This window comes from Phalacrocorax aristotelis, chromosome 3, assembly GCF_949628215.1.
Source record: "Phalacrocorax aristotelis chromosome 3, bGulAri2.1, whole genome shotgun sequence".
In the NCBI taxonomy this organism is placed as follows: Eukaryota; Metazoa; Chordata; class Aves; order Suliformes; family Phalacrocoracidae; genus Phalacrocorax; species Phalacrocorax aristotelis.
In genome coordinates this window covers 78,135,827-78,424,184 of record NC_134278.1, presented here as the reverse complement: position 1 = coordinate 78,424,184, position 288,358 = coordinate 78,135,827, and the positions used below count along the sequence as shown (strand labels likewise).

At 41.0% G+C, this 288,358-nt stretch overlaps 2 protein-coding genes across 3 annotated transcripts; both read left to right on the top strand.

Moving 5' to 3' along the window:
* Nucleotides 1–68,373: 68,373 nt before the first annotated feature.
* Nucleotides 68,374–245,886, top strand: RPS6KA2 (ribosomal protein S6 kinase A2). The gene is made up of 21 exons (XM_075088078.1): nt 68,374–68,782; nt 140,817–140,933; nt 145,145–145,226; nt 170,510–170,590; nt 171,390–171,469; nt 174,619–174,725; nt 182,028–182,065; nt 182,787–182,929; nt 190,877–190,947; nt 191,812–191,900; nt 199,619–199,683; nt 208,295–208,397; nt 213,157–213,287; nt 215,032–215,157; nt 231,995–232,084; nt 233,571–233,729; nt 234,903–235,064; nt 239,368–239,444; nt 241,911–242,028; nt 243,163–243,300; nt 243,688–245,886. Exons 1-21 carry the CDS (start codon nt 68,684–68,686, stop codon nt 243,811–243,813), a joined length of 2,202 nt encoding a protein of 733 aa, XP_074944179.1. The 5' UTR covers nt 68,374–68,683; the 3' UTR covers nt 243,814–245,886.
* Nucleotides 245,887–265,091: 19,205 nt separating this feature from the next.
* Nucleotides 265,092–276,405, top strand: MPC1 (mitochondrial pyruvate carrier 1). Of its 2 annotated transcripts, XM_075088077.1 has the most exons (5): nt 265,092–265,263; nt 266,634–266,637; nt 272,801–272,897; nt 274,569–274,701; nt 275,420–276,405. In XM_075088077.1, exons 1-5 carry the CDS (start codon nt 265,193–265,195, stop codon nt 275,436–275,438), a joined length of 324 nt encoding a protein of 107 aa, XP_074944178.1. In that variant the 5' UTR covers nt 265,092–265,192; the 3' UTR covers nt 275,439–276,405. The 2 variants fall into 2 exon arrangements, with proteins under 2 accessions (XP_074944178.1, XP_074944177.1); XM_075088076.1 differs by lacking the exons at nt 265,092–265,263; nt 266,634–266,637 and adding an exon at nt 267,338–270,241.
* Nucleotides 276,406–288,358: the final 11,953 nt, after the last annotated feature.

Here is a 288,358-nt window from a genome sequence, read left to right as displayed (position 1 = left end):
CAGCTGGACAGGGGAGAGAAAATGTAACGAAAAGGTGGTGGGTTGAGATAAGGACAGGGAGAGATCATTCACAGACTACCATCACTGGCAAAGCAGACTCAACTTGGGGAAATTGGCTTAATTTATTACCAATCAAGTCAGAGGAGGGTAATGAGAAATAAACCCAAACCTTAAAAAAACCTTCCCCCCACCCCTCCCTTCTTCCCAGGCTTAACTTAACTCATGATTTCGCTACCTCCTCCCCTCCAGCAGCACAGGGGGACAGGGAATGGGGGTTGTGGTCAGTTCATATGTTGTTTCTGCTGCTTCTTCCTTCTCAGAGTGAGGACTCCTCACATTCTTCCCCTGCTCCAGCATGGGGTCCCTCCCACAGGAGACAGTCCTCCATGAACTTCTCCAATGTGGGTCCTTCCCTTGGGCTGCAGTTCTTCACAAACTGTTCCAGTGTGGGTCCCCCACAGGGTCACGAGTCCTGCCAGCAAATCTGTTCCAGTGTGAACTCTTCTCTCCACGGGTTCATAGGTCCTGCCAGGAGCCTGCTCCAGCCTGGGCTTCCCATGGGGTCACAGTCTCCTTTAGGCATCCACCTGCTCTGGCGTGGGGTCCTCCACAGGCTTCAGGTGGATGGATATCTGCTTCACTGTTAACCCCCACGGGCTGCGGGGGCACAGCCTGCCTCACCAGGGTCTTCACCACAGGCTGCAGGGCAATCTCTGCTCCGGTGCCTGGAGCACCTTCTCCCCTGCTTCACTGACCCTGGTGTCTGCAGAGTTGTTCCTCTCACATTCACTCCTCTCATAGGTGGTGGGTTTTTTTGTTGTTGGGGTTTTTTTGTGTTGTGTGGTTTTTTTTTTTAATGTTCCCTCTTAAATATGTTATCCCAGAGGAGCTACCGTCATCCCTGATGGGCTCGGCCTTGGCCAGCAGTGGGTCCGTCTTAGAGCCAGCTGGCACTGGCTCTGTCAGATATAGGTGAAGCTTCTGGCAGCTTCTCACAGAAGCCACTCATGTAGTCCCCCTGCTACCAAAACCTTGCCACTGAAACCCAATACACTTGGCACTTACTTAAATCTATACAGTTCCTTGGCATGCCTCCAGAGCAGGCTACTTAGATCCTTGTGACTTGGCCCCACTGGCAGCTTAATGGTTTTATTTCAGAGTACATTTTCCACTTCTAATAAGTGGTCATGCTTACCAGTGACAAACATGACCCTTCTGCAAAATCGACGTGCTTATCTGGCACCTACCCATGGAGCGCTTTGTGCCTTTTAAATACTGATTAGAACACTATTATTATGACTTTTTATTTTCTCCACTATTTTTTCAGTGAAGAAGAAGAAAGCAAATAAAGTTGGTTTAAAATTTTAAATATAGGGAAATAAGTCCTGTTTCTCACCTACTTTCCAACTTTTCCTGTACATTAAATCATGTTTCTGCCTGATCACACAGCAATGGTGAGAAGAAGAGGAAGACATGCACAGCTGGAGAGAAGTTTCAATTCCTAGCAGGAGCCTGGTTTTGGCCCATTGCTTAAAGGGCTTGAGAGATGTAGAGAGCATTTCAGGATTGGTCTAATATCTTCCTTGAGTTCTTTGGAGCTGAATTTGAATGTCAGTCTTTCTTAGGAAGGAAACTGAGGACTTCTTCCCCCTCCCCCATAGTCAGTCTGGTGGGTGGCTGCTAGAGAGATGGAGGTTGCCTCCGTCCTCGCTGCCCTGCCAGGGTGCTCCCATAATCTCTTTAGTTTTAGTATTCTACAAGTTTTGGTACTTACCAGCCCTATGCGTGGGCCAATGCAGGATGCTAAACCCAAAAAAGCTCTACAGAAGTAAAATCAACAGCTTTTTCCTAGTTTATCTCCCTGAAATGATTGTGTGATGCTAGAGCCTGCACATACACAAAAGCTGTCTGTATTGACTGCTGTATATGCATACAGGCAAGTGTAGCATATGATTTGCCAGTGTTTATTATTTTGTATTAACAAACAATTGAAACCCATCTGTTCTTTCTCAGTTTACATAGCTTAGCTGCAGAATTAGATCTCTCCAAGGTACAGTCCTCAGGAGTATTGGTTCTTGGACCATTTGCCTGGTCATCAGTGCTCTCATGGGTTTGTTCTTTGCAGTTGCCAACACTTTGTCTAATGTATTCACTGAAGCCAGTATGATTCTTGGTAGGTGTATCTGGGTTTCTGAAATCTCAACAATTTAAAACAAAACCAAGCCACCTTGTGCCTGTTATCTGACATGTCAATTGGTGTATTTTCTCCCCACATTCTTTCTTTCTCTCTAGCCTTTTGTGTCTTTCATATTACAAGCTGTCTAGGGAATGAGTTATTTCTATTTTATTAAAGTGGTATTCCTGTCAGATAAGTGTTTAACAGTAATCATGTTAATAACAGAGTAATTTTAAACGGCGTGATGTTTGCTTATTAGCGCTAGGAACCGTTGTTCTGAATCTCACCTTACCCAGGTTTGTGAGGCAGATTTTCAGGGCTCACAAACTCGCTTGTACCATTCAGCTTCCAGAGATGGTTGAGGAAAAAGATTTACGGTTTTGAATCAGAAACTGTGGAATTTAACTCTTTTCCTCAGTTTTTATTGCTCATTGTCATGTTTTCTAGCATTATCTTTAAAACCTCAGCTGCTAAATTTGTGCCAAGCCATAGAAATGTGGCTTTAATTTATCTTCTGAAAACAAGACGTCTACTTGCCCTCCTAGAAGAAGCCTTGAAAGTGTGAATCAGGTGTGGTGTAGTATGAAAAGCTGGAAGGCAAATAAAAAGAGCTTGATATTAATTGATTCCAGAAGACCGTGTTGGTTTTGAGTGAGCCCTGCAATTTCTGGAAGCTAAGCCTCCCCTTCTTGAACTTTTGTATTGAGCAGCTGAGCAGGCTGAAGGCACAGCGGGCAGTGGGGGGGAGCTGGATGGGGCTTTCCCATGCCCCTGCGAGGTTCAGGGGCTGTTGCAAGCCATGGGTCAATCACCCCCTGCCCTCCAGCGCTGCAGCAGCAGCCTGGCATCCTCCCCCCTGGACCCTCTGCAGGAGCCTGGGAAGCTGCACCTGAGCCTCTGCTGCTCAGCCCCTGCTAGCGGTGGAGCGTGAGGAAGGAGGTCTGGTGAAATTCAAAACGGAATGATCGATCAATCCCCCCACCCCAGTTTTAAAAGAAATTTATTGAAAATATGAATCAGAATACAGACAATGAATAAGGTAACGCTGTATGAATATTGCTTTCAAGACATCTGTAAGCCGCACTGCTTTACAAACTCAATAGGACCTTAATACTAAAATTCTTACAAGCTGTTGAGAAATCCTAAAAGGTGGCCACCTTGTTATGGATGAGTCTGCCCTAAGCCCCTGGTGTTATGTTGCCAGTGAGAATTTTTGTACGTGTACAAGCTGAATGGTAGGAAGAGGTATTTTCATGAGACCTCTCTTTCTCTGACTGATTTGGTAATATGAAGTGGCGTTATTGCAGATAGGGTAGCTGTCATAATCAAAAACTTTTGGCACAACAGAACCAGTTGCTGGTCCAGGACTGGGGTTTCCAGGTACTGCTGGCAGCCTGTGCTGTTCCAAAGCTATTGATAACAAATTTTTATTTTGCAACAGGTGAACAAATGTGTTTCTTTACTTGTGGGAGAGATGTTGTTTGCTCTTCTCAAATATTTTTTTGCTAACTTCATTGTATTGCTAAATAAAATCTCATGTTAGAAAATGGAAACAGAATGTTTTGAGTCCTTTGTTTTTACACTTCATAGCTTTCTCCTATGCTGAGAGGTATCTGATACTGTTACTTTCTTTTCTTTTTTTCTTTTATTTTTTTTTTAAATATTGAGTTGCAGTATATTGTTTGACCACTGAATGTCTCTGACAACCATATAAAGTTGTAGGAGCAGCAAGTACATCACCAATAAATAGTAGAGAAAACAAAGAACTGTATTGAATTCCCTGCTTGTCACTGGTGATGGTCACTCAGCAAATTATCCCAAATAATGTGTCCTGTGATTTAGCATGTTCTGAGAACTGGCCCTTTTCTCTAGGTTGTTCTGCTTTTTCCTACTTTACATATTCACAGAGCATAACCCTAGAATGAACTCTTGCACTGTGTATCGTGCTGGCCGTCTTCTTTTATTCCTCAGTCGTCTTGCACAGAGCCTGCAATTTGTACTTGCAAGAGATAAGCTTCACTGAAAGACTTCAGGGGACAGATACATTCCTCGCATCTCTTACCAGTTTGTTCCCCTGTCTAGTAACTCTTGTTCAAAAATGTTTTTGCCTTACTGAAAATATGCACGTGGTGGGTCTTTGGCTTCTGCTATTCTTCCTTGATATATCCTTCTCAGCTTAGGTAAAAGGGTACTGGAGGATTTAGTGTCTTATAGTCATGATACCTTCCTGAAGAGCTCATTCTATTGAGTTTATCAAAAGGGAAAGAATATGTCTGTTAGGATGCTCTCTAGCTGTTATTATGTACTTCCTGGGACTCCTCTGACCATACTACATTCTTCTAAAGATGTGAGCACCAGATGTGTCACTGCAGAGCAGTGTCAGGAGCAAGAATGGGGGATTCCAAATTTCCCATCTAAATCTTTTGAGTCACACTGTTTCTCTATAGAGTGGTGATTATTCTTCATGTAATCTCTTCTCCACAGTACCTTTTATCCACTTGATTTTTGTACTACCTGTTCTCTAAATTTCCTCCTAAACTTTTCCGCAGGAGATCCAGAGCTGCCTCTTTACTGCCTGAGGTGTATTTATAGTAACTTGAGACTATTTTTTTTCCTAGCAATTACAGTTTTGTATCAGAACCACTGTGGCCAGCAGGACTAGGGAAGTGATTGTCCCCCTGTACTCTGGTACAGCACTGGTGAGATCACACCTCAAATACGGTGTTCAGTTTTGGGCCCCTCACTATAAGAAGGACATTGAGGTCCTGGACTGTGTCCAAAGGGCAATGAAGCTGGTGAAGGATCTAGAGAACAAGCCTTATGAGGAGCGGCTGAGGGAACTGGGGTTGTTTAGCCTGGAGAAGAGGGGGCTGAGGGGAGACCTTATCGCTCTCTACAACTACCTGAAAGGACGTTGTAGTGAGGTGGGTGTTGGTCTCTTCTCCCATGTTACTAGCAATAGGATGAGAGGAAATGGCCTCAAGTTGTACCAAGTGAGGTTTAGGTTGGATATTAGGAAAACTTTCATCACAGAAAGGGTTGTCAAACATTGGAACGGGCTGCCCAGGGAAGTGGTTGAGTCTCCATCTCTGGAGGTATTTAAAAGACGTGTAGATGTGGTGCTTAGGGATGTGTTTTAGTGGTGGTCTTGATAGTGCTAGGTTAGCGGTTGGACTTGATGATTTTAAAAAGGTCTTTTCCAACCTAAACCATTCTATGATTAAGCACCTTGAAAGGTTTTTCATTAACATTTAATCCTAATCGGTCCCCGGCATTCATTTAGATACCTAATCAAATGTAATCTGCTTGTTTCAGGTCTGAAAGCCCTTGATGGACAGATGATGTTCAGTAGGGCACAATAAGGAAACAGGACTCAGGACTTTGGTCTGGAGAGTAATACTGATTTTTACATACAGATCTGGGCTGTTTGTTGTCTTAAAGCGTCAGTTTGTTTATAAGCACATGTGTATCTCCTTCAGAAAGGGTATTGAGTTATTTTAGACAAAGGTTTTACAGGTCTTTGAAATCCTATGAGAATGGCTCCTGTATATGTTTATTTCTGACAATAACAGATCAGAAATAATTCTCCATTATTTCAACTTTGGACATTATTGAGGTGTTTTGTGTGTATTTACTTGCTTGAAGAATAAACTATGAAGTAATGAATAAAAAAGGGAAAAAAGTGTTCTCAACAAAAAAAAACCTAAATAAAATTGTTAAATGTTGATAAAAGGCATGACTCACTGTGCTTAAAACACAGTTCACATTTATTATTGAGTTTTAGAATAACAATTTCTAGTGGAGTTGATTTTATTATCAAATTTCCAACTCCTCAGGCTTGTTGGGTATGGGGTGGGAATATCTCTATTTTGGTGGGGTTCGGTGGAAAATGTTGACTCCTCAGAACCAAAACTTCTCACACAAATGTTTTGTCAAGAAAGCTTTCCTCAGGTGGAGGTGAGCAAGTGTTTCTGCGGGGTGTGGATGACAGAGCCAGGTGCAGATGGTGACACCCCAACCAGGGCCGTGGCAGAGAGGGAAAGGCTGTGTGTGTGCTTGCAGTGGTTGCCAGCCCCCTTCAATCAGGGCTGAGCCAGCACTCAGGAGGCATGGGAAGGAGCTAAGGAGAGACATGGGAGTATTGCAGGGGACAGGGCCAGTGTGTGGTGTGGTAACTTATTTAGTTAAAGCTGTTTTGAATGGGAGTTACAGGGAAAAGGTTGTAGCAATGTGAGATATGCACCTGTAGAATGGACTTTTCCAGTTCCCTATGCACAGAACAGGCTTGCTAATTGCCCCTATGGTTTGGCAAAGCATTACACGTATCATGGTTTTCTGATGTGCCTAACAAATTTTAGGGGAAAAGTTTATGATGCCTAATAATATAGCATTTCAATGTGGTGGCTGTCTTGAGGTGCCGCTGATGGATGTTGCTGAGAAGCAGTGTTTGTAGTATGTACGTTTGAAATGGTTTCTAGACACAGTGGTGTGCCTGGCTGTTTTTCACAGCAAACTGCAGTTTATATCCTACCCTATTTTTTTTCTGTGTGCAGTTGTTTGTATAAAAGATCTGAATTGTTGGTTTTGACAGTGACAATAAGCGCTAATGCTGCTAGCAAAACATTAATCCTTAAAGTTTTTCTTTTTTACACAAATCACAACTGGTTTTGTCCCCAGTCCATGGGAGGCAGTGGTAGAGTTTCCATGGCCACGTGAGCAGAAAAATATGTGGAAGCGATCACATGTGTAAGTGCATAGGAGGGTACTTGGGCAGGTACAACTGCTTAGTAAGATCTTCTGTCACTGCAATTGATTTAAGGCTTTCATTTTTCTACTCCATCTAGGTTGCAAACACTTTAAAATACTCATTGCCGAGTAACTACCACAACATGATGGTTCTTGATATTGGTTCACAGTGCGTGATATAAGTAATTTGGTCTAGGATGTGAGTGTTTATTTATCATCAAATAAAAGGATAATATTTCTCTAAAAGTTAGGGGGTTTTTTTTGTATTTGCCCTTTACATTAACAGGATTACAAATTTCTTGCTCCCTGGCTCTGCAACAGAATCTACAGTAGGTGTTTCCCAGTGAAAGAACATGTTCTAAGTAAGCAAATGTCATGTTGCAATCATTAAAATGAAATTAATTAATGTACCAAAACATTGTTTGGACAGTGGTAATGCCCAGAGGCTTCAGTCAGAGCTGTGGAGGCACTGTGTTAGGCACCAAACAAGTGTGGAGAAAGACTATGGTGGGAAGAAGATTCTCAAGCTGAGGAGTTAACCAGCAATCTAGCACCTTTGTTAATTACAGTCAAGAGATTTCTTTAAACAGGCTTAAATTGTGTAGGAGTTCTGGTCCCTCCAGCAGAGAACAGGTCAGAGACCTTGGGCCGTGATCCTGCAGAAGTATAACAGAAGTGTCCACTTTGTAGGGCGTGGGCTTTGAAAGACGATAATTATTTTATACTGTACTGGAGGAATTTACAAAGGATGCTTATTCCCTACTGAGAGATGGGGTAATCTACCAGAGGAACAGGAAGGTAGTATTTACAGTCAAAGATTTGCAGGAATTGGAGAATTGAGCGGGAAATAAAACTCTCATTCTGCTCTGGGTTAAGCCTTCCAAACATATAACCCCCAAGCCCAGTGAGGGAAAAGGTCAGAGAGCTGTAGCTGGCCTAGAGCAGTTCTTTGTTTTGTCTTGATTTTTTCTATTTTCCGTTGTTGTGATTTTGGTTTTGTTTGGTTGGGGTGTTTTTGGTTTGGGTATCTTTTTTTTTTTTTAAGAAGGAAAAAGAAAAATGAATAACAAGAAATGGAAAAAAACCCAAAAGCAGCCTGATCACATTTGTGTGGAGATTGGATCAGAATTTGTGTGCTCAAGTGCTATATAGACCTTTTGAAGTTGTCCCTGGCAAGCACAGCCTTGGTGTTTTCTTGTTTCTACGTACCTACTCTTGGTAAAGACCGTCTAATTTTGAAAATCTCTCCCTAGAAATAATGTGGTCTCCCACTGCAGGGCATCACAACCTTTAGAAAACACTCCTTCATCGGGTCTGAAAGAGGCAACATTTCTAGGTGGAGAATGAACAGATAAAGCAAAGAGTGAAGGAACAAACTTGAATTTCCACACTTTATTTTTTTTTTTTAAAGGAGCCTTTTTAAAAGAAAGAAAAAGTTAACCAGCTGCTAAGGTCTGTGTGATTCTCACTGGCATCTTGGAGAACTTGTGAAGGTGTATGTGCAGGGCGTGCTTCCCTGCTTGCCCCACTTCAGCAAATCCTAAATGCAGAGAGACTGCCTGTGCTACCTGTTGCTGCTGAGCTGTCAGAAGTTTCAGCTGTTAGGTGATTTCTTTCTCTTGGATGATTTATACAACAGCTGCTATTTATCTACCCCACTCATTGCACAGGAGACTTTGGATAGAATATACTGTTTAAAACCATTGCCAAAATAAGAATTAGTACTCGGTGTTGCATGAGTAATAGCAGTGAACTAGAGATGGGTAGAGCAATGATGCCTGTAGCTCTTCTGGTCCATTAAAAATGATTTACAATTCTCTAATAAGACATATTTGCATGCATTTTTAATCTGGTAATTTATTTAATGGAACAAGTCATAACTCTGACACAAGTTAAGATTGTAATAAGCTCAATTTTGATGCCTCCTCTTTCACAGTCCTTGCAGTAAGCAGCTCACAGGCAAAAATCATGTACCTGAGCTTGCCAAGAGATACATTTTTGTAGTTTTGAGGAAGGTACTTTAGATGTGATCTTGAGGTGGGGAAAAAAAAAGACACTTCATTCACTGTCAAGCTTCTAGCTTTACCTGTGATATATTTCAAATTTATCAAAAGAAAAAATTCATGAAGGCTTAAGGGAATTGCTTCAGCTAAAATTAAACATTTTGACTGTCGTGTTGATGTATTTTCCTCTTCCCCTCCAAACATTTCCAAAAATATTTTTATTTAGAAAGTACAGAAAATTATTCATAAAATGGTTTCTTTGTTGGCTGTGATAATCATGGAATTAGGTGGTACACATTTGTATTACTTTAGATGCTCCCATCCCCCATTATTCAGGCAGTTATACACCCTTCTGAGATAAGGATGGGACATTACCCTAGTTTTAGAGACCAGTAAGGCATAGGCAAATGGTGGTTTCTCAGTGCTGCACACGGAGTTGGTGACTGGGAGAAAGTTGAACCCAGGCTTCTCTAAGCCTGAGCTAATGCCTTTCTTCCTGCTGTGGTACGGAGAGAGAGTTCTCAGCAAATTTAATAAATCCTGCCAGGACTAGAGAGACAGGGTAGAGTTTTCTATTTATATAAAGTTCAGAGGCGTAGAAAACATCAGGGTTCAGTCCTACTCTAGTGCTAGGCAGTTTATAAAATCTTTGAGTCCTGGCTCTTGGTGGCATTTTTGTTGCTGAGCAGAGCTGAGTCTTTTCCAGGCATATTGGGGGCAGTTGGGTGATATTTGTGTAGCCTCTTTCCCTGCTTTCTTTCCTTAAGAATATTTGAGATAAATCTACTGTTTCAGAACAAAGAGTGAGGGTTTGGAAGAGTTTGGAGCCTGTCAACACGTAGAATACCTGTTGTTTTTACTTCGGGCGTGATTTTTTCTAAGCAGCACAAAAAGCTTTGCAGATACTAGATCTAAGCACATGAAAAAATTCATAAATTTGGGACGTGGCACTGGTACAGAGATCCATATTGGTACAGAGATTTTAATCTTTGTCTTAACAAAATGTTAGATTTTGCTTTCATTCATAGTAGTGTAAATCATAACACCACTGAAAGCTGTTGATTTATTCCAGACTTACTCTTGTGTGACTGAGAGCAGAAGTTGCTTCATAAGTTTTGTCCAAGAGCAAAGGCTAGAGTACCCAGGTAACTGAACGGTCGTACTTAAAGTGAATTATTTCCTGTATTGTATTCTCCTTCTAACAAAAAATTTTTAAGAGGCTGGGGTTTGTGGTGGTTTTTGGGGTTGTTCCTTCCCCCACCCCCTCCCCCAAGATTTGTAAGGATTTGTAGTCGGCCTTGCCTGCCTGTGGCCAGCCTCTCTGTGTGAGCTGTGTGCCATTGCCTGTGGCTTGTGCTGTGGAACTGACGCCCAAGCGGGTGATTCAGATGTCTAGACTTTGGCCCAGTTCCGTTTTTTGTTCTGGCTGTCATTTTTTTTCCCCTTTCCTTATGCCAAGATTATCTTCTGTGTTGGGTATTGCCTCTCGTGTCTCTAGGAAGAGTCACCCTGAGGCACCTCCTTGCAAGCTGGTACTACGCGTGGTGCATGCCAAGTACTGGAACAAGCCACAGAGAGATTTGGATACAAGGAACAAAGCAAGCCTGCAGCTGCTCTGCCCCTTTCTATCAGTCTGCTCACTTACAAGTTCATAAGCCTGTCTTCTTTTGTGCGTTGAGTTTGGATTTATCCCTGTGTATATAAATAGAGGCAGTTATTTACTGAGGGAAGTGAATTCTTGCAGTACATTCCTATTGCCTTTTTATAATAGCTCCTCTTGGCATTTTCCTGGTTCTTGTCACCCAAGAACTTTTGAATGATTTACATGTATAAATCTATTTAAGCATCAGTGCACTCCTGTGATACTTGGAGGCCAGAGTGAGAAATGCAGTTACGCTGCACTATTACCTGTCTGTTTGTCTAGGTTTGGAAAATTACACTTCTTACCTTCCAAAAGACAGCATAGATGGGAGAGTGTAGGTAGCTTGACCAATATCATATGCTGAATCACAGGAAGAGAACAAGAATATCTATTTGATTGGTTTTTCTTTTTCCTCTTTTTTTTTAGTAACAACTGGACGAGTAGGAGCATTCCTTCCCCTTTTTAGGACTGTAATGACTGGGTTAGGTGTGGGAGGAGGTGGTCACATTTCATAGGTAACTGTGTCACTAAGGTCCTTTTGCTGAAACAGTCACAGAATCAGAGTCACAGAATGGTAGGGCTTGGAAGGGACCTCTGGAGATCATCTTGTCAAACCCCCCTGCTTGAGCAGGGACACCTACAGCAGGGGGCACAGGAATGCGTCCAGGCGGGTTTTGAATGTCTCCAGGGAAGGAGACTCCACACCCTCCCTGGGCAGCCTGTGCCACTGCTCTGGCACCCTCCCAGGAAAGAAGCTTCTTCTCATGTTTAGCTGGAACTGCCTGTGTTTCAGTTTATGCCCATTGCCCCTTGTCCTGTCATTGGGCACCACTGAAAAGTGTCTGGTTCCATCCTCTTGACACCCGTCTTTCAGATATTTAAAGTATTGACAAAATCACCCCTCAGTTTTCTCATCTCCAGGCTGAACAAACCCAAGTATCTCAGCCTTTCTTCGTAAAGGAGATGCTCCAGTCCCCTGATCATCTTGGTAGCTCTCCGCTGGAATTCTTGCCCTCTGCATACCTGGAGATGACCTCCAGGATGAACTCCTCCATCACCTTTCCAGGGACAGAGGTGAGGCTGACTGGCCTATAGTTTCCCAGGTCCTCCTTCTTGCCCTTTTTGAAGACTGGAGTGACATTTGCTTTCCCCCAGTCCTCGGGCACCTCTCCTGTCCTCCACGACCTTTCAAAGATGATGGAGAGTGACTCAGCAAGAACATCCACCAGCTCCCTCAGCACTCGCAGGTGCATCTCATCGGGGCCCATGGATTTGTGAGGATCCAGTTTACACAGGTGATCTCTGACCCAACCCTTCTCAACCAATGGTAAGTCTTCCTTTCTCCAGGTTTTTCCTCTCTCTCTGGGGGGCTGAGATGCCTGATGGTGAGCCTTAGCAGTAAAGACCGAGGCAAAGAAGGCATCCAGTAACTCCGCCTTGTCTGCATCCTGCGCCACCAGGGCCCCTTCCTTGTTCAGCAGTGGGCCCGCTGTGTCCCCAGTCTTCCTTTTACTGCTGGTGTATTTAAAGAAGCCCTTCTTGTTATCTTTGACAGGCCTTGCCAGATTTAATTCCAAGTGGGCCTTGGCCTTCCTCATTGCATCTCTGCATACCCTGACAACATTCCTATATTCCTCCCAAGTGGCCAGTCCCTTTTTCCACGTACTGTGAAGCTTCCTCTTCCATTTGAGTTTCTCTAGAAGCTCTTTGCTCATCCATGTGGGTCTCCTGGCTCCTCTGCCTGACTTCTTCCTCTTGGGGATGCACTGGTCTTGAGCTCGGAGGAAGTGGTCCTTGAATACTGTCTAGCTCTCTTGGACCTCCCTGCCTTCTAGAGTCCTCAAGAAGTAAATTACAATGTTCTCCTTTACTAGAGAACTGTGCCTGCTGAGAAAAGGCAGTGCTTTGCAGGCACAGACAGATACCTGTCTGTAACTGGTTAGAAATTAGTCAGGAGAAAGATGCAGAGAATATCTCCCCTTTCCCCTGCTTGTAAGGTAGAATTTTTTTTAATGTTACAGGGTTTTAAATGTGCTTGTCAAAGACGTATGAAAAGATCTTATGTTATTGTGGTTAAATTGTTCATATGAAGTGGAACAGTTTTACCATTGGAGGAAATTTGGGTGTATAGCCAACTGTGCAATGCAGACAGGAACAAATCTAACAATATCTTTGCAGGAACTGTGTGGTGATTCTATTTAGATGGATTTAGTTAGCTTATCAGCATGACTTGGGGTGCTTCTGGAGCATCTGCTACAAAAGCATACTGTGCTAATTCCTACTAAAACTTTATCATAAAAGTTTAAAATACTCTGAAGAATCACAGGCAAACTACTTGTGCTGGAGAAGTTCCAGGGTCAGTTCTGTGTTCATGATCACACATACATCTCAGGAACAGACAAGGGTCCTCTCTTCAGACTTACTGTAAATTCATGAGGACAAGAATGAAATAAAACACCTACACATAAAATCTTTGTCTTTGCTATTTTCTATTTTACCTAATGAGACCTCTTCACTGAGAAAGTAATAAGCTTTTTCTTTCATTGATTATGCTCGTTAAATATACCATAGTCTGAGAAAGACTGAAATTAGTAGAAAAACAATCCACTCTGAACACCATTTCAGTTTTCCTACCTGCTCCCAACATTAGCTATGGCCTGATATCTCATCTTACTTAAAACTATTCATGGTACACATTAACCTTTGAATGCTATAAATGAAGTTATTCAATGCTTTATTGTTAATAAACCTGTTGATGCACTAACCATATGTGTTCACAGGTATTATTTTAGGCAGTGGTTTTCCTCTTAGTTCTAGAACAATCTGAATATTTTTTTAAAGATTTTATTAGTTCTTAATTAAAACCCCTTAAATTAACCCCCTTAACAACTAATTATAGAGGTAATGTTTGTGTGCCTTAAAATGTGAGGCACATGTCAGACTCCTTTCTGGCTTGCAGGAAAGATAGGAGGTGCAGCCCAGGTTTTCCAAGGAAGAAAAATGCAAATGAAATGAAGCTAAGAAAATTGGAAAATAAACATTGATAGATCTGTAGCAGTGGTGCCCATAAACTTAAGCAATTACCTCCCAAGAAGAGTGCTATAGGTCATGCTATTTGTTTCTTCTCAAAACAAGCAACAGGGAAGACAGATCTTTAGGAAACAAACTGCAGTTTAGCTATGTGTTTTCCTCCATTCTTTGTTTCTTTTAAGTCCTGACAGTGTACCTGGTGTTGTGTATGATACAGCATGAATCAGATGGCAGAAAGAAAAGACAGGCTTTAGGAAAAACTATTTTTTTTTTCCAACCCTTAAAGGTTTGTATTTCCTTCAGGGGAATAACTTGTTTCTTTCAGTATACTTCTGTTTATATCATTGACACTTCTGATCCCCTTGCCTTTGTGGTGCTTTTACGAGATATATAATAATTGCTGAGTGCTAGGGCTAGATGCTGCAACCAGCTGGATATGGGTGGTGGCAAGAAGCAATCTGGAAGAGTAGCTGCTGTCTTGCTCTTTAGCCTGCTGTGCACATGCCATGGGGTGCTGATGGGAGAGGGGATTTCCCTGCCTGATAAATCCTTACCTGTTGGGATGGAGGGGTTGGTGTCAGGTCTCTCGCTTTCCACAACAAGAAGTTTATTAAAATTGTAGCTTAAACTAGAAATCACTGAATGAATCTGTTTGGCTGGGGGACAGTATCCTGAACAATTCCTATTTACCAAGATAAGTAGGGGGACTCAATTTTCAAGTAACAGAGGGAGTGCTTGTGAAATAATATTTTTCATGTCTGAGAGTTGAGTCTCTTTTCCATCTGTGTGCTTTTCTAAGGGCTGATAAAGGAGCCTTTACCTGACAAGACTGAGTGAATATATTGGCATCACCTCTCTGGTATGCAGGAGAAAAAATGAGGTAGCTATAGTCAGCTGAAAAATCAGTGGTGAGGAGTGTACATGTCATTTGTGATTGCCATGAGTAAGAGTTAGGTAGCTGGCTCAAGTCCTTTTCAGGCAAAATGATTGAAATACAATGCTTTTCCCTATAAAGAAGAGAAGGAATATAGCTGTCTTTAAAGATTTATTAATTTTACATCTCCTATTGTCTCTTGGAGGAATTCAGTCACAGATTCTCTTAATACACGTAGCTGACATATTGAAAAGAGAACTATAAGAAAATACTGGGATTTTTAGTGTTTTACTGTTTTTCTGATTACACCCATTTACTGTACTGTAAGTGAATAATTGAAAAGTATGTGAATAGGTATATTTTCTGGGCTTAAGTGGGGACTTTTACAACATTCTGATTATGATTTAATTGATGTGATTGTACAAGCTGAAGTGTAACTCTGTGCATCTTATGTTGAGAAAACACACCCAACTGTTTCTCAGCTTGGATAGCTGAAGGAAGTTAAATTTTTCAAAAAGTCCTGAATAAACATCTGTCCTGAATATGCAAGTATTTGATGAAGCAAAGCTGCATAAGATGCAGATAACAATGCCTCATTAGCTATTGTTTGTTTCAGTTCAGGATTCTCATTGCAGTCTGTTTCAGTTCACAAATTAGCATGCCAGTAGCCTTTTACCGCATTGATTTGAATTTTTTTCAGGGAGCAACAGCTGGCTAATTGTGGGAGTCTCGGACCAGATGGCAAGAAACTTGGAGCCTGATTCTGATCTTGTTTACATGAGGAGAAACAAGAAATAGTAGTGTTTGTATCAGTGAAACTTAATATAGAATAAAATTATTTCAGAAGGATGAGAAAGAAACGCATGGTGTTTTCCCCACTCCCCAGAAAGTCTTACACAGTAAGACTTTAAAATTTATTCCATTTGAATTACATTAAAACTACTTTTAAATTTCTGAGCAATCTGAACCTTTGAATGCTTCAGTTAATGTTCTGTGCCAGATCCATCCCTTGGTGCAGCTCCATTGAAGCTGGTAGACTTACACTCAGAAATAGATTGGTTCATAAACTTTAATTTGCTTTAATATTTCTAGAACAATGTAAAAAAAAATCCCACAGATCTGATATATCGCATATATTTATATTTTGTTTTAAAATGAACCCAAGTTGTAATATAATCTACATTTTAAGTGTACTCATTTTGTCTTGTCTTCTGCTTTTTGTTCTATTCCTTTGTATAGTGGTATTTGCCCTAATGATAGTTATGCTTTATGTGATTTCTCTGAAGGCACAAAGAGCTTCAAAAGCAATAATTAAGCTATGCAGCATCCTTATGAATCAGGCAAGTGTCATGACAACCTTCTGAGTGATCAGTATATCTGGGCAAAACAAAGATGGCTTGCTTTTTTTCCCCTGGATTTTAATATCTGGGAACTTTAATCATTATCTCAAACTGGTAGCTGCTGTTCCAGATATCAGTTAGGAGGATCTTCAATTAAAGATATGCAATAAACATTCTTTCTATGGGTTATTTTTGCAACATCTTAGTATATTTTGTTTCTTTTAAGTGTGTAAGTTGGTGAGAGATTAGCCAGTTGGTTCTGTTTCCAGCATCTTGGGGTTGATTCCTGTGAAGCGTACAGCAGCTGTGGTGAGGGAAGCTCATATAATGTTGTTTCAGGTGCCCAGCTGTGGACAGGCAGAATTAGTGTGCCCCACCTGAGTCACAGCCAGTGCAGCGCATTTGGATAATGTAAATTTTTTGTGAATGCTCAGTAAATCCCTCGTGTCAGGGAGAAGGTCATTGTCTGGCTGTTGAGAAGAGTACAGGAGATGGCAGATGAGAGTTTTGATCCTACTGAGTAGCTTCCCGCCGAACCCTTCTCTTGAAGGGCTTCTTTTGACCTGACCTTACTTACCCTATATATTTTTTTTCTTTTTTTTGTTTTGCTTTTAAGATGACAGTCTAGCCAATAACATTGCTGTTTGAGTGACTTGGAAGACCATGGATATGTTATATTGACACTGAGTCAGCAATAGTCTTGCTGTACCCGTGTCAGAATGACTGAGAATTTGGCAGGCAGCCAAAAGCCATTTGTAGCGTATTTCTTCACAGAACTCTGCTGTAGTAAGGAAGAGTTGGTAGACTTTAATTGCCAGACTCCCAGTTTGTGAAATAAGTCTTCAGTATCTTTTAATTTTGGCCTTTCATAGGAATTTTTGTTCAGCTTTGTCTACAAAATTCAATTATTGGTGTTTTAATTAAATGATAAAGGGATAAAGCAACAGTGAGAGACTTGGTGAGAACAAGGCTGCTGAAGCATTGAGTAGATCTGCCCTGAGCAGATGCAAGCTCTCTTTACCCACTCTGAATTACGTGTGCTGTAGCCACATCTGTTAGGGCACCTGGCAGTACTCTGGGAGTGCAGGCAGAAACAGGGTTTTGCAGTGGGTCCCACCAGAAAACAAGTATTCTTCTCATGCATGCAGGCAGGTTTTAACATTTTGTTTTGACCTACGCTGGAAAGAGGCAGAGAAGTACAGACATGTTCACCAAAAGCTCTTGGATGGAGAAGCCCTTTATGCCGAGCAAGCACCATGCAAGAACCTGGCTCCTCCCGCGGTCTAGGTAAAAGTCATAGCCTTTAACCTATTCTGGAAGAATTCACTTTACAAAAAATAGTAGTGGAGAAAGCTGCCCCCAAAGTGAAATGGTCCCAGAAAATTGTGCGTAGAAGACTGAAAGTATTCTGCCCCTGCTTTCAAGCTGCAGAATGAGATTAACTTTGAATGAACTCAGAAATAATAGAACACAATTTAAGATGTTGTTAAATTCCATTTGAATTACAAAAATACACCAGAAGGAAGTAATTTTATTGTTATAAGCCAAAACATTCAAAAGGTTAGGGTTAAAAAGACAAACTTGTGATTTTTGAATACTTCTGACTATGTGGTCTGATGCTGCATTTAATTACACAGTCACCTAAACACTGTTTTGGAAGTGTCTCATTCATTGACCAGAATTGAGATGTCCAGTTAATTAGGGTATGTTGACTTTTCTTTCATCCTCTTTCAACACATGGTTGAAGGGTTGAACTTATTATATGTTACTCTTACCTGCCCTTGAAGACCACGTTGTTAATTTCCTTCAGGTGCTTTTTATATAGTGTGTGTTGTTAAGAATCTGGGGTGCTTTAGCAAAAACATGGTTATGAGATAAATAGGGCTGTTTTGCAACTTGAAGATGGGGAAACTATGGCATAGATAGGAAAATGAAAGTATTCTGGGGGGAAAAAAAATTCATAAATGAGCTGAACTGTTTCCATTGAAACGTCTCTATAAATGTCCTGTGGTAGGAAAGTGACTGTTTGGAGGAAAACTTACCATGGCAATGTTAGCTAAAGTTAAAAGTGGCTGAAAATAAGGTAATGTAAAGGAAGCATCATTCTTAATATTAAATAGTGCTGTAGCTCTGCTTTGTAACAGCAGCAGACCTGCTTGTTGATACTTTTAACATACAGTGTATTTCATTCAGCATTTTCTTGCCTAACAATTTTATCTGTATATTTTGTCTGAGAAAGAAGTTAGACTAACATAGGAATTGTATCTAAGAAAAAAATATTTTTAACAGTGTAGGGGTATGGCAGAGATGACTCATGAACCATATATGTCCACTTACTGCAATGCACAGCGAGGAGGAGACACTTTCAGGCCCTCTTTGGTAGCGTATCTTTAAAATATGAGTCTGGTAAGCAATCAGTGTTGCATGTTGTGCTGTACTAAACTTTTAACATGAAAATGGGACAGAAGTTGATTGCATGGTTATGTTATGTTGTTTGCAGTATCTGTTGTATTTTGTCTCAAATCACATCAGACCTGTTGCTGTGATGCTTTTTATGCTTTTTCAGCTTCGAAGAGCAGGGATACCAAAAATCTATTGATTCTGTTGGCTGAATTAAACATATAATATGCACAAAAGGTAAACTAGTACTAGCAACTACATCAAAACCTTTAACTTTCCTAGTCTTTTATGCTGGTGAACGTGGTAAAGGGTCTAAGCAGATACAACTTGGTCTGTGATCTCATCACTTAAACTCTGAACAACCCCTCCCAAGAAATGCAAGAGGAGTGGTACTAAATAAGATATCTTAGTGTCATCCCACATCCCAAAATACATTTTGATATTGCTGGAGGTGTTCCTGTCAAAGGTGTTTGCACAGCAGAGCTCAAGAATAAATACTTCGGTTCTCAGAATAATAGGGGCTGCTTACAGTGGTGTTACGCATGAGCCTTTGTTGGGTGAATCGTTAGGACTGCGGATAATCTCCTGCTTTACAAAGAATTGCAGTGGTTTGTTTTGTTAGGGTCTGTAGGGAGAAGGGTGTAAACTTTTGGAATTAGCCCACATAGCCATGCCCAAGTGACTTCCTGATGGCTTACAGGGGAGCCTGTGGCAGAGCAGCAAGTTGAACCTGGGCTTTCTGAGAAATAGGCTAGAGTCCTGTCCACAGAAACAGCCTGGTTTTCCTCAGTCTAATCTGTAGAGCTGGAGGAGACTTCCTTCTAGGTGCTTATTTTTGATTGCCAGTAGTAGAGAAATGCTAAAAATTAGAGCACACCCCCCTAACAGAATCTCTTCAAGCATTTGGTGTCTCTATGGCATGTGTTGCTTCTGACTCACTGGCGTCATTAGGAAAATGCATTATCAGAAAGTATTTGAGCCTCTTTCCTGAGCAGCTGAATAAACTGCTTTCTTGAGGCAAATATTGTTGTACTGTAGATGGAAATCTTTATCACAGTTTAGTCTGGGGCTAAAAGATATTTCTTGCTTTCCTTTCCCTTTCCCTTTCCTCTCACCCCATCTGCTCCTATTCCACCTCTTACTAAAAGGCTTCAGTATATCAAAAGTCATGAGATAAGTTGTCCTTGGAAGTCAGAGTGTGTATAAGAGCAAAGGCAAATTTTTGCTGTCAGTCAACATGTAGCAGACCATGTTTGCAAATCATTGATGAAAGGGCAAGGCGTTTCAGACCCCTTGAAAATGTGGTTCCTATCCATAATCTATTTTTCCTCTATTTAAAGAAGGTACTAGTTAATGCTCATTCTTCCTTTTTGGTACAAATATTTGTTTCTTCATGCAGCCTTTCCTTGGATTTGAGAGAGTAGAAAGGAATATGGGAGAGCACTGTTTAGCAGCTGTTAGTACAAGAGGCTACAGGATAGCTGGAAAGGCTGGGGAAGTATTAAGTGGCAGGATCAACTAACTTTGTCAGTCCTTCTCACCTGGTGTGTTCTGAATATACCACTTAGCCTGTCTCTAACCAGCTTATCTGTCTCAACCACTTACCCTGACAACCAAAGTCTCCTTCCAGCACACATCATGGCTCTGTAGAAGTGGACAGAGCAATGCAGGCTACTAGATTTGGTGCTGTTGTTTGCTCACAGCGAACTTCAGTTTCACCAGTTTTGCTCCCCTGAGGTTGAAGATGGGCCTGGGTCTTCAGAGTTGGAAATTAATATCAACTTGTTTCCTGGGACAGTTGGAACTTCATTCAATAGGATGTCTCTTATTTCTCTGGAGACCCATATGCCTGAGAGCTCTATCTTCTCAATTAAACCACAGCCCCTCTCTTTTTCAATTTCCTGTGACCGCTGAAAGGTGATTTTTTTTGTACTTGTTACCATTTCTTTAGGGTTTTTTCTTTCTTCCTTTCTTTGTCGTTATCTGTATTCCTAGTGGAATTTGTGTTAACAATTTGTTTGCAGGTATCTGGATAAGGATTTTCCAAAGCTGGAAGGGTGGTTGTTTTTAAATAATTGCAAATTACCTGTGTTCCAGTTCATTCAATGACTGAGGTGGCAATGGAGAGGAAAGAAGAGGAAAAAAACCCAGAATGCAATAGCATGGAAGGTGGGGAAGATTCCCACACCTGTTTTCTTAGTTAGCACCAAAGTTACCCCTGTGATCTCCTGGATTTCCTCTAATCAGAAAAGGGAGAATACAAAATTGTCAGCAAAAGAGGCTCCAGCCAGGAACTGTGCTTAGCCAAAATCCCTCTGCAAGGAAGATATTTTTGGCTCCTGTTTTGGTACCACATCTCAGCAATCTTCAATAGTACAGTGTGGGCTTGTGTTCTTTTCACTGTTTTTGTTTGGCTTTTCCTATTCTACAGAAAAATACTGATTTATTGCTCATATTTTGGTTTTGTCATATCACTTGATCTTTAATTTAGCAAATTTTGGCTAGATTAGGTTGCTTGTTTTGAGCATGTCACAATTCTTTAGCCACTCCCCCCAAATGGTCATAGCGTGGAGTCCTTGTTCGTCACCCACCCTAATCCAAGCTCTTCACGGTGGGTAGTGTCTGCTTATTTTGTTCAAAAGTTGGGTGGTATCTGCTTGTTTTGTTCAAAAGTCAGCCTTAGAGCCCTCCTCTGCACTCACCCACTTGTCTATGTTGGTGTGCCAAGGAGTAGATGTTTTAATTGGCAGACTCTATTTGTAGGTTTTCATTGCAGAGGTTTTCACAACTCCCTCCCCTGAAGAGTCTTCTGTAAAGGTTCTGCTGATGCTCAAGTAAAGCTGTTTGGCTTGTGGTCCTTCACAGGGATGTGGGAGTGATCTCTGAGGAGCTGAGCAGAACTGGTTTGATTGCAAATGACAGCAAGTCTGTGATAAGAGATGGGGGTTACCCTGTGACTGCTGAGAGGACATGGGAGGAAGGAGGGACCTGAGAACTGCTTACCACAGTTTCAGTATTGCAGGAACCCAAATAATGTTGGTTGTTTCTTGTTCTGGGATAAATATGGACCCCTATAGTTCCAGCTGCAGAATGAGGAACTACTTGGACAAATAATAAAAACATGCATGCCAGATAAAAGCAATTCAAAACAGGTATCTTCCCTTCTGAGGAATTCTGTAATGTGAGCCTCACTTGTCCAGGATTACTTGCCACTGAATGAGGGCCAGGTAATACAGCATAGCAAAACTTGATGAAGTTTCTTGCCTGATGTGTTATTAGGAAACGGAGGGTGAAGTGGAGAACCAGACACCAAATCAAAAAGGACATATAATTCTACAATATATAATTTTTATTTACTAAAATAGTAAAAAAATAGAATAGTAAAAAAAAATTAGAGGAATGGCAAAGCTTTAAGCTCTTGAAAGCATCAGACAAGTAGCTTCTGAATGAGTAATCATGGCTGTCAGATCCAGCAAAGTCATGATCACACCAGATAACTCATAAAACTTCGCGGACTTTGAGTCAGGGAAACATTTATTATTATTATGTTTATAGAGCTACAGTAAAGAGAAGAGGCTGGTAATCTGTAAATATCAAATCCATGTTATTTGAATCCTGTTACTTTCATGTCTCTATTTTGTTAAGAGGCAGGATGCAAATATTACTTTTATTGAGAAGGAGATAAGTGAAAGTGAAAACAGGTTCCAGCCAGGTAGATCAGTCTTGGAGTGGGAACATACTGTGCTGAATTGCCCACACAGTGCTGCCAACGTATATGAGTCATGAGTACCAATGCCACCTCCATTTATAGATTCCTTAGGAACAGACAAGGCTATACATGCCATTGAGTGGTAATTTATTTAGTTTTTTTTTAAAGGAGGTTTGAGCTGAAAATGTAGAGCTCCACAAAACTGATTAAATCAACACAAAGCATCCAGAGTAATTCCCTTTGAGAAATTACTGAAGTGGTTGCCAAATACAGCTTCCATCCTCCGGTGAAGTTCCAAAGCTTTGATAATTGCTTTTGTTCCCAGAATATTCAAGCCATCAGAAACATTCCTATAAGACATTAAAAATTAAATATTATGCCTTAGAAGAATATCAATATTTTGAAGTATAAACTTTTTGAAACAAAACGTTTGAATCTTATTTCCCAAGGGAAAATTCCAAAATATTAAGAGCAAATTGAATTGGATTCACATTCTGAAAATTTCCAGGCTAAAATGTTGCTCGGTTCCAGTTATTTCATCTGTAAGACATAAGGTGGTCATAGACTGGAAGACTAGGGTATTTGGAACTATCTGTATATACCATATGTGGAGTGAGACATTTAAGCTGTGAACAACGGTACAGTGTAACAGACTTCAACAGGTTGACAACACCATACATAGTGTGCATATATTAATTTAATACTCATGCGCATACTTTATACACGTATGTGCATATGTATTAAGTAAATTAATTTACATCTCTATAAACAAAGTATTTACTGAGAAACCAAGGTTCTGAAGGAATAGGAGCTCCAGACTCCTCTTCCAATATCTTATAGCAAGAATGGTCTTCATGGGCTACATAATTCAAGTTGCAAAATAACCACTGCAGTTGAGGTGTTTATGCCTAAAATAATGATCAGGCACTCTATTGGGATATTTGTTGTTTCTATTGTTTCCATTTAAAAGAATATATTTTTTTCCTTTATTTCATGCTAAAAAAGAATTATGGAATGTTAGTGTTCATATATATACACACACACGTGTGCATATATCTATGTGTATATTTTTGTAGTTACAGCTACATCTAGGACAGTCTCTCAACGTTGAAATTTATCACATCTCAACAGAGGAAGTTTCTGGTGTCCAGATGGGAGCACTTACCCTGGCAGAGCACACGCACAATGTCACATATTTAAGTCCTATGAATGTAGTTCAGGTTAAGAGCTTGAAATTGTCACTCATGTCCTATATGAATGTCTTAACCCTGAGGCAATTTTTGGGGTGTTACAATTTCAGCCTCTCTTGAGAAGACAGTTTTGCTTTATGTAAGTAATTAAAATACTAATTGAATCTGGATCTTTCACAACTTGAGATGAGTCCCATAACCAGTGGCCTTAGAAAAACAGCCTTGTTAGCCCTGTGAATGTGTAATTAGTTATACAAGATGAGGTTACTCCAGTAGAATAATTGAGAGCAGCTCACCTGAGAATAGCAGAGGGGCTGGTAATTAGTGCACTCTCCTAGGTTGTAGGAGATGCACTCATTCCTGGTATGACTTAACCTGAGCTGGGATCTGAATTATGGTATCTCAGATCTCCAGTGAGGCTGTGACTGGTTAGGTTGTGGATTGTGTCAGAGAAAGCTTGTCTAGATTTTGATGAGAATTTTTAGGTGGTTTGGAGTTCCCCTGGATGAAGAACAAGAGAAAAAAAATCCTTAAAATTTTTTGTAGCAGAGGAGTTTTCTCTTGCATAGCTCTGTTAAGGAGAACTGCACGAGAAATTCAATATCTTCTTTTTTTAAAAAAAAGGGAGAGGAAAGAAAAATGTATTTGCCAGAAATAAATTACTCCTGAAATAATTAATTTGTTAATATTATGATTTAATATAATACATAATAAAAGTCACTCCTGTTGCCAATAGGAAAAGTAGACAATGGGAAACACGATGTTTGCATTGGCCTGTATTTGTGTCTTGATTTCTCCAAGTGTTTACACATTTTTTTTTCCTGACATCAGAGTTATGGAAAAGCCTTAGCACTGTGTTTACAATAGATTCTGCATACTTAACAGCAGTTCCTTTGCGAAAACAAAGCTTGAATATCTAGGAAATGTTGCAACCTATCTGCCTTTCATAGGATATGACAAGCTTCCTCCTTGCACAGTACGTGGTGTCTGCTTGCATGCCTGCTGGCACTCTCCGCAGACAGGTCCCAGACACTTCTGATATGGGCTGTTCCCTTCCAGATGTTCTCTACCCACCAGGATGGATCAGTGAAGAATATTGGCGAGACATTGTGGAGTAGCTTGTGCTGCCCAAATTCTCGACTGTACTTGTTCCTTGGAATGAATAGAGAACTCCTCTCCAAAATAGGCTGGGACTGCATATAGCACACCCAGCAACAAGCTGAGCTCCAAAATATATTAACCCCTTACAGTACTTTGAGCAAAACATAGCTTTACAGAAAATCTTTTCGTCCTCTCTAAAGGCACACTATTTGCATATGGCCAAATAATCTCTGTCATGCATTAGAAAATAAGAGGGTTAGTACTCCTGCAATAACTGCTAGCTTTGGCATTTAGTAGATTATATAACCCTAGTCATGCAAAACTGTGCTTTAGCAGTCCAATACTTAAAATGCTGAATCTGTCTATAAAGTTGATCTGTTCTGTTACCTGCTTTAGTTGTCTGCGAGTAGTTTTGCTCCGTAATTTGTATGAGGGAACAGACACTAAGGCTGAGTTAAGGTTCTGTCATAATGTGGTTGTATATTGATTCTTCAAATCTAAGTGGTTGCTGTCCTTAACTGCAAACTCTCTTAGCTCAGGAGCCTCTGGCTTTTTAATGAAAATTCCATTGTGTTGCCTGGTACCAGTGAATCATCCTAAAACACGCTCTGTTTCTCTCACCTAAGGAAGCCTGTGACACTGTGCCAGACTTGACTGGAGCCAGCCCTCTGACTACAATAGAGAAATAGTAGATGTCTCCTTCTGCAGCAGCCCCTATTTATTCTTTTTGGCAGTTCTTTCTGGCATTCAGAGGCAGACGTTACTGAAGAAGCCTTGTTCGGCTTAACTGCTCTATCTGATATTCAGTAATTGGAAGCACTAAAGCGAAGCCTAGATTCACTACCACGAGTAGATTGATACTCAGTGGTAATGTAAATTATTCTTTTATTTTTATTCTGACTCCAAGCTGTCTGGTGCCCTGTGTGTCAGCATCCTCATCTGAGATGTTTTGAAGTTTTGGAAGGGAGTTGTTCCTACCCCTGCACCTTTGGGCCAGTCAGGGGACCAAACAGTTCCTCTAATGTCACGGTCCTGTAATTTTCTCTTTATGTCAATTAACTGGAGATGCAACTCTCATTCTGTGTTACTATTCTAGCTCTCCTTTTTGCTTTCTTCAGCTTATCACTTGATATTAGAATCATATCAGCAGCATTCTTAAAGCATGGGCTAATGTCATCTGTCAATTCTTCCTTGTTAGGCTTTAATATTTTACGTCCACATGCTCAGCCTACAATACCTGACAATGTATTTCTGTCCAAGGGATTCTGGAGTTCTCTTGTGAGTTGTTTTTTTTTTTTAAATGAGTCGATCTCTTTTATTAAATGCTCTTGTGGGGTTTTGTGACACTGCTCTGGGCAAGGACAACAGGCCTAATAACATGACTGAAAAATGTGTATTTAATATAAATTTTGATTCGTGCTTCTTTTTCATCCCCTTCCTTAAACTTTTACAAGTTTATAAAAGCCACTTTGTGCCTGGTTTTCATTGCTTGAATTGGAGGAGCGTTTAATTATCATCATATATTCTACTTCCTATTCTACTTTGTAAAAAGGTAAAATGATTCATATTTATTGTTATTCCTATCTGCTGCGGGGTTAGTTTCGAATAATTAATACCCATGTTTTTGTTTTCCCTGTCAATAAAGTAACCAATATGTTTTGCTGTGTCTGCAAATAACTGGTCTTTTTCTTCCACTTGGGAAGTGAAATGAAAAATCATCCAAATGTACTGTTTGACCATGAAACTTCTCAGCTGCCCACTGCAGCTAATTTTGTTGCATCCCAGTCATGACCAGTATCAATGATAACAGGAATATTATACATTCTTGTCTTAATCCAGTTACGATTACAAACAACTGGGCTTTCTGACAGTGCAATCGCTATCAAAAGCTTTTTGGAAATCTCTAATATTTTTCGTGAATGGTGCTTGTCACTTCCCATTAGTTCCATAAAATGAGAACAGCCACTTGACACTGATGGTTTAAAATTGGCTTGCTTTCTGGTCTGGAAATCTACTTGCTGCTTGGCAGGTTGCAAAAGGAAATTGCTTTTGATTTTTATTTCCCAGTGTTGAGAATAACACAGGTTTTAGCAAAAAAGGTTTTTGCTAGACATTGAGGCTGACAATGCTAGTGTCATTTGAAATGCCTGCTCTGTCTTTCTTTGGTTGCATTGGTGTCTTTTGTACTTTCCGTATTCCTTTTAAAAGCATGAGAGATGACTAACAGAGTATTTGTCACTTGTTTAACACATGCTTTCTAACCATTTTCCCTTTTTGTATTTACTCACTTTTGTCATTTCTGACACTTTGAAGCTTTTAAATCAATGTCAGACTGTCAGAAGATCTTTATCACCAAACCGTGTCCATCCTTTAGGCTTGGTCTGTTTAAGACAATGTAGGCATGTCTTTAACTTTGCTTTTTCCTTTGTACTTGTTCTTTACTGAGAACCTTTCTGCTTGCGTGTTGGACAGGACTGCTGATACTGCTTTTAAAACATCCATTGGTTGCTTAGTTGCCTTATACAGATACGAAGATTCTCTCTTTTACCAATAGTTTCAGCTTCCCGATGTTTTGGGTCAAAGCATATCCTTTGATCTCTTTTGGACTCATCTTGGCCTTTCATCTGTATCTCTAGACATTTTGTCTCTTGTTTTTCTCATAGCTTCTTAGCATCCAGTCTTTCATTTTCTTGCTGCTAGCAAAGTAGCATCAGAAATCTATTCTTTCCCTGGTTATTTAATTCTGTTTGGAAAAGTCTTTCTACTTTTCTAGCTGTACTTCGTCTGTCTTTTCTATGGAATAATTGACGTTATCGCAAGATGGCTAATTCTTCAAGTTGAAAAGTACTTTTTTACTTTTCAGGCTTTCATTTAGGAACTGATAACTTCACACCATTTTTCTGAAATTCTCATCTTTGCTTTTGATTTTAGCCATATAAAAGTTATTGTTGTATCCTATATTTTCTTGCTTATATGTGTAACTATTTGCTGAAGAAATGCAAAATTTATTTTAAATGAAGTAATTTATCTAGGATGTTGTACATTAATTACAATATTACTTTCAACTTTCCTGCAAGAAAATAGGCATAAACTTGTGGATTTTCCTTGTGGAAACTACGTAGTTTTCTGTGAGAAAAATATTCTGATAACTAAATTAAAGGCAACTTGAACTTGGAATATCTGTACCATCTTGGAGTTACCAGCTATGTTTTCCTGAGGTCAATAGAATTTACATATTGGCAATGATTAAATGCATTTCAACTATTTTATAAAGTGAATTCCTTAAATATTCCACTGATAAAGCATTTGGAAACAAAATCTGTTTCTTCAGTGGTGTGCCAGAAAGATTTTGTTTATGCCATGTAACTGAATGTTAGTTTAGATTTTTGTGCCAGGGTGTGTTCATACTGCCATTCTCATATGTCAATAAAAAAATCAGTTAGTTCTTTGCTGGCAACATTACCAGTGATTTAAGATGTTTAATATCACATTAAAGCAACTGATTTCTGTGTCTCACTGATACCCAGTATCCAATTTCTCTGCAAGGGATTTGCAAGGATGGACGTCCCTGTTTTGGCTACAAGGTGAGGTCAGAGCATTCTTATGCTCCAGCACCAATTAAAGTCAATGAAGGATGCGTAGTTATTTCAGACACATGGGTGTTTTGGAAACCAATTAACTGCTATCACCTCAACTCACCAACTTACCAGTGCTCCCCCTAGTTCACTGCCTGAGAGAAAAACAGTAAAAAGTAACATCGTCTCTCTCTTGGAAAAAGTATTAATTTGTCCCATTTTGTACGTGCCTCTCCACTAGGCCTCAGCCTTAACTGCATCACAATTTTTTGTATATACAAAAGGTGTACCACTCTCTAGCAGTTCACTTGTAATGATAGTGGGATGCAGAGCATGCACAAGCCTCAAGTTCCTGCAGCCACTTGCATGGGTAGATCAGCTTAAACCAGCTCAGAGCAATTCACTGGTTTTTGGTTTTTGAAAACAGCTGCCAGATCTAACAAGCCTCAGCTGCTGCTCATGTTGGTCTAGATACATATAGTGTCAAGCTGTTAGCTGCAGTGAGGATGCCTTTGTACAGATAAGGCTATATGTGGGTCAATTTTGAATACTCAAAATCCAGTTAAGACTGAGGGCTTTAAATTTGCCCTTCAGCTACCTTGAGGGCAAATAATCTCATCTTTGCAAAGAAAACTGTCATTAAAAATCTTTGTCTTGGCATTTTCTACGAAAGAGATTTTTCAGTACAGAAACAAACCGTACCTTCCTCCATCTTGCTCACAAGCAAAAATCCATGCCAGTGCAACACTGTGGTATTTGCATACACTTTCTAGAAAACACACTTACTTAGTGGTACTGCAAGCAATTAAAAACAAAATAGGAAACAAACAGAAAATTTGATTATAAATATTTTGGTATGGATTTTATCTATCCAGATTGCTCAGGTGGTCGCAACACAGATTTAGTACACACACAGAAGGAAGCCAATTGAAAAACATGCATATTCACTGTCTTACTCTATGATTTACTATTAATAGCCTAAACATATCATCCTTAGCCCATTTAGCTTTTGTATTTTCTCATTACATATGTGTCCACAGTGTGGTGAATGCAAATGTTTAGCAAATAGCCTTAGTAATGCAGTATACTCTGGCAGTAATGTCCATTTTGGCCTCTTGATACTGTTGGTACTCATGTTACAAGAGTTTCTCTGTCAGAGACAAACTGGAGCACCCAAGCAGTGTGAAAGCTTTCCCCTTATCTGTGGGTGAATATTGTTAAAATCCAGTGAGGTTCAGGTTCAGTTTGTTCACATAAAAAAAGTCACTTAAGGATTTCTCTGCTTTGCTGCTATTAGCATTGTTCATAACTAGATTCAGAAACCCAATTTATCTAAAAGCCATTACAGAAAGGGGGAGTTAGATTTCCATTTTTGACTTTGTCTATAAAAACTGCCTGATGAGTGTCCTGTGTGCCAGCTGCCATGGCCAATTGAAATGTCAGGGTTTTGAATTCAATGAAGGGTATGACGGCATTGGTACCTGCAGTGTTTCCTACACGTCACATTAGGTGAATGGCAAATGTAACATGACTGAGTTCTTGAAGCCAAAGTGCTCACTGTGTTGACTATGAGTGTTTATTTCTAGACAGGCAGTGTTTCTTAAATGGCTCGTCTCTCTGATGCCTCTTCCCCATGCTCACCAGTTGAGCGTATGCACTGTTGGTGTTGCTCCGTTTTCACAAATGCAGGTCCAGAGAGTGAAGTTTAGGGACAGCCTCATCCTGAACACAGGATAAACTCTTCTTGGCCTCGTTTAGATCAGCAAAGCTGGTTCTCTTGCGCTCTACAGCAGACAGCACAGTAAAATCTTGATCCATGGTTAGGAATCCCAGGTGCTACGTACTGTAAATAGTTAAGAATATTCTGGTTTCAGGCAGGATTAAATCCCAACTATACAGATAACAGCTTTCCTTCCACTCTGGAAGTTAATGCTTATCCAGTTCAACTGGCAATCAACCGATGGCAAAAATGAGGAAAAACCTCTGATGAAACAAGATACTGGGAACAACTGAGAAATTATATGGAATGCTGATTCTAAGATATACTTGTTCATTTTCTTTTTTCTTCTGCAGTTAGCAGGATTACCCTCACCCCACCCCTCCAATTACGTGAACTTAAGATATGAAGCTAATGCAATTACTCCTTCAGAGATAAATTATTTTAAAACCTTGCAAATCACTCTTAATGCTTCAGACACAGTATGACTAGAGGTTGTCCTTTGAGAGAGTAGTGGTTTAAAATTGTGTGTTTGGTGGAAGTTCTGCAATGGAAGAATCTTATTTGGGTGAATGTATGGATAAAACAAGAGCCACAGACAGTTTATGTCACTTAGGAATTGATTGTTACAGCCTGAAATCTGGGGAGACCTATATGATACATCTGTCAGAGGCTCCTAAGAAAGCTCAGTAGCTGTAGTAGCAATAAGAGGATCTTTTCATTGAGGAAGAAATGTTTGGAAAATGAGTAAAAGCAGCGAATTAAATGGTAAGCTTTCTTAGTGTAGGGAAGTTACCGCTGGGACCCGTGCCATTCATAAATAATCTGGAAAGGGAGAGACAAGCGAAACAATGAGTTTAGTGGTACTGTGTCACTCAGCATAGTTAAAGAGAAAGCTGCTGATGAAGAAAGTGCAGGACCTTGCAACACTGCATGTGCAATAAAATCACAGACGATCATTCAGTACGGGTAAATGTAAGCTGATGTACATGGGGAAAAATAATCCCAGCTTTATATACACAATGATTGGCTTGACTATTGTCACTCAGAAAAAAAAAAAAAAATGCTGAGGTTATTATAGTTTCATGAAAATGTCAGCACAGTGCTCAGTAGTGATGTAAAACACAATGAACTGCTATAAATTATTAGAGAAAAGCACAGAACAAACTGAATGTCTTTATACCATTATAGAATTAAATGGTGCACCCGTGTCTTGAATACTGTGTGCATCACTGGTCCTCCTGCATTTCAGAAAAGGATGGTACAGAAATGAGAACAATACAAAGAAGAGTAATTAGGGTAATAAAAAATGCGGAAAAGTTTTGGTATGAGGAACAACTAAATAATCAAGAACTCTTCAGCCTGAGAAAGAGACAGCTGAGGGAACTGTTGTAGAAACCTACAGAATCATGGTACTTGGAGAAGGTGAGCAGAGGCCGGCAAAACTTCTCTCCTAATGCAAGAGCTTGAGGCTACCAAATGAAACTAGTGAGGGCTGCATTTAAAGCAATGAAATGAGTGACTGCGTCATGTTCTCTGTAATTAAGCTGTGGAACTCCTTGCTGCTAGATGCTAATATCATATATGTGTTCAAATGGGACTGAACAAACTAATGGCATAAGAAACTGCAAGTGGCTACTGAGCGTAAAGGCTACTTTTGGCTCTGGAAATCCCTGACCCACAGCCTAGTGCCAGGAAAAATCTGTATGTTTATGCCATGACTTCCTCTTCCTTTTTGGGCAACTGGTCCAGGCTGCTGTTGGGGAGAATATACCTGTCTCTGTAGGCCTTTGGTCTGAGTCAGTGTGCCTTGTTCCAAGGCTGATAAATCCCTTGTTTCCATCTTCAGTGTCCCTTCCTCCAGATGTAGCAGACCTCTCCAAGACTTCTGATCAATTTCTAGATCTGTATATTTACCGGGGACATTTAATACCTGGCATCATAGGACAGATTACCATGGGTTCCTGTTCTGGCTGCAGCAAAAGCTTAACAAACTTAAGGTGTTTCTGAGAAAATATTAGGAGCCAATAAATGGATGTTTTCCGACAAAACTGCAGTTCATCAGGAAGTGTTTAGCTAGCTGTAGTCTCCAGGAGTTTTGGTTGCTCAACAATTTGCATCCTAATGAAGGGCAGAAATGTATACTGGGTAGTAAGACTGCCACCTGTGCCTCTAGCTGAAGTAGAGCAGCAATACCGGGTGGCTAGCAGTTCTGTTCTCTGCCCTGTTTGGTGAACACCTGCATCAGTGCTTTGTCACATGAGTGGATGTTATTATATTGTAGGCAGTTTATCTTCATAATAATGCCCTTTAGTACAGTTAAAATCCCTGAAGTAGTAAATCTGCTTGTTCTGTACTGTTCAGAGTTAGTCTATGGTAACTATTACACCTACTGTTTCTTTTCACTGTAAAAATCTGAGCATAATATTTGAAGCACAGACTAGGTAGGAAGTCTAGTCAAAAGAGAAAACCAGCAGGGTTTAGAGGTCAAGGAGGGAAAGAGAACATTTTTCTAGTTCACTAATTCTAGCCTGTCAAATTTTCCACAGTTCTGCAATATGTAGTCAAGTTATTGGCACATACTGTACTTGCAGCTGAAAGCCCTGACTGGGAGTATGATCTGTTGCACAACTGTCCAGGTTGTTCTCTCCAGAGTCTGATGGCATATTCCTTGTGACAAGTAATATCTGAAGCAACCGTCTGTATCCAGTTAATGTTACCACTAAAAATCCATTGGTATTGATTAAAGCAATGAATTTGGTATTTTGCAGCACTTCTCTGATAACAGCCATTATCTTACAGCACGTAAGAGCTGTAAAAATGTAATCGGATAGATATGTAATCACCTTTCCTTAGTGCATTCATGATCATTCATCTTGGCTTACAAGGGACCTTCTTGGACAAGTTTTACAAGGTTGTCTTTGGTTACTCCTGATTTACAGGAAGGAGAACACAATCACGCCCAAAATATTTACTTTTGCTTATGTGGAAACATCACAGAGCTTTTGCCTGGAAAACCTTTCCCCATCTTACTCATGCACAACCAGTCTCAAAACTATAAACACTTTACAACTCCTCCTCTGTGGTGTAACGCTGTTCTGTTTGGTTTGGGTTTTCTGCTTCCTCGCGTCCTCCCTCCCCCCCCTCCCCTCCCCTTCGTCAGTTTTGCTCAGGGTATTTCTAAACCTGATCAGGCAGAATACAGTTGGGGTGGAAAATTGTGTAAAATGACATGCTGGTCTTTATTCTTTCCTGTGCTTAACCAGTGACTGACTGCATTGCTGCTGAATCCCCTGCTTTTTGCACGCAAATATTAACTCAGCATCTGACCCATCTGTTTCTGCAAAAGTAAAGCTGAAAAGTAAAGCTGTGTTGACTCAGTATCCTGGCCACCTTTCAGCCTGGGTAATTATACGCTTGTCTACATAGGTTTCCCCCTGACTTTCATTTCAATAGATGACTGTATATTCTGCCTGTTCATTTCAAATCCTTCTGTCTTCTATTTTGTTGTTCAATTGTTGTCCTGTGTTATCTGAAAGTACCTTCATTTTCAATTGTGTGGTAATCCATTAAAATATTTTCTCTCTTGACACACAGTGCATATTGAAACCTTCAGGGAGGAAATATACTTCTGTGTGTCACTGCATTATTAGCTCAATTACTATTATGTAAGAGAAAATGTGGGCATATTTTCAAGTTAAAATCAAGGTGAAGCCACAGAGGACAAACACTAAGAAGAACAAAATGTTTTAATAAAAAATGAAAGTTTAAGTTAATGATGAAGTTTAAATATTTTCAGAATGTCTTCCACACAAAAAAGGATTGCAGTAACAGCTTATTACAAAAAAATATAATTTGTATTAATTTTTTTGCTTTTTTTTTTTGATACTCTGCCACTCTTATGCTCCTGGCCCTGAGGAGAAGAGTAGGTCCACAGAGATTTTTGCTAATTGCCAATTAGTTAATTTCCTATTTTTCAGGAAGTCATACATCTGCTTTAGTCTGTGCAATTACGAGAGCGGGAAAGAGTCTTTGCTTCCAAAAGCCTTGTTATTGTTCTTCATTAAACTTGTAATTTGTCTGCTTCCAAAGTGGATCTACTTCCTATCAGGTGACCATCACCATGGCAAGTCTACAGTGTGCTGTATTCAAGAGCCATTATCTGTTGGGTAGAATTAATTACTTACCTCTGACAATTTTTTTTTAGAGTTGCAACATCATTAGCAGATTTTTATCTCCATAGCAAAATGTCTTCCTACGTTAATGTGTGTGTATATATATCAATACATAAGTATAAAGATTAGTAAGTGAAAATGTGAAATCGGTTTTTATTTTTACCTTGTCTTCATTCACCAGCCCAAGGTGAGCTAGGGTATTAAGCTCTACCTCTATTTTGTCCAAAGCCACTGTATTTTTCTACTTTGTTTTCCTCTGCTGTTGACACATATGGCACTTCCCTACTTCTGCAGTTTGTTCTGGTCTTACATTGATTTATTCATGCATGTTATCATTCATTCATGCCGATGGACAGGACCTCTTTTTTCATGGTGTATGTGAGAAATAAACTTCTATTCCAAGTACTGGCAGCCAATATGACAACCTAAGTTTTACTCTTCCACACAGACCTTTGAGTTATTTGCGTCCCCACATCTTTTAGAGCTTTTTAGACAGACAGTTACTTCTCCATCTCTCAAGAGATGCCCTTTGAAGTCTAGGTAAGATGGGTCAACATTCACTTGTGAATATATCATGTTCCCTTAAAATACTGTGCAGTGGTAGTAGCAAGGGGTTTATTGCTACAAAAAACTATACTGAGAAGGAAATGTTGGTGTCTGAGTCCTTGTAATCTGCAGAGGCAGATTTCATGATTTAGAGCAACAAGCATAGAAGGTGCATGGGGAGCATCCAGTACCTGACAGGTGAAGAGAATAAATGGGATTCTTTTGTGCTGTGCAGCATTTGTGATAACCTACATGCTTCTTATAGCCTTGGTATAGGCTGCCTTAAACATGTCGTTGTGTTAATAAGACCTCCAAGTGTGCTGGTATTGTTCAGGTTGTTCTCTACAAGCCTGAGTGTATCAATGCTGACCCTTAACCATAGCTTTTTTGCTGAATGTAGTACTGGGGCCACTCTGTCTGCCACCAAGCAGGTTTGGTTAGCTTTGCATGGTTCCCCTTAGGAACTGTCGATTGTATAGAACAAAAGAGTAAGGCAATCATTCACGTTCTTTTTGGCAGGTTAATTTATATGGAATGAATGTGGATGGTACCTTCTGGGCACATTTTACATAACTTTCTGGTGGTTCACATTCACCGCCTTGAGGCACTCATCCTGACCTAGTATAAGTAAAGATGTATGACTCAAGGAATGTGTTGGCTGCCATCTGTCCCGACTGGTGCACTCTTTCAGATGTGTCCCCTGAGGCTAAGCAAAAGAATAAAGCAGCTGGGAAGATTTTGCCCAGTTTTAAAACACTTTATTTTTGTTTAGGTATGACTTAATCTTTTAATCATTAATTTATTATGCAAAAACAACCAAACATCTGTGGTTAAAGTTTAGGGGAATTCATACGTTGCCTATAAACTTGTTTGAAGTAGAAGTGGCTTAATCCCAAATCATAGTTCTTGGTAATTTTCTATGAAGAAGAAATTGCCCAACCTAAGTCATTTAAAGTTGTGTGAGTCTTAGGACATCCATACAATTTTATCACTAGGCTCTTGAAACAAACCATCTGTCAGCACAATTTACATAAGAAAACAACTTCCCCTCTGAACTGGCCATATAGCAAGAGAACAAAGCCATTACTTCAGTGAGCTTTGTACTGTGTTTCAGTGTTTGACAATAGCTCACAGAAACTCTATCATATGTAACTGTGCACTCCTGTTGTTTACGAGAACATTTTTTTTTTTTTTTAGTTCCCAGTGATTTCCACTGCCTTTCTTCCCTTTTACTTTACTCACCTGTGATACCATGTACTCAGCCTGTAGAGAGTTTGAAGGCAAAAAAGTAGCGTATGTACCGGATCGAGTGTAAGCTGAGCTCCTCAGTCTTCACAGGGAGACAAGTAGTTATGTTATAGTGATTTGTGAGCTTCAATGCTTATGCACCACTGACAGTTACCGGCTGAGGTGCCAAATTATTTCTGATTCCTTTAAATGGGAGCAAGTGTACAAATTTGTGGGATACCACTTTGTGAATGCTGACATTTTATGGTAATTACTATCTTCTCTGTAAAATTGATTTGGGCTGGTTCTTTCCCTTTTCTCTGGGAGCAAAATACTTATTTGCCTCCATTGTAGTTATTAATCTACAACTTAGACATCACCATTTGGTACTAACAAGACCAGTTAAGTGCAAAAATATTTCAGGTTACTGTACTCACATTTTTTCCCCTCGTCAATAATTTCCGTCTGTGAGGGGGAAAAAGGAGCCTGTTTGAGGATTTGTATAAAGGAACTTCATGAGCCTTTGGTTACTGTAGACCTGATTCTATCTGTTCCTTGGCCCTCCCATTTCTCCTTTTCTGCTAGTTATTACTCTGGACAGCAAATAATCCATGTTTCAGTAGAAATGGGTGTGGTTAAACATGCTATCCGTATTTATATTTAGGGTGATGCTATCTAGCCCTAAAAATTATGTAGATGTCTGTGCTTTCAGGTGCTTAAGTGGAATTCTGAGTCGTCTCCAGGGTCTTTGTTCAAGTAGCTCTCTGCTGCCCTTGTTGGAACAGACATCCAGAGACCAGAGAGGACAGCTGCTGTTTCAGTGCGTTTTTTCAGGTGGCTTTTTCTCACCACTGAGTATCTTATTTTTTTATTTATTCTATTTTTCTCCACATAGCAGGTGTTTCACCTGCTTCCATGTGCTATGTACTGCAGGCTCTAAGGCAGTGCAGGAAAAATGTTTCGCAAGGGAAAAGTTGAACTGTTACTTGTTTTGAGCTGTAACTTAATGATGAATGTCCTCATGCAGTTAAGTATTGAAAATATATTTCTAGATTTTGCAAAAAGTCTTCAACTTACAAACTATTTGTATAAATACGGATTATTTCCCCAATGTATTTTTTTTTCTTTTATATTCTGATCTAAGTTTTCCCATTCCTGAATTCTGGAGATGGTGGAATGACAGAATTAACTACAGGAAGAGCCATGAACAAATACTGCAATCCATGAATATTGCATTGATGCAAATTTAGAGCCCCTTTGGAAACAATGTTAGTGTAATGCAGGTGGTTTAGGAACTGACTGCTGTTGCTTAATGGCTTCCCAGCAACATTAAGGGCTGTCCCACCCAGGGAAGAAAAAAAAAGAAAGCATAGTTACTGGAAATGAAAAATGGCTCTTATTTCCATAATCTGTGTCTTTATAAAAGCAGGATTTTCCTAAACATTTAATTGATCCAAGCAGGTATAATTTGATCTAAAATATTTCAAACCCATGTTATTAACATAGTTTTAAAAGATTTTGCCAGAGTCTTATTGTTAAAAAGTTTATCCTGATATGCAGCCTAAGTATTCCCTGGTAATTTTATCATCTTGCCCTCTAGTTTTAATACACATGATCCTCCCTAATATTCCCTTGTTACCATCCCAATTAGTTTCTCCTTGCTTTTGTACATTTTAGTTATTTCTTCTTTTAACTATTTCTTAGTTCTCGATAAATAAATAGAAAAGTAAAATAAAATTGCTTTCTTCTTATTTGATCCTGTGTGCTACCCTTTGCTCTTGGAATAGCAGGTGAGTGTTGCCCTGGCCTGGAGGGAAGGTGTGTGCACAGTCCTGCTGCCCTAAGCATTTCCATGGGGCTTCTTGACAGCAGCAAGACTGGGGAGAGGTCAGCTGTGCTGCCTTGAATGCTGTGGCAGTTTTTGTGGGTAATAACAGACAGAGTAGTCAGGAATGAGGAAGGTTTTATAGCATCTACCTGAGAATTTAACCCAGAGCAGCAGCAGCTAGAGATGCTTTTTCAAGGATTTGGAAGAGGGTGACACATGCTCTTCTCCTCAGAGGTTGCCTAGTGGCTGCTCAGCTGTGTTCCCACCAGCCCTTTAAGGGGTACTCCAAGATGATCGAGGCCTCCTTAGATTGCATGATCTTACTATGCCACCATGTATCATAACAATGTTGTAGAAAATGTACTGAAATAAATAGTTCTGTTTATTGGGGCTTGGATATTTTTTAAACAATTTTGTAACCGTAAGCATAGAACAATAACTGCAGTTGGAAAAAAAAAAAGTACTATAGACATCCCATGCTGAACCTATGTCACAGACCGTTAGCTACACCTGTGGCTCCATCCCGTCATCAGTCATTTTGCTTCTGAGGGAGCAATGATCAGGAGACACTATGTAAAGAACCAGCTATCTGTGATATGATTCTAACTGCAGAAACCTCCCTTATTAAAAAAAAAAAAGTATATAAAATGTATATTAGATAGATAACTGGTAATTATATGCCTATGTCTGTCTAGGTACCTAGCATTGCTTTTAAAGAAAATAGGAACAACAGAATGATTTTGTCTTGTTAACAGCTGAAATTCCTTCTGCAGTTTATGTGATAGCTATAACTTTGCACATCAAAACAAGTAATCTGCTGCGCCTGCTAATCCTTTCAGTCCCTCCTGAGTATTTCTGGGGCTATGTAGCCTTAGTTCATCAATGTTAACACAGAATCAAATAAATATTTTTCAGAGAGTATTAAAAATGTTGTTTATAATAAAAGTCCTGTAATTCCTGTCTTAGTCTGTTTTGAACGTGCTAGCAGATGGAAGGCTCTCTGCACAGGCTGCTCTGGAGAACACCATCTGCTTAGCTGGGCCACCATCTCTATGCCTCTCTTGCCAGTCTGGTTCTGAAGTGTGGCCTGAAAACACTTAGCTTTTGTCTCCCTTTTGTGGATGCTCTTCAGACTGTTATGTTTGGGTCTTTCCCTCCTGCACCTCTGTGATTCAGCTTTTCCTGCTGCATCTCTACAGAACACAGCTCTCTGCTCTTGGTGTCTTATGCCCCCAGCAGCAATGGCAGGCTTGAATCCCTAGTAGTTTTCAGGATATCCTTTCCCAGGACACATAGTACTCCATGGGAAAAGCAATGCAGTTTTGAGATTTTGCAAGCTAGTATAGTCTATGTAAAGTTGAAAAATTCATTCCTAGTCAGGCCGTTTGCTTTTCTAACCTGAGAAAGTGAAGGAAGCAAAGAGTTGATAGCAACAAAAGCTGAAATATAAATGCAAACAATTTGCTATTCTATTTCTAAAATGTAAAAATATTAACTGAACTGTCGTATTATCTTACCCCACTGGTGGCATAGGAAAACATTGTAACGGATACTTGCTTAGAAGAACGCTATGCTTTAAACGCATTGTGCCGTGTTCTAAGAAAATCTTTAGAGATACATTAGGTTTCTGTCTTAATCTATCAAATGGGACTTGAACATTAGTTTAATTTTCCAAGAAGTCCATTAAACAGCATAAACGTTCAAACATATCAGCAAATTGAGTCATCCAGTTACACTCTTGGCATTGCATGTTTTCGCTTCCCTGTTCCAGAGCAAAGCAGGGCAGTGGTAAAATTGCAAGAAGCTGCTGAGATTCAGTTTCTGGCAAATGACCTCGTGGGGATTCATTAATTCATTAATCTGCCAAGACTGTGACCCAGATCCCTGTTCCTCCTGTGTTGATTGGGTTCACCTAATTACAGCAGCTGTCACCTGATTCCTGGTGACATCACAGGTTCACCTGACCTGAGCCCTGAGCTTGAAGTAGGCAATTAAGATGGCCAGAAAAGAGCAGCAGCTTGGAAGACAAACTGGCGGAGACCGTTCAGCTTCTGTCTTCTTTCAGGCATGCAGCTTCAGAATTATTATGGAAGGGAGGCTGCTCAACGACTACCACTGTGGTTTTTGCTTGGGCTTTTTTTGCAGACTGGTCATAAAAAAAAGTCATCTTAATGATTTTAGAAAGCCAACAAGAAAACAATACCCACCTTCCCCTGTTCAAATAGTCTTGTACATACATGGGTGTCCACTACCTCCAGCCTCCTTCCTAGGGTGCCTGTCTGGCTTTCCTCAGTACCACCAGACACGGCATATACAAGCTTGGTGGTGGCCTCTGCTGTAGATAGCTGGTCTAGAGGTTCCACCCTGATGGCCTGGAAACTTCTGTCATGTATATTGTTGTTACTTTTCCCCAGGTGCAAGAAGAGTTGCACAAGGTCTGCTGGGGGAGGCTGTAGCCTTAGGAAATGAGAAAGTCTGTACTTGGTTTCTCAGATGTTGCACTTGACAGATGCATGCCAGGGCTTAGATTTGAAAATTGCATTTTAGTTATGTGAAAAGGCAGCTTGCACCTTCAGAAGTAAAGCGAGTTGTGATTTTGACCTCAAAGCGTACCGTTCTTTTTTCACAGTGTAGGTAGGCTCCCAGAAAAGTTTATTCGTTTCTGTGAAAAGTGTAGAAAATGCTTCAAGCCTTCTATGCTGTTTCAGCCAGTCCTGGGCCTTTTGCTGCTCATCTGTGCTGGAGAAGAATAGTAACAGCCGCTGTGAGCTGCTCTCTACCTCGCATTGACCCAGCCTGTAGGAAGAACATGCCGGACAACAAGGGCGTGCCTGGGGAGCTCTGTTTCTTTCTCTGTCAGTTTTAGGGCAGGACAATCCAACAAGTTATTTGCAGCGTGTGAGTTTCTATTTGTCATTCTTAGGGGTTTCCTTCCTTGCTCAGATACAAACAACATTCCTTAAGCATTCCTATTGGAATAAAGCTTGTAGCCACAAATGCACGTTTACTTAAGCAAAATTCTACCTGAAATAAATGATGGCTTGTCCGTAATTTTAAAGTCTTGCATTGATTTAGGAGACTGATTGGTTTTCAGTTCTATAACTTTCTATTTGGAGTATTTTGTACTTAAATGAATAGTAGAAGCTTTAATTATTGGGTTTGCTAGAGTTATCCATTCAAATTATTTTTTTTAGTAGAAAGATGCATAACTGAATAGAAAAATTTCTAGTAGGAAAATATATGTTTTGATGGGATAGAGGGACTCAAAGTAACTAAAGGTTTGTTGGTTTGGGGAGATGTGTTATCATTGTTTCTTTTGAAGAAATCTATCTTCCCCTGAAAAATGTCAAGATTCCGCCCCACTCCCCCAACTCTTAAACCTTAGTCAACTGGAGAATGGGAGCTTTTGACTGTCTTTGCAACCTGCCTTTTCTTTATGAATGTCTTAGTGTTTAGTTCTGAAAACTATCGTTCTCATATGTCAACTTAGAGAATAAGTTCTTGAAAATCAGTTTTCCAGACAAACCCAGGAAGAACTATTTAATGTGTTGTATTTTATCTGGACGGTAGATTTACAAACTGATTTTGTGTGCACACATCAGGGTTAGACGGATGATAGTGAAACACATGTATGTTTCAGCCCAATGTACATCTAGATTACCAGCTGTGCAAGAGCTATTTTGCACTGTTTAAAATTGTAAATCAGGTTTCATAAAATATCTCATTTAATCTTTTTCAGTCTGAAAAAACAATCATTGTTCAGTGGCAAAAATTTTAAGAGTGCTTTTGTCAAAGTCACTTTTTGGCTCTGTAGAACCCCATTTTTAAAGGTAAGTCTTAATTGTACTCTAAATGATGCTACTTTCATAAATAGCACGTATCTAGTACTGTGTTTATGGTATTAGTGCCTGTCTTCATTTATACTTTCATGAATAAACTAGTTGGCAGAGGGAGAGGTCTGTATTCATAATGCAGGCACCGCTTTTGTATTAAGTATCAGGGCACAACACTATATTTACTTCTAAGCTCTGTAAATCATTCTGGGACTCTGCCAGTCAATTGCAATGCATTGGACCAGTCAACTCTCGTTATGCTCAGCTGGGCCAGCCACTTCCATTAGTTGCTTGTTCTAATGCACGCTGTGCAGTCATCTGTGGGTCGCTATGGATAGGGTGATTGCTGTGAACCAGTACATGACCCAGATAGAAAATTATTCTTCCTGCTTCCCAAGCAGCAAATCTTCATTTTGACTGCAATGCACGATGTCATGCAAAACCCAAGCCCTGTAGACTGACTTTTTATATTTTTTAATTTGACTCAGTGTCAGAGGAAGTAAATACATGGAAAAATCACTTCATGCCATAATGCACAATGTGGAAGTGACTTGAAATTCTCCAGACAGGTGACTTTAAAATGCCTATTCAGTATGTATTTAATAGGACTTAAGAGTTATTTCTTTCATTGTTTGATTTATTTGAAGAAGAGATCAGAGTCCTTGAGGCAAATTTTTGTTTGAGTGACTATTTTCATCATATTAGAAACAATAAGGCGTGGACAGGCCTAAAATTGTCAAATTGTAGCTTGTCCTCAAATTTCCTCTTGGTTTGGAGAGGAGCTGGTTTGATTATGCCTCAGAATGAAATGTAAAGATGTCAGATGCTGTTTGCTAGCATCATACATTTTCTATTTTAACGAGCTAAAAATATTTTATTATAGGTCCTGACTGCATATTACATTCTAGTATAGTACATACCGTGTTGTAGTATAGGTCTTGGTTACATGTTACACAGTGTACTCTTGCTTTGTAGTCTTTGGCCCTTGAACTGCTCCACACAGATTGAAAATATTTCTAATAGCAGTGTAAGGTCAGCTGGCCAGCCCTGGGGCTTTGCCGGGCTGGCTGTGAGCAAGCTGAATCCCATACAGTGGGAAGAAATGACCCCAAATAAGTAACGTCAAAAGCTTTCATTCCCTGGGACCTGTTACATGCTGTAGCTACTCTTGTCTTGAGTGAGGTTGTGGAGTCCCAAGGAGCCCATCATCTCTGTCTTGTAAAATATTCCTGGAGTTCTGCCATCTATGTAATAGGTGCTGCCTGGACTTTGGCTCTCTGAGGATTTCTTGTACAAGTCATTAGGTCATATATATTGCCTGACCCAGCCAAGTTCTGGAATAACAGTTTCTTTTCAGTAGAAACTTTTTTTTTTTTTAAGTTAGGAGGGCATTATTCTCATTAAGTTGCATTGAAGAGAAGAGGCAACAGTGAGCAAATTGAAGTAGTTTCTGTAGTTTCAGGTCCTATCTCCTTGTTTGCAGAGAGAGTCACTGCTGTCATCATCATGAAGTCATGAGTGCTTCCGAGCAGTGCTGGCATTTGAGCAAACTTATTTTCACTTCTAACTGTCATTACTGTGTGGGGCAGCACAATCTCCTTCTTCCTTCTCCTCCTCATTCAGTGGCTCTGTATTGCTGCCACTGCCAATTTAATTCACTGCTTCATTTAATTCACTGTCAAAATATCCGAACTGCTGTACTTTTCATTAGCTGACTAGTACTAAAGGAGCATGACTGAGTTGGGGTACAAATGACAAACTTGAAGTTAGCATATTGTATACCACATGTTGATGGACGTTAATGAGCTCCCTGCTCTCCCAGCCACGTCACCTCTGATTCAGTCATTAAGTGACAAGGCTCCAAATAACAAAATATATCTGGAGTACTAGCAATTTATTTCCTGCCATCAGAGAAGATTAATCTGTATCCATCTTTGGGAGAAAATCAACTCGGATTAGATTTTGCTTTGGCTGTATATATGGTACAAAATTACAGCATATGGTGCTTTTTTCAGGGCAAGGAGGGGCAGATCCTGCTGCTTGCAGCTGTCAGCTAGGAACAGAGCTCGTGTGGGACCCGGTGCTCTGCAGGGAGACTGTGGCCACTGCGGTACTTTCCCCTTGCCCTGTGTATTTACTGCTGTCTGCTCTCCTAGTTGTTCAAATGGGGGACTAGGCTGTGCGGCATGCTTTTTGATGAGGTCAAAGTGATGCATATTATGTTGTGGTAATGGCAGAAGTGTGATCTGAGCCTCTTTTTCTCAGTGTCATGTGCTCTGGGGCTGTCTTCGCTTCAGCACAATTTGCTGGAGTTTAGCGTCATCAAAAACGGGACCTGGAAGCAGAGGTGGGGAATCTGTCAGGAGCCTGGTCAGCTGTGAGCAGGGTTTAAATACAGAGAAGCAGCTTCCATGTCTTGGTAAGCCTTCTGGGGTCTGCCTTTACATCTCATGATCTGCAACTCAACAAGATAGGCGAGCATGTGCAGAGTCAAATGCAGACTTTGTTCCACCAAACTTCATTTCCAGTTGCTGTTGACATTGTGCCAAAGGCTTTGGTGAGGCCGAAGCTTTCTGTGCTTTGTCTTAGCCCAAAACTCAGTGTTTTTGGACAGTGTGACCTCAGTCTGATTGTCACACAGCTGATTAAAGTATTCTTTTTCTCTCTTTGGTTTGCTTTTGCCTGTGGGCCTGTTTGAATACAAAGTGCATTATTCACAGCTCATATTAACACCATTTGTGACTAATATATTAAGATGAAGAGAAGACTAAATGATCATGCATTCCCTACACAAATTATAATACAACTGTATTACATTATTTCCTTGCCTTAAGAATTTTCATTACTATGAAACGATGATGATGTCATACTACTATGAATAAACAGTAATATGCAAAAAAAGTTATACTCATTTTATATCAGTTTAACTTGGATAGATACTGGGCACAATGTAGAACATAGCCCAAAGTGTCAAATCTCATTCAGTGGTGGGAATTTCATTTCACATAATTCTTTTCAAGGTCACAATACCTCTGTAATCTGGGGTTTAAAAAAAAAAGGGTGAGGGTCAGCTAGTAAAATCAGAATGAATTAATCTATACAGGTTTTTAAACATATATTGGATGAATATATAAAGCAAGTGCAGTGTTTTAGAGATGCTATCAGTCTTTACCAGTATTCACCATCCAAATAGCGGATATCTCCAAACTGTTGTGTTCAAAATCAAAATGCAGGCTTTATGATGTGCCCTCTTTAGATTTGAATCTGTTGATCCATAGTACCCACACGCCTCTACTCTTTTAAATGTTTGCAACTATCAATAACTTAGGTTGTGGCTCTGTTGCATTTTTTTGTACTTCCCCTTTCTTTGATACGATGAAACTTTTGAGAAGCACATTATGCAGTCTCTCACACTCCTCAGAGAGGATCCTCCATTAGATTTCTAAATAATTAGGGAAAATACTAAAATTAAGAAGGTTTTCTAAGACAACTTCGCTTTTAAAATTTTAACCCCTTGCTGTTGGTATTAACCAGTTGTTGCATTTCAAAACAGTATGTGCTCATATGCATACATACAAAAGTATCTGGGATAAAGACACTGCATGGCATTTTCAAAGGCACAGATGGCAGCTAAGCAGTTCAATCTTTTTTTGGCCCAACACAGGATCAAATGTTCTGTCACAGCTGTGGGAATTAATAATGTAGCAGGAAAACTGATCAAATGTTATAAATGGGTCAGTGTTCATTTCCAGGAGTCAAGCAGAAAAGAGAAATGTCTTTGCCTATGTAAGTGCTGGGACTACATCTATTTGCATTGTGACCCCTTTCTTTCCTTCTGGTGATATGGGGGAGGAGGCACAAGTTGGTGCAAAGCATAGTTTTATCTGCTTTTAGGTCTCTTTCTGCTGACAGGACAGGTCAAGGGAGGTGGTAGTTAAATGATAATGACTCTATTAATTATAATGTTCTGCCCTATGTTATTTTAATGAGGATAGACTTCAGGTTGGAGTGTGAATTTGCTCAGCTGTAGGTGATGTCATCTATTACGCTTCCTTGAAGAATAACCATAGCTAATACTTGTAAAGCAGCTTTGATTAAGGAAGGGTGCTAAAAACACTCTGTGATGGATGTGGCAAGTGAGTTTTATGAAGGCATTGCCAGACCAACTTCCCTGAACGTCACACAGCTCATTGTCCCTTTGCATGCAAATTTCTTCTGCATGAAAATTGAGGTGCAAGGGGAATAAGTGCAATTCAGGACCGCCTCCTAAATCTGCAAACAGGGAAGCACATAAATCTGTGAGATCTGATGGTAGGGGACTGAGTTCTAATTCTATCATAACCCTGTTTTGATTCTGAATGTCTCTGCAGTAGCACCAGCTGTCATTTTGGATGATGTATGTATAATTCTGCTGTGTCATCTGCATGCTGGTTTAGGGTAATTAGAAATAAATTACAGCTCTACAGGACTCAGTCCTGTGAAGATTTACGTGGCATGTTTTTCTGTCATAAGCATTACGAGGTCATGTGTGTCATTCTATAGGAACAAAGTTTACATTTGTTTTCCTTACTAGGAAATTACTGCAGGAAAAATAGTAGAGAGTATGATAAGTAGAGAGTATGGTAAGGTTACTAAGTATCTTTCTGATCCTTAGTAACCAGTTCTCAGGTTTTGTTTCAAAAAAGGGCAGGATAAAGTATTATATTCTGACATTCTGTGTAAACAGTTTGTACTCCTCACTCTTTTTAATTTCTGTTTTAATCTTTTTTTTTTTTTTTAAATGAAAATTAAAACCCACAGTTTCATTCTGGAGCAGAAGTCAGTGGCACAAATTTTAATAACCCTGAAGTTACACACCTGTCCAGTTAATTCTTCTCTCTGCAACCCTTCCTGCTCTTTGCTATTCTCCTGTTCCTTTCCCAAGATGTCTGAAGCAAAACAGGAGAATAAAATCAATAATTAAAATTAAAAACTACAATGCTAATACAAAAATCTGCTCTCACGAATGCTTCTCTAGCAGACAGTCGAAGTGACTGAGCTGCTGGGTAGCTCCTGAAAGCTGTGGCATTGAGAAGAAATCAGTTTGACCTACTGAGTGGGTGCTAATCCTCATTGGTATTAGCAATCTAATAAAATGAGACTGATAAATATTTGAGGATGACTGAATTGCTTATAATTACCCTGTTGATGAGAAGTATATAAATCATGGAGGAAAACCTTATGCTATTTGCTTTATGTAATCTGTTTTGATATTTTTTTTTCATGGAAATACTTAAAACTGCAAGTAAGCTAGAGCCTTTGCACAGAGACTTGCTGGCTGCATTGGCTTCCAGGAGGACTCATTCACTTCTGACCACAAGTGTAATTTACTCTGCATCCCCTATCTCTTCTGTCCCTGAAAGCTTATACCCTGTTTTCTGAGCTGGGAATATGTTCCCTCGTGGTCATTTGTCAAAGCTAAGTCCAGTGGTTAACATATGTCAAACTTCTCTGGTTTCTAGGGAAGAGGGGAAAATGCTCCAAATAGGAGTTGTCGTTCCAGTGGAGGGAATTTTTAGAGGAGACTGCTGATGGCACAGAATTAGAGCATTGCTTTAACTGAAAGTCTGATTTAAACTGAGAACAATGAAAACCTGAAATAGAAGTCACATTGCTTTAACTCAAATTCTGGATGCAGCAGACCTTTTGAGATTGCAGGGGGAAGAGGTGTATTATGCATGGCTTTCCCTGTAGCGACAATAACATTAAATTAGCATAAACGTGTTGATCGTTCAGAAACAAAATGAGTAATGTTACTGCTCCCCTGCTCCCCTTGCTGGTATGCTGATTCATGGTCAGTGAATGACCCTCTGCTGCACAGCTGATTTTGATTTCAAGTAGACCGTTCACAAAGTTCTCTGCTTAGCATCTCTGCCTTGCTGGCAGTGTACTTGGAGAGCAGAATATAGAGCTAATTCTGCTCATGCACGCTTTTGTTTCATTCAGCCTCAGATTTCAGTAGCATTCTGATTTCTTTATAGTGCCAGTTAGCGTTAGTGAAAAATGAAAGCAGCAGCACTTAGGAATTAATCTTTGAAAAATTGTTGACGTTATGCTAACACTTAACAGTATCACCCAAATAGCAAGTGTGGTAACTGTATGCTGGTCTAATTAATTTTTTTCAGAGCAGGTGTGTAAAAACAAAACACCAAAAGCACACACATTTTAAAGAATGAATCTTCCTTTAATTATGTGCTTACCAGTCATCTTGGCTGCAATTAAAAAGTAACCTTTCTTTATTCTGGATTCTGTTTGATTCCCTCCTTGTTTAATTTGGACATGTCTATTTTACACATTCAGCTGTTGCTGTTGGACCACATGTGGCTGCACATACTCGGTATCTGCCATATCTGTATCACTGGGCAGAAATTCCTGCTAAAGGAGGAGTCTTTAATATCATGAATCCTTTACAACAAAACAGAGACTTCTGTGGAGATAACAGCAATAAGGTCTTTCACACGACAGAGAATGAAGGCCCCACTGAAATCCAGCTTTCTCTTTAGAAAAGCACAATTATGCACAGGGAAAGGAGAGTGCTGATGGGTTGCGAAAATTTATGCACAGAAAGTAATGTGGTGTTGTAAATGTGTGTCATGTTGTCTGTTGTTTTATGATTGCTGTGGGAAGACTCATTACAAAGTATGTGAGCATCCTACCTAGACCTGGGAGGGATTGTGGAACAGATAATGTGGGTAAAAGTAGGATAGGGTTTCACAAAAATGAATTTTAAACAAAATGCTAATCAAAATAAGCTTTAAAATTGTTACCATTCCATGTCATTATCCAGACATGAGAGATATTATATATAACTTACAAAAAGCAAGGTAAAGCCTTTGGCCTTTTTCAAACCTAAACCCTTCTAGGTGCTCAACCTTTAGGACTTGGAATGTTGAGAGAATTCCCTAGGAACTGTCATGAGCTATATGCTAGGATGGCATGAGGCTGGCACATAAGCTAGAGTGACACTGCATCTTCACAGATAAGGTGGAGGTGAGGTGCATGTATGTGCTATATGAAGAAGTTGTTATATGCTAAAAAGACAAGAAACATAAAATTCCTGTAAAAAATAATTCTTTCAGGAATTCATGTTAGAGTCTCCTCAGCGTGAGCTGACAGAAGTAGTGACATAGGAAATCCTAAGTACCGTATTGGACAATAGAAGTATTTATATATAATGAGCCTCTTATTGTAGAGTTATTATTCTTAATTCTCTTTTTGTCACATAAAGAGATTTGGGGAGAAAAAAGTAACATTTTGGAACTTCATCTCTACTTCACTCAAGATTTTTATAGATTTATAATGTGGGGGTACTTATTGCTACTTATTTTCCAACATGCAAGCTTATTGCATCTAAAACAAATTGAGTTTTGAGAAGGCGGCTTGTAATGAAGCTAAATTGTCAGTTGCATTTTATATTAAAAAGTTCTTTGTGGGAGCTTCTATTGGAGAAATGCTTTTAAAAGGACAGTGTATAAAGACATAGTGATTTGTGGGGGTTAGGCATTTTTTTTTTGGCCACCTGAACTTTTCCCTGAAAAAGGAAAATCTTCAGTTGAAAGTATAACAAAAACTTTCCTTGATAAATGAAAAATACTATGATGATTTTGCTGTTTATTGAGCGTGGTGTGTGCATAAGGTGTGCTTGAAAGCTGAATACAGCTTACATTCAGACAAGCATGCTTTCATTATCTTAGACTTCCCTGAATTATAGTCAGTTGGCTGCAAACTTATGTTAAAGAGATATTTCCTCTAATCTGGGATCTGGTAAAACTCAGATCAATGAATAAGACAAAAAAAGCATTTGAAAGCATAATCAACAGCTCTTCTGGTGAGTGAAAAAAAAAAATGAGTTCACACTGTTATATTTAAAATCATATTATCGGATATACAATGAAGCCAGCTGTATGAAGTGCAAATTGTTGAAGCATGTAGTTATTAAGTAATCTGTTACTGTTTTCCTATATTTGAAATAATTAAAGGTTCTGATTTCTTTATCTGTGCTTTTCTGCATTGTCTTTGATTAGCTGTTTCTATATTCTACAAAATGTTGTAGTTCCTCAGATTAAGATGCAGTAATTATTGATTTTTGCACTGTTATTTTTGTATTAGTCAAGCACCTAATATGTGCTTAATGCTTATGTAGGGAACATGCATCTCCTAAAGAGCTGAATATAAAAAAGGTCTTGATCCTGAGAACACTGAATGATGCAGATGAGTAATCCCTTCCTGACCAAAATACTGCTTGTGTATATTTTCCTCTGTTGAATTAAATGGAAACATGTTGTATATACTTGCTGTGAGTCCTAAATGAGAAGTAAAAAGGCTGAATATTTGTTTTTGTGTTATGTGTATTCTCTTTTCTTTCTGCTTAATTTAATTGGAGATGTAAACCTGGAGTCCCCCTCCCCCCCTGTATACTCTATCTACTGGATGTGGAGACTGAGAGGGATTTGGTTTGGGGGTTTCTTCGGGTTTTTTATCAATTACAGTGTTACTGTTTTTCTAATAGTTCACAATATTGAATCCTGCAAATCTATTTAATGGCAAGACATCTCAGGGATTTTTATGGTGAACAGAAGGTATAATGCCGTTGTTGGATGCAGGTTATGCTTCTTTGTTCCCTCTTTTCAGAAAGAGGGGAGGAGGCATGTCATTGCCTGTATTAATTAGTAAATTAACAGCTTCTCATCAAGTGTTTTGAATGCAGTAATTATTGTCACTTCGTGTCATATTTCAAAGCTTGACAACCCTGGGGTTCAGAAATGTTTTGAAAGTTCCCAGGTGCATGGGGAAGGAGACATGGTGACAGAACAGATAGAAAAGCTTGTTGTTGGTCCTAGTCTCTGCGCGCGTGTGTGTACGTGTGTTTTCAAGCCTTGCTCTGGACCTCCACCTTCCGTAAGCACAGTGTACTCACAGTGAATTGTACAAGTGATTTGAGCTTCAGTATGCACACGCTGTATGTAGGCACATATATGTATTTACCTTGGAGAATCCCAGGCAGAAGTGTGGTAGCCCCAGCCTTCCTGATGTAAGTCCACACTGGGATCATCAAGGCCATGGAGCCACTGACAGCTAATGGCATTAGCCATGTGGCTCTCCTGCTTGCTGCTGGATGCACAAGCTGGCTTGTCTTGCACGTAGAAGCCTTGGAATAGACCTTTGAAAGCTCTAAAACAAAACACTACGTCCTCATCAGTGCTCAGAGCAATTATTCTCAATTCAGTTTAAAGAGAGGACCTGGCTACAAGTAAAATATATGCTAAAAAAAAGTGTGAAAGGCAAAAGCTAAAAGCAGCTCAAGCTATGGAGACTCAGTGCCCCAGTAAGGTCGACTTCCCATACCAGGTAAGGTCCTGTTTGGCTTTGCAGCTAGGCCCACCTTATGGCCAGCTGTCCTGGAAGGGCACAGATCTGCCTTCCTTCTCCTGTGTGCTCCCATCATCTCCCTTTGCTCAGCTACTGAAGCTCTTCCAACCCCTCAGGGGCCAGTTCAGGAGCTAACTCAGCAGAAAATTTGTGTGTATGGGTACCTCCTCTGCTCCTTGGATCAATTCACTGCTGGTTTTCCGGCAAAAGGCAAGAGAACGTGTTATGGGAAAGGAAGAGGAAAGGTGGCAGAGCATGGGAACCCCTCTAGCAGTAGCAATGGGGTGTTACAGTGTCAAACTGTACCACTATAATGATCATCAACTAAAGCAGTGGATGCCCATCAAGTGAAGCAGATGGTGTCATATGATGAGGCATGGAGTTGTAAGGGGATGACCCTGTATTTAAGATGGACCCAGTTCTGTTCTTAACTCTGTCACAGACTTGCTGAGAAGCCTGGAGCAAACAGTTTCTCACCTCATTGCCTATTTCACCATTTAAAGTGGCAATAATACTGCCTTCTCATCAAGAGTTGCTATTCAAGTGCTTAGACATCCTCTGGCAGGGAACGTTATGAAAGCAAAACCATAAAGTACAGAACTACAAATATGGAAAATTAGTAAAAGACCTGCTAATTTTCTGTACTTCAGTGTTGCTTGGACCTACAGGCTTAAAAAAAAGAGCTTCCTTTTAATTAAAGTTAAAGCTTCATTACTCCTGAGTAGATAAGAGCTCAATATGAAAATATCATTGCTATTCAAAACTACCAGAATCTATTGCAAGTCATCTGTGAATCATCTCTAATTAACAAGGTGCTCTATTACAGGGCTGTCTGAACAATGACAGGCTATTCTTTGCAACCCTCTAAGCTAAAGTCTATTAGCTGCTCATTATCTCAATTATTTTTAATGTTCTGGAAAAGCTGTTTGTGGGTTTTGCCTCCCAAAGAACTCCAAAAAGCAAAGTTGCCATTGGAAAATAAGGGCATGGAGTTTGCCTCTGAACACCCTGAGGCTATGCAGATTCCCAGAAATATCTGGAAGTCACAGGAACTCTGATGGAGTTTCTGTGCAATCTGCTTGTATGAGCTTTAGACCTGCTGTTCATTTTCAGCTAAGATATCATCAGAAAATGTGCTAGGTTTGAGGCACAAGTAAAAGCAATGAAGGTCAAATCATCTATGCTTAAATTGAGAGCAAAGGTTTGCAATGTGGCAATGATTGGAAAACATTCAATGTGGCTTCACTGATCTCCTTAAAAGACAAGTTATTGAGTGTGATAGTAGGCGAGGGAGAAAAGAAAAAGAAATATTTATTTTCTACACTTAGAAATTGTAAATAGTAAATCTGAGCTGCTAATAGCAAGTTGTCTATATAGCCAGTGAATATTAGCTTCAGCAGCCAACTGTCTCAGGGCATTTGAAGAACTCAAACCCAGCTAGACATAAATTCAACAGTCAGCATTTAATATATATGAAAATAATGTATTGTGGGCCTGCTGATTTAGAGATAGAGTGGAAAGGATACTTATGGAAGTGTTCAGGAGGAATGCGTTTCCCACTAAGCTTAAAGGGTCTGACCTTGTTAGGCAGTGACCCTTTGGTCATTGAAGGCATAGGGCAGCTGCATACCCAGTGTGACCCATTTGGTAGCTGCCGGCATCAGATGTGTGTACGTATGTTGCTCTTGTATTTTCCAACCTGTGTTTGCTAGATCTCCATGCTGTGGTTCACAAGTGTTTCTTCCTCTTTCTGGGTACATGCGAATTTTTCAGATACGTTTTCTTCCTTTTCCCTCCTTGTGTCTGTTAGAGGGATTACTGTTTGCTGGTATCTTCCCATGGCTACAGAAAATAAATCAGGCCAGGAGGACAGTGAAGATGAAGTTGGTTTTGTTTTCACTGGGAAGTGGAGGCAGTATGATTAGCAGAAGTTATTAGCATTACCTCACTGAGATTTGAAAGAATAAGTGCCAGTAGTTTAGAAAATATATTTTGGGTGATGAAGGTAATTGGAACAATGTTAATGTGGTACTGTAATTCAAAACAAACCGAAGATGTTTACAAACAGGAAAACTGAAATAGGAGCATTCAATAAATTTTATACTCTCTGGTTAACCACTTAGACACATGTCATTTTGCTGATGGGAGGCCTGGTATGTGCTTAAGAATAGGAACAGAGAGACTATGAGTGATACAGGGGCTGTATCTTCTCTGTGCACACCAACAGTTGAAGAGGTCAGGTGTTTGGGAAGGGGTTGCAGAATCATGGGATCATAGAACCGTTAAGGTTGGAAAAGACGTTTTTAGAATCATCAAGTCGAACCGCTAACCTAACACTACCAAGTCTACCACTAAACCATATCCTCAAGCACCACGTCTACACGTCTTTTAAATACCTCCAGGGATGGAGACTCAACCACTTCCCTGGGCAGCCTGTTCCAATGTTTGACAACCCTTTCTGTGAAGAAGTTTTTTCTAATGTCCAACCTAAACTTCCCCTGGCACAGCTTGAGGACATTTCCTCTTGTCCTATCGCTTGTTACTGGGGAGAGGAGTCTGACCCCCACCTTGCTACAACCTCCTTTCAGGTAGTGGTAGAGAGCAGTAAGGTCTCCCCTCAGCCTCCTCTTCTCCAGGCTAAACAACCCCAGCTCCCTCAGCCGCCTCTCATAAGGCTTGATTTCTAGACCTTTCACCAGCTTCATTGCCCTTCTTTGGACACGCTCCAGCACCTCGATGTCCTTCTTGTAACGAGGGGCCCAAAACTGCACACAGTACTCAAGGTGCAGCCAAAGATGAAGAAATCACACAGTTATGCACCTGTAGTATAAGAAGTGCATAATATCCCATGTACACTCTGAAAACATAATCACAGGGGAAAAAAGAAAAGTATAGAAAAGGCTAATGCAAATGTCTAGAGACATGCCAGGATTTCGTTAGGAGATTAGCATTATCCAACTTGAACAACAAAATCATAGCACAGAAAACAGCTATCTTACCATATTATTGGTATGATCGCACAACTGAGGAAAATTCTTATTAAATGACACTAAACTGAGATCTAGTCCAAGGAAAAACAGTGAACTTGCTGTCAGAAGAGGTTAGCAGCAAGCTCCTGTTGTGCTGAGAAATTACTGAGGGAAGGGCAATCTATTTCAAAACTGTTTTCAAGTTGTACAACCAAAACAAATGTAACCCCATGTATATCCCTCAAGATATACATGAATGCACACAAGTTCCAAGAATACATGCTGTCACATCCAGTGGCTATTATGTAAGTGGCTAGGTGAATTGTATTTTGTTGTTGTCCTTGGTTTTTGGGGATTTGTTTTTTTTTTTTTTTTAAGAAACTTCTTACTGAGTTGTAAGGAAGAAACTTTAACCTAATCAGTACAAGAAATCCCATGTATCCTTGAAGACTAATTCAGGTAGTGTTTCCACAATTTATTACTTATCATGAATGCATAAAGGTGAGCAACAGTAATTTCTGGTTCAGGGGCAATTGCCTGGGGTTTTTTCATCCTGTTTTGTTAGAGCGAAGTTGCACGGAGAAAGCAGTGCTGCTATTGCTAGCTGTCATACTAGTGTATGTTTCAGTTCTGATGCTTGAGATACTTGGAGATAAAGATTTGTGCTGCTTCACTTCTACAAGAATCAAGCAATCTTATGAAAAGTGCACATTCAAATGAAAGTAATAGATACAACTAGTTAAATGCCTTTGTAAAATAAATGGGCTTGTATAATTTTAAATGAGAATTGCTGAAGTAATTTAAATCTGAACTTTTTTACTTCAATTTTGATGAAGGTTCTTGCAGAGAAAAAAGTGCAATTACTTCACGTTAAAATTTTTAATTTAAATACGGTTTAAGTTTTTGAGGTTTGCGTATATTAAATCAATTCTCGTTAAAATATAAACAATGTCTTTTTTATTTCATTAAACTAGTCATATCACATGTAACCCTGTTATTGACAAGTGTTGTGAAAATATATAACTTTTTAATTTAAGAGTAACTGTGGGTCACAGTTGCTTCTTACTAATAAGTCTATCTTATCTTATACTATCTGTTTTGTGGAGACCTAAGTTAAGAGGGTTGTTGAAAAACTGGAAAGGGCTACCAAGATGGCCAGGTCCTAGAGCACATTATTTACAAGGAGAAGTTGAGGGAGCTGGGTTTGCATACTTTAGTAAAGATGATGCTAAGGGGTGATGTACGAGAATCTGCATCTATGTGGTGGGTTGACCCTGGCTGAACACCAGGTGCCCATCAAAGCTGCTCTATCACTTCTTCTCCTCAACTGGATAGGGCAGGGAGAAAATAAGATGGAAAAAGCCCTCATGGGTCAAGATAAAGGAAGTTTAATAAAAGCAAAAGTAAAGGCCACATGCAGAAGCAAAGCAAACCAAAAATTTTTTCTCTACTTCCCATCAGCAGGCGATGTCCAGCCACTTCCCAGGAAGCAGGGCTTCAGTAGGTGGAGCGGTTGCTCTGGAAGACAACCGTCATATTAATAAATGCCTCCTCTCCTCCTTTCTCTTAGCTTTTATTGCTGAGCCGATGTTATATGGTATGGAATATCCCTTTGGTCAGTCGGGGTCAGCTGTTCTGGCTATGTCCCCTGCCAAGATCTTGCCCATCCCCAGCCTATCTGTGCGTGGGGAATGTTGGAGAGAGAGCCTTGATGCTGTGTGAGCACTGCTCAGCAGTAGCCAAAATGCTGGTGTGTTATCAACACCTTTCTGGCTACCAATACAAAGCAGAGCACTATGAGGGCTGCTGTGGGGAAAGTTAACTCTATCTCAGCCAGGCCCAGTACAATCTATGTGAGGGATGGTCAGAAGAAGAAGGTGCCAAACTCTTCTTCATAGTACCAGGCAAAACAGTTATGATCAGTGGCTACAAGTGTCAGCAAGGGAGGCTCAGGTTGAAGATCGGAAAAAAACTTAATCTAGAAGGTAGATTAGCACTGGAGTAGGTCATCCAGCAAGTCTCTGTGGAGTCTTCATCTGTGGATGTTCAAGTCTTAGCTAGAAGAATTCATAGCTGACCTGACCTAGTGCTGATGATGGCCTTGCTTTGAGCAAGAGACTGGGCTAGGGACCTGCAGACGTCCCTTTCCACTCACATTTACATGCTTTCTATTATAGTCTGCTATGATGAAACAAATATAATGCATGGTAGGAAATAATGTGCAAGCCATTTAAGAAGTGTTCTCAGAGTTTTTCTGAAACTTCACAGGAAATTTTGAGAATGTCTTTTTTTTTTTGTCTGCCAAGTCGTGCATATTTTTTGGAAATACTGAGTTTTAACCATCTCCAAATCAGAGTGCTCTACTGAGCCACAGGCTTTAAAACATCAAATTTTTAAAAGTGATTTAAGAACTGTACATTTATCTAAGAAGTACTAGATGGTAGTATTTATCCCATGATTACTTAGCTTAATTCTTTTTCAAATAAAAAGCCTCAGGAAGTATCCAAACAAAACTTAAATCAAGGTTAGAGGAAAATTCAGATTATGCATTAGTGGTTCAGAGGGGGAAATTTCTCACAGCAATGTTGAAGTTGTCACCAAAACAATCCTTAATACATTCCAAGTTAATGGTATGTGTAAAAGAAATGTTTGTTTATCAAGGGAAGAAATGCACTGTTAGGGCATATGACCAAGGTGAATTTTGACCACTGATGATTCCAAGAGGCAGAAAAATATAAAAAAGCCCATTAAAGGAAAAAGAAAAAAACCCCAGAACCAACCAACCAATTTCTTAATGCTCTATAAAATTCAAGACCTGATAGAATAATTCAGTTGTACAGAAAAGGTCAGAATACTCTGCTGGTGTGGTAATACAAACAACTAATGACTTCAGTGCAGGATTATAAACTGAGTTCCTGTCCTGAGGGAGCCATGAAGAAGAAAACGGATATGGTTTATCTGCTGTAATGCCCCCTTCCCCTCCCCCTCCCCCTCCCCCTCCTTCTTCCTCTCTCTCTCTCTCTCTTCCTCTCTCTCTCTCTTTCTTCCTCTCTTGAAATCCTTCCCTTTCTAACCCACTCTCAGGAAGATCAATGGCTAGATAAAACTGGTTTGATGCTGTATGGTTAGGGCAAGTGACTCTGTAGCTCCAGAGAACAAGAACTAGCATTATCAAGCAACCTAATTTTTCTTAATGTGCTTTCCAAATCATCAGCATAACAAACTGTTCTTTGTCCTCCACTAATTCTTACCTCCCATGTGTCTGAGAATGTAGGTTATTATTATCTAATAAAGGGATTTGAGAGAGAGAAGCGTGTGAAAGGTCTATAGACAAAAAGGTTGACAAGTGCCTGATTTGGTTTTATTCTGTCAATTGTTTTTCAAAAAGTTTGCCTCATCCTCCTACCTCTTATTTTCTAACTACTGCTTGACATTTTTGCCTGTTCAATGAGCATGAAAAAAAGCAGCTGTGTATTCACACTTTGTACTTTTAAGTAGCCTGAAAAATAAACATCCTTGGTCCCAAGTCAAGTCAGCATATGAAGTAATTTATAGCAAGAAATGTTGCTTTAGAGTTGTAAAAAGTCTTTGTGGGTCCATAAGAACACCTCCCAGCATGCATGAGGCAAAGGAAGGAGCCTTAAGTCCAGTTACAAGTTAGATGTATGCTATTAACATAGCAAGTAATTAACAACACTTTGGTTATAGTGGTATTTCTATCTCCAAATGTGTTAAAGATTTTGTCAAAATCCAAAAATCTTAAGACTTAAAAAATTATACGATTAAGAAAGTTACATTTTGGGTGAGTTGAAATACTTTTCAGCCTTTATTGTATATGGCACGCAATCTTCAACCTTTGTCCCTCCCCACCCCCAACTGAAAGAATATAAATTTTGTTAGATGAAAGGCAAGACAACATACACTACCCAGAGGAACATCTTTGGCATCAGAAAGGCATTGCTGTGAGAGGTCCTGAAGGAGTGATCTTGAGACTGTTCTGGTTTAATATTTTTATAAATAATATCAAAACCACAGCTAAGAAAAAGAAGATGAAATTTGCTGATCACATAAGGTTAGGAAGTGCCAACAATACAGAGAACTGCATCATTGCATAGGAAAAGTGGTTGATGCTTGTTTCTGTAGATTTAAAAGTAGAATGAAATCAGTAAATCACTGGGCCAAATCAGGTACTGAAGGAAGGAATTAGTCTCATTTTAGCTGCCTAAATTTAGGCATCTAATCAAAGATAATTGTCTAGGCTCCTTTTGCAGACAATGTAAAAGCATTCCAGAAGATAAATAATCCCTCTTACCTTGTGCACCTCAGAGGATTCAAAGAGAGGATCTGAGAGCTTTCTCTCTCTCTCCATTGAGTACACAACAGGTGTAGAAATCCTAGTTAGAGTACACCACCGAGGAAGACTGGCTTTGTCCCCTGCTCAGTTACAGGGCAACAGTGAACCACAAATCTGAAATAGTCCTGGAGAAATGGAGGAAAACCCTGAAGTAATTCTTGTGGTGAAGAACTAGTTAATGCTACTACTGAGGCTCTGATAAAACCTCTTCTGTTCATGGCATCTACAAGGAAGACAAATATAGACATGAACAACGCTAGGTCAGGGCTGTCTATTGGGACACAAGCATGGAAAGGTGGTTGAGTGAGGGGAGGCTAAAATAGCCCACTCTCATTTAGCACAGCCAAATCAAGATTGGGAGGAGATATGATTACCCTTAAAAACAAAATATGCTTATAGGTATGGAAAAGAAATACTTAAGTTAAAGAGGTGCTGGCAGAGGAGCAAAGGATTTTAAGTTGGCTATGGTGTATCTACTCTAGGCACTAGAGTGAATAGGAAGGTGAGTTTCTAGACAGCCTCCCAAGGGGAGCAGGAAGTACTGGAAACTTAACTAACTGTATGATGACTTTGTGATGCCATTAAACCAGGTTAGCCAAGCAGGACCTGCCATTCATTAACCTGTGATGACGGGGCCTGATCACCTTGTTATCTTGTACGTGCTACGTGATGGCGCTCAACATGATCTGCTCCATAACCTTCCTTGGCACCAAGGTCAGACTAACAGGCCTGTAGTTCCCCGGATCCTCCTTCCGGCCCTTCTTGTAGATGGGCATCACGTTTGGCAGCTTCCAGTCAACTGGGACCTCCCAGGTTAGCCAGGACTGCTGATACAGGACTGTGGCTTGGTGAGAACTTTGGCCTGCTCTGCCAGTACCCTTGGGTGGATCCCATCTGTCCCCATAGACTTGTGTGTCTCTAAGTGATATAGCAAGTTGCTAACCATTGCCCCTTGGATTATGGGGACTTCATTCTGTTCCCCATCTGTCTGCCAGGTACCTGTTGGTTGGTTCCTACTAAAGACTGAGGTAGAGAAGGCATTAAGTACTTCAGCATTTTTCTTAGCCTTTGTCACTGTTCCCGCCAACATCCAAAAAAGGATGGAGATTCTCCTTAGTCCTTCTTTTGTTGCTAATGTATTCATAGAAGCACTTTTATTGTTTTTTACAGCAATAGCCAGATTAAGCTGTAGTTGGGTTTTGGCCCTTCTGATTGAAGAGAAGATCTGAAGAATAGGAAGTGACAAAGGAGGTGAGAGGACTAGGGAGTGAGGAAAGAGAGAGAAGAGAAGATATTGTAGATGTTAAGAATTTAGTAGTATCATGGTAATAAATAATGCAGTTTTGAGCCTATAAGATGTACAGCTGCAAGGCTCTGATATGCCTTTTGAAATGCTCCTTGATGGCCTTGTTTGTGTCCTTTTTCTAGGCAGCCCAGCCAGAGCAAGCTGCCCTTGAATAGCTCTTTGGAAGATGTAAAAAGTCTCTATTGTCTCTAAGGAAGGAGAGGAAACCTTGTTACAAGTTTGTGTAGTAATTGCATTATTTGTTCCTCATATCTGAGGTATACATCTGTTTTCTCCTTTGGGAGTTGAAGCAAAAGAACATTCTCAGTCTTTGTCGGTCTCCTAATGGGTAGATGTTCTGTCCCACATCACTTTGCGTGACAAGATTGCGTATCAGACATCAAAGGAGGTATCTGAATACAAAACCAGAACCCAGTAACATATTGGGACAAAGGTGTCACATTTTAGTGAATGTATAATGTGTGAATCACACACTTATACACAAGTTGCTTTATGAAATTGAAATGGCTGTTTTGTGATGTTAACATAAATTTACTGTTCAGAGATAGGTGGTTCCTATAGCCGTCTTCATTGGATCAAAAAATGTTAAGCATCAGATTGCTAGTGAAGTAATAAATTTAAAGATCTGTATTTTGTGATAAAGCATGTTTCATTTTGTTTGAATATCAGTCGTATTTAGGTAGATAGTTTCACTTGGAAAGAGTAGGATTTTACTTAGTATTTCTAAGGGTATGAATAAGGATTTGAACTTCGATTAAATGGTATGCTTACTTTATGGTAGAATTAATTGTACATTTTGATCTTTAGTTGATGAAAAACAGACCAAACAGCCAATTTGGCATTGCATGACCAGGAAATATATTCTTGTTTCATATGTGTTTGAGTTATACGTAGCCAGCGTTGCTTATTTCTCATGTAATATCTCTCTTCTATGTCTCTTATATCTTGTATATGTTGAATTATAGGGTTATTTCAGGATTTGAAAGGATACGCTAAATTTACTGGAAGAGGTTAAAGGCTTTAATTGATTTAATATGATGAGTTGGCATTTCTTTGCTAGGTTGTCATTACGTTAATCAAACATTTGAATGTTGTACATGCTACATGCACTCTTTATAACTAATTTAATAGACTTGTTGGATGAGTAGGAAGACATATACAAGATGTTGAAATTTCTTCCAGATACTTGTTGAAGCATCAGTCGAGAAGACTCATCTCTAGTGTGGGCAAGAACAGTTATGCAGAAAGAGCATCATGTACTTACTGCTGCCTGGTGGCTTAGGTGAGAGAAGTAGCACTACAGTTAAAAGAAGGTGATGCTTTATGTAGCTGAGTTCAAATAAGGAAAATATCATCTAACATATCCAAATTATAGTGGGCTCTATCCTTGTGACAGCAATCAGTCCTAAACCAGAGGAGGCATTTCATGTGGCTTGTCTTTCTTGCGTCTACCTAAGATGCTTTCACTGAATCGCCACACCTGTCTCTGGACACACATATTCCTTGTGGTAAGTGGAGCCCTGTTGTTCATCCCCGTGTCTTTGGAGAGCTAGTGGATGGAGGTCACTTTTCTTTGATCCCGAGTGAGCTGCCTATGCATGCACTTCTACAGTTGAGTGCTGCTGTAAGGTTATACATGTGAAGGCCAGGGCACGTTGATGCTTTCAAAGTAGCTCTAAAAACTCAGGTTTTATTGCTTCATGATGTTATCAAACCTTAGAGTCATTGTTAGCATAGTAATTTTGCTAGTATTATTCCCACATCCTTCCCAGTTTCTGGTGTTAGGAAATCCTAATGCAAATTTCTTTAGCTTTACTATATAAAGTGGATAGAAGCTGGGTTTAATACTGCTTTCAGTTTGTTAGCAGTAAAATGGGACATTGGGCTACATTGTTCTAGGTGAATTAAGAAATCATTATGTTGTTTTATAAACATCAAATGGAACCTGACTAACTTTTTTGAAGGTTAAAAAATGATTTTGCATTACTTTTTTCAGTTTCACACTTCCTATGTAGCTGTATTAGAGACAGAAAGAGGGGGTGTATCACAACACTTCAGACCTTTTTTTCTCTGCCTGTTTCTTCAGCTTTTATTTCAAAAATAGGCAGAGAGAGCTCTGCCTGTAATCTGGAGTTAAGTACTTGTTATTACAGTAATTTAAAATAGTCCTTCAAAATTTGTCCAAAAACAAATAAAGCAAGTCCAGCAAAGAAGGAAGCCAATGCTCAAGGTTTCAAGAGTGACTACTGATTTTTTTTTTATTTATGAATCTCATTTTTGTGGTGTCTAACATGGGGTGGGTGTTTATACAACCTTAAACCTGATTTCCCGTGACTGTTAGGTTTATAATATATTTTGAAACCATTCTATATGTCATTTGCCTTGCTAGATGGAATGCCTACCAAGGTAAATTTGCATGTCTTATTGGTTTATTCTTTTTTGACATTACTCATAGTTAATCTGTTTCTGTAAACAAAACTAACAAATATGTGCCAGGTTTAAACTGAAATTTTGGCTACGAGCATGTAGTAGTGGTCATTGTGTTTACTCTGAAAGAGCTCTCATGCAGTGGCGGAGTGCTCTAGCCCCATTTTGTAAAAGGAGTTTTGAAACAGAGTCGTGACTAAACTGCAGTGCAGGTGCAAACTTTTAGGGTCCTGAGTTTACACACCCACCTGTCAAAATCAGGAACCTCACCGGAGTGCACTCTGGTTCCTTTTTGTCTAAAAATTCCTGTCTTTAGTTCAGCTGGGATATGAGGTGCCAGTAGGAAAGAATAAGAGAAAAACAGAGCAATCCATGCCCCTATTCTAATAGAAAATCAGGATGTGTCTGAGTTTTGTACATGCCCTGGAGCTAGACATAGCCAGAGAGTTTAAGGTTCTTCAAGGTCCTACAAAACCGTCTCAGTTATAGAAGAAGGATATTAATTCAGGTCACTCAGCTCAACTTAATATGATGCTTTCTGTCTACCTAGTTTGCTTCTGTATCTTGGTGTGTAGCTTTGTTAGCTAATATAAGGGAAAAATTTTACCTAAAATAGATATGTTCCTGAATAAAAGTACACAAGCCCCATCCTACACTTGTCTCTCAGGATTTCAAGGGCTAACAGTGGTCTGACTTTTCTGCCTAGTGAAGTGTCATTTTGGTCTGCTGATTCTTATTAAAAGTAAAAATGAGGGTTTCAGTAAATGTTCCATGCATTATTTTTCCTGTTAGGTATATGATATCTTTCAGAGTCTATCAAGGTAAATTTGCCTATTAGCAGATTTCTAATGAACGCATTCCTTTTTAGTATTGTTCATGGCTAGTCTGAATAAACAGTAAACATATGCTGTGCATAATGAAAGTCTTCCATCCAATTTCATATTGTATAATGTTCACTCAATGTGGATATTCATAAATATTCATGTCATAAGACTGTTCATACTTCAGTTACCAAGTAGCATCCTTCTTTCTAGAAAACTTCTAGTCCATTGTAGGAGAACAGTATGATTTTCTGCTTATTATCCAAAGGAAAGACAACAGAATTATATCTTCAGCAAACTCCCTCAATTGTGTTGCAACAGAAGCTTCCATAATAAAAAGGAGATTGTGTTTTGGGGTTCTTTGCCTTCTATTTCTGCCTAAACCACCAAAATCCAGCAAGACCAGTATACACTGTCAGCCAAGAAAGTAAAACTCTTAGTGGCATCAATAAAAAGAAAAAAAGAAAATTGAAGCAGGCACTTCCTGGCCTGTTTTCAATACAGATTGCTAGATGACCTAATCTCCATCCTAGAAGCAGTCCACAGCCAACTGACATGTATGTGGCCAGTGGTGCTGTTCACATTCGTGAGTTCACATGCTCACATTCGTGTGAGTCTAGAAGTAGCAAAGCACATATGGGAACAGTCAATACAGCAGTTGTGACGCTTGCCAAGCTGATGCTCGAGCACTAACACAAGATGCTTTTGTGAGAGTTACAACGTCTGTCATCTGCTGAAAACTCAATCAAGTCTTGTTTCTTGTCCTGGAGCTATTATTTCTGCAGCAGTCCCGGTTCTCCCTGCACAAACAAGAACATGCTCTATGTCCTCATAGCGCTCCCCACTTGATATCTCTGGAAGTAACACTACTCTATCATCATGTGACTTGTGGGTGTTTAGGAGGGAAAGAGGAAGTAGATTTTTTTTAGGGAGCTGCAGGAAGGTGTTCTCTTCTGCCCCAGCATGACAAATACAGAGACGGTTCGCCCTCTCAGTGCCACTAAATAATTTTTTAATCTCATCTTCTGAAGTAGTCAGAAGTAGAAAAAAGTATAGAATACTTTCTATCTAATCTACTTGCTTAGATGCAAAATATTGGTTTCAAAACTACCAAGAACTTAGTTTGATGCCCAGTTTTAGGAACATTTAAAGCTGTTGAATGCGATCGACTAGTCAGAATATCACCATATTGAGCAAAACTGATCTTTAGAAAGCAAGTCATTCTCTCTTGTGATTGCTGCACTTGTATATATATACTTGTCACCCTTCATGTAATTGCCAATGTGTTGGACAATGCTTTTAGTAATTATGGGATTAAAGATATGTGGGTATAAGAGGTCCTCTGTCTTTGCCCAGACTCCCAAGGCCTTGAGACTACAAGTACAAGATCACACAGGTACTGTGGGTCTGTTAGATTGCTCCTTGGAGCAGAAAAGACTGTGGCTGAGTTGTCTGCATCTTGCCAGTTTATCAGACACAGTTAGACAAGATGTGTGATTTTGCTTTCTTCCTCCTCCTAGGCAGTGATTTTAATTTGCAAAAGGGAAGAGGCCTGCACCTCCATTGGAAACTTCTCATAGTTCATATATGGAAAAAGTTGAAAATTACTGAAGTTCATGACACACCAATAGGAGCAGGAGGAGATGAGAGAAGGGAGAATAAGCACTTTTTTTCCTGCCTGTTCCCTTACATCCCCATCCAGCCAACATTGCTGATCACTTATCACTGCTGGTGAGAAGCATGTTTGAGATGGCAAGCTGCTGCACGTATTCCACACTGCTGGCAGGGCAGCATATCCTTTTTTTTGAGAGAGAGAAAACTCCAGTCAAGTAAGTGGCATGCTAAACTGGACATGGTATTTAACAAGGTACAGCAGCTGGAGAGGCTGGGACCTGCACTGGTACACTGATCTAATGAGATCAAAGCCCAGGTATTTCTTTGAGCAAAGCCCATCATGGTTTTTTTTAAAGAAACATCAATAAGAAAAATAACCTCTTCACTTGTTCGCTGAGGAAACAAAAGCCATATGGAAATTTGTCTGGCATTAAAGATCAGGAAACAGCAATCACTGAAAGAGTCATGTACCATCTAATCACCTGGGGGAAAGCGTTGTTGCTTATTCTGCTCACTGGTGTCTCTTGGAAACATCTGCTCTTGCTCCTGATTTTCTTAAATAAGAACATGAATGGTACTGTGTAATTCACCTTTTCTGTAGCATTGTCTCTTGGGCCTCTGTTGTGGGAGTCTTATTTTCCCTTTCTCTGTATGCCATGTTCTGCTAATCTCATTCGTTCTGTCTATGGTGTCTGTGCCTCTGATGCTTTCTTACTTCTCGATGGATTTTGTTCCTGTTTTTCTGATGAACTTATTGAGGAAGGATAGGTAATACTGATTGTGTTTGCAAGGAGGATATTATGAACTCGTATGTTTTTACTTTTACAGTGATCTCTAAGTTTGCTCAAGTAGCAGAGTCATTCTGGGTTTGCTCATAAATTGTTGATTCACATTTAAAAGTTAGAAGGTCCATTTTGGAAATAGGGCCTGATGTGCTGTTTAATATAGTAATATAAAATTTCTTTTGGTAATTTTATCATCCAGCCTGTGGTTTGTGGTAGATAGCTTGGACTTGTGCATTCTTTCATGCAAACAATTAGCTCAAGTTATTTTGTTTCTTTAGAAACTGATGATTCATCCAGCATTGGCCACTAGTATCCTTCTCGCTTTGGTTCTGTGCAAGCTGCTTCTCTCCCCTCCTAAGTCTGGGTCCTTCAGTCTGTTACTGCTCTTGGTGTGGTCCATTTGTATGTGTGAGGAAAGGACCTTTGGCTTTCTTTGGGTATTGATTGGGAATTCTCCATTTATCTTTTAAAAATTGGAACCTGGGCTATGTAATATCTAATTTCAAGTGGTTTCTGTTGGAGAGCGTGTCTTGAATCCTGGTTTGGGGCTTTTTTTGTTTGCTTGGTTTTTTCAAGCCCTTTTCCAGTTGAAGTAAATTTTATTTTGCTGTTAACTTCACTGGGAGCAGGAGCGGCCATGGTCTTGTATTTATTTATTTTGTGTTACAGCAAATATGACTCCAGTTCTAAAAAGTATAATTCAGAATACATAATATTACTGGTTGATGCCAATGCATCATAAGCCCCCTCCACCAGTGTTGCTGTTTATTCTTGTCTTAAACAGAGATGTTTGTTGGATTTCTTTTTCTATCAAGTTCCTCAGCAGCTGAAATTGCTCAGAGGAGAGCTAATAAATAATTTACAGCCATGAATTTCTAAATGCAATGAATTTTTCACGGTGTAGGTTGATCTGACAGTTGTATGTTTATAAATATAACGATGAATGTTCTAATTTAATCTGATTTTTTTTTTGCTCGCACCTTTTTATTAGAGTCATTGGGAAAACTGGATGTTGTCTGACTAGTTGAAAGTTTGAGTTAATGTTTTTGAAGCCTCTTCTCCTTTGTTTTTCTGAAGCAAAGTTGAGTTCCATGTCTTGAAGCATACCATGTAATTGCAAGTGTAGTAGAATTTGCTTTTCACATATCTATCCCTATGCTTTAGTTTTGCATGCTTATATATTTTGTTTTATTTTTGTATCTGTACTCTACGTACATTTTTGCAACTCAGTTGTTTTTGCTTTTTACAGCGAGATACACTCTGTAGTGTCTCTATGGCTCTGCTGCTCAGTTGTTGAAGAGCAATGTCCTGGCACTGGTGGTTGCTTGTCTTTCTGTATTTAATCTGCCTCGTTGAAAGGGGAGTAAGAAAGCAAGGAGATCACGCCTATTTCCATGCCTGTGTCTTGGCAGGGCTGCAGGAAGAGAAGTAGCTCCTGGCCTGGGAATGCTCTCTGTGTTACAGTCTAACCTTTAGCTTCAAAGGCTAGCTTTTGCTCTGATGTTCACATTAAATTGCCAATACACTGTAACTAATTTATTTTTCTTTTGTGGTAAAGAACAGTGTAATAAGTGTACCTGATAGGTATTAAGTCATATTCCATGTAATCTTGACGTTTACTACAGAGCAGGTACATTGAATGGTGACTATGTGTCCTCATATGTTAAAGTACTACATGCATAACGGGATGGGAAGGCTGTGATAAATCTACTAGTGTGAGCAGTAACAGCCTGTCATATACCGCTTATTACATACAGCAGAATAATACCCTCTGTATTCAAAGCCGGAAAATTACAATCTCCTCTGCATAAAGTTGTCAGTGTCCAGGTGGGACTTTGTTGTACCTGTGATGGGGAGGGTTCAGGAAGTTACCCTGATCCCGTCTGATTGCTATTTAAATCGCTAGTGGCTTACAAAGGTAACAAAGCGTGTGGCTGCTAAAAGCCTTTGTCAGCATGAAGCCTAGCCTGATTCGTGTCAGGACACCTCTTTGCCGGACAGAGAGCAGGGCACAGGTAGAAGCAGTCTGACAGTTATACCAGCCAAATTCCTTTTTACCTGTTTATTGTTTTGCTTGTGAAAAGGGTTTTGGTGTACCTATGGATAGCTCAGTTTTTACTGGGACAGTTGCTTCTGCTCCAGGATCTTTTGCCAGAAACCAACACCGAGTGTGTGGTACGTGCGGTAAAGCGGCAAAGGGCTCCTAGGCTTGCCACAGCATCCAGGGGCACCACCTTGAAAGCAACCCCAGAAGATACACTGTTGTTGCAAAACAAGAGAATTGGAGAAGCAATCAGAAGGAGGTGCTGAGAAGAGAAAGGGATAAAGCAGATTGCCACTGTGCTACAGTTATCTTAGGCTGCGGGAGACAGCAGTTGTCCAAGCACAGAAGAGTCAGAGGCTGTAGATTATAGAGCCCAACACTGAAGGGAGCCACTCCAGTCTGACCTCCTTCTCAACGAAACCATAACTGCCAAAATATTTTTTTTTCTTTTCCAGGTACATATAGACTGTGGTGAGCTTTAGACAGATGAGGGGGACAGACAACCTGTGAACAAAGCAGGTAGTGACAGGCATGACCAGCCATTATAGTTCACGGCAGAGTCCAGACATACAATTAAAGCAAAATGCATCTCTCTCAGAGCAGGTTGACTGGAGTGGTGTTGTCATTTAACCTTTGAGAGGCTTCTCAGGCTGCAGCAGTGTCAGCTTTCTCTGGGGTTATTTATCTGAGTCATTAATAAGTCATCAGAGTCATTCACTTCCCATATGATGTTATGAGAGAAAGACATGTCTGGGTTCTCCTTGGTAGTCAGAAAGGAAAGTCTGCCAAGGACAAGGAGCCCGAGCTGTGTGCGGCAGGCAGAGAAAGCTCTTTGGTCTCTGGATCAGACTGAGATTCATTAGTTTTTGAAGAAAAGCTGAAAAATGTGATTATGTTGGGGAGGTGGGGGTGCAGCTGTAAGTCTGCATGCTTGCAGTACAGTGAGCAGCTCAAAATTACAGCCTGTAAATAGATGTACATATTTAACCTCTTAGAAGGGCTGTAGCTCCCTGCTGTAGTACAGTAAGACTAGTAATACTTACCATTTATATTGTGCTTTCTATTTTCAGAGCTGTGCCAGCATTAGGTATTGTAACGTAAAGCGGGTGGGTAATCTGTGAACAGGATTTTAAGCTTTTTGATTTGGGGGGAGGGGGGAAATAATGTTATTTTGCATACTCCCCAGAGTAAAAGGAGGTTCAGACCCTTCTGCTCTGGCAGCGGGGTCATGGCGTCTTTCAGCCTTCTCCCATGAGAGACTCTCATGCAGGAGCTGATTTCTTCTCGGATCTGACCACCGTAGCCCTCAGTAATTACAGCAGCGTTGAAATTCCGAGCTAAAAACAGAAGTGCAGCATGTGCCTATTCCCCATGTGATTCGGAAACCAGGAAATTGAAAGAGCCTCACTGAGAGGAGAGGGAGTGCAAAGCAATAGACACATCTAATATTTATCTCAAACCTGCTACGCCTGGGACGCAGGAGCTGTCATCTGCCGGAGCTGATTATGCATGCAGCCAAAGCAGAGCCTGATTGGATGTAGTAGGACCTAAGGCGAGGGGGAGAGGGAGCGGAGAGAGAGTTCAGCTCGCTGCACTGAAATGTAAACACTGGAAAGCGGGAGGGAGTATAATGCCTTTATGCTCCGAACCGCAAGCAGCAGGCTCCTATGGCTCCGGCAGCATACCTCTTGCAGGTCTAGCTGTGCCCGGCTTGATGAACAGAAGCAGACACTTCGGAGGATCTCCTGCCTGTGGATATAAATAGGGGGCAATCGGGATGCGCTAGCTTTCTCCAGCGGCGCCACAGCTCCTTCGTGCTCTGCGCTGCAGCTGGGACGGGGCAATGGACATGAACATGAAGAAGTTCACAGTGCGTCGGTTCTTCTCGGTCTACCTTCGCAAGAAATCTCGTTCAAAGAGCTCAAGCCTAAGTAGATTTGAGGTAAAACTTGCCTTAGCTTTGTTAAATGTAGAAAACACCATTAGGTGCTGGTAACAGAGATGTAAGAGAATGCCTGCACTTACTGATGTGATAAATAGTAAAAGGTGATCTTTCCCTGGAGGTGGTCATGTTTGCACCTGATGTTCTTTGTTTCACTGTAATTCAGTGCTTTTTCTTAGTAGCAGTCAATACATTGCATAATATATTTAGTGTGTTGCTAAGGTTCCTTTTATCAGCCCAGCAGGAGAGGAGGAAGCTGGTTCAGGACATCATGAAGTTGTAGGAAATAATTACGGATCCACTTGAATTAGCACAAATGGCACAACACTTTGCAATAGCCCCAAATTTTAGTCTTTCTCCACGGTGTACATACCGTTCTTTCTCAGTGCCGGATTTCCAAATAATTAATCAATTTGCTAGTGCCTTTTTTATGGTATGTTAGATAGGGATTTTCCTGCTGCTTTGTTGGTTCTCATGCTTGCACAGATTTTTGCATTTATCTTCCCTCCCGTGCATCCTGTTTTTTTTTGTGTTGTGGGTTTTTTTTTTTTAATTTTGTTGTAAGGAGAAGTTGTTCTTCAGGAGGGGGGACAATGTCAAATTAAAACTACAATGATTTAGCAGTGTGGGGAGATGAAGGCAGTTCAGGTTGGAGATATTAACAGATAGAAATGTGTGAATGGGGTATAATCATGATTTCTGCCTCCCTTCCTCGAACCATTGTTCTTCAATCCTATATTTGGAGCTGTGAATAGTCAGCAGGATGTGAGATCAATTGAATAGATGTCAGTTATATTTATGTTGTTCACTTTATCATTGCAGATGATCTGCAACCTCTGCATTAAAATAGAGGTAGATGGGGCCTGATTCCCCTCTGCCTCACATTTGGTTTATGCTGGTGTACTTCAACTGACCTCCGAGGAGTTACTCTGATTTGCACCAGTATTCCCAAGAGGAGGATTAGCCTCATGCTGTGTGAATACATTTTAATGTGTTATTCCCTTAGTGTCCTATTTAAAGTACCAGGTAATTGTTTGAACATAAAGTTCTTCATGTGTCATTGCTTAAACAGGACATGTAGAAAAGCAGAGTTTTTGGCTGGTGTTTTTTGTTGGGTTTTTTTTTTTTTTTGTACTTTCTTAACTCTTTAAAATTAGCTTTCTTAAAAAATGTTCAGGTAAGGTACCTAATTTTATTTCACTCACCAAATAGTCATGCCATGCATTTAAAAAAACCTAATAAATAAAAGTTTTTAACGCTCCCTCCTTGCACCAGCCCTGTCACTCCAGGACTGAGGGGAGAGGAGGGAACCCTTCCTTCACCCATTGTGAACCCACAATTGCAAAGGCTAATCTGAAATAGATGTTCCTTGTAACACACTGTAAATTCACTAAGCTCACGCTCCACCAGAGCCAGCAGAAAGTAGACCCAGAGTCACTGAGTTACAGGAAGGAGTTCTGAGACAGATGAGTGTCTTTGCAGGCTGCCAGTGTCAGGGCACAATGTTAGGGGGGGGCAATGATGTTGAGACAGCAGGGCTCCACCAGACCTCGTAACTCTTCATTTGACAGTGCCAGAGTTTGGGAGAAACAGATTCCACCACACTGATTATTTTACTTTCTGGGTAATCTAGCATGAATGACAAGTAAGACTCAGCATTTGTAACAGGCCAGACCCTCGCTTCATTTTAAAAAAAAAAAATTTACAATCCCTTTGATAATCAGTATTACATTAGATTTACTGGACTTCTTCAGTATCTGTGAAATAGTTTTCCCTTAAGTGAGTTTTCTTGTAATTATTTTTTTATTCTGATTTTAAGTAATTTGCTTCAAGAAGCAGCCTGATATGTATCCTTATCTCATATGTCCCTTCAGAGCATTTCGTCCACTTCCCTCTCCTTTCCTTTGACTTGGCAGTAACGACCAACTTTATGTAGAGTGACTCGGTATTATAATGCAACAGGGAATAGGGCTTGTTCCAACCAGGAAGAAAAAATGATTCATAAAATCTGTTCTGCTATTTAAGTGTGAAAATCATCAGAGATGTTCCTGCTTAGAGGGGGAAAAACAAACATATGAACATCAGGCCCCCTCTGTGATTTCCATCCCTGAGTACTTCTGTGTATAAATTTGTAATTGTGGGCTAATGAGCGCTTGTCAGCCAAACAGAAAGTGCAAGGAAGCCTGTTGGTAGTTGGATTTTTAGAAGTCAGAATGTTCTTCAAACTAATGGTAGATATTTTTAAAGAGGCAGTAACAAAGCACAGGTTATTGCATCATGGAATGAGTAAAAGTAAAATAATGGGAAGAAATTTGAGGAAAACACATGTGGCATTGCTTTGCTTAGTGTGCGCTAGATAATGTACCTGGCAGAAGTTATGTGTTTCTAGATTTTGTCTGAAATTTGAAAGGGTATTGTTGTTCCTAGGCTGTGTGGGATTTTTGTTGTGGTGTTCTTTTGGCCAGACGGGAAAGAGGGTTGAAGGGTTTTAGATAGATACTCCTGGATTCAAGCCTTTGATGTCTTTATAATTACCACCATTAGAATAGTTTCAAAATAACATAATATTTGTTATTAATATCATATGATTAGTTACTACTTCTACTGTGGTATTCTGCTGCGCTTTAAATTCACTTGCAATGAGCTTCATAACTTACAGAGCAGGGATATAGATGCAGAAAATGACTTAGCAAATCACAGCTTGTAACCTGACCTTTACTTAATCATTTGATGTGCCAATATCCTTGCTATATCTGGGACAACAAGATCATTGCCTTATGTAGATGGCTGGGTTTCACGCTTTGTCCTGCTAAAGGAGACAGAGCACACTTTATAAATGAGATATTACAGGGGTTTTGTTTCATCTTGCCTAGAATGTGTGCCCTTTTTATTATCCTGGGAAAACCTGGCTGAAATTGGAACTTACTTGGCTACACTTTTGGCTTTTCAGTTTATATTATTTTTCAGTATGGCCTGCATTGCCCTTCATTTATAAGGTATCTAGTGATGTAATTTTATTAAATGTGCAGAGCCCAGCTTTGCCCTTCTGCATGCACACTGAGTTCTTATTGAAGTCAGCTGAAAATGCAGCGAAGTCAATGGGAACTGCATGTGTGCATCTGAGAGAAGGACTTTGTTTATGGTTCTTGCTGAGTGTTGATGAACATGAATGTGAAACCATCAGGAGAAAGTATGCACAGTGTGGATCTGCTAAAGACTTTGAGCCCCAGTGGAATGCATCTTATGGCAGTGAGCAATATCCCTTGATTATAAATCAGAAGTTAAATATGCCATTTGAATAAGCTAGGAAAGACCTAAGCATGCAAATAATTCGTTTATATTTATTCCAGTGACGCAGAGCCTTTCTTGGTTTGTTTCTGGGAAAATGACCAATTAAAACATTGCTATTGATTCTTTTGGGAGATGTTTCCGACTTTTGAATTCCTGATATATTTTTAATTTGTTATTCTTTAATTGTCTTAATTCTTGTTTTTTTTGTCTTATTGGTAGTGGTAAATCCAAATTCTCTCTGGTCTATGTATGGGGCTTAGAGCCTACCACAGTTCTTGCAAATTAATTCAAAATTAATTTGGAGCCTGGTGTGTCTCAGCATAGTCAGTTGTGAGAGGCAGGACCCCCTGTGGGTGATTCAAGGGTGAGTCCTTCTTGGGATCCAGCACTGGCACATAGGAAATGGAAGCAGGCCTATGCAGTCTGGTAAAGAATAGTGCAGAAGCACTGGCACTGGCTTTGTAATACTTTATTACGAGAGATTTTCTATTCTAATCTTCAGCTCTGATTCTGATTTCCTACAGGCTTAAGTTACAGCAGCCTTAGGAAAGTGGCCAGCAAATGCTGAGCTAGACTGCTCCTTTTGCACAGTGGACTGGGGCAATGCTTCACTTGCAAACGCTTGTGAACTCTTCTGCGCTTGTATAAAGAACAATTCTGTTCTTTATCAATAGTGTGCCCTTTATTCTGTCTTCTCTTTTTTATATTTTATAGGTAATAATTTTGTAGGAGAATGTATTCTTTCTGTCAAAGGTTAGACAGAAAGAATGGCGGTGGTGATTAGCAGCCCAAGATCAGCTCTGCAAGGTGCAGGTCCTGAGGCAGTTTTAGGGTTTTTTTCCTTGGTAATGAACACCTTTGTGGTGTGTGTTCTTGTTACAACAGAAGTTACCAACACTATTGTAGTCTGACTTCCACCAGCTGCAGGCAAGGCTTTTATGAGGAAATGCTGCAATTCTTGTAGTCTTGTATGGCTTGTTGGGGGGAAGGGAGGCAGGGCAGGGGAGGGAGAGCAGGAGGAGCATGTAGTCCATCAGATAAGTCACTTGGGGAGCAAGGAAAACCAATTTTCAGGCTCTTTTTTATAACTTGCTGTGTCATTACAGATGGTTCAGACCTCTGTGCCCTCCATTCCCCATTTGTAAAACTAAAATGATGATGATTTGTCAAGTCCTTTGATACAATTCTACCTATTTACATTGGTTTTGGTGGTAAGAGAGCTTACTCACATGGAAACACATTCATAATAAAGAAGTTGCTCCCCAGCTCCCCAAATACTTTTGACGTTATCCCAAATAAACAATCTCTTGCATCTCAGGCCTGCTATACCCTCTTTCCCACAAGCCTCAAATTAACTGCTGAGCTACAGAAAGGGAAAATGAAACAGGTGGATGTAGGGATAACTTGTCCACAGAAAAATAGGGCTGGGAGAGGTCTAAAAAACCCTGATCTGGGCTCCATTCTCCTTCTCCTGAGGCAGCATCAGCTATACCTAAACTATTGCACCAAAGATAGATATTTTTCTAATCTCTTCTTAATGACTTCCAATGGAAAATGCCCGTAACCTCCCTAGGAGGTATATTTTACAACATTATTCTTAGTGTCTGAGAGCTTTTCTAATGTCTAACACAAGCTTTTTCTTATGGCAATTTAAGCCTGTGGCTTCTTGTCTTACTCATTTTAACTGTGAAAAATAGATTGTTTCCTTTTCTTTGCAGTGCGATCTTTATGCATTTGAAAGATTTTCAGGTCCTCTTTCTCAGTGTTTGCTGTAGGGTAGGAAAAATTATTTTCCTCCTTCCTGAAAGTTAGGGACTCAGGAGCATGACCCCCGGGCCTGTCACAGCAACATTGTGAGGGAGAAGGTCTTCCTTTGTTTTGGACGCTAAAATCACTTTTATTTGAAAGGATGCTACCCTGTCAAAGACCAGTCCAAATTGTCATTTTATGCTCCATTTCCACCAGCTAAATGCCTACATGATGCCTGGATCTGATGGTATTTGGTGTCCAGTCCAGAGCTGACGGGCCCTATCCATCAGCTCTGATGTCAGATCAATTCTGACACACATCACACGATTAAACACAGACTCTGGTCACATAGTGGGGGTAAATGCATGTCTGGGCTTAGAGCAGGGGCCTGATACCCTCATATAACAGAAGAGGTCTTCATTTGGTTGTGGGATGGGTCCTGTCCGATCAGCTGATAGGAGGTGCACACGCATACCTTATGTGACCGGTGGTGACACGGCAGTATGGTGAACACGTGTTTGGTCATGATCACAAACAAATGATGAAATGAATGAAATGGAGAGGTGTCTGTGGGCAACAAGGAATGGCCTGGTTCCCTGAGCCTGGAATATCTGTGTGTGGGAGGGTTGAACCTGGAGGACTGGTTGGAACCTGTGAGCAGCTGAGCCCCTGCCTAGCAGTAATTTAGAGTAACTTGGTTTTATGCAGGTGGAAAAGGTGTATTTTTATTCTAAGTTTTAGCTCATAATGTTATGGCCTCTTTGACCCTGTGGCACAAGAAGTCCGTTCTGAGCAGGCTGTGTGCTCTCCTGCACCTATTTTTATTACCTGCTGCATTCAATTAATCCATTTTTCTGCTAGTCTCAGGAGAGGAGTTCTTCTGTGTGTGTTTTTTGCATTTCTGTCCTCACAGGTAGCTGGTACTTTCTAAAGTAAGACAAATCAGAACAAAAAACCTCCTTATGTTTATTTACCAGTTACTCAAGTAGAAATACTTTAAATCTAAATATTTGCTAGTCAGTTTCCTTTTGTTCACTTAACAAGACTTACAGTCCTAGTTCTGCAATGATTCTGTAAACCTATTTGTCATTAAGAAAGACTCAAAGAAGCAGCAGTTAGTTCTGCACTCAGGACAGAGTGTGCGCACGCGTGCGCGCGCGTGTGTGTGTGTTTTGCCATCAGCTCGTACAGGGTTTCGCTTCCTGGAGAACAAAGTCTCAGGAAACAGAAAAGAATGAGTGGACTCCTGAATCTCCCTTGAAAATAGCTTCCTGACTGAGGATGTGTAAAGAAGCAAGCAATACATCTATTCAAGGTCCTCGCAGCACAGCTACCATTCGCATACAGGGAGGTGCCTTCCAGGCAAACAGTTTGGGATGCAGGTGCCCTCAGCGGGTGCATGCACGGTGACAGGGTGGCCACAGCATGGCTTTGGAAGACTATGAAGGGAGCAGCCACCCTTTAGCTGTAAAAATTTCTCTCACTACTTTGAAATGTACTGCCAGTACCAGTATTTCAGCAGAGCTGCTTTTACCATGGGATGCAGGAGAGCCTAGAGCTCCCTTCTAGCCGAGCACAGGGAGTTCAGAGATACTGGAAGTGCAAACCATCGAGAGGGCAGAAGACAAAATTGTGATGTTTCCAATGAAGAAACCCTTTTTCTGAGATTGCCGTGACATTATTAGGCATTGTGTAGCAGTGTGCAGGCAAGAAGGGGAGATATTTATTAACTGCTAACGTGCTTTCAGATGATAAGTAATGACAGTAATCAGCTAAATGCTAGATATCTTATGAAACATAAATAAATGAGCTCGTATAAACTCCAGGTGTAATTAAAGAGTGTCACGCCTCTTTCCTGCAGGCCCAAATTTGGACCTATGCATGACTGGCAGAAAGCAATAATTGGTTCTCTTCAAGAGCTGATATGAATAAACTGAAGGCTTTATAAGGGAGTGTGTGGTTTTATCTATAAAATCCATCTTTCCCTGTTGTAAAACAACAGAAACTACCCAGTCCTGCTTGTTCCCAGAAGTACCATCCTCCAGACAAGTTTGTTGTACCCTCTTGCCATGCCCAGCTGGACAATGTCAGCTCGGTGCTGCAACATGGGGCTTCTTTAGGGATATCTGGGTGCTGGGTGGTGTCAGTTCCTGCTATACATTGTGAGTAAAACGTAGTGGTGAGCTGGGAGTGATGGTACGCAGGAAAAGAGAATTTTCTCATTTTGTGTAAACATGTGGAATATGTTTTATGTGCAGGCATAGGTGTTCAGGGTCTGGGATTTTATCTTGTGTGTTTTTAAGTTCTGAAGAACTCAACAAGGAGAAAATGGGTATGATTAGATATTTTTTAAAGTTTATATGGAAATTTAGTTTAAAAACTACAGAATTTAGTAGAGGTTGCTGTTTTTACTGCAAGTAATGAAATAATGTGTAAAGCACAATAAAGAGCGACATTTCTGTTCCAGAGATATATTAGAAGTTGGCCCGTAAAACTACAAAGAAAACTTAACTCTGTCCTGAATTTCCGTGTCTTTTCTATCATTATTAACGAGAAGAAGCCTTAGGCATCTCCATACACAAAATAATGCAAAGATGTATTCCAGACTCGAAGCTTTACCATGTCCCTAGGGGAGAAGGAATCCAGTAATTTCTTCAGCTAGCAACATGGCATAGGCTGGTGTGTGCCATAGAGAGTGAATGAACTAGATGATGGTGAGGTCTGTTGTAAAATGTTTGAAAAATTCAAACCTAATGGTTTGAAACATCTGTGTATTGTAGAACGTGCTTTGGGATCGAGCCTTTTTTTGGGTGGTAGCAGTCTCAAGAAACAGGGTGTGTTCTTGGCATTTGTCAAGCCTGACTGTCCCACAAGTCCATACTTTGGTCCCATGTTCTGACGGAGGACTAACTGTGCTATGTAATTTATATGCAAAGTGGCAAGCAGTGATAAATGGTATGAGAGAAAACCTCCATAATATATGTTTATACAAGAAATTTTCCTGACAAATAAGTAAAAGGCTTGAGTGGATATTTGGGCTTTTGGTCGGGGGAAAGAGTTTTTCCTCTTAGTGAAAATTTCTGTTGTTTTGCTAGTGAGTAATGAAGAAAATTCTGCAGCAGTTCGACTTTGTCTTTTCCACTTCCATGTTGAGGGCAACTGGCGGGCAGGTCCTGTGACTAGCAGATATCTTTGCCTTTAACTTCTGCATCAGCATGTCTGCACGCCAGCCTTTCCTGTATGAGAACAATCTCCGTCTGTGACTAGAAAATGCCTGGGACAGCAGTCAAATGTTGTAATTTGCATTCATTTTGAAGTCTAAATCTGTCTAAATATCTTAAACCCTGCTGGATCTGCTGTTAGTCTGCAAAGTATCTACTTTATTCTTGTATGACTATGCATTGCAATTTTTACTAAACTGTAATCTAAAAGCAAGGCTTTATATTAGATTATTTCCATGATACAGTTCAAGACCATTTCATATCACTGAATTTGAATTTGTGATCGCTGAATTTGTGCAGATGTTAAATAGTACGTACCTCAAAAGTTTTTTAATAACATTTCATTATGTTGAAAAGACTTGACGCTTTTTCTTGGCAAGTAAAATGACTAATTTTTCTTCTGAAAGGAACTCCTTAACATTTCATTAAATCACTACTATCAAGATAGCTAAACCAAGACATTTTCCAAATGTGAATGGTTTTTGTGTAATGGCAGTACAAAGGAATTTTAAAGTATTGGCATTTTATGGCTGATTTCAAACACATTGCAGAGCTTTAATTTGGAAGAATATATGCCTCTCTGGAGAAAAGGTTTTATCTGTCCTTATTTTCCTTCTACCCTTGGGAGTTACCTTCTCCTTTTTATGTGGCGACAAGTGAAATAGGCAAAAGCAGGAAAGGAAAGTGTGGTAGTTAAATCTTAGCTCTTACTTCTACGTTCTGCCAACTTCTCTTCAACTTCTTCTTCCAAAGGAGGCCCATGTGTTTAGGCTCACTCAAGAAGTGGGTAGAAGCGTGTTACGTGAATCCACAGAGAAAAGGCACTGTGTGGTGTAAAGGCAGGAAAGCTCCCACTGGAGTAGGCACCAGCTAATCCCTCTCAGTCTTTCCAGTGTTGCAAAGATGTCAGGGTAATGATGCCTGCTAGCCTGAGGTAATAAAAATGCTTCATTGTCATTACTGAAGCTTCCTTTGTCCGTGGAGAAATTTTAGCAATTGTAAAGCAGAAAATACTAAAAGCAGAAGTTGGGTCAAACTAAGCTGGGGGGGGAGTGGAGAGACACTTTGCTTTCTCCTTTAAAAACTTTTAATGTACATTATCCTTAGTTTGGTGCCTAACTCAAGCTTTTATGTCATAATGATGAACACTTTCAGGGCATTAGCTTAGGTCTGAAAAAGAGACAGTTGCACATACCATGTTAACTGCAAACTGATACGAGAAAAAAAAATCACCAGTGTTACCAGAGCTGGAGAGAAACCACAGTTTCCCATGATCTGTAACCAAGATTTTTTTTGCTCCATGATTTCAATTTTCTTTTTTGCATTTGCAGAATGACTAAAAGCATACTTCAAACACACCTGCATTTTCTTTTTCCACATTTTGGAAAAAGTTATATTCACATCATAATATATCAAGCAGCAATGCTGGTAAGGATGCTGGGCAGCAGAACTTACTATGCCTGTAGAGTAAGTGTAGATAATATTTACTCACCTACTTCCCTGTGTCTCACCAGTGCAAATATGGCAGCATCCAGATGTTCTCTTTTCCCTTCCTACAGCTGTTAGTGCCATTGACACTATAGCATCCCTTCTTGCGCAGCAGAGAAATTCAATATGCATTTACTTCTGTCTGAAAGGCCATGTGCTGAAAAAAAAGTCTAATGGCATCTTTTGCCTGATGGTACGGAATGAATTTCTAAAAGCCTTCCCGACAACAGGGATTTTGTAATCTAGGGAACAAATTTCCTTTTCTCCCAGATGGGAAATCACATATGGGGCATTAGAAGGAATACCTTTGACGGTTCTCAGGACTGTCACTTCCAAAGCATAGACTACCTATAGTGATTATCTGCTGAAAGATACTAATTTTATCACCATTATCTTTTTGAAAATATTCTATCCAAATGTCAGGATAAAATTTATGTGCCAATTTACTTTTGAAAATTGGTATTCTTCTATTAAAGGGTGTAAGTTGCCTATAATTGTGGTGTTTGCTTAGGAAAAGGTAATGGTGCTAACTACTTGTTCTTCCCCTGCTTGGTTTAAAAGTGTTTTCTGTTTCTGTAGCAGGCCATAAAATTCATTTGAGTAATATTTGTATTGAAAGAAATGCTGTAACAGGCAGACATTCGTGTTGTTATGAGAGGAGTTGTTCTTGGTCTTCTTTCTCTGTATGGAAGTTTTTCCCTGGAGTTGTAAGGAAAGTCTTAAGTTTTTGATTTAATATTTCATCTTGCTCATAATGCATGTCAAATGAATGGATTAAAAATATAATCTTTTCTAATGCAGACAATCTGGGTCGTTTCAAAAATAGAGCTTTTTGAAGAGCCTTATTTATGAAAAATAGGTCAGTCCTTTCCTTCTCCTCTTGACCACTTGTTCTTTTCTTGATCAGTTTAGGTTTTTAATCTGCCTCTTCTTTTGTGCTCATCTCTGTTCCTTCCTGTTGTTTGCCATGTGCACAACCATGGCAATTATAACCCATCCCCGGAGAAGTGGGGACTTACAAAACATTTAACATACTGTACACACCACAGCCAAGAGAAAGTTTGCTCTTTTCCCCTTGCTTTTAAAATCTTTTTGCTGGTGTGACATTCATGGGACTGAGACAGAAATAAGAATAGAGCTCTTCCCATGGAGTACCACTATGGTCTGCAAGCACTCATTTATCTTTCTGGTGATCAGAGAGCTGTTGCTGTCTGGGATTTTGTATCATCTCTTCAGGGAGGCACATCAACTTCCCGTTTTCCAGTTACTGAGGAGAAGAAATTAAGTTGTTCTGCCCTCCTGGGATATGATTATTTACTCTTGTCTTCAGGCTTTTCTTCCCTCTTGTAAATAAATGTTGAGGATTTGAACGTGCTGTGTGTTGGCATGTAGACTCCTGTGACTGGACCACAGAAACGCTGAGCTCCGCACAGATGGAAACTGTACTCCTGAGACCAGGCTCTTGGCTCCTGGTGTCTACCAAAACTCTCATTTTGTCTTCTCATATGTTTCCCTTGTAAGGTAACAGTTCTGCTTTTTCCTTCTCCCTCGCGCAATCATTCATCTGATTCAGCTTTTTTAATTTATGCTTTAGACTCAGACAATGGAAATCACATGTTTTTGCTTTTCTTGTACTGCCTCTGTTTTGGTACTTTCCACCCTCAGTTTACTGAGGTAACTCGAGAGTCATCAGTAAAAATAAAGCTTTGTTTGAGGAAGTGCTGATTCAGAGGAGGCACTCAGCCGAGGCTGGGCAATGGCCAGATAGCTCCAAAGCAAATCCCAATTACAGAGCTTACTACATATCTCAGAAACGTGTGTGTGTCCGTCCCGTATACCATTGCCCTTATCTATTTCTCCTCAAATAGCTCTGCATCCATAGTTCAAATGTCTTGTGATCATTCCTCTCAGGGACAGCAGAAAGAAAAACTCCTAGAGAGTCCCCTTGCATCACAGGCCCCGAACATATTGTTGAGGATTTCATACCTATGACTCAACTCTGCTTCCAGCTGAGCACAAACGTCTATCTGGGACTTTAGCTTTATATAGTACCATTTTCACAGCACCGTACTCTGTTTTTAAAGCACAGTTACTATGGCACCTACAATATCTTGGAAAATAGTGAAAGCTTACCATTTTGCTTCACATGACAGCTTCTGTTCCTGTTTTGCCTGTGTGTTTTCACCCTCTGGGTTTTCTTTTGACTTTGAACAAAAAACCTCAAAGTGAAAATGAGTGGCCAACTTTGGTCGTTGTCATTTCAGATATGTGAAGTCACACAGAGCCTGATGGCTTTGCATGGCTTCTGCTTGGTCATGAACCATTTCAACTTTCTGAAAGAAGTAAACTTTTGTAGCTGTGCATCTTGGGGTTTTCATGAAAAGTTTCAAACTAGCCTGCACTAATTTTGGCATTTATGATAAAAAGATCTTCCAATCAAAGCACCTTACCCTGGTAATTAAGAGCTACTTCTCCTTTTAAATTTATGATGCTATAAAGCCTAAACCAGTGCAAACATACAAAATTCAAAGCAAAAGGAAAAGCAAATAAAACTGCTCTTCCCCCCCGAATTGTAATCAGATCTGCATCAGAAGAAAACTTGAATTGCTTTTGTTGTGATACTTAACGCGTTACCAGACTGGCATTGTTGTTATTGATATAGCAGTATTCTTCCTCCCTACCAAAACACAAGATGTACCAGAATGCATTAACAACCTACGCTAGGTAAACCTCCTTGGCTCCATTTTATCTCCTGGTTGGTGGCCTCAAACTGCCAACAAGGACTACACTAAACTAACATTGCCTTCTGTTCAAGTGCATCGTAAATCATTACTGCCTTCTAGGCTAGCACAAAACTGGTGTCCTCATAACTGGGCATGTAAAGGAGAGCTATCCCCTGGCCAAGCCTGTGAACCTGGAAGGCTAAATTTGCTTGAGCTGGATGTTAAAGTGTAGGAAGGCAACACATCTGGATCTGAAATCACAATGTTCTATTCATTTGGCTTCCAAAATTATATTGAGGTTGTTAAATCTGGAATCTCCCTTTTTCTCAGTGTAATCCTAACTGTTGCCTAACTGGATCTTAGATAGTGTCTTCTTCTCTCATCCTAAATTGAAAAATCTTCAAGGCATAGGAGAAGGAAGCAGTTCAAGTTATAGATGGCAAGCACTTTGATATATATGTGCACCAAGAGTGCTGTATTCATGGAAAAATTCCCCCTCCCCCCCACCCCCAAGTAAAACCAAAGTAAATTAATTTTGAGCTGCTGAGGTTAGTAACCAGCAGGGGATGGATGAGGTGTTCTGTTACCCCAGCAGAGGCCAGTTCCCTTGTATGCAAACCAAAATGTCAGGGTCTTACATTGTTTATTATTTACTTTTCTGTAACAGTGATCTGTCAGTGCTGTGCGTTTGTAGCACAGTCATCCGAGGGGGTTGTCTGTGTGTGAAGACAGGAAATTACTGACAAACTGAGTTGTTGATTTAGATTCATTTTTAGCCTATTTGCCTAAAGAAATGAGGCTTTAATATGTGTGTGTCCCCTGCCCCCTTTCTGGCCATTTGCTTTGAAACCATTGTCAAATTCACTAGAGATAGAGAAATAGTATTCTTAAAGACATAATGTTGATGTAAGAGTCATGAAAATAGGGGGGCTAGAGAAAGAGGCCCCAGTAGTATCACAAAGTGAAGGAACAGGGGGAACAAGAGTGGAAGTATACTCCTTAGCTACTAAAGAAGCCAAGTACAGGGAGAGGGCAGGACAACTTGATAAGAAACTGAGATTCATCACTGCACTGTTTACAGAACAGTTTCTATACATCAATGCCAGGAAGCGAGCTAGGATTTTTCTTGAGGAGTGTATTTGGATTTGCTGCAGAAACAACTGGATCAGTCTATTAACCTGTAAATATCTGGGCTTTGAAATACTATAGTCCCCAATAATAAGATTATTTATCATTATAGTGTGGTCTTTTACTACTATTTTTCCAATGCTATGAAATAAGATAGCTCTTTTGTTTTAGCAATTCCTACTTCTAATCTAATGGGTGAGGCAGAAGTAACTAGTAGCAGTATTTTGTCCAGTTTACTGAGATGCTTTTGATATAAGGGGGAGGCAACATAGCATGATTCTGGCTGTTTTCCTCTTTGGAATCCAGTGATCATCTTTGTGTTGAAATATATTAAAGATATTTTTCTGGAGCTACTTATAATATGGCGTACTAAGGGGGAAAAAGAGGAATTGTGCTATAATTTATGGAGAAAAAACTCACAGAGCTTACCATCAGACGGCTGATTTTTCAGTAGAATTATTTTAGCAATCCTATAGATGTTAATGGAAAGTGTAGGCTGCCAAAGTAAGAATTCATCAGAAAAATTATCATAGTACAATAACTCACAAGGTTTTGGAATGCTTGTTACAGAATTATAATTAGAGCATCAGTGTTTGCTTGAAATATCCTGTTTTGCTAGCTGATATTGGTTTTGCTGACATGAATAATTAATTTCTCTGGATAAAAGTGGATATTTAGGCTGCCTAGTAAGAGAGGCTTTGGAGTGTGCAGTGAGGAGTCCTCAGGCAGGAATCTTTGGAGCAAGGAAGTCTAGGAAGAATATTGTTTTTCACTTGTGCTCACCTTGAAATAATGCATTTTAATAATAACTACAAAATTCTGTTGGATATGGCTATATTTATACACTGTCAAATTACTTAAATAGTTTGATGTCTCATATTTGCATGCTGAATGGTCAAGTGTGTCAATATACAAAATTCTGACATGTTCTGGTGATTGCAGGATGTGTAAATAGGAAAGCAAGATTTCTGCATGGTGACACTGTGGAGCTGCTGAATTTCTTAGCCAAGCTCTGGCTATACACCTGTGCCCCCCACAACCTGGAATTAAAACTGATGTGTTTTGTACAGCCTCCTTACGCTTTGCCTCTGAATTACAAATGAGACAGTAATGCATACAGGGGAGTCAGGGACTTATGTGGGCTTGTATAACAAATGTTTTACACTAACCAGATTATACACATCTTTTTGTCAGACAGTCTGTTCTGTTGTTTGCGGTAAAGGGAACATAAGCAAATAACGCCTAGTGATATTTTTACTCTGTTTTAGAACAGTTTCTGAAACCGATTCAGAATATACAAGGAATACATTGTAATTACTGCCACATTTTGTGTGTATGTATGTAGCATTTGTATGAATAATGCAGGTAACAGTGCGAATACACGTAGTATGGCAGTTTTCCTATTGAAAATGCTACTAAGAGGATTAGAGTTTGATCTCATAAAACCATACACAACCTCTCATTGACTCAGAGCGGAGGTTTGTTTAGTTCTGCTGGACACCAGACAGATTAGCAGCTCATGTTTTTGCTGCTGACGTTCCTTCTGGACTGAAAATTACTACAAAGGTAACTTTTTTTTTTTTTTTTAAATTCATGGAAATCTCTCCTCCAAAATGGTACTATGTAACTTATTTTAAAAATTGTTTCTCCCTTTTAGGGTCTTCACTCCCCTTTAAGTGATTTTCAGGGAATGACCAAACAATTTCTGACCTTGTTCCTTCCCTTTTGTTGTCATGATTGAGCCATTTTTCTAGATCATCTCCTGTCCCCACAGGTGTAGGCTTTTCCCTTTTGGTCCTTAAGAGGCTCTTCCTGCCCCTGAAAAGTGCTGCTAATGCAATCATCTTTTCCACAGTTGCTTCAGATCCATCTTCTGTTCCACTGCACCTTGTATGAATAAAGGCCAGCTGAAGTCCATCCTGTAGACTAAGCCATTTCCCTCCTCTTTTTAAAATATCTTAAAAACACCCATTCTTGCCACTAACTGAAGCAAACAACTTCAACAAAGCATGTAATGCCACAAGCGTCCTTCCCCTGAAACTCCTGTGATTCTTCTGTTGCCTTTGTTTCCACTCTGTAGCCTTTCCCTTTGTCTGACCTTCTGGTGTTGTAGCAAAGGCTGTGGGACCCCTTTGGTCAGGGAATATCCACTAATCATTGAGGGCAGATCCACATTTATTTTTAATTCGTAAGTACTGAGAGAGATTCTCACCATCACACAGGCATTTTTGCAATCCACACTGTGCACCATTTACCAGTGACACATAGGTTTTCAGCCAGCAAAATCAAATGTGAAATCACTACTTGTGTACCTTTTTGGAGTTCTTCAAAGATTGTGATGTTTTACAAAGTCCTGCAGCTTTTGCTTTCATAGTTAGTGATACTAGGGAAACCATCCCTCTTAGCTTCTTGTGCTGCCAATGCATTTGAACCAATCCCTACCTCCACCTCTGTTCACAAGCTACTTATTATTGGAAGAAACTTGAAGATGGGAAATGCTCTGTTTATTTGCTGTGCAAGTGTCCTTCGGACCAGACAGGAGCTCCCCATGGCGTGGACACTGGGCTGCTGTTCTCTACTGTCCCACCATGGTGCCCATGCATTCTCATCTGTCCTGATTTCCTTTGTGCTGCAACCAACTTCCTGAGAACCAGCTTTGTGCTTACTACTCCTCCTCTGAAGACACTTTAAGTGTCTCTGGACCAAACAATACTCAACTCCCCAGTACTCTTCAAGTACAGTTTTTCCCAGAGCTTTCATCACGTATGCGCTCTGGATTCACATTCAGGGGCTGCTGGTACTTTGAGCAAAGGGACACGGATATTGTAAGATTTCCAAACAAAAATTATTTTATCTTAGTTATGGAAAAAAAACCACAAAACCATAGTGTCAAAAAAAGAAAAAAGTTTGCATGTGTTTCCTTGCCTTTGTTTCTTCCCCTATTGAGGTGTTCTTTGGCTTTGATCAGGCTGCTGTAAGGGGTTTTATGGATTTATATTCAGATCTCTGTTTCTGATTAATCTTAGGAAAAAGTTTTATATCCTACCCAATCCTGTATGGCTTCTCATCCCAGTTACTGTTCTGAAAGGATTTGTGCTCTAACCGCATTGTTTCTCTTCCTGACTAGTCACATTCAACAATGCCCCTCTCTGGAGGGGTGTATAAACAGGAAAACAACTAAATATAGATCACAGACACAGAAGGAATAGAATGCAACAGCGTGCCTAAAGAGAAGGAGTACATAGACAGATGGTGTAGGGCCTAGAGGAAACCCGGAGGGAGAGAGAGAGAGGCTTGTGAATGAACAAAGAGGTGAAAAAAGAAAAAGATATTTACCTGTGGGGAACTGGTGTATGGGAGAAGGGAGGCGGACGGAACATCCTTCTTTTCCCTGGAGCAGCCTGTAATGAGCTGGGTTAGCAAGACCAGAGAACAGGGGCCAAACCAGACTTGAAACCTTGTTTCCTTTGCAAGTGTCTGCTGCCTTGATCACAAGCAGGTCAGCGGAACAATCCCAGGTATCGCAGTACCTGGGAGTCTGCTTTGATGGAGCAGAGAGAAGGGGAGGTCAGTCTTAGTCTTTGTATTAAACAGAACATAACATTATTTAATGGAATGTCAAACCATGAGAAATTTAGTGAGGTTCTATTTCAGACATTTTTGTACCTTGGTCTCTTACTGGTTTTAGCTTTATTCTCTGCTGTATTAACACAAGTTGCTGACCCAGAACAGTCTAATAAACTCCAGTTGACACACTGTCTTAGAGGAGAAAGAGGGCCCTTACATCTCCCTCTCTCCTCACTGCAGCCCTTACCCAGCTCTTACCCTTCCTGCTCAAGCCAGGTAGGATGTGACTGTGGCACACTGCTGTGTGCTTACACGCATGCACCAGGACCCGGCTGTATTCCCAATTACCGCTCACCACAACTCTTAGCAGGCCTCTGTAAATTGGGAAGATGAAGCTTGCCTGCAGTGGGTTATCTGCCTGGCAGCAATGGGGAACGGGTGGCCATGCTTCGGCAGCCTGCAAGCAGTTGCTTGGTCTGCTAGCTCAAATCACGGATGGAGCAGGTCTGGCACTAACGCACCAGCCTGCAAACTAGGGCAGCGACGGGCAGGTGCACTGCCTGTTCTGCTGCCTCCGACATAGGGAGAGTAATCTCCAAGGGAGATGGAGCAAATGGTGGGAAGCAAGAACATCTTTGATTGCCATTGCTAAATCTGCCAAACCCTGATAGTTGGACCCTCAGGTCATTTGTCGAAGGATGCCCAGGGTTCTGGGTAAATTAGGGTTGGATTCAAAACCTGCTGCTTCTTTCTATGCTCAAGTGGCTTCTCTACAAGTGCACGCTGTCTGTCTTTCTCTTCCCCAGCATCTTTCCAATAAATCTGCACAGGCTGGACTCCTAGTTGCTGATTACCTCTTTTTGGAACCGTGATGATTACATGGGGCTTTTTATATTGCCAAGTAATTTTATACTGTTTTGCTTTCTCTTCTATGTTTAAGTCAGAAATTACTCATATTTCTTGTTTAGAAACACATTTCGAAGAAAAATATAGTGACAGAAAATAGCTATTCTTTGTCCCATTTAATGTTTAGAAACATTCTTCCTCCTATCTTTTATTCTTGAAGTGAGACATATGTTCATTTGAGGGAAATTTTTCTCATTTGAGCAAGCACGAGAAAAAATAAGATTATTACAGAAAAGCTTTGAGAGGCATAGTTTTCTGGAAATAAGGCAAGCAGCACAGTTAATAACATTTTATAATGAGAAACCGTTTACATCTGTTCTAAAATGAGGAATAATTCATTTGTTATTATTTTGGGTTTTTAAGAAAAATTCACCAACTTGTTTAGAAGAATATTATTTTACAGGTAATGTATTTTTTACAAACTGAACATATCTATATGAGCATTGTTGGATTCAAAGCACTGGAGACCTGAGTCTGATATTCATCTGATTGTGGAAAGAGGCGTGTCATCTTTGATGAGACTATATCTTATATGCACAAGTCTTTGCAGGATTGAAGCAGGGGTCTTTGTGATTTTTAACTGTTTCACCCAAGTACCTTAAGCTTCAGTTTTTCAGGAAGCCATCATAATGCACTTATTCATTTTGATATTTTGTCAGTTTTCAGTCTTAGAATATTTTAACATTGCCACAGTCCATACAGAAGGACACAGGAGTTGGTAAAATTAAGCTCTCTGATGGCAGAAACATTGGTAAAGGTCATTGTTAATATAGCCTGAAATCTAAAACATTCTCTTGAGCTTGTAATTACTTAGGCTTTAAAAATTAAAGATACGAGTAGTCAGATATTTTGGATTGAGTTTAATTTTTTTGATCTGACTGTCCAGAAATACTGCTTAATGTTGAGGAAGAACCAGTTATTGCATTTATATTATAGTAGAAAATTATGAGGAGTAAAGTCAATGGACGCCATTTGTTCAACAGTCATCAAAATACTGCAGACTGACTGCCCTCCATATTCTCTTGAGTGGAAAAATTTATGGGTGTACCTGCAAGGTTTTGGTTTTATTTCTTTTTCCTGATTTCAGACTGTCAAAGCAGATACTTTCCTGTTTGAAAGTACTAGACTGATTGGAGCACAGTAATAAAAGACCACAAATCTTACCCCTTCTGTTCCCAGTAACATCAAGGTGCCCCTGGCAGGAGGACCAGTGCCGGGAAGGCTGCAGAGTGCTGTGTCAAACAGAAATACACCACTGGTCCTTTAGAGCTGGGGGCCTGCTGCAGACTCCAAATTGTTCCAAGAATTTATTTATTTATTTGTTTGTTTATTTATTTATCAAGGAGGTTATCTAAGATAGAATTTGGATTATTTTCTAATGTGGTGTTAATTGGCATTATTTCTGATGTTGAAAGTCTTTAATGGCAGTGCTTGTTACAAACGTCTAATCCATGTTAGACAAGTAACCATGATTTAACATGAAGGTAAATGGTCAAGAATCTAGATTGTATACACCAAATAAAGCTTATTGTCATGTATTGCTAATGAGGCTCTGCATTTTTGTAGCTCTAAATATTAGCTGTTATTCTAAAACTGTATAATATCTTATGCAACTTTGAATGTTATCTATTTATGTGAGACACTAATTCAAAAGGACAATCAGGTAGTGATGAGTTTAAGCCTTCAGTTTCTTTACCCAACATACACACATGTAGCACTACAGATTTTCCACGGCCCCTGCCTGCTTTTCCCCAGTTCTGGCTCCTGATGCCATCAGCAGTCTTGCTGCTGTCCCTGCATGTGCACAGGTGAGCGCATGCATTCATGCACGCGTGCATACATGCATCTGCCTCTCCTACCTTGTCCGTGCTCCAGACAGCTCACTTCATAGACTTCCAAGCCCGTCCCTGCCTGCGGACCAGCAGCCACCGCAGCCTGACTCCTTTGGTCCATGCCCTGAGCCTTGGGCATGCCTGAGAAGAGGCCGAGATGTGAGGGAGGAATGAGGGATTACAAATATTTTTCTAAGACATTTTGCCACACCAGAGATCATAGAATCATAGGATCGTTAAGGTTGGAAAAGACCCTTAAGATCATTGAGTCCAACCGCTGATCTATCACTGCCAAGTCCACCACTAAACTATATCCTCAAGCACCACGTTTACCCTTCTTTTCAATACCTCCAGGGACAGATGGATGTAAGAGGAACGGTGAGCTCTCAGTTCAGGTGAGGAGCCATTACTATGACTACGGCTATTTTGTGTTGGTACCCACCAGCTAAGTAAGACAGGACATGGCTGCACGAGGTGCTTTGATTGTGAAGACAGAAAATGCTCTGAGGACTTTGTCAGTAGTGGATGCGATGGGGGGGGCTGGAAGGGAGGGGCTATGGCAGAGAGGGGAAGTTCAGCAAAACTCAGGCTGATGAAGATGCAGTGCTTCTGGAAGGGAGGAAGGCTCACTTAGAACTAAATCTAAAATGAGAAGAGAAGGGAGGAGAGGAACGTGGCAGAGAGGAGGAGAGGAGGCACAGTGAAGTAAAAGGCAGAGAAACAAGGGTGTGGGGAGCGTTGAAGTGAACAAGTGGTCAACACAAGGCTGAGAAACTCGTCAGAAGCATACAGAGAGCTGGAAGTCTGGGAAAAAAAAAACCCTGTTTTGACTGTTTCAGCAGCTGTTCCTGCCAGCTGGTTTTGTACTCTGCAAATCTTGCTCCCCCGCCTTCTCTGAGGTGCACTGTGGTGAATCGCAACTGGTAACTCCTCCTGCTGTAGATGGAGAGTTTGAGCTGAAGAAAGCTAATACCCTCTGATGTTTCCAGCTTTTGGCTGGAAATCCTGTGAGTGATAGATAATCCCTAGGTTCCCGCTTTGCCTAGACCAACAAAGTCCAGTAAAGAACATGCAGCTTGCACCCGCAGCATTACAGGGGAATGCAATAAAATATCTCCCTGAAAGATGGAAGCAAACGCAACAGAAGGGCTGTGCCTGTGTACCAGGCAACGTTTCTTTTTTGTGTTCACAAATAACAAAGATAGGCCAGCAAAAGCTTGATGTTGTAGATCATTCAGTAGAGCATCACTGGCAATCTGCCATCTAAGATTTTGTTTAAGTGCCTTATTACATGAGGAATGTGCCCTTTACAACTTCCACTGCATGTGCGTGGGGCTACAGTCATGATATGGAAAATACCACTAGCATGATATTACTAGGTTATTATCCATACGCTTTTTTCTAGATCATGTTTTTATTATTCTGTAATTCAAAAATGCTATTAATTCTTAAAATCTCACTTGCACTTTACTTTTTACATGGCTTATGTTCTTTGTATTCCCCTAAGCTTGGACAATGAATCTAAGCCAACAGATTTTGTGGTTTTTTTTCTTTACAGTCCACTCTGTTAATTTTTTTTTTGAAAAAATGGGCCCAGAGACTTAAATGTTCATTTGTCAAGGTCACTAGCTATTGAGAAAAAAATGTTCCATGCCAGTTTTTAAAAAAATGCTGTGTTAATTTCTGTAGAGTATATGGGACTAGAGAGAAAAACATTTATGTGGCTTTATCGCTACACAGAGTTAAAGATGTGTATAAAAAAAACCCTCCCTCATTACTCTTCAGTAATTATTTAACTTACTAAAATTACCACTATAGCTCTGAAAAGTAATTCTATTCCTTTCAAAACCAGTTCTACTAACTTTAAAAATATATTTTAATATCACTTCATTTGATGATATGTTCAAGCAAGGCCTTCAACATAAAATTTAGGTCTTGCATTTAAAATTATACATTTTCAGGACATAAGCCAAAGTTACTTTCTGAGACAATGCTCCATTTAACATGGAATATTAAAGTAATACTTTTGAGTACAACCAAAGCTGAAGCTTAAGGCTTAGCTATTATAAATTCACTAAGGCTTATCTATTATAAATTCACTCTGAGGCCTTGACTGAGGCTTGGACCAATGTGATGGCCTCTCAGATCAAGTTTTCATCTAAAGGGAACTTCTTCCTTGCTGTTGCATCTGTGTAGTACTGCAAACTGTATAAAACAGCAATAGGAACCTACAAATGCGTGGTCCCAGTCCTGCGCTTACAATGAGCATGCATTTCCTGTTGGATGCAAGTCAATAAGCATCTGATAGTAAATTGGACCGTGGTACTGAGTAACATTTCCAACTACAAGTCAGTAGAATGATTGATTTTTTTTTTATGAGCATGAGACATATGCAGACGATCAATTTTCTGTTGGGATTACATGTTTACATGTTACATTGCAGTTGTTCACTGAGCTACCCAGGCAAGTAATTCAGGGCTGCTGGCGGGTGAGCTCACTGCTGTAAGCAGCATGGGCTGGGTTTTTCTAAACCTTCCCCAGTACTTTTAGCAAACTGATTCTCTTCCTTTGAGCTCCAAGTCTGTAAGATCATGGGATCTATGGTGTCATGTGAACTAAGCATTACTGTGGAAAACCAAATCAATAATACACAGCACACTTGTGTCAGCAAGTGAATGTCCAGCTCTTAGGCTATCTTGGGCACTACCAGTTAATGTAAAAGCCTAACACATCCTCTTCCTGGCAGTTTTGTCCTCTTACTGTTGACAGGATGTAGTAAAAATAATCTCCAGCTTATAGATATCTAAACAATGAAACTACCGATACAACGTTGGGGGGGAGGGGGGGCTTGCCCCTGAACTGTTTATTAACACTAAGCAGCAGCAGGAAGCAAAACTAGTTTCAGTAGATTTAGCTTAGTAAAAATCTCTCCTGAGGTTAGAATATAGAGTCTTCCTCATTTTGTTTTCAAAGAATAGTTGAGATAGGGTAGAAATATACTTTCCCTTGAGGAGCGGAGCAGTTTGTTTTAAATTTCCATGGTGATCTGTACACAGCTCAGAAATGTGTCTAGCAAACCTGAAAGATAACTGAGCTCCAGCATGCAGAAATTAATGGAATTTCATGTTATGCTTGGGACTGTTTCCAGTTACGGTGCCTGATTAAAAGGCTGTAAGTCTTAATGGGTATGAATAAATTTATCTTAGAAATAGGTGAGTTGGTCCTGGTTCATCTTCTAAAATGGAGCGAGGTAGAGATGAATATCTGTACTTACATCAAGACAGAGAGTGAGATTCTGCCTTCTTAAATATGTTTCCTGTACTGGTCTGTGTTGAAGCAATTTATGTTTATTCTACTTGTACTTTTACTCCTTGCACTGGGCATGGTTAAGGCTTGCAAATTCTGTGCCCATGTCCCAAACAAGGGCTACAGCTGGGGTCTCTGGCCTTTTCCCACTACTGCAGGTCCATGGATGCATTGTAACAGGCCATTATTACGGAGGGTACAAGGGAAACTGTTTGCTGGGGGAGGCACATGGGAGCTGAAGCTCAGTTCCCCCTAGACCTGCTGGAAGGACTCGAGGAGCCCAGGCAGGGCAGCAAAGGTATGGATCTGTAGCCATGGGCCCAATGCTCATAGTGAGCAGTTTATGAAAAAGGCAAACCAGTTTCTTTCCCCATGATGTTACATTCCAACATAGGTTATATCAAATTTTGTATTATCTGAACTGTATTTATGCTCTTTGGTGGGTGGGGAATAGGAAATATATTTTCCTTTGAAAAGCAATGTGTGACCTTGTAGTGCTATTTACATGCTTATTATTAATGGTGTAGCCTATTGCGTACTAGGAAAAGAATGCAGATGTTACACCGCTGCATTTGTCATGCAAATCATAATCACTAGGCAAGTCCAGGCAAAGACTGCTAAAATGCTTATGAATAATACAGCACTGTGTTTTCATTGTGACTGGCCCTTTGCAAAAATTTTGACTCTTTCAGGAAAGTGAATGAGCTTCCTCTTAAATAACACTTGCTGGCTCTCAGAAGGAAAAAGATTGTTCTGCAGCTCTTACCTCTCACCACCACCCACTACTTTGTCCCAGGGTTTTTTTTGTTGACCTCAGGCTGTCTTCTCTGCTTTGTCTCCTTCCTCTGTTACCTCCTGCATGGTCCCCTGTGCATTCACCACTGTTGATTTCTCTATTTCTATTAGGTCAAAAATATTGTCCCTCTTGCATGGACGCACACAGTGTTAAGCCAGGGAGGCTGCCTATGTGGCATGCAAACTTCTTATCATCCATACGCATGACCAGTGAAGTCAGGCAAGGGAGAACGAGAGATACTTGAGAAGTTGTTGTAGGGACACAAGTAGATGCAAGCCAGCAGCCTCCCCTCATCAGTTCTACTCCCAAATTCGTTTTTGTCGTGAGGCTGAAAAGATACGGTGCACTGTGTGCCTTCCTCTGCCCCAAAGCCTGTCTCTAGCCATGACTATGCACAGCTTGATGTCGTGTCTCGCAACCGAGGGACTGCAGATGACGGGAAATTTCAGGAACCCTCCTTGACCAATGCATCCCAGGTTTCAGTAGGCATACAGGCTGACCTTACACTTCCTGAGATTTCTTTTCATGCAAGAGAGTAGAAAACTTGAGCTGATGAGTTCATTTTGGCAATAAAACAGTAATCTGAATGTAAAAGACTTTGAATTTTGGAAACAGCTAAAAAAAGGGAGATTGACAGAAGGGAATTACATCTCAATGTCAGATCCCAGTGTTCGTTCTTTCCTCCTTCTCTAGTTGTTCATGGTGTTTCCTGTGGCGTGTGTCAAAAGTGTGCCTCAAAGCACTTGGCTGGTGAATTATGCCTTTATGATGGAAGTGTGCCTGGAGCCTTCCGCTCCTCTGCTGTCCTTAGGTAGAGAGGCATTTCTGGGGAGTGGGTACAGATTGTGATAAAAAAACTGCCTAAGAGAGTCTTATATCATGCCTTAGAGATGGTCATATTCCACTTGACCTCATTCCCTCCAGCAATGCCTTTTACAGCTCAGGCTTTTCATCCAGGAATACTTTACATCTGGATCTCATGTGCTTTGCTGTGGTCTCTGCATCAACACGCAATGGTGGAGTTCCCCTGGGTGATCATAAGGAATAAATGCAATTCATGAGCTACTTCATACCTTCCACCCTAAGGAAAAATAACTGATTCCTAGATCAAGTGGCAAAAATTTAAATGAAAACAATGACAGTAATTCCTATTGACAGGTTACTTTGGTAAGTAGAATGATTCTCCACTTACCTTAAATATGTACGCGTGACTGCAAGTATTAAAAATCAGATGAATGAACTTAAAAATATGTTTGGGAACATCTGAGTTCTGAAACAGTCAGATGCTACCTGCAAGCCTCAACTTTTTCCCTGTCTTACTAGAAGCAGATCTTTCCTCAGTTAAAATTGTCCTGAACCATTAAACATAGGGATTTGCTTGGCAATATGCATTTATAGTCTCTTCATCAGTAATAAGGTCCATTGTTTTCTGCTGTGTGTTTTTTTTTCTTTTTTCCTCTTGTCCTTTTTTTAAGAACTGCAAGCGAGAAGAAACATTTTTAAATTGAATTTTCTGAGTGACATGTCACATCTGACTGCCTTCCAGCATATTGGTTCCAATAGACATATGAGTAGTAGCACAGTCCAAAACTGCCATGACAGAATGACATATTTTAATACATTACATGTGAAAAGGGCAGCAGTCTATGGAGCAGACAGTCAAAGAACTTTGGTTTTCAAAGGAAGAATAACTTTTAGGCAATGATGGCCATTGTTCTTTGAAGGAGAGGGGTAGGAATATAGCTATTAGAATATGTTGGAAAGTGCAGGAGATTCCTACTCTTGCAATTTCCTTTCCATTCGTCATCCCTTTCTTGGTGCATTCTCTCATTCATGTCTTCGTGTAATGCCTTTTACAGCTGCAGTTGCCATCTGTCTGTTTAAAAAAAAAAAACAACACAAAAAACCCTTGACCTCAGGCAAACTGTTGCTGTGTGTGCAGATATTAGATGCACAACAGCAGCATCTTCAGTGAATCCGGGACACAGGACACCTGGTACAAATGTGCAAACTGACTTGCATGTTCCCCAGGTTAGCAGACTGAGTCTTGTGTGCTAACCAAAAAATCATCATGGCCAAGTGTAAAATGGAGGGGAGGCAGCCTGTGTCTTGCCTGATAAAGTTCATGCATGTTGATGGGTTACTTGCATGGGAGCTGTTCCAATATACAGATACACGCGCAGTTTAGAAAGCAAGCTTTTTTTTGTGTGTGTTGGGGGCTTTTTCTCTGCCTTGCAAAATGTCTGCATGTGAAGGACTCTGAAGAACTGTGCCAGCTTACATCAGTGAGGTGGAACTGCCACTTGAGCTGACCGAAATTTCTGGAAGTGGTGGATCAGTGTCCGGACGTTTTGAATTGACCTGAATGTCCAGCACAGGAGACGGAGGATTTTCAACTGCTGCAAGTTGTCTTAGCTCACACCAGCTGTTCCCAGAGGTTTACCAAAGCCTTATCAACAGATACTATTTCCTTCAATTCTTGTAGGAATTTAGTGTGGGGAGGAAAACTGATGGGGCCACAGCTTTGGAAACCAACAAGTCTTTTTGTGTGTGAACAGCAGACTCAAACACCCCTTTTGCTACCTTACCAATGCACTTCAGATCTAACAGAAACAGGACAAGACAGCAATTCAGTTTTTATACCCTTTCATATTCCTGCCAGTCATATGGCATGTGGTAGTAGTGTTTAAAACACATTTATGAAGAATTAATTGCAGAGCATAGGAGTCATTTGCACAACTTAGTTTGCTTCTGATAACTACAACATGGCAACATTTTAGTGGATGATAAAATTAATATCTCATCAGTCAATTTTGTAGCCTTGACCTCTTCAGTTTTCAGTCTTGCTTTTCCCCTTAAACACTCCCATTTCTGTATTTGGAAAGGTGGGTTTGTTTTGAGCCTCGCAAATAGTCTGCAGCTGCAGGAGAAAAATTTCTCTTGCAAGCATTAGAACTGTTTCAGAGTTGTTTTCTCAATTTCTCGTTTTCTTCTGTTTCCCTTCTTGCATGTTGTTACTGTCCCCCCTCACCATGGTCTGGTGAAAAACCACTTGCTTATGGTAAGCTGTGTGAAAACTACAAACAGAACACTTCACACCTTGAGGCAGCTGCCCATAAACATCTGGGAGTTTTCTTTTTACTTTTTTCTTCTTTTTTTTTAAACCTTCCTGAGAGCTTGAAGGTGTTGCAGTTTTATTTCAGAGGGTCCAGGACAGATCGCAGCTCATTAACAGTCCTCCTTTGAAGGCATGTCATATACTGACAATGACATCTGTCATAACAATTTTGACTTTTGTTCTTTGTGACTGCTGTCTGGGCTTCCAAATGAAATAAGGCCTTTGAAGGTTTATACTGCACTGCTAGCAGTGCATCTAAGGTGGCAGCAATTGCTCACGATCACAGAGCAACTGTAACCAGAATGCAAAATTTGGACTTCTGTTTCATCCATTGTTAGTGGCTCTTTAATGGAATGTTCAAGAGAGATTCCAGATGATGAATAAAATTGTTATCTTCAGCGTCAGGAGCCAAACTACCAAAAAAAAAAAAAAGGTGGAAATACAGATCTTTCATGTGGGCAAGAGCAGTAAGATGAAACAATAAAAGCCAACTGTGAACCATTGGACAAGCATAATCATAAAACTGGAGAGAGAAGTGCCTTCAGTTTCCTTTTGCGTCACTGGAATACTTTATCTGCTTCATGGCACTGAAAAAATAGTAAAAGGTCATGGAAAAAAAGTATCTCGGCTCTCTGCTGGTCTGTTCCATAGATGCAGAGAATGAATGGGAGGTGTCCCCTCAGAACTGATGACAGAATTTGACTCATAGTATTTACTTAATTTTTTAAAATGTTGATTTTAGTAGTGATTTTTAGCAGTTTTACTTAGAGCGTGCAGCGACTAGGGATACTCTTTGTCAGTATTGCTGAGCTGTGCCTCGCCCACTCGGTCCTCGTGAGATTTTGGTGTGCTGAACATTTCTGGTTCTCAAATATACCAAATTAGACAGAGTTGTGGAACTGTTTCTCCAGTACATTTTCCTTCCATTTATCAAATTTGTATTTTAAAATCTTGCTTCAAGACTGTACCTACCATTTCCTTTTATGGGTCAATATACTATCACATTCTTTTCCACCATTTGATTTGCAATTGATTGCTTTCTTCAGTGAAGCCAGAAAATTAACTTGAATGCACATGAAAGTAACATTTAAAAGATAACACGTTTTTGCTTCAGTGGAGGAGAAAAAAGGCTTTTGATTAAGTAACATAGGGCACTTATGTACATGTCTTTTACTAAATCCAAGGGCTTTGTTTTATTGCAACACGGATGCAAATTTTACAATTTTTTGCTCTCTTGTTAAGGCTGTGGATGAGGAGCTGGGAGTTAGGCATTTTATTGCAAGGCTGATAAATATTTTCAGGCATGCATAGAAGAAAGCACAGTGTGTTGCCATGTTCCTATACTAGCTGAAGTCTCAAGAACATTATAAATCATCAGCACAGGGCTGCACAATCCTGTATAGAGACAGGATTAATGACTCTGGCAAAGAGTTTGCAATAATGTGGTTCACGCTTTTCAGGTCCCAAGCTGGCGTCTCTCTTTAGCTCCACGTTATGTGAGGTACTTATGTCCCTAATTGTTGTATAATTGTTCATAGAGTGATTTGGAAGTGTGGTGTGCTATGAGTGACTGGAGTTATTTATTTTTGTTCCAAAATATGAATTGGAAATATGAGTGAATTGAAAGGAAACCGGGAATTAGGCCCATATCCTGCAGACACTTATGCAGATGTAGCACATGAGTAGGCATGCATATATTTCATCATGTGCATAAATGTTTACATGAATGGTGCTTCAGTTTCTATTTTTAAAGGGAGGAGAAACTTTTAAATTGTTGCCTTTTGTCAATTCACTTCACATACAAAAAAGTTTTAATACCTTTCCTTTATAGCTTCTTGAAAAATCTGCTTGTAGTACAAAAGGTCTGTTCAGATTTGTCACAGTAGCCAGGGAACTAGAATAGAGCAATGAACATTGTATAGTTCTAAATAAGTAGTGCAGATACCAGAATTATTCAGTAAAATAATTTTGGTCAAATCAGAATTCAGAATTCAGATGCATTTTTGGGTAAGAACAGTATAGAGTATATACTTTCTGACTTCTGAAACAAAAGCCCTCAATACTTGCAAATACTTCAGACACACAAGAAGCTTTATGTAGATGAGTTGTCCCCTTGAACTTCATATTATTGCAGATAGCTTCAAAATGTTATATTTGGAACACTGCAAATATATGAATGTGGTGGGTTGACCCTGGCTAGATGCAAGGTGCCCACCAAAGATGCTCTATCACTCCCCCCCCTCAATTAGACAGGAGAGAAAATATATCAAAAAAAACCTTGTGGGTCAAGATAAAGGCAGTTTAATAAAAGCAAAAGCAAGGGCCACATGCAGAAGCAAAGCAAAGCAAAAGATTTACTCTCTACTTCCCATCAGCAGGCAATGTCCAGCCACTTCCCAGGAAGCAGGGCTTCAGTAGGTGGAGCGGTTGCTCCAGAAGACAACCATAATTATTAATAAATGCCTCCTCCCCTCCTCCTTTCTCTTAGCTTTTATTGCTGAGCCGATGTTATATGGTATGGAATATCCCTTTGGTCAGTCGGGGTCAGCTGTTCTGGCTATGTCCCCTGCCAAGGTCTTGCCCATCCCCAGCCTATCTGTGCGTGGGGAATATTGGAGAGAGAGCCTTGATGCTGTGTGAGCACTGCTCAGCAGTAGCCAAAACGTTGGTGTGTTATCAACACCTTTCTGGCTACCAATACAAAGCAGAGCACTATGAGGGCTGCTGTGGGGAAAGTTAACTCTATCTCAGCCAGGCCCAGTACAGTGAAATTCCTTCTCTGCTCACATTGGAGCCAAAGTGAAGTGCAAGTAGATATTAACAATTTCTTACCAAACTGCTCAACCAGGGACATATAAGGACTCAGTCTCCCAAAGATCCAATCTCCAGTGTGGAAATGCTTAGTCAACTGTAAAGTGAGACAGACTGACTTTATCACCCCTTTTCCGGGCCAGTAATTTGCAGCTATTCCTTCAGAAGGCATAGGGTTAACCCCTCTAATTAACTGAAGCAAACACGACCTTACCTCAAAAAAGCAAATTTTTATTGAAACATGATATGACCTCAGGAATGCAAAAATTTCAATTCATTTTTAGTAAGTGAGCAAAATGTGGCTGGAGGTTTGGGGGTTTGGCTGAGGGTTTGTGTCAGCTTTCGGTTGGCCTTAACTTTTCATAATATCTCAAAATGCAAATTGGAAATGTAGCGGTGCCTAATGCTATGTGGTAGTGGAGCCACACCATGAAGATTTCAAGTGTGTGCTCGGTGCAGGCTTGCGTAAAATCTTGCTGAGACTGTTTTACCACTTACCATTCATTTAGGATAAAGGCAAGCAAAGAAGGTCCTTCACAGAGCTCATAGGTGAAATAGTGAGGACCACTAACATAACTAACAGCTACATGCAAAGCAAAGCAGTCTGAGTTGGTTTGCCTAAACTCAGTGGAATAAAGAAAGCTTAATGAAACTGTGCGTGAGAAGAGGCGAACAACAAGGAAGCCCACATAAGAGACACCTCAGAAGCTGGACTGTGCTTTCCACGTGGCCTCAAGAGAATATCTTGGTAGAGAGTACTTGCTGGCCAGGGTCTTGCACCTGGGATCAAAGGCACAGCTGCTTCTCTCCTACAGCTGCCCTTGCTGTGTAGATAGGATTGCATAAAATAAGTAGCTTATTCCATCAACTCCCTTCTTCCAGTAAAAATGGTCATAAATATTACCTTGGATGAAAGAGGTCAACAGGTATATTATTAAATAAACCTACCAGGTTTTCATCATACTGCAGTAAATTGAGGAAATTAATGTAGTTTAAGCCTTTACATTGGAAGTTATTATGGGGATTCACTTACTCTGGTGGTTTGAACCAAATACGTATGTGTAAAATGTTCTCTAAATTTCATTTGTGGGTTGATGGGTAGGCAAATATTTGTAAAAAATATTCAGTTTTAGTTGTTAGGTTTTCAATAGGGGAAGTTGATAGCATTTTTCAAAGATACGAAAGATAACAGAAACCAGCAGATTTGAAGCAGTAGAAGCATGAGTTACAATAAGTAGACATGTTGCTTGGAATTTACAGAGGGCCCACAGGAATCAGCTAACTCTGTTGCAAATCCTGGCCATTGTATTTATATAAGCTATTGTACTCTATATCTGATTTTTTTTCCCCCAGTGTGTCTTCTGTGACTCATTTTTCTTAAAATAGTTAATCTGGTAATTCAGCAAAGACAATACATCGCATATACTTTTTCCTACAGGACCGCAGGGTGATAATGACAATGTGGGGTTGGGTTGGGGGAAAGATGTAAATAAACAGAACTGTCTACAGAAGAGAGCAGGGCTGAGACTGGCTCCAGGGAACAGTAAAAGTTCTGTCTCCTGGATAAAACACACATAGAAAAAAATGTCTGTTTCAGTATTTAAACAAATAAAATTGAAGTATTTAACCAATAGAAGAGTGGCAGGCAAATGAATCAATATTTACTTCTGGTATCGATCCATCTAAAGGAAGAATATGAGGCCAGAAAAAAGAAAGAGGACTTGGGCTAGTTTCTGATTTGCATTTATCAAAATACTGCTAAAGAACATGCCCAAATTCCACTGTACTATTATGAACTTTGGAAGACAGCAGAAGAAGGAGGAAACCAACAAGGGCAGAGAAGTAAGTTAGAGGAATGAAAACTATTTCCAGAATCAGTCCAGTATCAACGGGAAAACTATTTCCAGAATCAGATATCCAGTGAATGAGTTGTACTTGTACAGGGCACGGGGAAAAACAAAAGTATAAAACCCCCCCTTTTTTTTTTGTGTGTGTGTCCTATTATGTGTTAGCAACTTAAATATCCTTCACAATATCATATTAAAATGCTATTTACCATTCACCCTTTTCTTCTTTTAGACAGGAATAAATATTTTCAATAATTGTCAGAGTAGAAGACGCAGGATTTTTATTTCTTTTTTGGTAGACTGTTGGTGAGGACAGTAGCAGAATGTAGGTCAGTAAAATTAGCCTTGTAGTAAAGCAGTTAAAGTGGTCCAGCCTTCCTGAGGAGGGTTACAACTACAGAGACTGCTTTGTGGGTGTCATTGCCAGGGCACCTGTCCTTTTGCTGTTGGAGGGGAGCTGAGCCATGAAGGACATTGAGCATGTAATGTATTGTGCAGTCAGAAAGACCATGAAAGAACATGCAGAATGGAAAAAGTAACAAAAATTGCATGCAGATCCATGCCTCTTCCCTGCATCTTTCAGGAGCTTTTTAGACTGTCAGTTTTCAAAAAAATATTTAACTCCTCCTGTACTGTCTCATTTTCTGTTCTCTTCCTGTGTTGTCTTAAAAGCTCTTGGGAGCACAAGCTTTCAACTACCTGTGACTCTTCTCCAAGGACTTCAGATTCTTCAGGTGATCGATCACCTGTTCAAATATCACCATGTATTCGTATCATACTTTCACCAGCTTCATATACCTTTCCAGGGTTACACTTCAGGATGGGAGAGATATATGCATAAGCTGCTTGTTGATGTGTGTTCCTTCTCTTAAGACAAAACAATAGCTCATCTTCAGGGAGGCTGTCTCTCTACCCCTTTCCATGCTGATCACAGTCTCTTAAAGGAACGATGACCCAGGTGGACCTGCTGCTGCAGCCCACAGGTCCAGAAGAGCACACAGTCCAGGAGGCAGCCAAGGAGGTGAAGAATCAGATTTGTCCCTCTGGAGGCACAAAGCCTTGTTTGCAGAGGGGATGTGCTTGGAGTGAGCAACCAGAGTACTGTCTCTCCAAAATCCATCCAAATTACATGTCATGCTCTCTCACATCCCTTTGGCTGATGCAATTAATGCTCAGTTGTTCAAATCAGAAAGGAGGAAAACTATCATCCTTCAGCTGGGGCTGGGTCAGGGGAGGCATGGGTAAAAATCACTATTGAAATCTTGGAGGTTTTAAAGCATGCAATGTAACACATATGTCTAGCAACCACTGTATAATTTTTACATTCATGTTCTGACTTTACTTGGAAGTACTTTCAGGAATTTTTTAAAAAATGAAATTTTTATGGAAAGGGAAAAATCCAGATTAGAAATTAGTGTCAGCTAAATGACGTGAGTTAAGCAGACGGCCAGCCACTGCATAAAGCTTAGAGAAAGCTACCTCACGTGCAAACTTGGAGTGGAGGGGTTGGCCTTCTGTTTGTCTTCAAGTTTAAAAGCTCGAGTGGAGTTTAATTAAAGTTACCTACTGTTAGTTAAAATACCTCTATTCCTGCTGCGAAGCTACATTCAAAGGCTGTTTTTCAACATTGAATTAAAAAAGCTACAGTCTTTAAGACCAAAAGTCTTAAAATATATAAAATCCCATAATTGCCGTTCTTTTCCTCCTTCTCCTAAGATGTAGGATCTGTCAAAAAAACTCTGCTTTGAACTCAAATGCATGGCTATATTTAAAGTATGTGCTATGGTTTTCTATGTTTTTTTTAAATAGCATTATTTTTGCAGGATTGAAGTATGTACAGCCTTCTGCAGATCTTCAGTGAAGCAGGAATCTAGGTATTAGTCAGTTTCAACATAACCTCTGATGCCACAATTCAAAAACCTTCCCCCTGCCTTTTGGTTTTTTTACCTTTCCAGGTGCAGACTTCCACCTGGCCACATTTTGGGACATGATGAATAATTTCAACATAACAGAAGATACAGGTTATTTAAAAACAGCTGAACTATAGAAGTCACGAAATTCAAGGCTTAAATTTTGCCCTAGTCTACACTGTCTGTTGGACCTATTGAAAAAGACCATGAGAATGTGTTTGTGTATCATCCATACTGTGAGGCTTTGCTGTGATTTGCATGTGTCCTGAGAACAGTGCACTCCCCGATGCAGTGAGCGAGTACATGTTGGGGACTGGTTTATAGTGGTGTGTTGTAATTCAGTACCTGCTTCTATTTCTTGTATATGAGCTTGAGTGCTCCTAGCAAGTAATAATAGAGGCAGCCCTAGGAACTTCAGCGAGTGTTTGAAACAGACTCTAAATCCCTTATTTAGGCACATGTTTAAAGATAGATTTGACAGTAGCAGCAGTGTCTCCATGTAGTTAGTTGTCAAATGTATTTTATATTTGCTTGGCTGCAAGTACTGCATTGCACAACATATTGCTTCCTCTTTCCCCACCTCCCCACATTCATGAAAAGTGGTGAGCTAAGTTTCCTATGAGACTGTGAACATGTATGACATTTCTGTGAAAAGATTTTGCTTAGAGGAGGAAGCTGCTACTTCACAAAATGAAGTATTTGAGATCTTTGTCATCAAAATACTGGGTCATTTTATGGTTTGACTCGCCAAATATGTTTGTGAGTATGTGTACCTCTCATTAGTAATTCAAACTAGCTTGCTGATGTTACCCTACTCACCTTTGCTTCCAAGGGCATGGGGCAGGAAGTATATGCATATCGCTGCCAAGGAACTGTTAGGTCTGGATAATGTTATTGTTTTTTATTTGACTCTGCAAAATGTGTCTGTGGATACTATACCTCTGTGTTTATTCACTCTACATTAATATTATATTTGCAGCTACAGTGTGTAAACTGAAGTTGCCTGATAGCATTGTATGAGGCATGGCATGAGGAGCCGGCACTGCCTTGCTGTGCCCCCGCCTGCAGGCTGGGGCAGCCTGCTGTGCCCGGGTCGGGGCAGCCTGTGGTGACGATGCAGCTGGGGGATGAGGGCAGGTGAGGGGAAATGACCTGGACAGGCTGGAGAGGTGGGTCTGTGGGAACCTCGAGAAGTTCAACAAGGCCAAGTGCAAGGTCCTGTGCCTGGATCAGGGCAACCCCCAGTATCAACACAGGCTGGGGGATGGAGGGGTGGAGAGACAGCCCTGCAGAGAAGGACTTGGGAGTGCTGGGGAACGAAAAGCTTGACATGAGCCAGCAATGTGCGCTCTCAGCCCAGAAGGCCAACTGTATCCTGGGCTGCATCCCCAGCAGTGTGGGCAGCAGGGCGAGGGAGGGGATTCTGCCCCGCTGCTCCACTCTGGTGAGAACCCCCTGCAGTGCTGTGTCCAGCTCTGGTTCCTCAGCACAGGAAGGACATGGATCTGTTGGAGCGGGTCCAGAGGAGGCCACAAAAATAATCTGAGGTCTGGAGCACCTCTCCTATGAGGACAGGCTGAGAGAGTTGGGGTTCAGGTTGGAGAAGAGAAGGCTCTGGGGAGACCTTATTGCAGCCTTTCAGTACTTAAAAGGGGCTTATAAGAAAGATGGGGACAGACTTTTTAGTAGGGCCTGTAGTGATAGGACAAGGGGTGATGGTTTTAACCTAAAAGAGGGTAGATTCAGATTGGATATAAGGAAGAAATTTTTAATGATAAGGGTGGTGAAACACCGGAACAGGTTGCCCAGAGAGGTGGTCAATGTCCCATCCCTGGAAACATTCAAGGTGCGGCTGGATGGGGCTCTGAGCAACCTGATCTAGTCGAAGATGTCGCTGCTCACTGCAGTGGTGTTGGACTAGAAGACCTCTAAAGATCCCTTCCAACCCAAAGCATTCTGTGATTCTGTGATTTCCCAGTCCAAGGTGGAGGCCTGGAACCAAGTCAGTGTTCAGTCTTGGAGCACTCAAATTCAGGAGCTCTGTATGACACCCTGATACAGATGGGGGTTTGTTCATATACTTTGGGATTGCTTTACAACAGAGGACTCGGGCAGAATTTAACAAGTCAGCAACATGTGCCTTCCATGGAAGCTGAAAGGAGCACACGTTGGAGGCTTCTAGTGTCTTCAAGGCTGTGAGGTTTTTTTTTGCTTACTGTGAAATGTAGTGCTTTATGTGGGTGCTAGTTCTTAAATTTCATAGGGCTTGTTTAGCTTTCAGATCCAAATACGATATTGGTGCCTTTTTATATATGCAAAATGGTTTGTGTATTAACTTCTTTATCATCATTTGGGAGTGAAAGTAAGACTGTTTTGTCAACTGATTGTACTTGCTCCTGCATTACCTTGGAGAAATGGGGAGCACTGATGTGTAAGTATATTTATCTGCAATTGTGAAGGAGGCTTTAGAAGCTAACAGATGCAGTGTGCAATATCAAAAGTTTGGGATTGTTTTGTGTGTGGTATTTGAATTGCTTAGATGGACTCCAGGAATACCTAGTGAAGTACCTTGGTTAAGCTTTACGACCAAAGCAGACAAAATTGCCAAATACAGTCTACCTTTTTAAATGTCTTCCGGGTGAAGATCAGCTCAATAGAAAGAACAGTAGAAGATTAAGGGCTAGTCTAAGTTTTGTTAATCTCTGGAAAATTTTAGTTTGTAGTGTTTTAGCCTGTGAAAACTACTTTAGCCTTTAAAATATAGCTAGAGGAGAAAATCCCGTTAAAGGAGATGCAAGATGACACTGTTTTTCTATTCAGATATTGAGGTTTTGTCCCGTTAAGTCAGGACCAAAAGCAATGCTTGAATCTTGATTTAAGTCTGTATGTGGGATTGGGAGAAAACAACAATAAAATTATATTTAAGTAATGTAAAGTTTGATGAAGGCAATTTGAGGTTTGGATCATGAGGTTTTCATTTGGGGAGGGGGATGTGTAGGGTTGCGGGAGGAGGAAGAAATGGTAGTTCACCCTCCAATGACCGAAAATAAGCTTGATGGTGTCGGGTTAACTAGGTATATTAGGAACAGCTGCCTTTCATGTATACCAAACAGGATCCCTGACTACCAGCTATCGCCTTTTCTAACAGGCATCTGGAGTTCCAAACGTGATACACAGCAGCCCAATACTATTTTGAACAAGACCTCATATTTCTTCTTCTGAAGATATATGAGAAACTGTGGTTCTGGTGACCTCTAGAAGACCTGTATGACATAAGCACGCAGGATCTCATTTCTTCCTTGATAATTGTTTTTGTGCTCCGTATCTCCCTTGAAAATTGAAGGTATTAGCTTGTTTCAGTCATGTGTGACAGTGGTACTCTCTATGCTTTGCCTTAGCAATAGGTGATGTGGAGCCAGCCTGGTCTGTCATATAGGAGGAAGTTCTGGAGGACAGAATGTGGAGGGATCCTTGCTCTGAGTCCCTCCCTGATAATCCTAGTTAGTAATAAGGACCTTGCTGAAATGGTATATGTGTATAAATTAGCTAAATTTTTTGGCATAGAGCAGGTACATCAGAGTAATACCAGAATACTTAAAAAAAAAAAAAAAAAAGGTAATTTACAGGAGCTACTTGTATAAATACCTTTCCTGTTCTGTGCTACACTAATGAGAGAGGATGAAGGAGTCACACCAAACAGGGAAACGCAAGTAGCTTTCCGGCAGTTGTCCCTCCAGCGGCAATCAGCAAGCTCCATAGCTCCCTTCTTGGGCCCAGACCCTACTCAGACAAAAAACTTATGTTGACTTTGGCACAGACATGTGTCTGTAGCCCTGGGAATAACTTGTCCCTGACTGAGTGGCATAGAGGATTTGCATTTAATTTTTATGAACCCTCATAAGGCCATTGTTCTCCAATTTCTGATTGATTGTCCATTATGTAATGAGGACAACTAATATAGACTTTTCAGAGTGACTGAGGAAGGTCAGCTGTGACTGCTTTGGTTCAACACAAGCTGTTAGGATGCAGGATGAATTATGTTTTGTTGCACGCAGTGAAAAGCACATTATTTAAGTGTTTTTTTTAAACTGGTGCCTGAGGAATGTGCTTTCTCCCTTTAAATCTTATTCTATTGTACAATAGTCCTAACTGCAATTTAACTCAGGTTGATTGATATAATTTGGCGCACAGTCCCTCTGTCAGTTTTGGAAGGTTGATCTGGAGCAAATGTTTTCAGAAGTCCCTGATGAGGGGTGCTTTTGAGGAGGGGTGTCAATTTTCAGAGCAGGTAATCAGTCACAACTCAGACTGAACAGGATCCCTAAGCATTTAGCATCTCAGAAGGTCAAGCCCAGGTGTTTTGGTGTGGGCACCTGGTATTATTCATTATCTGTGCTGCCATAGAGTAGCAGTAGGAAGGTGAGAGACTGTAGACTCTGCAATAAAATCTTCTTAAAGCCTGCAACTTAACTTTGTATGATACCCAGCTCAGCTGCTGAATATAATATTCATTACAGGGTAATGCTGAAGGGTGTGTTGATGTGGGCATGACAATGGTGTCTGAATCACCTGTCTGGACTTCTGCAATAAAAAAATTCCTCAATTCTGCCACACAGCCTTGGTCACAGACCCAGAGCCCATTGCGTCAGTCCTCCACAAAACCAAAACACAAAGAGGACAGTTCTGCAGAGAAGTAAAGTAGTCCTGGGTGCACCCTTGCCCCCAAGCTGGACAAGCAGAAGTGGAGGTACTGGCTGCAGTTCAGCTCATGTGAGATTCCCAAATGTCTTTTCCTGGAGTTCTCTCTGTCTGTCCCGCCCACCCAGCCCCCATACACAGTTCAGAGGACCCCACACCAGCCCCAGAGCCTCCGAATACTTCCACCCATTCTGGAGTTGCCCATGGATCCTAGCACAAACCTATTCATGGGCCTTACTCTGCCCCAAATACCCTTTCACTTGAGCCACACGCTCCACCAACCACATCCATTGTAGATCCCTCCCAGATATTTCTACTCCCTATTTTCTCTCCCAGTCCCAAATCCCTGCCCACCTGCACTTCATTCCCAATGCCAAGCATCCTCTTGGCATTCCTCTCTAACTTCACATCTAGGTTTCTAGGGTCCTACACGATCTTACCCCTCTGTTTCTTTGCTGCTGCTATTGTCTTTTTGGTGGCCACTGCTGCTGCCCGGTATGTCAGACCTGACCCCATTGTGAACCTTCTTGAGGCTACCTTCATTCCAGGCTCCTCTTTCAGAAGAATACTCGTCTCCTGCTGTGAGGCTGTAAAAAGCCCAAGTACCAGCTGCATCCATCAAAATCATACAAAACAGAAAGCAGAAGACTCAGAGGTTTGCTCCTCTTTCTGTTTGCTCTGTTCCCTGTTCATTGTCCACCTCAGAGAAGCTCATCCGGTGGGCCAGTTGTCACTGTGGAATAGGTGGTTAAATTCTTGAGGCTCTACAGCCATTCCAGGTTTAGTTTGTCTCTATTTTGCTGCTGATTACTGGGACCCTGCACCTAAGCTACTGGTCTTCATGACGCAATGTCTCATCTTGGTCCACTGATTATGTTGGTTGGTCAACATTGTCTCTCGTAGGGCTCTCCATGCCTGAGCTCCTCTACTTTGGCCTTAATCTGCCTGTCTACTGGGCAAAGCCACCGCTGGGAGAGGATAAAAGCCACATGGTCCTCTTTTTTTTAAAGGGAGAGGAGCCTTCCTAACTGAAGGGCTTTTTCTTTCCCTTGAGTAAAAGGACTCTTGGAGCCAACTTTGCCTAGCAGTTCTTCACACCAGTAGTGAAAACAGCAGTTGTTCAGTACTGGAGCACAGGCACAGAAGGGTTTGCGTTTTCTGAGTATGGTTATAAATGCCGTAGTTTTCTGGGCTTTACTGCTCAGCTGGTTTTAGCAGCAAATGCCCCCAGATGTGGCAAAAAAAATACTGCCCAATTCCAAGCAGTTCCTGCTCTCCAACAGCAGCCAGATAAATTCTCCTCTCCCAGTGCATCGGAAGGGATTGTGTTGCCTTCTCTGGTGTCAGGCTGCTAGGCTCACGAAGATCATAATAGCTCTGTCTGTGCGTATTTATATATTCTGAGTGTATTTTGGTGATGTGACAGACATTCCAAACCTTGAGGCAGAGGAACTGGAAAGCCATTCATGGAAGTCTTGTCAGGGGAAAAGGCTTTCCTAAGTGGATGAAGAGAGTTCCTAATAAGAGATGTGTTGTTGCCTCATTTTTATAGCTGAACATTTAATTCTGTTTTAGTATGAATTACTATTATAATCTGAGAAGCAGTTAACTTAGCATATTTGTAAGTACATTAGTACTGGTTGTATATTTTCTACATGTTATGCTATTAAAATAAATGGCCATTGCATGAAGTTGAATCAAACGTTTTCCTGGTTATAAATTCTGATGGCCAGGTTGTGCTGTAAAAACCTTGCTACTAATCTCCACAAACATGCTGAAAACATTTTCTGTAACTGAGGCTTTTACATCTAGACAGTGGCACTTTAGCGTGGTGAGATTCACTGATTACAGCTCTTTGTCAGACTTTTGTGTGCTGCGTGGCTGCGGTCATGCCCTCAAAAGGGGGCAGAGCTTCAGTAAAGGTTCAGAAGGTTTCCCCAACATGTTGTTTGTGGGATAGGTGGGTGATAGGGTGGATATTTTGGAGAAAGGTAACACTCAAACTGGCTTTTGATCTGTTGCCAGAAGGATTTAGCTTTATTGCTGTGTTGGACAGTAGCTGGTGCCCCAGGGTTTGGTGGAGAAAGGTTCTGGGGGCCTTTTGGGACTCTGCCTGTACACCATGGCTGCATCTTCTTGAGACACCTGGTGACCGGAGCATTTCCACCTGGACTATTTCTCTGTCATTATAGAAAGTTTTGGTGGCAGACCTTTTCATGTAGGTGAAATAAAAATATAATGTTTAACTGTATAAAAATGAATCATGAAATAAGTATTGACTGTGAGTTAAAGTTCTGTTGAAATAATGGCATTGATAAATTTATGGATCGCTGCTTGCAAACACAGCTCTGAAAAATACCTGCCTGCATTTAAGTAGTGTTGCATAATCCATGGGAGTGTTGTGTTAATTTTAGGACGAGAAGTGATGCTTTTTTATGCTGTGCTCCTATACCCTGTAAATAATGTATGAAATTGTGAAGATAGATATTAAGAACAAAACACTCTTACCAATAGGTAAAAGATTATTGTATGGAAATCGGTGTAGTTTAGACAGTGGGTCTTGACTCCAGTGTTTCTTTCTGTTACAGTTTGAAGGGACCCATACTGAGAATAGATGGAATATGTTCCTGCTACAAGGCCTTTTTACGTTTCCAGAGTGGCATGAAGGAAACAGTGGAATAGTATTAACTGTGAAATAGACATCCTTGTAGACCTTGATTTTCATTGATACTCAGATCCCCAAGGGAAAAAAAAAAAGCACCATCAAAAATGGCACTGAATGTAGTAGAGGAATTGAGAACCTGATACTGGGAAAGGGAGAGCAGAATTTATGAATAAAGTCCCCTTGCCTACAGCACTGCCCTCAACATCATCTCCATTCCAGTCTGCGACCCTGTCTGACCTCAGAGCTGGCTTCAGTGGAAACACTGTATTTTCAGCAATATTCCACCCCAGGCAGCTTTTTGTTTTGTCTTATTTTATCTTTCTTCTGCCTAGCAGTAAATTTAATCATAAATCTGTATGAGAAATTTATTTTTAAGTTGTCTTTAAAAATGAATGTTCCTATTTGGTATTGTTGCGTTCCTCCGTTCTGCCATCTGTAACTTTTCAGTGCTGATAAAAACAGTAATTTTTATCATTCACGAAGAGAAAAAGATTAATTATTGACAAGTTGATATGAAGAATGATTATTTTTATAGCTTTGCAGACCTACCTATAAAGATATTTATAAAGGTATGACTAATATAATAGATTCAGCAAATGAGTAAGAACTTTTTTGTTGAAAAAAGGTGCATGTAATTTACTTGGGCATTCTATCCATCACTGAATTTGTTGAATTTCTTAACTTGTCGGTGCTACTGTTAAAGGTATATTAATATAATTTTATTCAGGCTTGCATCTAATTTTCAATAATAGTTACCTGTTTTCTTTCAATGTAATTATTTAATTTTTGAATTCCCAGTAATTCCTGTAATAATCTGAATTTATATTTAAATATCTTTATTTCTCTTTCTTTTTAGAAGTCAAATTTGATAGACTTGAATTTGTTTCCTGCAAAAGATTTGCAGGCGGTTTTCTCTGTCTTCTCTTAAAGGTCAGGCATTTAATTCCTTTAGTTTCTGCGTTTGAAAGCCAGAAATTCCAATCCCTATGAAACTCCTGAGACTTGTCTGCCAGAGTCAGGTACCTCAGTCTCAGCAGACGGGTCGTATGTAGGAAGCAGTGGAGAGCATTGCACATGTGTTCAAGGGCAGCGATGGGTCTGCAGCCTTCCCTGCTGTGCCTCTGAGACTGAAATCCGGTACCTGTAACACACGGCTACACCGTGAGTCAAGTTATTAGAGAAGCGGTTTATGGCAAGCGAGTGCCCTGAGCTGCCGCCGTACCAGGTGCTCACTGCAAAAAGAAAAGCAATTACTTACACCAAGTGTTACAGGTACATCCTTTGAATGTGGAGGTGTTTTACACTTAGCTGATAAGAAACCCTTTCGAAGCAAGGCATGTCAAGTACCCTGTCTAATATGGTTTTCAGAAAAGTGTTTTGCCATTTTATGTGACTGTATGCTTTGCGGTGAGAAATACAGTTTCTGCAGCATAGGGTCTCTTCTGCACGCCTGGCCGTATTGCGTCTGTAGGTGTATGTACCATTCTCAGTCTTACCTCCGATAGTATTAAGTGCCTTTGAAGCACAAAAGGAGTTTTTTAACGAGACTTAATCTCATTATGTGCTTTTATCTTCTATCATTGCTTGTTCTCTACATTGTAGGAAAAGAAAAGCTCCCTGAAATCTTGTTCTGAAGTGTGGAATTGGTGTGAAATCTTTTTCTTTTTAACAGGAGGCTGGTGCAGAGGGAAGGAGGTGGGTCACAGACCAGTAGCACAGTGCATCAGTAAAGTGTTTTAGACAACATATGGCTTTGGTTTGAGGTTTATTTGTTTGCTTTTCCCAGAGTTGCATGGCTAGAGGATTTAAGTGATTTCTCTCCTTTGTTTTGTTATAATTGTTATTAATTATATCACTGATCTCTGCACTGTAAATTAAAGGTCTGGTTCCTTTGAAGTTGTGACCCTCTTTTTGATTTATCCATAGTGCTTGCTTGTTAAGCGTCTAACTATAGTGGGTTTTGTGTCTTACTACTTTTTAGAATTGTGCTCAAGCCTAAAGTGGAACAGAGGTATTACTCAGCAAATGTCTGTGGCAACAGTGGGTTGTAATTGCTAATTAGGCAAATGTATAGTAATTTAGCAAGTGAGATATTTTAGCCATCCTTGATTTAATTATGTGCTGTATGGGTTTAAATAGCACATGAAGAACTAGAGAGGGAAAATGCATCACAAATTGGTCAGATTGCTTTGTTAAACAGTTTGGATTTTTCTTGGGATAGTTTCGATAAACCAGTTTAAGTAGACTGACTCCTTTAGGAATTAATGCAAAAGTCACTGCCTGAAAAAATGTCACTAATTATTCACAGCAGGTGTCAGTCATTGCTGCACTTTGGTCCCTGTTTCACAGGGGAAGGTTACCTCCTGTCCAAGTGTTTGTACTGCTAAAATTCCTGCAGTTTTCTATAGGCAGGGAGCACTGCAGATTTGCTGAAATGATATATATTATTTCCTCCTTACATGCATAATCTGTGAAATACTTAGAATCTGCTCAAGTAGTGGGTGTATTCTTTTCTTCCAGAATACATTCATGGTGTGTGGGGGGACAGGAGGAGGAAGAAGGAGCAGAGGGAAATGGCATGATCCATTTTCGATTTACCAACATTTTTAAATACAGTGGGCTGGATACTCCACTCCAGCAAGTTTCTTTGTTTAATACAACATGGTATGCAGTGAATGTGGAAGACAAGTAGAAATCCTCATGGAAAACTGTTCCTTATTAGTGTAATTTCCATCTACGTAGTGGTCTCTTCTACAGAATATCCCCTTCTTTCTGCTCGCTGGAATAGATGAGGTGAGGCAGAGCATGTGGTGGAAGAGGAGGATATTGTTCCTCCACTGGTGCTGCTCTCATTTTTGCCAAAAATGGTGCTTACAGCTCAGGAAGCTGCAAACAAACCTTTCTGCTTCTGAGTCTGCTGCTTGTTGGGTCAGACTACAGCTTGGGCAAAGGAGAATTGATTGTGTTGTTAGCTACGAGGTATTTTAAAAGGGTTTAATGTTTTCTAGCTGTAAGGCAGCATGCAGAGATGGTGGAGCTGCACCTGCCAACACAGCTGCATTAGGGCTTCTCACACCACAGTGATGTCCTACTACTCTCCCGGCAGTGTAGTATTGCTACCCAGAGCTAGTGTATAAAACAGATGAAACTCTTATCATTGTCACCTTAGTGGGCAAGAGGGAAGTCAAAGCAGAATTGAGGCAGAGCCATGCCTCTTTCTCAGCATGGTGCCCCACACTTCAGATGTCCTTTAGGGAGGTCCGAAGAGCTGAGTTATGCATGCAGTCTGAGTGCTGGGCAGAAAAGAGGCAATTGAGAACAGCTTCTTGATGCTAAGTTTCCCTAAGGTAACAATAAAATATGCTACTAGTTTTATATTCCATAAACTGTATGTCCGATAATAATTTGTTATAAATTATTTCTTGCTGAAATCAGTTATTCCAGAGTTATATTCCCTTCCCCTTTCAGAGAGTATCCATGTGTCCATGCTTCTCTGCCTGACATTTCATCCTTATTTATGAGCAGTGTTAATGAAGCAGGTGTATAATGTAATTCTTTTTGCACAAGAAATATCTGACTATAGTATCCATAGTTCATTCCAGTGAGGAAGAGGCATTGAGGTAGTCTGCTGAAAATGAAACTGTTCTCTTTGCTTCTGGGTGCTGTAAATATGTTCTAATATTAAACAGAAGAACCTGACTTCTTCAAGTTGTAGCAGTAAATAGTGGCAGCAATCAATCCCGAGAAGCATTAACTTATGCAATACTTAGCAATTACTTGGCTTTATATGGAAGTCAAAGGTTGACAGCCTTTCTCAAGCACTGAATGACCTGAAGCTTTGTTCCAAAGCCAACTGCGTCTTCCATGTCTCAGCCTCCGTTGGGTAAAATTTGCTGTAGTGGGTTTACTGCCAGACACTGAGGTTGAGCAACAGATCCTTATTAGCAGCAGGGCTGCAGATCTGCATCTTCTCTTTCACAGTGTTTTCAATCATACTTTTGTTTATGCTTCAACTTTCTGCAATCTGTTGATTACTGTCTGACAGCATTTGTTCGTCTTTCTGGCAGGTCACAGGTAGATGGCTGGGGTTAGTTCAGTGCATATACTAGGCCACTTTGGCAATACAACTTCAGGATTTGGAAAGGTGTTTCAGTACTCAGAGAATGGGAACAGAACTTTTCCAAATATCAGTGCGCTCACGTGAAATAAGCCACATTAACATTCTGGTTAATGATTCATAATTGCCAGGAAACTGTGATATTAATATGTAGACAGTTATATATTGTTTAAATGTGTGCAATTTGGTATAAAAGGAAAAAAAAAAGCTAGGTGCCTAGTAACAAGGCTTCATCCAACCTGTTCTGGGTAAATCCAGGTCATATTTATTTTAGACTGACTTCCAGAATGATGTATCTTGGAGTGTTTCCAAAAGTTAATCAATATATATGGTGTGATAAACAGACTATTTTTAAAATGTGCATGACCATTTTCCAGTTTCAGATTGGTCATGATTTGCTCAGGACATTTGATGGGAATAAGCAAGAAGTTCTCCAACCTCCAGGTTCCTCATAGGAACTTTCTCCCTTCCTGCTCCCCTCAGTGGCACTCTGATGGGTACCACTGTGAAGTTTGGGGACGATTTTGCCTAGGGACAGAAGATTAATATAAACGCAGATGACTAATAGTCACTAGTTACATCAAATACAAGTGGAATTTTCCAGCATTGTTATTGATTATTATACTTATTACCAAAATGAGCAGCATCCCTGGCCAGGAGCCATGGTCCTCCACTCTGGCGCTCCACAGAGGACAGAAGATGACCCTGCCCAGGTATCTTGCCAGGCCCATGCAAGACAGTGGAAAGCAAGACAAGACAGACAGACATAATGGCAGACAGGGGAGTACAAGGAAATGATGAGATAAAACTGAGCAATCTAAAAAGCAACATGCTCAGCAGCCAGTAGCCCTGATGATGGACAGTTTTGTTTTCCTTTCTTTTTTCTTTCTTTCCATAAAGTAGGTGTTTGAGGTACTCCTTATTTTTTACGAGTAAAATGGTAATCCTGTCAGTAATTCATTCTCTATGTCAGTTCTTACTAACTAAATCTTGACATTTTTCCAGAACACAATGCACATGACACAAAAATGAAAATATTAGACCGATGTGGGGAAAACTTGCACACTTGAATGTCATAGTTTAACCCCAGTCAGCAACTAAGCACCACACAGCCGCTCGTTCACTCCCCCACCCCTCACTGCGAGGGGGAGAGAATCAGAAGAGTAAAAGTGAGAAAACTCGTGGGTTGAGATAAAGACAGTTTAACAGATAAAACAAAAGCCACGTGCACAAGCACAACAAAACAAGGAATTCATTCACTGTTTCCCATCAGCAGGCAGGTGATCAGCCATCTCCAGGAAAGCCGGGCTCCATCATGGGTAATGGTTATTTGGGAAGACAGAACACCATCACTCCAAATGTCCTTCCTTCATCCTCCTCCTTCCCCCAGCTTTTTATTGCTGAGCATGACATCATATGGTGTGGAATATCCCTTTGGTCAGTTGGGGTCAGCTGTTGAAGCTGTGTTCCCTCCCAACTCCTAGTGCACCCCCAGGCTACTCGATGGTGGGGTGGGGTGAGGAGCAGAAAAGGCCTTGACTGTGTGTAAGCGCTGCTCAGCAGTAACTGAAACACCCCTGTGTTATCAACACTGTTTTCAGCAGAAATCCAAACTATAGCCTCATACTAGCTCCTATGAAGACAATTAACTCTTTCCCAGCAAAACCCAGCACATTCTCCACTCCTTATTCCAGGCCATTTGTGTCATGCTCAGGTCCCACACTATCCAATACAACCTCATTAACCACCAACCTCCTTCCCATTCTTTGATATAATATGCAGACGTCATTCCCTTAGTCTATGGACCACCCCTGTGAAATGCCTGTAAAACGTCCATAAATGTCCACAGAATGTCCACTGAGTTCGTTTAGTCCATGACTTTGGGCTCCATCTGTTATGTTGCTCACTCAGGACAGGAGAGGTGCGTGGAGTTGCTGGACACCAAAGCCAGCTCAGGTCCAGTCACTGCTGCACTAGCACTGCTTCTTGTAAGGCTTGTCCTCCATCAGTTTGGGTGGTTCCTGAATTAGTAATCCATATAACATGCAACTCAAATCATGGGTTACAACAATTTAAAGGTATTTCCATTACAGTCTCCACCCCTGGCCCCTTTGGACCAGACCATAGGGTTTAACATTGCCATGAACCTCCCTTTGCCCCTGCTCCAGCTTGGATTTATCCACAGACTGCAGACCCCTAGGGGTGTATCTGCTCCAAGTGGAGCCTTATCTATGAGCCACAGTCTCTTCAGAGGTATATCTGCTGCAGCATAGACTTCTCCACAGCCACTTTGAGAATGAATAAGAAGATTAAAACCTCAGTAAAAAGGATGCCTGGCATGTTTGGGTAGTGTTCTCAGGAAAGGGTAGGTGGCCAAGGATAGGGAAACAAATTTTTACATCTGCACCCTCTGCATCCTAACACTGTTCTCATCAGTGGCTCACCTGAATATCGCTCAACATGTTAAGGCTGTGTGTGATGCTATTGAGGGCTGCTAGAGTTGCAGAAGACCTTGAGGACTGTTCTGCTTTGCAAGTGATGTTCTTTCTGTCTTGACAACTTTTGAAATTCACCTAGCATTTATGACAGCATTTAAAGAATGTCGGTAGCAAATATTAAAATAAAATTCTGGGGATATTTGAGGAATTTCCTCTGGGAAGAGTAGCTGCCTGCTATGGAATGTTTTATGCCAACATCTGGGGGTGAAAGATGAGGCCAAGGATTGTAAATGAGTAAGAGGCATCATACAGGTCTAAAAAGCAGAGAGTTCCCTTCCTTTAAATTTTATCCATGATGAAAATTACAGATTCAAATGTTAACGTTTTTCTTCTTATGCTCTGAGAAATCTAGTAGATCTTCTAATTTCTTTAATACATTTCTGGATTGTGTAGTAGAAATTTTCAGCAGCATATTTCATTTCATGTTAGAAATGATAGCAACCCATATGAATGACGCCAAAATATAACAATGGATATTATATGTCAGATTCCATTTCAGAAATTTCAGTTGCAATTAGAAATTCTTGTTCAATATATTTTTGAGATTGGGTGTAATTTTAAATAAAAAGGTACTTTACAAGATCCTAAGGGTACTTGATGTATAGCTAATAGGTACCATTAGAAAATCATAGCCCCAGTTCTAAAGTCTGACGGCGTCATCAGGAAAGATTATCATCTTCTAAAAATGAGGAATAAAACTTGCTTGTAGCTTTCAGCTTCTAACACTGATGGGTACTCAATGTGTAGGTGTGATTAGCAGCATAATAAAAGTCCATTTTCTCTGTTAGAGGAAAAAAAAAGTTACTTTGCCCTTGATGATAACGCTGCTAGACATGAGCAATCTTTAGGGCTTTATTGAATTTATAAGCAATCATCTGAAGTAACAGTATGGAGCTTTTAAAAGTCAGTAGAAGTTATTTTAATTAGCCCTTTTTTTTTCGTTTGGTTTTAAATTCAATTCCCTATAGAGAAGGTTAACATGAAATTGGCATCTGTGTGTTATTTAAATATTACTTTACTGAAAAGTTATCAAAATCTTTAATTCTGCTAGGAGTAAAGATGGATCCATTTACTAGTGATTGACTACAACATATAAAACCAAAGTATTACAGCATTATGAACTTTGTATAACTATACTTGTAGCAAAATGTAGAAAATAATATTCTTCAGATGTGTGTTATGCTTTGTTACCTGCTTGTGTATTATTTTCTGCACATAGTATTACTCATAGGAAAAATAAAAAGCTTAATTAATACTTCAGGAGCTCTACTGCATAGAAACCGATGTTGTACCAGATTCCTTCCTATAACGAAGTTGTCTAACTTTCCCCTTTTCTTAGAGGGATCAGAACCACGCATTGACTGTGACTGAGAGTTTCAGACTTCCACTGGGGAATGTAGGTATGCTTGGTGCTGGCCTTGACATCAGTTTTGGAAGATGGGGTTTTCCCTGCGAAAGCCATTGTGGGTGCTTATGAAAATGGCAGTATTCCCACAGCTCTGCTGTTTGACAGCTTAATTATCTGGAACTGGAGTTATCCTGGATTGAGGGAGAGGGGGAATGACAGTGCTTTGAGAGTTGAAAGCTCTTCTTCATGGCAAACTGTAACAGGAGGGGAGGTTTGGTTGCTGATGTGGAAGGTGCTGTAGTACCAAGGCAACAGCACCCACTAAACTAGGCTGGACCACAGGCTACCCCAGCATAGACTGCCATAGCAGTAACAGAGGCTGCATATGGCCAACTGACTTACTTGAAGAGGAAAATTAAACAAGAATAAGCAAAACAAAAAAGATGAAAGAAGTATGTTTAGGAGTAATTTGGTTCAGTGGGTTTCAAGGGTTGGTGAATTCTGTGAATTACTTTTTACATAAAACCTTTTTTCTAAGGACCTCCATATCTGTGAACAACTTTGTTACTTTCCTCCATGGCCGGAAGCCTGGAGCGCACAACTATCGGGGCAGTAAGTGGCACTGTTGCAAAGTCAACAGGATAACTGCAGCCACTGGATTTTGTGGTGAGCATAAGCAGCAGAACATCTGCTTGCCATCTCAGTCTTCAGGATTGTTTGGAAAACACTGGCTTTGTGAAATCAATGAATGTGTTAATCTTTGGTTTCTGTAGTCCTTAAAAGTCAGGGAAGTGTGGGTTTACCTCCAGCTGAGGAACCAGAAGAAGAAGGTGGTGGTGATCAGAGACACAGAGATTTTTAACCTCTGCAGAGAGTGCTACAATGGTCTGACTGAAAATGTATTGATGTCATTGACTGACTGTAGCTGGTTTCAATTCAGGTCTTAATTCCGTGACAGTGATGGGCTTTCCTTATTGTGGTGAGCCTATGCTGTAAACTGGACCGGGGAGGACCTGCCTCTTGAGGCCTGGCTAGAGGGGACAGGGGGTGGGAGGTCCCTGTGTGTCCCGGCACAGTGTGCACCTCCTGGGGCTCCTGTGGCTGAGGCAGCCCCTGCTCCTCTCCCACCCATCCCAGTTCACTATGACAATGGCGAGGAGCTATGGGGTTTTACCTAGCAGCACAAGCTTGGTTTGATTCATGCTGTTGTCAAAATGCAAGTCCTGGATTTATTTTGGGCCTAATGTGAGGCATTGTGTAACCTTAATTTTGTTCTTTTCACAGTGCTCAGCCAGGGGCACCTCAGTCTGGGAGGGATGGTGTCCTTAGCTGCCTTTATGCAGGGGTTTTATGGCACTGGTTTATATAAGCCACTTAATGCTTTTTCCCCTTACATTGTTGCCAGATGGCACCTCTTGTACGTATTTGCCCGTTACAGCTCGCTTAGCTTTTCTTGATCGGCAGTCTGCCTCTCTGCTGTGCTGGCAGGACTTGCCCCTGCCCAAGAGGGATCAAACATCTCAGAAGGGGATGTTCTTCTTGACCAAAGACAAGAGAGCAGAACATGGTCCCACCATCCCCGACAGTCCTTCTGCAGCTCCAACCGGCTCATTCAGCTGAGGATGATGAGGGTCCAAGTCTGCTTCACACTCTCATGTTCAGTCATGTTCTTTTGGGAGAAAGGAGAGTGCCTGTACTTTCTGCAAAGGCTACTGACCCTTCATCAGTTCTGTGGAAAAACCCCCATATACAAGTTAACGTGTGCAGGGACTTTTGAAAGAAGTGTGTCACATTGTGGTCAGCGTATTTTATTTATTTTAAATAGGCGCATTGGCATGTCCGGACTGCTGACACAAAATTTTCCAAGAATTTGAAATTTACTGAGGTCTTTAAGATTTCCCCTTTTAAAGTCCATACAAGGTACTTGTCCCCCTGACTGTAGGGTTTTCCTCAGCTGGTAGGTAGCTGCATACAGCATTGCACAGTGAACTCCCTTTCCCAGGACAAGCATTCGGTCACCAGAATGATTCACAGGATACCTCAGGTGCCTCCAGCAGCATGACCAGTCTGGTCTCTGGCAGGGCAAGTGGTTCAATCAAGGCTTGTTTTTCTAATTTGGGAATCATAGAACCATAGAATCATTAAGGTTGGAAAAGACCCTTAAGATCATCGAGTCCAACCGCTGATCTATCGCTGCCAAGTCCACCACTAAACCACATCCTCAAGCACCATGTCTACCCCTCTTTTAAATACCTCCAGGGATGGAGATTCAACCACTTCCCTGGGCAGCCCCTTCCAATGTTTGTCAACCCTTTCAGTGAATAAGTTTTTCCTAATATCCAACCTAAACTGCCCCTGGTGCAGCTTGAGGCCATTTCCTCTTGTCCTATCGCTTGTTAGTAGGGAGAAGAGACCAACCCCTGCCTCGCTAAGTCTGGTCTGTGCTGCTTCCCATGTAGAGAGGTGCTATGAAATGACATCATTTGAGGTAACAACAGGTCTGGAAGATTTTTTGTGTGTGTGCGCCTTCCATCTCAGCCTTGCCTATGTCTCCTCCTGTTACTTTGGTATGTTTACTGCTACAATACTTAATTTAAATTACAGCTACCTAGCCTACATGATTTTCCATGCAGACATTTTTTATTTAACTGGGGGGAGGGGGGGAAGTTATGGAGTCATAATGTTTATAACAGTTTTCAAAAGTTGCTTTAGTTTTATAAACACTTCCCCAGAATTTTTGCTTGAAAACTATATCATGCTTTTTGTATATAATTTTTCAATTTTTGTCTTAGAATGTTCTTGGAAAGCAGGATCTTAATTTTTTTAAACTTACGTTCAAACTAAGATGGAAATAGAATTTTAAAAAATGAGGGAAAACTAGTGTTTGCAGCATCTTTTAAAGATCTGTTATAAAACCCCAGCTCAAAAACTCTTCTCAAAACATGCTCAATTAAAGAAAATATTTAGTTATAGTTTTCTCTTTATATATATCAAGTGAACTTTGTAACAAAATTCAACAGTTAAATAAAATTTCCAACAGATTCTGAATTGAGTACAATATTCTTTCCAATAAGTAGACTTTTAAAATGAAAAATGAAACAAAATGAAGTCTATTAGAGGTTAGAGAGTGTTCTTACATTACAGTTGAGCTAAATTTCTTCAAGAAAACATGTCTTTATTTTAGCACTGTCCAAGTAACCGGGATAACTGGATGCCTCTGGCTCCAATATTAAACACATGTATGCTTTGTACATGCAAGTAGTCCCAGAAGTTCATGAACAGGTGACTGTCAGTGAGAACTGAAGCTGCTACGGGCTAAATGTTTTTGGTTTTCTTTCCCTCATACTAAGTAGTCCCTTATTCTAGAATTGGTTAATCATTAGAAGCAGGACACAATCTACATTTAGTGACATTGCAACCACCAGTTTCAATGTTTATTTTGTGAAATACTGGCACTGACATTTTTGGAAATAGAGAAACCTGTTGCACTCTGGGTTCTACTTGTAAAACTAAAATACTCTTTCTATGCAAATACTGTCTAACTCTAGGAATATTGTAATTGATGGCTCTGTCTGTTGAATTTCTGGAGACAGCTATTTCCAGAATGTCTGCAGGTAATGACTGTTCTCTGATTTGTTAATCTCTTCTTTTCTAATTATCCAACCAGATATTGCTTAACCCACAAAGTGGCTAGGACCAGTAAGATCTGAAAGACCAATAAAACATACAAGTCAGGGGAAAAGTTTTAATAAAAAGGTGGGTAAGGGACAGTCAGTTAGCAAGAGAGGTGAAGGCACAATGAAGACAGTAAAGCTAAAAATAGATTTTGAAATTGTATTTTGCATGCACAAAACGTTTTGGAATGGCAGACTTTGGTTTTGGGTACATATTGGTGGTAGTTTCTGGACACAGAAAGGATTGTCTACCTGTATGGTGGTCTGAAGCATGCATACTTCTCCAAGCATCTTCTGTGACCTGTGCAAATGATGAATATTCAAGGGATCAGTACCTGCAGCTTGTCTTGGCTCTCCACATTTAGGGGCTCTTGGGACCTCTGAAAAAAGAGAATTTGAGATTCCTCCAAAGACATGTTAGTCACACACTAATATCGGCAGAAATGGCCGGGGGAACAGGAAGCTGAAACTATAACTAAGATCATGCACCTGGGAACACATAATCCGGGAGTGCAGCACAGGCTGGGATCCACCTGGCTGGAGAGCAGCTCTGTGGAAAGGGACCTGGGGGTCCTGGTGGACAGGGAGCTCAACATGAGCGAACAGTGCGCTGCTGCAGCCAGGAAGGCCAATAGGATGTGGGTTGCATCAAAAAGGGCATTGCCAGCAGAGAGAAAGAAGTCATTATCCCACTCTACTCAGCGCTTGTCAGGCCACACCTGGAGTACTGCGTACAGTTCTGGTCCCCGCTCTGCAAAAAGGATGTGGACAGGCTGGAAGGGGTCCAGAGAAGGGCCACCAAGATGATCAAAGGACTGGGAAGCCTGACATATGAGGATAGGCTGGGTTTGTTCAGCCTTGAGAAAAGGAGGCTCAGAGGGGATCTCATCGCCATGTACCAGTACTTAAGGGGTAGCTACAAAGAAGATGGAGTCTCCCTTTTTACATGGAGTCACATGGAGAGGACAAGGGGGAATGGACACAAGTTGCTCTTGGGGAGATTCTGATTGAACACCAGAAGGAAATTTTTCACAATGAGGACAGTCACCCATTGGAATAATCTCCCCAGGGAAGTGGTTGATGCGGCCACGTTGGACACCTTCATGATTCGTCTGGACAGGGTGCTGGGCCATCTTGTTTAGACTCTGCTCTTCCTTGAAAGTTTGGACTAGATGATCCCTGAGGTCCCTTCCAACCTGTGATTCTGTGATTCTATAACAGCTCCTCTAACAACTGCTGTTTGATCTTTTGGAAATCAGAATATCCTTTGAGTGCAGGGTAGGTAACCCTCTGCCAACACACATTTGGTACTTTTCCCACCTAGTAAGCATATGCTGAAGATCTACAGAGTCTAATGGGACTGACCTCTCATTGTGGCATTTCAAGGGACCTGTGTCTGAGAGGGCAGAGTCAAGGTTACGCCTGCCTTATGTAAAGAGGAGCTATATGGAAATGTCCTACGCAGCCCCGTGCAAGCTGATCCGAGCACTGCATTGCCAGCTCTGATAACATGAGTAATCAAACCCGAGAGATGTGTACCTAACACTTTCATACAGTTCCATAAGCATTAGCATGCTCTAAACAGTGCGGTGTTTTGAGATGGACTTCTTCATTTCCATTAAACTAAAAACAGCTTTTAATGTACTTCGTGCTTTTGAACCTGAAGTAAAACATTAATAGCTGCTGCACCAAACTCTGGAGATTTAGAAATATGAATTGTAAAGACCATTAAACTAAAACTTAGCAATTACATCAGTGTTGTCTTGTGATAGGGCTGGGGAATCAGGAAATTTGGGCTTTATTCCTGGTCCTTTCAAATTCACTGTGCCTGGAGGCAAGCAGCTTAACCTCACAGCGTTCGAGGTTAATACTTACCCAACTTGCAGGGTTTCTGAGACTAGATTAATTTTTCTGTTGTTACTTTGACATCCTGCAATGGATGATGTTCACAGTGCATATGCTGTTGATAACAACCATACAGAAAAATGAAATGTAGATTACTCTATTTCTTATAGATTTAAAAAATGCAGAAGTTACAGCCTGTGTGTTTTCACATTTTGAAGAACACTGCATAGGATTTAGTAGAAATAGTTACAGATAATCAAGCAAGTAAATTTATGTAACAACTAATTTTTTGTTTGCTTTTAGGCATGTGATTAGTCCTAGGTTTTTTGATGACCCAGATTAGGTCAGCATTGCAGTCACTTTAGCAATGCAGGAATACAGAAGCTCTCCAATGGAAAATTATAGCAATGGACTCCCCGAGGAAAGAAATGTACAAAGCAGCCCTTTCTATGGCAGTCAAAAGGAAGCCATCAATTTTTCATCGCTTTATAGATGCAGCTACAAATGGCAAAACTCATCTTCTTTCAGAGTAAGTGGTTTGGGGGCCTTTGGCATTAATAGTCAGTGGAGTAAATCCTGTATTTGGATTATTGAAATGTTTTCCAATGGCAGCAGCAACTCTGAAGAGAATTTAATTTCCCCCTCACAGAGAGGGAAAGCAAAAATGAAGGGACATTGCAGTACTAATGCAATGTTGGGCTGTTCCTCAGGCAGTTACATTATATGTTTATAAACAAAGGTTGTGTATTCACCTTCTGTAGCCAAGTAATTTTGTCTGGCAAATCAGTTTAACTGAATTACTAAAGGTTCTGAGTCTTTTGTAAACAGGTGAACCATGCAGCTTCTCATTTGGCTTTCAGTTGAATTAGTTTTGAATTAGTGGATTTGATAAAGCTCTACATTGTAGAAGGATTTTTTAGAGACTGCAACATCTGCTGGCATCCTGTGCAAGGAGCTTTCAAATCTGGATGAAAACCTAGATTTTTATAGCCATTTTCTATATATCTGGGGTGTTTTTTGTTTGTTTAAATGATCACGTGTTCAGACCTGTATCACTTTAGGAAAAGTTTCTTTAAATGCCTAGGCCACTTCCAGTGATTATTTTTAATCCAGTTTGTTAATGGTTGCTCTTTCTGTAGCATTTTATTCTGGAACTGAGCTCTTTCACACTAAGGAGTGCTAACATATAAATGGGTACTGTGCTGGAGCTCTTCTGGCTGGGTTGGCCTATCAGGAGCCCTGGGAATTCCTCCCTGCAGGTGTTCACATCAGAAACGCATGGTCCAGGTGCCACCTTCTGAATATAAAAAGAGTTGGTGTTATTTATCATTTTCAGGGAAGACTTGCATTCTGAAGGGAGGTAAGCTGGTGGAATTCTGGGTTTTCCTTCTATTCCCTTTTACAACAAGATGTGAAATAATACAACACTATCTGGTTGTTGTCTAGACTGATGTAGTCAAGCAGCAAATAAAGGCCTAATTCTTCAAACCTTTATGCCTTCATCAATATAGTGTAGTCACACTGTTGGAAATCCACAGTGAGGATCTAATAATTTATTCTTTTATAAAAAAACTTTTAAAAATCCAAGTGATGAATCTATTCTTCATACTTGACTTTCCTTCATGGAGTGACAAAATATTTATGTATTTTGACCCTGACCTGAAGTCTGTAGAAAGTCCATTGACAGTCTTTCAACTGAGCCAGTAATTTGTTAACAGGATTTTTCCATCTTCTTTTACCACTTCAGACTTACTAAAAACAAATTTAGAAAGTCTCTCTGTTTACAAAGGACATGGCAGTGCTAAGCTGATTAAAAGGGGCTTGATATGTTGCCCCACTTATCTCATTTTGTTGATTAGCTGCAACAGACAGTGATGCCCAATTCACTTTTTAAATGAGTAAATTTGGCACATCTGCATGACAGTTCCTCCTCTTCTTGTACCGTCATCAGCAGGCTCTAACTAACTGGCATTCTGCCACTGTGGAAAGCAAGAGTTGTTTCCATTCAGTGTGCATCTTGTGTTCACCATCTGTATCCTCCATTTTTAGGGCCTGATCCTGCAAAACTATTACAAGAGCAGTTTCTTCTCGAACATCTACTTACATTGCTGGTAATGGAGCTAAAAGCATAAATCAGAATTGTGCCTATTAATAAAGCAAGGGTTTTTTTAGATCTGTGCCCTATATTGGTAAGGTGGATCCTCAATGTCTGCTATAAATCTTAAAATAGCCACCCTTTGTTAATAGTATTTATTGTATTTACAGCTAAGTGCACACACTGTGGACACTTGGAAAACGCAAAAAAAAGAGTGTAATATCAGATAGGATAAAACAAAAAAGAGGCAGTTGAAGGGAGGTAGGATACAAGCTGGTTACAGGTTAAGTGGCATCTGTTCTGGTATTTCTCTGCCCTTGCCAGGTAACGATTTTCCTGCTGTGATTAGGTTTATTGCTCCTGACTTTATCCATAATATAATTTAGGTTTGGTGCATGTCTCCCGTCTCGCATAATTGCCTAATTAGTGTAGGTAGATGTTACAACAGGCTTGGTTTAGGGCTTTCAGTTTCCACGCGCAGATTAGAAGGTGGAGAGCGGCCCTGGTTTAGGCCAGCAGTGTTACTGGTTTTCCCCAAGTCCCAGAGTGGGCTGGGAGGTGGTTGCAAGACTATGTCTGAGAGCTCCCCTGGTACCTGTCTGCAGTGTTCACATGGGTTACAAACTTGTTGTTGCCTTTGCTCAGGACTTCTGTGGCATTTATAGTAGCCAAGGGACTATGCAGTGTCTAGCATAGTGTGGCTGCAGCAGGCTGGGAGATTATGTCAGCTTCGTTTAGTGTGACTCTTTATAACCCAAACCCTTCCATCATTGCTTCGAGGCCACACTGCTGGAACATGCCATGTGTGTATTGCCTTATGTCTCTCCCAGAGCTGACTGCAATTACACAATGTCCTGACTCTTTTCATTAATGCTGCTTCTCCAGGGTGGTATACATTATGTGAGCTGCAAACTCACTCGCCTGTGGCTGGGTTTCAAGTCCAGATTTAAGAGACTGGTTACAGCTTCCTGAGCACAGAGCATCTGGAGACCTATTTGAGGTGATGCCTCTCTGGGGTTGGAAGCTGCCGATGGGCCAAGGGGCAGCTGCTCTGCTCGTCTCCCCATCGTGCCCTTCATGATGCTGGCATGGCTCCCAGAGACCTGCAGCTGCATCCCACCCCGGCTCCTGCCCAGCCCAGACCTGCTGCACCTCTCAGCACTCTCCCAGACTCAACTAGCGACACAAATTTTGTAGTCAGGATGACTTGAAGGAAAGCACGAGGTGGTCAGGTAGGGCAGCGAGGAACCTAGTTTGCTTGTTTGTTGGTAAAGAAAATACTGCAAGGGACTGTGCACCTTTCACCAGTGACTACTGAGGGAGAGGTGTTCAGTAGCTAGCTTGGCTGACAGGCACTGTTTAGTACGCAATGGACTTCTTAGGTCTTTAGATGAACTTTTATAAAAAATAAAAATTATTATCTTCTGGCTTTGCTCCAGATAAAACCCAGTATATACATGTATACATATATAATCTATTTTTTTTTCTTGTTAATAATTGGAAACAACGTTGTGTGTTTCCAATAATACTTACCGTGTTTGGTATACATCACCCTGGGTCAACTTGCAGACTGTGTACAAAAGGCTGGCTCTATTTTCAGTACCCTTAAGTGTGAAAAAATGGCTTTGATTGCTCTTCTGCTCTCTGCAGTTCCAGGAATCTTAGTTATAAATGCACCTAATCAACCTTCAGCATCCTTAAAACATACAGTAACAGCTTGTTGGCATAAAAGTAGTTACAGAAATGAGAAGCTGATGTGAATTTTTACTTCTCTTTCCTCTTACCTCCAGATGAAGACTATTTACACAGCAGTGTTATATGTCACACAGCTTTATTTACTTCATATAACTGGAAGTTTATATACTGCAACTGTGCAGGGCTGTAATTCTTATGTGACTTTACTTTTCAGATGGATCCAGTAACATAGCTTAATGCAAACTCACTGATGACATCCATCTGTATCTTCACAAGCATACGGAGTTTTATGAGGACTAAAGATTTTGATATTGCCCAGTACAAAAAATTTCAGTTATAAGGCCTGGATAAAGTTCAAGGATAGCAGATGTCAATTTACCCAGCCTTTGTGGGTAAAGAAACATTTCAAATGTTGAAAACCAATCAGAAAAAATACAGTCCAAAAATAATGTTTTTGAGAAAACTGAGCACTTAACAAAGCAACCTGGAACTCTGCTTTGGCATAGCAGGACCCTGCCGTGTAGTTGGCAATGAAAAAGAACAGTTTTAAATGTAAATAACTTTAAGAATACAAACGATGCAAAATTTGCAGCAAATTTGTAATCACCTTTTCACTGTGTTTTACATTACAGATTTTTTTCCTTACAGTGTTGGCTTAAGTTATAGAAACTTTGCCTCCCATGGCTTCTTGGAAAAACTGTGGCATTGCTCATTGTTTATGGCAGGGCAAATGGGGAAAACAAATGAGTGCTGGACTTGTGTGTTTGATTAAACATTTCTTTGGAGTAAAACTTTCATGTGCTTTCAACTTTCCTCTTTGCTTTCACTTGCCATCTTCTGATTGTGTTGTCTAGTTTTCCTTTGTCCATAAAATTATTTTTAGCTTCCTGTTTTTACTAATTAATTGAATTACTTCACTTACCATTCCGTTGTCTTTATGCTATTATTTATAAAACCTTAATACAGTAACAAGGGGTGCAGATATGGTTAGTTGGCTAGGGTTATAAAATAAGACTCTGTATACAATCTACTGCAGACATAATTGCCTACAATTCACTGAGGAGCATAATAAATGCCTGATCTGTAAAGGAACAGGAGTGGCTGTTGCAGTGTGTTCTATGTTTCATACAGGGTTACTGAGTTCAACTGGGCTTCCGATTTTTTTATGTGGCAAAAAAATAGCTTGTGATTATACTGTTGCATCAGTTTCTTCTTCAGAATTTTGTCTCCCAGCTGCATTAAGGATTTCACTGGCTTTGCGGCCTGGTGGAGCCAGCTGGTGATTTTGATTGTCAGTGTGATAACGTCCACCATATAGAGCATCAAAAACCATTTTTCTTTTATTAGCTTGATATTAAAAATATTGGATTATGCATTTGTGAAGTGTGGCATTGTATTTTGCTGTCTGTTTGCACAGTCTACTGTACAGTAGCCTTTATCTCCTCTAGCTTGTTGGGGATATGCTTATGGGAGAGGTCATGAATTTGCACTATGCACCTTTCTGTTGATGGCTCAAAGATAAAGATTTTTATTTGTGCTCTGGTCTTTTTGTAGGTGTAGTTCTGTAATCACTTATGAGCAGATCTGTCTGTTCAATAGGACAGTAGATATGGGTTGGTCTTCTCTCTCCACCTTGTCTATTTAGAGTGTGCAGCAAAGGGGACTGGATAAGAGTCCACTTATCCTTTGGGATTGGATTGTCTTAGTGGGCCAGAAGGAGACTGTCCCACATATCCACCGAGTCTGGCAGGCCTGAACAGATAAGGGGTGTGGGTTTGCTGCTTATAACGCAGAACCATTGAGTTTCACAGTAGATCTATTTGTGTCATGATTTCACCCTGAAGGTGTGCCATATTTTGTCAGGAAAATGTGTATTAGTCTAGGCCAATCATAATTTTAAGTAAAGCCATTTGGATAACCTATTTTTAAAAAAAAAAAACCCAAACCCTCTACCTGTTAGGATGCCATAGGGATTTGTTATAAGAGTTTCAGCCAGAACTGGAAAATGTTAAAATAGCCACAGGTCAATGAAAAATACCTGGCAGGAACTTGGTAATCTCAGTTTGACCCTTCTGCATGTTTGCATATACAGTTAAAAAAAATACTCATAGAATGGAAGCTAGAGCAGTGGATTTGCTCTAAAACTGGTATCTTCGATACTTTAAAACCCTGGAGGCCTCTGCACAGAAATGGCTTAAACAAAATAAATTCCTTTCCACTGTCTTCCTTCTTCATCATGTACCTTTGCTTTTCAGTAGGGCTTTTGTGAATGAAGTGGCTGAAGATGAGAACCAAAAGCACTTAATGTAAACGTCCCTTTACATGGCTGTGACAGAGTGAAAAAGCTGCAGGGCAGCTGAAAGCTATGTCTCGCAGTCTCCAGGCTCATGGTGGTGAGCAGTGTGATTGGGCTCAGTTTTAAGTTGTCTTGGCAGTCTTCTAATTGATGTCAGGGGATCTAATGGGCCAAATACTGCAAGGATTGTGCTAAAGAGTAAAATGTATTTTGAATTAAGTGACTGAAGAAACTGGTGTTTTCTCCTATTTGTTGAAGCTTCCCCCAGTGTGAAAGTTTGGCATTATGTCTGACACAGCGTTGTGGTTTTGCTTCCAGTTTCATGTCCAAGAGGAGCCTTGACTTCTCTGATTCGTGGTGGCAGGTCATGGCAGTAGACAGGCAGGATAAGAATGTCTCTGCAGAAGGATGTTGTAATAGTTGGTACAAGTATACATCAGGCCAAAAGGATGAAATGATGGGAGCATCTCACATTGTCTGTTGGGCACTAGAAAATTCATAGTGAAAAAGGTGGGTCGATCAAAGGCTGGCCTATCAAATGCAGCATACATCTTTCGAAAAGTGCATATGCTCCATCCGAAACTAAAGGAGTCATTGAGGGGTGTGGGAAGGTAGAGTTAATCTGTCTCTGAACTCATCAGCGTAGCCTTCCTTTACAGTCAGCAGAGAGAAAGGGGTGCATTTACTCAGTTCTGTGTTAGAGGCCTGCTTTTGTCTGATACAAATCAAAGCCTGAAAGTACCCATTTCTCTGTCAGCTGTACAGAAGTTTAGACAGCTACCTCAGACAGAGACATATGTTTGGATGAATCCTACTCTGGAAATCCTTCCAGACTTCAGTAAACTGTGGATCAGCTTTGGCTCGACCGTTGTTGATCCATTTCTGTATTTCAGCATATTAATTTAATGGCTCTTTCCACACTTATATGTATAGTTGTTTTATAAATAATAATTAAAGTTTTAAAAATTTGTCTGGTGATATTTAGGAATTTGGCATTACAATGTTATATGCAAAGCTTTTGATTTTTGCAGCTGTGAAGCTGTAATGATAAGCTCATCAAGATCTCAGTCAGCTGAGAACCATCAGACTTACCGCACATGCACTTTTGTTATAAAAAAACACATTATATGCTGGAAAACTCTGTAAAAGGGGAAGACTGGTGCAGCAGTTTGACCTCTTCGAAATGAAGTAGTCTTCCAAACAATGTTGCAAAAGTGTTTCTTTGCACCCAGATGGATTTTCTGCATTTTGTTTATTCTCATTCCCAAAATACACATCTTTTCAGTGCAGTGTATATATATACTATATGCTTCTGTTTAGTACTGTGTAACATTTTAATTGTAAACAATTTTTGCCTTCACAGGAAAGAGGATGTGTGATAATCAGTTAGCAGCTTGTTCCTTGGAGATCCACCGTGTGAATCTTTGAGGGACATGAACTAAACTAGAGGCTTCTTAGTAGTTCTCAAAACCACAAAATGTAGTGGGGCCTTTCCTGGGCCAGATTTCCAGCAGACTGCTGAAAATCTGTTTAGACAGGTTCTTGTGCGTGGTAGCAGTCCTTAGGCACTGAAATCCATACTTCTGCAAATATCGACCTGGGTCTTAGCCATGGACATAATAAAAGTACACAGCTGAAGAGATAAATATGCAGTTCTAGTATCCCTTGTTAAATATTTGTCCATGAAACTGGAGTCCAGCATGAGATGAGGTATTGTCAGGTACTTTGTGTAACTCTCTTATTTTATCCATGCTCTTTTTGTGTAAGTTAAAGAATTAAAGGCACAGTCTACATAAATAAGCAGAGCCTGGATCCACAGCGTTCATTAGTGTTTTGGCAGCCCAGCTGAGTTACTGGGTAAGGCTGGACCCCCAGGGCCCTTAGCTAGCTGTGCAGCAAAGCCTGGACCCCATCACGCTCTCACCTTCTCTTCTGGGAGCATTTCTGAGCATACCAGGGCTGCTTACCAGCTTCCCCATCGGATTGCTCCAGTACATCCATGCATGCCTCTGCTCTCTCTCCTCAGCCCAGGTTGATGGCTAGGTATTAAAATGGGATTAAGCTGCTGCATAAAAGGGACAAAAGTTGCATTTCAAGTTGTTTAATATTACAGTTATGGTGGTTTACAAATCAAAAAATTTTTTTCCCAGTCTTCTCTCAGATTACTTCTGTGTTGGCATAGGCACAAACCACAGTTGCCCTTGTCCTGTAGGTGTGGTGTCCTTTATGATACCCCCTTTTCTCTCTGCCCTCCACGCCTTATTCCTCTGTCCATGTTGTTGCTAAGCCTTGTCATATTCTCCCTGCAGAATTTCCCTTTTGCCATCTTCTCTCTGCCTGATTCAGCTTCATCGCCCTCTCTCCTTCGGTGCATTCACTGATGCTCCAAGCTGTGAACAGTAGCATTAAAACTAATTTGTATTTGCCTTGATTCCACAATGACCTCACATTAGTCCATTCCCCTATTAATACTCTGCCTGTAAAATGCCACTGAGATAATGAACCCCATTACAACACATTTTTTCCTAATATGATAGCAACAGTATTCCAGTTTGTGAAGTACAAGCTGGTCAAACACTTAGCTGATGCTTAATTTAATTAATGGGAGGGCGCAAAATGTGCTAGCAGGCTAGTATCACTCTTGGAAATAAAATTATAATTACCAAACCCTACAAGCGATTTGTAAACAGCAGACTCTTTTTTTCCCTAAACTGACTAATCCAACACTTCACTAACGTGATTAACTCTTATTACAGCCTTTTGTCCACTCCGCCTCACATTTTGAGATGAAACCTGATATTTTTCCTTTAAAATGCATATTAAAGATGATTCCGTTCTTTAAAATCACCATGCAAATGCACCAGGGCTTTGTTACAGTGTTTTTTACTAACTGTGCTGTGGTGCCATTTACACTGCTATGGTGAGCAGTGTTTTATTTGGATCATTGAGAAATGGTGAGGAAATGGTTGCAAATATGTTTTGCTTAAGCAGTTTATCTTCTTAGTGCAGCTGGAGTTTTTATTTCACGCTCAAATGTACTAGTAAAACATCAGGCAGGTTTTTTTCTAGGCTTTGAAGCAGCTGAGTACAGCAACAAGGGAACTGGAGCCCCTTAGTAAGTATTTATATTTCTTTAATAGTATCCTGAACAGATAGACCTTTTTGCCCTCCTTCCTTCTTATCTGAGCCTTATACCATAGTATCTGAGCATTTCATAGTCTTTTCAGTGCCCTTATACTCCAGTAACCCCATGAAAAAGGAAAAACGGCCTCACTTGCATTTTACAGATGGAAAGCTGGGACACAGAGGCATATGGGGGCTCTCTGTACCCTGTAACAGAAGCGTGTGAATGATAGGTTGCCATCACATTAGGCCTGCCATTAGGGTTTCCCTGTGAGGGCTGGCACACCGCAGCAGCTGCCAGGCAGCTCTGGTGAGGGGGCTGCATTGGTGAGAGGTGGTGGCACCCCTGGGAGTGTCTCCAGCAGGAGCCACCCAAGCCCCTCACAGACAGTTTGTGAGCAGTTCAGACCAGAGTGCACAGGACACGTTACTGACCTGGGAGCAGGACTTGAGCTGTAGTGGAAGGTAAAAAAACTAAAGCCTTTTCTATAAAGTGAATATTTAAAAAAAATAATGCAGTGTATACTGTCCCCTACTATTGCATGTAGTTTTCATAACCCTGTTTAGTGGTGACCTAGCATCATCCTAAGGGAACAAGAATACTTATCCTTCTAGGACTAATAACAATTTATTCTAGGCACTGGATCCAGAGTTACTTGCAGTTAGTTCCTTGGTGAATGAGCAGCAAGTGTTCTTTCGCCTGTTCACCAGCAGAAACAATCGGTAGTGGACCGTACAACTCTTCTGAGATGTAAAAGCCAAAGGCACACCTGTAAACCATGCCAAGTAGGGTGTTGATGAAAGTGTTCCTGCTCTTATTTATGGTAGCTTAGAGCAATATAGTTAAGTTCTTTGTCCTTTAACGGTGTGACTCATTTTGAGACTGTTTCTGTTGAAGTTCACAAATGTATTTGAGTTATTTGTAGAGTGCTGCTGTATGAGTAAGGCTGGCCAACTGTGTGTATTTTTTGTGACCAGATGGTTCTGCTTTTGTTCTGCATTTTTTAACCCCTTGCTTCAATAGGGTTTTTTATGAGCTCGTTCAAACTCACCACTCCACATAAACCTTTACAGTTTGCGCCAGAATGAACACAAAAATTAGAGTTACTGTGGCTAATGATTTGAGTCCAGAGTAGGAAGTTAGATCAAGAATTGGCATCTCCCTCTACTTTATGTATATCTGCACTTTGAATAGGAAGATGGTTCTCCTCATGTGTCTTCACAGTCATTGTGTTGTACATATTTGTCCTAGTCAGGAACTGAGTCTGTAAAGACGCTATAGTCATCAGAAGAAGAGCATCAATTTTCAAGACCAAGATACCTCAATCTGATTTAAAGAAGAATCTGGTTGTAGGCCACCTGGATTACGTATTACTGGACACACTTCAGATGGTTTGTCTATCCATTACAACAGTATGAGATAATTTCACATTTTTGCTGTGTTAATTCTTACAGTACTCCCACAAGATAATGAAAAACAACTGTTCCTATTTTTCAGGTTGGGGAGGAAGTAGAAATAATGGTTCATTTACCAGAGCTGCAAAATCCTGATACCTGGATTACTCCCAACACTTTAGGGTATTTTTTAAGTGCCTGGGTGTTTCAAGTATCTAAGTTCTTTTGAAAAACTATTTGATTTCAATAGACATTCTGTTAAAATTTCCAGGACATGGATCTGCAAAAGTCTTTTTTGTAATACCACTAAAAATCTGGTCACAATACTACTCTATTTAAGAGTTTTTCAAAGTTTTACAGTAAACATTAATTCATCTCATGCACCTGCAGAAGCCCCCATCCCAGCAAGTTATCTTAAGCTTTCTTCATATTCAGCAAAGAGAAATGTGCACTTTTAGGATGTGACTTCATCTGATCTGTTTTAATCATGAAGTGCCCGCTTCTCTCTAGTGACTGCAGAGTAAGCCTAGACAATTAGTCCAAAACATTGTTTCCTGTACTATAAATCTATTTAGGTGAACCCAACCCTAAGTGATTCATGAAAGATACATAGGAAATCGGGTAGCACAAAAGATTGAACCCAAATCTCCCAAATACTCAAACCTCCAACTCACGGACTTAAACAATTTATCCAGCAGATTGTTTCACATGCTTTTGCTCTCTGTGATTCCTCTCTTCACATTTAGTTTGTTTGATTTCAGCTGAATCTCAGCTGTAGAGACATGCATTAGGGAGAAGGGAAAAAAAAACAGTAGGAGAAGAAGTTAAGAGTTGGAGAGGGGTGCTAAGGAGAGTGTAACGGGTTTTCTTTTTGGAAGAAGGTCTGCTGGATTTAACAGGGACTGATAGTGTTGCACTCCACAGAAATTGCTCTAAGGTTTTTGTTTTCCATTAGGTTTTGTCCTGCTTGGTGGAATTCCATATGCAAGATAACATTTTCTATTCCATTTTTGAAAGGTCTGGGAAAGAAATCCCAACTTCTCTAAAAACTGCTGTGTATTATTTAACTCTGTATGACCTTTCGAGAAGGTAGGTGACCTTATGCTTGAAGGCCAAATACAGACCTGGCACAATGTCCAGTGAATTTGCTGTGAGCTCCACATACGGCTCTAAGGGCTCAATAAGTCGAATCCATTGTTGCTAAAGCAAATGTTAATTTTACGGTAGAGGACAAAACAACTAGACCCATTTACGGTATTATTGCTCAGTTTACATCTACCAGACCACAACAGAAGCCAGAACATGGATTACAAACCATTTAAGATGGAAGATTTCTTTTTCAACTTTTACCCAGCTGCTGGAGACTGGCTTGGGAAGAGGCTAATGAAGATGCCCTTATACTTTTTTTTTTTAAATGTGGATACTTGTCCTGAGAGAACTGAATACAGGCCAGCAATTCATTTCCTGCACTGGGCAGCATTTGAATAGTCTATTATGTCTTGACAAAACTTATCCTCCTATGGGTTGAACCAGATTAGAACCTGTGAAACAGAGGTGGAAACCTTGCCTCATCGCTATCAGACGTATCCTGTCCTAACAATTCCCATATCAGAATTTTAAACAAGCTTTTCTAATGAAGTGTATTATTTTGGAATGTTGTGTTGCCCGTGATACTTGAAAGTTAAATAGTGCTGGTTTGGGTTTATATTAGGTGGTAACCTGCCAAGTGGCAAGACTGGTAACAAAATAAAGTCTGTATCTTGAGCATATGCTATAGACAAATATCAATTCTCTCAAACAACAATAAATTCTCTTCAGAGTTCCAATTATTTCTTATTTCCTCTTGACAGATTTTCATTTATTTCTCCATTGACCTCAATCCCTAAATCATGAAAGCCTAACATATCTGAAGACTGGAGAACTTGCACATCAAAACTGCACATATTTTTTTTGGAAAATGAAGCTTACCCTTTCTTACCGCCAAACCTGCATGCAGGCTTGATTATATGCTAGTGGGGAGATAGCCAGGCAAGGAATAGAAATAAGAATCCTGTCCTACTGATTTTTCAAAACAATAATCATCTTACATTAGCACCATAACTTCTTCCTGTGTGATATGGTTGCATAAAACTGTCCATTGCTAAAAGCAGCTGATTTTGGAATGACCCCCTCTCCTGATGTTTCAGACCATTTCAGGAAGTTTTGCTGAGGAAAGGTTTTTCATGTGGTTGAAATATATTGGGCATAATTAAGGTGGTTTCTGGATTTGAGGACCTTAGCTCTGCTCCTTCAGAAACCCGTTGGGGAGGAGCCAGACAAGGCTCCAGAGGGGGCTAAACTTCTCCATTTTCTAGGAAGTATTCTTTCCATAATGTTTGCTGACAGGCTGCAGAGCAGACAAGGTAAGAGGCTGTAAAGCTAAAGAGAAAAGAGCTACCCTCCAGGAAGGCCTGCCCTATTGCATGACTTTTTATACTCCGTTCCTAGGTCTGTACTCCTACACTTCCCAGTCCTACTCAAACATGTGACACTGAGTTGGGAAGTATTGTTGCAGTTGGAAGAGTTTTCTGTGGTTGCTCTCCAGCAGCCACCAAGATGCATTAGTGCACCTCTTTTTCCAAGATCTGCATGAGGAAACCTTGGAAGTGAGCTATCAGTGCTACAGGGAGCAGCTGCCTCTGGGAAGCACCAAAACAGATGTCTCTGGGTGATCCATAGTCACAGGGCAAGAACAGAGGCTCTGTTCTCCTATGTCCCAAAGGAAGGGAGATCAAAATGGCCTTTCCATTCAAATACCGGATTACTTGTGTGTCCAAAACTTCTCCCAACTTGGGGGGCTTGGGGGAAAGCCTTTAAGTGAATAATGCAATATAGAATCAGGCCCTGAATAGGTCTTTCTTGTATTAGCACAGAGAAGCTAATTCCTCTTTCATCATGTGTTCCACTTCATTGCCCTCCCTCCCCTAGTCTGTGCTGCTCAGTTATGTGCTTTCTTCAAGCCGCCAAGAACATTCATCTCACTTTTGTCACAGGATGATGCTTTTTGTGCAAACATAAATATTTAGAGAAGTTTACAGAAGATTAAGCTTCATCAAGTCAAGCATTCCTGCTAATGTAGTGTCGGGACAAGTCAGCAGGGAGCAAGAGCCTGGGCTGCTGTGCACAGCTGTTCCAAGACCAAACTGTGGAACATTCATTTTTGACTCCACCAACTTCACTGATTGAAAATGAAAACCATTTTGGAACTTGGCTCATGTTTTTTTTTCCAGACTGAAATCCTCTCCATCAAAACAGCTTCTTCGGTGTGCAGGCTTCATCTCTGTTCTGAATCTCTTGCCTCAGTTTTATTGTTGTTATGCAAGTTCCTAATGCAGATACGCTGCACTTGCTGCACCAGTGAAAAAAATCCACATTAGAGAAGTCCCTAAGATGCAACTTAGAGCAAAAATAGTTGGGAGATCTGCCCACAATGCTTGTGCTTTGATCGTTTGGGTCTCACTCTAACCATCAGTACCTGAGAAAAATTATGCCACATTCCATATTACTTTAATACAAGGAGACCTCAAAAGACATAAAATGACAGAGGAAAATCCCAAGTAAGTAAGAATATTAAAAGGGAACTATAAAACTGTTGTGGGGTTTGTCTGGTTTTTTTTCTGGTAAGATAAAGCAGACAAACGGAAGTCATACTAGAATTCATGTAGCAAAGTAATCAGAGTATAGAAATACATACAAGGGAAATAGATGCATGTGAGCAAAAACATCAATGTGTATTTCCTTTACGGGCTGTGTCCATCTTCAGTCACAAGTACTGACAGCTTGCCTTTTTGCTCCAGTGGGACGTGGATTTGTCGTATCACTTAAAATATTACCTACCTCTGGACAGCTCACAAGTAATGGCACTGTGGTGACGATCGGTGAAAAAAAGAGCTGTCTGGCACACTTTTCTTCAGTGCTGCTTTGCTGCCCCTTTCTAGTGAGGAGACCTCAGGGAACCCACAGGAAATCCTACCTTCCTAGAAAAATATCCTGCTTCCTCCTAAGGACCTGTGGAGCAGGCAGCTTGACGTGACTGCGGGCATTTCTGAGCTAAGCAAATCAAAAGAGAATAATATTTCATAGGAAGTGGCTCAAGCCTTATTGTTTGAGACACTGAGAACCACCGTGGGCAAAAACCAGCTGGCCTGATCAAGCATCAATGATATTTTGGGCAGGACTGTTGGACTAGATGCCCCCCAGAAGCCCCTTCTGACCAATCTTTTTATATTTCTATGAAGTCGCATAATCTAATAGATTTTTTCCGTCTTTAAAATCTGTGCTTCTCTGATAAACATTGCTATGCCTTGTATTCTTTTTAAATAATCTTTTTCTGAGATTTTAATTAAAGATGCATGTAATTAAAGTGTTGCTTTTATTGCAAGTTATGAATTAATTATATTATTCTCTGGGAATGCTAGAATTTTTTAAGCATTCTTCCAGCAAGCTGAATTATCATCACTTCAATACTTCCAGTATATTACTGTAACTAAACACATTTCATAAACCTGAAGAGGTCATATTAAATTTAATAATACAATGAGAAATATGCTTAAGGTTGTAGGTCTGTGACTTTGATGACTAATATGAATGGATAAATTGAAATTCACCCATCATTTAAACTTGCAAATGTAGCTGAAATGTCTTCATGGTTCAGGCTGAAATACAATCTAATTGAATTAAAAACGTGTTTGTTGTTCTCTTAAGGCGGTAGATCTCGTCCAAAGTTTTTGAGATCGAAGTGTCAGCTCAAAGAAGTAAATCTGAGGAAGATATCTGCTGTACAAAAAATTGGGGTTAGCTTCTTTCTTGCAGAGCTTTGTCTCCCACATGTATTGCAAAATTTGCAATACACCTCCTGCTTCACCTGCTTCCAATGGATGGTCCTTGCTGTGCTGTGCTTCTGTGCAAAACAGAGATGGGCAAAATTGTGAAACAATGTCTGGGTGCCCTTAAGCTGCACTGACTTGAGAAAACGTCATGTAGTTTTTTCATCATATGATAGTTGTTATGGGGGGCATCCACACATAGCAGCTGGCCTGCGGAAGCCAGTCCTCCCAGACTCTGCCTGGGCTCAGTGGAGAGCAAACTGCGAAGCACACAAAGTCCGGTGTAGAGAGTAAGGGGTGATTCAGGGCGGGAGCCTGACTCCATGGGGAGTCATCCTTAGCCTTAATGAGTAACTGCTGAACAAGATGGGTGGGGAGCCCTGCAGTCCAGATACTTCATCTAAGCTGTCAGGCAGGCTAAGCTTGAAATAATGTTCTTACCAGTGTGCAAGTCTCAGCTGCAGGCAGTTTACATAAAGATTTATGTCCTTCAGTATGAGAGCTCATCACTTCAGAACTTGGTGGAGCCTTTGATAACAAGAAGTACGTTATTCCTGCTTTCCAAACCAATAAGAGGATATAGTCCTTGTTCCAAAGCATGTGAGTGTAAAGAGGCCAGATAGGGAAGAGGAGGGATGGAGCTACGGTGCAGAGAACAATCCAGGTCATGCTAGCCATGCATCAGATGAATTACAGCTGGTAGAAGGTGATAGCAATTTTTCTGGTGGAGAAGGGAATCAAATTTATTCTTGTTTAGTAAACAGATGTGGCTTGGCTAAATGTTTCTGTGAATGCGTTTTCATTTTAGGCAGTTATTTCTGTTTTCCTCAGGTTAATTTTTAAGAATGAGAAATAAATATTATACTTCCAGGTTTTATCAAGATATTTGCTTGGGGAAAAAGGACAATTGCATCAAAATTCCATTTAAAAATTCTGTTTATGAGATTCCAGTTACTTCTGTTGGGTGCAAAAACATTCAAACGTATTCCTAAGTAATAAATTTCCATAGTCCTGGGAGATGAAAAAGAAGGTTTTGCACTCTGAATCCACATTTTAGTTGTAAAGAATTTAGAACAAGTAGTTTGAATAGAAAAAAAAGCTCAAATTTAGGTGTACAAAATATGTCAGAAATAAAAAGGCATGCAAATATTATCTTCCCTCCCCACTATGTTGTTAAAAAGCAGGTCCTTACTTCCAGGTTTCTTTTCAGCCCAGTGGCTTTCTGGGTTGCTGCAAACTCTACATAGTCCCTCTGGGTCTCACATGACCCAGTTGCTCTCTTTTTAGAGGAACATGCCATAAAAACATAAACAACTAGACAAAAGTTCTAGTTCAACTGGTGTCTTTGAAGAATGTGCAATGGAAATATTTTAACAAAAGAATCTGGAAAATCCAGAGTGTTTAAAGCTAATTCCTGCAAGCAAAGAAGTGTATGTCGTTCTTCCTTCTACCACTGCCCCATCTTCACATCTAAATCATTAATTTGTTTTCTATTTAGAAGGTTACTGGTAGTAACTTTCCATTCTTTGAGGTAAATAGGGAGAGCCACTTTTAGCAATGCCTTTTCTTTATTGCCTGCTCATAAGGAGAACTGCTGCTTAAGACTAAGATATCTTTTAAACAGAGTTTAAATGATGCTTTGAGGAAGAATGAGAATGTATGTGGAGGGAAGTGTGCTGGAGCCTCAATAGTACAAATTTATAGTACACGCCACTCCACTAGCAAGGTCTGTGATGGTCACTCCAAGCTCTGCAGTGTATTTCTGTGTTTCAGCTTGCATTTCCTCTCTTTACCTAGTTATATCTTGAGGCTCAATAAACAGAAGCAGCAGGCCTGGATGTCCTGACATTCCCCTCCCCAGCCAGTAACAGGCACGTGGAATATTTGGACAAGCATTTGTTTCTGTTTTCAAAATTTCATACATGAATGCAGCACCACAGAAGATGAGATTTTAATATGCAATATGTTTCCTTAGGATAACAGCTCTGATTTGGGGATTTTGTTTTTTTTTGTTGTTTCCTTTGCAGGAAGAAGGTATCGTGAAGGAAATAGACATCAGTCATCATGTGAAGGAAGGTTTTGAAAAAGCAGATCCTTCTCAGTTTGAGCTGCTGAAAGTATTAGGACAAGGTTCATATGGAAAGGTAATTTTTAATGTCATCTAATCACCTAAAGCAACATCGAAAATGTCATGTCCTTTTTCTGAGTTCATTTACACTGGTAACATTGTCCCTATATAAATTATATTGTAAAGGCAGATAAGGCAGCTGAAACCCCTTCTACCTTCATTTTAATAACACTTTTGTCTTTCAGCTAGATTCCTGTATATAAAACAGTTTAGGAAACAGTGCTTATGGCTCTCACCTTGGACTAATGAGCATAAGAGAGCATTAGTAAGCATCACTGTTTATAAAATTAGGCACCCCCTCCCTCTTTCTGACCTACCCACCAGGGATGTGAGAGCAGCACTGCTGCTTTGTTGGAGGATGTAAATAGGAACATTCAAAGGCTTAAGGAAGTTAGCTGCCCAATCCCACTGTGGGCAAATGGGATCTCAAGCACATTTCAATGTCCCAGACTGCTCTTCAGCTCACGCTCAGAGGCCTGTATGCTTTGCTGAGAGGATCCTGGAGTCAAACCCCAGTGCTGAAGAGATCAATCATTGTGGTGAGAGCTTGGGGGTGGGAAAACCTACCTGTATGACCACAAGCTAATTTGTGGAGAAACAACATTTTTGTCTGAAGTCCAAGGCTTTTCTTAATCCCAAACACAATTCTTCTTCAGCAGGACGTGTCAGTTGGAAATGAGAATAGGAAGGAAATGGAGGGAAAGAAGGAGAAGTTAATTCAGGCTTAAACTCTTTCCATGGTTTACATAAATAAGACTTTAAAACCTGTGGAATAGTGCACCTAATTTAAACTAGGCATGGAAGACCTTATAATTTTGAATATATTAATTTGTGGAGTTTTTAAAAAGTATTTCCTATCCTTCAAGTCAATGGTGGATTATTCTGGCTAACTTGAAGAACCAATTTACAGCTGAAAGTTGCTGAGGTACTCAGTACAAAGCTGAGCACCCTGACAATGAATCAGGACCTTTAGTTTTATTCCAGAAAGAAGCTATACTGAGAGTATTTCTCAACTTCCTGACTATTCCAGTATTTTATTGATACACAAGGCTGTTAGAAGTTCCCTGAGGTGAGAGATATCAGGAAACTTAGCACTCACTACCAAGTTTTGATCTAGAGAATTTCTTGAAAGCACAGTAATGATACTTGAGTTTTAAATATTAAAGAAATGTGAAAAGTCAAACAACTCAAAATTAGATTTACTGTATCACTCAATACAAGAAGGAGAAGAACAAGAGAAGAAAATCTCTGTTGTAGAATTAACAGAGGCAGAATGGCTAATTTTCGGATTCAGGCAGTAAAGACTTTTCAAATGGTTCGCTGGCTATGTTAGATCCTACTAGTGTATTTCATTGTTTACTGTCCAAGTTGGATTTCTAGTTTTAGGCATTTTGCTTACAAAATGCCTAGTCTCTGCCACCACTTCCCAAAAGGAGATCTGATTACTTGGGCATGCTCCACCCAGTTCACTGGGGCTTCAGAGTGTGAGTGTGGACATCATACCTGTTTGGAGCTCTGTGTGATTACAAATCACTTTCCATATCTTATGTGAAACAGGTTGGTAAACTCCCCAGAGCAGCAAAGAGACAGGGGAGGGAAGTCTGCTCTTTTTTTCTTGTGCAGTCCCCAACCACCTAAATTTTCATCACCTTGGTGTTTGAGTTAATGGTTCAAATCCATAAGTCTCTGGGGATGCAAAACAGTTGGTTTTCAAGTTGTTCTCCTGAGGCCTAAATAATTTATTGGAGGATTAGAGAAGTCGTCTTTGGAGTCAGAGGGAGTGCCCCCAACACTCTTGAAAGTTATGGCACTTGCTTAGCTTTCTAGCTTGGGATTTGGGTGATATACCCATTGCTCCAGCTAAAGGAGTTTTGCTAGTTCAGGTATTCATAACCTGTGGTGTTTCCATGCATATTGAACTAAAAAATTGAAAGTCATGCTCAGCCACGTGCTTGTGCTATTCTGGCAAATTAGTATAGTATAGCTACTATAACCAGCCAAGTATGTACTCCAGGACCACTTGGTGGTTTCAAGAACAATGTGACTTTACCTTTAAGAATAATCAGAAGGACAACATAATTTTGCAATACAATGCGTGCTCATTTGTTCTGTTTCCGTTTCGGTTCGATGATTATTTTGATGTCCTCTGAAACAGCACACGGTGTTCTTGACTCATCTGTTTTGGAGGGAATGAAGACAAGTGCCCTATCCCATGCTACAGGGAACAGCTGTCTAGTGACTAGTAACATAAATTGATAATTTTGCTTATTACAGCGATATGGGTATTACAAGCTTTGCAGGATTACATGGCAGATAAGATATTTCTAGAACTGCAACCTAATATTTCTGCAGATGCAGCATGCTGTGCTGTTCTATGTGCAGTACAGCTTAAAATCATTATCTTAAAGGTTTGGGGTTTTGGTTTTTGGATAAAGATTCCATAACCATTTTTACAGAATAATAATACAGCTGAAAAGCTAGTGTTTGGGCAAGCTTGCTTTTGACTTTCTCCTCTCAGTGTAATGCAAAAATTAAATCTTTTACTTGGGCAGGACAGAAAAATATCCCTGCATTTCTCTGTCTAGCCAAACTTCTAAATGAATTGACTTCCTGTTAATGCTGGAGCAGCTGAGCTTAATTTATCACGAATGTTAATGAAAAACACTTCAGAAAGTCTTATGTGTTCCTGTTGCATCTAGATTTCATCATTTGTTCCTACAGTTGTGAGTACCAGAGGTTTCTGTACGTTCATCAAACTAGGAAACAGGAGATGGGAACAAGCAACATGTGCCCAAGCTCAGCTAGTTAGGGCAGCTCAGCTGAGGAACTGTGCATATCTCATATCCACAGGAAACATCTTGAGAAGGAAAGTCTCACCAAAAGTGTATCAGACTGCATTGTAGAAGTGCTGCAGCTGTGGTGCTGTACAGAAGTAAGAGCCCTGGTTAAAGTGTTCAGAGAGGATTTAGCCTTTTTTTTTTTTTTTTTAAGCTTCTCTAGTTGGTTGTTAAAAGTTTTTCTCTCTCCCCACAAACCTTTCCTCAAAAGGTGTTTCAGAAAGCCATAATCTATTTACAGATATTATTCTTTTGCTAGAGGAAGAGTCTTTCAACTTGCAAATAATGTGCTAGAAACAGACTTCCTCCGTTGTTTTTTTGGCTTTTTATATTTTGGGTGGAGGCAGTTAAGAAAGCTTCATGGCTCCTGAATGGGCAAGGAATAAAACAATTGCCACAGATTTTTGTAATCCAACTAGACATTCATTAGATATGTAATTTCAGCTAGCCTTTGATAATTTATATGATTATAAGCGTATGCCATGTATGTGGCCTTATATTGCTTTTTGCATTTGGCTTTATTTCCTGCTTCTGTCCAGTAACAAAAGTGCTGAAATAAAAGAGAGATACTGTTGTCTGGTATTTCTGACCTCAGCACACAGAGTGAGTCCTAGAAATCAGCTAAAAGATTTCTTTATTTTATTTTCAATTATTAGAACACTGGAAGTCCTATAAAGACCAAACTAATTCAGTGATCCCTTTCCTACCCCTCCAGTGCTCAGACGCACTCAGGGAAGATAAGAACGACTTGCATGGAGTAAAACAAAAAAGATCAGAATTTTAGCTACTATTTTATTTTATTTCAATGACAAATTTACACTGTCAGAAGATGTAACACAGGTAACTGTAATAAGGAAAACTGTCTTTATTATACTAACCTATTTGTTAATTGAAACAGTCCTACTTTTTGTTAAGTATACGCAACTGGATTTTCAGCTGTATGAACTTTTTGCTTCAGTTACATCTGTGGCCAGTCACCGTTCATGATTTACAGCATAAATTAAACTAAATGGTTTTTTCTCCTTAATTTAATTGATGGCAATAATTTTAAGAGACTGCACATTCCTAAGCACAAATGAAACACAACTTCTTTTTCATGTAAAGCTGGTCAGAATATGAAGAGATGTGCACACACTAATTATGACTATTCACCCATCTTTAATTGAATGTGTAAGTTAATCAATAATGTTGAATGTATTCTCTTTGTGAGGGAGTAAAGGCTTAAAAATTAAGCTTTCCAGAGCTAGCTCAACTAATTGCAAGTAAAATAGATACAAAGTACTTTCAGCTAGTAGCTTTTGTTAGAATTCCTGAACCTGTTCCTCAAATGCGGCAAGGCTTGTAACTGAAAGTTCAGTACTCACCTATGCAAGACATCTGCTTTTTATAGGTATTTCTAGTGAGGAAGATCAAAGGATCTGATGCAGGTCAGCTGTATGCCATGAAGGTACTTAAGAAGGCAACTCTGAAAGGTAAGGGTTGGGACTGTGGCTGCAGCCTCTGTTTCTGTGCTACTTTGTCATTTACTTGTCTTGTCTTACAGTATATGAGTGCACAAATATGTTTCTGTCACCCTCCAAAATTCTGCCTCGCTGTAGTGAATGTTCTAAAAAAGCGTATGCGAAAAACGTTACCTATATAGAGTGTGGGAGCAGGAAAACAGGGTTTTGGAGTTTTCTAGCTGCATGCTTTCTTCACTTTCTTGGTGTTACTTATAGGACTTCTATTGGGCATATGTTAATTTGTATCACAGTGGCAGTATCCGTCTGTTGGTGCAATAAGCTGAAATAAGTCTTTTAAAATAAGTATATTGCTGAAGTAAAACATGAATCCTACTGGGCAGAAAGGCCTTCCAGCTGGTGCTTCTCACTGTATGTCTGAAAATTCATGGGAGCATATTTTCAAATGCTGTGAGTCATGCTGAGGTTGTTGAGATCATGATGTTTGGTAGCTCAGGACCAGTCAGCACATGGTCTCCAGTAGGCTGGGGCCAAATGACTGATGTTTGAAGCTGGTCAGCCTCTTCTGGGGCCATTGTCTGCTACAGCCTCACTCAGACCAAAAAGAAATTTCTAGTAAAGCACAGGACTGAAAAGCAAACAGAGTAAGTCCAGTCTCAGCTGAAGTCCTTAATGTTTGTTCCTCCACAGAGTTAGGAAGATCCAGTGATCTTCTTGTTTCCCTGACCTAGCATTGTACTCTGCTTTATCCCCTCAAAAGCCTGACACTTTTTGCAGATAAGATGGGCAGCATTCATTTTGCCCAGAGCAGATCTTTCACTCTTTCTTGGATTATGTGGGTTTGCACTATGCAGTATAGTGCCTAAATGCCTATCCTAATGTGAAGAGAGATCATTTTGAGATAATTCTGGTGACTTAAAAATCCACGCTGCTTTAGCATGCCTCAGTTTGGGGAACCAAAAGAAAAATGAAGCTACCAGTAGCTGTAAAGTAGAGTTACAGCAGGTGGTGGCAGGCAGACAGAGCACCTCTTCTGAGTAATAGTCAAAATGGGAAGTGGTAAACCAGATGTTTACACAGCCCTTTCCCTGAAGAAAGCCTTTTCAAAGAAACGTTAGTTTGAAGCAATTCTGGTGTCCTGATCTTTTTGTTTGGAATGTAGATGGGAAAGTTTCTTCTGGCAGCATGATGTAAATAACCACTTAAATAGTACTGGGCATAATACATAAAAAATAGAAGGTCAGGCCTGTGTACACAATATGTACAGCAGAGTGGATCTCTGACTTTTCAACCAAAGGCAGGACCGTGAAGTGCCCAAACTAAGCTGAACTCAACTCTCAGAACCTTCCCCACTGGGGAAAGCTGTCTCCTGCCAGGCATGGCATCTGAGGAAGGGCTGTGTGACCCCTCTGATGTCAGCATGTATCAGAGACTTATTTCTGTTTCTTTTGACAACCCGGAACTTTTCACCCAAGGTACAAATTGGGTATTCCCTCTTTTTCTGTATAACTCTGAGATGTGTTTAGCAGAAAGAGCTTTGGAGAGGGGGAAGGTTTTGTCTGCATCCCCAAACATGATTGTTACTTAATATTTGATAGCTAAATCTGCAATGTTAGATTCTAGTCAAAGAGGAAAATCTGTATTATGTCACTATTTTAGGAATTCTCAAAATTTAAATGGTAATTTTAAACTACCCAAAGTGTTCTATCAAATTTCTGTTCCATCAAGAACAGGCACCTCTGTGTTTACAGTTCCTTGGTTCGTTTTACCACAGAACCACTGCTTCTCTCCTCTCTTGGCCATTGCAGCAGGCTATTTATTGTTTTCTCAAGCATGGGTCACAAGATCCAAAAGTTGAGGCTGCTTTGTGATTTTGCTGGATTGCATTTCTCTCCCATTCTGACTGCTTACCCCTCTAACTAGTAGCTCTGGACTTCCCATTAATCAGAAGACAACTAGCACCTGGGTAAGAACTAATTTGTCCACAATAGTTTGCACAAATAAGTTAGACCTGACAGCTGTTTAATTCGAAGTACAAAAATGAAGGCAAGTGAGAAGAGCAGCAATGAGGATTGCTGTCAGTGAGCTTCCATGTAACTTTTGGCACAGAGATAATGTTTCTGACAGCTTAATTTCATCTTTTAAGTGAGAGTGTTGAATTGTTGCTGCCTACCTACACTCAAAAAGGCTGGAAGTCACTCCAATGTGAAGTATTTATTACCACATCAAGTAATGGGGGCAAAGCCATAAATACTTGTTAGTGCTGCATTCAGTATTTACTGACAAAAGGCATGCTACGAGACAAATTTCTGAATTATTTCACTTCCTAACCTGTACTGTACAGTACAGCATGAAGCACAAAGGTCAAAGCTCTTGGTGCCAGTGCCATTGACATGGCCACACAGTCCTAAATATTAAAGCAGTTATTTTCTTTAGCGAAATGAGTTTGCAAAACACATAAAATGGAGACATGAAAAAGAAAAAGAAAAGAGAAAAGAAAAGAGAAAAGAAAAGAGAAAAGAAAAGAGAAAAGAGAAGAAAAGAGAAGAAAAGAGAAGAAAAGAGAAGAAAAGAAGACAAGAGAAGACAAGAAAAGAAAAGAAAAAAGAAAAGAAAAGAGAAAAGAAAAGAGAAAAGAAAAGAAAAAAAGAAAAGAGAAGAAAAGAAAAGAAAAGAAAAGAAAAGAAAAGAAAAGAAAAGAAAAGAAAAGAAAAGAAAAGAAAAGAAAAAGAAAAGAAAAGAAAAGAAAAGAAAAAGAAAAAGAAAAAGAAAAACCTGTTTTTCTTTCCTGGATTAGCCTGAAGAATTAAAACCCAGATAAACAAAAACATGAGGAAGTTAAATGCCTTCAGGAGTGACAGGTTAAAACTACCTTTCTTCTTTGCTCTAAAGAGCAAACATAGTGGGTCCTGCCAAAGGGTTTCCTATCCCAGGAGCCTGACTCTGGCCATGGCTGGCTGGTAATGTTTAGGAAGAAGCAGAAGTACAAAACGGTGCTTCCTCCAGTTGAATCTGCTGCCTCCTGCCTCTTTCCAGGGTAGTTGGCCCTTGTTAGCATGATGCCAACTTCACCAACAGCAAAGGGTAGTATAAGAAGGGTACAGCAATCAGCAACAACAGTCTTCAAGCATTTACAGCTCAAAAAAATTGTTTAATACAAAAGAGGCTTTGTAGATCAATTACATTTGTAGATTTAAGCTTGAAAAAGATCTGCTAAACAGTAGAACCATTCCTGCAGTGAAGGGAGAATTAGACTCCAAAATGTTCTGGTATAGATTGTGAAAGTGTGCAGAGGCACATGCTGTACACGCAAGCATTTGTAAAAATTAAATTAATCTTTATCTCATGAAGGTTTATATTAATGTAGACTACATCTGAATAAGCACCTATAACAACATGGATCCCTGAAAGTAAGAAAACCATTGCCCTTCTCAGCTGTAAATGAGAGCATCACACAGAATTTTCTTTCCTTCATTTCCTCCTCATTTCCTTTTGCAGAAACTTGTGGATATCTAGTTTTTAAAGCAGAGAACCTCCCAAAGAAACTAGATAAATGTTTCATTCTAATTATTAATTTTAGGAAAACCTTGTCCAAAATGTTTGATAATATTATATCTGTTAGGTGCCAGATGGCAAATATACCAGATTCAAGGCTACATGTATGTATAACTCTAACTCATCTGGATTTGAAACACAATTCATTAAATTACAATACCCTAATAGCTACTTTTGCAAACATAAACCTTTTTTGGGGTGTCCAGGTTCTCAAAAAGACATTTAGGCATTTAAATATCTTCCAAGAGTGAGACTTTTACTTTTCAGAATGTCATTAGTTAATGCTATTAAATACCATCTCAAAATGTTACTTTTGTGTCTTCGTTACACTCTACATTTTTTTTCCTTGAAAATCAGATTTTTAGACAAAAAACCTGAAAGATAATAAAGTTCGTCTATATGTTCAAAAACTTACAGATCTATATCAGTGACCCTTGAATGCCCAGCCTGAATGCGCCATGAGACTGAGGAAACAGAAAGAAAACAGGGACTGTTTATTCTGTGCATATGTGTGTCTTGTATTCACCAGCAAAGCTGGGACAGAGGGAAGGGCAGGCTGATTATTTTTATTCACTCAATATTTCTCTCACAGTGTCTCAGGCTCCATCGGCTTTACTGGGTGTGCTTCAGGATTTTGTGAACAAGAGCTGTTTAGATCGCTTACAGTGTAAGCCTCATTAAACACCCATGAAGTGCCCATAAATCCCCAACAGGTTGCTGTGCTGGAATGTAAGGGCTACCTCTGGAGCCTGAAAAATCAAAGATCCATCCCTCCAGGAGACATGCAATCTTAGAGAAAGTGGCATGAAGCCATAATTCACTGAGATAATGCTTATGAACTTTGTAAATATTACAGTGATGATCTAGAGAAGGTTACGTGATGGGTCACAAGGAAGTAGTTTTCATCTGCCCGTCTTGTTGGTAATGGGGTGTGTAAATCTTGGCACTGGGAGGCATTTGACCCTGAAAACTGAGATACTCTACCTGTTTCTGCTTACGGGTTTTAGAAATTATAATCTGTTTTGTCAAAAGCTCTGAAGTGCTTTGCAGTTTATGATCCCCTCAGTCTAAGCCAGTAGGCTTATGTGTTTACAGTTGTCCTAAGTGCACGTGATGGTTATAGATGCAGTAAGCAGTGAGAGCAGCTTTACTGACTCACAGAGAGTTTTGGTGTTTTCAAGGATGTTAAATTGATGATATTCATTATAATTAATTGTAAACTGAACAACTAACTTAAATGTCACTAACTTAGAAATCACAGCTGGACTGTGGACTAGATAAAATTGTAGTAGTGGCTTCCCAGTTTGAACACCAGCTGAAGGAAGTGTCTTCAATTTTCCCCTGTATGCAACTCAGTTTCCCAGCGATGACTGTGGTACTCAGATCTAAGGCACTGAACGCCAGTGGTTTCCCTCTGATTTGAAGGGAAAAGAAATCCAACAAAACAAAAGTCTAAGAACAATTTAACCTTATACGGCAGGACTTAGAAAGAGCCTTCACCTCAGATAAACTTAGCTCTTTGGTGCCCAGGTTTTTAAGGTGTCTTGTCCTATTCCTCTCAGCCTGTGTTTGGTGAGAGGCCATGTTTTTGACCCAGGTTCACTCCTTAGTTTTTGGTTTCTTATCTTTTCTCGAAGTGTTCTTCAGTCTTTTTAATATCTTCCTGGACCTCTTATTACCCTCTTCTAAACAGTTCACCAGGGGAGTCCTAACCACACACACAGTTTCCTCCGAGCCCAGACCCCGCAGCAGAAGTCCCCTTGCCCTGCTGTTCAGAGGGAAGGCTACATGCTCTGCATCCTCAGGAACTGCTGCCTTCATATGGCTTCTTTACTCTGAGAATTCTAACTGTCCAAATGTCAGAGCTCTGAGCTCAAAAAACCAAAACCAAACCAAACAAAAAGCATTGCTGGACCTGGAAGTGCCCTTAAAGATCCAGCTGAGACATAAACTCATCCCTCTCCACAAATAGCCATACACTATATTTTCAATGGGGAGAGGAAAATCTGGGAAGGAAAAAGCAACTTCTGTGTGGAAAACCACAATGATATATGATTCCCCTGTATGTTTCACCAGTGAGTCTAAAATGTAGAGATCAGCCTAATCAGTATGTGCTCAGCTGCACAGCAGTGCTCTTGGGTCACCGTCTGGACCTTGCTCATTCGCTTGCAAGCTTTGTGGGCCAGGAGTCAAGAAGATGATCTCCAGCTTTGTGCTAAGCTGAGGAACGTGCCAACCTTGCTCATCACAATTTAGGAGCAAGCTGGAATTAGTAGCTGCCATCCAAGGAAGCAGAACTTTTGTTCTGTGGGAGTTTTGAAAATGAAACGTGGAAGATCTTCAGCTCTCAGTGCTTAGAGGTCACCACCGGGCTGTGGCTTTACTGTGCCTTTGCAAGGCTTCTTGCATCAGACCACCTCTTTCTTCCTCCACTAAAAAGTCAGCTTATCTAGGGCTTGCTTTCTGAAGAAGGAGAGGGCACAGTACATTTGAAAGAGCTTACTTAGGTTGTTTCTAATGGACGGTGGAGAATAATGTGTTCATATATTATAAGGAAAATGAACTGTGGTTAGGAAACTAGGTCATTGTCAGCAAATAGTATAGAGCATCCCAACCTGAATAAACAGCAGGCTGGACAGGCCAAAAATGACAAAGAGCATTGCTGGAAGTTTATTTTCTTAATGTTTGATAAAGAGTATTGACTTCTGTTCATTGAGATTGTAACTTCCAGGTTAGATACTTAATATTCTTTAGTGATTCTGTACAGTGTTTGGATTCAGGTTTGGATGAGAAGGGAAAACTTTTGCCTTTAAATATAAACTGAGTATGCATCACTTAAAGATGTTACTATCTGTTTCTATTCAAGCCATATGGGACTTCTCACTGTATGAAGTCCTAATTAAATTGTAGCCTCTTCACAATGCTAAGTGCATCATGAAGATCTAGTTATCAGGCAAAAATTCCCGCTGTTAAGACATTTAAGAAATGAACTCTGGATATTAAAAATGCTCTCTACTTTGTAGCATGGGAGCATTTTGGCCAGTTTGTTTTATACACAAAACCCTGTTGTTTCTCATGGAGCTTTTCTTAAGTGCCAAAGAAAATTCAGCTTTCTCTTAATGAAAATTTTGACGGTTGAGTTCTGTATAGGGCCCCCTTGTTAAAAGTGTTTCTCAGGTTGCTAGATAGCAAGCACGTCTTATTTTCCTAAGAATTATTAAGTCTTAGCCTAAATGCTGCTAGAAATGATAATCAGTCTCCCTGTCTTTCTCCCTGTTATTCAGCCAGACTGATTTGCACAGGAGCATGCGCTTCTGCACTTGTCGTACACACTGTAGGTAAACACAGCAATATTGCCCAGTCCTTTCCTGTCCACACATTTCTTCCAGTACAACTCTGCTATTACAGTAATATAAAAATATAGCTCACTGCATTGTATGTTCATCTGGAACACAGCTTCAGTAGTATGTTGCTGCCTGAAATAGCTTTGGTTTATTCTCCCCAAAGAGAGCACAGGACAGGACTCACAGGCAAACCCCAGCTTTCTCCATGAGAAGTTCAGTGGTGTAGCAGAAACTGTGATGGGAGTCCTAGCATTCAGCAGCATTGGTGCTTTGTCTCAGACTGGGCTTTTGAAGCAATTCTTGAGACTTCCCCATTTGCTGTGCCTTGGTTTGCCAGGCACGGCAGTTTCAGAGCACAGAAGCTGGGTTCCGTCCTGACAACATTAAGCCAGGAGCACACACAGTGCCCTCCAGCCTCTCGTGGGCATTCAGGCCACGGGACCAAAGGGTGATATTAACCCCCCAGAATGCATATAGTGCGGGGGGACCTCAGGTCCCAGCACCCAATGTTACTTCCCATAGATTGCTGGCTGGACCACCCTGCTTGCTTGTGTAGTCATAGGTTTAAGCCAAAGTTTCAGATGTTGCTATGAAGACACTGAGTGCACCTGTGTTTCCATTTTTCACTAGGTATAGCACAGAGCTGTCTGGATTTTTTCCATCTTTTTGCTAAGTTAACATACCCATGCCCTTAGTTTCTAATCCTTGAGCAGTTCAATGGGCTCTATTAGCAGTAGCCTAAAGTGTTGTGTTATTCAGGTATTCATATGGTGATTCCTTAGAGAGCACAAAGGAGATTCAAATCTGAAGCCAGAGGTAGAGAGCACTGAAAAGTCTGCTGATTTCCTTGGTAGAAAGGATATGTTTTTCACCTGTGATCACATTATACGTGTTTGTTCTAAACATTTGTTGAGTCACACTCTTCTGTCAATGAAATATGGAAAGAATTACTTCTTCAAAGTTTCTAAAAAAGCAGCAGCTCTTGCAGGTTGCATTTGAATGTGTCCCCCAGCTATTCCAGGCAGTCAAGGAACAGTGGCGGGTTTTTTTCAGGGATGAGTAGTCCTTCATACCCATTTCATTTTTGATAGTAAAAAGCAGTTTTCCGAATCCCCTTGTAATTTTCAGTCAATTTGCCATCTACTTCTTTAAAGTTTCAATTGATCCTGCTGTGCTTGACACAGTGAATAAGTAGCAATGGAGACGCTTGAAACTGCAGCTCCTGTAGGGGCCATTAGTAAAAGGCTTTCAGACCCAAACTCATTCTTCAAAGTCCTCATGATCAAGGGCTTTCACTACTGCTTGCTTTCCCCTGGATTATTGTTTTTGTTGTATTCATTGCACTGTATATCTAATGACAGCTATTTGCAGTTATTCCCAGATTGGTTGTCACTTTAAGGAAAAGACTGCTTTTGATATTTTTTATTGTCAAGTAGCAGATTGCTGTTAGTTGCTTTTGGTGTAGTTTCAGGAATTGAGAGACTACACAGACAGTTGTCCTGAAGCCACAAGTGAAATGTTTATCCGGTTTGACAAATGTGGTTCAATTTCATTTTATCTGTAGAAAACCTGCTTTTACTGGGAGTTGTAATGGCCTTTGTCAGCCCTCACACCCTTCACCATATAGCTGCAAAACACAGAGAGAGAGGAGAAAAGCACAGCTTACTTTAATTGGAACAGGTCTATGAAGAGTGATGTGAAGCTCCAGCTGAATGAATGAGTCTGGAGAGAGGCACTGCTGGCTGTGCGCAGTGCTCTGCCTGGGCCGAATACCTGGGAGTGAGGACTGGCCGATCCCTGGGACACAGCAGCTCAGTGGTTCTGCTTTGGGAGCTTATTTCATGTCCCTGCCCAGGTCCAAGCCAGGTAAACACACCAGTGTGGGGGTCTCTGAGGGCAACCCCTGCCTTGCACTGCTACGAAAGCATCAGCTGGAAGGCACCTGAACTAGTCACAGAGCCCACCTCTGACCTAGGGTGGCACAGCTATGCTTTTATCATTCCTGACAGATGTTTGTCTAACTTGTCCTTAGACTGTCTCTATCCCTACTGTTACAAAATGCCTCCTAACATCTGTCCTATATCTGCCTTGCCACAGCTGAGGCCATTAGTTCACATCCTCTCCGCTGAGAACAGTTTCCTCCCTGCAGTTTTCTTCCACAGTCTTGAAGACTATCATGTTTAGCCTCCATCTTCTGTAGGCTGAGAATCTTTCATCTTCCTTTCCTTCCTCAGGGTTCATTTATTCTAGATGTCTGGGTTAGAAGAAGATTTAGTTTTGCTAGTGCTAAGTTGGAGGTGACCATTAAACAAAGTGTGACCTGCTCTGGCTGCATGCTCCAGACTTCAGGTCCCCTGTAAATGCTTTGTTACTACAGTAGTAGCAACGCCCCCGGTCTACCAAGCACATTGTTGAAACTTCAGGGATTTTTAATTGAACAGATAAAAATGCCTACTGCAAAGATGGCAGAGTGGACATATTGTTGAGATACTGAATGTTTGTTCCTTTGGGGAGTTCCATTCAGAGAAAGTTCCTAGGAAAAGCCAGCCCTCCAGCAGAAAGATTTGTAATACAGCTCTTCTTTGCATTGCTGCTTGAGACACCAGCATTTCTGGAGGGTGTTTTCAGTTTCTTGTGCTTGCCTGCAGCTGTCAACCTCTGTTACCTTTCTTTTATGTGTTTAGCTTCAGAATTAAGAGGAGCATCAGTGGGCAGGATGTGCCCAGGACAGTCTGGCTTTACCAGTGTTAACGTAACACTCGTCACCATTTTATTTTGTCTGCTGGCCTTCTCCTTTTGCCTTCCTGGCTGGTATCCTGTAGGCCAAATGGGAATCTTCAAGTGAAGATTTTCTTTCTTTCTTTCTGGTTTTCTTTTGGTTTGGTCTTGGGGCTTGTATTTCTCTTATGTCTTGTTTATCTTGCGCTGTCTTTAAGGAGCTTTTTAAGCTTTCTGTTTGCTTGTAATGCTTGTAATGCTGCTAATCTTAAGAAACGCATTGCTGAAAAAGAGAAGCTATTGCTGGCAACCTATTGAGTCAGCTGCACAGCGCGTGAATGAACCACTGGGAGTCTTTTAATCCTGCCTGACGTCCAAGAGCATGCTGTTGGTATCACGAGGCTGCATGAACTACAGGAAGAGAAAAATTACTCTTTTGGCAAATACAGGCTCAAATGCTTTTAGCCTTCTTCTCCTTTGAATGTATGTCATGTAGCCTGTTCTTTCATCACAGGCTGTGTTTTGTATAGGAGCTGGTACCTCAGTTTAGAAGTTACAAGACTTTGGCTCTGCTCGCATCTCTGCCGCCAACCTGCTGTGTGAACATAATCTAGCTACTATTCTGCTGCTCCTTTTCTCAATCTCCATATCTGTAATGTTAACCTAATTATGCCAGCCTCCTCTTCACAGTGCTCGATCTCCTTATGAAAACTAATAGTCAGATATTAATGGAGATGTTATTAACACTCCTCCCCACTTAAGTGCTATCTGCTGCATTATGGAATTTAATGGGTAAAGAATCCAAATGAAGCAATTGTCAGGAAACGTTTCTTCTGTATAACGCTTGGACTATTTGAAATAATCAGAGCTATGAATCAACTGTACTTTTGCATAAATTTGTAGCTGTAGTGGAAAGCTAGACTGGAAACACAATAGCTAAATATCACTGGGATTTTTAACCTCCCTGATGGACTCTGTAAGTGGTTGGCTGTAGTACAAGTCCATTATCTATATGAAAAGCATTTCTTTGTTCTGTTCACTGAATAAGTTGCACCAGTTGGAGCATCCAATATAATTGCCATTTAACCAATTTCAGCTGCCTGCAACTGCAGTGCGTTTGTTGTTGGTTGGAAACCAAATTCGTAAGCATCCTCTGGGAGTTGGATCCCACTGCTTTTACTGATTCCCAGAATACAACAGAAAAATGTTATTTCCTTTCAAGCACGAGGACAGATGAACAGAGAGGTCAGCACTGCCAGTTGATGCCATTTTAAGTTAGAGTGGCAGCAGAGGGTAGGGGGCCAGTTACATTGGTGACGGTTTGCCTCACACGGCATTGCAGTTGCATTGCTTGTAAACCTTCACCAAAAAGCTGGCCGGGCGTTCTGTTCACAACTGCTGCTGGAGGTGTGCTAGCACTCAGCTGGTTCTCCATAAAAGTTAGATGGCACAGTGTGGGAGACTACCATCTGGGATTTGTTTCAACGGAAACAAAAGTATTCTCTGTGTTTTAATACTCTTCATGTGGGTTACACATGTCAGTTACAGCTTCCTCATGACTGTGGCATTTGCTCCAAGTTGGAGGTTTTGATGATGTTCAAAGAGAGACCAGCAATCAGCGTCAACGACAGCCTCTTCTTTCTATTTTGTCCACAATGTTTTCTATCTGAATGCGACTGTAATTGACACACTTGAGAGGTTTCCATGGTGCAGTAATTTAACTGACATTTTCTCAGCAGCAGTAGAATATTTTTGTAAATTTGGGCAAAGCTGGAATTGCTCAGATAATTGCGCTGTGTCTCTGGTCATCTTTCAGACATCATTTGTGCTGTGACATGGTTGCCATTTAGTGGGCAATTGTCATCATCAACACTGTTAAGTCAGAGCTGCTCTTCATGTTCACAGGGAATTTCAAGTTTATGGGATTGTACAGCAATACAGCACTTGCAAATGCTGATCACTTCAATTTTGTTTTCATTATGGATATCATAAGCTATACAATGTTAAATATTAATGTCATACACCTAGGTAGGATGTAAATAGATGTGGGCATTAACTTGAACTTTGCATGTTATCATAAGAAATAAATATTTTGAGATGTGTTTTTAGAAAGATTATTTTGTATTTTTGTTTTTACATGGTATTCCCCACATTCAGGTCACCCTAACCACCTCCCTCTGTGTTCTAGAATAGTTCCCTATAAAGGGAAAATACAGGCCTCTAGCTTGTGCCCAGTCTCTTGCTTTGTTAGGAAAATAGCAAGTGGCTTTGCTCTGCACATCCAGCGAGCCCCCAGGGCTGGACTTTTATGCAGAAGATGGCTTCTTAAACAGCTACTTTGACCTTGGTACCAAGAAATCCAAGAGGCTCTTCCTAGACCATCACACTAAATCATAGAATCATAGAATGTCCTGAGTTGGAAGGGACCCACAAGGATCATTGAGTCCAAGTCCTGTCCCTGCACAGGACAACACCAAATTCACACCATGTCTCTGAGGGCGTTGTCCAAGTGCTTCTTGAATATTGTCAGGCTTGGTGCTGTGACTGCCTCCCTGGGGAGCCTGTTCCATTGCTCCCCTACCCCCTGGGTGAAGAACCTTTTCCTAATATCCAAGTTAAACCTCCCCTGGCACATCTGCCTGCCACACACAGCCTTCCTTTAGCTGACTTTCCAACCTACTGAAATCCAGACGACCCCATTTTCCAGAAGCCTCTCAGCTGTCTCCAGGTGAGCTGGTGTCCTCCAGATGCCTGAGGGCAGCTTTCTGGGGCAGTGGGAAGCTACTACCCTCTGAGCCAAGCATCAGGGCTAGCAGTGGGCTGGGAGGCATGATCTGGAGTGGGGAACTGAGAGAAAGGCAACAGGAAGGGCAAAACTGCAAGTGGAGAATTGGAGGGCCAGAAAGGGAGAGGAGCATGGAATGTGGGCAGCACTTGCACCAGGTGTCGTTTTGAGTTTTGCAGCAGAAGCGAGACAGGGCCAGAACTAGTCTTCTCCAACTTCGGGAAGGAGGCAATAGCTGACTGCCAGCTTCTCCAGAGCATTCCCCCTCATTCTGCACATTTCTGCTTTGGACCCGAGAGGGGGCTGCGAGGGAGAAGGCTGCTCAGCTCCAGTGCTGGCAGAGTGGGTGCTCGGTGGCTTCCCTTGAAAGAAATGGGAAATGGCAGGAGCAAGGCTGTTCAGCCCTGCTGCCGGGGCAGGGATGGAAGGGATTTGAAGGGTGACTTATAGGTGAGACTAACAGAGGCACTCATGAGGTGTCAGAGCTGACTTTGCTGCATGAGATTGGCCAGTGTCAGAAGACTCCTTACATGCTGCTTCATTAGAAATATGCAGAAATCCTGCATGTTGTTATGACTCACTTGGTTTTTAGTTTGCTATAGAGAGTTTATCACGAGAGGGTTTGAGAGCAGTTTTTCACAAGAAGAACAAAGCAAGCAACTTCCAAAGCAAAGCTTTGAGGAGCCTGAAAGTTTGTACTCTGCATGCGAAGAGTATTGATTTGTTGAGCAGTCACTGGAAGGGCTGCCACGGGGCTGGTGGCTGCTGTGCTGGATGGCCCTGGAGAAGCTGCATTACCCCTCTAACCACCAGCTGTCCCCTAAAGGGTAACAGCCATAGTGATCCAAGGCTTTTGGTAAAGCTATTTGAGATCTCAGAATTAAAAGCACTCTGTGGAAGTTAAACTGTGCATGGTTATCCTTCACAGGGTTTTCAAGGCCCTTCCCAACAGGAATTTTTATGTTCTGATTTATTTTTCACTTTGCTGGAATATTCTAACATAAAATTACAGGCGTTAATCCTGGTACAAATGACTGCTCTGTTTCAGTCAGTCTCCCAAACACTTGTGTGTAGTAGTGAAATCCAGAAGTATTTTTGAAAAAGTGCTTTATTGAGGTGGAGTCACTACAGCACAGTAGCACATAGCGAAAGGTGCAATATCATTCCCCTGCAGCCAGAGCAGGCTGGTTTCTTACTAAATCATTATTTAAATTTTTCTGTTCAGTTTTGTTTTAAAATATATCAAGTGATAAGGCTCCAATCCCAACCATTCACTCTGCTCCATAGGCATTCATCCAGTTATGGTTTGCCCAACAGTCTACATTTCTTCTTTTTCTGTTTCACTTACCTCCTCGAATTTATATTCCTTTCTTTCCTTTTATTTTGATAAATAATTCTTCTCTGTCCTTCATGTTTATATCCTTTAAATATTTATCTGCTCTCCTCCTGTCTCACTTTAGTCATTGCTTAGTACAGTTTATGTTTAGCTCCTGGCAGCTACCCAGTGAAATAGGAAAAAGGAAGATTTCCTCTTCAGTTAGGTATTCTTTTAGAGTTCAAGCAGCTACGTATATTTTCAGAACTGTATACAAAGACTGAGATGTAGATGGTGAAATCCTATTAATGTCAACAGCGGTTTTACTACTAACTGGTTTAGAGCCGTGATTTCACCCAGAGAGTCTCTGAACTTAGTCATATCTTCCATGAGGCTCCCTATACGGTAGTGGAGTCCAGGCTGAAAAATAATTTGCAATTGTCCGAGCACTGTGCTTCTCTCCTCACAGGAGAACCCACTACATCAGCCTTTTTTCCTTGTTGTTTCTGTGTCCAAGGCTTACTCGTTGCAAAGCTTTAGTCAGCGTGTCGGTAACGACATGAGACCAGGCTTTCCTTGTGCTCTAATTTAGGAAATAACCTTGCCTTGACTTCACGCCCTACTTGCTGATGGGACTGGAGGCTTCTTCAGTGACAGACAGCCGTCTCACAGATGCTCATTTATTTTTATGAGGCAAGCATATCAACAGAGCTATATTAAGCATGTCTGCGTAGCATGTCGGGGCCTGGGCAAAGTAAAAGTTTGGTTTGCCTGAATGTTGACATTAAACACTACAGTTTTATTGAAATATTTGAGTTCTAAATTCCCATCTATTTTATGTGCAAGTAGCTCAGAGGGCTGGGCTGCAGGCAACCTGATAAACCACACAGGATGAAGTTTACAAATAGAAACTGTCTCAGGGCTTCATAGTTCCTAAATCAACTGAATGTCCTCAGTTTTGGATGATAAGCCACTATCCCAGCTTCCTCAGTGATTCCTTAAATATACTAGTTACTCATTATACAAACCAAAATATTTGGAATTTAGTAACTAAAATGCTTGTCCAAAACAATTTCTTAGAATTGGCCCTGTGTTTACCACATCCAAGCAGCCTAATGGAAGAAGTGTTTAGAGCGAGAAGTCAGCCTAGTGCAGTTGTGGCCAGGGCTGCTGCGTAGCTCAGGGTGAACGTTAACATATGCCTCATGCTCCGTGAGCGATCCATCCAAACCCTCCCTTCTGAGAAATGCACCTCCTGCTGTCCAGCCACAGCCTTGCGTTACCCACATGAGAACTAAGCTATCAAACTGCTGTGCAATTAGGCCAATCACAAAAACATTACTTCCTACTTTTGTATGATTACCCTACATTTGGAAGACATCGGGTTGGGGTTTTTTTTTGTTTTAAAATTCCTGGTGGCCTCAGTGAACATATTTTTCCTCAAGCACCCATAAATCCTCTCTTTTATTATTCTGTCTTCTTCTGAATGTACCTTACCATTGATAAAGAAAAGAGTCAGTGTACCTTTTCTGGTAGAGTCTCTATCCACAGGAACAGGAATGTTGAGTGAAATTTTGCTTGAAGAAAACATTCATAGTAAGCATTTCAGCAGAATACTTTGGTTTGATTGTATATATTTTTAAAAATTATTTTGTAGTTGTATGTTATAATTAGTGTTTAAGAAATAATAGATCAAAAATAAATTAAACCCCTTAACAAAACAGTACTTTGATGCACTCAAAACAACTTTTTGCAATTTAATTTTGGCAAAACTTGCTGAATTTAGGCTTTTTGTTCCAATTCAGAACAAAAGCCACAGCAAAAGCAGCTTTGAAAATGTCCAAAATTACAAGTTTCAAGCAGCTTTACCAAAAAAGTTTACCAGGATTAAGTCAGCCTATGAGCAAAACTGCCCCGGTGGCAAATGACAGCATCTCCTACATACATTCTCCACAGAGGGGTAGTACCACATTTCCACTCCTTCCAGGATTTGTCACTTAATATTACATAAAAGATTGTTAGTCTTGTCCATAAACATCTGAGATGGACCAGACAGAAGGTTCCATACCATGCCATTAAACAAAATAAGAGGGGCTCAGGTGGGCTTTAAATCACTCTCACTCAGGGGCACTTTGCCCTGAGGTGGTGTCCCAGGGAGCTCCCTGGGGAGCTCCAGCATGACCCTCACCCCCTTCCAGCTCTGCCAGGCTTTGCAAGTGAACTAGCACTTGCTCAAAGACCCTGAAGGAGAAGAAATTTCCCTTTCAGTACAACTGGCTTTTTAGGCCTAGAGAGATTAAATAAAGGGAGCAATATTTTTTCGGTAGGAGACTGGCATAAGAGGGAATGTCTTTGCATTTTCACAACTGAGCCAGTGGTCACTCCCAATACTTTTCAATCATAAAAGCTGTATTTTTGCCTTTGATGATACACTGCAGAACATATTTTTGGTGAATACCAAGGCACAGTTTTCACACTTCCAGGGTACAGTAATGTACAAACTTTATTCAGCCTGCCTGTAAAACCCACAAAACAGGTGTGTTCTAAGAGCAAAAAGCAGAAACAGTTGATTAAACCACGCTGGGCTTCAAGCTTAAAAGGCAAGTGATGAAACTCATTACCCTGAGAGACCCAGCAGTTCCTGGACATCTGGATCATCTCCATTTCAAGAAGGACAAGAGAAAAAGAATTTCTTCCTTGTGCCTGTTGACTTAGCAACGTGGCAATAGCAAACAGAAGGCAAACGCTCATTTAATGCTGAACTGCCCCACAGGTAGGAAACATTAGGCTTGGTGCTGCCTCTCGTGCAGCTGCATGAGTTAGCCAGAATTGCAGCAGGACAGTAGCTACAAGGGAATTAAGAGTCTGACAGGAGATATCAGAGTAGTTTGATGGAGAAAATTCAGCCCTCCTTGGACTGCATTTAGGAGTGGGATTGAGGACTATATGTACCTCTATATCTTTTCTGTGTTGGATCCTTGTAGGTTGGAACTAAATTCTAAATATCTGCTTTGTGAGGGGAAAAAATGGCCAACTGTCTCAAAACTGTTTTAAGCACCCTTTCCTTATTGTGAAACTACATGAAACAGCCACCAGTTTCTCCCTTCAGGTTAGCATAATTTCCAGAGCTACTGATGAATTGTGTTTACTGGGATCTCTGAATTCTGAGGCCAGCCCTCTTATTCGTTTGTCATTTTGAAATTACGCCTATTCCTAGAGCATAGGTAATTATTGCCTATCAGTAAGAATTAATATTGAAATTGTTGCTATTGCCTGCAATATTAATAATACTATACTTCTGTTCAACTGAAGCAAATATAATAAAAAATAGGAGTATGTTCAAGTAGAATTCAAGAAACAAATATATCACATCATGGATCATTTGGCAGGGTATTGCATCCACTAAGATAAATAAATTTAAATAAAACATTTGATTTACATTTAAAAAATTATCCAGGTGCAGCTATGCAGAGGTGTTGAAGGCTTTGAGTTTTGCATAAGTTGTGGACAGATATATTTCCAGCTGTAGGTTTTGGCTTTTTGGAGGAAGTTCCATGCTAGTAAATGGCAGCTTTCTCTGCTCTTCATCGAGCCATTTGTTCAGTTTGTTTTTAACAATGTTAGTTAGAACTGATTTATGTGATCATAAGGGGTGTACTTCTGACTTTGCTAGTGTTGAACATCACCATAGGATTTGGCTTATTGGATATTATTGCACATCTGCAGCTCACAGACCTTGGTGGGGGGAATGTGTTCACATGGAACCTGTGCAGAAGCACATCTGTGTATATTCAGTTGGTCCAGTTCTGTTTAAAAATACACAAAATTGAAATTTCACCTCTGCTAAGGACATGAGGTTTGTATGACCATCCCACTGGTCTGTCAGTCAGTACTTCTCTAATGACAGGGTTGAACTCACTGGCTAATTTCAGCCAAATATCTAAAATGCACTAAAGCTCCTGCAGCGTCTGTGGGATTTTTTGGCTGGGGAGAGAGCTCCAAGTTGGTGTCCCAGTGGGGAAAGAAGCAGGAGGCCGCAGCTGCCAGAGGCTCTACCAGGCAGGAGGGAGCCCACCGAGAAGTACCGTCAGAGCTCAGACCCACTGCAGCCTCTGCGGGCTGCTCCTCGCTGGGCAAGGGTGTCAGGAAAATGCGGGGGGAGCTCAGGTTACCGCTCTAAGGATTTGTTTTCAGCGGAGTTAGTACGTCCTAGAAACCTGTGTTTGCTCCTGACAACTCCCATGTGATTTTTTTTTTGTAGCATTAGACTTCATCAATCTGTCCATTCATTCTCCTTGCTGGAAAATTGAGCAGAGGTACCTCAGAGCGATATTGTAAGATTTAATTAACTTTTCCAAACATTTCAAGATAAAAATGAATAGATGATAAATAATATAAACAGAAGCTCAATATTAAAAGTTTTGGATTAATTTAGAGGCATCTGTCATTCCAAATCTCTACATTGAAGCATCCAAGCTACTTTAAAAAAAAAACAACAAACCAAACAAAAAAAAAAACCAGACCAAAGGAAAGTCTTTGATTTCTTTAAAGCCAAATGTTGTTTCATGTAAAAGGGGAAAAAAAAAGGGAAGGGAGGGAGAGATAAAAGGACCTCCTCCAGACCCTGGACTCCTAAAAAACAGTTCGCATTCATATTGATTTTTTTAGAGTGCCCTTCTACAAAGGAGTGTCTCCTGCTCTGTAAACCTGCTTTTTTCCTTTGCTGCAGCAGCACTAGGTCTGAGTGGTAAAGCTCTATTTTTAATGTCTCTTCCCCCTCTCTAAAAGGTTCCATATTTGGAGGCAGAGAAGATCTTTTTTCCAGAAAAATAACCTTCATTAAATTATATGCATTTCAAAACAAATGCACGTAAAATCCCTACATGACATTATTGGTACACTTCTACGTTCAGGTGTCAACAGGACGCTTTTTTATTTTTCTTTGTGTTGAAATAATGCTCTGCTGATAAAGTACAACATGAAAGGCTGCTCTTTAGAAGATTTCAGTATAATAATGTGTGGAGCAGAAACACAGTAATGCAAATAGTATTTCCAAGCAAAGCCACTGAAGCTAGATTATGATCTTTTTTGGAAAGCCCGTGTTCTCCATATCTCGGGTAATTAGTCACCATACAAGTACTTTGTCTGCCAGATGTACACAGCGTGGATTTGAAATTAGAATCTAGCTCTCTGCTTTTGTCTACAATGGCCAGCATTAAAACCAGACAAAAATAACAGAAATAGAATTGAAAAGGATGTTGCACATAGTTTCATGTATATATTCTATTTTCTATAGCAGTCATATGTTCCAGTGCTACATAAAGAATTTGAAATTGAGTTGTGTGTTCCTGAGTCTGAGTTATATTTTGCTTTTGTTCCACTCGAGGCACAGTGCTGAGTTTTAGGGAGGTGAGGAGGATAATGAAAGAAATTTAAATCCATTCTTTAATTCACTGATTAATTTCTCCTGCTACCAATATTTTTCAATGGTCATTTAATTGACTTAACATAGTTTCTAACTCCCTCTGTTCTTGCTTTTTTAGTTAATTAGTCCTCCACTCCTGGCTGAGCAGGGACATTTCTTACCAAAAGGTTATTTTGAAAGGTAGGGACAGGCAAATAATTTGTAATCAATAATGCTTTTTGCCAAACATCTCTAAGCAGATTGCAAAACCTTTGACATTATTTGTGTATTTTCTGTGTGTATCTTCCTCTGTAAGAGGCAGTTGCTGGTGTCAGACGTATAGGGGGTGGACAAAAGGCCATAAGGATGAGTCGCTAGGGCATCATCTGACAACCCATTCCTAGTTTCCCCCCAAAATACAAAGCTTTCAAATGCCAGTTTCAGCCTGGTGACACCAAGAAGGTTGTCTCCAAAATCAATGGAGAGAGAGTGGCCCACTCAGAGGGGCAACCAGAGCACCAGGTCCTGCCCTGAGCCACCCTCAGAGGACTCTGGGGATGAACCAGGCTCCTGTGCCTCAAGGCAGCCAGCAGGTATTCACATTGGGACTAGAGGTATAAAAGGATCTATGTACCTAACACCAACTTACAAAGAATAAGAGTTATCACCTCAGTGCTATTGAAGAGTGGTAGAACCATCTTCAGCTTTAGACGCCTTGTAGATCTCATAAAAGCTATCTCCATGCCCTTTTTAAAAAAGGATTTAGGCTAGAAGTCGATTAACTATTTCTAGAAGTGTATTGGAGAGTCTAAGTGCTTTTCTTGCATTTGTGAGGCTACATCAGTAAATCAGAGACGTTCATAGTGTGTGAACAGGCAGACAACTGTAGCCATGAGCAAAGCAGAATTGTGCTGGACCTCAGCTAACACATAGGGAAAGTATTTCACCTACGAGGCTCTAGCATCCCGTGCTGTTGACTGACAGTGGTGAGAGCAACACCCAAGTTCAGCATCTATGGAGGAAGGCGGAATATATCGCATACGTCTCCACACCATCTGCAGGGGCAGCCAAAGCACAGCTCCGTGTACAGTTGCAGAACCCCAGAACAGGCAGGATGGAGGCAGACACACTCCCTTGCTCCACGCTGGTCTTCCTCGTAGACATACACCTCGGCTCCTATCTCTTAGCCTTGATGCACCATGTCATGTTTCCTCCTGTGGGTGAGCCCAAGATGGGTTTCACTGCATTGAGGATTCTGCTGTTTATCAAGTCTGATTTGCAGCTCAGTGCCCTTAGCTAAGGCAGTCCCTTCCATTAAGATATCTGTAATATGCTCTCCCTTGCTGGATCTCTCTCTACAAAAACCCTTTGAAGGGGAAAGCCATAAGTGGAAAATGGTATCAGTCACAGGAGCACTAACTTAAAGCATCCATGCCCTGACAGGATCCAGCTGGCACCAAGGGAAGCACAGTGTGGGACTCATGCAGGGCATATGGGGGTTTCAGCCCAGGAAGGACGGCAGAAGGAAAAGCTATTTCATTTTTATTTGACACTTGAAAGTTAAATTAATACCAATTTAAATTTGATGCATGTGTTAGCTTGTACAAGGCTGTAGATAAAACACTCATGCCTTGTAACGCCAAATCTATATGCAAAACAAAAACTGCACTGCAAGTTAAATTGAAAATTACTTCTCTTGAAGTAGAAACATCAACTTTTACTCCAGGTAAGTCTGAAGACAGAGAAAAGACCAGCAAAGTATTACACACAAATTGAGAAGATAGATAGCTTCAGGGTAATTTTCTTCTAGTAGAACTAAGAATTACTTTGGGCAGCAGTGAGAAGAGTACTACTAAATAAAAATGTTTGGAAGTTATTCTTTGCCAAAGAGATCCCAGAAGCAACACTCTGGCTCCACTGAAACCTGTGGCTGAATGTTGTTTATCTTCACAGAGCTGTGACTTCAGCTCAGCTATCCAGTCACTAGATCCATGACAAGTTACTTTCCCGTTATGGTGAATTAGCTATAAATTTTAATCAGTATTACAGTGAATAAATTAGTGTCTCTTCTATAAACTCCCTCTTTACAGCTCCTGTAGGCTATGGTTTCACTAATTAAAGTTCTCGTTGTGTTGGCTCAACATCCTGCTGAACTGAAAACGTGCACATCAAGGGATGTCCGTAGATCATCGTTACTTGACAGTGTACATAACTCAGAGATGCACTGACTCTTAGTTTTTAGGTGAGATATATGGACAAGAAGTTCATTGGCTGAAATTTAATTTATATTTCCATATTTAAATCTCAATCAAAGTTGATATCATGAGAGCTTCAGAGAGGGAAGCAGGATTATGGTTTTATTTTCTTATTCAGAAAATATACAGCTAGCCCATTACTGAGAAGGAACTTTTCTTCTCTCCTTGGAAGATGCTCTGAATATACTTTTCCCTTTTGTCCTTTTCCTTCTGTACTTTGTGGTTATTAAAACAGCCCAAGAAATACAAATTCATACCTTAAATAAAACCCTCTCCTTAAGCATTTAGTGTTAAATAAAGTAAGCAGTAACATCCTCCTCTCTGATGTTCAGAGCTAGACAGGGAGACGTAGATAAGCTCTATTTATCTGCATGTATCCTCAGCTGCCTCCACTTCTCTTTCATACCACGTTAATACCTGGAAATGGGAGCTTTTTTTATTTCAGGGTAGCAGGTGCTTCCTCTGCTGTTACAGGCTGCATCAGTCTGGTTTCTTCTGTCCTTGTGACACCGGGGATTATTTCAGGGATAGCTAATTTGTCCAAGATCATGCAAACATTCTTCACGGCTGTGTGCTCGTTGCTCCAGGTTATGCTCCCTGCCTCTGTCCAACATATAATTTACAGATAAGTGGCAAACCCCACCTTTTAAACCAATTTCAATACTGAGTAGAAAGGGCAAGAGCAGATGAACACTATTTCTAATGAGCATTTTAATGATAGAGGTAAACGTCTGGTGCAAGCATTACCTGCCCAAGCTGCCTGTGCTCCCCTCTCTGTGTGCTCCACTGAGACAGACCCCTGCAAGTCATCAAAATGAGGATGGGGGAGCTGAGTTATTTGCACTTTCCTCTGCACCTTTGGTGTGCACCCCTTGCCATCACCAAGGGGTGGGCAGGTGAGGAGAGGCTGTTCCACAGCACCCTGCAGGTGCCTGTGTGGGGAGAGCCCAGCCCTGTGCTGAGTGGTGCTGAACTGAGCCGTTCCGTCACCTTCCCCGAGGCTCCTGAGCTCCAGTGCTGCTTTTGCAGCTCTTTGATAAGAACATCAGAGAAAAGGGATTCACTCAGAAAGGAATCCACAGAAATAGGTCCTTGTCAGAGATCCAGTCATCCTGGACATGAGTGGAGGAATTCTTGGTGGTACATGTCCATTTATCCCCAAATGAGACTAAGCAAAGACATGCATGTTTGCTTGGTCACCTGCGTGGAAGAAAATATCTTTAATGTTCAGGCCTCATCGTGCCTGGCACTGCAGCCGCCCTTCAGACCCTGTTCACCTCTCCCCATACTGCCGGAGGAGTCCCTCTGTAGCCAGGAACTTGCAGGCTGAATAAGCAGCCAGAACTAATTCAGGTCATGCTTGAGCAAATTAAATCTGATTATCTGACTGCCAGGATGTAAGAACTAGAAGGGAGACTCCCTCAGCAGAGCAGACTGAGACCACTGACTACTGGAAAAATCTCTGAAGTGCAGAAGAGAGGCACTTTCCCACTCACTTTACCTGGAAGATGACAGAGGAGGTAGACAGAGACAGCCTTATGCTGTTGAAATGTTATGTCAAAGTGTCATCTCTTCTTAAAACTCTTCCTCATACATATCAGACTCACATTGCCTCAATCCCAAAAATTCAAGAGGGCAAAAGAGCAGGGGAATTCCTAGGTATATCTGGAATAAGAGAAAATAAATCTTCCTGCTGTTACAGAATTAATAATAAACCACAAAGGAGAAGGGATTTAACCTTGCATATTTATTAAATATCATGACAATGGATGTGCAGCATACAGTACAATAACTGACTCTGACAGTGCCCTATGATACATAAGCTGGTACAAGCAGGTAGATACCTCTGGGGAGACTACTTTGGAGGTTAAAATCAGGCATGGCCCAGGCATATGGAAATAATAGGGTAAGAAAAATAAAGTGGGAGAAAGCAAGTGGATTTGCCTTTCTCAAGAATATGATTAATAGGTTCTTTGGTGATAGGACTGCATAAAAATCTGGGCCTGTGTACCTCCTGCCTTCCAAGCATTCAAATCAGGTAGTATTTGATGCTGGAAGATGGGCAGGGCAGGCCACCAACTTACGTGCCAAGCTGTAATCCTGATTGAAGGTTCCAGTTCTCTTTTTTTGGGAGCCACTGTGAAGGTAGTGATTACAATAGCTTTGAAGGAGGCTAGGTTCAGAGTGGTTATGGGGCCATGGCTCGAGAGAATGAGGTGTCTTCTGTGGCGACATAGGCATGTCATTCAATGGCTCTTTGCCTCCAGGCATGCTGTATACATGTGGGGAGGAGGGTGACATGGCAGCCTGACAGGGCCACAGCCTGTAACCACCAAGCAGCGAGCAGGGCACAGCGCCGGGGACTTCAGCAAAGCGCCTTGCTGCCCAGCTGTGCCTTTACCTGTTCAGAGGATGAAATGATGGGGACAGGAGGATGCAATGCCATTCTGCCAACCTGTTCTCACAACTTAGCAGTGCAAGTGCAGAGAGGCACTTTATTAGGCTATCTAACCAAGCTTAATGGGAAATATCCCCCGTAGATTGTTCAGCAATGCTGACCTCTCCAATAAGAATTCCTGTCTGGGACAAAGCTGATCCACAGCATGAGAAATACTCTGCATTCACATAGGCTAAACATTTTGTGAGTGTATGATGTGTGATTTTTACTCGTGAGATAAGATTAAGATTCTGAGATTCCCTTGGTTTTGATTTTTAGACACAAGGTAGCTTAAGTTGTGTGAGGTAGAAAAGCTTACGTGGGTATTGACCTAAATAAAGCATCAAAATAGCAAGAAATCCAAGTGTCCTTCCACTCCTGTTTAAGGTTTTCAGATCAGCTGTTTCAGACCTGGTTTTGTGGATCAATTTCTAAAGTACAGCAACAGAAGATGTGGTTTCACTGGGGCATGTTCATTACTTGGATGCTGAGAGTACTCAGCTTCTCAGCAGATCCATGACACATGCAGGCGATGACAGAATCTCCCTGAGATCTTAGGCTTTACCACCTAAAATAGTCTCATAACATTCCTTGTAGATGCTTTCAGCAGAAAAGTATATTGGCATTGTGTAATGCAGAGAAATAAGAAACTTTCAATGCTTTCATTATGGAGTTAGTAAAATTGTGTTTGACTGAAAAATAAACCTGTAAGATCAAGAGCTGATAATGAGAGGACTTGAATCCTCCTCAGTATCTGAACATTCTGCTAAACGTTTTTGCTATGAAATCTTCAGCATTAATTTTGATTAATTTGAACCCAGCTCACCCCGTAACTATTTTTTATTGTTATTCTCTATTCATCTCAACAACAAACAGTGGTTTTCTCACTGTTATCACACAGTAATTTATCTCCACACATAGTAGTAGTTTTTTACTATTTTTAATCAGCCTTTTTTCTTTATTACTGATTGTTTGGGTGGTTTATTGGAAGCTAAAAATATTTTATATAAATCATTTCCAGAGAGTGCTATTCAGTGATATCCCATAAACACTGCTAGCATCAGCACAATATAAAAAGTTAATTTGCACAAGGTTAACCCAACGAGCTCTGGGACTGGTACATTCCGTTTAATCTTAAATGAGACAGAGTTATTAATTTGATATAGTTTTAATTTTCACATTAATATTCTCTTTTGCAAAGCGCAATCACATTCCTGGTGTTTTTAATACTGTATTCCTTTTAGTTAGGGCAGTTCTCTACAGAGGAAGACAGAGTGCCTTCCTGAAGAGCTTACTCTGCATAGACAAGACAGGCAGAAAAAGGGGACACCAGAGAGTAGCGTGATTTGCCAAAAGTCACACCACATGTCATCAGCAGAGTGAGAAACAGAATCCAAATCACCTGAACCTCATTTCAGTATTATATCGAGTGACCATGCTGCCTCTTAATAAGTTGGTCTTCTTATTGTTCTTTCTTTATAGTTCGGGATCGGGTACGATCAAAAATGGAGAGAGATATTTTGGCAGAAGTGAATCATCCTTTCATAGTCAAGCTTCATTATGGTAACTATAATAAAATATAATTCATATTTGTTCTTAAATTGGTTGGTAAATTGTAACTAGATGTGTTATGATTTTGTACAGATACCCCCTGCCTAGACTTTAACAAAGTCTTAGAGGCTACCTGTGTGAAATTCTTTATTTATGCTAAAGGAGAATTTCAGTATAAGTACGTTTTAGCCATTCTTCCATCAAAATACATTTGTCATAATGTCTAACGTGATAGGTTGTGCTGGTGGGGTAGCTGGTGAGTATACATCTGCCAACCCCTTCACCTGCTATCAGGTATTGTTTAGAAAACCAGAGAATCTAAATAAAAACTATTTTGAATAATCAGCACCAGTCTAAATTTGTGTATGTGAATGTGGTGTCTTTCTGGAATTGCCTTCCTCTGCCTCACCAGCTCCCTGAGGAGCCCCATTATTGCCATAAAGGGTCTTCTGAGGACATTTTGGATAGTGTGGGCTTTCCCCTCACACAAACCTGGGAGCTCCTCTCTATGCCTAGCCCTCAGTCACTCTTGGTATCTTGTGCAATGGAAAGCAGTATTAATTCATAGGTGCGTAGCACGGAAAAGAATACCTTAGTAATGCATCATTATCTCTCAGCTGATAGCATTTTTTCCCATAGTCTAAGCTCAATTGCTTAGTTCTACAGAGAAATTAAATTTTTCTGTTCTTGAAGTGCTGAAATGACAGTGAAACTAATGGCATAAGTGATACACTGCTAGTCAACACGATTAATTCTTTGGAGACTTTATCTTGATTCAAACTTCCAACATCTCCATCCTTTTCTAATGCAGCATTTCAAACAGAGGGAAAGTTGTATCTAATACTAGATTTCCTGCGGGGAGGGGACCTTTTCACAAGACTCTCCAAAGAGGTAAGCTGATAGATTTTAACTTTAGAAATGAAAGACTGTCCTGATTTGCAGAACTCAGATGAAGTTGTTGGGACTGAAGAATGGCCTTTAGAATAGTCCTGCTATGTAGATGTATACACTTGTATCTTTAAATGTGTTCTTAATAATTGTGTTTGAATTATGCCATAGGTACTGCAGCAAATAGCATGTAAGCATCACTGTTGGAGAAAGCTGCACTGGTACTAAGCCATTCCCATAGCAAAATAACCCCAGACTCTTTGTTTACAAAATATGTCTTGGATGTGATGAGAAAGTCTGAGAAATCAAGCCTCAATACATTTTGCCCAGGACATGGGCAGGGAACTGCTGGAAAAACACAACCGCTGCCAGCAGAAAGAAGAGATGGCCCCAGGTCAGGGACCAACCCCTGCAGCAAGCGTGCAGACAGCGGGGCATCAGCTGGTGAGCAGGGAAAGAGCCATCCCTTGCAGCAGCTGCTGGGAGCAGGTCGGAGTCTACGTGCTGCCCCAGGGCTTGGAAGTTGGCTGTAACACCTCTCACCGGCTCTCCTGCTGCCTGCCTGGGGACAGCTGCTGCTTCCATCACCTACCTGGCCTTCTATCCCTTCCCTGTCCTCCGCAGCTCCTGCCCCGGGGGAGATGCTGCTGCTAGAGAAAAAGGCGGCCAGGAAATAGTCAAAACTAGAGCCTCGCTAATGCCTGTAGAGAGAGGCAGCAGCAGGTTTTCTAGGTTTCTGTAGCACTTGCTTGTGTCTCGAAATGCCTCTTCAAGCCAGCTATCTGCATTGCTTGAAGCAGTGCATCTGCCTGCATTTAGCATCACAGAGTCCTGCAGGCAGTATGGGAGGCTCCAGCGAGGCAGCCCGGCCACCCCCAGGTCCTTGCCTGCGCCCCGGTGTTCTCTGTCACCAACATGATTTCCCCAGCCCCTGGTCTCTTTCCAGGCTGTGGGGACAGGGGTGCCAGCAACCACCTAACACACAGTCTTTAGAGGTAAAATAGGGATCTTTCAAATGCCATCTTGAGAGGAAGCCATGTTCGCTCTTCTTGATTTGGGGAATTACCGATGGACTAAAAAAGCTGTGAAAACAGTACTTTTTTCAAAAGCTCTTTAGCTTTTTTTTTTCCCCCCATCTGCTTTCTGGTTCAGTGACATGCTGCAGGCTGCTGTGTGTGCCACAGCTTGGGAGCCCAAGTATTTGCTTTCAAGGCTTGTTTGCTAATGCAAGAAGACATAAACAACAGGTTAACTACAATGCCAAGTAATGATGCTCCTATAACTACTTAGTACATGGCAGCAGTTATTTTTATTATGAGGAAAAAGATTAAAGAAAATAAAAATATCTTTCTGCTGTTCGTCATGAAATCAGGCTTTGTTAGCGACACAGCATGCTGTCTAGCAAGGGCCTCTCTGGTTTTGTGGGAGAAGAGAGGAAAAGTGATTCTTGCCTACAGAGGGCAGCTATACGTTCTGCAGTTAGGGAACTTGAAAGTGAAAGAGAACAGCTCGGGTTCTGTACTCCCTTAAAACTTCACTTTTCCCCCAAAGCTTTTCCAGTGCAATCTGTTGATTTCTCTGCTTTTACTATCGACTTCTTTTAAGTCGACAGCCCTTTTATACATACTTCTTTTTTCAGTATTTGAAGCTCATCTTGTCTACTTATACTTCACAGCAATTTAGTAGTGGCAAAGTATCGCAAGGGAAGACCCTATGGGAAAACTTGTACTGCCTGCAGTTTGTTAATTGCGGACTTGGTCCAACAGTATTGATTTCAGTCAGATCCTGTATACTACAGCATGCGTGCGTGCAAAGCTTGTCTCTCTCTTGCTCTGTCTTTCTGAGACATCTGACTTTAGCTGGGTGTATCTGTATAGATAAGATTTTCTCTGATTCTAATGATTTCATCTCTTGCCTACATTATTTATATTAAACCCTAGGAATAATTTAAATTTATTTTTATAATTAATGCAAATTTTATGTTCAGACCAATTAAATATTTAGTCAGAGTTTTTGCTTGTGTATCTTTTTTCTTTCTAGCCTTTGCAGTGATATTCTTAATTAAATTATGTGACGTCTGTTCTCTGAATCCTCTATTTTAGCTCTCAGCCTTCTGCAGCTTCTAAGAGCACTCAAGTATTGTGGCTGCCCCTCTCCAAGAGCAGAGACTTAATTTTAAAAATAAGATCAGCAACTTCTACTGTAGATATTTACATTTACATATGACGTAAATTTTTATTGAGCTGACTCATTTTACTTTTGTCGTACATAGTATTCACAATTGTGTATGCAATATATCAGCTTCTCTGCATTATTATTGCTGTACATAATGAAATTTAATTAAAGAGAAGTTAATATCATCTGGGATATAAAAAAAGCTGAACCAAAGGGGGTTCTTGCCATCTTAGCTCAATTCTTCTGAGCTTAATGTTTTTTTCAATGATAGGAGTTTCTTCCCACCTAAAACAGAGCTTACAGTGTAAGTAGTAGCGGTATCAACTATAGAAAGGAAACAACTGCCCTCAGTTTAGACCTCATCAGGCCCTGAATGTTAGACAGCACAGCATTGCTTAGGGCATCTGCACTGAGATTCCTTGGACCCTCAATGCATAGGGGTTTAAATCTATCTCTGAGTCTCTTAATGCTGTATATTCTACTCATGTTTGGGAACTAAATGTGTTTTTGTTTCTAAAATAAGAAACATTTCACTTCCCCAGAGACATTATCCCACATTATTTTGTGGGAATTCGGTAACCAAATGCCAAGATTTTAGCAAATTAAGAGATATGAAAGTAATAAGGGCTGCACTGAACACATTGAATTTTGCCATTCATTTCCAAAGGCTTAGGAGTTAGAACCTTATTCATATTATTGCAACATGACGGCATCTAAACAGATCAAACAGACAAATGAGAGCAGCATGTTTTATGAAACAGAAGTACTCAAGAGATCAAGTTTTGTTTTAGGAGGAGTATCTTGGTAAGAATTGTTAATGTGAGCTCAGGCAAATTGTGGAAAATTGAACCTGATATGATGGTTCTTCCAGCATTCCCGAGTTAGGCAGTTCTTTCCCCATGTCTGTTTAACGCAAGCCAGCCCACCATTGTCCAGTAAATAGACGTGTTCTTTGTTCTTCTCTTCCTTCTCTCTAGGTGATGTTTACAGAAGAAGATGTCAAGTTCTATTTAGCTGAGCTGGCCTTGGCGTTAGACCATCTCCATGGTCTTGGAATTATTTACAGGGATCTAAAACCAGAAAAGTAAGTTAATGAGAAAGAACAAACCAAAACATAAATATGTGAGCTGTTAGGTTGTTTCTGCTCCTTGTCATGCTAGTAAGCGAAAAGGTGTCCTTCCTTCTTGTATGTGAGACGCCATACATGAGACCCTCACCAACAGGAGTAGGATCTTCCTATTATATCATTTTAGCATGAGGCCAAATACTTCAACTCTGTTCTCGTATGATGCGGCCTCTGTGTGCCTGGCCTTCAGTTCAGTGAATGATCTCAGCACTGGATTCAGATCTCTGGGCCTTTGACTTCAGTAGCACTGTTGTCCATTTGCAGCATTTAGTCTGGCCTTCCCCTTGGTGTGGTAGAAACTGCTCAAAGCAACTCCACTTCCAGCTCATAATAAATATGTTGTTCCACCGTTCAGTTTTATTGCAGACATTTTTTTAAGTAAATGAGCATCTCTGAAAACCAGTGTGCATATTAGCTCATGAGAGACATGGTAATCAGAATTTTAAAAACACTTTCGTTAATGATCCAAAATATTTTCCCAAGAATTATTCCTGCTTATATTTGCAGCTATTTTCTATTCCTAATGTGGCACTGTGGAGGTTCTTCCTTTCTCTTTCTTCTTCGTGGCACGTTAATAGACTAAATTACAACCTCAGTGCTGACACTGGGAGTGATGTGATATTGTTTTTATTCCGTGCCACTTGCCTGGTGCTTTGCCTGCATCTTCTGTGCTGGCTCCAGTAAAGCAGGCTTCAACATTTCAAAATTACAAGCCTTTTTAATGTAATGGTCACCAACATTTAAAAAATATGACAACTGAGAGCAATCTATTTGGCTGTTGTTTACAGTCCCAAAGTATAACAGCAGAGCAGCCTTTTTCTTCTGTGACATGAAGTTCAAAAATATGCAGCTCTTTCTTTAAAATTGAGTGCTATTGCTTTCACACTTGTGGACAAAGTAAGAGACCAAGAGTAATGGAAGGTGAATTTTGTAGGTGAGAAGTTGAAGGGGAGGAGAGTATTTATCTACCACAAAGTACTATGTGACTCAAACGTTAAATTCAATTTTATGTTTTGGTTACAACAGTAACAGCAGTAGGACAGCTTCATACGGATGTACGTAACCAGAGCTCTCAGTCCTGTGGGCTAGAGACCCTTTCACAGATGACCAGAATTTCCAGTCTTGCCCATTTACGCAACCAAAATTGAAAACCAGAGTCTTTGGCAAATACAGGAAGTCACCCTCCAAATTAAACCACTGGAGGGATAAAGGTAGCAGTTTGTTACACAGTGTGAAATGCAGGTAGGCAGCGGTCACACCATAGCTGCCGCTGCCATGTGGTCTTACATCGTCTGCCAACAGCTCTTTGGTTTCAACTTTGTTCTGAATTGCTATTTTATTCATTTAGCATCAACAAATATGTACATAATAGAATAAATCCAATTACAAGTTCTTAGTTTTAAACTTAGTTTCTAGTGTGTGTTAGTATGAATCACGCACTACTTTTCTTTCTGGCGTTAGATGAAGCTGTTTTGCAAGCCAACACATGATATATGAAGCTGCTGTTAGAAGGTATCCAGATATGAGCCCATATATTCAAATACAAGTCACGGTGCTGTTACATTTATAGGCACATGCCGTAATTTTTTGCTTTAGGAGAAGTTAGAAACCGAGAGGAAAGTTAAGTGCATGTCAAAACTATTCACTGTATTTGAGATACTGAGAACCTGGTTTTTCAGAATTCTCAGCATTGTGTGTCACTCTACATTTCAAAGCACATCTCTCTCACTGACTCCAGCTGCAAATGAGAGCACTTAAAATTTCTGCAGACCAAACTGCAGTGTCTCAAATCAACAATCAGTGAATTGAGAAATCAGAGCTCACCTTAGAAAGGAAGGTGTCACTAATTTGCCATTGTCACATAGAAACATGTCGAAGAGGCAAAGATGGAACCCAGTTCTCTGTGCGTTTCTGTCTGAGCTAAGACCAGCCAGCCATCCCCTTCACTGTGCCACTCTGCTAAAATCCCTGAGCATATTATCTGTTCTGCCAACCGAGGCAAGAGCTCTCTGGAAGGAAACAAAAATCATCATCATGTAATTAAAGACCTTTATACAGTGAGATCACTCTGTAAAGTTAAGGTGGCAGCCCTCTCTCCGGTATTTCCTAACTTTTGAATGTATGGTTTATGGTCTTTGGTCTTTGATGTATAGTTACACAGATACCAGTGCTACAGTTGAATCTGGATACAACTGGTGTAGTACAAAATTACTTTACATGAGTATAACTATTGTTGTACAGGAAAGGGAATGGCCCAGACTGGTATAACTGAAGTTCATACGTGGGGATAAATCAAAGTGTATGTTTGATTGAAAACCATGTCCTTTAAAAGCAACTTTGTAAGTGCAAAGCCTTTGTGTAGCCATGCCTGAGACAGCAGAGCATGATAGACTATGATTTCACTGGAACTTTAGGTTTAGAGTGAGAAAATAGGTATATCGGGAAAAAAAAATCATTCTGAAGGGAAAAAAGTGCTATCATTTTTAAGTTACATCTGGGAAGGATAGCTCTCTAAATAAGACAATGAAAGAAATCTAGGACCATCCCAGGATGTTCTCATCCTCCCCTTGCCTCTGAGAAGGGTCAAATATATCAAGGTCATTACAGGTGTGTTGTTGACCTATTCTTAAAATAGCTGGTGGAGACTCAATGGTCTCCATAGGAGGCCTTTTGGAAATGCTCCACCAGCTGTACATCTAGAGAGTTGCTCCTAGTAGCTAATTTGAAATTTCTTTGCTGCAGTTGCAGGCCATTGCTCCTTGGCCTGGCCTCCTAGACTCCACAGCCAGCTCGTTCTGCTCTCAGCATCAGGCTCAGGGGACTGCAAGCACGTCCGTGTCCTCGGACCACTCTTCTGTATCCTAAACAGTCCAGCTACCAAACTCTTCACCAGTCAGTCTTTCTGGGTGTTCAGTCATTCTCGTTCCCCCTTTTGGTTTCTCTTGATCTGTATCTCCTCTGAAGTGCAATGTGCAGAATTACAACCACATCTTCAGGAGAAGCGTTACCAGTCTGATTGGAGCACAAAGTTTACACTATCAGATTTGCAGAACTGGAGATAAGTGAATTAGTTTGTAATTTCCCAATTCTCTCTCTCCCCCTTTGTTAAAAGATAGGCACTATATTTGACCTTCTTTCACTGTTCAGTGCTTTTGCTGTCCTCCAGAAGCTCACAGAATTAAGTGCTGATAGATCTGAGATTGTTTCAGTCAGCTCCGTAAGTATCCTTCCTTTTGGAAGCTCATTGGAATTGTTTATGTCAAAGATGACTAGTTAGGAAATAGCACTGTTCAGACCACTTGAAAGGACCCTCAGTACATTAAAATTTAAGGTTCAGCATTTTTTTAAGATTCCCTCAGCAAAAATCCGTATTAACAATTCAAAGCTATGAATTAATTTGAAGTGCAAGCAGAATATATACTCTGGGAGTCATTGTAAAGTTAGCTGTACTTACTTCAAAAAGGCAGGCAACTGAGTTTTCTGGTTAAAGTCTTGCTTAGAACAAGCAGATGCTGCTTCCCTTAAATTGTTGCAGCCAAATTCTTCTTGACCTGTCTTGGTGGTTTCAGTGGCATCCCTTGCAGAACAAGGTACTGTTCAGTCACACTGAAACCAGTGGAGTTACTTGCATGGTGAGGCATGTTTCTGTTTAAGAACTGCAGGATCAAGCTATTAAAAATGGCTATACTGACGTAGAAAAATGACAACTTATTATATAGTAGTATATGATGCATATGTTATTTCTTATGCTGTGGTTTAAGGGTACGAGTGGCTTAGAAGTAACTCTACTTTCTGAGAATGCACAGACTTTTTTTTCCCCCCTTTTCTATCTCCAGGTACCCATATGCACCTTGATACAGTTCTGTCATAGGGGCTTTGATTAACCAGGAGTGTTTACATTGTAATGCCCTCAGCTGTCTGTACAAGGGACAGCTCATATAAATGCTCATATAACAACTCCAGAATTGTTGAACTATATTAAAAAAAAAAAAAGAAACCACCACTGCTTAATGCAGCATGTTGTAAACCATGGCAATTCATTCATGAGCATAGCTGATCACGAGGATCAGTAAAGGACACATATTTTGGTGGAAAATCACCATCATCTTCCATCGAAATAAGCAGTCAATGAAGCTACAGCAGAGGTGAGTTTGGCGTAAGACTGTTCAGCATGGTGAGATAGTATGGGGTCATGCAAACACTGAAATGTCACAAAAGGGGCACAGTTTGTGAGAATCTTCATCTCTTTGGGAGCTATTTGAATACTTTGCTTTATCTGGTACTTTCACACCTAAGCCTGCAATCAAATTAAACCCTATGAAGCATCAGGTTTTCTTTCCAACCTGGAATTTTGGCTACAATCTCTGAAAAACATAAAGCGTGGGTTGAATTTTCTGCACAACTGAGCTGACTTGGAAAGAAACTTAAATCATTAAAAAAAAAAACCAAAAACCAACCACCCCAGAGTTCTAGCTTTAATAGATTTGGCAGAACTTCACAATGATTTGGGTATGTTGGAGTTCAAAGTGAAGCCTGAAAGACATGACTCAAAACTAAAAATAATGAGAGAGAGAAATGGGAGAGAATTGCTGTGGCCTTGATTTAAGAATCACTATAAAATAATGTCAACAACTAATAACACAGGCTTTTTATCCCTGTACTAAAGTTGCAGCAAAAAAAACGCTAAGAAGTTTGGAGTCCTAGCTGTACTATGAGCTTCTCCTGTAACTTGGAGTATGTCGTTCCCCTGCTACTAGCTTAGCTTCCCAGCCTCTGACGTGGAGATTTTCAGCCTTTTTTTTCTCAGGGCATACTTTTAAAGTGAGGTCAATAAAAGCAGTTTGAATGTTTGTGGGATGATCCTGAGGCTAAAATGTTGTTATTGTTTTGAAATAAAGAATAGGTTGACAATGATAGTATCCTGTAAACATACTCAAACCTTAAACTGAACGAATAAAGTGGAAAAATCTCATAGTGAAAGGTTATCACTCAATGGGATTATAGCCTAGTTTAACATTTGAAAGTAGTCTACTTCTTGTGTTTTTTATAATTTCAAAACATTGATTTAAACAAAAGATTCTTCTCAAGCCTGAATCACATTAATAACTTCTGGTTCTTTTTTCCCCTTCCACAAAATAATACTAGCTTATTTCAGATTAGCTGATCCTGCAAACCATAGCTAAAGTAATTATGAACAGTGTGGGGTAAAAAGGAACTGTAAAGCAATAAAGATAAAAAGAAAAGACAGGAAGTATGATCAGATAGTAAGTTTTCTTCCACAAAGGACAATTATTTGTCTGTTGTTATTCGGATGTTTAAAAGCAGGTACATTTTTTTTTGCTTCTTAATGTCGCTCTAAGCTAATTCAGTGCAACAGTTATCTTTTTTCTCATTGTTAGCATACTATTTTCTTTTTACATCAAATGTAATTTTCCGTTCATAACTGTGGTGTTATATGTGTTGGTGGATGTCAAATGTGGAAACACCCAGATTTCCAAAGGGTGCTGCCAGGGCCGCAGGGGAAGCTGTGGGCAGCTGAGGGCACTGTGTAAGGGTGTTTAGGGAACATAAGACAGAGGAGGGAACTGCAGATCATGTTTTAGGGGATATAGGATACACATCCATAGGAAACCAGGGTCCATTCATTTTGCTGCTAATGCAAACATTCAGTGTGAGAAAGTCTGCTGTATGCTTCTGGCTCACTTAGCCTAAGACAGTATTACCAGTCTGACAGCTGCATTGGTATTGCCTCCATCCCTTTACTGAGGGTAATGTATAAACCCTCTAATGGGGGCAAAGGTATGAAAAACATATATTGTATAAATAGAAAAGCAGCATGGATTTTCAGTAAGAAATCTATGAAACATAAAATAGATGTTTCTGGGGAAAATCACACAACCTTTGAATTCCATTGTTATTCACAGGGCCTTCCTGGGTGTGGGGCAAAATTCTGGGTGATTTGTGTCTGCCGTTTTTCCAGAGCCAGATCTTTGGAGTTGGTACCTCCATTCTCACTTCCACACTGGCAGGTGGTTTAGTCTGTTCTCTTCTGAAGCACAAGCCGCTCGTTTAGGATTGCAGTCACAAAAATACATTTAAACTTGCCTGTTATAGGCTAGTGCTTAAAAATTATGCCTCAAAAATCTGGGGAGAAAGAATAGAGGTAAAGATGCTTTTATCAAGAAGAAAAGGCTTTAATTATTGAACACGTAGCAGTGACTCAGCTGCTGGGCTTTGTTTGATTAATTAAAAAATAACAGTCTGTTCTAAACACACGAATGATAGAAGATCATCTCTTTTCAATTATGTTTCAGTACAGAGACAACCTTTCACAAAAGTATAGCCCAATGTGTTTGTTTCACTTCTGTCTTGTTTTCTTCCTGAATAATTGGATTAAAGTGATTCTCTAAGAGAAGGGGAGTATAAAATAGCTGACCCCTTGCCAGACCATTTTGAAAAGAGAAATATACTAAATCTAACTAGAACTGAAGAAACACCACCCTCATTACTGTGTTGGTATTTATAGGCGGAAAAGTTACCAAAAATCATTATTTTTCAGTTTCAGTGTTCCTTCTTGTTTCGATAAAGACTAGCAATGTTTTCTTGTGAACTACAGCCATTTTTCTCACAGAAATGTTGGAGTGCCTTTGTGAAAATAAAATATGTTGGCAGGTGGCAAACATGAGAACACTTGAACTTGGCTTCCAGGCTGAATTTTCATTTATGCTTCCGGACAGAATAAATTAGCAGGGGCTGAGATCCATGCAGTTAGGCCGTAACTAGTCATTATGCTCTACGATCACTTTTATTACTTCAGCATGAACATATCTACTTTTGGAGTTAATTTTAGGTACAGTGAGTCCAAGCCCTGATTATTTGTGTGATTGCCTTTATTATTATGAGAACAGCAGAAAACCTGTAGCTCCTTCTCCTGCTGGAACCAGATACTCTGCAGTTGTTGGCTTCGAACACCCTGTTCTTTCTGAGCTCAGTTTGCATACCCACCCTGAGCATGCTATGGAGTAAGAAAGAGGCTCCCTGTGCAACAGCCGCAGGCCATGTGTGCTTCAGACATGAGATAAGACTGACCTGTGAGGATCATTTCTTCCTTCTGGAGGCATATAATCCACTGGGGGTTTATTTACACATGTATTTGAGTCTTGCGTATCTCCTTACCTGTCTTAAACATGTTTTATTCATGTTTGTTAACTGTATTCTGTGTCTGCCTAATGAACGAATGATTGCTTTTTTGCTTTACAGCATTCTTCTTGATGAAGAGGGCCACATTAAGATAACAGGTATGTGAGGAATGAAAAGCTTAATGTCTACAAGCTGGGTTTTTTTCTGTAGTGTGTTCCAAGCATCTTGATCTTTGCATGGAAAAGAGTTTGCTTACAAAAAGTCAGTGTTGGGGTTCTCTTCTCTGGCAATTCACCAAGCCCCATGCTGCACAGCAGATGGAAAACATAGCATTTTCTTGGTAAAATTCTACTCCTGACTGATGTGAAACATGCAGGATTAGCTGCCTACCACCATGGATGGAAGTGTGCTTCCATTATGACTGCCCACTCCAGATTAAATTCTCTGAATTATCACTGTGCAGAGGACACCTGGAAGGACATCCCTTTTCTACCCTGGAGGTGCTGTCTGGCCATCCTTTTCACTGTTGTCCATCTGGGGTTATTATTCCTAATGCTTTAGTTATCTGAGCATGAATCCTTACCAGCATTGTCTTCACCAAACCTGAACTACATATTTCTGTCTATTTAAACTCTCCTGCTTTGGGCAGAACCTCATTCTGAACAGAGAAAATAATATGCCTGCTTTCAGGACGTTGTCAATACCAGTGCCAACCAGGAGCTCCTTGTAGGCTGGGCTTCAGCGCACATGTGCCTGTGGCCTTTCTGCATGCAGACAGAGGGTGCTTTACCAGCTGGTGGGTGTGTTTTATTTGAACAGTTTAAGTGACCAAAAATGTAAATAAGATCTGACAAGTCTTTTTTATTTCAACTTATTTAGATTTTGGTCTGAGTAAAGAAGCCATCGACCATGACAAAAGAGCATATTCATTCTGTGGGACAATAGAGTATATGGCCCCAGAGGTGGTCAACCGCCGGGGACACACGCAGAGTGCCGACTGGTGGTCTTTTGGCGTACTCATGGTAATGGAAAAGTTGTGTTTGTTTGTTGGACGGGTGGCTGTAGGAGTGATCAGACCCCTCAGAAAGAAAGTACCGCTTTTAGCAATTAGGGGTTGGTAGGAAAGTGGCATCAGCAATAGGGAACCAGATGCTTCTGGCAGTAGATGAGGTATCATTTTGCCCCAGATCCTCTCTCTTTCTTCACACAGTCCTCTGCTGTCTTGGTTGGTTACTGTGAGCCATGAATATTTCCATTCCACAGTAATAGGGCAGGGCAAGCTCAGAAGGGCTCAAGCATTTCAGAAGTAGCCTAGCTACTAATGTGGTTTCCATTAGGGAACAATTCCCCAGGCAGCAATTTTTAGAGGTTGGGGATATCCTCTTAAAGAAACTCAGAAGTTTACTCTTTCTTTCTGCAAAATATAGATTAAAAAGGACATATTTTAAAGGGACTCTGAATGTTTCACAGGACCTCAGTGATTCTTTTACCATTTATCTCTCTTCTTCACAACATCATTGGCTCTTGTTCCACTAATGAGAATCAGATAGTTTTTGGACTATCTGGCAATGGATTTCTAGTCAGTCCTATTAGCTGGTGGGAGACTGTCACTCAAGAACCCCTCTTTTCTTCCGGTGGGAAAAGAAAACAAATACATATGGGCACCATGTCATCCTCCTTTCTTCTTCTGTACTATTTTGCTGTGTCTTATTATGACTAGTTTTGGACATTTGCTTTGTCCCCAGTGCATGCTGAAACTAGTTTTAAACTGACATATGTGAAACAGTTTTAAAATTACTTCTCTTCACAGGGAGGAAATCACCAGAAACAGACACAAATCTATCAATTGGCACAGAGGATAGTTAGGAAATAATCTTTTTCTTACACTTCTTTGCATTGGATTAACTATCAAAGGGGAAATTTTGTTTGTAAGTGCTCAGCAGTGGTAATTTGTGACCAAAGAATATCTGGCCCAGAGGGCAAGAAGGCCCATTCCCCAACACTGTACAAAAGTAGCAATTTTTCCACACTGTTGCTTAACTTTTAAGAGTCCTGCAAGCTATTCTGAAAGTAGTTTAATGGAATAAATCTTAAAAACTGTGCTCATTCATTATTTTATACATGGAATTCAATGGAAAATTAGTTAAAATGCAACCTGAATTTACAAAAAATCAGTCATGTTAGATTAATCTGGTATTTTACTTGATGAGACAGACATATTTTTCCAAACAAAGTAAATGAAATGGATCTCATGTGCTTGCATTATAATAAAGTATTCGATACAGAGTTGCAGGGGAAATTCATTAATTGAAGATGCTTATTAGTCCAGTAATGGTCCAAAGATGGTACAGTACCTATACCATCTATGAATACATCCCAGGGAAAAACATCACAGAGAGAAAGGAGCTATTTAAGCTAAAGAGTAATGTTTCCCCAAGAGCAGATAGGAATAAAGTCACTGTGAAATATAGTTAGCGTGGAGAGTAGAAGAAAGCTCCCCACTGCTTACGAAGTCAGGCCCTGGAAAAAGCTTTCCAAGAAGAGCTATGAGAAAGATAATTCAGTGGAACTGCTCGGCTTATGAGAAGGACCCAATAACATCCTTCTGAGTGCTGCAGACGCTGGGATGCAGCGTCAGGAAAGTTTTTCAGAGAGGTATTGAACCTGCCACAGGCCAGCCATCTAAAATTAGGCCTTCAGGTGCTAACCTGCTCCCTCCCACACCCATCCAGCCTCTTCAGTCTGTGGTGCCATTGCTGCTGAGGAGGACGAAGGGACGATCAAGGAGAAGTTGTTTTGTGGTGCTGTGATTTTTTAAAAGCTGTATGAACACTGTAGGTTTTTTGAAGCAATTATTCCTAGAATAGTTTTATCAAGCACAGTGCTGTCCCTTGAGCATTTATTACTCTCACAGGGATATACTCAGATAACGAAGGCCATACTGCTCTCTGCTGAAGTGTGCAGGTTGCAGGTCTACCCAAGCGCTCAGTGCATGGCCACTGCGGGCAGTGCAACACAGCACAGCACCGCAGCTGTGGCTCACATTGCACCTCACCACAGTTATCATGGCTCCCCAGCAGGACCAAGCCGGAAGCACAAATTCATGTAGCAACTTGCTCTTCTGATACAGCTCCATTTCCTGTGGCACAGAAGCTATTTTGGTTACCTATATATTACACTACAGCCCACAATCCAAAGAGTGTGTTAAAGTGTGGTTTACCCTAAGTAGACAACTGGTGTCACCAAAGAAAGTAAGGATAGGAAGCAATGTGAAAACTAGTGAAAATTTGGTGTGGGGAGGGCCTACATCACTGATCTAGCTGGTTGACAGCAGTTAATTGAAGTAAATAATGTAATTCATTACCTGAATTTAAAAGGATTGGAACATCCTTATCTTTTATGGCCACAAATGCATTTGTGGATGCTCAGCACTTCTGAACCACATATGCTTATAAAGGAAAATCAATAGGTTATGTCTCATATAATAAATATATCCCAACCCTTTAATTTTTTTTTTATTATACGTTTAGTTTTGAAGGAGAGCTGTGCCTTCTCACTGTCTCTCCATTTAAAAAGACATTATGTTTGGTGCATAGATTGTTTTTCTCTCACCTGCTAATGAACTTTGCTCCTTCCCACCTGTTTTTTGCTAGGCTTTCTTTTTTTTTCCCCAAGGGATTCAATGGATTGAAATTATTAAAGATAAGAATCTGCATAAAAGCACATGAGTTAAAGAGAGTAAAATCATTTTAACTGTAAGCTAATTCTTTAAGCCTTTGAGTGCTACCAGACATCTTAGAGGAAAATAGCTTTAATTAGTTCAATCTTTTTTGCTTTTTAACAGTTAACTGGTTGGGGCAGAAAGAGAGTATTTCCATACACTAAAAGTGCAGCAGGATTTTCTGACAGTCTTTCGCTCTGATTATTTCTCCTTCTTTTCCTTTATCTGTCAATTGTATGTTCTGTTAGGGAAGCTGTTTTTCTGCCAGTCTGAAAAACCGAAAAGAATGAAATGGTATCCAAATGATTTATTAACCTTTCCATCTAAGTAATTTGGAGTATGATGTGAAATATAGAAAGAAAATATACCAGTTGGTGACATAGCCACAGACTGAAAGGAAGTGTATGCAACAGTGTAATTTTCATACCTAAAATTTTGATCAATAGAAAGAACATATGAGGCAGATAGTGATACAACGGCCTGTAACCTAGCCCAAAAGAGCAACCAAACACTTCCTTGTCTGTTTTATTCTTTGAAGAGGGATTAATGCTACAGTATGAAGAGTTGGGTTGTGCTAGCAGCTCCTTGCCAACCTGCATTGACCAGGGCACAGGCGAGAATCAAACTGAATGATCCTTGAAGGCAACGTTAAGTGTGGCGTGTTGTTATTATTAATATCAAAACAAACTTCTCTGAAAAAGACAAAATTCTGGTCTTGCCTGACTAATTAATTATTAATTGTGTCATTAATTATGTTATTAATTATTACTCAGTGGGAGTTTTGCTATTAACAATGGTAGAATTTCATTTACCACCAGCTAAGTCTTTGACAGAGGCCACAAGACCGAAACTGTTATCTGCTCTGTTCGTTTGCTGCTCAGTTTGTTTGAATTATTTTATGGTAGCTTAGTATTTGTCAACAGGTGTACCTTATATAAATCTTGAAATTTTCCCCTTCCAAGCATTCCAGAGGACAGTACCTGGCTCTCATTTATTGTGTGATGGCAACTGCTGGGACCCAATTAAAAGTTTGTGCTGGTGAATTTATATGGTTTACCATGACTGGACAGATTTTGTTTTCTGCCTTCCTGCATCTTACTCATTGCACTAGAGATTTTGGATAGGACATAGTCTACAAAAGCTTTGCATCAAGAGATCCGCATTAACAAGTGATTGACCCAAATTGTTAAAAAGTCTTGTATATGACTAATACTTTTTCAGCTGCACTACAAGAGCCTTGATGTCCACACTGCTATCTCCGAAGCCCAGATAAACTGGTCTGCACATGTTTCTTCGAAAAGCCTCTTGGAAGACCTCTCCAAGCAGTGGTTTTGTAGTTCATCGTACCAGCTGATTTACAAGGCCACACACCTCATGGAAACTCTATCTGTTTCAGTTCAGGAAAAAAACACTGTACACCTTTAAGAGTCCTGAGAGGAGAGAGGGGAATATAATTAGAGAAAGAAGGGGTGTGATGACTCACTAGGCTGTCCCAAATAAAAAGAAATGTGTTTATATTTGTCAGCAATGTAGTGAATGTGTAAATAGAGAAGTCTTCACAAGAAAAGAAAATAGCCTTTTGGTATCCAGACAAAGTAGTCAGCGCTATAGTAATTCTGTAGTAACTGGACAGTGGCATTGGAAAAATCAATATGAGACATCAAAGCAATATGATATTTTACAAAATCCCATCATAACACTTGGTTTATTCCCAGTGCAAGGGATGGTCTTCATGAACAGTATTTTGAATATTTATGCTAGCTGCTATGTGAAGGTATTCAAACACTTTGCAACACTAACTCATTATGCTTCACACCTGGCTAATAATGAAAAATACTTAATGCATTTTACAAATGGCAAAACTGAGTGGCTGACCAGCTCCCAGGAAAATGACTGAAAGTGTTGAGAGGGGATCCCGGCTGTCCTGACAAGAGTGTCTGTTCTCCCAGGCTGAGTGGTATCAACTTTCTTTGTAACCCTGACTTTTATCCTAGGCTCACAATACCTTAGCAGATTTGGGCTGAAGTAATTTGCACAGTCTGCTCTCCCTCCATCTGCTAGGAAGATTTACCTGGCAGTTACCCCAGGCTGTGGATTTTTTTCTCGTTCATTATCTTCCTCAATGACCTACCAGGGTCACTTCTTGAATCCGTTCCCTCAGGAAATGTGTCCCTCTTCCCCAAGGTCTTCCCACATATCTATCTTCTGGGGTCTCCCGTGCTGGTGTTTTGCCTGCTGAAAGTGGCGATTGCCCTGAAAACTAGAGAAAGGAAGCACTCTAGAGCACATCAAGACCTAAGAAGGGCTTGGATTAGGTGACTCTAGAGGCCCCTTCCCATTGACCTTTAATTCTGTGATTCTCTTAGTAGGCAGCTGAACAGGAACAGGGAGTATTTGCCTTTCTTGCTGAATATTGATACAGAAAGGAAGTCAAGTGGAGAGAGGTAGAGCCTTCGGAAGTACTGGGTAACAGAAAGTGGCCCTCCAGAATACCCAAGAAGAAAATCATTGGGAAGGCAAGAAGCAAACAGATGATTTATACAGATGGGGAAGCAGGGAGAGTGAAAACTGAGTCTCCTAGGAAAGCTGTAGGGTCTGCTTTTAATAGAGTTTCTTCATACCTAGGCTCAGCTCCTTGTGAATGTGCTGTGACCCATACAATTCTGTAATTATGTGGAAAGATGTTAGCAGCAAGTGCTTGCTTCTGTTTGCATGTTTAAATTTATCCAGATTCTTTATTCTTTGAAAAAATAAACAGGAAAACAGGTTGTTGTGTGCTAAAGTGGTAGCTTTAACTGATGAGATAAACTACTTGGGGGGGGGGGTTGGTTCTTTTTTTTTGTCTTGTTATTTCATTTTTAACCTTCAACAGATGTAATCAGGGCTGCAGTTGAGAAACAGTGCTTTCTTCAGGCTGCTGCATAGTTGAGTTTATTGAAGTAAAAGGCTCTGGTACATTTAACTCATTGTAGCTGCCTTTCACTTTAAATATTGATGTTAAGTGCACTTCTGAATCTGAATTAATCTCAACATTAGACCTGTGTAATTGGAGATCTGTGGTAACAAAGTGCTAGCCATTAGTGCAGCGCAGTAAATATTCCCTGCAGCCTCCAGGACAGGCATTTCCCCTGCTCCCTCCTACAACTTAAATTTCTTTTTTCCTTCCTTCCTTCCCCCTCTCCTGGATACTGCATCTGAATTTCTTGACTTCAGGTTTCTTGGCCCCTTGCACCCATGGTGCATTTGCAGATCTTTCTGTGATATTGTGGTGGGTGGGAGCTACAGTCATCTTCTTCCCATGTAGTCACTGACCGCAGGCAGTTGCTTATATCTGTATCACTGCATCAGCAGTGTCAAGCCCATTTCTGCCAAAATAAATGAGCTGTAGCAGTCATTGTTAGTGCTGTTAAATTAGATTTATTATATCAACAAAGTAACATTAGCAAGTGTAAGAGAACATTAGGTACTTACCCTGAACGTAAACTCTTTAGAAATTGTGAGGAGGGTTTGGTACAGTACGTGCCACTTCTGCTGCTGCCCTGGGAAGCAATGGTCTCTGCCCTTCATCCCCAGTATATCTGAACACTTTTATCAGGACTAAGGCTCTAATAGGTCAGAATTGCTTTGAAAATGGTGCCTGAGCTCCAGTGTCATTTAGGCAGTTTTAAAAATTCTCCCCCATCATGTTTCTCGCTAGAAGACGAGCTGCTTTCCTCAAGCTCTACCAGGCAGCTCTTCTCTTGACTCTCCTAGACCAAGCAGGAGTTAACACATTTGTGTTTTCCAAATCTTGTTTATATTTGCCAGCCATACACAGTTATAAAAAGTTTTTTTTCCTTGCTTCTACTGTGTGTTTTATTGTCTTGAGGTAATTTGTTACTAATGCTGATTCATCCTTCAATTAATTACAGTCAATTAGTTATCTGCCCTCCTCCCAAAAGTAGCATAGCAGTTCCATGGTTACAGTTTTCTTATGTGTTCTTATATTTTTCTTATGGTATGACTATATTTAATCTGGGAAAAGGGACGAGTCAGGCTGTGAGGCAGTCTGACACAGGTTTTGGTAATGGAAGGATCCTTTTTTGCACAAATCTGCTTCCTACGAGCAGTGAGGCTACTTGTGTGATAAGGTACAAAAGCTACATAAGGGTTACAGAGTCTGTCCATCCTTAACAGGTGTTTAATTATAGCAACAAATATTATTAGCAGGTACTTATTGTAGTAGAAGAGATCCAAAGCCTGAGTCACAGACATAAGTAAGTAACAGTTCTCCTTACCCTCAGTGGACATTGTCTTCCTTTGTGCCCAGGCTGAATTATGTTCTTGGTGTCTTTGTGTTTGGTGATGCATAACCTTCATCATCCCTTAGTCAGAGGAACCGGCTGCCACTCATACACCCATGACACACTGTGGCAAGAGCTGCATGAAAGACCTGGCATTGAATCCATATTAGGCAAGCTTCTTTGCCTGGTTTTGGTTGGTTGGTTGGTTTTTTACAAATGTGAAATTCCTGTCAGGTTTACTGAAAGCACTAATCTGTTTCAAAAGAACCATAACTGATTGATGTTTTCATGTGTGAGTTAGGCGAATAATTGATGATGATTGGTGAGTTTTGCTTTGAAATTTGGGTTCAGTTAAATGTGACACTTGCAACATTCATCACTTAATACAGCCAGGGGAAGCAAAGCAGGAGAGTAAAAAGCATGCTCAAATCCCTTGAGAATGTGGGGTTTGTGCATGTTTCTCCTGCAAAGTATAGCAGTAGCCACTTAGAGAAGTGGTGCAAATATACAGTCGAAAAGGTGGTTCAACTCAAGATAAAAAGATGGGGAATGGCACGCTGAACCCATTTTCCTTGCACCACAGTCCATGCCAAACAGCTACGAACAGCCATACCCATTCAGACTTAGGATTCTTCCAGCCAAATAGCTCATCTCTAGCATTAGCCATAAAACAGGTGCTGGAGGAAACAGCATATATAACACTTCTTCCCAAACGTACCAAAACATGACTCCAAGTATCAGTGTAAACATTTGTAACGAGACTCTTGAATGAAACAGTCATGTTGGTCATTCATGTTCTCCATAACCCAGGCTTGCTGTGCCTTTTTTTTTTTCCTGAATTACAGCTTGTTGGACATTTCTTAAGTTTTCAGTTGTGTTGGAAGCAGAAGGTGGGTGCGGTGTCTATTGAATATGCAGACCATCTCAACGCTAATTTGATTTACCATTTTGTTGCTACCCCACAGTTTGAGATGCTGACGGGATCATTACCCTTCCAGGGAAAAGACAGAAAGGAGACAATGGCACTCATTCTCAAGTGAGTATCAGAACTGCTTTTGTTTCTCTATGAGTTAACTGTACCCTACGGGCAGCCTATAGATCCTAAGTATATGAAGGGTAGATAATAATAATGTGCATAATGTGTTTTTCAAAGCTATGTAGGGCATGAATTTGTTAAGGCACACACAGCTGATGCCTGCATGTGGCTCTAAAATTGCCTTCAGAAAAATAGTAAGAAGTGAATAACTGAGAGGGCCTTGCAAAAGAAATGTATCTTACTTTCTGTAATAAAGAATGTCATTATCTACAAAAAAGTAGGAACAATCAAATTTCTGCAGGACAGCTTATGTTTTGTTGTTGCCAAGTTTCAAACCTTTTCCTCGGCAAATTTCCCATTCATGTACTGTTAAGTGCAGACATAAGTATTTGAAGCTTGCCTTTGCTCAGTGTTACATTTTTTCTCTGTGGCAGTGAATCACCAAGTGAAGAGTTTTACTCTCTTTAATCAATAAGTCATTTAGTATAATTATTTTCATGGTTATTTTTGCTTTTTAAATGCCTCCTGATTTGCAAATTCATTCCAGCAAGCTAAAAAAGTGAAAAAAATCCTGTAGGAAAATGACCCATTTAGGTTGCAAAAAGTGTTATGAGCTTCATTAGATCTACTCTACCTCTAGTGAAGCCAGTGGTAAAACCTTTAACTTCAACAGAACAGGATCAGTCTTCACTCTGTATTACATTATGCTTAGGTCACCATTATGACCTATGCTTAGGTCACCCCTGCATTATGCATTAATGTGTCTGCCCGTCCTGACGACTACAATTCCACTTTTTAGACCACAGTGAGATTGAGAAAATTTTTGAAAAATCTATTTTCTTTTCAAGTGTTGTGTTCTTTCAGAGCCAAGCTGGGAATGCCGCAGTTCTTGAGCATAGAAGCCCAGAGCCTTTTGCGAGCCCTCTTCAAAAGGAACCCCTCCAACAGATTAGGTACGTGCGTGCATTTGATCAGGGCATTTGTTATGTGCGCTCAGCCTTGTCAGGTGGTGATCGTTTCTCTCGGTGCATCTTCCCTGATAGTTATCCTCTTCATTATGCAGCATTTTGCATTCCTTCCCAGAATGTAGTGAACCTTGAGCATTACTAGAGAAATTTGCAGAGTGCAGGCAAACCATTGGAATCTAAAACGTGATATTAACTTGCATTTTATTGTTTTGGTGAATAACGAGAGTAAACCACCAGCATTTACAAAGGATTTAAGATAACTGCTGCATATGAAAATATAGGGAACTGAGAAACAGGTATATTTTTAATTCCGTACAATTTAGCTGCAAATCTGAGGTGGGGAGCAAAAGGGAGTAGAATTTGTCTCTCCCATTCTCAAATACGTTTTGATGATGTCTCGTTCTGTTTGCTGGGAACATTTTCACAGTAGGCTTTCTTCTTTATTACCCTAAATATACCATCCCCTTTCTTAGTAATGTGTTTTCACTCTTTGTTAATAATCCTATTTAAGTTGTGATAAACTAGAAGGATGTATTGGATCATGTATCTTATGTCATCTGTACCTTTGTTTGGGAGTTTTATGAAGAAATTTGTTGCATTTGGTGAGGTCATGGACAAAATGCCTGGCGCATGATTTTCATTGCAAATTTGGTCTTCCATTTTTACATGGAAAAAGAACCGTCATATCAAGTGAATAATATGAAGATAATAGCACTGTATTGTTTTTAATTCTAATCTAGTTCTGTGAAAAATTTTGGAGGTTTCTTTATCTCCACAGCTCTCATATTCTGCATTTTGGGTGAACAAGGGAAGAATTCGCTTCTAAAGGAAAGGGACAAGCCTTTCTTTTGTACCTCAGTTGGATGTTTAGTGACCTTAGGAGCAGGAATTGACCTTAGGAGCAGTAATGTAATCCTTTAGTTCCGTAAACTGTATCACAAGAAGACAGCTGATGTGTCATATTTAAATATGTGGTTGACTGTCATTGCCATCCATGGGTGTTTTGGCAGCTAATAAATGACTTGTCTTTTAGAGAATGGCATAGACTGGTTAAATATTGAGACTTGTGAAAAGCAATTTGCTGTTCTCTCTTGCAACTGTTTATGTTGTAAGATTATTTCAGACTGGAGATGTAAAGTTAGAAGCAAAAAGCTAAATTACTACATGTCTTGTTCTGAGATGTGGAAAAAGCAAGAGGTGCAGGAGAGGTTCCTCTCTTTCCTTCTTGCAGTACCCACACTCGCTTCTCAAATGCTGGAGATGGTGCTGCAGAAGGTCTGCTGTGTAATGCCTTTAGTCCCCTGAGTAGCAGTCACAGCATTAGCAGCAGAGACAGGCGGCAGAGTGCGAAATGCTTGACACCCCGCTTCCATCACCATCTACCTGAGCGATGGCTCCTGCAGTTTCTAACAGGCACACGGGGTGTGCATGCACACATGTGGAAGATGGACACTCTGCTCTGTGCCTTTGAGCTTCTGCTTGACCTTTTCATGCTCTGGTAGCTCTGTCCTTCCTTCAGGTGGGGCAGCGTGTGGGCTACTCCAGCCCTCTGTTTTATACTGAGCACCAACAGACTGCCATGTGAATAGATGTTTTCTGCCTGGCTGCAGCAACTCAGTCGGAGCCCCCACCTCATGCAGAGGCAAGACACAGTGGCTCAGCTGTTTTCTGACAGAGCCTGGCTCCTGCAGGCAAGGACAGTATGGAGCAGGCTACCTGTCACTGCAACCACTGGTGAGAGCAGGAGCTGAAAGCCCTTGCTCCACACAGGGTCCAGGGGACAACTCGGCTTCCCACAGGGCTGGGCGTGAATGGGAAGCCAGTCCCTCCACATGCTGCTGTGGCCCCTCTCCTCTCGGGGGTATGCCTGCACGGTCCATGGAGGAAATGCCCTGCCATAGGTTTAACCTCTTGACCTAAATGGTAGCTCCTGTAGTCTGACATGCTGTAGAGATGATAGTGCAAAAACACATTGTGTCAGCAGGTTTCAATTGCTCTCAAGCAATTTGCTTGACATTAGAGAAAAATTAGAGTCTTGGCATTTCTAGGTTTAATCTACGTTCAGAAAAATAAGATGCTGCAGCAAATATAAACTTTTCCCCACTCCACCTCTCTGTTCCTTTCTGCTGTTTCCTCCCTGTCTCCATCTCTTTGTTTTGTTCTGCTCTGCTTGTTTTGTGGCTTCCCACAAGCTGCTATCCATCCAAAATGGGGCTCCAGTGAAGTCAGTGGGAGTTTCTGGATACTGATCCTTAAATAAAAAGCTACTCACTAAAATAAGCAAAGTTGCTTAGCTTTAGCCATGACAGTTCTATCCCCCGTATTGTCTCCCTTTTAATAATGGGGAATTATTAAGAGTCAAAGTTTTAAACCTGAGGTTTATTGAAATACTGGGAAGTCTGGGGGAAAGAAAGAGATTATTTATAACACAAACATCCAAGGAAATAAAATCTAAAAGAGTAAGAGTAAAATAGATCTTAGCATTTCAGGAATAGCAGTGAATGTCTGTTTTAAATGATTGAGAATCAGCACAAAGGATGATGAAAACAGACTTACTGGTAATGAAAGAAGGAATACTTAAATGGTTTGCCTAAATACTGAACAGAAATCAGTAGATAAAAGGACAGCTTCAGCTTTGTGGATTTTTACTTTTTCTGGGAAAGGAATAATAGTCTGAAGTTAAAAGAAAAGTAAGCTTAGACATCCTGTTTTGAAAAATCTTTGGAAAATTGATGAAGCGTGCTAAAATAAATGAACCGTATTATGGATCAAACACTTGCTTTCAGCCATTGTTTCAGAAGTCTGCAAATCTGGAAAGTGTTTGTATTTAGTTCCAAAGTGTTTTTAAAGTTGGCAAGATGAAAGGTGCTGAGCTTCAAAAATCATTTTATTTTGGCTACCATCTTGCTTTTGCCATTTGATTTTGATACCTTAACAAATAGAAGTAAAGACTGATGATGTATTCTAAAATTTTGCTTTGAAACGTTGTTCTGAAGCTTTGGATTATTAATGGAAAAAAATATTAGAGTTGAAGGGAGATACTCAGACAAGGCAGAGAAGGAATTTAGTAATCCAGTTTACCTGATGGTATTTTTAAGTCTTGTGCCTGTATTAATGCTTTAGAACAAATTTTTAAGGAATGGAAAGTCTTCCTTCCTTTGGCATCCCTTGTTATGAGTGCTGTCTGTTTTTTTCTGAGCCTATACACTCTGCTGCGCAAATAGTCTGCAGAGCACTGCTTTGGTAGTATTGCTTTGATTAAGTACAACAAATTTCAGATTATGGATGAGCATAATTTTAAATTCTTAAAAGAAACTAACTGGAATATCCAGGCAAACAAGGAGTAAACATCTCAGAAAGGAAAATGTACGGTGAAGGTGTTAGTTCATTTCATTGCCAGGAACTTAGGCAAGGGACTAATTCTTACTTGCACTAAGGCCTGGATCTACTTAGGTAGGTAAATGAATGTAAAGAGAATTTCAGGAACTCCCTACACTGCTGAGCAGTATAAAGGTTCCAGAGTCCTCATAATTGAGACGCTTGGCCAAGAAAGTATAGAGTAAAAGCACGTGCCAGTAGATTCAGAGTAAAAGCCAAGGAAATAGTTACTATTTCCTTAATCCTATGTTCTCAGAGAAGATATATTCTGCTTTGGCCCATAGAAAATTTTGGGTTTCAATTTTATAAGATGATGAGCTTTAAAACACAAGTTTCTCCTTTGTCAGAGTGACTATACATCTTTCTTGTAAAACTTAGGAATGCATTTCAAAAAATCTAGCCTACTAAAAAGATTCTGAAGATGTGGAGACACTAAAATTTTATTATCTGAAACTAAAAATCTGGAAAATCTTTCTGCTTATTTTGAATATTCAAATAATCAACTTTCAAATTTCATAGGTCTCCCTTTTTCCCCTTTAATATGTTTCAAGGCTCACATTGTCTGTAACGATTCAACAATCAAAACCAATTACAAATAAAGCATTCTGCTGTTACTGCTCACAGACACTTTTATTACAGGCATAAAACAATCTTAGATAATCAAGTTCTTGCTTATTAACATGAGGCTGCTTTTACATAAATCCTTGCACTCTATAATGTGTTTAAACTGGCAGTTTGATCTAAAAGCATTATTCATCTTCTCAGACCCTTGTGGGACTGGATGGCATGTAGGAATATTTGCAGGCAGTAGGTTTGTTTGTGCTGATTATGCTTTACAGATTGGTTTGATTATTAAATTGAAGTTAAAGTGAAGTTAAAAAAACAACTAGAAACCTAGAGGAAAGTGAAAGGTTTGCAGTCATGTGGTGTGCCATTGTGGGCTGCACTTCAGCAGTCTGCTAAATACCCATGTCTATGCCGAGAGATGTCTATGCCCATGAAACAGGACTTTCCAGTTACTCCTGTGCTTCTCTTTTCCCCATGAAGGCACATCTCTTTCCAGTACCACTATAGATTTTTCACAGGTAGATGAATGGCTGAAATGTGCTGAGCATATCCAGAGAGACTCCACCGTAAGCACCGGTGCATAACCTCTCCCATGGACTTCTGCAGTGCGGTAGGGTTGCCCATCCAGGCTCCCAGAGCTGTCCCCAGTTGAGGACATGACCAGGCCACATGTGGCCTGCAGCCACAGCACATGGCCTGAGAGGAAGCCATGGGCTACACGTGAGCAGGTCTCGTGGCAGGAAAGATCAAGGAATAAAAATTGCAGGAAGTGCTGAACCTTCTCCATGGTGTAAAATCAGCTGCTGGGACTGGAAGTCCTTCACTCTTTGCAAATTAGGTTATTGCTGTCCTAAATGTCTTTAATACATTAAACTAACCAGAGATGGAGTCAAGCCCTGGCACTCCTAACAATGTATTTTCTCTGTGCCAGAGCCCTGAGGTGGCCCCAAGTGGGAAATGCGAATTTTTCACTGCTGCATTCGTTACTGCACACTGCAGTCCTCCACTGATAGAAGTAGCTATGGGTGGGCTTTTTCCTCAGTTCTGATTTCTGTGGTTTTGTGGAAGAAAGAACACCAACAGTAGCAAAAAAGTGTGTCTTTCAAATGGATCATCTGAAAAAGGCAGGTCATTCCCATCACACAATGATGTATCCGTAAGCCTACAAAAGAGGGAAAAAGGAGGCAGTGGGGAAGGGACAGGGCAGAAAAGATAGAATGCACCAGCAGTTTTCATCAGTCTAGGGAATGCTACCAGTAGCTTACAATGTCTGTAGCATTTATCCCAGTCCTTTGAAATCAGTTTGGCACTTGGGTTTCATCCTTATGTAGTAAAGAGCAACTGCTGCACATTACAAAGTTTTCAGTCACCACCACTGAACACAAGATATTTTTCACAGATATTTCTTCTCTGAGGAGTTGCTTAATGTAATTCTCTTCAGAGTAACTGTAGTGTTTTCATGTTTCTGTTCGCATTGCTAAAATCAGAATGAATCTGCCAGGGGTATCTAGTGCACATTTTAGACTGTGCATTGAATAAAACTAGCTAAGGAAGACATAGAACAAGTCTTATTACTGTCTAAGTCTTAGTATTTTCCTGTCCAGTGCCCAGGGGCCATAAACAACTGCCTAGGGAAGGGTAAAAATAGGATAAGCATATGTGATACTTCACCCAAATTCTCTCCTGTCTACACCTGCTCAAGCAGGGGGTTTCCTGAAACTCTTGTGGCTTGTTGATTAAGTTACTTCAAAAGGTTTCATTTCAACATATTTCTTCGACATACTTTTCAACATTCTTTTCAACATTCTTCAACAGATTTCAGTTCAACATACTTTTCTGGTCTCCTTCTAAACCCATATAAATATTTTGCATCCACATCATCTTTTCCGAGGAATTCCATGTCAACACAACTATCTTTTGCCTGAGGAAACATCTCCAGATTGTTCTGAACCTGATTCCTGCTAGCATCATTTAATGACCTATATTTTTGTACTGGAAAAGATGTGGAATAGTTAATCCCTGTCCCCTCCTCCCAAATAATCATGACTTTTAGATCTCTATCTTATCCCCCCTCAGTCATCTGTCTCAAGGTTGAAAAATCAGTTACGCCATACCATACCTTGTTGCCCTTCTTTGTTTTTTTCCTACTTTTCATAAATATACCCTTTTATAGGTGAGGTTGTCAACTATATTCCAGACTCAAGCTGTAGGTGTACAACAGAATTATACGGTGATACTGTAATGATGTTCTCCCTTTTTTCCTCTTTTCTCTTTCTAAGATTTGGTTTCATGTTGTGTTTCCCTAGAACTGTCCATCACAGCCCGAAGACCTCACTCCTGAGTGGGGGTGGTCACCTCAGAGCACATAATTTTGTATGGCAGGCTAGGATTGTTTATCCTTATGTGCGTCACTTATGTCTATACTATAAGATTACTGGGTTGGGGAAGTAATCAGAAGAACATTCCTCTTGCGTTATCATCCAGCAGGCCTGACAGACAATCCTGTATGTTATGTTCACAAAGTGTTTGCTTTTTGTATCCATTCATCAGTGAATGTTAAGCAGGCTGTAGGAGGCCATTCCTGATCAGTGCATTTTGGCAAACATCAGTAATGTCTTGTACACAAGGAGAGCAGATGTCACATTTTACAAAAGCTTGAGTTGTCAAGACCTTTCTAAAGCTGCTTGTAATGTTGACCTTCAGAAAGTACAAATACTGCATATAAAAAGCTGAGTCCTCTGAGGTGCTGAGTGCCTTTTGCAAGGTGCTTATGAATCCCAAGACTTTTTGGGAATCAAGGATGCTCAGCATACTTATAAAGAAGTGCTGGGCACCTTTCAGGAGCTGATTCCAAAATTTGAGTGCAAAGCCTTTGCTTCCAGGTGTTATTTCTCCTACTGGAAAATGAAAGGTGCTTTTAAAAAAGTCAAATCAACCCCCAAAATGGCTTGCTAGATCATCTCTGACAGTTGTTTAATTATTACTGAGCACCTGTTGGTTTTTGCAATGTCACTGAAACAAATAAATTCAACTAAAGGAATAAAAAAGGCAATCTTCAGTGAAGACAAAAGTCAAAAGTAATGAATTATTCATTACCAGATCTCAGAAGAGTTTCCCTAAATTTCCTATGGAGTAATGTAACAAAAAATGTAACAATATTATCAGTGAAGGAAACATACCACAGAGAGTGATGATTTTAGTAGTTATGCTGATCCGAAAATGGTATTTGGAAAGGGGGAACCTAAAACCCTGGCTTACCTCAAATTATCTGGAGCCTTTTGGTATTGTGATTCTGAATTTATCTGTGGTGCAGCTTTTCCCATCTGTGGAGAATAGGTAATTAGACAAGATTTGGAGGTCAGCACAGTGGCACGGAGCAGCAGAAGCCTTGCCGTAGTATTAGGACACCTTGGGGCCTCTCCTGGCCTTGCTGGTGCGTGCGCTCTGCTGCGGCTGAAACCCCACGTCTCATCTGAAGCCTGAAGAGAGCAGCTATTCAGCCGTGGCTCAGCCTCAATTAGAGAAAAGTAAAAAACCCTCAGACACCAGATGTTCATTAAAGAAGTGCCATTATGTGTGTTTATGGTTCTTTATACTGTTATGGCAGTTGCAGTCTTCAGGGTGTCTTGACTAGAAGAAATGTTTAGATGGTGACTCCAGCTTTGTCAGAGGAAAAGGGAATGGGGAGGAAGGCTGGAGATGTCATGCAGAACTCATCTAAGCATAACCGTATTCTGTTTCTTTCATTTTCTTGTCAGGTGCTGGATTCGATGGAGTGGAAGAAATTAAACGTCACCCTTTCTTTGTTACTATAGACTGGAATGTAAGTGGAGCAGCATTTTTTTTATTTATTTTTCTTTTCTTTCTCTTAAATTTTTTAAGATAAACTGCCATGCTTAGAAAAAAAAAACATGAAATGAACTCTAACACAGAGAACCTAGGAGCCTTTTAAGTGGGTGCCTATGTCTCTTGTATACATATATACGTTTGTACACATACTCAGAAATGAAAGAAATAGAAAGCTGCTTTCAGCATTGCCATTTTTTTCTAACTGCTTGTCTCTGTTTTGTCTGATGCTCTGGCTTACTACCTAAGGCCATTTGTAGTGTTCTGCAGAATAATTTCCACATTCAGCTCTAATAAACGTGATGCATTGATTGTGGAAGCTGGACTGGAGTGAGAATGAAGAGCTTTAAATGAAAGAATTCCTGTAATATTTCAACCACAAAGGAAAACAGAGCCAAAGGACTAGGCTTGAAAGAGATGTTCCAGAGGGAAGTGATCTGATGCTCTAGGTCCCTCCGTCTTTCTGCTTTTATCTTGCATATTGAAATATTTGTCCCTTCTCACTGGGTCAGGCAAGCTGGACTAAATACTAGGTTTTTTTCTTTCTGATATCAGGGACCTCCAGGGATTCGTTTCTTTCTCGGAATTATTCAGAGCAGCCCCAGGTCTGGTCTTACACATATCTGCCAACCGTACCTCCAAGGAGCTCTCAGACCTCAGACACACCCTTTTCCCAAATACCATGTGGTGCTACTGGGGCCGGCTGGGTACTGGTAGAGCTGGTACAGCAGGCTGTACCACAAGTTGTGCTACTTTATGCTGGGGGAATCATAAATCTTCCCACAGGGTAGTTTTGTTGACCCCTTCTTGTCACTTTTGGCCTAAGTGACCATAGGACAGGATTTGGCCCTTCCACTGTATTGCGATGGGGGCTACAGAAAAGCACAACATAGACAGTTTTCCAGAATAGTGATTTTATATCACTGAGTATGCAAGTCAACCAGCCAGAACAGGAAACAGCAACTCCTATTACAAGTGGTTGATGTTTTATTGAGGTGAGTCATTAATTTAACATCAGCACTCAAAATTGGAACAGCAAACATTTGATCAAATATAACATGGTTGAACTAAGACATGTTGGACATGATTCACAGAATGGTAAACAAGGATTTATTTTACTGCTATCAGCTACAGCTCATAAATCTGGCAGTAGAGATTAGCTAAGTATTCAATTTAGACTTGCAACAGGTTAAACCTTCTCACATATTCAGCGTCATATTTGTACAATTTGACTTATTTTTAGACAAACCTGGACACAAACACTTTTTGTTCTTGATCTGGACATCTGCCAGTGCATCAGAGCTCCTGTTTGCCACATCCTCTAGAATTTTATAGTTTAATTTTTTCTGACCTATGTTATGGTATTGTTATGTCTCTTTAATATTTGGCCTGAATTCGCTCATGAATGCTAGTGTAACAGGACAGATTGATGCAGTTCTCGCTATAAATCCTGGTAAAACAGCATGAATATGTAACAGACCCATTCTCAAACCACTGCCTAGGGCTTTACACTAAAGCTAATTCCTCTGTGAAAGCAGAGTTTGTGGTCCCCAGGTAGTCTTTGAAAGGCCCACAGAATCATTTATTTTGGAAAAACTCATGAATCTAATTTGAATTGCCTATTGAAGAGTTAGTATGACTCATAAACATGTTAAGGGATGACCAATGAAAGTGGAGTCTGAGATTTTCCTTTATGGCCCAGCTGACTTTCAGTCCCTTCACATATGTTCTGGAGTCTGGATTCTCTTTCCTGTTCTGCTTCTTACTAATCGTGAGATTCTGTATAAATACTTCACATTTACAAAAACATTAAGTGAAAGTAAAAAATAGAGAATCCTGAAGAGTTGGGTTCTTTATTATTATTTTCTGTATTCCTCTGATATCTTCACAGTCCTCAGCTTTGCAATCAAAATACAGGTCAGGTGCATATGTCTCAAGGTAATAAGGAGCACTGGAGCAGTGAGAGGGTTTCTCCTTCTGTGTTTGCTAGTGGAGCAGCTCAGTAACTCATCACAAAGAAATGAGGCTTTGCATCTTGGAAAGGTTTTCAGCAAAGTCAGTTCTGGTCTGTGAGACCCCTCAAGACTGCCCTCTCTCGTGATAATTTGTGATGGTTTCAAGCTCAGTTCTTTAGGGAAAAATTTCATGCATGTCCTAAGGAAATTGTACAGTCTTCCATCATTTGAAAAAGTTCTTATGGACGAGTTAGGGAAAAATCTACCATGAAGATGCTAGGTATGCTTGAACATGACGTGGAGCTAGAGAGGAAGGTGGATTTAATTGCCCTTTGATGTCTTATCTAGCCCTCTAACTTTGCTGTAAAATGTAGCTGTAAAGACCTATTTTAATCCAACACAATTAGTGTTTATTGTACTCTCTCAGAGACGTATGGATCATTGTTACACAGATCAGCTATCATCTTTGTAATATATTTTCTCATTTATCCTAATTTTACTACCACTCACGGAGATCTTGGGAGGCTTATCTAGTTACAGCAGCAGTATTGTATGCGTTTCAGAGTGGTGTGAGCCAGCCTGGCCCTGAGCTGAAGCCAGGACTTTGCATTATGATGATCACCCAACAGTTAACATGTTCTCCATAGACAGAAGCAGAGCAGGGTCAGAGAAAAGAAGTGGATCAGGCACAGATGTTTAGTGCTGATCTCTGTACTGTTGCTGGAAAAAGTCCCTGATGCCCTCATTTTGTTCTTCCATCACATGTACAGAATCTTTCGCATCAATTTGCAGGCAGTCAGCAAACAACATTGTAGAGGCAGGACATGAATGTTGATTTATTTTATACCTTGGTAATATAAAGACCTCAGAGAGCAAGAGGCAAGCTCTCTTGGAGAGCTTCTGAACTACCTTGGCAGCTGAGATAGACAGGACTGCTGCAACTGACAACATAGAAACTTTCAGTGACTGTAGGAAAATGATGCTCCATCAAGAGCTCCCTTATCATAAAGGGTCAGACTGGGTTAGTGTCTTCTAGAAACCCAGTGTGTAATAGGCCTTTTTTTAAGCAAGATTTTTCCTACAAGAGTGACATGATAACCAAGAACAAACTGCAAAGTTGCTTCATCTCAGTTTAAAAGAAATTCAAAGCAGAAATGAGTTAGCCATTTCCTGCCAAGTTGTGTGTCAAGTCTAGATATCGCAGTGATGAAGTCATTAGAATCACGGATCTTCATGTCAGAGTATTGTCAGAGCTGTTCCCTTCAGGTTTGCATTGGGGATTGGTTATTTTCTCCATCACTGAAGTGTTTACCTGTTGGAGCAGTCATTTCCCACTTGCTTCCCATTTTTCGCTGTCTACAGACAAACACAACCAGACAGTGTCTGGTTCAGATGAACGCAGTGAACAGAGTGGAGACTATATACACAGTGTAAAAAAGCCCCGTTATGATGCTGTAGTTGCTCATGCCAAACACAGCAGTGCTGATAGGTGCAATCCTGGAAAACATGAACATGGCCAGAGAACGACCATCCTGCTCCCGTCCTTCCCCACAGCTGCTTCATGTCATTCCCACGTTCCAGGGTGCTGTTATTCAGTACAAATCTCCAGCCACCCTAAGTTTAACCTATGGTGTATAAGTAGCACTGAATGAACTGTGGACAATCTGACAGAGTTTTTATGCCCAAACTTAAATTGTGGCATGATGTAATCTCTTTAAGAGTCTCATTTTTACAGCTATTGTCACCCAGTAACAAAACCCTACATTTCCACTTCCCAGGGTGAAAAATAGATGGTTTCTGCAAATATTAGTCTTGCTGCTCTAAGGCATTTAGTAGGCACTGTGACGCAAATTCAACAGATCCTTTGTTAAATGAATGGACTGTCTTTCATGATCAAAGCTGGGGTTCACAGAAAGAGGATTAGATGTCGACCTCCTTCTGACTTCTATTTGCTTACTACCCTTGCACCCCCTTTTTCTCCCTAAGACAAGCAGACCCAAATCGAGTTGACCTCAGATAATGTCAGTCATTGGCTTTGAGAAAGCACAGCCTGGTTCCTGATTTTTTTATTACTGTTTCTTCTTTCCAGGTCATGCATAAAGAATTTCTGGCTTTTCATTGAAAATTAAAAATGAAATCCCTTTTTGCACACTACAGTGTGAGGAGTGGGCTATAAACAGTTTTTGTTTAGACGACAGGCTAAATTGGAACAAGAGCAAATGACATACTAGAAAATGAACTGTCAAACACAGCTGAGGAAAGGAGCGGGAAGAAAGTGGACTCAAATTCTATTTCCTTCAATATTAATTAGAAATCAAACTAAACCAAAAATGTGAATTATGTGAATTATTTAATTGCAGATTGTACCAGCAGCAAAAATTGATCCCCAGGCCTGAATTCAGCTAGCTTTTCTATCATTTGCAGGCAATAACATTGAGCCATTAATCTAGGAGAGGACAAACATTTTAGAAGGTAGTTTATCCTTTTGTCTGCTTATTAGATTTTCCATGACAGGTATATGTATCAAGTGAGTTTATTCTCACAGTACAAGTGCATCACTGTGGAGGGTAGCATCTTCCTATTTATAGAAAGTGTCTAAGGAATAATTCTATCCTTCGTCAAAGAAACTCAGTTGAGGAAACAACTAAATATTTTTTAATTAAATTAAACAATTTTCTTTTTCTTGATATTTGTCAGGCACATGTACAGAACATTTACATCTCTGGGTTTTTTTAGGAGTGCATTTTTTTAAAGATGATGAAAAATTAACTGCTTATAACTAAAAAGAGACAGACGCATGTTGCAGCATTTTGTTGCTACTCTCCTACTCTCTATACTATGGTTACTTGAGTCCCAGCTGAAGAGATGTTCAGATGAAGCTCTTATCAGGGATCTGGCAACATACATTAGAAAAGGTCATTGGGACCTGGGGCAAAATTAGTTATTTCAAAAAAAAGGGATTTGTCCCAAATCAGAAAGTTGATAGAAGCTCATAGTTTCTCAAACTGCTATAGAACTGTGTTCTAGTTAATTCAGAAGTACTTATTAATCTGAAGGCACTGATTATCCAAGTCTCAGAAGGATGTGAGGGGGTGATAAGTAGACAAAAGCATGGATATGTATCCAGGTGTGAATATCTAGATCAATACTATCACACCTGGGACTTCATCGCCCTCATTCTGTGGATTATGCACTCCCTCTGCACAGCATCTGGATCCAACAGCCATGCATGATGCGCAGTGACTCCTGATACCTGTCATTCACATTTGCTGTGATAAGTCAATGCTGTGGCCAGTTTAAAAAAATGGGCGTGGGTTGTGGGGGTTATTCTTTACTGGGAAAGAGAGAGAAATTACATTCTTAGTCAGACATTAAGGGCTAAGGAGTACATTTCTCCTTTACAGATGTGGAAGCAATATGGAAGGAAAAAAAGAATCTTCAGCTTCTTATACTCATGCAAAATAGCACACACATCATGATCTTAAGCACCCAACCTGAAATTTAAATGCTCCACTAACACATCCAAAGTCTCTTTTGAATGCCAAATAAGATGTCCCCAAATAAAAATTTGGATATGAAAACTGGGATTTAAACTAGGACAACTGGAACCCTGTTCCCATTAAAATTGGTTGTGGAACCCTTAGTGACTTCTGCATACAGAGCCAGGATTACCATGACTTGGGATGTAGATAGCTGTTTAAATTTTACCAGAAGTTATATGACAGCCGGGTAGAAATGGTCAAAGGCAAGATTTGAAACTTGCTGTCATTTGCCACTCTGCTTGGTTTCTGTTAGAGGAGATCTAGGTGATCCATCAACCCCAAATAATTTTGGGACCACAGTAAGAGATAATAGGTTAATACTTTTCACCTAGAATTAGAAATAGTCTTGGAAAATCCAGAAGGATCTCAAATCCACCAAAAGATTTGTTCTCTGCGTGTACAGAAAACAGCGGCTGTGATTCTTGCTGTTTTCTTAGATCAGCTGGTGTCACGTTGTGTTTTGCAGTCTACAGGATGCGGGTTTTTAAAGGAAGAAGTGTTCTGCCTGCAGCAAGCCTTCGTGTTTAACTGTGTTGGGCTGCCCTGTGGTTTAGTTTGCTTCAGTGAACTGGCTTTGGTTGTAGCGGCTCACTCAGAGAACTGGAGCCAGTGTGGGATGGGAAAGACCACAGATGACACTGCTCTGCTTGTTCTTAATCCTCAAAGATTTCATTTAGTTACCCAGTTCAAGAGCTTGGGAAAAGATGTTTTAGGCAGTTTACCTTTTGCTGTTCCTAGTTGTCTAGTCAGAAATACCAGAAATAATTTTTATCACAAGTGGAAAAGGGAGTCATCTGGGTTCCACTCAGAGGAGGTGCCTTTCACTCGCACAAGCAACTTCTTTGTTTCCCTCCCCTCCCAGCAAGCGAATCTGTGATTACACATCTTTAGGTGGTGTGTGACTCATGATGAATCTTAAATCCCTCCCTAGTAGTGGAGGATGTGGGTTAGGGATTCAAAATACAAATGTAGCTCCAACAGCACTTAAGAAACTACAGATGGGGGGAGAAATTAAGAGGCCAGAGAGAATATGGTTACAATAATCAAAAGAGAGTGCAGTCCCCAAATGATGTACAACTCTCGTGTTCCAATTTTTGGACCTCACAGGATGAGGGGCGCATTTAATTCAAGGAGGAAGCATGTGTGCGTGTGACCATATTGCTTCCTGCAATAGAAGGACTGCGGTTGTGAATTAAGACAAATAAAGGGAAGCTGGAAGCAAAACACTTTCTCAAGGTAAAATCCTAGCAACAGAAAAAGCTTCAGTAGGTGCCGAGTTCTCTTTTAAAGTTCTGTGCAGACATTAGAAGATATATGTTAATTACTAGGTTGATACTTTTCAGTTGATGAGTGGCACTTCCTGCTTAAGATTGCAATTGGGTTTTAATTATTTGGAAGACTGGCTTTCCATTGTGGCTCACAGCAATTATTCATCTCTTTCTCTCTCAGAAGATATGGAGCAGTTTTACGCAAGCAGGAACTTTTTATGGTGAAATGGCCATTAATTATTGCAGAGTCATTTCCAGCCTCACCATTCCACTTTTCCAAGGAATCATCATTCAACCACAAACATGCACTTTATGCTAATGCTAATACTATGCTACAGAATGTCCTGCCTCAAGAACCTTTATTTATCTATGCAAAATCAAGTTCAAATTATGTTGATGTGTATATATATATTAGGTTTGACCACATGCTTTATATTACAGAAGTTAAGTCACCACAAAACCCACAGTTAAAAAGAATCTTCCTGCATTCAAAGAGCTGGACAAGCATGTATTAATCTCCATTAAATATTTTGAAAAATCAGCTCATTATGAAATTGTTTGAGAAGCTAACCTGAAAATACACATTACAAACAGTAATAAAATTGAACTCTCCAGCTCTTGTCATGACTTGAAAGTCTGGGCACTTTCTGTGGCAATTTATTCAGCCCTTTGAAACCTGAGAACAAAAGCATTGCTAGAAAGAGAATGCAGTCTAGGGACTGAAATGTGGGGCAGGGAGTCAAACTGGAGCTCTATTCCCCATGCCGCCATCAGCATGATGTTTGGTTTTGGCCAGTTCAAGCAGAGATGATGCAGAGATCTCTGAAATCAATAGGATTCTTTACATTAACCTCTGTAGGCTTTGGATCAGATCCAGACGTGCTGCACCCCAGTTTGTTGATTTCCCAGAGTGCGTGTGTGCGTGTGTATGAATGCTTGCGAAGCAGCACAGTGAAGCAATTTCTTAAAGATCGCTAAGCATGAGAAAAGAGGCCACGAAGTCCCTGGTAATAAAGGCGGTGTATTAGCATACATTTATGGTGACTGTTACTTATGTGATACCCGACGTGCCCCCCCACTCACCAGCACAAACTCACATTCCTAGCAGTGCTTGCCTGTTATATACCTTTGTCTCTTCCTTATGTGCTTCCTTGGTCTTGCTCCTCTGCTCAAGCCACATTTAAGCCTTCAACATGATTCCCCACCTATCCACAGTGCTTTCTTCCTAACACCTTTTGATGGGAATTTCATCTAATCCTCCGCTGTGAGCCCCTTCCCTTTTACCAGATATGCCAAAAGAACAAGTCTCTTGTTTAGGTTGTGAGCACCAGGCAGCCAGGCCTGTTGCTCAGCTCAGTCTGGCAGAGTGTCAAACATATTGCTAGTTCTTGACAAATAATAAATGCTAAAACAGCCGCTGCTTCCTAGCAGTTCTTTGTGCTCATTGCCATTGCTGCGCTGCTGAAGTCACCCATGCACAGTTTCCTGGTGTTACCTTTGCACGTTCCAGTCCTGCCCTGAAGACCAGTGAATTTCCAGATGCCTCAGCTGGAATATTGTGCCAGTCTGCAGGCTAAATTTTTACCAGAAACATCTGTGTTTATATTCTGGTTTTCAGCAACTAAAAAGTGCAGGGACCAACCTGGGGACAGGTTTTAAGCCAACCAGTCAGGCAGGAGCCAGAGCTATGGATACATCACCCTTTTTTGTCAGTCCTGCAAGGATGGCTTAGAGCTGAGAGCTGAACAAAGCCAGGGATCCTATCTGTAGATGCTGAAGGTGTACAGATTGTTGTTGATTGTGATCTGTTCTTCTCCCTGTAGAAACTATACAGGAAAGAAATCAAGCCACCTTTCAAGCCTGCAGTGGGGCGGCCAGAAGACACCTTTCATTTTGATCCTGAGTTCACATCTCGGACCCCCACAGGTTAGTAAGGTGGCACATGGGTAATGCATCTTTTCAGTGAGTAAATTCATTCTTCCTTCCCTCCCCATTCCAACGGGGGCTAAAAGTCTGATCACCTGTGGGACTACTGAATTTTGCTATATCCAGCAGGAAGCAAAGACTGTTCTCCATTTCCAAAAAAAAGAAGCTCATAAGCATTTTGCCAGCTTCACATTAATTTGTCTTCAGGAAGGACAGATTTCACATTTTTAATAGGAAAAATAACTATTGATTAGCTATTTTATTGCTCTTAGAATTGCTTACATTATCCGAATATAACAATTTTAAATTACTGCCATCTCTGCAAGTTGTTACATAATTATATATTCTATAGATGTTTTCCTTAATTATGAAATCCCATAGCCTATGGACTGTTGGAAATTACTAGATGGTTAATAATAATGAAGAATCATCAAGTTCTCAGATCAGTGGAGTTATGCCAACAGGAAATTTGGCCCACAATATTTAGAAAATCCTTGCAGTGATAATGTTGTTCCTATAATTTCTGTTTCCTAACAGGAATATCGCACTTGTGCACTATATATATGAAGGTGATTGTTGCGCTAAACACCATCTTTTAATTGAAAGCAAGAATATCAGTAACCTCAGAGTGGTAATCCCAGTCATAATGTTGCCTCTTGCTAGACATGGATGAGCTACATTACATTTTTGCCTGTGATATTCCTGTGTAGAGAAGTACCTGTTCATACATTCTAAAATGTAAAAATTTAATTAGCTGTTGTTTGTAAAACACGTTGAAGATGGTAAGCTCTGCAAATATAACATAGTATTGTAATAACTGAGTATAAGGTCTCAGGCTTCAACCCTCAAATTGCCCCAAAACTGTTGCAGTGAGAGTAGAAGATCTGAGCTTTCATTACAAAAATGCCTGCATTATAGCACATGAATCAGAGCTGAGACTTCCTGTAGTTTTCGTTCAGGCTCATCATGACCTTCAGCCTTTTCCTTAATACTAGCCCAAACCTCTACACAAAGCTTGGCTAAAACCTCCTTTCATGGGGTATGAAATAGTAGTATCTACTCAAAATCTTTAATCAGTCTTCTTTCCTAGTTTTTGTTTGTTTGTTTTTTTTTCCAAGGATGTGCTGACTTTCACAAGCCATAAACATATTACACTCCCATTTCTGGGTCCAACTGGAACATCCACCTGTCTCCAGTATATGTTAGTCATGTTCTGACATTCCTATCCCACTGCATGGAAATGAATGCTCTTTGGGTGCCAGACATTTTACTTTAATTTTATTTTAGCTTTAATTCAGATTTCAGAGGAGCTCATATCTCTGAAATATTGGAGACTGCAAGTTAGTCTGATCTTGAGAGAAGGGCAGGTTGGTGCTGCCTTGGAAAGTCTCAGAGAAGCATTGAGACTTTGGATTGCTTTGGAAGTTCATGCTTCATTGGTTGTACTGGCATGAAAACCTTTGTACTTCATGCATGTGCTGATGCCCAGGGTTATATTTTATACTCTACGTGTTGCTACTGTTGCCTAATTCAATTTGATATCTCATGCAAGACACTGACTTGGAAGGTTTGTTCTGGGGCAGTGGCTGGGGTGGGGAGATGGCTTGCCTCAATTCTGCTTCATGCTATTATGGAAAGTGGCCTGAGATTCAAACCCTGTCATTTCAAAATAGGTATAATTGGAAGTGTGAATCCCTTTACACTTCCAGAGTGATAGAAAAGCCCTTGCAGACTGGCAGCATATTTTGCAGCCCCTCACTGTTGACTGGTTGGGGCATCACAAGAGTGTTTAATACTGGCTCATATTGCTGGGGGAATCAAACAAGCAGCCATTTTATTTGGTGTTTTTTTCTGTCGTGTCATAAGCCCCATACAGACTTACACTGTTACTGAGAATGTACCCAGACAGCAAGCACTGTGATAATTACTGTTTCATGATGATGATGCAGTTTTGTTTTAATGAAGCTGTCAGAAAGATATTACCAAGGAGGGGGCAGAGATACATACAGTCATTCTGCACTCTGTCTTCATGCATGAGTTCTCCTGCCTGGAAACAGGTTTATCTCAAAGTTTTGGATCCAGTAACTCACCAGTCCAGTGATTTGCTGCATCTCAGAAAGTTTCTTTAGCCTGGAGGCTGAAACAGCTTTCTGTGGATTCCTAACCTTAGCTTTAAGTGTGCCAAAGATGTGGTTTCTGACATTGCGGTTCATCTCTATGGGTATAGTTTCAGATCACTTTTTCTCAGGGATTTGTCTGAGTTGGAGTCACTATTTCTGGCGACTTGTTTCCTAAGTCCACCACTGTGGACCCACACCTCATTTGCACTGACTCAGCTCCTCGCAGGGAGCAGGAGACTGAAGCAATCCAGGTTATAAATAGTGATTTGAACAAGGATCAAACCAAGATCATTCTGGTGATCCAAATTAGATTTCAGTCCACAAGCGTTTGTACTGTTGTAAGTGATGGGGCAGCATGCTGTAACCAGCAGGGATATCTTAGGCCATCTATACTGCTGAGAAAAAAATGTAAAATCACACCTGAAGTATCTAAATTTCCTCCTTTGCAAATAAGATAATAATCTTGGGTAACCTCAGTGAAGCATACTGAAGTAAATTAAGATTTATGAAGCCTTTGAAAATCCTGTAAAGTTAGATGCCCTGGTGGGACAAAGCATTATGACTTTCACAGGGAGAAATATAACCATTATACAAGACTGGTGTTTGCAAATGGGTCTAATTCAGACATATGAAATGATTCTGGATTTATCAAGACTAGGAAAATTATTTAGGTTCCATAGCTATCAGTTAATTAACATGATTTAAACATAATTTTGCACATAACACAGGTGTTTTAACATTTAATTCATATGATGGGCATATCAGTTGGTGGTGATGAATACTTAATATTGAAACCAAGTAATTAGTAGTTCTTCTACAGTGTTTGATAAAGAGATTGGCAGTGAATTATGAAGGAACAGTTATTTGTAATTAGAGATGACCTAGCACTTACGTTATAGAGCCAGATCACAGCTTTTCTTAAGTTCAGGACCATTCAGATTTAAATTATTGTCATCCTTTTTTTAAAATAAACTTTCTTTCTTCATAATTAATCCCTCTTGAAATATCACTGTTGAATATATGCCATTGTAAAAAGTACCCAGTGATGCAAGAGGTCTGGTATGATTCATCCATGTATTTGTAAGGGGAGTGCCCATCAAAACACTGAGGTAAACAAATAGCCCACGTCATTTTACCAAAAGACAAGCTTCTCCACGTACTTTGCAATGAGTTCTGACTTGCCGTGTTTATTTCTGGCTCCTGTCAAAGCTGAGGTGGTTTTGTAATGAGATACAGAATTAGCTGCAGTCTCAGTTTGTTTATTTCCAAGCAGATAATTTGGTTTTACCATATTCTGGCTTCAGATCCTCAGTTCATTACAGTAGATTTATACAGGGAATGTCCACACCAGCAAACACATTCTCACATATTTTCAGGACCTCAAGCAATACTCAGTCTTCCACGCCATTGGCCTACACACTAATGGGTGGTGCTGATGGGTGTAGGCAGGTGAGTCAGATATAAGATCCAGTGGGGATGTATTTTCTTTACTCTAGTGAAACTGGGTATTTACACACTTCCTACAAGGAGATAGCTTTCTAAAGGAAGCTTAGCTCTGTAACTTTGCCATGGTAAATCATACGTTGCACTGGAGGAAATGTGAAAAGGGGGGCGGTGAGAAACAAACCCCCAAAAAAAGAACAAATAAAAGGTAAGCAAATTTTAGTACTGCAGGTTTTGTAATACCCAGCCAGCTACCAAGGAATGGTTTGCAATGCAACTCTTTCTTGCTTATGAAAAAAACTGTGACAAAACATACACGGGGGAGAAAGATCTCTTTAAAGCTTTTCAGAATTTGAAGTGAAGTGCAACTCTTCCCGGTTTGGCAGGCAAACTCACTGAGCAGTGGCATAGGTACCGGGAGCTGCTCTCTAGTTGTTTCATTCCAAAGGGAGAATAATTCAGGGCTCGCCGATCTCCAGCCTTTCCTCCCCTGGATTTGCCATGTCAGGGGAAGGAGAGGGGAGAAAAAGTCCCTGAAGGTTAGTTAAAACACTCCTAGTCATTTTGTTCACCTGAGGACAAGTCAACCAACATCTTCCCTGGTGTAAGTCACAGCTTCTAAAGCTGCTCCAGAAAGATCCTTATGAGGCCACAAACCACCACTACTGGAGCATCGCACTTTTACGCTTGCTTCAGGTCCTGTCTTCTCTGCATTCACCTGACCCACACAACGTACCCAGAAAGCACTTTAGCCTTTGTAATTTCTGTAGTCTGTGAAGGACAGATATAGCAACTTGCAGCTTTTTTCCACTCCCTGGAGAACCTGTGCTAAGCCAAAGGGGTGCCCTGCCTTGAGCCATCTGCCTTTCTCCTAGCCTTGCCACACTGTGCCTTCCCTTTCTGTGTGGACTGCTGGCACAGGCAGTGCTTTGCCTAAGAACATACATGCAGTGTGAAAAAACCCCTCTATATCCAAGGGGAGCGATCCTTGCAAACAATACCCCTGCACTGTTCAAATCCAGATGAACGGGATGGAGAAGCCTTGATGTGGAAGTGGATTATATCCACACGTGTCTGCCAGGTTAGCAGGATCTGCAGATGACTGGCAAGGGTGACTGACTTTGTTGCAGGTGCTGTGCTGTTACTTTCTGATCTTTCGTGCAGCTCATGAAGCCATTTTCTTCCCTCTGCTACAGATTCCCCAGGTGTTCCTCCAAGTGCCAACGCTCATCATCTTTTCAGAGGGTTCAGCTTTGTTGCCTCTAACTTAGTGCAGGAGCCTGCACAACAAGATGTGCACAAAATCACCGTCCATCCAATTGTGCAGGTACTGATGCTGATGTTACACTTCACATTTGATGGGCAGATACATATGTGCATAGTGTATTTAAACTGCCTCAGGGTTCTCAGTGGTATTTCACAGCTACCCAGTGTAGGTAGGAGGTGTTTACATGCAGCATGTAGGAGGTGGAAAATGAGAAATTTTTCCCAAAGGCTTTTATTTTTTTAAGTTTACGTTCTCCACGGCCTTTACAAAGGAAACAGGAATTGCACCTTACCACAACTGAAATGAAAGTACTTCTGAATACCTGAAACACTATTCCAGTTGTACATACAGGGCAGGTAATGAAGTGTTGTGTTTTCAGTGAATGCTTGTCATTCTCAACAGTTTTGTCTTGGATTATATGATACAGTCTGTGTTGGCAAAGGGGCTTAATGAACTACTGCTGCAGGCTCCCACAGGCAGACAGCCCAAGCTCCTGGGTGTAAGGGCCCACCGTGTTCCTGTTGCTATTGCACAGAGCCTGCGTGTACTCACATAACCCAGGGCAGCTCGACAGGGGAAGGACACTTGCCAGACACTTGGTTCTTTGCTGCCATTCCCCTACAACATGCTCTCCAGTTACTGAAATTTAAAGCAGAAACAAACTGCTACAAATGGCTTCATGTATCAGAGGAACAGTGAAGCAGGAGAAAGAATGGGGCTGCTCAAAGATGCAGCGAATTTTCCCACAGGGAAAGGGTCCTGCTACCCACAGCCAGAGGTATACATACCTCGAGGGGAGAGCCCCTGCCTGTGGTCTTCACAGTTTTCATCCCTGTTGTAATAATTTATAGTGGAATATGTCATATTCTTAAAGATTCTCTTGTGCAACAGTAAGTGAGCTGTTACCCAAGCAATTACATCCCAGAAATTTTATAGATATATTCCTGTGGTTTGCTTTGTAAAAATGTATTGAATGTTAACACATGCATGTCCTATAATTTAGAAGGTTCTGTGTGGACATTGCTAGTGAGGTTACAGTTTTAGACACAAGATCCTAGAGGATTTTTAGAGGTGCTGGTCATTTCTTGAGTCCTAGGATGGAATTTGCAGCAGGGCCTCCGATTTGGGTTTCACCAACCAATCCACCTGCCCAGACATTTTCCAAAGGGCATGTAAACTAATGATGCCATAGTTCTTTCTATGCCTTTCAATAAATAAAACCAGAAAATTTAAAGTATTTTCCTACTATTTTCACTAGTAATATATTTTCTTATATTAGGTTGGCTTAAAATAGTAACTTTTTTCTCACACAGAAATCATAATTACATGTATCCTGGACAAGACCTCTGGTGGTCTGGAGACACACCCCATATGTGGGGTATCTGTTTTGAAGACTGTGAAGCTATTAGTAGTTTATAAGTTATCTGGCCCCTCATTCATTAGAAATAAGTTTATATTGTCAAGATATGTCTGTCAGGGATTTGGGCCTACAGTTTCCTGTTAATTTCTAACAGGAGCTGATTATCTACATTCCATAAATAGTTTAGAAAATCGTGGCTTTTTTGCCATTACTTCTACATGGACAACTCCATCTTACAGACTAGAAAAAGGTAAAAAGGGAGGGGACATGCTTATTTAAGTAAAGAACTTCAGATTTTTTTAACTGGAGCTAGAAAAACTGCTAAGGACAAGAGAGCTCTGTGAAGGAGATGGGATCAAGCACTTCCTTTATTAAGACGAGGCTAGTCCTTGCTTTTACATACCCATGTCCTGATTACCTTGTTTCTTTTGTCTTTCCCTATAGCAGTTACATGGGAACAACATTCACTTTACAGATGGATATGAGATCAAGGAGGACATAGGAATTGGCTCCTATTCAGTGTGCAAGAGATGTGTTCATAAAGCTACAGAAACAGAGTTTGCAGTGAAGGTAAGAAAGCCTTCTGGTAGATGCCAGAAGTGTGGGTGGTTGAGACTGCTCTGCCAGTCTGGGCAGCAGTGCGGTCAGTGGATATTTTCTTGGATTATTTCTTGTTGGCAGGTTGTGTTTGGTTTTTTTTTGTTTTGTTTTTGTTTTGGAAGATGACAGGTTTCAAGATAAGCCTTTTATTTTTCTCACACCTTAATCTCATCAAGTAAAATCCCTGGATGGAAAAAGCCTTTACAGTCTTGCATGGAAACCCTGGTAATCATTTCAGCCATGCTCCTTGCAAACTAGATAAGATTTTTAACAGATCCTACATTGAATCATGATAAATAAACAAAATAACATATAAAAATGATTGCAAAGTTGAAATAGCATTTTATTCTTCTTTCTCAAGTTACTTAGTTCTGACATTTTTTATTGTAATTAGACAGATTTGTCAGTGAAAACCATGATCACCTTCAAAAACTCAAATTTCCTTTTGTCTCCTTGATATTCAACATCAACATGCTACACAAAGGAGCAAAAGGCTATCTTCAGCAGAGATTTAGAATATTAATTCATTGGAATTCAGTTGGATATTAAAGACAAGTCAAATTCATTGGAATTTTGTTGGATATTAAAGACAAGCCAGTGACCTTCGGACTTGGTCAAGCGACACCACATAGAACAGAATCACTGCAGCCACAGAGGCCAGGAAGCTGCTAGGGTGTAGGTATGAGGGAACCTTTACTGCTAGGGAAGAGCTTCAGTAGAACTGCTTTGGAAGGTCATGCTCAGAGGACTAAGTCACAATCTCTATTAAATGCTATTGAATAAACAGTATGCAGCTGTTACAGAGGGTAGAAGAGACCAGTGTATGTGGCAAATGGTTGAGAGATTACGGCTCAGAGGAAGAGTTCCAAACATTCAATTTTCTTTAAGAAAAAGGTCGTAGCAATTAAAACACTTGTATGATAAAAAAGTATTCCATGCTTTTGTTCTTGTACCAAAAAGAGACAAGATTGGATTAAATGAGGAATTAGTATAATGATTTTGAAGACACGGACAGTTAAGTCAGATCCTTTGATTCTGTATGATCTCATGGGAACAGATTGCTTAAATCAGCGTAAGACAAAAGTAGCTCCTTGAAATCAGTACATAGATAAATGTATTTACCAAACTTGAAGTAAACCAGGGGCTCTAACCAATTGCTGCTCTACTTTTCTTATTTTAAAATTTTAGAAAAGATATATAAACTTAGCTTATGAGATTGTGTCTTTGCTAATAAATGAGGTGATGAAAGCTTAAAGAAGTCATGCAAACTGCAGTCCATGAGATAAATGAGCTGCAGGTAGCCAATACAATAACATTAAGCCTTTTATTCAGTCTTATTTTTCCTTACAAGACTGATGATAATGCTGTATCCATGAAAGTCTGTGAAAGTTTTGGTGTTTCCCCGTGGTGGCCACAAAAATCTGGAAACCACTAATAACTGACAATCTGTTGATGTCACTGTTCAAATAACAGTTGATTTTTCTAGGCTACACCATAATTAGGAGCATGGACCTACCAGCAGGTCCGTGGGCTTACGCATGAACATGCTAGGATTTTCATTTCTAATGAATGGAAAAATCTGCTTTTTCCAGTCTCCAGGTCATTTGTCAGCAGATGGCATTATGTTATAGGAGGTATAGGTTCTGTGTAATTAAATTACATCTGTCATAATCAAAATGTATGATAAATTAAAGTAATAGCTTTAATATTTTATTTATATCAAGTGTTGCTGACAGTTTTATCAGTGTAATACAGCCAGCATGAAACCAAAATAGGAAGATTTTGGTCCTCAAAGATGTTTGTGTGCCTGAATCTAAGAGGGTCCCAGCACCTACTCATCAGCTGGGGGTTTGGGGTACCTCAGAGGATCCAGACACGCTCAACACATGGAGACAATAAAAAATCCAGAAGAGTTTAACACTTTGATTGCTAGCTTTATGCTCTTTCCGATTTTTATTAAACTTTCCTCTTGTTATTCCTTTCTTCCTCCACTTCTTATGACTCTTTTCTTGTCATGCTGATATGTCTTGATTTTTGACTACCAGTTTAGGCAACACGTGCAGCATCTCAGTTTCTGACACAGTGTGTGTCAAATGTGTAGCACAGATTTGGGGTTGGCAACGATTGGTGGTTTTCTGTTTTTACTGTGTTTCCAGCACATTGAGTGCTGCTTCTTTGATTATTATTCCTACCAATATATTAATTTTACTTTCTTTTCAATTTTATTTTTATTTCATATTAAGATTATATCATTTTGTTATCAAAGTAGCTCGCTTTCATAAAGATTGCACAATGCCATCCATTTCAAGTAATTAGATAGCACAGGAGTTGCAACTGATATTATCATAATTATATATCAGTCCCTTTTGACATGCATCCTTTAACTCTCTCTATAAAAATCACTATAATTAGACTCTTTTGATTTCTTTCAGTAAGTATAATTTTCTCAGTGCTCCGTAATACATAGCATTCACAGGAAAAAAAATCTGCAGTGATGGTTTGTATGATAGGCAGCAGCCCCATTTGCCTGGCACCACCTCATTAAACGTTCCCTCTTTAAGATGAACTGCCAACACATCAGAGAGCATCATCCCATCTCCCCAGGGGAAGCTGGTGATAGAGAAGGAGTTAAGGAAATGACGTGGTGGCATCACTGTGGGAAGACACACACCATGTCACTGGGTAAATAAGGCCTCCATGGAGACTGCCACTCACCAGGCCTTATTTACTATTGCTGTGTAGTGCCATACTGAGACAGCAGAGTATTGAGCCAGAGTAACTTGAGTCAGAGCTACAGCCAGAAAATCAACTCAGAAAAACAAAACCTTTCCTAGCCAGGAAGTAGAATATATTTATTAAAATGCAAAACATTTAATCCCTTTTCCTTTTGCTGGCCATCTGCAACTAATTGGGGGACATCTTATGGAGACAATTAGGTGTCTAGCAGTGCAAAGAAGTTCTTTGCTGGTGTTGTAAAAGCACTTGAACAGATCTGGAATGTCAATCATTTCAGAGTTCAGTAGACTAAGGACGTCACTCAACTGAGGTGCTTTTGGAAGTTCCCCTAGACACCTCTCTGCACCTGTAGGCATCTAACTGCCTTTGTAAATCAATCACTGAACCTGCAGAAGAAGAGAATTTTCTTGCAACCTATTCCCTCTTCTTCCATGTCATCTGTAAAACTGAAATGCTAATAATAAACTCTAAATCAATTTTAGATGTGCCCTCAGGCTCCTAAACACAGTATTTAAGAATTCAAACTCATAACTCCACTTCTGAGAGCATTTCAATATCATGCACAGAAAACCTTGTAGGCAGCCAGATTTCCTGCAAACTGAGTCTACCCTGAAACTAGTAGCCCCCTACCTGGGTCAGTGCAGGTAGATGTTGGTTTAGCAAGTCTTTGTATCACATTCTACTGCAAGTGCATACTCTGAGGTACTTCAAAAATTTTATTCATAGACTTTTTTTCCATCTCATTCCCAAGTGAAAAAAAGTATAAAGTTATGAAGTACAAGTAAGTATATTGTTCCGTCTTCTGAATGCTTTGTAAGACTGGTAGAAAGAAGAGAGATGGGAAAAAAAAAAGAGTGTTTATCCTCTGATGGACCTCTAACTTGTTTCAGATTCTTCTGCTAGAATTGTTATCATCCTGACTACTGCAGGCATAATGATTTTTAATAGCAAAGGGAACTGGCATTGTCAATCACAGTTACAAGATTCACATGGGTATAAATGTAACAGGGAGGTCAGAAGCAAAGGAAAATCAGATCAAACTATTTCAGTCACATCAGTATCTAGAGAAAACAAGTCAATTATTAAAAGAACGATGCTAGAGCAGATGGGGGGGATTTCTGAGTGTGGAAGAAAGTCTGCAATGGAAGCATAAACAGATTAAGAGCTCTCATTTGGAAAACAAAAGAAATGCTACAATTCAGAGTTCTTGGTGAATCAGATTTTTCAAAACCTGCCAGAGATTTGATGCAATTAGCATGTTCTGAAAGTTTTACTTTACTTAAAACCATTGCACTGGTTTCAAGCTTGGATCCCTACTCGTAGTGAAGCTTTCAAGCTGGATTTTCAGATATGCTTCTTACTGATGCCAGATCAAGTAAATTTGCAAAGGCCCTGATTGCATCCCCCCTTTTCTAAAGATTTCTCTATTTAGATTGACTCTTTACCCCAAGGAGAGATTACTGGTGGCTAATAGCCAGGCAGAAACTGCTGCTGCTATGGCCTATTTTCCCCCCAGTATTGTAACTGCCCCAAACCTTGCAGAGGCAGGTGGCTTAGGTGCCAGCTTCAACAGCTTGATGCCAACTGCTTTCTTCTTCAGGTCAAAAGAATGTCTAACTGGTTAAGTCTTATGGATTTTTAGTCCTTCCATGCTGTTAACTGGGTAAAACAACAGGGTATACATTTCTCCCTCCCTTGAAGAAGAAAAACATACAGTAGATATATCCCAAATGACAAGTCCAGTTTTGCAGATGCCAATAATACAGTGGAATTCGGATCTCAAAACACATGTGAATTTCATTACTTTTTCCTATCTCTGTAATGTACTAACCAACTCTATGGCTCCAAATGTTCCACAGCTGTGAGCAAAGCCAAATTTTTCAGTCTACGTCTGCCTCTGAGGTACAGGTTAGTTTATGCTAGAGTCCTAGTAAATCCTACGCTTCATATATAATGCCGGTAATTACAAAGCACTGAAAGTACATCTATCTCAGCATGTTTTGTTATGTACAGGCTGGGGAGAAGGTGCATTTTAATTAGCTAAAAAATGCAATACCAGTAGAGAAATTATGTCAACATGCTATCAATAAACAGAAGTCAGTAACTCGTGAGAGCTGTTTTTAGCAGGCCTGTGTAATCAGACATGCTATATACCTCTATTTATTTGTTAATAACAGTGAGTGACATAGTCACCAAAAGCTATATGACTTCCAGAGTTGTTTCATAATTTCTTTAAACTTCATTTTCCTCTTCCGTTTATGTTCACCATCTTAGTTTGATTGTTTTTAGGTGGTTGGTGTAAGTAGATACAATATCACACTAATCTGACTGCAGGAGGTTACACAGTAGTATTTAGTTGACTCTTCAACTTTTTCTCCATAACCTATATTATGGTTATGTCAGGAGTTTAGTGCTGAATGCAGAAAGCATGAATAACAAAAAAAGATAGTCTTCGAAGACTGACTGCAGCATGGTGCACTCTTTTGCAATTCTTTTAAAGAAAATAGGAATCCCAAACACATGTAGCTTTACTTATGGAAACAGGAAAAGGAAAAGAAAGAAGAAAAAAAATCAGTCCAAAGATCATCAAATCTCCTTGACAGTTAAGGTGTCTGTAGATCTAGAGATTTGCTTAGATTTGTTTCTCATTAATCACAGAAAGTAACTAAAGTGACTTTCCTCTAAAGTGAAACAGCCTGTGAAATTTGCAGCGGAGAGTTTGTCTCTATTTTTGTCTGTCTGGGAGGCATCTAGTGTCTGGTGGAACATGGATAAATATATCGGTATTTTAATAGGCAAGTCAATGGAAAGCTTGCTGGATAACCTCAGGTTTCCTGGCCCTGAGCCTGACAGCCTGTCAACACCAGCAGGTACCCATCCACTGCTTGTCTGACCTTTCCTCCCTCTGCCTGCGCCAGAACAAGGTACAGGGGTCAGGCCCCAGGGTATGTGCAGGGATCTCCAGGTCAGAGCCACTGGTAAATGTATCCCCTTTAAATTTAGCTTTGAAATATATCAGAAGTTTCCTGCTGGTGGAGCAGAGCAGTAACAGGACTCTGCAACGGAGAGGATGGGCTGAATGGGTATGGATCGGATGCTGAGGTCCTGTCTCAGTTCTCATCCGATCCTTAGTCATGCAAACTCCTCTTGACTTTGCTGGGTGGCTGTCACAGTAAGGTTTCTATGGATGAGAGTATGGCTCTATCACACCTCACGCTCAGGGGGAAAAATGGTGTCAGGAAGAATATAATGTGATGTAAAAAGACCTCATTAAAAAACCTGTTACCCAGCTGAAGGGAAATGGGAGTGATAACTTTGCTTCCATAAGCCTCTAACTGTCCTTGCTCTTCCCGGAGATGGCTTATCAAATTACCTATGAAGAGCATATGTTTTGCCTCTGCAAGATCATACTGATGATTCTGAAAGATACTTTCCAATATTTCACTGAGAAAATATCTCTGACTGCAGTCTCCCCAAAAATTTTCATTCCTATTTGCTTTCATTCCCTGAATAGGTAACAAAGCTGTTCAATATACTCAACTAATTCGTACGATGGAAATATGAAGATTTGAAAACCAGCATCAGACAAGCGTTGCATAAATGTGTTGCTAGTGTAGTTAAAGTTTTATTAATAAACCTGAAAGACAAACCTATAGATTTCTGTCTTACTAACATGCTTGCATATAAGAAAGTGAGTTTTGCCTGTAGTACCTGGGTAGGACTACTAAACCCTGTGGGACCATGTGCTATTTTGGTATCCATGCTTTAAGACAGAATATAAACAAATTAGAGAAAATCTATAGCAGAAAGTATGCAAGAATTACAGGGCAAGCTTTATCACAAAAGCTACAAATATATATGATGTAAGACAGACAAGAGTCCAGTGGGATGCAATCAAAATCTATAAATATCTCTAAGGTGATATAAATGATGGATGACAACCATTTGGCTGCTAAAGACAGCAAGACAAGACAGAATGTCTTGAAGCTAAAAAAGGGAGTTTCAGAAAACAAAGTCTGATGGTGAGAGCAGTTGGTAAAACAGACTCTTCAAGGAGATGACCGAGACGTCCTCCCCCTCACATGCAAAGAAGTTGGATCTGTCATATTAGTGGAAATGTAGCCTTACAAAATTCAGGGTCAGAGATATAAGACTCCTTCTTACCTTGATGAACTACAGAGAACACTTACCATGTTCTCCCATGAAATTTGGTTTATAAAGCTGGGATGTAGGAAATCCTGTTGTCCAGACACTTCAGTAAAAGTTGTTTTTCACTGTCTGAGGGATAGTTAAGCTGGTAGTGTGGCACCAGATTCAGTAGGCTACAGGGTGCCATGTATGAGATACAGGCTTCCGAGAAGATTTAGGCACAAATCTTTGTGCTTCTTTGGATTTGCATAGGGAGGGCTGTTTTCAAGAATGCTCTGCAAAGAAACCAGCATGAAGAGCCCTAGACTACAACTGCAGTCCATGGAGGATACTCTAAGAGTGATTACAAACAGCATGTATGGGTGTCCTGTAGATATGATGGAAAGAAAAAATTATTTACAGCAAAAGAGTGGTGGAGACAGTTGTCTAGGAGGATCTTATGTCTAATCTGTGAGAGTATTTTTAAGCCTTTCTTAGTTTTCCCATTTTGAACAATTTAATCAAAGGGCCTGACCTCCATGCTGGACCAGGGCTACTGTGTACAATTTCATTCACCACAGCAGAAGACAACATAGTATATTTTATATGCTGTCCTCATTTTTTAAGATTTAGGTTTAGCCAAATACCTGGAAAACTTCATTGAGTCTCACTTTCCTATTGTTTTGATTCAAGTGTGTTCAGATTTCTGCCAGACACTTTCCCCATAGAAATAAGTCAGTTCTCCAAGGAGGCACTGCTCAAATAGGCAGGACCCTGCTCCAGAAAGGATGGGCCAGTACAGGGTGCTGGGCTCTTCTTGAAGGATTTGGGAGAAGAAGGCAGGGCAGAGAGCCAGGAGTGTCTTGAGCACTTCTGCAAGCAGCAAGCTCGTTTGTAGCAGCAAGAGCCATTGCTGGCTAGTGACTTTTTTGGGTAAATGGGATCAAGGCGTTGCTTAAGTCTTAACATAATACACAGAGGAGGCAGAAGGAAATACAGAAATGTGTGCAGACCACCTCTTAAACTCAGCTTCAGAGCAAATCTTCGATGTGGAGTAGTTGTACATCCCCTCTGACATAAGGATTCCTGCAGCCTCCTTGCCCTTTGGTCACAAAACTCACAGTGGCTCTCTCCTTAGCATGCCTGAGCCTCTGAAGAATGTGAGATGAGACCTGGGCAGGCTGGAGAGCTGGGCTGAGGGGAATCTGATGAAATTCAAGAAGAGCAAGTGCAAGGTCCTGCACCTGGGGAGGAACAACCCCATGCACCAGCACAGGCTGGGGGCTGAACTACTGGAAAGTGGCTCTGTTGAGAAGGACCTGGGAGCGCTGGTGGACAAGCAGCTGACCACGAGCCAACAATGTGCCCTTGTGGCCAAGAAGGCCAACAGTACCCTGGGCTGCATTAAAAGGAGTGTGGCCAGCAGGTTGAGAGAGGTTACCTTCCCCCTCTACTCTGCCCTACTGAGACCACATTTGGAGTACTGTGTCCAGTTTTGGGCCCCCCAGTCTAAGAAGGACACGGAACTGCTTGAGCAAGTCCAGCGGAGAGCATCAAAGATGATCAGGGGACTGGAGCATCTCCCTTACAAAGAAAGGTTGAGAGACCTTGGTTTGTTCAGCCTGGAGAAGAGAAGACTGAGGGGGGGTCTTATCAACTCTTATAAATATCTGAAGGGCGGGTGTCAAAAGGATGGGCCAGACTCTTTTCAATAGTGCCCAATGACAGGACAAGGGGCAGTGGGCACGAGTTGGAACACAGGAAGTTCCAGCTAAACATGAGAAGAAGCTTCTTTCCTGTGAGGGTGCCAGAGCAGTGGCACAGGCTGCCCAGGGAGGCTGTGAAGTCTCCTTCCCTGGAGACATTCAAAAGCCACCTGGACGCGTTCCTGTGCCCCCTGCTGTAGGTGTGCCTGCTCAAGCAGGGGGGTTGGACGAGGTGATCTCCAGACGTCCCTTCCAACCCCTACCATTCTGTGTGATTCTGTATTTCTCACTGCTGACTAGATCTTTTCTGAGACATAGGATCAGGCAACATTTTTCTACAGCTTAGAAATACCATGTTTCTTTTCTCTAGCCTGCTTGCCAAATACCTAAGTATTTTGGACAGAATTCAGTCCTTTGTGGCTCTGTTTCTCTTTTGGGGCCATTTAAACTGTGTTTCTTGTATGTGTCTTCCATATTGATGTAATAATTTTCCCCTTTTATAAGATCCGAATATGATATACTGGTTTCCATCCCTGAAGCTTTTTGTAAAAGAAGATGGGAATATCACTTCAGTCATTCTACAGACTGAAAATTGATCAGTCTGATCCAAGGACGTGTGTTAGGGCTGAGCAGAGCAGACTAAAACACAGTGCAGAGCCTTTCCTATTAAGTTATTCTACTCCAAAGCTGCAGACTTCTCTCTAAAACAAGCTTTGCTGTTTCACAGGTGCTATTGGAAAAAAATTGTTAATATTTCTGCATTGCTTAGAAAATGCGTGCTACTGTATAAACGCTAATTAACAAGTACTACAGTTCCAGTTGTCAGCTTAGGAGTGCTAAGTCGGCAAACAGTGGCAGTGAGTGGGCATGCTCTGTGTCCAGAAAGTGTAACGTCTCACCTGCGCAGCTTGATCTGATGGCCAGTACTTATTTCAGAAAAGTATGGCTAATTAAGCCTGTTTCTCTTAATATTAATTTCACTATTTTTCTGAAAGATTTAAGCAAGCATGAGGAGAAAGACTTTCTGGAGCAAATCAAAACTAATAGCACAGCAAGTAGTCCCTCAGAAACTATTAGGCTTGGAATAGTTCTCCTTGGAGACATCTTAAATGTAAAATTACACCATGTCCTTTTAAATAATGTTAGCCTTTCTGCAGTGATTTTCATCCAGTTTGAGTAATTTGACATCAAAAAAGGAACCAAATTAAAACAGATGCTTGGCATGAACAGGGCTTATTTTTAGAAGGAAATATTACTGAAATGGAAACCTGTACATTTTCCAGCAGCACAGAACTGCAGAACACTCTCTCTGTGACACTTTCATTAGAATTAATACTGTAGATGAAACCATCAGGTTAAAATCTCTGCATGCTGTTATACCTCCTTTCTTCAGGAGAGATGCAAATCCCATCTATAGCCAATTTCACCAGTGGTGCCCTGAATTTTCAAATGTATCATAGATATGGTGTAGACATAATGTGCAGAGAGACACAAAACTAATTCTCTCTTTGCTCATGCCTCCCAGAAAAGGAAAGGATTTCTACAGCGAGTATTGCATCACACTGTATTATATGAATCTCTTCTTAAATGTGATTAACCCATGCTTACATTCCAAACAGGCTTTAGAAAAACTTCAAAGTATGTAACAGAAAATAAAGCAGCTTTATAAAGCTCCCTTCCTCCTCCTCCATGCTTTTTCCACAAAGCCATCACAAGTTCCCTAGTGCTGGTCAAAAGGAGCTTTATGTAGTCCTGCTGCCTAAACACACTGGCAGCCTCAGCTGTGGCTGTTTAAGGTATTGCAATGCCCAGGTGTCTGCCCTGACCTGCTGGACTTTCTGTTGCTGTAGCCAGAGCAGCAGATTAGGACTGTAACAGTGGCTCAGCTGCCCCAGTTTACATCAGTTTCAGCTGCCAGGAAAGGTCACTTGGGGCAGCTGAAGATGATGCAAACACCAGTCCCATTTGAGACTGGGGGCAAAAGGAGCTATGCCTTATGCCCCTGCAGCATGACCCACCAAAGCTCCTCAGTCAAAGCCCCACAACACACTTTTTATCCATGCCCATGCTGCAGGGTGTACCTTTAATGCTCCCCAATGTTCATGGTTCTTGTTGTGGAATAAAGACACTAAAATACAACACAGAATTTTTGCTGTAGTCCATGGTAGTGGCCCACACCACGGTGTTAAGGGGTAAACCGCAGTGCCAGTAGTGGGTACATTTAGCTTTGCCAAGAGGGGAGGTGGCTACCATTGCCCATTTCAACTGACATGATTAGACAGAGTTTTTGCGTCCTGTTTCACTTAAGGGGAAAAATCATGTCAGAGCCAAGCAAATGTTTTAATGCAGTCTTCTTTCTTCATTAGGGATGCACAAAGTCCTTTCTCCCCAGCACAGGAAGACCCAACAGCAGACAGCAGCTGCTAGCTCCAGCTAGCTTCCTGCTAGCGCCAACTTAGCCTGGCCCCATCCTTTCTCCTCAGGCCCATATTACTGATCTTCCCGTCAGTGCATTTCATGTTTCTTTTCTGTCTTCTTTCTCACTCTGTTGCTTTTTTCTCACCCTTTCTTTTAGGCTGTTCATTTTCAAGACAGCAAAGGCAGTTAAACTGCCACCTCCTACCTCTTGCCTTTTTCCAATCTCACAACTGTAGTGATGGAGAACTCCATGTGAGAAACACAGCCATCCTCCTCGCACAAGGTCGCCCAGGTTAATTTCAGCTGTTTGAAAAGGCAATTTGTTTTAAGAGGGCTAATTCTGCCCAGAGTGGATTAGGGAGTGCTCACACATACCACTTCTTTGGCAGGGCTCTGACGGCTGTAAGTCCCAGCTGGTGGGTGGTATCAAACAGCTGAGGACTGTAACATCTGCTAATGGCATAACAAGATCCAGAAGAGGGAATTTATCTACACAGTTGGAAGCATGCAAATACCTCCACAAAACCGCAACAAGAAAATATAAATATATATGGCCTGTATAGTTGCTGTACCAATTTCAGCAAGGCTTTACCCTCACAGGACTGTATTAATACTCTCTTTTATACTCATCAGTCCACTCTGGCAAGGCTGAAGACATTGAAAACCCATTAGTAAGGGAGAACTGGGTGATTTTTTTTCCATGAAAAGACTCGTAAGAGTACTTGTAAAAACTGGCCAGGCACATTAATGAGAATTTTTAAAATGTTCTCTCCTGATCCTTTCTTCCTTGATAGAGAAGGAGTTCAGTTTTGTCCTTTGATGGTGCTTGACTAATTTTAAAATATCATGAAGTTCTTACCCTATATGCTGCTGAAGAAAACGCACCTTTTCTTTCAGCTAGTCAGTGAAATACACAAAGGATGTGATAGTCAAAGAACAAACAAGTCCTCTATTAGAACAAAGGACACTATTGCATGTGCTGAGCCCATTTTATTCTGGAATTGTTTCATCCACTTTTTAATACAGATGAGTTTCTAAGCAATCCCTGGGTGTCCAATACGTAGAGAAAAGCCTGTCTGTTGTATAGCTTGGCTTCTTATTTTTCTGAAGGACAATAGAAAACCCCTATGCTTTTCCCTCATAGCTTTTCTTTGCCAAAGTACAACAGAGCTCTTGTTACATTTTCAGTTAAGTTATTTATACATTATGATGGCTTTCTGAGTTGGTGTTCTTCACCATGCTTCTACAGAGAGAAATAGAAAAGTAACGTCATTACATATTACTCAAAACCTCAGGACTAGTAGCAGAGAAAATCTTCTCTTAATTCTGTAACAGAGGGTGTTTATGTGTACATTTTAGGTGAGTTCAAATCAGAATGAATTTCCTTAAAGAAAAGACATTGCTCCTTGCACAGGAAGAGCTCCAGGAAGTTCACGGGCAGAGAGGAATAGAGAGTCATCTCCCTTCATGCAAAACACAATGATGCAGAGGAGACTGAGTGACCAGGGTGGCAAATGCTCTTCATTACCACAAGAAATATTTAGAAGTTACACAGTTTTACGCACCTTTTAATCAGGGTTTAAGAGTGTAATTGCCTATCTAAAATGCAGACAGACATATTTAGTTTGCCAGCATCCAACAGTAGAGCTTGAAAGCTACTAGAAAGCAGAAAAATTAACCGATTAATAATAACACTCATTCTGAACAGGAGCAGACACCGTGTCATGTGTTGTGGCCATGTGTGACCTCATGTAGGAAGTCTGATGAGAGTATGGCAGTTCCTGTATCCATATCTGTAACGTTAAATACTTTTTCCATTTCTAGCATTGCAGCTTCCAGTATATAGGTAGGAAACAATCCAGAGCCTTTGATCCTCATTACGGCAGGGTAGCCAACAACGGACTATCCTTGTGGGGTCTCTCTGCACGGCCTGAAAGCATAGCTCTGAGAGATGTTGTATTAAAATTAGTTTGAGGACCATACCTAACTGCTACATTGGTTGGATGTGAAGTGCCACATACACTGTTGTCTGATCTACACAATCTGCACTGGTTGAATTCAATGGACAAAGCTAAAACCTCTCCATATGCAGAGGTGGAGACAACAGAGCTGATCTTTAGAAATCAGAGATAATTACGCTCCAAAGCAGGAGCAGGAGGAAGAAACAGTAACACAGAAATGGAAAGCCAAGTGCCTGGTGTGGGTGTCTGCTCTGGTAGTGGTTCACCACTGATCAAAGCCCACTGGAAAGAACATCTGTGTTCTCACCCTGGGGGAGCCCAGGGGAGCACCAGAGCTCAGCGCAGTGGGAGCACAGCCCCGAGGATCCAGCAGATGCTCGCCAGGTCTCCCCCTGGAAAGGACTAGCAAGAAGAGCAACTTGGTTTGTTTCCAGGAGGCAGAGTACAACCACAGTTAGACTTTGTAATGCCTCCCTCATCTTCTCTGGCAATTGCTAAGTCTGACTTAGTGAACACTTCAAATTACAGTCAAAGCTGCTTCATATATCTCGGCACTGACACACTCAAGGAAGGGGGATGTGTGCGTAGATAAGCACGTGGAATTGTGGACAAGGTGTTTACGGTGATTTTGTACTCTGTGCCCAGCAGCCTGGGTGATGGTGTCTGGGGAAGAAAGTGATTACTGCACAAGTACAGCAGACGCCACATGTTTTTGCCAGGAGGCCAAGCAGCCCTGTGGCCGTCTGGCAAGCATGAGGAGAGCATGCAGAAGGGCCCATGCCGGGGCTGCCTCTGCCCTGCCTCGCTCATGCTGCATCTGCAGAAGGTGCCTGAAGCATGCTTTCCCTCCACATTACATAAGCAACTCCCAAGGTGAAAACCAGCAAGTACAGCTGCACAAAAAGAGCTTGGTTTACACCTGTCTAGTGAAACCACTGCCTTTTCACTTACATCGTTTAATTCATTTAATCTGATACTTTTTGAGAATCTAAGAACTACTTATGAATATCACCAGAAGCCCACGACACATCTCCTTCAGCCCCTGTGTTCGATAAGGAGCATTGGGCTTACATTTCACCACAGCTCATTTTGGCACTATGTTGGGGCAAGAGCTGCAGATGTTCTGGGGATGCAGCACCTCATGTTGTAATGCAGACACCTCTGGGTGCAAAAGGAGGCAGCAACCACTGGGCGAACCACCCTGACATGGCAGCTTCCCTCTTTGGAAAGTCTGGTGTGAGTTTAACAACATACCAAAACATTTTCTGAAGAGGAAGACCAGGAGATTTGAGTATCACAGTGGAGCTATGGAGCATATTTAAGGAGCTGCTGTGGTCATTGCAGCATGTGAATAAAGAAACTGTGTGTACTGCAGCCAGTCTGAACCGAAGAGAGGTTTCTACTAAAGTTTCAGCAGTCACTTCTTTTGCTGCTTTATCAGTTGTGGGCCAAATGTAAGTCACAGGCACGCTGAAGAGAGGTGCTGTCAGGGTGACAATCTCTTGCTGTGGAAGAAAAATATTGTTCAGGTCTGTCCAACTGGGCCACCCAGGGACTGAGAGGAATTTGGCAGGTCCCTTCAGAGCTCTGACAATGATTTGTTATGTGGTTTGGCCAACTTGTCCATTTAATCACTGTATCACAGATTGTGCACACATTAAAGCAAAAAGCATACATATTTAGCAGGACCGTCTTGCGATTTGTATTTATATAGCATATTGTGAATTAGAAGCATTACATATCGTCTACTGCTGTTGCTACTAAATCAGTAGCAGACTGCTTCAGGTTATGTTATTTTGAGTTTTGTGTCAATAGCTGAGACTATTTTTGGTTTGGACTTCTTTTAGGCCGTATATATACATTCATAGTCCTGCATTATTAATAGTTGCTTAAAATTTTCCACAGCTCTGGATATTTCCTTTCACAGGAAAATATAACAGAAAAGGAATCTGGAATATATTGCTTGCTACAGTACCATAGTGATAGTACTTCACACAGTGGTAGTGATACTCCCTGCAGTAAATTCTGCTGGTTTGTACAAGGCGGGCAGATCGTAACAGGTGCACAAGAGTGTAACTCCATTAACTTGACAAGCGCTATATTAGTTTAGCCAAGGAAGTGGCCCTGAGGATCTTTTTATGTGTTAAGAGTTATTGGTGACGTGGGACACATTCAGTCACTGTGGTTGTATTTATGAGGAGTCACTCAATCAGGGTTTCATTGGCTTTTTGAGAATGTCTCAACTAAACTGAGAGAACATTATTCTAAGGAGAAATTGCTAGTAGAATTTTTTCTACTCACCTGTTTTTTAAGTTTTTCCTTCATTTATTCAAATGTGGACAATGGCTAACTACCTGCGTCAGCTCCCTGTTGCACTTGCACTTGTCACACTGCCATTAATTCAGAATCAAATCACTGATATGGCTTCAAATGCATACCTCAACCATGGACAACTACTGACCATCATTATCACTGCAAATGCATGCCAGTCATGATGACTATGAAACTTCTGATACATATTCAAGTATGCACTATATAACTGATGCATAAAATTCTAGGCATGTACTTAAATGTGTATTCCCATAATTAAGCTATTAAAAATGCATGCAAAAGCAGCCAGGCATTTATCCTCATTAACAAAAGAGATTTTTAAAAAGTTGTTGTCCTGCAAACACCATTGTTTTAAATCTGTGATCTGTGTCTAGTTCTTAGAGAGAACTAACCACATCTAAGGTTGGAAGCCTTGAAATCCAAGCCAATAATGGAATTATGATTTTCTGAAAATGCCACCCATTCCTCTTCGGTAAACCTGTTATTCAGAAGTACTGCTGCTGTTTTCCAGCAATAAGAAATTGTGCCAAAATACTGTACTCCTGATGAGTTTCTTGTAGAATAAGTCTTTTGCCATTCCCTGTGCAGTTGCCTTTGAGATTCCAAAATACAGAGAGCTCCCCTGGATTATTTTATAGCTCTTTTTTTGTTTCATATTTATCATTTAAATCTGCAAAGTGAGAAACATTAATCAGTGCTCTCAACTGGGCGAATGATCAAAGCTCTTTGACAAACATCCCAAATATAGGTAATAGGAGCATTGGTGAGAAGTCAGTGCCACCCTAATAGCAGGCTTTCCATGCAGAGATGCTCTCTAAGTAACAGGTGTCATGTTTTTCTGACACCTGCTGCTATAAACTTAAAAAGTTCTCATGTCTCGCTATACTCTCTGATAAGGCAAAAGATGACAAATGCAGAAAGGTGATAGATAGTGCAGATTTCTTTCTAGCTTAGGAATGGGCAGAGTTTGGTTACAAGGCCAAATGTAATTTCTGGCCACTCGCTTGTTCATTACAACTGCATGGCCCAAAGAGCCAAGTGATTACCAATAGCTTCAACTCAGATCTCCCCTGACAGTAAATGCCTATACATTTTCATTTCTTACAAACCCACCTGATAAGTAATTTCTATTAATTTATCAGCAGATATACAAGCATATACCAGTATTATGAACATATCCATTTTTAATGTCAAAGAGGTAATTTTAAAACTTATTATTTTAAAACTCTCCAGGTTGTTTGATTTCTAAATGATGCTTTTTGTAATTGCCATCATTTATGGGCAAACAAAACTATAGCATCAAAAAGAGGGCCTACACCTTCAGAATCTCAACTAATTATTGCTCCATCTGGCTTTGGCATATAGACAGCATGGCTCTCATTTGCACAGGGTTTGAGCTGTCCTCGCCTAGAATAACGATTAATAGAAGAATTTTAAATACTAATTTGTTTAAACTGTAGAAATGGCTTGGTTTTTGCTTCGTGCTGCTAGCCAGTAGCTTACTACCCTGTGCTTCATTTATTCCAGATAATTGATAAGAGCAAGAGAGACCCCTCTGAAGAAATTGAGATCCTCTTGCGATATGGACAGCATCCAAACATCATTACTCTTAAAGACGTGAGTAGTCTTTGAGCACTTCCGCATTAACTGATTTTTCACCTTATGGTCAGGGTAACCTACTAGTCCATGTCTGGAAAATTCTTCAATTGAAGGTCAGAGCTAAAATCATACCCATTGAAATCAAGTAGAAAAACCATGACATAACAAATTACTGAACAGAAGTTGGAAAGACTGGTCAGGCTATACATTCTCCAGTTACTGTCTAACCAACTGTAAATAAAACCAGAGTGGCACAGTGCTGGAGAATAACAAAACGTGTTTGGTTTTGCAGCACTTTTCAGAAGTGAGGTCTCCTTCCTTGGGTGTTTCCCAGCAAGTCGCTGAGCATACTGAGCAGTGCTGCTGGGCAGGGGATGCTCTTTCATGAGCAGCAGCCATTGCCATGCAGCCTGCAGCATTCGCTTTGCTGGGAAGAGGAGAGATCACAAAGTTGCTGGGGTTTTCCTTAATAGTGTTGTAATGCCAGGGAGTATTTATCTTCTACTCAAGCAGCCTGAGAAGACATGAAGGTATCTTTCTTCAGCATTTCATATGAAGAGCAGCCTTCGCTATACTTACATGCAGTAATGACCTTTAGTCAGAGGTGTTTTACTTACGCTGCCCAGCAGTCTCACCTAGGATTGTCCACACCGTGTCAGGTTCAGCGTTTACAGGACAGAATCCTGCTGGTGTCAGTGGCCAGTACGTTATGGTTCAGGCCTTAGAGAAGTATATAAAAAATTTCTAATCACATACCCTTAGGAAAGTCTCACCTAATTCCTAAGTGTTAAAGAATATCTTAAGATCTGTGCAAAAAAGGCTTTATATTCCTTTCCAAAACCATTTAGCACTGATGACTATAACACCACCTATTATTGCAGTCCAGATAAAAGATTATGACATGAAAATGGCTGTCTTCCAATTTAGACAAAAAAATGTCTTTTACCCCTCACAGTTGACATTGAAGGTAAATACATCCTGTGGCTGATGTCAACAATGTATTCACCAGAATTGCAAATACAGACTATATAATATCATGGGAAGCAGGTATTGGCCAGCAGTATAATACAGTTTATTTAGCTGATCATGAGTCAAAGGGAAATACTGATATTTGAAATGGCAAAGGTTACCCTGTAGAAGTGGAGGGAGAGAGAACACTACCGAGAAGGAGGCTTGGGTGAGAGCCAGCAGACATTTCAGGCTGTGTAAAGTGGTGCTGCTTTTAGCAGCTTGGTCTGCTCTGCTGACATGACAGCAGATCAGGAAAGCTACGTTTCTGTGTGGACAGATCAGCAAGTTGCTACAGACACGAGAAAAAAGTGATGATTAAGTTGTTTTATAAAGTTGCCTTTTCTATTGTTAAGCATAATAAGCACATTTCCACACATTAGCTGAAATTTTCTTCTTGCAACATCTCACACAAGCAAGCCAACACAGTGATTAAAGGACCAACCTCTACCAAGGTAATGGGACCAAAACATGTATTATTCTATTACTCTTCCAGGTCTATGATGATGGCAAATACGTGTACCTGGTGATGGAGCTGATGCGGGGAGGCGAGCTCCTGGACCGCATTCTTCGGCAGAAGTGTTTCTCAGAGCGGGAGGCCAGCGCTGTGCTGTGCACCATCACCAGGACTGTGGACTACTTGCACTCTCAGGGCGTAAGCCTTGCTTTTTAGGCTATCCACATCAAACTTCTTAAAACCCGACTTTTAGAAAAAAGGCAAATAGCCATGATTTTGCTTCTCTGAAATGTAAATACGTTTTTTGCCCCAAAACAATCTTTCTCCATATTTATAACCACATTTTTTTTGTGAAATAGGGTCATAGGCTTTTTAGCCATTTCCCAACTGAACTGCAGTATGTTGAAGTGGTATTTTCATTCCCAAACTGCACTGATTTTCAAGTTCATGTACCTTGTTGAGATGTTACTTGTTTACTTTTTATCACAGTCATTATTACAGTACCTGATCTTTTAACAGAATTTCAAATAGGGTAGCTGAATCAGCAGATAGGTAGAAAATCAAATGCTCAGCTTTCCAAATGAAGTGCAGTTTGAGCAGCTGATGGGAAAGGTTTCTGACGTGCTGTTAAAGAGCTGCCTTTTAAAATCTAAGCTCTCTATATTCACCACTTGGAAAATCTCTCCCTTTTAAGGACAAGCAGTTTGGATGACTAGTCAAATATTTGCTGCTTTTTCTGCTTCATGGTTAAAACAAGTGCGTTTTGTGCTTGGGGTTTTATGTTTTCATGATAGTTTTTTGGTCTTCTATAACAAATACAGGCTGTTTTCCCACCACTGAAATGCAGCATGTCTGGTAAAACACGCAGCCACTTGTAGTTGCGTGCCTACAGAGAGGATTGTTGTGAATACATTTTGAAATGAGGAAAAATAATAATCCCCCCCTTCAGGTGTGAGCCACTCACATGGGTCGCAAGAAGACCCTTACACACGTTCCTCCTATGATGGGATTTCTTGTTCACCATTCAGCTGAATATTTAGGGCCATCAGGTTTCAGGAGACACTGACACCGAGGTGTTTGTACAGAAACCCCTCTGACTGCCCTCAGGAAAGGTGTCCCCCCTTAGAGCAGCAGCCTCCATCTCAATACACCAGCAGAGGCTGTCAAACATATTCTTTCTGATTTTTACAGAGTTTAAGGGTTTTTTTTTCCTTAATTTGACCAAGGCTTTTAAGCAACTTTTCTCCAAAAGTTAAATATTTCAGGCATGAGCCCTTGACCTCCCTCAGGCAGCAGACCAGAAATGGCAGCCAAGCCTGGATGCTCCCTGACCTCCTCTCCTCACTTGTTACTCGCTGCTTTCTTGTTAAGGTGGTGCACCGAGATCTGAAGCCAAGTAATATCCTCTACATGGATGAGTCAGGAAACCCAGACTCCATCAGGATCTGTGACTTTGGGTTTGCCAAGCAACTGAGAGCGGAGAACGGGCTGCTCATGACGCCCTGCTACACGGCCAACTTTGTTGCTCCCGAGGTAGGACCACATTCCAAAGCTGTGAGTAATGAGCCTGTCCTAGGAAGCAGTCCTTCCTCTCTCCCTTTTCCTTGCTGCCTTTACAAGAGGAGCAAGGCAGAAACCTGGCTACCGGCACTTGCACAGCCTCCCTTACCGTAACTTTCCTATTCCTGGTCTTGTCAGGCCAGTTGTTTTTCTCCTGACAAAAGCTGGCGTCTGCCTCAGACTGTCGTACACAATGATTCGGCTCATTGCTAGGATAAATACCTCTTTTTCTGTAGCTGCTTCTGCCACACTGCTTCCCCTCTAGTGCAATGTGTCAGAACGGGATAAGGCTTAAAAGGAAAACCTTGGTATCAGGAATAAGACTCAAAAGAAAAATCCATGCATGACATTCTTACCACACTGAAGTCACTGGGAGCTTTATAATTGACTTCATTGAGCTAAAGAAACATCTTTCCTCTTGGGCTTTCCTAGTACCAATCCACCCAGTTATGGGGGATGTAGGAAAGGGCTGCTTTCCTGTTTTTACAGACAGGGAGATGGAGGCAGACCAAACAGCCTGCCCCAAGCAGGGGGAGAGGTGCTCCGCATTGCTGGCAAGTGCTGTTCTGTTCATGCAGCCCCCTGGGAGTGGTTTTGGGTCCCACAACTGTTTGAATGGCACTGGCTGTTTGCTGTGTTTGACCCTTGAGACATTCATAGATGCTTCCTTCCGATGAAGGAGCAAGAGGTTAATTTCCTGGGTAATTTTTCATTTCTTGTAGTGATGCTCACCAGCAATTTTAGTATTTGCAATACACAACTTCAGATGTATGTCTGCCTCTGCTTGTTACGGTCCTTATAAGAAAAATACAAAACTACTACTGTCCTCTACTGTCAAATATCACAGTCTCTTGGTTGGTATCATTTTTCAGTCTTTTCTTCCCCATAACTCTCCTCCATCCAATGTTCATCTGCATGGTATGTAACTGGGAAGTGAAAAATGGGATGATCTTTCTGTACATCGTCCTTTTGTGATATAAAAAGATACAGGAATCACAGCCTTCCAGCATCAGAAGGAGAGTTTGTTAAATTGAGGCCATTGCTGGGGCAGTATAAATTCAAAGCAGATTTTTTTCAGCAAAAAATCTTCCATTGCCAAGACAGACTGGTTTGTCATTTTATTGCTGTTTTTTGGGTTTCCATTTTAGAAACAGCAATGCGCTGTTCAGCATTTATCAAAATAAGTAAAAGAAGTTCTGTAGCACCAGAGCGGTTCAATTTCTAAACCAAAAAAAATTATGTTTGCAAGAGATTGTTTGCACTGAGATTTTCTCCAAGATACAACACACTTAAAATAGGTGTAGCTATTTTTCATGATGGGCTATTTCATATAGTGTCTAATCACAAATGTTGCCAACCCAATGCAGTTTCAGATCAGACTCTTCGGATTTGAAATGAAAGCAGCAATCACACTCCCAGACATTTGTGATGAGTGAGACAGGTCCTGCTAATGCAGGAAACACTGGCGATTAATTGAAACATTTCCAGAACTGGCAAAGAGCTTACATAAAGCCTCAAGTTCTTCTACATTTTACTTGTGATATAATGCCTTCCAGCCTAGACTTGACTTTCACGTTCCCTGCCTGAGCCCCACTGCGACATCTCCCATACGCCATGAAACTAAACAAGGCGGCAGAAAGTCAGCTGAGCTGATGACACAACAGGAGAGTGGCAGAGGAAGGATGACACGTTTGCCTGCTTGAATCTTCCTTTATTCTGGAAACATTTACTTTGGGGTTTCGATGAGAACATGAGCAAGGATGAAGGCTATCCGAGAGAAAGACGCACGCTGCCACCTAGTGCGAGTCATGCTGTGTGCAGGGAGCAAAGAGAGGCTGGGTCAGGAGGGAGAAAGCAGCTGCTGTTTCCCTGCTAATGCAGTAAGGTCCTCTGGATAAAGGAAAGATTTTATTCTAGAGTTTTCCTCCAAAATCCGTGAAGAACTACTGTTTTGGCATTTGAAATTATGAGATTGTTTATTAGCTTTCATACCCATACACATCCCTGCTTGCGTCAGAGCTGAGAAAAGCCTATATTTGTAACATCGTTCATCCAATAAATCCAAACCTATAGCAATAAAAGGGGTTTAGGTAAACATGTGAGCCATTATCAGAACTGGATGAACCCAGAGGAAGTTTGTCACCACAACAACCTGCCATGTATGGATCTAAGAACCAGCTCATGCGCATCTTTCAGATCCCACCAAATTCTCTTTTAGGGTGACCCAGACCCCTTCATGGGTGGTAAATTCTTCAGCATCCATTACAGTAGGATGCAGCACATCTTGTGCAAAGCTCTTTCCCTGACAGATTTATTTTTAAGACAGATGTCTGTTCCGGTTTCATAATATCTGCCCCTAGATCAAACACTAATTCTTTTGGCCAAAATTTCCAACAGTCAGTCCCACATTAACCACAGTTGCACCGGCCTGCGGGAGACATTTTTCAAGTAGCAGCAACACTAACTGATAACTCTCACTAGATCCTGTTGTTATCCATGGGGTAAAGTTGTTGTCGATAAGAAGTAATTCCCAGCAAAGCTTTCCCTAGAAACTGGCACAGAGTGAACGCCCCTGTTATCTAGCAACGTTCTTGCAAACTGAATGACAGCACACAGTGACACCTGCCCAACATTTTGGGGTTGTGTGACGATTTGCTTGTGTGACCTGCTCCACCAAACATCATCACTGCCCCATTTTTATGTCATTTGCCTTGGACTAGATTGTCCCTGGTCATTGGAGGAAGACAGTGCTGGCAACAAAAATGTAACTGTTCAAGAAGCAATGGGAATGGTCACACCAAAGGATAAATGTCAGGTATTCAGTCTCACAGGTGAAGCAAGAAGCAACTGAGTCTGTCAAATAGCAAGAAGTTCTTCCTATAAAAACTAGTATTAGCAGAGGTGGAATGAATGCAGGAACTAAGGACACAGAAACAAATAAAACAGCCAGAGACTGTATATATGTTGGCCCTATATATGACCATATATATGAGAGAGAGAAAGAAGCAGGACTTTACTAGCTTTGTCAACAGGAGGAAATGCAGCTTTTTCTCCATTTTTTTTTTCCAGGTAGCAAATGTTCGCCCAGCAGCGTACCTGGCAGATGGTTGCTTTACCACTCATCATTTTTAAAAACTGTCAAAGCAATATTTTCTGAAACTGTTTTTCCTAGCAGTGCTTGGTCTTTTCTGGGATAGACTTCAGAGAGCTGAAATCAATTCTGGGTAATAAGGCTGCAGGTCAGAGAAAGACTTGCTGAATTTGTACGTTCCTTTTTCATGTGCTTTGCAAAAAACTAATTTATATACCAACCCACCAGAAGGGGACAGAACTCTCCTTGTGTGTCAGAACTGAATAACAGAAGGGTAGTTTGCTTTTATGAGCAAGAGGGAGATCTGGAGGTGGTCCTTGAGCTTTTCTGCACCAAACAGAAACAAAGTTCTTCCCCTAATCTCAGCAATGCTGCCTCAGTTGGTGAATTCACTTTCACTTGGACCTGCACTTACTCAAATAGGCATTTTTTCTGGTGTGCATTATCATAAATGAAATCCAGATTTTATCCTTACTGTTATAACTCTCACCATCCTGTACCAACATCGAACCTACTGGTCAGATCTCTGCTGAGTGGCATGGGTCTTGTTTTCCCCATAGGGAAAAGGGATCATGGTTTTGCCTATTACCTCTTAAGTCCAGCCTAAATGTGGCCACGTTTCTTAACACAAAAGTAAGATAAGGTTAAGCTTTTTATCTTTCTTTGCAGTTTTCATGCTTCTTTACTAGTCTGACATTAGATATGCATTAGGGTGCATCCATTTGTTGTATCAAACCCACACTGAGCCCAGACATGCTTATCACTGCCACTCAGCCCTACGCTTGTTGCATCCACAGTGTTCTTTGTAACCTTTATGTTAGGAGCATACGTTTCAAAGTATTAGTGAAGTTTTTTTTAAGAAACATTTTAAAACACTGAAATGTTGTTCTGCTTTGCTATGTGTTAAATGGTCAGAGAGGCTCCCGGAGCCTCCAACAAACTGCACTCATCTCTGTCACTATGGAGGTGACAGATGTACTGGGTTCACTCCAGCCTGGGCTTCACTTTGCTCCACACCACTAGTGAACATTTTGCTCCTGAGGCAGCCACCTGTTCAAGCCAGATATGCGGTTAAGCCCTGGAAATATCAGTAGATACAACCACTAATTGGAGCTTTTTAAGACCAGAAGCTAAAAATTCAGGAATGCAGATTAACCTATTTTCATCTCTCTTTCCTTCACATAGGTCCTTAAACGCCAAGGTTACGATGCAGCCTGTGACATCTGGAGCTTGGGGATCCTACTGTATACCATGTTGGCAGGGTGAGTGAAGAAGCTTTCCTAGAGCAGCAGTCTCCAGTGGGCTCAGCCCTTCAGCACTCATTAAGCCAGAAAGGAGTCACAGATAGAGACAACAAGCTGTCTGGCCTCCTTTGAGAAATATGCTCAGTTGTAGGAGGCAAGAAAATAGATGCCGAGACCTAGAATTAGAATAAGTTTTTCCAGAAGCCATAAATATCTTTGACGCTTTACAAGTTGTTTAGGTTTTTAACAGCCTGTGCCGCTATGGTTCACTGAGACCTAGACTCCTAAAAGGCTCGCTCACCACTTAAGCAGTGTGAAAGTTTTACACTAGGAGAGGAGTGTAGAAGTATGAAAAGCCGTATCATCTTCACCCTATCCACAAGAGAATGGTCGTTCATTTCTATTAATATGTGTATTCTCTTCAGCTTCATTCTTCTTCTACTGTTGTTGTTACCAAGGTATCTGAGCACCTTTGAAGGTTAAAGAAAAAACCCCAAACACAGTTTTCAGATGCTATTTGAAAAATATGCTGCAAAAAGGATGGAAAGTAAATGAACAGACCAGCAAAAACAGCAACAGGCTGCAGGAACTTTTGGGGGAACTAGGCAAAAAAAACATCCCTACCGATGTGTTGGCTAAAGTTAAATATCAACACATGAAGACCCAGAGGAAGAGAGAGACTGAACTAAGCAGAGAAGGATAGGAATAAGATGCACTGGGGTAAATGGGAAACACAGTGCACAAACCCAATCAGGAGTTTTCAGGCTCCTGAATTTCCTTTCTTTTGCTGGCTGCAGGGTATGGTATGTGCACATGTATCGTACTTAAATGCAGCTTGAAATTTTTCAGTGACCTCTCACAACTCTTTAATCTGCTTCATGATCATTCAGCTGTGGCAAGAAGCTTGGATTCATTCCTAGATTTATTCAAAAAACAAAAAGTTGGACCCTGTTATTTGTGTCTCTTGCCTCGTGGATTATAGAAAAGGTGCCATGAGTTTCTATCCCATCTATTTTGTTCCTGAGTACACATGTGTTCACCATTAGCTGAAATATATTGTAATTTTCTGGGGCAGTCTCCCAGTCTGCTGTGATCTCCAGAAACCTGTTTCTATTTTGCTAATGCCATAGATTTGCAATGATAAACAACCAGAATCAGTAAACTAAAATCAACACATTACCCACAGTCACATTTGTTTAGCTGATTATACTCAAAATGTTTCTTTTTTAAATGTGAAAAAAAAATCCAAATATATTTGAATCTGAAATACAAATTGCACAAGTTAGTGGATATTAAATTTGCCAACAGGTGCTATTAACTTGTACCTCACTTTATCCTGCACTTACAAGAGAAAATAAGAGTAATGCAAACAGTTGAGAAGCGCTGACTTTTTAGGGACCGCCACTGCATTTAGGGATGATCTTGGTCTTCCTCACCAGAGGAGAGTTAGGAGGAACTATTATTTGCAGCCAGGATTTTATTCTCCTCACATCATCACTACGATCAGAGAGGGCTCAGACAGCCAGGACTAGAGTATAAATGCAGGTCATGACAGACTTTGGAGTTCTAGCCACTCCTGAACTCCTAGTGTATCCCTCTTGATAGCACTGATTGCAATAACACTGTGTATCTCTTCGGGCTGAACTACTGTGAAATTTGACATGTTTTTGAAAATTAGAAAATATAGCATGAGGAATTGAACGTGCTATTAGAAACCAGGTGGGAGAGGAAGCTGTGGCCAAACCAACTGTTTAACAAGCTAAAAACCAAACTGGCAAGTTTTCAGAAAAGACAGATGGAAGGAAAAGTATAAAAATCCCAGATATCCCCTTCTTCTAAACCTACACAGCTGTTCAAGATTGCAGAGTAAAATTTGGCCTGGTAGATTTTAGTCAGTTGGAACAATCTTATCATTTGTCACTTGATGAAGACAAAAAGTGTGCCTTCTGCATGTGACACAACCTGCACTAAGCCTATTGCAGATCAATTGTTTTGCCCAACAGACTTGCACATTATGGTCAACAAAGCACTGTAAAACAGATTATGAAGGGTTCTTTTTCCTTTTCCTTTTCAGATCCTCATTTTTCTCCTTCATTATTTTCATTCTTTCTTGCCATTATCAAGGTACTTCTATTGGCAAGAAAGCAGAGTTAAAACAATTAAAGAGGTAAAAACCTGACTATTTTTGTAAAAAGAATATTTCATTCCTAAAAAAATGAGAACAGATGAACACTTAAAACAACAGTTAAGGAATCAGTCTTTTCTTCTGCTGAACAACTTGATATAAGGAACCACCCGCCTGCATAGTCTGAGTGAAAATGAAGCAGCGATGTCTGTGGCCCATTCTGGAAGCAAACTCCTGTTGTAATCAGTGGCAGTTAGCACTAGATTCTAGAAATCATATAGAATCATAGAATCGTTAAGGTTGGAGAAGGCCCTTAAGATCATCAAGTCCTTGCAAATGGCACTGTATTTTTTAAATAGGTTCACTCCTTTTGCAAACGGACCAGATGACACCCCAGAGGAGATTCTGGCCAGGATTGGCAGTGGCAAATATGCACTTACAGGAGGAAATTGGGATTCAGTATCTGACACTGCAAAGGTCAGTGAACACTTTCTCAGAATTTTTTTCTTGTTTTCTGAAACGGGCTTGCAGTCTGCAATTGTAACAAACTTAAAGAGAGATAGTCAGAAGGGTTATTTCTCAGTGCCTCGTAAAATAGGAGCTTGCTTATTTATGTTTCTATCACTCCGTGTGAAATAGTGTGTCAGGAATTTTGGTTTATTTCATTAAACTGAAGTATAACATAGCACCGTCAACTGTGAATGCTCTTGAGATTTAAATGGCACAGAACTCTTTATTGGTGCAATTGAACTTTTAATAGCAGTATGGGGTGGTCAATGCCACAAATTCATGGTCTATATGTGAATCACTTTTTTACGCCTCAGAGTTAACCAGGAGCAGGCATTTTTAACTCCTGTACAATTCACAGTTTAGGCTGCCCATCTATCACTAAGCATGGAAACCCCGGGAGATAAAATTCATCTGGTGCTGACACTTTTGGGCATGAATCTGACAGGTAGATGGGCAGGAAAGCTGGCAAGCTCCCAGTTGCCTGGCATTAATCAGAAACTTTGACAGGATTTAGAGACTCCTACAAGAGATTTCGGTTTTAGCAACTGGGAGTATCCAGTGGGAGAACATTGATATATCCCACCACAAAACTGCAAGCAATCCTAGTAACAATTAATCTTGCTACCAACACCTATGAGCCTCACAATGAATTTTTTATCAGCTGTTCAGTTTTGAAATTAAAATGTCCAGACATGGTAGAACTGATCTCACTGAATTTTAGCCATCTGAATGTTAGATTTCTATTCTAAGCTTTGCTTGTAAGCATGCTTTGGAGTCAGCGAGGAGATGCCTCCAGATGGCATCCTCTCTAGGTGGAGGTTGTCACCCCTATGGGGTCACCAGTAATTAACACTCACTCAGTAAGCTGAATACCCTCCACATTATCCTTCAACTGGATTATCAACTGCGAGTTGAACTTTACACTTGTAAATTTTGAAGATTGGACTTTACATTTTAAAAATATAAAGCGTATCTAAAACACATCCTTCTCTCCATTGGACATGCTGGTGATGACACACTGCCACCGGTAAGATCTTAGTAAAACCTGCACTGCTATTAATTACTTTTTGCCTTTTACTGTTTTCTTCCTCTTGAATCAAGGACATTGTGTCAAAGATGCTTCACGTAGACCCTCATCAGCGCCTCACAGCAGTCCAAGTCCTAAGACATCCATGGATAGTGAACAGGGAGTATCTGTCTCAAAATCAACTCAGCAGACAGGATGTTCACCTGGTGAAGGTACTTCCTAGCCCCCTGCCTCTTTCTTCCTTGCAGAATGAGCTGTCATTTGTGTAAATATTCTGGAAACTGATAGAGGAATTGGGAGGATTATTTTCCACAGACACCAAACTTAATATGGCACCATATTAAGATTTTTGACCTGTCACCTGTTTGATTTTTTTAACTTCAAGCTGCATTGCAATGACTTGGTGGGATTCTGTGCATGTACTGCCACCACTTTGAATTGGAGATGCCCCAGCTGTCTGCCAGCCTAAATGTTGTCATCATTTCATGGAAATCGTTCATGCACATCCATTTTTTCAGGAGACTGGATGGGGAGAGGGAGACAAAAAGCATCAAAGAACTGAATATCAACCCAGTATTTTCTCTTTCTCTATTTTACAGGGTGCAATGGCAGCCACTTACTTTGCTTTAAACCGAGCACCTCAGGCACCAAGGCTGGAGCCTGTATTATCCTCCAATCTGGCTCAGCGGAGGGGCATGAAAAGACTTACCTCTACCAGGTTGTAGCAGTACTCCCAAAAGGCCTCTGAAAACCCACAGTTTATTATTTGAGAGATTCATCTTTACTTGGCTAGCAGAACTTTTTTGGACAACATGCACATGAAATCGCCAGAACTAGCAGAAGCCCAGAGTAAGGCAAAGGTCTCCTTTGCTCCATCATTTCTTTTACATTCCAGCTAGGGTCCCGAGTTCATCAACTTCACAAAGATGTGCCAATTTTGCCAGTAGCTCTGTTTCCTTACTGAGATAAAGCCAAATAAAGTAGGTGTGCTCCATCCTTCCCATCCTAGGAAATACTATTTTTGAGTCCTTAAGATGTTCCATGGGAACACTGTTTTAATTTTGTTTCTCAAGAAAAGCACTTTTTGCTATGAAGAACGCAGTTGGGTTTGAATGTTTTCAGCTGTTCCAGGATGCATTATGATGAAGTGGCTTGGCTGGTCACCAGTAGACATTAATTGACCTCCACTCACCCCAGGAAGAGTGAAGGCTGCAGAGACACATGAATAATACCTTACTTGAAATAAGTGCTATACAACATGAAGGAGAGAGAGCTGTCAGTGGTGGAAGTACCTTCTGACTTCAAGAAATCTTTTGCACTTTGCCCCTGCCCTCTCTGGAACAAAGCTAGCACTGTTTGAGGAGCGCATGCCACCAGCCCTGACTTACTTGGTCTCCAAGAGCAGAAAATCTCTGAGAAACTCGGTCCTCCGAGCAAATTATTGGGTCTTATGAGACTGTTGCAAAGCATTCACGTAAAACAATGTGAGTAGGATCCTGTGGGTCAGGGGACAAAAAGGTGTCTGATCTCTGCCAGCAAGCAGGAGGTCTGAGAGGACCAGGTGAGGGGGAACCAAGCAGAGGCAGGGAGAGTGCGGGTGTCTTTGAGGACAGTAGGCAAAAAAGCCCATGGCAGTGTGGTGGGGAGTACTGCCAAAGGGAAGTAGCATGCACATGCTTGGGGGGCAACCTGAGATTCCCTTTAAAAGCAAGGGATGGTCCCACTTCAGCAGCTGGTACAGAAGATGGTGGGTGGGTGGGTGTCTGGGCTGCCGAGGGGCCACTCTCCTCCAGGCTGTCACTGCATCTGGTCATGGAGACTGGCTCTGGTGGGCCAGAGTGCCACCCTGGAGCAAGTGAGGCCGTTTCCAGTCATTGCTCCCTGCCCTGCCCTGGCTGCTCACCCAAATCCACCTGTGTCACCCATTTCATATCCCTGCCTGGCTGTTCTGCTCTAGCAGAGCTAAATTCCCTGTGCCACATGTGTGTGCGGAGAGTGCCCACTTCTGAAGAGTCCAGCTAACTCTGTTACAAGCTTTAATAATAATAAATTATGAGGAGAAATGGGAGGGTGCTCTGCTTTTATATTTATATAAATATGTACATGTGTATTTATATACATATAAAACAAAACTTCTGTACCCTAATACCTGGATTTTCCAGGTTCAGGGAAAGAAAACTTTGTTGAAACAGTCTCAGCGAAATGGACCTTTTTTCTCATTCCCTGATTTCAAAGAAGACAAGGAAGGTTTGTGGTGCCAGATGTGAACTATTTTTTTATTCTTTTTCTTACCCATCTTGGCTTACGGTGGCCACAAGCTGACCAGGATTCTTCTTTATACTGCTTTTCTTAATTTATGTTTTCCAAGTAAATTTTGTCGCCTCAGATGCTTTGTGGGAAAAGCTAATGTGCTGTGTTGGCTTTTTTTTTCTGTTGTTATGGGAAAAGAAGGAAAATGTGAACATGGAGCTTCATATGCTGGAGACGGAAACTTTTCCTTGCTGGGTAGTATGTGCATCTTGGAGCTGAACTGGAATTACCAGATCATTGCCTCAGAGTGCCCAAGGGAACAAGGAGATGCATTTGCTATAGCAATACGCTTCCTAAAACTATCTCTGTTCCAATGTTGACTGAACTTTGTTTGTTTGCATTAGCCTATTTTAAAATTTAAATTTATTCTTAGTAATTTAAACTGATATTTAATTTTCAGGTTTATGTGCTGTGCACAGTGGAGTGCTGCAAAGCAGCTCTCCTTGAAGCTCTTCTCTTTTCTAGAATAAACAGTGCTGTGAAACTTCACACAGTGGCTGAATTGGCTGAGACTGATGTGTGCAAACACGCACAGGTGTGTGTCTATGGTTATATACACAGCAGCCCTCATTTTCTCCTCCTCTAAGCTGTGCTCCGTATCAGCTTTTTGCTGTCTTTACACTTTTCCTCTTGTTAAAAGTTGTGTCTCATATATTTCTGCTAGCAGCACACTGCAAGGTGAGTCCACAGGCAGGGGATATCCTGCTGATGCAGAAACACTCTGGCCAGCCCTTTTTTCCCTGGAGGTGACTCCTATCCTGAAAGACGGCATGATGGGCACAAGGATTCTAAGGGCAACCTGGAGGAAGGGCTGGATTTTCTGAGGTCCTAGCTGATTTGTGCTGCTTCAACAAAATGTATTTTTAATGGTCAGTGTAATTGTATTGTATATGGGCAGAATGAGTATTGTAAATATTATGTACAGTTTTTGTCTCCCCCTGAGAATTCCTGGTCATCTTTCATTGCTTCAGTCTGCTTTCTCTTCACAGCCATTGGAAACAGTCTAATCCCTTCTTGATATACCCAGTCTTAAATCTCTGAGCATTTTGAGCATCTTTCTCATCTCAATATTATTGTAGGTCAAGTTTAAAGGATGCTTCCCAAAGTTCAATGGTTTGAACCACTTCCTGATTTAGCTCTTTCTAACCCACCAGCTATCACCCTGTTAACCATACAAGGTTTGGGCCATACAGCATGATATATATTGATGCTCATTAATTACTTTATAAGCCTATAAATTACATATAATGGGGTGTGCTTATTAAGGTTTTGCTGCCAGTGCATCCAAATGTATCCACCTGTGTGTGTATATGTAAATACATACACCGAAAAAAATGCTGTCCCAGTTTGTCCAAATGAGAATATTAGTGCAGTCAATGCTTGAGATGATATAGAAAAGAGGCTTGTCTGCAGCATTCTTGAAATCTGTCATTGAAAATGGTAGTGATTATTCTGGGTGTACACAGGTAGCTGTGCCCATCCATGGAAGAAACTGTCCCATGCAGCCTTACCTCTGTCCCAGCTGTGCATCCCCATGCACCACCCCAAGACAGATCAGCCTCCGCCCCCCCACCCCCCACCCCTCAGGCTTGCCACAAGAGGTGCTCTTCTGAGGGTTTTCTTACCTGTTTCAGTCAAGATGAACCCAATTAAACCAATCTCACTGTCAGTCTTGCTGATCCAGCTCACTTGGACTGAAATTTGCCTCCACCAGCAAATCCAAGAGATGGTCACTCCTGGCAGAGGGGGAAGAACACATCACTGGCACTCATTATTTCAGACGAATAGCACCCGCTGCTTCCCCAGCCCAGCTGGATCCAGGTGAAGACGCATGGCCATGACCTAATTACTGCTACGGTTGCTTTTATACCAGCATCTCCTTTTCAGGCTGCTCGCTACAGTATAGCTCAGCAATAAGCATTTATTCTTTCTAGGAGAAAACTTAACTGAAAAAGGCTTAGCCTCTCTCTCTTTTTCTCTCTGTCTCTCTCTTTATATGTTATATTTAACTCCTGAAAGTCTAAAATCAATTTGAATTGGGTCATACCATCTTGAAGGTTATTAGTCCACAAAGTGACCTAGTGCCTTAGGCTATTACAAATAGTATAGTTACATTTCTGAACCATCAAAGTGTGCAAAGCAGTGACCACCCAAGGCATACTAACGTGTATCTGTCACAGACATAGTCAGCTCATCTGGAGGGCAACTTCAAAAGCTGTTTTTCAGCTCAGTAGAGCAGAGTCTGCCCAGCAAGGAGGAGGCATCTCCCCACACTTCGCAGAGCTGGACCCCACCTCTGCAGCTCCAGGACTTTGAAGAGGCCAAATGGTTCTGATGCAATGGGAAGAATTGCCCCAGTTCCTACACAGCACCACAGCTTGTGTATATGGCAAAGGTGTGGGAGATGCTGCTCAGAGGAAGACCTGACCCCTGTCTCCCATTAATTTTTACTCATTTAAAGTCTGTTTAATTTTTTCAAGCAAGTTTTAACAGCAGATAGCATTTATAAAGCCTGACTTTTTCAGCAAACCACAAGTGACCCTCACAGACACTTCATAATCAACCTCTAAATCTGAAAAATATGGCCATCTGACAACAGATTTCATATTATCTTGAGCAGCTCCCTGCCCCTGGATACTAGGGACGACCCAAGCAGAGAGAGCTGGGAGGACAGCTTGTGCCACGTGACCTCATGACACAACGTTGCATGTCACACTCTTACAAAGTACAGGTTGTGGGTCGCTGTGCTTCACCTAACCCTGGAGTAATACTGGGACTTTTCTCAGCCAGACTTATGGTTGAACAGGTTTTGGACAGAGTTTGAAAGAGACAATGAATCTGTTGGCTTACAGGGTAGATCAGCCTCTATCAAACAGGGGACAGGCTGGTTCTGCCAACATAGTGCAGCACTCTTTCTAACAACTTGCACCCAGCTCTGGTACATCTGAATACATTCGGACCTTGGTCAAGATGGAAATTGTTGTGAGTCTATGATATGAATTACGCCAGGGCTTGGATCATCCCGTAAGCCACGGGTGCCACAAGTGTTTCTTACGCCAGCAGTCCACAGAGCTTACGACAGCATATGTGAGCGCTGATGCTAAAAAAGGCAGGGAGTCATTTTCTCTTGACCTCAGCTGCTCATCAGCACTTTCGCACCTCCCTTATCCAGGTCACCACAGGGCAAAGCAAATGTTTGTGCATCAGAACAAGTGGCTGGGGACAGCAGGAAGGCAACGGCATCTTTTTTGCCAGCAGTGCTGTCAACACATTGGTGTAGCTGCAACTTCAGTGTCGCCTCCTTCCCTCTGTTTCAGAGTTACGCTGAGTGAGCCCAGGTGTGGCTCAGAGCCAGGGTGATAACTGATGAGATGTTTGTACAGCAGCAGGTTACCAGAGCCAAGCTGTGCACGCAGAGGAGGAGAAGTCCAGGCTTCTGAAAACTTACCACAAGTTCATATAAACTCCCAGGAATGAGGAGGTGTAGGGCTGCAGGTGACATGCCATGGGGAAATAAAAGTTGACTGTGTGTATTTTTGCCACTATTGACTTTATAAAGAGGATACAAAAAATCTTGGGTTTGTTTTTATATCAGCCATTTTTACAGAGGAAATTCCTGCGTTTGTAAAGTGCTACAGCTTTCTAGATCCCTACCTAGTAGAAGTACGGAAGACAAACATGGAAATTAAAGCAGATTACTATAGCAGAAAAGAAGATACCTTAGCTTTCACCAGAAAATTATTTCCATTCAGGTGAAGCAGTATATTAAGATTTGCGTATCAGAAACACCAAAGCAAATATTTAGAAGCAAAGTTCTCTTGTTGAACATCTGCAGATGGCGCCTTTAAACAAAAGCCAAGTGAGCTCCAGGGTCACATGTCTGAATCCTAAAAGACAGGCAAGCAGCACAACTGGGCCAACCACCTCAGATATTCCTTACATTAAAATAAAAAGGCCTAAAATAATGTTAATAAGATGCTGTAATATAGTTCATTAAAAAAGGAAAATGTGCAAGCCTGTTTTCTTTTTCTCTTTTGAAGTATACATCATAATCCTATAGAAGTGTGTAGTCATACTTCCTAGCTGACCTCACTCCTAAAACTCTGTGTTGCCCTGAAATATTGTGGCTAAGCTGCTTCTGGTGGCTCAGTTCCTATGTGAACAGTCCCACACTCCCCCCTCCATGTCTGCCACCAACAGGCACAACCAACAATTGCACATCCTCTCGTATTATGAAAGTTAGCAAAAATTTGAGTGTTTAAACTTGGAAGATAAAGTTAAGTTAAAAGTAAGGGTCTCACTGTGGACAGAACTAAAATTCTCAGTATTTAGGTGAAATGTGGATAGAAGCCTGTTGAAGAGCAAATAAAGTCCCAGTAGTTCTTAGAGCCAAACGTCAGCCAAATTCTATACACATTTTGTGAGCCCAGACCTTGCATTTCCATGTGCGAGTGAGTGACAACACATGCAAGTCAGTCAGCTAAGCAGGCATCTGATCATGCATGTCAGCCCAGGCTTGCACGTGGAAATGTTTTGCAGCCCAAAGTTTAGAGTCTAAAATTAAGAATTTGGCCCTTTGCATCAGCCTGTGTTGTGTAAACCATGAGGTTCAGTGTTGAACGGTACAACTGCTACTTCTTGCTTAGGTATACATAGTCACCGATTCAATTTGTGTCCAGTCATGTCTCCTAAATGGATGTGATGATGGTCATAGTTTTCAGAGATGCTGTAGCCTGAAAGGCAAATGAGGAAAATTTGTACCCTCTTTGATAAAGGAGAATTTTGAAAAGGAGAGGTTGGAAATAAGCATTTGTAAGTGCAGAAAATGAAAAACAGTTGCTAAAAGATTGTTTCTGGTTTGCTACTCAGAGCCAAATCCTGACTCCCTCACCCTTGCTGTGTTAGTTTCTTAATCTGTATGCACCTTCACTGAAACCAGGGGGCAGCTCAGAGCAGGCTCCTCTTGCCTGTCACAGTGGTGGAGTCTGGCAATTAGGTGATGATGTGCAAGGGGTTTACTTGGGTAGTATCCAGTGAATTTGACAAAATATGAACCATGATCTAGCACTTTGTTTACAGACTCCATATTCATGTTTACAAACAATGATTTCTGAGGCTTACGCTTTTTACGTTTCCTGTATGAAAAGGGCAGCCGGTGTACAGATATTTATTATGTTTACCAGCGTTTCTGAATAGATTTTTTTTATAGTACATGGTTTTATGAAGTGTAATATTTTTATAGCAGAATGATGATCTTTGGACTTTCTATATTGTTACATACAACTGTTTGCAAATAAGCTCTTTGCTCCCTTTTTTCTGTGCACTCTATCCAGTGTTGCTGCTGCTACTGTTGCTGGCCTCAGCGGCTGCTGCCCCGCTGTGACGTGGGCTGACGGTATTGTGAAACTGTGCAAACTATCTTCAAAGAGCTGTGACTGTGCTGAAGGGCTGGCGGTGTGCTGGGTCCCTCCCAGCAGGAGGGATGGGGAGCTCTACTCTACTAGGGCAAGAGTTTACTGTGGATGGCCCCCGAGGAGAAGCCTCAGTGCTCACCTTTGTCTGTACTCTGCCATTTTGGCTTGGCATGCCCATCCTTTCCTTTCTTTATAAAGAAATAAAAAAGAAAAGAAAAAAAAAGGATCCTGCTCATTTTTGCATAATTCCTTTCCAGTCCCCAAGCACTGGCCATGTTTGACTGCCATGTGTTGGTCACAGTAAAATCACACAGTTACCTTTTTAAATCCATAGATTCATCATAGAATGGTTTAGGTTGGAAGGGACATTTAGCGGTCATCTAGTCCAACCCCCCCCTGCAGTGAGCAGAGACATCTTCAACTAGATCAGGTTGCTCAGAGCCCCGTCCAGCCTGACCTTGAATGTTTCTAGGGATTTCCAGGAAATTACGCCTGGAGCTGTTTTTTCAGTGCAGCCTGAAGACTCAGACCTCTGCTTTGGGAAGCAACAAGTAAGCTTTTAAGCCCTCATCAGACAGACAGTTCACCTACCAGACAAATGAGTGCTTTCACACAAGCTGCCTGGCATGGATTTCCCTTGCCCTTTAGAAATCTTACAAGGTATGGTTCTTCTGGAAACTGCTGGTCACTGGCAAGCAGCCTGCATAGCCTCTTCTGCTTGCCGAACTTACTAGTGACCACGAAAGCAAAATCAACCTCTCCTACTTTGAGGGATTGGTTCTGCTTGCCTGGTGTTACCACATCTGAGTCTGCACACCATTACACTGGTGTTCCCATCTGTAGATTTCCATTAACCCCAGCAGCATCACAGAGATGACGAATCCAGCTCAGGATCCTCACAGGAACAGCATGTGGTACCAGATATGGAGAAACTGCATGTGATTCAGGTCCAAGCAAGCATAACCAAGCAATCTTGGACTTCAGATGTGTTACTCATAGGATATCTGCTCTGATCATAGGTTATCTCATGCTTCTGTTCTCCTGCCAGCTGTTCCTGTCCTTCCTTTCTTTTCTCTGTCCCTAAAAGAAATTACCCTCCTGCTCCTTTAGCCCTCATGGTCCTTCATCACTAGGACAGGTGTGTGTCCCTCCCCATCCTCTTCCTCCACACCCCAGTGACTACCATGTATTACTCCTCCTTTCCCTTACCAAACTTCTGTCCCATCTTGTGGCTTTTATAGCCTCTCCTGGCAGGCAGGCCAATGACTCCTGTACACCTGACTTTATAGGCCCGGTGGTTAAAAAAGGAGGCATTTCTGGAGAACCTTAATCATATACAAGAACATCCAAATGGGAAAACTGAGTGAGAAATAAAAAAGCTTTCTCTTCTCTCACCTCTTCTCATTCCTCCTTTAACATGACCATTATCAGGAATGAGCCAAGTTCAGCCAGTGTTTGACATGCATAGCTTTGCAGAGTTCCTGGTTAGGAAGCCCTGTGGAATGTCAGGCCGTGGGCAGGCAGATGTGAGTCTTTCCCTCCAACCCCAGAAAACGACTAAATGAGATATCTGGAGGTTTTACCTCTCCTGTGGGGTAGCACTCACTGACATTGATACTACTCCTTAAAGAGAAGGGCTTGTCAGAATATGTTCAGGTGCTTGATCTAAGACACGTCCTTTTAGGAAATCTGCATCAGCAATCATCCTAAATCTCTGCAGTTACTGGTAAGTAACCATGCTTTTTTCCCCTGGATGGAGAACAGTGCATTTGTTAAAATAATAAAACAATTCCCCTCCCCCTTAGTCAACACTTATTTCCCTCTTACGTCTTCCTCCTGCTTTATCCCGTTCCAGTTCACCTTTGGCTGCTTCATCCCCTTTTCGAGTCCCACTTGCTGTGTACTATGAGAATTGTCCTGAGGCTTAGAAAGTCTTGTTATATGTCTAAATAGCATCTTGTTCAAGGGTGGCAAAATGGCTGGCTGAGCGCCCCAGACACTACAGCAAGGCAAATAATAGGTAGTAACAGTAATGGCTAATGTCTCAAATCACAAGAAGCAGAGATTTTGTATAAAAGCTCCAGAGAAGAGCTGAAGAAAAAGATCTTTGGCTGTACCCAGCTATTCAGGTTAACCACAGATAACCTTGCAGTGCACCGGCTGCTAAAGATACCATAATCCCACTGTCTGGATGCAAGATAGAAGTAAGTGGATTTCTGTCCATTCATCCAGACCGACTGGAGAGCTATTCGTGGTGTCCTCTCTGTTTTCTAAATAACCAAAGCTGGCCTGAGCTCAATTCCATTCTTTATTAAGGAAATTAGTTTATAAAAAGGCTGGTGAGTCACAGTCTGTGGCAAAGCTGCGTGTTGTTTTGGTTTGGCACGCTCCTGCCTAATTCATTCTTCCTGTCCTTCAGGTTCTGCAGTCACTGGTAAAAATAGCTACAGTGGCAAAGCCTCACACTTTCCCTACCGGAGAAAGCAGGCTTCAGTTTTAATGATAATCTCCTTGCTAAGACATGCAAATGAAGAGTCAGTGATTTCCACTGCATTTACCCAGATTTGCCCCATTATTGGCTGGGCTCTTCTCTCTATTGTAAACTCCATTATAATCAGTTATTCGCTTTACTTATCCATTCATGAGAGCTGCTTCTCCAATGGTGAAGCATGAAGGTGTATTTCTCCTTAGCATCTGACTTGGATGATTTCAGATAGGCATCTCTGCTAACTGCTGTATTCCACAGTGACCTCAGCCGTGTTGGACACAGTGATGAGGTCATGCCCCGATGTCAGTAACCATGTCCCTTCGAAGCTGGAACCCACGTACTGAGAAAAGAACATTATCGGCTTAAAGCATATGAGACTTTTCCTAGAGGCCTAAATTTATTTCACCTGTTGATACTAAAACAGTTTTGATTTTAGGAATGGTAGCTATTACCATGGAGCCGTAAACAAAGAGAACAGAAATAACCTGCATTTCACTTCTGAGAAGTGACAAGAGTGACCCGTCAGCTTTTAAGCAGTCTTGACAGTGCTGATCTTCTGCTATTTGGACCTCTAGTCCCATTTCAACCACCAGTGTGCTGCCTTGTGTTACGCTCTGGGTGGAGCTGCACATCAACTGCAGGCCTGCGGTCTTTGTATTGGGTCTGTGGACTAATACGTGCGGGTAAAGTGTCTGTCCAGGGATTAACAACATGCTCCTCAATGTATGCTTAGATGGCCAGTAAAAAAGTGGAATACACAGCTGAGATGTATGCATGCTTTTGGCCCAGCCAAAAGAAAATGCACATCAAGCTGAGCAAAGGTGAGGACTATTTATTCTGCAATTCAGGTGCAAATTTGTTATTACTCTCCCAAGCCCAGGAAGGACAGCAACCTTCTGTGGAGCTCATGTCAGGTATCCAACATGCACATTCACAAAACTTCCACAACCCCCAATTCCAGGAAGTCTCCAAGTTGCCCCATGTTCTTCTACCCAATTGGATAGTCTGTGAGGAAAAACACAGCGCTGGCAGTTGAACCAGGGTGAGTTATTTATTAGTATGTCCACCAACACCAGCAGAAGTCTTTGGTCTTACACTAACATGACCTTTAAACTTGGTATGTTTTTATACCATTTATAGCAGTTCAAGTCTGGAATACCTCCGCTGTCATGCAGTCAACAGCTAAAAACTCAGTCTGAAGCAGGCTGGGTGGCGACCCCTCAGACACAGAAGCTTTCTTCCAGATTATGCTTCATTTCAAGTAGGATGCCTAACTGGGGAAGATCCCTTGCCATTGGCCATATCCTATGCTTAAACACCAGTGCTTCAATCTTCTCAAAACTTTCAGTCAATATGATCAACAAGCACTTGATGCTCTTAAAAATCTTTCTATAAAGATTACGAGAAAAACCCCACCAATGTAACTGGAAGCTCCATCCCTGGCTTCAAAAGGAAACTGGAATAGGAGGTTAGGCAGTATATGTTAAAGGTAAGAATGTCATGCAAAACGCGTCATTCAGGCCTTAAGTGCCATTTTTAAAAAGCACCGACTAATACCACTCAATATATTTAAAAGATTCAGAGTTTGGATGCAGGGAAGAACAAAAAATGCCTACCATGCAGATTATTAAAGACCCTGATCTGTTCAGCTCAGCCTGGAGATGGCTGAGAGGCAATTTGATTACAAGAATCTTCGCAGGGAGAAAAATCCCATGTTCTGGAAGCACAGAGAGCCAGACCAGAGCACAAAACCAGGCTGGCGCAAAATCCACACAGCTGCAGAATGGAAATAAGGTAGCCATAGTTTTAAAACGAAGCTGGTTATTCATGGAATAAACCCTTTAAAAGAGAAAAGATGTTTGCCGTTCCTCTCAGTGGCTTTCAGTAGATATGCCTTAGCAGACAAAAGGTTAGTATGGAAGCAAGTGGATGACTTCAATAGTCTGCAGTAATCTGGAAATCAGTTTAAATTCTATGATGGTCTCTTTTGTCCTCAAATATGATATGCATTCATATCGCCCTACCACAAGTAGTCAGCACTGAGTGAAGACCTCGGGTTTCCATAGGACTGATGGATGAACTCCAAAGATTAATTCAAAGATTTGTAGGCCACAACAACTGGGATAATCCACTTTCTCTGTTTAAATCTGTTATCTTCACCATGGTACATGTGGAGAATCTTTGCTGTCTTTCACAATATATAATACCCCTCTGAAATTTTGTGATGCTCAACACTATCTAAAATGTTAATTTAGAACACCCTATTCCACACTATTGGTGCAGTATGGTTAAAACCTATAGCAAGACTGGGTAAATGGTGTTCCCCAAAAGTAAAAAACTCACTGCCTTAAAACCAAAATAAGTTACAATAGCATTAGTAGTGCACTAAAATGTGAACCATAGGAGGGCCTTAAACAAACAGATGTCAAACATGAGTGAAACCTTCCAGTAAAAAGAGATAAGGAAGGCTTTAATCTTGAACAAGCACTCCAATTAGAATCAGGCTGTTTAAAAGAGAGTGAAAATTAAACCACAAAACCTTGAATTCTTAAATTTCCAGCTGAGTTAAGATTCATGAACTGACTGCCTTCTTGCAGCTTCTGTACATCCATAGGAGGTACCCCAAGATAGATAGATAGAGAGGCTGCAGGATCCTAATCATAGCATCCTGGATATTAAAGGAAAAAAAAGGAAGGAAGAAGGGAAGTAAAATATCAAAAACAAATGTAAGTGCTGCTCATAATAATGCATAGTGACAGTGAAAGAAGGTGCTTCTCCAGGGAAAACACTACCCCATTCCCTCCCTCGGCTTCAATATTCTAAGTGTTAGCAATTCCCATAATAAGTATTTTTGGTAAATCCTAAACACTAAAGATCACATCTAGTGAGAGTTGTTCCACCTCTGTGACAAAGAACTGCTGGAGCAGCCTCCCTGAGGTTCGATGTGGCTGAGATTTGTGCTGAGCAGGCACTCAGTATGCAAGTGCTGCATAGCCACCCCCATCAGGGTGCCCTGCTGCCAAGAGACAGTCCCTCCTTTTAGCCCAAAGAGCCTTAAATAAGCCTACACAGTTGGAAGTGTGCATCACGCTCCTGGGAGATGGAGTGTGTGGGTCTGACCAACACCAGCCTGAACCCCATCAGCTCCTTGATGGGGTTCCCTGCTCTGAGCTGCAGCACCGTTGGCAAGTACTGGAACCACAGGGTTTTCACATGATGCAGAGATGATGCTCACGCTGCCTCCTCCTGAGCTTTCCACAGAAAAGAAGGAGCTGCTTTCAGCAGGTTGTAAAAGCATACTTGTACACAGCCTTCAGGAGGGACACCCTGAGCAGAAAGAAGCACCAAAGTCACAGGGTGGTGTCAGGATAAGGGCATTCCTCTACTCCATATTTCCTCTTGGTTATGTTTTGTTGAGCTTCCTGCTCAGTGTGAAAGGTTTGGCTTCTGCTCTGGCAGGGCTAACCCTCCCCTCCTCACCCACACGGTGAAGCTGGGTCTGCAGGGCAGATGCTGCAATCTGCTCCAGGTGCCAAGGGTCAGTATCTAGGTGTTGCACAGCTTTTGGATGTAGGCTTTTGTATTTAATTTATATGTAAAAACCAAGTGTAAAAACCAAGATATCTTTGGTAGAAAACAAGATAGTCCTTGTGAACTGAAGCTGTAGCATCACCACCCAATATTAATGTTTACTGGAAAGATCAATACCCAGACAAAACATGGCCTCAGACATCTGTGGGACACAATATTTCAAATGTTTCTGAGAAGAAAAGGATCCTCGCTACAGAGTCTGGAGGTTGTCTACAACCACCCATCTCATGTTTGCACATGCACATTTGGGTACATGAGTAAAATGCATCTACTTTTTTAAAAGTATACACACTTGAATCAGTACTTATTTTTTTCTGTTAGACCTTGTATAAACCTAAATGACTCCCTGCTGGGTCCTGAATGACCTTGTAGAAGTCCACCAGGACCTATTGTTTATTTCACTTTGATCCCAGTAGCTCCGGAAAGGACTTTGGCGTATTTACCTTCAAGTTACTCATCTTGTATGCCCACGGTTTGTTTATCCGCTGCAGTCCACTGAAATTTCCCCTCTTTCTTTTTGTTAAAGAAATAGGCCAAAGGTGATTTCAGGGCCCCTATCTGGGTATGCATCACTAATTCAATCAAAGACAACCTTTGGCTTCCTCTAGTAAGTCAGGGGCATCCTAGACACTGTCTTCACCGTTCTTCAGTGAGTTGGAGAAATCTCGGTCCATCAAGCAAAAAATTGAACCTGACTCAAGTGGATTTAACACCACCGAGGATAATATAATTAGACCAAAGTGACCCCTGGTCTAATCAAGCCTTTCTGGCTCAAGCGTCCTAATCTGCTTTTTTTCGTAAATCAAGCCTACTGATATTTATGTTCAAGGTTTTCGAGTGGCAGTAGTTGAGGTACTTGGTCCTTAACAGGGGAAGGGCTGGAAAAGGAGAATAGCACAGAGCTGTACTTTTCTACCAGGAATGAACCCCCACTCCTGGCCATCCTCCAGACTCATTTGGGTTATTTAGGCTGGGGAGAGCCAAGGTACCAGGAAAGAGCATACTTAAGTATGGTAAGTGAATTTATTAGTAGTGAAACATACCAGGAACCTATATTCTTATCAGATTCTACTAAATTTATATTTAGCCAGCTCAATAAAGACCCATGAGTCCTGAGGAAAGGATTACATAGCTAAAATGACTGTCATTAATTAACAGTGTGCCTCAACTTTGACCCCTTCACTTTCTGTCATCAGGCAGAACCCTGATTTTAGTCTCCTCCTTACAACCTGTGGGACGTTTTCATTAGAAAAAACACTTAAGAAGGACACAGAAACCTTGGGAGAAAACCCCTGACTAGTTCTCCTCATAAAACAAGTGTTTCAGCACACACTTTGTAAGGCAGCAATGGAAGAAACAAACCTCCTCACAACCTTATGTGAGATGTTCAGAAAAAGGAACTAGTTTTTTAAATATAGAACAGAAAACTATTTCTACATTTTTTAACCTGTTGGATTCATTGCCAAGGCAGGTTTTCCATAACGAGGAAACCAACTTGGCTTTGTAGCCCAGTTCGACGCCTGCTAGGAGTAGCGCCCTGCCGAGTAAGCACTACCAGCCCCCAGCTCTGCTCCTCTGGGGGTGGTAATTACAGTGATGAAGCCATTATGTGCCATTTAACTGTAAAAGAAGCTTTCCCTAACTGAGTGAAGGAGGACAATTTTGCAAGGTGGCGTTTCAAGAGGCTCTCTTACCCCGGTTGACCTGATTTAGCAACATAAAGTACAGAGTGCACCTGACTGAACAAGCAGCCCTCATCCCTTCCTTCCCAAACACAAGATAATCATCAGCAGTTGCTTCAAGGATGCCAGCAATGCAGTGGTGCAATACTAGAAACAGAAGTTTGGTGCTTCTCCTCACACGGATGCGGGGGCATGGTTTTTAAAAAATGACCATTTATTATCATAATTTCTTTACTTAAGTAAAGAGAATGTTATAAGTTAAAAAACAAATACTGTCCATTTTTAAATAGTAATCACTATACCTTTGTAGCCCAGCACCTGTATCTACATTACCAACTGAAATTATAAGTATTCTGTGAATAAACTGTTTAATCGGAATTTTTTCCCCATGTTGTAAAAACTGATTTATTCTAAACAGCCCTGGAAATATAGTTTTATATTTAAAAATAGAATCTAAAATTATCTCTTCTGAAGCATTATTAAGTTAGTAAGTTGTAGAGATGAGCTTCAGCCCAGAAAAAGATCTTAAAACACTTATAATCATTCAGCCTTCATGACGGTAAAAACACAGATAGATATAGCCGTCACCACTTCATGTATTTCAGCATGAAGTTGACTTAAGTAGTTTCAGCTGCAGTTTTGGGCATCTGTTTTATCATGTGTGACTAACTGAGGACATAGAGAAGCCTCATCACAGAAAAGCCACATCCTCCAGCTGCCTGAGGGCTTTGCTGCACCACACACATCCCATGCTAATCATGCAGGGCACATCCTCCATCTACAGCCATTTGGCTTTTAGGAAAGAAATTCCCAGGAGAAAACTTGCCCTTAAGAATAGTTGTACCATAAGCTTAAGTACAGGAAGATAGTGTTTTGGGTGGGTTTTTTTGCTTTGGGTTTTTCCCACCTCTCACACAGGATCTGAAGCTGGCAGTCATCTCAGCAGTGGAGTGCTGCTCCCCCCCATGAGCAGTGGCCTCCAGCTCATCCAGGCTGCCTCCCAGGCACAGAGGAACAGCACCTGTGCAGCATCACTGCAAATCCAGCTGCTGCTCTGCCAGAGTGTTTTACTGTTTCCCTTTGTCTATACAACTTTGGACATTATATGATTTTTCACAGCACAGGACCAGCTGTTTTCTACACACATACGATATAGACTGTGACAGGGAGAGAGCTTGCACAATTCCTACATATATAGTGTAGAATGACAGGAATAACTATGCTAATAAAAGCTTCAAGTGTTCAGACCTGCCCATCTGTAATCTAATCATGACAGACAGGTCTTTTTGCAGCTAAGGCAGGAACAAGCAGTGATAATTGCAACAATTTCCTGGAATGCTTGTCTTCTACGCTGACAAAACACTTTCTTCTTCCTTTGTTATAGGTAGCACCTCTTGCTTCAGTTCCTGCTGCCCAGCTGTTGCTTGGCTTGCCAAAGATGATTGTTAATCACAATAGTTGCTAACTTGCCAATATTTATGTCTCAGCAATCCAAATTCTCTTCCAGATGCATTTTGCAAGTATTTTATTCTTCACTTCTTGACTTTGTCCATTATAATTCCTACATCACACTGTTCCTTTGGCCATTTATAAAGGGGGGGTGTCTATCTTTTTCTTGTGTTTTATTATAAATGCTACATTGTTGCCTTATTTGTAGGTCCTCAGCTGGAAATACATGCTTTTATTTTGATGCTTGATCCTACTCCAGATCCTACTGAGAGCTGCAGATGATGAAATGCCTCTAGCTCCATAATGTAATAATTGATACTAATTGATTAGGTTTTACATAGGAACTATTAAGCTTGCAAATGATATGTGCTGATCTTATGCGACTGTGTGCCAGCTCCGCAGTGAGTGTGAGCCCTGTTAGCTGCTATGTTCTTTCAGCACTGTGAAAAGTATTTCTGCATTTTGGAAAATGTTTTCTAAAATGAGGTATATCTTCTTCTAGAGTGATTCTGTTGTTATGCATTTATTTCAGCTTTCTTTAGACTAACACTAATTCATATTTCTACTAGGATGTCTCTGCAAACGTGTCAGGGAAGACCATGCATTTTACAGAGATTATTATTTATATGAGGCAGGCTCCCGAGTTAGCATTCTGAAGTGTTCAATCTACTTAGTTACTGCTGTATGCTCCACACAGAATAAAACTCCTCAGGCATCATGCCAGCACCTAGGGATAATGTATCTGTAATCAAAGATGCAAAGATAGATGCAAGTGTCAGATCAAACTGTGCTCTTGCTTGGCAATTTGATATTGCAGGCTGATTAAATGTCATAGTCGATGGCTCTGGTCAATCTTCCCATTTACCTACCAGATGATTTGTGTCCACTTTAATGAAGAGGTATTTCATTACAAGGTCTAAGACGACTGTCATAGCAATACATCTTTTCTTCACGTTTTTCTGCAACTTTGGAACTCCCACAGGAGGGAAGTAATAACTTCAGTCCTGAAGTCACAGTTTCTTGAACAGCTTGTTTAATTGTTTTTCCCTTGTCTGTCATGAAACACTCCAAATAATGTTTTCCTGCAAGTCCTTCCACAGCTGGGAAAAGGCACCATCATTTTTCCCTGCAGAAGTTTGTTAACAGTTGTATCAGATACGTCCCTTAGGACTGACTTAATGTCTTACACCAGAAGCTTAAGTACTGCATAGCACTAGTAGATTGTTCTGCAATGTCCATAACACATTTTTTTTTCACTTGTTTTATTGCCAGACAGGTAGTGCATTCCTCTCTCCCTGACAGGGACATGCCACCATGTATTTGCCTGCAAAGGCATGTCAAAAGGAAGAAGGAGGCACCCTAAAAGGAGAGAAATTGCAGGCCACTTCACTCAGCAGCTCCATCTCCATCTGTTGAGGTTAAGAAGTTCTGGTTGCTGAGCCACAGTTCTGGGATGAGGAGAACAGGAAGGGCCATACGTCTCCTGCAGCTGGACACAGAAATGGGGAATGTGGGATATGGAGACTCTTCTGGGGAGACAGAGGATTATTTTGCTAAATAGAACCATAATCCAACAGCTCGCCTCCTCACATAGACAAAATCCAAGATACTGCGAAAAATTACTAAGGCTCACCCAGGCCCAACCACCTTAGGTATGTGTCCTTGTGAGCAAAAATGCCAGCACTAGGTGTGCTAGCACTGAAGATTTGGGGACCCAAGGCTGAAGCAGCTAGGGATGCTCTCCTCCATCCCCCCAGCTGCAGGCAGCAGTTCAGAAGAGTGCAGATGTGTGATGGCAAGGGATGATGAGCTGCAGAAATGGTATCTGCAAAAAGCCTCTGTTATTAGAGAGCATCGCATGTGGAGTAACTGCTGGACAACCCTAGAGTCTACCTGCTGAAAACAAGGAAGGGAACTCAAATGCACCAGCTTGCTAATCTAGTGAGGAAGAGTTTAAAGACAATCAGTTGCAAAAGTCAGTAAGTGAGTTTAAAAAGTAGTGATCCAGCCAAAGGCTGAGGGAAAACAAGGAGAATAACTGGGCAGCCTAATAAACTTCAGAGGCATCTCCTCGCAGAGGTCAGAAGTACAAGGCTAACAAGAAATAAATCAAAGCAACAGGAATTCCAGGAAGACATTCCAGGAAATGGCAGGTAGGGATTTTGTGAAGGTAATCTAAGGGATAAAAGATTGCAGGGGATCTGTCTGTTTGAAAACTGAACCAGCTACAACTACCTTTTCTGATTAGAAGAAACATAGAAGCCATCCTCAGGCATATGTGGCCTGGCTTATTCACAAGCACCTAATGACCTAAAAATCAAAAGGGAACATACATAGCCAAAAGGACATATGAATAGATGAAAATAAAGAAATAGTATCAGCCTGCAGATAACAGAATTGGAAAGATTAAGGCATGAAATCAGTTTCAGCTACCATGGGACATAAAAGACAACTAAAGAAGTTTGATGAAAGCATTAGAAATTAAAATAAGACAAAGGAAATTGCAGTCATTAAATAATGCAGAAAGAGCCCATAACAGGTAAAGGCAGAAGTATGATACTAATAACTCAAAATAGGTCTAAATTTAGTGTGAAAAATGGATAAAAGCATAGTTCAGATCAGGAAAAGAACAGGTGAAATATGTTTTAGAAAAAAATGTGTAACAGGACCTAATGAAACCAGGCCCTAGCAGAAGCAATTTGAGTTCATCAGTGGTTATCCTCCAGCCCATGGAGAGCACGGGGCAGTCCAGCACTGGAGAAGAGCACATGCCTGAAGAGAAGGAGTTAACAACAACCCAGCAAATTATGTCAAATGGCCTAATTCTGATATCCAAAAAAGTTGCTAGAATAATCTGTTAGACAATCAGTTCATGTTCACTCAAGGAACAACATACTTCAAAGCACACCTAACAAGGACTTGTCAAGAGCAACTAATGTCAAATCCACTCTAATTTCTCTATTGAACAGGCTAAGGAGGTAAAAGGGAAGCTGTGGATGTGACAAATTAAGGGGTCTTTTGTATGGCTCTTGATATCCTTATAAGAAATCTAAAAAATGGCATGCAAATAAAACCACTATAAATACACACAGACCTGCAGGAAAAGCAAACTTCAAATCATTGCTAGCTACTTTTGTTGTGTAACCGGTAGGGCCTGTCACGTGCGACTGGTTTCTTCTGGGCACATTTCTAGTTAATGATTTTTCCATTAACTACTTTGAAAACAAAGTGGGATACTCTCAAAATTAGAGAAGGGCCTAGCACTGCACTGCTGGTAAGGCTTTGACTGAAACATGATTACCCTCAGTGGGGCTACGCCTTAAGAAAGCTGTAAACAAAAATTGAGTAAGCAAAAGGTTAAAACATTTAAGTCTGTGAGAAAAGGCTGAAGGAATTTGTTTATTCCAGGAAGAAAGACTAAAGAACAATGCATTCCAATGCAGACAGAAGAATTTTTTTTGTCCATACCTAAAGAAAAAAAATGATGAATTTTCAGTAAAGGAGAATAAGGCTACATTTTTAGGTAAAACTGTAGCTGTGATATTAATGACAGAGCCTGGCTGTATAGGACATGTGGAATCCCACTACATGAGATTTTGTTCGAACATACAGAACTGATTTCCACAGAACTTCCTTCTGACAGCGCAAGTCGAATCAACTAGAATAAATGATTCCTTGAGATGTTCAGATTCACATTGTCGCTTTTAAATGAGGAGTCTAAATAGTTCACAGAAATCTGTTGGGCTACATTTTGGCTTTTCATAATGCAGTATACCAAGGGGATTAAAACTCTTTCTCCCACACAGCAAAGCCAGGGGTGGTTGTGGGCATCATATCATATGCTGCAGGTATAGAAAAAGGAGAGGATGTGTGCGCACAACAGTTTTCCTCAAACCTGCAGCTCTCTGAGCAAGCGATCAGGAGAAGGGCGCAGAGCCCTTACCCTTTCCCCCCTCCCACCCACCCTCCAAGACCCTGCAAGGAAGCGGAGGGAAGCAGAAGGAAACAAAGCAGCTGCGGCTTCCAGGGCTTCTTGCAGAGCGTAGGTATGCCCCAAGCTGCACTGTCAGCCCAGTTCTAGACTGTAAAAACAGAGGCTGCAAGTCTCTGGAAAGCAGAGGAGATACAACATCCATTTTCACTATCTCTAGTGCACTGACTAAAGATAAAAGGAGTAATTCACATACAGGTATTTGTTTGTAAGGCCCAAATTTTATGGAGATGGTATTAGCAGGGTTAGAGTTTATCTCCCCTTCTAAATGAGTAACCTCTGCTCTGGTATGAAATAGAAAGTGCTGGTGAGAGACGGGATCTTGGACCATTCCAGGTACAGAGGGAAAGGCTGAACCGTTGCCGTGATCTGTCACAACCCTGCACTCCCACCTCCAAAAACTGAAAGTCCCTAAATTGGGCTCTTAAAAACTCCATAGGATTATCTTAATTAAAAAAAAAAAAATCATTGAAGCAATTATGGGTCCCCTTCCTTCCATCCTGCTTTATGCGCCATTGCGATACGTTAGTTTTGTCCCTTCAGTCATCTCAGCCGCCGTAGTGGTGGGGAAAGCACCGGTTCTCGGAGGGGAAGCAGAGACTCGCCCGTTCTCCTCTCAGAGACCCCGACACCCCTCTCAGACACCCCACAGCCCTCTCAGACACCCCACAGCACCCTCAGGCACCCCCGCCCAGCTCCAGCGGCGCCCTTGACACGCGCCACTGAGGAGGGGGGCGGAGCGAGACACTGCGGGCGGCGGGATGCGCTGCTCAACAGCCAATGGGAAGCCACGAGCCACCGCCCTGCACCCAATAGCGGCTCGGAGACCCGCCGCGCGACTCTCCCCTGCGGGCTGCGGAGGAATGCCGGCAGCTCAGCCGACGGCGACCCTCCTCGTCGCGCTTTGCGACAATTTCTCCCCCTCCTCCCGCCGTGTTGCTTTACGGCACCCTGCCTTGCCCCCTCCCCCAGACCACCTCCCGCTCCGGCAGCCCGGGCGGGGAGGGGCGGGGCCGCCGCGGCCAATAGGCGCCGAGAGCGGCGTGGTGACGGGGGGCGGTGGCGCGGGCGCTGCCGTAAAGCGGGCTGCGGCACGGAGGGGCTGTCACCGAGGCCGGCGCCGGCGGCGGCAGTGCGCGGGGCGGGCGGGTAGGGCGCTCCCGGCCGCCGAGGGCCGCCATGGCGGGGGCGCTGGGCCGCAAGGCCCTGGACTACGTGCGCAGCAAGGAGTTCAGGGATTACCTGATGAGGTGAGGTGGGGCGGGGGGTCGGCGGCCTCCGCCTCGGGCCACCACTTCCCGGCAGGGACCGGCATCCCGTCGTCGCCCGCCAGCCTCGGGGCGGCGGTGGCGTGGTTTGCCCTGAGCCGGAGTCGCCCTCGCCGGTGGTTGGGTGGGGGGGGAGCTGGCGGCCGTGGGGTGAGGGCGAACCGAAGCCGGGCCGGAGGCGCCGAGGGGGGTGGTCGCGGCGGGGGGTGGTCGCGCCGGTGCCCCCCTGCCGCCGCCTGGGCTTGCGGAGGCCGCCAGGGCTGTCAGTCCCCCGCCCCGCCCCGGCGAGACCGGGCTTGACCTTGAAGCGAAGCGACGCGGTTTGAAACCGCGGCGGCAGCTGCGCAGTTCCTCCCCGACCTTTCGTGTCCCGGCCGCGGAGCCTGGCGGCCCCCGGCGGGACGGCGCTCGCTGCGGGGCGGCGGTGGCCCCGGGGGGGCGGCAGGCCCGGGGCCGGGCACGGCCACCCACGGCAGCCTGCGGCCAGGGCAGAGGGAGCTCTGCTCGGCTGCGGGCTGGGTAACGGGTGCTGTCTTAAGGCTGCTTCATTTACGCATCCTGGGAGGTTTAAATAGGTACCTTTTTTCAGAGGTTTGTTAAAGCCCCGCTCTCGTGAGAACGCGACTGAAATCACCTCCCAGGCAGCTCGGTGCTTTTGTCAAGCTTCAGCTTGCCGTGGTAGGGGTATGGCACCTTGAGCTGAAATCACAAGAACGCCTTAAAGATGCAGTTGCGGCACACTTGCTTAAATCTGTCTGAGCTGCTGCCTCAAGTAGGAGCGGTCTCAAGTAGGCAGGCTGACAAGCAGTTCGACAAAACTAAACAAATAAAAATGGGCCCTTCCAATAAAGGTGGTTGAGCAACTTTTCACTATAGCTGTGCCTTGCTGTTCTACCTACATGCATTGCAGCTGATCTTTGGTGTTGAGCAAGCATGTAGGAGGACATCTGTTCATCTGAGAAACTTAGTCTTGGTTAACGTAGCAGGAGATGGTGTAAGCCTGCATGGAAGAGGGATTGTAATATAAAGGCTCAGTAGGGAGGAGGGTTTGTTTGGTACTTGCAAAATCAGGCTCCACAGAAATGGTGGGGCAAAAAGATGAGTAAAATAGGAGGAGGAGAACATCCTTGAAGCAAAGTGAAGAAAGGTCAGAGCAGGTTTATGTAGGGATTACTTTTGAAAGTCTTGAAGATATTGTGTAAACTTGATAGCTGCATTTCAATCTCAGCATTTAGTTAATTGTACCAGAACTTGTGTGAAGCATGCAAATGGACAGTAAAACAGCAGTCTGCTTCTTAATTAGGAAAACAAAACAAAACTTGGAAAAGATAACAGCTGTGTCTGAACACCAGCACAGTTGCTTGCTGGAGTTATCCCTTTCCTTGCCAAAGACTGAAAAGGTAGCTGAAATAAGCCTTTTCAACTGTATTTTATCCTAATTCTAATCTTGAAATAAGCTATTTAAAAAGAGGATTCTACTTCTGCGGGATGGGTTCTTCCTTGTTATGTGCAAAGATACCTGCATATTTACATTTCTGTTACTGGGTGTGTCATGAAGGGCTGGAGTCAGTTGCTCGATCTGGTACTGCCTTTCAGCATTGTTCCTTGCTTACTAGGAGGCAAGTGTCTTAAGTTGTTGGCTTTATGTTGAGTTTAACATGTAGATTAACAGTCAGCAAAAGACCGTAGTTTGTCTTCTCCATAGGAGAAATGGAGCATGTATACTTTAGAGCTGTATCTCTTTACCTTCCTCCCTGAAGGCTCTTGCTTCCCCAGACTCTATCCTTTCCAGGAGTGTATGCTGAAGATTTCCTTCTTGTCTTGTTCATAGAGCAAGAGTTTCTTCAAAGCTCCGACTATGGTATCTGTTCTAGAAATCAGCATCTAATTGCAGCAGTGAAGCAAGGCTTTCTAATTGTGTGTAACTTTTTTGTGGGAAACGATGAATTGAGGTATTGTTTGATACCAGTGTTGTGTTTTAAATTGTTTGACCCTAAATAGAATAACTGAAGTTACCCAAGTGGTAGAATTTTGTTCCATTATTATGGCTTGGGGCAATCAAAACTTGCAGACATCTATCAGAATAAGTAGCTTCTGTTTCAGCTTCATAACCTGAAAGCAGCAAAGCAAGCATAGTGAATGTATACTGCTTTTTTCAGGTGGATATATCTGGCATTAGAATTGCATTGCATCATAGGTTAGCTTTTGGATCTTGCACAAAGAAACAAGATAAATTACTTTTTTAAACTGTCATCAATAATTAATGTTCTACCAGTTTCACATCTGGCTTCTCTCAAGTGGTGATTAATAGGGATCTGAATAACTGTAAATCAGGTAAGTATAGATTTACCCTAACCATGTCTTAATGTTTTAAAGTAAGCATAGTAAGAATGTTCACCACTGTAGGTACACTTTTCCTGATTCTTGTAAAAAGCAGTAGTAATGTTAAACTAAAACTAAAGCTGACTAGGATATGAAAGCTTGGTAGCTCTAGACATTGTAGTCTTGAAGTTGCTTTTTTTTTTTTTGTAGATACTAAAAATGTCAGCTATCACTAAAGTTGTATTTCCTAAGCCACTAGGCAACTGAACCCTTTTACTTCCTATTGTAAAGATTTAAAACAGTAACTTCTGAAAAACATCTAGTAAAACAGCTTTCTTCTTTTCTTGAGAGAGGAAAGCCTATAGGGCACTCTCTAGCATTATCTTGTGGTAGAGGCTCAAATTACTTTTGTCATGTAATGAATCTGAAGGCGTCCCAAAAACTTCTGGTAATAGAAAAATAAGCATGGAGACTGCTGTCTTTTGGGGCATTTCTGAAGTGTCTCTTCCTGATGACTCAGGAGTAATGCAAATGAACTGACTGTTAATGTAGATGGCTTTGAAATGGATAGTTCATTCCTTGTAAGCCTTGAGCACTTATGTTGATGTAAGCTGTCTGGGACCTTTCTTTTAATTGAGATGAACTTTAAAAGAGGTGGCATCAGTAGTATAACTAGAAATAGCTGGTCTTCAGTTCTCCTTATTAGTAAGCCTTTAAACACAAGGGCATAAGAACTTGAAAAAAGTCCCCTACTGTCTGTGCTAGAAACTGAAGGACATGGTGCCTGCTGTCATGGTCTCTCATGCTCTGAGAACCTATTGCAGAAGGGTAATACTGTTTCCACGTAGGGAATGGCAGCGTGGGGGAAACGCGTAGTGACAGTTCATCTGTATTTGCAAAATGGTCTCTGGCCTATTAACATCCTCATTGCCAGTATGAGGAAAACACATGCCAAAATTTGGGGAAAACAAATCTTCTCCAATATAGCCTTTTTGGAATGGATTATAGTAGAAATACAAGGTATTGATCAGCTGATGGTTCTTCTAATGATGTCGATAATTACACAGAAATCAATGAGTGAGTAAATCCAACAACTGTTGTCTGCAGTTCTGGAAACTTTAATACAAAGTGTTCGCTTTGTCAAGAGATTGAATGTAGTTCTCAGAAACTGCTAATTTGGAATGGTATCACTTCAGGAATAGATACATGCACTTGCTGCAGTATCCTTGCTATTAGATACGGTGCATTTGTTGCAGCTGTATTGGCTGCAGAGCTTTGGGACTGGGTTCCTGCTTTTAGAAGAGGGCAGATCAAGGTCATATAGATTCTTCTGGGAGTATAATAACTGTTCCAGTCTCACATGAATGTGAGGACAACCTTGCAAGACCTTAGCCGGAGCTGCCTACTCTGTTAAAACAGCTGTGGTTTGATTCTATTTTAGGCTTTCACTTGCCTGAAAACAACCTCCACTTTAAAAATGTGCCAACAGAAGTTGGCACAAAAACATTGTGCCAAGAGATACATTTTAAGTTGTTTAGTTAAGGTTTTGTGAAAAAAACTGAAGTGTGCACTTGTGAACTTTAATTCATTACTGCTGCAGTACAGTTAATAAGAAAACAAAAAAACCAAGTGGGTAGACTAGTGAAGGACACTCTAACAAAGCATCCTGAACTAGCATGCTGCTTGTAACAAAGGCTCACTGAAACACACATCCAGAGTGATTTCATAAGTAGACCTGGCTGTTCCCTTAACAAAGCTATTTGTAAAACAGTGCTCTAACAGGTTGGAAATAGGTGTGAGAAGAGTGACTGTCACAAAGTATTCCATACCTTATCGTGGTCATAGGTGAGCAGCAACTGGTCAGCAGTAGGCTTTCTATTAGTAGCTGGTTTCTTATAAGTCATAATTCAGAACTGAGTTCTATCAGTATCTTTGTTAGAAAGAGAATGTTTAAAGGTTCTGAAGCATTTGAAAAAGTATAGTAGCAAACAATCTTAATTATATGCTGCAGTCTAACTTTCATTCTTGATCACTAAGTTATTACAGAAATAAATTGTTACCTGTACGATCACTTAAATGAACCCCATACACAACTGGAGTGTAGTTGCATGTTAGATAACTGAAAATGTGTTACAGCTCATATTTGGTATACCCACACTTGGCCTGAGCTTAGTGACAGATCTTGGAGTAAGATCTCTGGCAGCATTTGGTTTGACCTACTTATGTGGGTACGCAAAGAATTCAAAGTGACCTCTTCAAAGCCTCCATAGAGGAACTGTATCTGTTTAGCTTTGTCATGGGCAAACCTTGTCTGCTTTTGGCATCCTTTTAAACTAGTTGGGGTGGGATCTTGGATGCCTTGTGGTCTGCAGGGGCTGAATGTCTTCCACAGACCACAACAGGATTAAAAGTACTTGAGCAGCAAACACAATGACAGCTCTTGAGGGAAGCATGAGTTTTAAAATTTTTTAAAATACTTTTACATTAATCAAGGTTAATGCCACAGCAATTTCCTGACTTCTACCTATCTTCTGTTTGCGGTACACTTCTTTATGTCAGTTATGAGACTAACATTTTTTCTTTTTTCTTCCATGTGCTTTTTGAATGGAAAACAATGACGGTCCACTCGAACAGCACGGTAAGAAAAGGGTGGGGACTTCTGGCTTCACTTTCTCCCTAACTCCAGCAACTTGCAGTCTTCACTTCAGCACTGTTATGACCTTGCCTGCATCTGAAAAGCATACTGTGAACCTCCAGGAGTGATGCACTAGTAATATTTACTCACAAGTCTGAGGTTAAGGTGACCAAACATTAGCTCCTTCAGAATGTCTCCTGAAGTAAACACTACAAAATCAAAGGGGCTTCATTCCCGAACCCCCCACCCTTTGCCAAGGAGATTAGATCAACCTGGAGCCATTCTTCACAGCAACAATACTAGTACGTAACTGAACTACCTGGCTTATTTTTAACTAGCTTTACTTCAGACAATAAATGGTACCATATAACTCTCACTACAGACTCTTTCCTTCAGCCTTGTTTACTCCTGAACTGGGAGTGGGTGTTTTATGCCTGTTATACTGTGAATCATAATGTTATGGAAGATTTGCTCTTCTGCATAGACCAAAGACAATCTGTATAGGTGTAGTTTAATTCTTGTGTGTGGAAACTTCAAAGAGCTGCTTGCCTGGAGGCACTTAAAACTGGATAACTATCTCAAGTGGGAAAGTTCCAAATCTACCTCCCTGGTCAGCAGAGGAAAGCTACTGCTGCAGTGCTACTGGGATGTGAACTGATGGTTCTTCAGCTTGTGCAGTGAGAGCTTGAAGTGGTCCATAGTCTATAGTGTGTTATTTGTTTATGTTCTAATGGCAGCTAAATTAAGTAAAAAGGCCAAGTTGACTTGATTTACTTCTCAAAACAGAAGTCACCACTAAATACAGTTAAAGCTGTAATTTTTTCATAGATTAAAAAAATCTTTCTGAAACTACAATTGTTTGAATAAGGGTTTTGAAATGACTGTAAAAACATTGCCAAATACATGTACTGCCTCACCAGTTACCTTTTGCAGAGTGCTTTAGTGTGGTCATGCTAACACAAGTTGTCTTACTGTGCACATAATCATGGTTATGTGACTAGAAGTTGTTTCTGGTCCTCTTATCATCCTTTAGAACTATTTAAATTAAAGCCTCTAAAACAATATCCTGTGCGCTGCTGACTTCAGTTTCTGTGAATGTTCTTGTTCTGTTGCAACATATCTTGTATGTAAGTGGTATTATAGGTACATTTCTTTATGCTATTTAACCATAGCTGTACAGTGGAAATCACCATGTAGCCATGCAACTCTTCTCACTTATGCCATGTTATCACTGATGTGTGTGACCAGCTCTAACCTTTAGGGATGTCAATTTCCCTATCAGTAGGAATATAGTAAACAAATGCATTTATTGCAGTCTTCAAAATACTCTATTATAAATCTGAGTTTGGACTGACGCACATTCTGTAGACACTTGCAGAAATGTTACATTTTGTGTATTGCACTATGCTTAAACTGTCAAAAAGGTGTGTACTACTTAAACTCACTTTTTCCTCTATTTTTAGTTAAGTTTCTTGTATTGCAACCCAAATCTGCAGGAAGCGAGTATGGCTTTTAACCTCACAGTAGTGTTACAAGGTGGTATCCAGCCTGGCAAGAGCATGTTGGAATTAAAATTGCAAGAAACTTAAATATCCCCTGACAATTCCAAATCATTGAATACCTGCAGTGTTACAGTTAGGGGAAGTGGTATCTGCAGAGCTTTTTCTTGCAAGGGGCAGCTCTTGCTGTATCTAGCCAAGTTACTTTTGAGCATCCTTAGTTTCATCTTAGCAGAAGCTGATGCAAGTACTGCATGTATCTTCTGAGGAAAAAATTCCCCTGAAGCCTCGTTACTTGTAACAGTAGTGGAAACTAGACTTATGACATTATTTTTCTTAGTTTGGAGTCTTTTAGACAATACCCATCAAATTGAGCTCTCATCAGTTTTTCTGACTTGATTCTTTACACTGCTTGTCTGTTTTTCTGTCTGTGTACACACTGTGTCTAACTGTTTTACTCTTAAATCTGTCTAATCACTGAGCTTTAGATAGTAACTAAGTTGTTTCAGCAATTGCAGATGAAGCTCTAGGTAAGAACTTGGTTTGGTTGCATGGTCCTGACCTTTCAAAGATGGTGAGAGTGCTTGGAAGAACACGCTTGCTGAGCATTTCTTCATTCTCGGCATAGCATGAAAACAATTCCAGTTCTTCACTTCAAGTCCTTGTGTTTCCATTACATTTTTGAGGAGCCTTATTTGAAAGAGATGAATACTAATTGTTTGCACAGAAATGAGCTGTAAATCTGAGGTTATTATACGACTATACCAATCAGACTGCTTGAGATGAAGTGTAATTACATAAAACTGCATTTCAATGGCCTTAGAGTAGCTCCTCTCCAGTCTGCAGAAAGATTTGGAGTGGGTTGTTCTTCCTTCCTTCCTGAAGACAGCTAAAAGAAGGGTTTAAGTTTTTCTTCCTTACATCAAAAGTAGTTCCTGTCTTAACTTGGAATTTTACCCTTAACCCTGTCCTTTGAAGCTTTGTGTAGCTAAGGAAAGCTAGAAGAATACTGCAGGAGGTCTGTGTTTCTGTGTACCTTTATTTTCCTTTTTCTTCTTTACAGCACTTTTGGGGGCCAGTTGCCAACTGGGGACTTCCTATTGCTGCTATTAATGACATGAAGAAATCTCCAGAAATCATTAGTGGCCGAATGACATTTGGTAAGACCTGAGACCAACTTCTTGTCAGTAAACTGACTACAGAACACAGATTCTGTCCTTCAAGCAGTGATACACTACTAGTTGCTTGCAAACTTGTGATCAAAGCAGATACAGGTATCAAATGTCTTGTTATGTAACTTCAGGGGCCACTTAAAAATGGAGGTACTGAAAAGTTGCAGAGTGTTCTTTCAGAGGATTTTCCAGTAATTTGGTGGGAGGGAGGCGGGTCTTGAGTCTTAGCAGTTTTGATCACCAGACTTGTTCCTAAAGTATAATTCTTTTGGTATCTTATACTACTGCATACATTGGTTCAGAATGCATCCCTTGACACAACTTTATTCTTTGTATCAAGAACAATGATGCCTTGTGGCTCGTCTGAGACCTGAATATAAACACTGACAAAGTACAGAAATGGTAATGCTTGGTGTGTAGGGTGCAAAAAGCAGCAGAGGGATGTTAACTCCTTGCAAAGCAGTCGCATGTGGGAGGTTAGCGTGACTATTAATGGAACAGTGTGAGAATTAATTTGTTAAATGTATAAGCAATATTTTTTCCCACCTTTTGGAACATAGATAGCTTTTGCCTAGATGTCTGTCTCTATTTTATTGTTTAAATACTTCTCTAAGATCATAAATCTGGTAGCTTTAATTTATTAGCTTAACTTTGGCATTATGTCTTTTAACACGGCTAATAATTTAATTCTGAGTAATTCTTCTCCCTGAAGCAAAATATGTTTGGGGTATGGAAATTAATAGCCTCATGGTAACTAGGTTTTGGTTGGAATAATTCAGTCTCTGAATCAGCTTCCTTGAGACAGAAGACCAGTTTGAATAGTCTCTAGTATAGTGAAACTGTTTTGAAAATAGTACTTTGGCAGCTACCCAGCTTAGCAAACCTAAGACACTTTGTATATTTTTTGTAAGTGTATATATACAATGGAGTGTGTACAAATATATTTTTCCCATCTTCTATGTGCTGTAGCTGAAAAAAACCAGGCTGTTTTCTTGAACAATTAATTTCCTGGTATTTTTTTCTTTCAAGCCTGTCAGAAAGCTAAAAATGAACATTGCAAAACTAGTGACCTTGGATGGTAATTTCCTGTGTTAACATGCACTTACAGCAGAAGAGTAGATTAAAGTTGTTTCTTGTTGTCTTGGAAAGCAGGTTACAAAGCTTTATGCTTCTGAATGTTCACGGTTTCCTGGGGATGGAAACCGTCTCTTAAAGTCCATTTTAGAATGTTCCTAGTAAGAACTGTATTTAAGTAATTAGTATTTTCTTAAAAATACTCTGTCCTAGAAATTGTCAGAATAATTGTATAGGGCAGGCCATATCTCATTGGGATTAACTCTTATTCTCTGGCTGAGATAGTTTATGCAATAAATTAAAAAAGGCTTCAGTCACATCACAGGAAAGTGTATGAGGAAAATGAGTTTTTATGGAAAGCTGCAGCTCTGTAGATTTTTCTTGTGTAGCAAAAATTAGCACTGTTCCATGTCTTCCTGTGTTGGAAAATCAAAGTGGGCAAATGTGTAGGAATATTGGAAAACTCAAAAGCAGTGATAAGCATTCCACTTGCCATTACATTCCACTAGTATGAAAATTAAGCCTCAACAAAATGCAGATATTAAAAATAATCTACTAACAATATATATATATCATGTTTTGCAGCACTGTGTTGTTACTCCTTGACTTTCATGAGATTTGCCTACAAAGTGCAGCCAAGGAACTGGCTTCTTTTTGCATGCCACTTGACTAATGAAGTTGCACAGCTTATTCAAGGAGGACGACTGATCAAATACAGGCAAGTCTCACTTTAAAAAAGGGAAGTCATAAGCTGATGGCTCTTGGAATACTGTTAGTGGTGCTTAGCTGTGGTGCAAAACCCTGCACAGTTTCTGAACTTGTTAAGCCTCAATACCTTTTGCAAACCTGTTAACAAGCGTGTTGTCAGTGGGCTGAACTACGACTAGTTGCCTTGCACCCCCTTTGAAACTTTGGAAAAGACTGAAAACCCTTATGGTCATGGATGTAGACAGGGCTTTCAGCAGCTGCTGGCTGTTTTGGGATTTGTCTCGTGTATTATGTTAATTACTCCACATGTGTCCGTCTTGATAACTAATTCCTGAGATGGAAACGCCCATAAAACTCTGAAGGGGTTGTATGTCTGAAAGAGAAATCAAGCAAAACATCTCTAAGCTGACTGTTGTATGTAGGGTGTGGATCCAACTAAATGTGCCTGGGAAACAGACTGCAAGCAGTCTTGTACCCTTATTATGCAGCAAGTGCAGACACTGCCTTGAGCAATCCTGATGAGTCAGGATTATTGCTTTTCTCTCTTCTGCTCTAAGAAATGAGAGGATGAAGCCTCCCAAACTACAAATTAAAAAACTGCAAGTGGACCTGCCTTTGCATAAATAACAGGTGTCTTTTTGGACTTAGAGTAAAACTTTAGGAATGACTTTTTTATAGCAATTGCATATCAATATTCACTCTTACAAAAGCTGTTCTTCTCTTGGCAGGATGGAGAAAAAGAACTAAATATCTTACTTGAAATAAGCCAGGGAACGTGTTCATCCCAAATTAGAACCAAGGAAGACTTGCCATCTGCAGTTGCTGTGACAATTACAATGGGGATGAAACAGAAACACCTATTATGAATATGACCCCACCAAGAATCCTTCTACTAATTTTTATCTTGCCTTTTTAAAAGTACTATTCAGCAATGTAAACCATCGCATTTAAAGTCTTGCTGCCTTACAGGTCCTTAATTAACTACCCTTTAAAAGAGTCAGTTGTCCAAATAACAAGCAATATTTGAAAACCAAATTTTTTATCTAACAGTCTATAAATTGGCCTGTGATGGTTTGACAAAACTTATTTTCAGATCAACATGAACAGAGGTCAGTTAACAGAACTGTAGGTGGTACCATTGTTCTATGTATTAACATTCTTAAAAGCCATTTAACTTGGGTGCATTCATTCCTATTCTGGTTTTGTTTTGTTTTTTTTAACTTATGCAGTGGCTTGCTAATCTACAAGAACAAATGTGTAGATAGGCAGCCTGGAATTGACCAGCTTTCCCTCTTACCTTACCGCATGCCTTGTCTCAATAAGGGACTTCATTAACACGCATTTTTAAGTCGCACATTATTTAAAGAAGACTCAGAAAAGCAAAAGCATAGCACTGAATGAAGGAAAGCAATGAAGTCTGATACTCTTCTTTAAGAAGTTATAAACAGATAGTTTTTCCTACTGTTTGATTTGTTCTTGATGTATGTAACCTTTATACAGGCAAAAATTTGTTTGGAGTCTAAGATCTAAAGGACACAGGGGCCTTTCAGTAGTTTTTGACTTCATTAAGAGTGGTTTTCCTGCATGACCTGCCTGAAAGTTACACTGATGTAAAGATATAGATGACAAAGAATGTATGTGATGGATTTTATTTCAGTGCAGTGTTTTTGAACAATAAACATGTTCCAAATGGCAATAAATCCCCTCAACATTTTGAGAAGTTCTGTTTGTCATATTGTGATACCAGAGCCTGCAGTGAAATTTCTGTATCGAGTGTCAACTTACTGCTGTAACAACATAAAGCAAAACCAGGCTGGAAAAGTAAATGGTTTATTCTTTGTATGTACTGAGTTTAGGCAAGTGTCCTCTGGATCTTAATACCTACTGCTTCTTTGTCCTGTCCCTGCCTCCCTCCCTCAAAGGAAAAGGGGGTGTGGGTAATTGAGCATTCCTGCCATGATAAGCAGGGTTGCGTTCAGGGCTCTCACTGTGCAGCTGAGTAAATATTACATTGTCTTCTAGCAATTATAAGCTGACCAATTAAAAGACTTGCTTTACTACCAGGTGGATATTATGTGTTCCCAATTGCATGATGGATAAGTTTTCTAACAGGCATACGAGAAAGTCTTACAGGGCATGCCCTGCTGGATGGTTAAAACTAGTACTGTCCACTACTTTGTGCACAAACTTTTCTAAAGCAACAAGCTGCCCCTTTAGTACTGCTGTCTTGTCACAAAAGTTGGATAGAAGCAGTGTTAGGCTTTTGTATGAGTAGAATGTATGTACTAGTTGTATGAGTTTATATGTAGTGAGATATAAGCCAATAAGGATAACTGATTATCTTAGTGTCTTATAGTTTGTATTATTATTTCTGGAGAGAAAGTAAATTACAGAATCATAGAATGGTTTGGGTTGGAAGGGACCTTTTAAAGGTCATCTACTCCAACTACCCTGTGATGAGCAGGGACATCTTCAGCTAGATCAGGTTGCTCAGAGCCTTGTCCAGCCTGACCTTGAATGCTTCCAGGGATTGGGGCATCTACCACCTCTCTGGGCAACCTATTCCAGTGTCTCACTACCCTCACTGGAAAATTCTTCCTTAGATCTAGTCTAGATCTACCTTCTTTTAGTTAAAACTGTTACCACTTGCCCTACTGCAACAGGCCCTGCTAAAAGTTTGTCCCGAGCTTTCTTATAGACCCCCTTTTAAGTACTGAAAGGCTGCAATAAGGTCTCCCTGGAGCCTTCTCTTCACCAGGCTCAACAACCCCAACTATTTCAGCCTGTCCTCATAGGAGAGGTGCTCCAACCCTGTGATCATTTTTGTGGCCTCCTCTGGACCTGCTCCAACAGGTCCATGCCTTTCCTGTGCTGAGGGCTCCAGAGCTGGGTGCAGTACTCCAGGTAGGGTCTCACCAGAGTAGAGGGGGAGAATCACCTCCCTTGACCTGCTGGTCATACTTCTTTGGATGCAGCCCAGGATACAGTTGGCTCATGCGCAGCTTTTCATCCACCAGTACCCCTAAAAGTCTCAGCTGCTCTCAATCCCCTCATCCCCCAGCCTGTACAGATAATGGGTGTTGCCCTGACCCAGCATTTGGCCTTGTTGACCCTCATCAGGTTCATATGGTCCCACTTCTCAAGCTTGTCCCCATCCCTCTAGATGACATCCTGTCCCTCAGGTGTGTGAAACCCACCACTCACCTTGGTGCTATCTGCAAACTTGCTGAGAGTGCACTCGATCTCACTGTGTGCATCACAGTACTAAACAGTACTGGTCCCAGTTCAGACACCTGAGGGACAATGCTTGCCACTGATCTTCACCTGGACGTGGAGCTGTTGACCACTACCCTCTGGATGTGACTATCCAACCAGTTCTTCATCCACCAAACAGTCTACCCATCAAATCCATAGGTGGGTTTGAACTTCATGGGTATGAAATGTAGCAGTTTGGGCTGCTCTTGGGGAAAGCTTGCAATAGATAGAATACTCTAGTCTCACCTGGTGTTTTGATAACTGTTCATTAGCTGCTGATTGTTTTAACTTCCCTAACAAGGGAATACCATTTACAAGAGTTTATCTTCTCTCATTTTCCTCATAGCTATCTGCACTGCATTTTCTCATGTATTTCCTTCTGCCCTTCTCTTTCCTTTCTTCCCCTCATCCATCAACTGTGACAAGGCTCAAGTTCTTTCATACTGGACTAGTGCAAGAGTGAATTGCAGGTGGAAAGTGGGCTCTAACTTACTTTGATCAGATTTGAAACCAGTGATGCTCTCTGCAGGCCATACAGGCTTCTACAAAAAGGGGAAGAGGTGGAACAGTTATCTTTCATGGGACACGTAATAAGAGGGCCCAGACTGGGACAGGGATCTTGGGGCTGTGGTGGATGTTGCACAGCCTGTAGATCTGCCTAGTGACAAAAAAAGTTTATATGAGCAGCGTGCCACCAAGTGGCTTGCGTGACCTGTGTCCTTCAGAACATTATTTATCAAGTCATTTACATACCATTTATTTGTTTAAATAATGGTAGTTGGGGAAAAAATGAAGACAAACAAAACCCCAAAAAACTAAAACTTGAAGAGGAGAAACAAGGAATTATTGGAATAAGTAATTGTATGTTAATCTGCACCTGGTTCCTCTAGCACAAAATACAGAGACACATTGGCATATTGCCTTTTTGGGATGGTGCAGTAACCCAAACCAGAACATTTTGAAGAGACCCTGGAGATTTATATTCTTGATTCTGAATATCTTAATGGAGGTAACAGCTTCTTTTTTTCTTCTTTTTTTTTTTTTTTTTAACTCGGGTAGCATTGGAAAAAAGAATGGGGCTATGCCAGCTTAACTGATTAATAGTAATCCAAAGTTAGACCTCAGTATTTGCATTTGATTTACAAGATTATAGGTCTTGTATCTGCTTGCCCTTATTCTGGAATAGCTATTTGATTTTAATTTCACAGCTTGCTTTAATCCTAGTAACTTTTCAACTACAGGATATGTCCTGGCACTAGAAACCTGTGCTGCTCTCATCCCACGCACTGTCCTGTGTGTACTGCACCACAGTAAGACTGGGAACCGCATTGCCTTCCCTGTCTTGCTGCAGCATCAGCTGCTGCCTTCTTTCATGTTTTCAGACAGAAAAGAATTTCTCACCTTCTCACCTTTCTGAGCAAGTGCTGCTAGGCTGCTGGTAAGGAATGTGACACCCTTGGGAATTCAAGCGGGAGACAGTACCAGCTAAGCTCTCAGTCCGCCTGTCGTTCCCCATCTTCCCCCAGTTTGAGCTTGAGATCTCTTGACCCACTTCTTCAAGGAGAGGCTTAGACTATAACTTACTATGGCATTAAAATAGCTCACAATCTCTTCTGCTGTTGTGAGATTAAATGTCCTTCATTTGGAAGCTTGCTGATTTATGATTCAAATGTGGAGGTAATTTGGTAGCAGAGTAATAAACAGCAAGAAAGCAATAACCATAATGGTGTGGTCAGAATAGAAGAAATTACTTGCAAGGCTCCTTTAATGAGGGTAATAACAGCTACCTATAGTAAATTTTGTTTAACCTCCCACAACTGTCTCACACTGTATAATTATTTCAGCTAATGCTACTATGTATGGTATATTCTTTTCTTTAATTTTGCTTCTATGATTTCTGTATGAAGAAGTGAGTTCTCCCTACTCTAAAACCAGCAGAAAACTCCCTTTAGCTGGGGTACTGCAAAGAGAGCTGGCCAGCTCTGACAGAAAACGCGTTTCTAGTAAAACATAGTTCTCTGTAGCTTTGTGGGTTATCTTTTGTTCTCCATACAAAGCACAATGGTGCCATCTGAGTAAGAACAGCAATGCAGAGAACTTGGGCGTGAGGGAAAGGGACAAAAGTCTCAGTAAGGTTACGGACTGAGAGATGGCAGCAAGAAAGGGAGACTTTGCTCCTTGGGGCCCAGACAGGTTTTGACATAGAAGTAAAGTATTTAGAAAATGCAATCCCAGATTACTACAGAGCAGTCTTCCCACTAGCCCAGTGCCTTCCCTGAGCTCTCTTCATCAGTGCTGATACTAGCTGCATTGCTGCATTATGGTCTAACTAATGCATAAAGCATTTCCATGTATTTACTTTAACTGTGTATGTTTCCAGTGTACCTGAACCTATATTATACTGGCACAGGTGCAGACACATTATTGCTTTACATGCCTGTTACAAGAAAGGGAAGGAAGTAAAGAAGAGCAGGAATAAAAAGATGAGATAGAGAATAATAATTTAAAAAACCTACTAGTGTGATGTATTCATTGGTGGGCTTAGCACAAAGCCCTTTATGAATAAGGGCTGTTTCTTCATGCTAACATGCCAGACTACCAACAATATAAAATATATGAAAGATTCACAAGCACAGTTACCAGCTCTCTTAGGTTTTCAGCCTGTGTCTCACAGGATACTTGGATCCTGTCTACATTTCAGGGAAGAACAATGCTAACCACTTAATGTAACATGTCTGCAGTTCTGCTTTTATAAAGCTGGAGTATTTCTGCTGTTGTGTTATGCAGAGCCTAAGAAGTTTATTCTGATTGCATAAGACATTGCTCCAAGTTTCACTATAGCGAAAGTTTGTAAAGTGGAAAAGCAAGCAGTCTGGTGTTCTAAACTGTGGCAATTTCTTTATTAAATAAATGTGGTGAAGTCTGTCTCTCCCCACCCGATCCCTTTCTGCTTTTGCTGATCTAATAGCTGCCAGTGCATTGCATGTGGTCATTGTGATAACAGCTTATAAATAACCAATGTCCAGAGAATCAACCCAATAGCAACCAGAAGGCAGAAATACTGGCTTCCTGGATAACTTGCTGAGTGTCATCACTGCGGTCCTGCTCCTTCAAGATCACTACCTCTCTCTATCACATGGCCTAACCCTGACCATGATACTTCTCTCTTCTTTTCCTACTTTTTCTTCTCCTCCATTTCTTCCTTCTCACCTTTTTTAACAGTAGGTTTCAAGTAACTATGGCAACAAGCTTGGGAATTTTCAGCTTATTCATTTAGTCTGAAATCTGGGTCATGTCTTTCTCCTTAAGAGAAACTATTGTATGGGGATAACTGGCACAAACTCAGCCCCTAGTGCAAGAGAAAGTAGTGCCAACAGTGGCAGCACTTGCAAGTATTTATGCGATGGCTGTATTTGGTCCACTGTGTAGAAATATGTAAAGGTACAAAGCAAGCCACTTACAATCTTGAAAGCATTTAACCCAAAACTTACCCAGGGGAGAACCATAACTGTGACTTGTTTTAATTGGTGTTGATTTATAGAATGTTGGAACAGTTTTGTGTCATGCTAGGGTATGTGTTAACTGAAGGGATGCCGCCATAGAGTGGTATTGAGTGATGCAAATGAGACTAGTAGCCTCTCTCATTCTTTGAAGAGGACATGTGGTGGTGTGAAATCTTAAAGCTGTCTCCTGGCAGGACAAGATATTAATCTCCTCTAACCTGTCACTCTGAAGTCTGCCTGGATCTGAGATCATGGCTTAAACACAGATCTCCAGATTTTAACTTGCAGCAGTGCCAAAGGAATAGCAAGATTGGCTCAAACTTTACTCTCTTACACATTTGGATAGACCGTGTTTCCTTGACACTGGGATCACTTAAAATCTTAACACAATGATTGTATTTGTTAATGGAGAAGCCATGTGAAGCAACAATTACAAGGTACTTCTGTACACACTTGATGTTATGGGTCACCTGGGAGCAAAGCACAAAGCCAGCAGTGTAGTCGGTAACCTCTCCAGTACTTTGTGTTTCTTATACTGTAAATTGGTAAACATCAGCATCAGCTCTCAGCCAGGTTATTGTTAGGAACAGGGAAGGGTTCAAAGACTTGGCAAGGTACCCAACAGTGTATCAGTTAACCATGTCTCAGTGATACCTGATCTGTGTATATGATGCCACAGAAAGAGACGAGCTCACAAGGCTGTTTGTTACTTCCTTGCATTTGTTGCATTAGCCATGATGAGCCAATAAAGGCTATTACCTTTCCCTCCAAAGCTGTGCCATAGCTCACGGTGTTTCTGCGAACCACAAACACACCTAGCTACTAGGTGCCTTCCAAACACTCCGGGAAACCACTCTTAGGTCTGCAGCTGGTTTTTGTATGCCTCAGCTCCCCACATCAGAGACTTATGAGTGAGATCAGTTTCTGACACTAAAAAAGCGATGACTGGACCTGGAAAGGTTTGATTCATAGCAGAAACAATTACCATGAAGCTGTATTGAAGCCACCAAGTGTGTGCTCTGCTGGACAGGCTTGTGACACTGGGTGATGTGTAGGAAGTGTCAGACAAATTAGAAGCAATGGGTTTCCTGAACTGAGGCATAAGAAAGGGGCTGCTTTTTCCAGCTTTTGATTCCTTGCTCCTCATTTTTGGATCATCACTACCTGTCACTGTCAGCAATGAGACTTGTGCATTTTCAGGAGCACAGATCTTTTCAAAAGGCACGAGAGGCATTTGTTCCCACTGGTAACCTCCCTCCCTTCCAGTGGACTTCAGAGGCTGCTGCTTTGTGGATTGAGGTTGGGTCTTATCAAGTAGAATGGGCAAGTCCCTGAAGCAGCACTACATTTTCTGTTTTCTGCCATGCTCCCAGTGGGTCTCTGTAAGAGATCCTTTACTGAATGTTACTCAGCATTTATTGTAACCCCTGGCTTTCACCTTTCAGCAATATTCCTTCAAATATCCCATTTCCAAAGGTGAAGAATGCAAAGGTGAGGAGGGATATGGAACATTAGAGCCCTAAAGTATGAGCAGAGCAATCATGGAACTCTTATTTTTACGGGATAAGGGTTTACAGCTGATAGAGCACGAGCCTGAAGGGTACAGGTACTGCTCTGTGTTCGTTGAAACTATGCCACTGATGGCGTGAATTCAAGATGCTGAATTCATGCATTTTTCAGGAGGACAACATTACTTAGCAGACTTCTAGCTAGCTTCAAATTTAGATGTGGATACATGCAAATTAGTGAGGTCAAGAATCAAATGCGTAAGCAAAGCACACTATACCTTAGGAATAGAGAAGTAAACTGGGGCTTGCAAATCCATAACACCCTCATGATGAAACCAGAAATTAGTTCCAAATGTGATATGTTTGTCAGCTAAAGGCAAAATGATATTTTGTACCGGCAACTTTGTCTTGTGTTCAGAAAAAGAATTTGAGCTTTCTAGAAAAGCAGAGCAATTTTTTGATCCTACTGCCTTATGATCCAAAATTCATCAGCACAGAAATATTGAACAACATAGGCCACCTGAGTTGCTTGATTTTCATGACCAGGTAATGGCTGTCTCACGTTATCTCACAATAGTGCAGAGAATTAAGAATTTCTGTTGAGCAGAGAAACTAGTAAAAATAAACCTTCTGCTCAAGAAAATAGCAGGGAAGCAAAGAAAACCCTTTGTCTCGTTCAGGAGTGAAACAGCTGCGGGTGCCAGCCGGAGGGTGCAGCCCCAGCAGCAGACAGCTGGAAGGAGGGGGCAGCGGCAGGATGCAAGCCGGCCCCCCGCACTGCTCAGGGCTCAGGCAGCCCCAGTTTGCACCACTTCACAGCAGCAGGACTGCACTTGTTCACACAGAAACAAAAACACAGCTTCAGCTTGCTCTCTGCCGGGTGTTTACATGCCTGTATTCCCTGTAGGACCAGAAAGCCACCAGTAACCCAAGGCAGAGCCAAACACTCTGGCATAAAGTAATGCAGACCAGAAGGGCAGGCCCAGATTTAAATTGTCTGTATCTATCTATATCTACCTATAAATTGGGAGAAAAAAAACCTGAGAGTACTTTCTTTTGCCCTTGTTTTTATATTTTGCTCTCAGATATGCTTTGGAATTAAGATGTGTTTGTAACAAATCATTGGTGATACTTCAATGCCATCAATTCTGGGGACTACTTCCAGGCTTTTTGGACCTAATCTCTTTCCATTGCTTAAAGTAGCAGTCCTATAATCCTCACTATACATAGATTTTTACAAAAGTAAAGAGAAATTATATTTAAAGGCTGGTCCTGCTTATATTTAAATTAAAAGAGGTAATAGTAAGGTTCATCACCCTAATTCATCAGACTGGAACTTAGGTGTCTGGTCTGACCTAGTCATTCATGCTTCCTCTGCAGTCACTGGAGAGCAGAAGGCAATCTCTCCCTTACAAAAATAACTGCCTTAGATGAGAAGAACTGCCCCTCTGAAAGTACCTCTCTCTCTCTATGGACTGCAGGAATCCAGAAAATTGCTCTAAATTTTAGGCTTACTTTTTGGCTGCATCTAGTTAAATTTAATAAAAGAATGAGAATTAAAGCCTTGAAGAAGGTGGCTGTGGTTCTGAAAACCCAACAACTGCTCGCTGGAGGTAGCACAGGAGATGTCCCCGTTACAAAGGTCTTGAACAGATCATCTGGTGGGATCTAGTGGCTGCTTGGACATTTCTTGAGTCCTGGGATTGCCATGAGGGCAAGTCCAGAGGAGAACGTGCTCTCTGGCATCATGCCAGATCCCCGTGCTTGGACCCTACAGAAGACTTTTGTGAAGGCACAAGCAGTGACACTGGTCTGGCCTGCTCCCCGCCACACCCTACCTCAGTAATTCCTGGTATCAGCACTTCAGCGTCCAACTTGAACAAAAAGGTACTGCCTCTCTGTAGGTGTGTGGTGGGGCAAGCTGGGGAAGAAGTGTGCGAGGCTTGTTGCATTGGTCTCAGCTATAGAGAGGTGACATACATCACTGATACTACCACAAAGACTGTTAGGTCTTTAAAAAAAACATTCCCTGGGGAACCACGATATGTAGCAGCTGGTGAAGGCAGAGAGAACATAGCCAGAGCCTGCCCCATGTGAGGGACTGGGGTCCCAGCGCTTGGTTAACTACATGTCTTATGCACAGCCTCCCATGGCCTCTGCATGGAGCTTCTGCAGCACAGGCCTGTCTCCTCCCCAAACACAGTGGTTTAGGGCCAATGATGTGGCAATGGTGCTGCACATACAAATACTCTGGAAGCCATCAGCAGGTTGTGGGGGCATACTGGACACAGAAGGCAGTTAGCAGCCCGTACAGTGGTCATTCAGGAAAACTCGCTTTCCTGCTACCTGTCTCCTCTGCACGTGTGTGAAAAGGCACATGATGATTGCTCTCCCTCAGCTGCTTTGGTGAGTGGGAGGGGAGGGGAAGTCCTGCTCTTGAGGCTTCTCCTGGCCATGCACCATCGCCTTGAAGATCAAACATGGTATCCTGAGCAGTTAGCTGAACAGTCACTTGGGTTGGGGCTTTGTAGGGAGGCTATTGATGCCTCTATCACTATCGAAGTACAGAATGGCTTGCACAGTTTTGGTTTTAGTGGGGAGCCCAAAGATTTCAGCTGTGGGTTGTGTGTCACTTGGGAGGAGGTGGGGAAATGACTGCCATGTTCTGACATGTTTGTTGTTATGCCACCATTTCCAGTGGATGCACGAGCCCACGCTTCTGTGGAACAGAGGAACTAGTAAAAGTAAACTGTGGGTAATTTTTGCCATCCCCCTGCCCAAGCAAATAGCAGTGAAGCAAACAAAACTCTCAGCATCATGCAGCCATGATTCATGATGCAAAGTCCACTGGATGCTGTATTTAGAAGGTCTCACTGACCACCTCCAGAGGTGCCTGAAGCATCAGGACGTTCTCCCTCCTTCTCCATTGAGTGCAAAACTAACAAAGCTACTTTCTGCTCCCACCAGCTAATGCCAGCTCTGCTCCCTGTCTATGTCCAAAAGCCTTGTGCTTCTAGCTATTCTGCTACTGCGAAGTCAATAGGCCATAGGGGAGAGAGCTTCCTGGGGTTTGAGCTGTGTGGATGTAGCCTGACAGGACCAGGTGAGCCAAATTCTTCAGAGTTTCACTTTGTCAGAGCTGAAGCTTGACTTCACTTGACAGGCAGAAGTCAAGGCAGGGATGGGTACTCCCACCACCCTGCAGAAAACAGTGTCCTGAGGAAGCTGGGGGCTGTGGGAGAGCAGCTGTAAGCCACCGACTGCCTTGGCTTCTCCCTGCAGGCCAGGTAGGCGTGCCTTTCTCTATTCCACAAGTTAAGACGGGAGGCCCTTGGGAGGCAGGAGATGAGAGGAAGGACCCCATGAATGTAGTCACTGGCAGGATCCTCCAGGAAGCAGTTCTTGGTCTGAGCAGCGGGGAGGGCACCGGAACAGCAGCTTCTGCTGGCAACCCATTCCCTTCAGAGCCACCACCAAATTACACTCCCATGTAGACACCTTTGAGCCAACTGCAGAGGAGGACAATGTCACCAGGGACCCCCCACACCACCTCCTGCCCTTGTCAGCTGCAAATGCACCCAAGCCAAGTGGGTGGCAGCAAGGTCCAGACAGGATGCCATGACCGGCTGGGCCTCTTCCTTTCTCCTGGTGGCTGTGGGCACAGGGCCACTGGGCATGCCAGCTACCAGCGGTATGATTTTTGACCCCTCGCCCTGTCATCCCTTTTCTCATTCCTCCTCCCCTGTTCAGAGGGGTCATGGACATGTTGCTCCGTTGCACACACTCTCCTCCCTGCTCAGGTCCTTGCAAGGTATGGGCCATGCTGGCCAGCTCAGGGTGTGACAATTTGCTATTGTTTGACTATTTTCACACAACCATGTCTTCAGGTGTTTCTCCCATTCAGAATTTTGGCCTTGCCCTAAGTCTTCCAGAGATGCTGATGGCCCGTCATCAGGCTGAAAAGTATAGTTTGTGTCCAAGCGTTTCACCCAAAAGCCAATGTACAAGGCATATGGAAACCCTTCCTAGAAGCATGTGTGTGGAGGAGAACAGGGTGGGGACTCTCCTCTCACAACAGGGAGAGAGGGAGGGGAAATTTCTGTCCTGAGGGGCCTCACTGGGGACTCTGCTGCCCTGACGCTTATCAAGTTTCACTCACACAGCAGCAGGTTACATAGCCCTTATCATTCATCTTCCTCTCCCGCCCCACCCCACACTGCTGCCTGCTGTCACTGTGCAGCTGGAACAGCAGGCAGGGCACACCTGCTGTCTCCTTTCCCCCAGCCACTAGTCTAATTTCCCCTGCAAACCACTCAGGCCAGAGCTGTGGTGCTTGTCTGAGGGCTGGTCACACAGCAAAGCCACATGCCAAGATGCAGGAACCGTGTCTGAACAGAGCAGGGCAGGGAAGACTTACGCAGAGGGGTCATGCTTGAACAGAGGGGATGGTGGCTGGAGTGCTGCTGGGAACAAGCAGGTGAAGCAGCCAAGACACAGCGTGATGGCCTCCACCATACCCTTTCTCCCAGAGGCAGAGGGTAACAGACAACACAGAGCCATACTGGAAATCTTTGCATTAACATATACATTATATTTACTCATTGAAGAGGGCCTTTACAGCTAATGCCATTTCTCTCTGCCCCATCCATTCATAGCTGGAAAACCACCTGGCTTGCTTGCCAGTGGTGTGCAGGGTGCAACAGGTGCCCCTAATTCAAGGAGTGCTGAGGCTCTTTGCATCACACCTATTGTCTGGTAGCTGGGTGACCACATGCTCAGCCCACCAGTACCGTTTCTGTGGCCCAACCAAGATAAAAGCAGGCACAGGCCCCACCGTTCCGGATGACGCTTGTGCTCCAGGATTGAGGCAGCCTCTCCCAGGACAGGCGGGCCTGCTCATGACCCAGACCCCTTCCCTCTGCAGGCTGCCACACAGCGCGGTTCTAGCAGGGCTGTGTATAATCATGGCATTACCATTCTGTACCTGCACAAATGGCTTTAACTGTGAATTCAGACTTTTGAACATGAAACAACAGTGTGCCCTGGCAGCCAAGAGGGCCAATAGTGCCCTGGGGTGCATCAGGCACTGTATTGCAGCTGGTCAAGGGAGGTGATTGTCCTGCTCTACCCTGCACTGGTGTGGCTTCAGCTCAAGTACTGTGTGCAGTTTTGGGTGCCACAGTACATTAGTGATATAAAGTTACTAGAGAGTGTCCAGAGGAGGGCCACGAAGTTGGTGAAGGGTTTAGAGGGGAAACCATATGAAGGAGAGGCTAAAGTCACTTGGTTTGTTCAGCCTGGAGAAGAGGAAACTGAGGGGAGACCTCATCGTGGTCTACAGCTTCCTCACAAGGGGAGGAGGAGGGACAGATAAATGCTGACCTCTTCTCTCTGGTGACCA

What these genes read in the sequence shown, in the direction of transcription:
- RPS6KA2 (XM_075088078.1), top strand. Translation starts at nt 68,684, where the DNA reads ATGGACATGAACATGAAGAAGTTCACAGTGCGTCGGTTCTTCTCGGTC. An exon ending in CAGTATCTGACACTGCAAAG is followed by an intron (nt 242,029 to 243,162) that starts GTCAGTGAACAC and finishes TCTTGAATCAAG; the next exon opens with GACATTGTGTCAAAGATGCT. An exon ending in AGGATGTTCACCTGGTGAAG is followed by an intron (nt 243,301 to 243,687) that starts GTACTTCCTAGC and finishes TCTATTTTACAG; the next exon opens with GGTGCAATGGCAGCCACTTA.
- MPC1 (XM_075088076.1), top strand. Translation starts at nt 270,101, where the DNA reads ATGCCACAGCAATTTCCTGACTTCTACCTATCTTCTGTTTGCGGTACA. An exon ending in CGGTCCACTCGAACAGCACG is followed by an intron (nt 270,242 to 272,800) that starts GTAAGAAAAGGG and finishes TCTTCTTTACAG; the next exon opens with CACTTTTGGGGGCCAGTTGC. An exon ending in TAGTGGCCGAATGACATTTG is followed by an intron (nt 272,898 to 274,568) that starts GTAAGACCTGAG and finishes CATGTTTTGCAG; the next exon opens with CACTGTGTTGTTACTCCTTG.